The sequence below is a fragment of the Megalobrama amblycephala genome, linkage group LG16, assembly GCF_018812025.1.
Source record: "Megalobrama amblycephala isolate DHTTF-2021 linkage group LG16, ASM1881202v1, whole genome shotgun sequence".
Lineage (NCBI taxonomy): Eukaryota > Metazoa > Chordata > Actinopteri > Cypriniformes > Xenocyprididae > Megalobrama > Megalobrama amblycephala.
This window is the reverse complement of record NC_063059.1, coordinates 32,828,882-33,051,074: the sequence shown is the minus strand read 5'-3', so window position 1 is coordinate 33,051,074 and position 222,193 is coordinate 32,828,882. Positions and strand designations below refer to the sequence as shown.

The 222,193-nt window shown below is 37.9% G+C and overlaps 4 protein-coding genes and 1 long non-coding RNA gene across 9 annotated transcripts; 1 reads left to right on the top strand and 4 right to left on the bottom strand.

The window, feature by feature from the left end:
• Window positions 1-11,549: 11,549 nt before the first annotated feature.
• Window positions 11,550-14,246, bottom strand: si:dkey-202l22.3 (7 transmembrane receptor domain-containing protein). The gene has a single exon (XM_048161306.1). It carries the CDS (start codon window positions 13,994-13,996, stop codon window positions 12,842-12,844), a length of 1,155 nt encoding a protein of 384 aa, XP_048017263.1. The 5' UTR covers window positions 13,997-14,246; the 3' UTR covers window positions 11,550-12,841.
• An 11,748-nt stretch (window positions 14,247-25,994) lies between these two features.
• On the bottom strand, window positions 25,995-27,812 carry LOC125249253. Its single transcript, XR_007180521.1, has 3 exons — window positions 27,510-27,812; window positions 26,468-26,787; window positions 25,995-26,369 (listed from the first exon to the last, which is right to left on the bottom strand). It is a non-coding gene; the product is annotated as an uncharacterized LOC125249253 (long non-coding RNA).
• Window positions 27,813-29,970: 2,158 nt separating this feature from the next.
• Window positions 29,971-49,279, bottom strand: si:dkey-202l22.6 (interferon-induced very large GTPase 1). 2 transcript variants are annotated; one of them, XM_048161454.1, is made up of 5 exons: window positions 49,146-49,279; window positions 36,004-37,554; window positions 35,392-35,472; window positions 35,080-35,240; window positions 29,971-34,913 (listed from the first exon to the last, which is right to left on the bottom strand). In XM_048161454.1, the coding sequence occupies exons 4-5, from the start codon at window positions 35,132-35,134 to the stop codon at window positions 30,346-30,348; spliced, it is 4,623 nt and encodes a 1,540-aa protein (XP_048017411.1). In that variant the 5' UTR covers window positions 35,135-35,240; window positions 35,392-35,472; window positions 36,004-37,554; window positions 49,146-49,279; the 3' UTR covers window positions 29,971-30,345. The 2 variants fall into 2 exon arrangements, with proteins under 2 accessions (XP_048017411.1, XP_048017412.1); XM_048161455.1 differs by lacking the exon at window positions 35,392-35,472.
• Window positions 37,536-48,459, top strand: LOC125249214. The gene is made up of 4 exons (XM_048161456.1): window positions 37,536-37,650; window positions 39,398-39,511; window positions 45,643-45,685; window positions 46,792-48,459. Exons 1-4 carry the CDS (start codon window positions 37,597-37,599, stop codon window positions 46,899-46,901), a joined length of 321 nt encoding a protein of 106 aa, XP_048017413.1. The 5' UTR covers window positions 37,536-37,596; the 3' UTR covers window positions 46,902-48,459.
• A 2,604-nt stretch (window positions 49,280-51,883) lies between the features above and the next one.
• LOC125248557 (Down syndrome cell adhesion molecule-like protein 1 homolog) lies at window positions 51,884-194,457 on the bottom strand. Of its 4 annotated transcripts, none has more exons than XM_048160504.1 (33): window positions 193,853-194,457; window positions 179,282-179,602; window positions 171,994-172,140; window positions 104,515-104,661; window positions 103,883-104,161; window positions 100,691-100,966; window positions 99,800-100,096; window positions 93,509-93,781; window positions 88,748-89,029; window positions 88,432-88,551; window positions 88,156-88,332; window positions 84,317-84,522; window positions 82,382-82,478; window positions 82,070-82,198; window positions 81,554-81,721; window positions 80,981-81,051; window positions 80,651-80,891; window positions 76,641-76,826; window positions 74,891-75,046; window positions 71,531-71,670; window positions 66,794-66,947; window positions 65,647-65,764; window positions 65,309-65,472; window positions 64,759-64,857; window positions 63,469-63,657; window positions 63,038-63,325; window positions 62,612-62,767; window positions 62,462-62,492; window positions 62,191-62,312; window positions 59,799-59,951; window positions 59,519-59,713; window positions 59,036-59,347; window positions 51,884-57,756 (listed from the first exon to the last, which is right to left on the bottom strand). In XM_048160504.1, exons 1-33 carry the CDS (start codon window positions 194,100-194,102, stop codon window positions 57,227-57,229), a joined length of 6,474 nt encoding a protein of 2,157 aa, XP_048016461.1. In that variant the 5' UTR covers window positions 194,103-194,457; the 3' UTR covers window positions 51,884-57,226. The 4 variants fall into 4 exon arrangements, with proteins under 4 accessions (XP_048016461.1, XP_048016462.1, XP_048016463.1 ...); XM_048160505.1 differs by having other exon boundaries at window positions 62,191-62,309; XM_048160506.1 differs by having other exon boundaries at window positions 76,680-76,826; window positions 193,853-194,456.
• Between the last annotated feature and the right edge of the window lie 27,736 nt (window positions 194,458-222,193).

Here is a 222,193-nt window from a genome sequence, read left to right as displayed (position 1 = left end):
CAAATTGTTAATGTTAACAACATCAGCATTACTATGACTATGTATATTTAGTGTATATTAGCGTTACCTGTAGATTTTAATTTCTGTAGCCACTCAACAGTCCAATGTCTTTTGCTTTTTGACTACGAGTGAATCTCCAGTTGTCACTGATGATTGTCATTTGGACCTTTCTGGATTACAATCCGCCATCAAAATGATAAGTTTAATTATTTCAGCTGCTGTGAGAAAAGGCTATAAATGATCCGCTACCAGCAGCGTCCTCACGTGATAAAACCGACTAGCCTGGACTCCTTTTATCTGTTTACGGACGTGACGCAATGATGCACAGAGGAACTGCTGCATGCTCAAATTTCCCGGGGAAATCCACCATGTCGCTCTTATTATAAAACATTATTACAAGCTGAGCTAAGATAATGAGATAGTTTTGAACAATGGCTGGTTATGAACTTGCTCAATAATTGATTTTGGATAATTTTTAACCAAAAAAAGTTACGGACTGCAGCTTTAATATTAGTCCAAATTAAAATGATTCCTGCAAATTTTGGCTCAAAGAGCACAATAGAAATAAAATTTCATGCATTCATCCTATCAGCCAATCGCTGACTGATAAAGTCATTGCGTCACTACAGCTGTCATTAAGAAACCGGAGACTTGCGTGTAGGACTGCACATGTGGATAGGCTAGTCTAGCCTGAAAAATACGCTTCTTTTTTTTAATGCTATTTGAGCATAAGAAACAACATTTATAGGACAGTTCATATCAGATTTTGTTGCTGATTTGAAATATGTTATTTAATTGTTTTTGAGATTTAAGTGTTCCCCTATTCATCTTGGATGCCCGAAACAGCTGCCTGGAGGCATTGCAAATATGGCCGCCAACTGAACAGACATTCCTTGAAAGGGATTTTGGTAGCGATCATAACAGTCAAATCGCACTCGTTAAAAATTCGAAATTTGCCATCTCAAGAAGCATTACGACAAAGGTTTTACATCAGTGATATCAATTGCTCATTGGCTCTCACATGCTTCATGACTAGGGTTGCAAAATTTCAGACTTGGAAACTTTCCATGGAAATATATGGGAATTAAAAGGGGTAGTTTACCCAAAAATGAAAATTTTGTCATCATTTACTCACTCTCATGTTGTTCCAAACTTTCATGAGTTTCTTTGTTCTGTTGAACACAAAAGAAGATATTTTGAAGAATGTTGGTATAACCAGCCATTGACTTCCAAATGCCAACTGTGTTTGCATTTGGGCTAAATAAGGCTCAGGTGTGGCTCGGTTTTGGGATTTCTGGATAAAGACTGTTGATATGGTTTACTTAAGGCTGTGTATATAGGTGCGTTCACGCGGGCTTGTAATTCCTGTAGTTACGAGATTCTAGCTTGTAAAAAGCGTTCACGTCCTGTAGAGATCGTAGTTACAGCTTGTAAGCTGGGAGTTTTCTGAAAGCTCCCAGATGTACCATGTGGCCACTATAACACCTGACCGCTGTAGATTAATTTAGGCGTTGATAGTGGTGCCATGGAAACGCATAATTCCCAGTCCAAGGACCAAAAGGACGTGAACAGCTCCGAATATAATGTCACGTGTTGTCATTTCAAGATACTGGTAAATACAAGGTGACGTGAACGCAGCATTGGTACCAATATTAAAATTGGTCCTGGCCCAGTTCAGGGCTGGTTAGGGGTTATTAATTGGCTGAGATTTGGGCCATTTATGGCACATGTGTGGTTCTTCTTTAATCCAGATCTGGGCCAATTCGAGGACCGTAAAGCGGCAGTTAACAAAAACTGCAGCATGTGCTTATAATAAACAGAATGATATTGTGCGTTGATGTGGATGCTAATATAGTTATCGATATAGTTATTCTGTTCGTGGTGTGAACAGGCCTTTAGATAAGATTCATAAAACATTTTAATTAGTGTCTACTCAACATTTTATTTAGCGTCTACTCAATGTAAGCTATATTTTGGGAAAAAACAAAACAAAATATAGCTTACATTGACTCACTGGAGGACCTTTTTCATTCCATATCAGCTTTTTCCAGAAGTATTTTTCTGCTATTTGGTAATGGTTGACCCAGTGACACCTATTTCTGGCAGGTAACAAAAAATGGACACACTCTGTCTCAAAGACACACAGCATGAGCCCTTGGTAAGAGGGAGCAATCTGTTCCCATCGAACAAATCGGTATCATACGAGTTATATGTAAGAAATATGTCACAGAGGCACCATGTATAAAACATAAGGATTTGAAAGCCTTCAGACCATTAAAGGATAATTTACTAGCATCATTATGTCTTTCCAAACCTGTAGAACATTATATTACATTTTATTATTCTTTTAGACTAGTCTTTTGTGTTCCGAGACACCCAAGAAAGTCATACAGGTTTGGAACAACATGAGGGACATGACAGAATTTTAATTTCTGGGAGAACTATTCCTTTGAAGATAACTAATTTGGTTGCTAATTTTAATCAACCAAGCAAAATTGCTACTGGTCGTGACAGGCAGTGATTATCGTGTGTTTTTGTTGTACGGTATATGGAAAAGACAGCTCTTTAAATTTGAGATCTCTGCCACAGCATTTAAAAAAGCACAGTTTTTACTTGCAAAAATCGTGCAATTTTCTGAACAAATATACATACTGTATACTGCAATGAAAAATTCACTTGGCTCAATCTGGCCTGTGCATGACAAATCTGTCTTTATTCACAATGTATTTGAATGTGAACGAAATTAGATACCAAGACAGAGCAAGACCTCTATTCATCTCTCCTCCTCAGAGAAGTATTGATTAAGGTTTGTTCTTTTCTTTATTTATTGAGCATACAGAGTTCACAGAATACTAAGAGCTCCTGATCGTTTCAAAAATCTCCAGACGGCAAAGCCACATAATCATCTCTCAGATAATTACTTGATAATAATGCAATTTCGTATCGTACATCAGGAAAATTAAAGTGGTTCACATGTATAGGCCTACAGCTGTTCAAAGCTATAATTTTTAAAAGCAAAATGAATACAGATTAGCAGCTGATAGCTGTGGATGTTTACGCAATTTTTTAAAGCTCTGCAAATACAGCTCGCCTGTATTTCAGTGTCTGGTGCATTTTGTCATTTGTCTCATTCATTGTTATTTCCTCTTCTGAGCAGCCTATGCAAATTTATGCAAATCCCTGCATGGTTTACCTTGGGAAATGCAGGGCAAACACTTGAAGTTTCTGTAAAATAAGTGCATATGTAACTAGCTGACTACCCTGATTGCGGTTCGCATTAAGGCTAAGAGGGCTTACAGCACAAATTGAGATGGCAATGAAACCAAAATTTTAAGTGTGTGCGAGGGGTATTGTGGGTATTGAAATTTAAAGAGGCTTCCATCTTGTGTTTTTGAGGCCATCGCGAACACATTTCTGTTTGATGTTGTTGTTATCACTGTTGTTATAGCAGCTGCCATTTAGGATTTGTACTTTGTGCAGTTCCCCACAGGAATATTGTGAAATGAGAAAGTGATGCACTGCCAAATGGGAACAATCCAAATGAATATTACTTGAGTGGAAACTTAAAAATGGTTGCTATGGTTTCCCCAAAGTACCATTTCACCCCTGCAATGCTCACTTACTCTTCAGCTCTTTGAAACATGTTGTCAGTACTGCGCCTGGAGTATATTTTTCATGGTTAAAAAAAGAGTTTAAAGTTAAGTGTGATTTTCCTTTGGCTCACAATGAATGAGATTGAATTTATGAATGAAAGAATCAATTACTTGCTAGCTGGAACTACAGTTCTAAATCAAAGCCTTTTGTGCGGTTTTTAGGACACTAGATTCAAATACGTTCATGTTCCTTAAAGGGAAAGTGTCATTTTTACCAGTATTATAAAATTAATTATGATGTTAACAACACACATACCAACGTGCAGAGACAACTATATATCTATAAATAATCAGTTACATCAATTTTTCTGAGTTATGATGTTCCCAATTTTAAGTAAGCAGATCTATCAAGTTTTGAGTTTGTAGTGCTCATGCATGTTAATTGCTCGTAACTTCCTAAAATATTGTTCCTAAAGCACTGCGTTAGCTAACTAGCATACATTTCGATAGCAATTAACGTTTTAGTTAACTTTTTTTTTAATCTAATTCAGAAAATGTCTTGAATTATATCAGTGCTGTGAACTCAAAAGACAAAAAAACGTTTCAAATACCCATTCACGAGTTCACATAAACATATAATTAGATAGAGAAAAGTAACGCGTATTTGACGTGCTGTCCAGTGGGAGGGCTCCGAGCTTGGAATTTTGGCCCGAAGCCAGAGTACTCCCCCTGGATGTGTTTATGAAAGATAGAATTTGGGGTGGTGGAGGGATGCTGATAAACTGTCAATCAAACAGAGATAATTCTGCAGTATATATACCTCCGTTGGTTGATTAGCTGAATGCTTCCACCTGTGATAATTAGTCTAATTATCTGCACCTGCTCCTCCCGAATTTTGTTAATAAAACATCATTAACAGTTAATTTAACTGAACTAATTTGTTTAACTTAAGTTTGTCTTACTCAAAGTAATTTGAGTGTTAGGGCTTAAGTGGATCAGAACATCAAAGTTGTCCTAAAACCTTCTTCTTAGGACAACTTTAATAAACTTTTTTGATCCACTTAAAATGTTGACTACTGTATTTGTCACCATTAATATCTGTTTTGTGGATTTTGCACATATTTAACCAATGAAAAGTATCAAAAAGAGCTTGTGGCTAAACCTAGTAACTCCATTGAATCCTCAAACTGTCGGTCAATCCTCATAACTCCACCCTGCCTCAAACTTGAATGAACGTTTCAACATCAGATTTTCTCTGGCTGCTTTAACTGTTTCCAAAACACGCTTTGTTATAGCAAAAATTGCAAGAGAAAATCTGATCAGATGAATTTGTTTATTTAGTGATGATGATTCACTGATCCTTTCCAGAGACTAAACTCTGAGTGTATTAACTGTTAGTTTTGCATTAATTAACATTCTCAGAACGTTCCCTCTGGTGTTATGGACGTTGTCTAGTAACGTTCCCAGAACGTTCTTTTAAGGTTGGGGGCGTTATTTTGCAAACCTTCACAGAACATTCAGGATGTTCTCTGAACGTTTAGGGAATCATATTTTATGTGGAAACGTTCTCAGAACGTCCCTGCTGCCCTTGACAAAAAATTTAATTGAAAATTAGAGCTAAACTGACTAATAAAAGTGGCTGTTCAAACAAAAACTAATTTTTCTTAAATGTCTTACAGGAAAAAAAAGCTATTTACAGGTAATTCCTGGATTAAAATTACAAAATCTTTTCTCTAAAATGTAAATCACTTGCAGTAAGTCATCAGCTGACAACAGCACATGCATGAGCTAATGTAACTGCTGTATCACTGCATCAGCAACTACACAGTTACTGCAGCCTTTATATAAAGCAACATGCAGCAAAACATCAGTGTCTCTGGGTCATCACTGACTGAAGCACAGGCTCTACTCTCCAGCACAATGGTAACCTCACAAAACTCAGATAACAGAAACAGAACATTAAACTCTAAGGGGCGGTTTCCTGGACAGGGTTTAAATTTAGCCAGGATAGGCCTTAATCTAGAATAGTTAATCGCGGGTTAAAAAAATGGCTTTCTGAAACACAGATTAAGTACAGATTACTAAAACCTTGACTATGGAGTCCTGAATTAAAATAAACCAGATTAATTTAAAACCAACTGTGCTAATCTCAAGGAATCTTCAAGGAATTAATTAATTATTAAGTATTAAAAAGTAAAAATTGTAAAATAAGTTCGACTGCAGTTGTGAAGTAGGCCTAATGAATTTAATCTATTTGCAAATAATATTTTGATTTATAAATATTATTTATGCATACACTACTATTAAAAATGCACACATTCACTCTTACTGATATCTGATATGATGAAAAAGCAAAACGTTTAATTTCACATTCAGTTATGAGTTACATGAATCAAATGTGAATTATACCATATGTTACATTCAAAACAGTGATTTTTTTTTAAAGTTGAGTTGCTTGCATCTCTGGTCGTTCAGCATTCCTCTTGTAAAACAGTTCAATATTAATGTTTGAACTGTTTGAACTGTTATTAGCTGCTACCTTCCACACACTCTTTCAGAGATAAAACTAAATTCATATTTGTCTTCTCTAAGACCCTCCTTCTTTGATTTGATTGGCCATCTCGCTCATTTTGACATTGACAAGCGCTGTTAGAACCCCCTCTCCTTTAATTTATTTTAGTTGTGGGTTTATTTTAAAAAACGATGAATAAATACGCCTATCCATTTAGTTTAGTTAGCCTGCTATTTAGCCTCAACTAGGGTATGCATCGACGTCACTTTCCCGCCGAAAGAGCGCTCCCTCAGCTGGACTGAGTGGTAAAAGAACCTGCTGCATGACTGGATTTAATAGAGGAAACTGCGAAAACGCAAGTAAAACAAACAATTACACTAAAGGTTGGACTCGAAAGTGTTTCTTACAACTTGTCAAATAAACCTAATGGATATTGACATGCAGCCAATCGTGTTTCCTGACATTTATATGTGCCTGATTTCTACGGCGGGGAAATACATATAGCAAATCTGCTTGTGAATATTTTATATAACTACAATATAGGTAGGTATAAATCCGCATAATCACTTATATCAATGTTATATCGTCATATATTGTCCAGCCCTAAAACTTGTATAGTTTTATAGTATAGTTTTTGTCAGTGTTGTTTATTTTAAAACACCCAAATGCAGAATATAAGATGGAAAATATTTAATTGATGACTTGTCAACATAATATGTAACAATACAATATATACGGTATGATTTTACCTCAAAATCCAACAATTTGACACAAAATTATAACTGCAATGTTTCTCTGCTGGAGTCCAGCTGTTTCTGTGAATTGCAGTGATCCATTTGCTTCTTTTTCTGTTGCTTTCTGCAGTTTTTAAATATATACCTCAGGTTTTGTGTCAAAGCTATTTGTACAGTCAATCACAAAGCTCTTTTCCGTTTTGGATGTGTTTTGTGTGTTTTTCGCGGCATTCACGCTGAAAACCAATGCTACCGCTCAGTCTTTTGCCACTCGCAGTTGTAACGGTCGACGGAGCGGGACCTTGATTGCGCGCGGCTCCACTTCAAGCAGCTCACTACTGCGCAGACTCAGGTCCCAAATCAGCACAAGATGTCAGCACCATATTGTGACAATGGCGGCTTCACTTTTCTACAATGGAAGAGAGTGGAGGTGTGTCATCCATTTTTTTTTTTTTTTTTTTTTTTTTTTTTTTACAGTCTATGGTCCCAATGTGTAGTGAGGAAATGTGAGTACGATTTTGAAAGTGTGTTCATGTTTCCGTAGAACTCGTTTTCGTAGAATCTCATTTTTTGGAGAGCTCTGATTTATCCCACCTGACCGCTGCAGTGTCGGAAACATCTAAAAATGCCAACAGCTTCAACAGTAAAATGTAGTTAATCAGTTTTTTTGTAATATTTACATTTAATAATTCCAATAATTGATGGTTAATTAATTGATATTGTTCATGAAATTAAAATAAAGGCATACAGTAGTTTAACATAAAGCGTAGCTAGCACTGTTTGATGTATAATATCCTGCTACTGTAGCTGAATAAACAGTTAAAGTTAAATACTGAGCTGAATAAACTTTTATTAAAAGTTTTTTTAAAAAGGCATTTGCTTTACACCTGTTTAAATATTTCTACCCCCCCCCCCCCATTAATGTGTTGTTATTATTATTAATGCATTTAAATTAAATGCCTCATGCTGCCTTTCATTTGTACAAAAGGTGATGCTTGTGCCCCTAATTATTTGCAAAAAATGAACCCCTTAATGAGTTAAATTTTCAAAAAAGGACACAATTTCTGCACACAAAGGGCTGAGCTCTTTTGATCTCTGAGCCTTGTTTTTCTTTGTTTTCCTCCATCTTGAGGTTTTGCTGTACAGTTTGTGTCTTTGAGAACCACTTTAGGATCCTTGTTAAGTCAAGAGGCGGTCAGAGAAATAAGAACATGAAATTTCACTCCTAGAATCCTTTTATCGCACCTCCTTGTGTAGCTTTCCAATTGAATCTAAAACAGCCAGATGTGTTTGACATTGGAACCAATAACAACAACTGCTATTTATGAAAGCTTCTGGTGCGGCTTGCAGAATGTTTGTTTCCACTGAATGATAATACCTGCATCTTCGAGTCTGCTGTGCTCTTTTACATATTCCTCTGCAAAGCTGCTCTAAGCTTAATGACATCATTAGACCCACACTCCCACTTCACTGATCTTCCTAATATGTTCTGCGGGAAAGTAAAATAGTCTATTTGTCTGGATAGAAAGTTTGGTAGATGATGTTGATATACCTCACGCTATATTTAGCAGATGTCATGTCTGAGCACTCTCATGGAAAAGAAAAATCACAAAGGAGATATCTTTAGTATCTCAGTTGAGACAATGAGTCATCAATGAGATTAAATGGAGGGATGGAAATTCAAGAAATCTCAACATCACAAACTGTGCTCAGATTTTCCAAAGAGTCTGAAATATTAGCTGTGACTATATGCTTACTCATAATGCTCAACATGGGGCGACAAACTGTTGCTGCCTCTCACAGTTTCAACAAGGTCCTGGGGACTATTTGTCATCTATTATGAATCACACCTATTAGCATTGTTGCTACTGCGCTCCCCATGCAAAGAGACCCACTGTATGAAATTAGGTGGTCCGGACATGTTGACTGCAAGGAATACACAAGTTCTTATTAGGGAACCTTTGGGTATTATCGGTTAGGTCCATTTTTTTCTTGTGTGCAGTGGGCATCTTGCCCCTGGTGTCCCTGTGCTAGGCTAGCAATCAGCGTTGGTGGCTAGATTTGATAATTAGCATGCAGATCCATTCCAGGCATATGTCGCCTGACAAAATTGTACTAACTTCTGCTTCATCCTTTACCTACTGTGCCTATGTATGTAATCACAAAATTGTATATGCCTACCTTCACGTGGAAACAGATTGTTGATTCATGTTACTTGTGTGCAAACCTATTTTGCAAATACTGTCATGTAATATAAGCTTTCTAATAAATGACAAGACTCTTTCAAATACTGCTGAAAGGTTTGCATTTTACTCACACATTTACAAGGTAACACAATTGCAAAAGGTCGCCCATAGTGACAGCAGATGTTATCTATTATGATTGCATTCACACAGGTCATAATCCACATTGTCAAAGCATAGAATCAGCTCAACCAGAACTACAAGACTGTATGATTTGTGTGTGTGTGTGGCTGTTGTAATTCATGTCTAAAGCTGAGTGCACACTGTTTGATTTTGTCCATTATTTGTACACATTTCAGGGGTTGTAACATTTTAGGCTTTTTTTTAAAAGCACAGCATATCTACAGTAGTTTAAGGAGATGCTTGGGTTGTTTAATTTGTTTAATTTCAATTTCACATACATCAAGTTCACCCAAAAATGAAATTTCTGTCATTAAGTACTCACCCTCATGTCGTTCCAAACCCGTAATGTTCCGAAGATGAACGAAGGTCTTACGGGTTTGGAACGACATGAGGGTGAGTACTTAATGACAGAAATTTCATTTTTGGGTGAACTAACCCTTTAAAGGTGCAATGTGTAAAATTTGGCAGGATCTATAGACAGAAATGCAATCTAATATACAGTGTTTTCAGTGGTACATAAAGTCCTTACATAATGACCCGTTATGTTTTTATTAGCTTAGAATAAGCCATTTCTGTCTCATACACTGCGGGTCCCCCCTCCATGTCAAGTTGCCATTAAGCGCCGGCATGTTTCTACAGCAGCCCTAAACGGACAAACACTCTAAAGAGTGCGTTTCAACACTATGTTGTTGTTCTTCTAAATCATTCATGTTTTTAGAGTCAGCTTGCATCGTTACTATGTTGAATACGCAAAAAGTAGTAGTAGTAGGAGTAGTTGCCTGGTTTATTAGAAGCAGAGACCATTCTTTGTTAGAAGTAAGAAGAAACGTATTGTTTCACACAAGCTACTCTCTGCTCTCTCAGACGACGACATGTCAGCCAGACGGCCACCGTAGCTTCTCCAAAAGGGAGGGTGCGAGGGGTGTGCGCTGTTAGTTGCCGTTAGTCGCAACCTCACCGCTAGATGCCGCTAAAATTTACACACTGCACCTTTATGATGTAAGAACTGACAAATATTTGATTTTACCCAAGATCTCGCCAGAATCATATCATACAGTCTGACAAGCAACTATCCAGATGCACATGAAAAAATTCCTTCTATCCCAGGAGACTCTTGCAGATAAAAAAATGTTGTATAATCAAGTAACATCTGAGGAGTCATATCATTGTTAAATTGTCCAAGTATTGGTTTTAGATTGGGAGGAAATTCTGATTAATCATCTGATCACTAAATTGGACATCATGCATCACTAGCTATATTTCAGCTACAATTCATACTATTACTATGACGGTTGTTCTTGAAAATACTTAATCTGCAGTACATTTGTTTCTGTAAATAAATGTATTTGTGTTATTAGAATGTAATTTGCAGTTACATCAAAAAATTATTGTGATTACCTAATGTACGTTACGTAATGCTCTAAGTAATCTGATTATGTAATGCGTTACTTTACTTGTTAAATCAAAAAGTAATCTGATTACATTATGCATGTTACTTGTAATGTGTTACTCCCAACACTGCTCATTTCAAATGAGATTGAAAACACCTGATCGCTAGTTTTACCACAGTCTGAAAATATCAAAAGATCAATGTTGATTTCAGTCTGAGATTTTCTCAGAGAGGGGAGCTACCGAATAAATGTGTTAATTTTGAACATGATCAGCTATTAAGGGTAAATCAACATACTCTAGTAGACTGGAAGGAGCGTGAGCATTTTCTACATATTCTGAGTTGGGTTTTCACAGAGTTGTACCTTCACCAGTTGGAGAGATTTTTGATGGAATCACATCCTCATGTTCTGATATCTAAGACACACGAAGTTCAAGTTGTATGAAGTTCTTTGTCTGCTGGTTGAAAGGGAACAAACTCAATTGTGTTTGCATGAATTGAAACGGTATTAAATATACATACATACATATATATGTATTAGGGCTGCACGATTAATCGCATGCTATTCTCACGCGCATTTCGTCAGTAAAGCCGGTTCCCTGATTACCGCTAAATCGCCATCACCTGCAAACACAATTGGCATTTAGTAGACATTGTTTGTATATATATAAGCCACGCAATATCGCGTTCATATCGCAGATGACACGATTGAACGCGATATTGCGTGGCTTGTCCGTGATATCCGTCTATTAAAAGGCGCTCATTTTATTCATTGGTTTGTTAAATACACACAGTATTGCTGTGTCATTATCTCTTCAGTTAAAACCAAAAATGCACACTGTCCACTCAAGTGGATATCTGAAAATGTGTGTAAAAAACAAACAACAAAAGTTTAAATCTTGTTTTTCATGCCTTAAGAGCAACAACACACACACACACACACACACACACACACACACACACACACACACACACACACACACACACACACACACACACACACACACACACACACACACACACACACACACAAATCCTGACTGAGGTTTTCATAATTCATGCATGAAACGGTTAAAAAAGAAAACCATGAATAGTATGGCTTTGTTTGTCACACATATACACACAGTGACATTCTACCATTAATTACCATTAATCTTTTGGGTCACATACGCTTGTTTATTCATCTGAGCAAAGGTTGACTTGATGAGTAATGTAGTGTAGTGTGAATGCACTGTAGATCATCTAATTAAGGGTATCTCACACCTCCAGAGAACTGTTAGAATGAGACATCAATTCTCACAGCTCTCCGAGGAAAATGACAAAACCACATAATAGCAAAACAACGGCACTTGCTCCTGTGAAATTATCATCACTTTAGCTCCTGCTACTTACAAAAGGTCAGACTCACTCTGTTGAACATTTCGTAGAACTATGCCTATCTTCAGAAATATAGAAGTGTTCCAGTGCGAGCTATGTGCCTCGTATGTGCCTTAAAGCAGAGTGTGCAGTCCATTACCAGAGGCGAAAGGCTGTCATTTGATTGAACTCTGACTGCCAGAGCCCTCTTGAGAGTGTCTGGACTTGAGAGTGAGAGGCTCTGAGGACAAATTTCCGAACAGTGATCTATATCAGACATGCAGTGATCCTTAGAGGCTTGTGAGGCTGAGAGGGTTTATAAGATGTTCTGCATCACTTGTTTTCTGACATGGCTCTGAGCGAAAGGGACAGAATTAACCGCTAATCACATAAATGCAGATATAACAGAGTCAGAAGGGACGGGTAAGAGGTACCTCAGCCAAAACACCTGATTTTTTTTTTTTTTTTTTGGCTACTTGCTATTAGCAGAGAAAAACAAGGAAAGGAATTGAAGTGAAAAAGAGCAGTCAACATCTAGTTGTTGTTTGCTGATATTCCCCTTGACCATGGTGGGTTCAAAGACAGGGTATTCCCAAATGGATTTACACCTCCAGTAAAAGCAGCACTGTAAATGTGTTTAACGTCAGAAGTTTTCACTCAAGGTCAAAGAGATGTACTGCAGGGAATCTTGAGCCTGGATCACTAATGTCCACAGTAACTTCAAAACAAAGCTGAGAGCCTGAGTATTCTTTTTAGTCCTCATGAAAGAAAAGCCCACCAACAACAAAGCCTTCGTTTTCAGATAAGAACATTGAATATTGGCTGGGATACCTCTCCAGTGCTGCGAAACCTCCTTAATGTCTGAGTGCTCCTGATTAGTCTGTGCATCTTCAGAGGCAGCTGTCAGGGACAGGGCTCTCAGGTGATTGGCTCTCTTTCACCGCTACCTCTGAGATGAGTGTCAGGCAGGTGGCAGGGTTGCGGGAGGCACAGCGAGAGAGTAGCTTCTGCCCACTACGCCTGCAGGGGCAGAGGTAACCCCGCAGGTGCATGCGGACCTTGCTGTGCAACGAGGCATAGATGAAGGGGTTGTAGCAGGCTGAGCTCATGGCTATCAGGTGGCAACTGACCTGCAGCACGTTGACGTAGCGCTTGTCCACAATCTGGAAGTCTGAGTCTAGATCCAGAAGGAGATTGAGGACTTGCAGCGGGAGCCAACAGAGGGCAAAGGCAAGCACAGACGCCACCAGAAGGGAGAAAGTCTTGCGCCGTTGCTTGCTCCATCGCTGCTGGCTTTGGGAGGGCTCTCCAGGCAGTGTGTGTTTGCGGAGGTGCACACTGATGGCACAGTAGGAGATGCTTACAGACAACAGGGGGATCATGTAGGACGCCAACAAGAAGAAGCAGGAGTAGAGCAGGCGCTGCCGTTCGGTACCCAGCCAGAACTCCTCGCATACTACCAGCTCCATGCCACTTGGTCGCAGGTCCACGTAGCGTGTGTGGAGGGAAGGGGGAGCGGCAAGGGTCAACGAAACTGCCCAGACGCCCAATGCCACTGCGCCACAGCCCCACACGGAGATACGCCTCCGTACCGGGTACGCCACCACCACGTAACGGTCCATGGCGATGGCAGTGAGGGATAATACAGAGGCGAAGACCGTTGCACCTTGCAGCAGAGGAATAAGGTGGCACATTGGACGTCCGAATGCCCAACCACGCGCATCAAAAGCGTACGACGCGGTCAGCGGCACGCAGCTCAGGCACATCAGCAAGTCCCCAGCTGCCAGGTTGCCAATGAAGAAATTGGTGGCATTGTGGAGCTTCTTGTCTGACAGAATGCAGGCAAGAAGGAAAGTGTTCCCGACACCAGCTACAACAACAACCAAGGCGTAGAGTGGGATAAACAGAGGTTTGAAGCGCCAAAGCAGCTGGGTTCCCGAGAATTTATCCAGGGGGTCTGTCCGATTCGAAGCTCCGAGAGTTGCGTTAAAGCCAGCCAAAACTTGTTCCAGAAGAGGATCCATTTCTACCTGTGACAAAAACATTCATGAACAACAAAGACAGCCATCACAAGCACACAGGTACACACTTGCTCAACTGTTAGAGATAAACTCAGTGTGAGATTGGCACATGGAAACACCGTTGCCATGCTCTTGATGGAACCCTTTTAAAGAGTCTTTCTCCTTCTGTCTTGATGAGACTTGAGCACCCTCTAAGCGCAAAGCAGAAAGGCTGCGTTTCACAGATCCAATTAATTGTCAAAGCTGTTTTTTTTTCCTCAAGGTGAGTCATAAAGTCTAATTACAGAGTTATTATTTAGTATTATCTAGAAGAAATTCCTAAGATATTTACCTTTATTTAAAGTCACAGTTGTCTGAAAGAAATAATTCATAAGGATCTACTGGTTATCAGGCCTTATGAATAGAGAAAAATTTGCATTTGATGACTATAATTACTTTTTGAGTTTATATATCAACCTCCATTACAGAATTTCACAGTGTGATTACATAAATGTATGATTACAGTAGCAATAATACCACAGCAGATATGAGTGGAAAAGGCCATAATCAGTAATAATTATGATAATAAACATCACATTTTAATCAATTAACAAGTCATTATCAAATTTCCATAATGATTTGCACTAGGATACAATGTGTTCCAAATATGCCATAATTTTGCACAGTGATAGAGATTAAGTACAAATAAAAAAACTGATATTAGTGTGTCATATGAGAAATGGTATCTGATGGTGGCATCAACCGGCAGTAAAGCAGTCAGGCAGCTGGTGGTCAGAATGAGACAAAACAAATGCAGTGAATTGATAAAATTTGAATCCGTTTTTAATCATTAGTTAGGACTTAAGCAATTGAATTCAAACTTAATTGCTCAATCAAACAGAATTAAATCCACATTTTATTTTATTTTATTTTATTCACTGATCTACTAATGTATGTGTGGAAAACAATTGAATAAAAAGTGTTTGCCATACAGTTTTGAAAAGGCACATGCAATGTGAATGAAAAGCAAATGCGTGTTTGTGAAAGAAAATGAAAAAGAGAAAGAAAGAGTACCTGATGCACAAATCTTGATGTATAGCAAGGTGCGGTTTTGATGTCCCTCAGTGTTGCTTCCACAATTAAGATATTGTTCATCTCCACATTTCCACATCCATAAATGATCCTCTGTGCCCAGTTTGCCATGCAGTAGTGTGCATCTGATGTCATTTATCACTGTCTCAGTGGAGGAGAGTAGTTAGTGAGGTGCAGACCACCAATCCAATGGTTTGTGGTGGAGGGGGTGCTGGGGGCTGAGAGGGAATGGGAGAGTGCGAGAGAAAGAGAGAGAGAGAAGGGGGAGTGACTTCTGTCACAAACGCAGTAAGACTGAAAAGAGACACGGTTCTCCCTCTGAGACCTACCTCCTTCTTTCTCTCTTTCTTTCTCTCTCTCTAAACTTGAAGGCACACAGAGGCGCAGGCATATTCTTTTATAATAAACTCAGTGTTTAATCTCTGTTTGAGATCATTTTTCACTTTCCCAGCTTGCTATCTGTGAGCTGCTGATAATTCTGGAAATATCAGTGTGGCATTGCACGTGGTTGGAACTATATTGCGCACCACACAAAATCACATATTGATATGAATCAAAACAAAACTGGCGGTTGCTGAATTTACTGGAGCAGCTGGTCATAGGATATTCGGCTTTGTGGACTTTTAGAAAACAAATATAATACTCTTAAAATACTTTTTACACACTAAGTACTTTAATTTGTCTATACTAATAGTGTCTTAGAGTAGCCAATATGGATTAACAGAATTATTTATAAATTATATTGGTAAATTACTGATTTACCAGTGTTATTTTAGTATTACTTTAGTAAATATTATTATTTATTAATATTTTGAATTAAGTTTTTCATTTTAGTTCTGTCTTATTTTTGAGAAAATAATTTTAAAATATTTTTTATACAAAGAGATTTTTAAAAGACAGATTATAGATAATATGTGACAATAGACCACAAAACCAGTCATAAGGCTCAATTTTTTTGAAATTGAGATTTATACATCATCTGAAAGCTGAATAAATAAGCTTTCCATTGATGTATGGTTTGTATATGCCGAGATACAACTATTTAAAAAATCTGGAATCTAAGGGTGCAAAAAAAATCTGAATATTGAGAAAATCGCCTTTAAAGTTGTTCAAATGAAGTCCTTAGCAATGCATATCCACTCACAAAAATATATATATATTTTATATATATTTACGTTAGGAAATTTACAAAATATCTTCATGGAACATGATCTTTTCTTAATATACTAATGATTTTTGGCATAAAAAAAATAATTTTGACCCATACAATGGATTGTTGGCTATTGCTACAAATATCACTGTGCGACTTATGACTGGTTTTGTGGTCCCGGGTCACATATATTACACATTACACAGATATTTTTTTATAATAGATTTTCATAGTTTAAAATGCTAGGTTGGGTCTTGGAAAAGCTAAAACAACAGAATTTCTATATAAAAGACACTAATGTGAATAAAAATCAACCCCTGAGGCATAAAGGAGCCTAAGTTGAAAAAGCACCCAGTTACACAGCAAAATGTCACCCACTGTAATATTTCTCCCTTCTGATGTTGATATAGTAGTAAGGTTAAAGTTACAGACTATACCTCATATCTGTCATTGAATTTAACACTGTCATTAGTTAGGGAAAGATCACTACATCCATTTTTCTACCTCATATTTCCCAGACAACCACTTCTGATCAGCTTTTTATTCACTGTTGTAGATCTATTGTGATTTCTATTGATTGAAAACAACCCTCCTTGATTTTCCTAGCATGAGAAATGTTCCTTATAAACCATTCAAAAAACGCTCTTGTGCCCAGAACAAAGAGAAAAGCTGAATGTCAGATACATAATTCCTTCTATAAGCATGACTCCTAACAGTTAATCATCATTAGCCTTGCTATTTGCACCGGAATGAGCAGGCAATAATTTGTACAATTTAAAATCATTCAGTCATACAGTCAAACTTCTCATGGTCTGATGTGGTTACTAAATCATGGTCAGGAAAGAATCAGAAGAATCAAGAGTTTTCATTTTAGTGATGCTAAAAATACAAGTCTCTAAAAGAAGGTTTGGGATTCAGGATAGATTTACGTGCACAATGTGCAAATGCAATCTGAGCATGAAACAAATGTACTGATTATGTACTCTGAATTTCACTAAAATGAAAACTGATGTTTCAATGAATTCATGGAAGTTAAGTGTCCATAATCAGCAATCATTGTTTGATTACACATTTAATTCTCATGAATTCAAAGTAAACGTTTTATCTCCATAAAGGACAGCTGAAGTTTTGGGTGTGTTTTCAGTTTGGACAGTCAAACTGACATAGAGTGGATGTGTTTGGGGTTGGCATAAGGCTAAACACAATTAATTACCATCTTGCTGATGCCCTGAGAAGGGTGAACTAAAAATGGCCAAAAAACAGGGTGAATAGAGTGGATTTGAAAGGTTAATTGCAGTTGTGCCTGTCTAAGTCAATGTCTTGGCATAGCTAGTTTTCTGAATTTGGCTGCAGGCAAAGCCTTTAGTGTAAGACAATCAACACTAATAATTTTATCCCTCGATTTTGACCTCTTCAGTCACCTGACCCTTGTTCAACCCCAGCGACTGCTCTCAAACTGTGAACGGTGGTGTCATATGCGAGCTGTTGCTTTTGCTTGACGAGGGGATGAATAAAAGGATTAAAGAGGGCAAATGGAAAAGTTATAGATTCACTGGACGTAGTACTGGCTCTGGTTAAAACTCATTTAGTGGCACTGAATCAGAATGCCAGACTCAGACATGACCTTTTTTTTTTAAAGTGCAAAGCTCTTCAAAGCTCTTTGTGCAAGTCAGTCACAAAGGGCTTTGTGACGTATTTTTGAATGAAGCAGGATATTAAACAAGAAAAAAAAAAGTGTTTTTTTTCTATTGTGAATTGATTGGGTTACAAAAAGTAATAATGTATCTTCCTGATACTTCTGTGGCAAGTATATTTTTCCAGCTACTGCAATGGCCTTGGGGTCTCAAAGAAGGTCCACGGTGTTTAAAGTGACAGTAGTCTAATAAAACATTATCTGTGATGTCTGTCATTAATGTTAATCAAAGGACAAAGGTAACAGAGAAAATTGTAGCTTTAATAAGGATTAATCTATATTTTATTTTATAATTTATGCAGTGAAGAATGTAAAGTGTTTGATAACAATTTCTGTACATTGCCTACCTGTTAGACAGGGAGGAAGGCCACAGGTAATGGCATTTATCATTATAATGGATTTAAGTTTTAAGTTCACTTCTAATAAAAGTGTAATAAATGTTGAAATTGATAGTTTTTAGTTAAACTGTAATGTTGAATGTCTATAATTAATGTAAAAAAATCATAAAAAGATGCCATTAAATATTTAAAATATACTGTCTTTATGTTGTTTCTACATTAATTTGGAGAGTAACTGTGAAATTATTACAATATAAAAATATTAAAAACTGTTTTAAGTGTTTTTAATTGTGATTACTTACAGAAAAAATATGTGATTAATTAGTTAATTAATCACAATATAATATAATATAATATAATATAATTGACGACAGGCCATTGAATTATTAGAAAATAATGCACATCCGTGGTGGTTGCAAATGTAAATATAGCTGCAAGCAGCGATGACGGGGCCCAAGCCCCAGTGGCACCGCCACCCCGGTGTTTTCAGGGCAACTGTGCACAACAGGCAATATGCATTTAAACTGTGTAAATGTAAAAGAATTATGTCAAGATATGAGACTCTTCCTGTTTCCCTTTTTGTCATTATGTTAATCACTCGCCATGGCAACACATTTGATATATCCAATATCTGTTCACAATTTAACATTGATGCAAATTTGTCTTGCCACCATGTTCAGAAAGTTTGGTGTGAATCGTATGAATCCCTTATGTGGAGTAGTTAAAAAGTAAGAGCCCGATTATAAAAAAAAATCACATTCAAACCTAAATATCTGACTTCCTGCTGGTCGGAGCTAATAACTGTAAATTAGAAAGTTGTCCAGCTCAATGAGAACAATATATGTCCCAAGTTTGGTGACTGTAGGTTAAACTAACACTTTTGTCAAAAGGTGGCGCTACACAGCTCTCCACGGCCGTTTCTAAGGCTTTGCCCATGTCTACTGGCTGACCGCTCTGATGTGTTTGTTGAGTTTCATGTAATATGAAGCATGCTAAGAGCCTCAAAAACATCCAAGAATATTATTAAAGTTTGGTGTGTTGCCATGGCAACAGTATTTAAGATATCAAAAATCTTTACACCTACCCTGTTTTGACATTATACTGATGAAGTTTGAAGCAAATCAGGTAAAAATAAGGTGATTTCAAAGCATTTTGAAAAAGACACACTTCCTGCTGCCAGTTGGTGGTGCTATGACTTTTACTCACAATAGTCACATGTGATTAACCTCCTACAACCAACACATAGCTGAAGTTTCATCAAATACCGAGTTTCATATTAATACATGGAAGCGTGTTTGTGGACCAAGTTTTCGACCCCATTCACAGCCCCCCTGCCACGCCCCCCTGCCACGCCCGGGTACCAGCTTCAGCCCAGCCCTAATGGCCATGGATTCTGACCTGTGTGCAAATTTTCAAGAGTTTTTGAGCATGTTAAGGGCCCCAAAAGTGCCCAAGAAATCAGGAAAAAATAAAAATTATAATAATCCTTACGAAAACAATCAAGTTCAAGTTCAAGTTCGGTTTATTTCTAAAGCACATTTAAAAACGGCCAGAGGCCGACCAAAGTACTGTACAACAATGAGAGGAGGAGTGTACATAAAATATGCAAGAAACAGTTCAAAGACAAAAGAACAGAAGGCAGAGAAATATACACACTATATACACACACACATATATACAGTGTATATATATATATATATATATATATATATATACACATATACACACACATACATATACACACACACATGTATAAACATATACACATACATATATACACATGCATATACTCAAATACCTACACATTACATACAAAATGCAAGAGAGAAAAGATGAGTTTTAAGGCATGATAAACTCAGGTTAAACTGGAAGCCATTCTAATAGAGTTTGGAAGATTGTTTCAGAGTGTGGGGCCAGCCACTTCAAAAGCTCGATTACCCCTTGTCTTTAGACGGGTTCTGGGGATCTTTAGGAGTAATTTTCCCTCCGATCTTAGTCCTCTCACAGGAATGTAAGGGTGAAGTAGGTTAGTCAGATAGGAGGGAACAATTGCCCTTTCAGGGCTTGGCCCTAATAATTCAATAGACCGAAGTCAATTATTCCGCTTATACTACAGTTACCACACCTCAAGACGTGTCAGGTTTTTGTCCCTAAAACGGTCTTAATTTCTTACGTATCTCCATTGCTAATTCTAAAACGTCATTTTAGAGCTAGTAACCAAGGCTTAAGCCATTGATAGCAGACTAATGCAGTTATTAATGCTGTTATTAGAGAGAGAAACAAAGAGAGATTAAGTGTGTGTGAGTCTATGGACCCTATCATACACCTGGCGCAGTGCAGCACCAGGCGTGACGCAAGTGTTTTTTGCTAGTTTCCGCCTGAAGCAGTTACCATTTTCACGTCTTGCGCCACATTGTTTAAATAGCAAATGCATTTGCACCCATTTATACGCCCAGGGGCGTGCTGGTCTAAACAACGAGGTGTGAGCGCATTGTAGGCGCATTACTATTTTGAGTCAATTGAAATAGACTGTGCCACTGACCAACTGAAACCTGGTCTAAAGTCAATGGCGCAATATTTGTTCTGTTATTTAAAGAGCATGTTAGTAATATGGGCCTATATGCGGGTGCATAACGCGCGTACACTCTGCTTATAAAGATTCAGAAACTCCCAAGTTACTGGTTTGAATACATCTAACAGAATATGTGTTTATGTATGAGTGTTTCAGTAGCTATTTATGTCAATGTGTAGTTGAAGGTGAAGTGTGTAATTTATGCACCACTATAGCGAAACCAAACAGACAGCATTTTAAAAAGAAAACACACATCACTCCCCTGAGCAAAAACAGAGTTCTATAGGGAACTGGTAAAAAGAGCTATTTTAAACGCATTTCCATATGAAACAAACACGGAGCTTGGCAAAAATGTCACCTTCACACAAATACCAAATTTTTTTTGTCTATTCAGAGGTATTTCAGGTGATTTCTTCAGTCCTTCTGAGGTTTTATCATGCAGTCCAGTCAGTGTCAGCTGCATAAAATTGTATCTTTCTCTGTTCGGCCATCCCTTCAGTGCTAGTAAAGGGATCATGCATCTTTTCCCACTCTCACATAAAGCGACCTCTGACCCCCTCATGCTTTTAGCGTTCAGCATGTCTCAGTTTATTCATTCCCACTCACACAGGAGATAAATAACATGGCGAGAACTTTGAAGGTGCTGCTCAGCAGTGAAGCTCCACTTCCAGTCGAAAAACACAGAACTCAGACACACAAGAACTTTAATTACAATAACCCTAAAGGTCCATTCACACCAAGAACGATAACTATAAATATAACGATAAAGATATAGTTCTAAAAATCAATCTAAATATAAAAGAATAGCAGTGTCCACACCACAGCTATAACAATAACGTTATAGAGAAACAATATCGTTGGGATCACTTTCAGAACCATTTTATCCAGCTGTTGAACAATAAAACACTGACAGCCAATCAGAATCTGTTTGAATTTAAGGACTCGCGCATTTAAAATGGCAGACGACATTGTAGAGAAGTTAATCGCCGAGGTCTAGAAAAAGCCACCACTGTTTGACAAGTCAAACCCCCTTTTCAAGCCAAGGATACTTGAAAGAAAATGTAGGCTATATTGGAAAACAATCGGTCATACCCTCGGAATAAATGATAAGAAGTATTAACGATGAGATCATTATGTCAGGCTAGCACACAGTGTAAAATAAAATTACCTCAGGCATCCACCGCTAATTTCGACAACATTGTCTTTCTTCCTTTGAAGTTGCAGTGAAAAAGACTAGGCGTTGTTTTTATTCCACTATATTGACTTGGTCAGCTAAATCCACTGTTAGATCGATTACACTAGCTATTGACTTGAAACATAGCATGCTGAGGACATCTGCTGGTTAAAGCCGTGTAAATGCAACAAGAACAGCAAAAACATGTTGTACACACTTTAAAACCACAGCGTGTGAGCTTAGAATAAACAGACCGGATTACGTTCGTTGGTGTGGACACAAATATAGTTATCGTTATAGTTATCTTTATAGTTATCGTTTTGGTGTGAATTGGCCTTAAGAGAGAATGGAGTATTCTTGTTCTTCACTCTGTGCAGCTGGTTTAAGATGTTTTCTGGTCTTTCCCAAGGATATGGCTTGAAGAAACAACCTCAAAGGGTTAGTTCACTCAAAAATGAAAATAATGTCATTTATTACTCACCCTCATGCCGTTCCACACCCGTAAGACCTTTGTTCATTTTCGGAACACAAATTAAGATATTTTTTTGTTGAAATCCGATGGCTCAGTGAGGCCTGCATAGCCAGCAATGACATTTCCTCTCTCAAGATCCATTAATGTACTAAAAACATATTTAAATCAGTTCATGTGAGTACAGTGCTTCAATATTAATATTATAAAGCGACAAGAATATTTTTGGTGCGCCAAAAAAACAAAATAACAACTTATATAGTGATGGCCGATATAAAAACACAGCTTCAGGAAGCTTTGGAGCGTTATGAATCTTTTGTCGACTCATTATTCGGATCGCGTGTCAAATCACCAAACTGATTGCTGACTGCTGAAATCACGTGACTTTGGTGCTCCGAACCGCTGATTCGACACAAAAGATTTATAACGGTTCAAAGCTTAATGAAGCAGTGTTTTGAAATTGGTTGAAGTCGTTATTTTGTTTTTTTGGCGCACCAAAAATATTCTCGTTGCTTTATAATATTAATATTGAACCACTGTATCACATGAACTGATTTAAATATGTTTTTAGTACGTATGGAGGCCTCAGGGAGCCATCGGATTTAAAAAAAAAATATTTTAATTTGTGTTCTGAAGATTAATGAAGGTCTTATGGGTGTGGAACGGCATGAGGGTGATTAATAAATGACATTATTTTCATATTTGGGTGAACTAACCTTTTAAGGTCAGCAAATAGGACAAATAGACGTCTCCGAGATATACGTGTTCTATCATGGATCATGAACATGTTTGTTACATCACAAAAAGTGGTTATCAGCATCCAGTAAGGTTTATGCTGTGCATGTTACACTTTGAACAGATTGAGAGGCATCCCTGTAACCTGATTGGAAAGCTGATCTGAGACTCTCAAACACTCCTCCTGCTTGTTGTCCAGATGGAGATCCATGTGTGGTCATGTCAAGTGTCTTAATTTTGATTCAGGACTCTAACATGAAATTAATGGCACTTAAAAATTACATAAGCTGGTCCAGCTTCACATACATCAGATCAAGTCATCTATAATATAATTTTCCCCAGAATCTTAACCTAAGTTAGTAAATTATTAGTATGACATGAAGACCCAAGTTAATTGAACTCCCTTACTGATTATTATTGGCCACCTGGTGAAATTTCTGGATCCAGATGGAGAACCATGTGAATGAGCTCACTTCAACCAAAGGACCAGATTAATAAAAAAAGGGAAAAAAGGCAAGGCAAGGCAATTTTATTTGTATAGCACATTTCATACACAATGGTAATTCAAAGTGCTTTACGTAAAGAGGAATAATAAAAATAGAACATAAGGAATAGAAATAACAGTAAAAACAGAGAATTTTGCTATCTGGATGGATGAGCTGGGAAGTCTTAGGGAGGTTTTTTTGTTGTTGTTATTGTTGTTGTTGTTGTCCGTCAGAGTGGATCTAAACGGATCTATCCATCAGAGCAGATCTAAATCGATCTTCCTTACACGACAGGACTGCTACCTGTTAAGGCACTTCAAACTGATAAACAAAGTTTCAATCTCCCCTTTTGCCAAGACACCTCAAACTGCGCCACACAGCCCTAATCCCCCTTCTGGAGATATCTCATCTATGCAACACATTTCAAATTTCCCCTTTGGAAATTTCCCTCTTTGGAAAGTGTCCTGACTGAAATCCAGAGATATCTTAACCATGCACCACAGCTCAAATTTTCCCATGGTTTATCCCCTTATCCAAATTTACCAAATTTTAACCTAATCACAAATGCTTTCTTCCTAATTCTCCCAGCTCTTTCAACCAGACAGCAATATTTAAAATGCATTAAAAGTCAGAAATAACAAGATTATACATAAAAGATATAAAATACATTAAAAATGAAATAAAAACAGGAAAAGGATTTAAAAGAATAAAAAGATAATACATATAAAATAAAATGCAAACAGTTCGGACATAGCACAGTGCTCAATCAGCAAATGCATAGATAAAAAGATATGTTTTGAGTCTGGATTTGAATGTGGCTACTGTTGGAGCACATCTAATCTCTTCTGGAAGCTGGTTCCAGCTGCGGCTGGCATAACAGCTAAAAGCAGACTCTCCTTGTTTTGAGTGAACCCTTGGTATTTCTAAATGACTTGATCCTGATGATCTGAGTGATCTGTTAGGGTTATATTCTATGAGCATATCTGCAATGTATTGAGGTTCTAGGCCATTGAGTGATTTATAAACAAGTAACAGTACTTTAAAATCAATTCTAAATGCAACTGGAAGCCAGTGCAAGGACCTGAGGACTGGTGTGATGTGTTCATGTTTTCTGGTTTTGCTCAGAATCCCGGCAGCAGCGTTCTGTACGAGCTACAGCTGTCTTATGGTCTTTTTGGGAAGACCAGTGAGGAGCCCATTACAATAATCCACCCGGCTGGTGATGAAAGCATGAACAAGTTTCTCTAAGTCTTGACTGGAGACAAAGCATCTAATTCTAGCAATATTTTTGAGATGATAATATGCTGATTTAGTTACTGTCTTTACATGGCTACTGAAACTCAGGTCTGACTCCAAAATCACACCAAGATTCCTGACTTGATTTTTAGTTGTTTGACCCCTAGAGTGAAGGTACATGTTCACTTTGAGAACTTCATCTTTGTTTCCTTCAGTTTTGTCTTTGTTTAACTGAAGGGAGTTTAGGTACATCCAATTTTTAATTTCATCAATCCACTGGCACAGGGAGTCAATGGGGCTGTAGTCGTTAGGTGATAGGACTAGGTAAATCTGGGTGTCATCTGCATAGCTGTGATATGCAATTTGGTTCTTTCTCATTATTTGGCTCAGTGGCAGCATATATAGGTTGAACAGGAGGGGCGCAAGTATTGAACCTTGAGGGACTCCGCATGTCATGGATGTCCACTCAGACTTATGGTCACCGATACTCACGTAATAACCTCTCCCTTCTAAGCATGACCTGAACCATTTAAGGACCATCCCAGAAAGCCCAACCCAGTTTTCCAGCCTGTCAAGAAGTATGTTGTGATCGACAGTGTCAAACGCAGCACTGAGGTCGAGTAGAACCAGCACTGATAATTTACCTGTATCTGTGTTTAGGCGAATATCATTTATTATCTTTATGAGTGCTGTCTCTGTGCTGTGATGCGGTCGGAAACCAGATTGAAAGTTGTCAAAGTATCCATTCAAGCTTAAGAACTTGTTCAGCTGATTGAAAAAAGTAATCTAAAAAGTGTTTTAGATTAAAGTTTTTCTACTTAATACACTACAGCTTTATAATAGGCTACTTACCATAAATAGTTTGAAATTAGATCCTAAACTGAATGATAAATATTTCTTAGGATCTAAGGTATATCTTATCTTCAGACCACTGGTTGAATCACGGGGTCTGAAGCAATTAAAAAGACTAACATAATAAACATTCATTATGTTAATGAACGGCTGTATTTGTAGAGATTAAACCATCACATTTTGAGGAATGCTCCTTTTTTAGATTTTTATTGAAAACTTAGTTGACTTACAGCATAAAAATGTTATAATGTATAGGTACTGGTTCACTGTTGCACAACCTTTGATGTTTGAAATTCTATTACCAGGAGCTGAACATTCACAACAGAGCTGAGAGAGAGAGACGGTAGGGGATGTATGAAGTGTGGTTCAAAGGAAGCTGGCCCAGGCTGTGAACAAGGATAAGGTTTCGTTCTGTTGCACCTTTATTTTGTATACACGCTAGAAATTCAATTCTATTAAGTCTCCTCCCAAGTTTCGAACAGTCTCCCCCACACAAAATGACAATGAACCAAATCTGAAACAGTTTTTTTTTCAAGCACCATTTATTTTTTTAAAATGCACAGATTTATGCAGACCTTTTTTGCACAGATTTCTTTTTTCTTCTTTTTGGATTTTATCTCCCCTGTAAATAAATGTACAAAAAATAAATACTGCAGTCTCATCATATGTCATATATGACAACTTTGGTTAGAGGGAGAGAAGATGTGGAAGCTGACTAACCTGGACTCTAATACCACTTGTTGATGCCAAAAAGCCTTGCCCTGTCAGTGGCAGAGAGAAAGGTAGCAGCATCTCTGGTCTTCCCGTGCTGAATGAGCTTGGGCGCCGCTGGAATGCCGGGGATGGATGGTAAAGGGTTTCCTCTGGTCACAGAATTCACTGAGTTTCCGATGTCGGGAAATAAAACACATTTTTGCCACCTCCTCTTCATGTGTCGGGATGGAGGCCTCATGTTAGGGATGAACGGAGGTGACTGGTTTGGGCAAGGGACCTCTAAAGTAGGTGTCATGGTCAGCCTTGTCAACATCTTGCTTTTTCGGCTTGGGAAACATTTTGATAAAATGTATTTAATCATTTGAAATGAAAAAAATGTATAAGGTATAGGCTACCCTTGTTTTCCCAGAAAACTGCAAATTAGTTTACTGAAAATGAATAAACATGTAGGCTATAGATTCTGGTTTTACAATGCACAATATATGTGACCCTGGACCACAAAACCAGTCATAAATCGCAAGGTTATATTTATAGCAATAGCCAACAATACATAGTATGGGTCAAAATGATCGATTTTTCTTTTATGCCAAAAATCATTAGGATATTAAATAAAAATCATGTTCCATGGAGATATTTTGTAAACTTCCTACTGTAAATATAACACAAATGTATTTTCGTAAGTAATATGTGTTGCTAAGCACTTTAAAGGCGATTTTCTCAATATTTTGATTTTTTTGCACCCTCAGATTCCAGATTTTCAAATAGTTCTATCTCGACCAAATATCGTCCTATCCTAACAAACCATACATCAATGGAAAGTTTATTCATTCAGCTTTCAGATGATGTATAAATCTCAATTAAAAAAAAAATGACCCTTTTGACTGGTTTTGTGGTCACATATCCTTAATACTTAAAATATGAAATATTATAATGCTTTATGGCTATATGGAACAGATGTCCTAGATGAGTTTTAAATAAGCAAACGTTCAAACAAAAATATAAATAGAAGAATCCATTAAGATGCAATCAATCTCGTGCTACTGCTTACCTATTCATTGCGATCACAAACAGCTGGACTCATCTGAACAGCTTCACTCAGATTAAAACTCTAAAGGCGCATCATAACTATGGCGTCATAATGCGCCAATCTCTACTGCTCTGATACTGCAAGCGCAGAGTTCAAGCAAACGCTTCTTACTGTGTATATCTTAAAAGAAAAAGTTTAAAATGACTTTTCATTCGTGTGTCACACACATGAATGCGGATATTAAATGCACAGAATTACCCTTATTGGATGACCGTACGGTGTAATATCATGTAGCCTACTAATGTGTGTGTGAATGCGCTATGAATAATACATGATTATTCTGACCTCTTGTGGTGAATTTACTCAATCGCTGGGAAAGATTTAAGTTGTTGAATAAGATGTTTTCTGGTTTTCATCGTTTCGGTTCAGTTTTCAAAAATAATTGTAGAATAAATTTTCTCTAAACTGATTAAAAAAAAAATAAAAAAAATCACTTTCAAAACACTTTGCTTCTGTTCCCGAATTTAATTAGAGAAAATAAGGGAAAGTTTTAATTTTCCATAATTTAGGAGATTTGGCTGGAGCCAGGAAAATTCTACTTTTTACAAAAAAAAAAAAAAAATAATAATAATAATAAAAAAATAAAATAATAATTATTAGGCATTTATGTGAACATTTATTGTTAATTAAAACAGAATCACTGTCCCCAATACTAAAGTCTTTGCCATCAATGCTAAGCATTTTAGAGATCAAAGTTGTTTTTTCCCCAAAATTTGGTGAAAATGGGTGTAAAAAAAAAAAAAAATGTAACGTCATTACATTTAATAATGCATTAATTTATTTCTCATTATCTGAGAGTCACTTTACTACTAAAAGTTCTGGCAGAGCAGAAGTTCTTCTATGTGGAGTTTGCACATTCTATTGGTGTGGTTTTCCTAGGTAGACTGGATACACTACATTTCCATTTCCATTTAGTCATTTAGCAGACACTTTTCTCCAAAGCAACTTACAAATGAGAATAGAATCAATTAAATCAACATGAGAACAACAGTATGTAAGTGCTGTGTGAAGTCACAGTTTCGTCAGTAAACTGCTCGTGGCAAGGATTTTTTTTTTTTAAATAAATACACAAACAGATGTAAAAAGAATAGAAATCAAAGTAAGTGCTACCATAACTGGGTCAAGTGCTGACGAGAGAATAGAAATCCAAGTAAGTGCCCCAACTAAATTGGTGTGGTGGGTTCCAGCACTGGGGTTGCATGAATTTCTCAAAGTCTCAGCAAAACAAGTATTCCTTTAACAAACCCATTCAACAACATAAGCAAATTTCACTCCTTTGACCTCTCAATACCAAAACTATCCCAACTACTATCACTACTATCACTTGGAAAGCATCAAATGGGAGGGGTTTTAAGATCTCCCACTCTCAGTAATCTGAAACACCTGTCACAATTAATGAGCTCAACCCACATCGACCTACCGAGAAAAAGGGAAAAATATTTCAGAATTTTTTTTTTTTTTTTTTAAATTATTATTGATCTTAATAAACCTTAACTGTGAAGTTTGTATACATTTTGTATGCATTCATCATACTGCTGATGAAAAACAGGAATAAAATGTGCCAGAAAATACTGCCCATGTAAAAGGTTTATGATGGGAGTGGCTTGTGAAACATGTCATCACAGAGAGAATAATATGAGGGTTTAAAGGTGATAGAGAGGATTTTTTCGTCGACTGAGAATCCAAAGACTGTTACTGAGTTTTTCAAATGAGCGCATGCGTAAGAACAGCCCCCCTCCTTCACAGCTCATTTCAAAGGAACGCCTCCCAAAACTTGTGCACGAGTATTGGAACACGAGTGTTTACCACCGGCATTCGCTGTGTCATGTTTTTTGGATTCATTATGTCAGACTCACTTCAGGTAACTCATAATCTGCAGTTGTTATTCCTGTCTCCTGCAAAACATTGCATGCAGCGCCTGTGGAGTGTGGAAAGTTACTGGAGCGCGCAGCCGCGCTCGTCTCTCACAAGGAACGTCACGGCAGTGATTGACAAGCCAGAGGGCCAATCGTTTACGCGATGATCGCGTAAAAGATTGGCTGATGTTTTTAAGGCCCTACCTCGTGCACAGATGATGTATATCAATATTATTACTTTCAGTGCACCTAATAAATAGTATTTTATCAGTTAGTAAAGACAGTTTCAAGTAATATTGCAAAAATGTATAAAACAAAACATCCTCTTTAGCACCTTTAAAGAAATTAGCATGGATTATCTGTAACCTTGTAATTTAACAGACAAAATATGTTTGTTGTTACATTGACTCTTTATTCTTCATTTAAAAATCAGTTTTTGGAATTTCCTTAACATTTTTATGAAACATAAAAAAAAAAAAAAATTGATAAATCCACAACATTTATAAAAATGGGAAATCTACCATACAAATATGAAAAACATAGATGAGAATGAGGAGAAAACAAACCAGATTTTAAAATAGTTTTTAGTTGTATAGATATAAGAGCATTATTTTTAATGAAGAAAGAGTAACAGTCCCATACTGGCATACATGATATTTGTAAAATATCAGAAGACATTATGCTAACAATGAGTATTGTTGAATTACATTTAGCTTTTTACATTTAACATAGGCTATTTAAGATGAAAATGAGTAAATATATGAGGAAATGGTCATAACACATTATTACAGGAAAAGGTTCATACATTTTTCATCAACTGGCATGTAAGTGATGAATGAAAACTTCACCTTCTGTCTTTTTATTTAGAGAAAAGTTCTATAATAGAAAACTTTTATCAGCTGAAGTGAAATCATGGATATAATAATGGGTGATGGGCATTATCACTCTGTAATGTGAAAGGCCTCTCTCAGGCTCTGTAGCGCCTCCTCCTTTGTGATTTTCCCCCATGCTTCAGGCAATACAGCAGGTGCACACTGATATTCTTTGGCAAATCTACTGTTGTGCTTCATGAACACATACCTCCAGTAGACTGCAGCCCCATTATTCCTAGAATCCTCTGGGTAAATGTTCCAGTCTGGGTAGATGGACCGATACTCCTTAAAGGGCAGAGACTGACCCCCTGTATGTCTGTTTTGAAACTGGTTTTGTCCTACAATATCTGCAGAGCAGGTGTTGTGGGACAGAGTGGTGGAGTTGGCATTGGTATAACACACTAGGCCTTTAGGTCGATGCACAACAGCTTCGTGCACGTTATGTTCTTTTTCTTCCAGGTCGCATGGAGCTTTGCAGAAAGGACAACGCTTATCACACCCCTTCACTCTGTCATATAGCATGTCCTCAAGTTTATTAGGGAGGTCATCAGGGACTTCAATGACATCCTCATTCTCCATAAATTCCTGAGCAATTGATGAGGACAACACAGAGACTGATTCCTGTAGGTCTGCAAGGAAGTGCTCACGATGTGTACTTATGTCAAACAAAGGTTCTTCCAAGATTTGAGTTGGCATAGTGATTTTTCCCAGACTCTCCAGGCTGATGCAAACTTTCTCCAGTAGTAGTCTAACATTGCTCTGTGCCCCACTACTAGATTCTGATTCCTGCTTAATGCTCCTCTTTACCCAATCAAAGATTTGGTGCATTCTCTGTTCCCTGCGGTCTTCGATCATAACAGAACCTGACAGATGAGCTCTGATAAAGTTCTCAATACTCTTCCGGCTGAAGCTTTCATGGGACTGAAGATACTCATGGAAATTCTCAAAGCTATCCTTTAGCAGCATTTCTTTAAGTAGACCGTAGTGGAACTTCTTTGGTGAGCTATAAAGCCGTGCATTTTTGTTCTGGAGCATGTCATCAAATATCTGTCTCTCCAAACTGCTGTAAATGAAGTCTTCGGCTGTTGGCTTGAGGCACAGGTTGGTGAAAGACTGAGCAGCTTTTTGACACTGGTGTCTTTTTCTGAACTGATATATGAAATTCAACATGTGCCTGTCCTTGGTCTCATTTAGAAATCTTTCTTTAGTTTCCCTTTCCCTTATGAGCAACTGCTGCACCTCTTGAAATGACACCAGTGCTTTGCTACAGATGTATCCTTTGATATCCGCTTCAAATTTGGGATTCATCATGAATGACTCGCCTTTTAAAACTTCTAGACCCTTATCCACAATTGCAAGCAACTCCCTCATGTAACTGTCTGAATAGCACTCTTTGTGGTTCAGTTTTTCTGAGACTCTCTTGTCACAGTCTTCTATCAAATTATTGGTGAATCTTTGTGCAACATTCTTATTGTACTTCAATGTTTTCTTCATCTTACTATTCAAAGCAAAATGGCTAGTCTTCACTTTAAAGCCATTGAGTTGGTTTGCATTTCGGAGTCTAACATTTTGCTTTTTTAGACCACGATTGCTTAGGTTTTTCTTTAGCTGCTCCATCATCCTTGCTAAGATTTCCTGTGTTTCTTGAGGAGGTTCCTTCATGTTGGATGGGATATTTTCCCAAACACTTACAAATTCACGTTCAAGCTCCTTGTCCTCAATCACAGAGTCATTGTTTTTGTAGGTCTGCAAGAGTGAACGTAACCTTACCTCCAGGGCTGCTTCAAGTGATGTCAATAAGGCATGCATCTTTATTGTCATTTCATGGCGAATGGTAGCAGACTCAAGTTTCTGGGAAACATCAGATGTCATTTGCTCTTGAATGAGGTCTACTCTTTTGAGAAGGCTTCCTTTGTAATTTTCCACAAGGGCAATATCAATATCTTCCTGCCTAAGGTAGTCCCAGAGACTTGCCTTAATTTGGTCTCTCTCTGTACTGATTTGGGTAGTTGCTTCATTCCTCAAAATTGTGAGAATGCCATCTGAATCCATACCTTGTCCATTTTGTAATGCCGATTCTTTTAACTCTGTTATGTGATTGTCCAACCCTTGAACCCAAAGATCTAGTTGATCATTGAGCTGCTTCTCTCCCTGTACAAGTTTTGTGCAAAGGCCAATGATGGCATCAGCTGCACCCGTGTCTCCAAACTTTATGGCAAAATTTTCATTTTTCACTTTCTCCCATAGATTGCACATGTACTCCATTAATGCACCTAAGCAGGTTGGCTGGCCATTTATTGCCTTTTCATGGAACATCTTTAACAGGCTTTTCTTTAGCCTCAGAACTGCATCACTGTTGATTTGATCATTTTGTGATGTCACAGAATTGCTGGTCCATGAGCTGGACAGGTTATGGCTTACACCCCCTGTTTCACTTGTGAGAAGTGTTTCTTTTTGAGATTTATTTGGTATCTCTCCTGTGGTAAGTACATCAATTACATAACTCAGGATTTTTCCATCCATTCCTGCATCTTCTGAAGCAACCTTAAAGGTAGTTTTCCTCTCCAGGTTTTGTGTGGAGAGAAGAACGCTGACAGCAATCTGAAGGTTGCTTCTTGCTTCGTCCTGACCCTCAGTTGGTAAATCTACCAGAGTAATGTCACTAAGTCCACTAACAAAGGTAGCCAGTTCAATGTCATGGACAAGATTTCCTCCTGCTTGGCGGTTCAAACCTTCTGTGTCAATCAACATCAGAAATTCACAGTCCATCTCCATTCTTAAGTTGTCAGGCAGGCTGAGGAGAAGCATGTACGCCCCTTTGATATGCCTTCTACCCCACTTTGGGAAGTTGGCGCTAAACATTGCAGATAAGATCTCTGCATTCTTAGAGTTGTGGAAACCTAAGATTGTCAAAACTCTCAATCGACTGAACTTTGGCAGCTGCTTGTATACCTCATAAAGAACGCTATATACCCATTTCATGGGAAATACTGAGGCATCCCCATCATAGAGCTCAAGGGGAACTCCATACAAAAGTAGTTCAGCACCTACATACGGTAAGCGGAACATGTCATACAAGTCACTGTTTGGACCACGGAAGTATCGTTCGTAGACCAATCCCATTTCTCGAAGGAAATGTTCAAGTCCAATGCAAGGTTCTTGCATCCATTCCTCATTTGTTCCCCTAAGATGGGACAGTTTATCCAACTGCTCAACTTCAAGTTTCACCCTCATCCAAGAGAGGAAAAATGCCCGCTTGGTTGTGTCAAATGAACAGAGAGCTGCAATAAAAGCTCTCATGGCTGTTGTTAATTTATAATCAAGCAGTTGTTTTATAAGATTTTCCTTCTCCGCTCTTAAGCTCTGGGTCGTATGTTGTTGGTGACGTCCCTCTTCCTTCTCCATCTGACACAACTGTTTCCATACCACACCCTGCAAGGGCAGCTGGTTCTCCAAATAGCTGGTCATTCCATCTTCAATTCCACTGAGGACTTCTTCAACTTCTCCGAATGCCATTCGACAGATCTCATCTTCATCAACATTAATGTCGAGGTCACTGGCCATACCAGCTGTACCTACAAGATTTGCGGTGTGCAGGTATGGAATAAAGCGATCAAGAACATCTCTTAAGATTTCAGCAATTTCTTCCTCATTACCTTCATAGCCATTAAGCATTGTTCCTTCAGGCAGTTCTAAATCCTTCACCAGCCTTTGTTTAATTTTCTCATTATGATTCTCTTGGCCATCCTCTACTGATGTTGAGCAGTCAATTATAATCATGTGGCTTGTATTCTCCCTCCATGAGGCAAGCAGTTCTCGTTCCTTGGCACCAAAACTTCCGCAGAACACTATGAGGACTGCAGATGCGTAACACAGCAGACTCATCTGTTTTTCGCAGTTGGCTGCATCTCCACGGAGATTAGCTACTAGCACAGGACGAGAGAAGACATTGTAATGATGATCTCCTGAAGGCAAGTTCCAACACATCTCCACCAGACCATCTGAGAGAACACGAGGCAGCTGCCCTCCATCCATACCACAGTTTATGAAGCACTCATTCAGCTTGTGTGGACTCCCAAGAACACGGTTGAGTACTCGAGATTTTGAGACACTGCAGCGACCTAGCCTCACTGCGGAGAGAAATGGCATCCTGGAATTGGCCATGTTCTTCATGATAGTTCCCTCAGAAGGTGACTTCCACTGACCCAGAACACCTCTAAATGGATACAGAAGCATGGTCCCCTTCTTTTCTGGGTAAACTGGTGGAAGATACAGAGGCACTGCAAAGTTGCACTGCAACATTCTGTGAGTGATCTCTTGCTGTAGGAAACTATTTGTTGTCATGTAGATGACAGCAACCAAGTCTAAAGGATTGATAGCACATTGTGAATTCTCATCCATGTCCAAACTGTAGTCTCCTACAGGTACCTTGCAGTAAGTGCTGCGGGCTTGGGGATTACATAACCAGAGCCGCCGGAGGAATGCATTTGAGAGCTCTGTTGGGTTCTGTGGAAAGTCATCTTCAGTGCTTGGAGTGTTTACATATAGCATTGTTGTAAGATCCATAGGCGACACCTTTTCCCTGTGCAGGTCCAGCATATACAGTAAAGTATGCTTGTCCCTGTCAATTTCAGACACTAGAGAAGAGATATATTGGGAAAAAATCCATTGTGTCAGTGCATATTTTTAAATAATCCTGCAGTATTACTGAAAGCTATGATATTAGCAATTTCTAAGAAGCTTGGACAAAAACATGTTTATTAATGAGATGCTGGAAGCTGAAGATTAATGCATAACCCTCACCTATCTCGGTAGTAAGAGGCCCCAGGTCGGGGGCAATCTTCCGATGTAGAGACATTGTTTTAGAGTGTTTATTTGGTTGTCAGTTATAATTTGTAGGATCACATTGACCAGCCGGCAAATAATGGCAATGTTAAAGAGTGTCCATATTTTTGCTTACGAAACTGGAAAAAAACAACAACAAATAAACTGTTACACAATATATACACAATGCACAATTTGTCAAATAACAATGCTGATGTTTACTAAACTTAATGTCATTTTTGCAGCAAAACCTCGAGAGTTCATCTGATTATAGATTCAGTAAGTGCCTACCTGTCCTAAAAAGGTCAAATTAGATTTTCGTGTCCTTGATGGAGGATAAATTATAGCCAGACTTTTCTAAACTGCATCCATCTGAGGAACACAATTCAACAAAATTGTTCACATTTTGCCTTGGGGGAACAAAATTATGGAAATCATACTGTGCTAATTAATTTCTGACACTGTTGGGGCATTACTGATTAGATATCTAACTGTGCATACTGTATTGTATTAACATCACATAGCTGGGCTTTTCTTTTTCATCTTATAATGTAACTGTGAATGTGACCAACGCTATAAGTATTTTGCAGCAAATTCATACATCAACAACTACTTAACATGCATCTTTCTTCTTCCCTGATTTCCAGAGTCATAAGTATGCTTATCACAAGCCACACAGATGGAAAACTAATTTGTCATTAAAAGCAATGCCTTTGCATTCCTCAGCAAGCATTATCCAGTCACTAGTGAATAATTAATTAACCACAGATCCAAAGCCACAAATACCAACATCAGTTATAATCTATTCAGTTAAAATCAAATGTAAAGTACATATCAGTGTATACTATCATAACAAAGCAAAATGAAAGCAATTTCTCCTTTAAAAAAATCAGTTTGTCTGACCTGATACTTTCATTAGCTGTGAGCTGTGCTGTCATTAGATGGAACCAACATGGACATAACATTGAGCTCTTATATGAGACCTGAGAGCGATAAGGTCTGCTTTTGTGGAATTCCCCCCACCCCACCCCATTCATTAGGTATGTACGCACATACAGTTCTTGATCACGTACACACTTCCATATCAAAACAACCCCCGTGAAGCAGAAAAAGTACCAAATAATCCAAACAAACTTCTTACACAGTATTAAGCAATGTGTTATGTGATTGTCTAAAACAGTTCTATACATTTGTTTAGGTAACAAAATATCAAACCAAGTGGCATTTCATTTAAAGATAAATGCATATATTTTTAAGCATAAATAGACTTTTCATGTATAACATTTCACAAAAAAGCTTGTTAAATTTGTAAACAACAACATTTGGTTACTCTGCTAGGAAACCTGTGCGAACTCCTCAGAAAGGTTCGGTCTAAGAAAAACCTATTTTTTTTTGCAGATATTTTGATATTTCAGAAAATAAAATGTGCAAAAAAAAAATTGTACAGACTTACAGTACATTAAATAAGATTCTTAAGCCATATCCAGTGACTTGATGGTGTGCTCACGTAGAAGACACTCAAAAACAGCTTAGCAAAATTGGGAACCCAAAACATTGTGGCAAGTACCAAATTTAAAAATCTAGTTTGAATTACTATTGCTGTTAATTTTTAATGCATTTATGGTGTATAGATTAGGATTATGCAGCCGTGGCTGTAAACGTGATTAGCTTTCATGCAGGGGTGATGACTTCATTAGTGACATCAAACCTTCAGTTATCTATCCAGTTACTGACTGATTAAAGTTTGATTAGTAGAGAAGAGATTCTGAACATTCATGTACTTTGATAACATCTTTATAGATAGACTTGTTTACAATTGTGATTTTTAATGTGGAAAAGTAAAGTTTTAATGACATGTCCTGATTTAATGAAAAATGTATAGTTTTTACAGAGACCCTAAAAGGATATGGTGAAGGGAAAAAATATATTTCAATGTTTTTGCACTCCTCTGAGAAACTTTTGCAATGATGATGAAAATATTATGAGGTGGGAGGAATTTCAATGCAATATTTCAATGCTTTTGCAGCTTTTCCTAAGGAATGCAATACTTTTGCATGAGAAAGTTTGACTGGGGAAAGCAAAACTTTTTGTGAGACAATGCAAAAGCAGGTTATTTTGAAAAGTGCATTTTTACATTTTCTGAAGACTTTAGCACTTAGCTTTAGCACTTAGCAGTGTGGTTGCTATGTTCTTTGGTTGCTATGTTCTTAAGTCAAATTCAGGTAATTCAAGTTAAAGTGTAATGTCTGGCTCAGGATGAGGTTAAAGCTCTACCCAGAGGGATAAACGCTCATGTGCGCATAGGAAAAGATTACATGCCTCCTATTTCTGTAACGCAAAGCTCTTTAAATGACTTAGCTGTGTGAGTGTGTCTGGCTGTGTCAGAAAGATGCAGCTCTAGATCCTTGACTTCTCAGAGTATCACCACGGTAGACGTGCTCTGCCCAGGACTACCTAAAGAAAAACACAAAGAAAGACATTGAACAGGCTTTCAAAATGCTGGTGACAATGCTAACAACCATGTACATGTTGGTGAGAGTGGCTGAACAGGTAAGGCAACTCATTAGATTACATCTCCATGCATTTATCGCCAATCGTCAACATACCAGCCAAAAGCCATTCAGTTGACTGAGATTCTTGTCATTGTTTCGTATGCCAGATGAATGAACTATGACAAAAATGTTAGATGGACAAATACGAAGAAAGTACTCATACCACAGAGAACAATATCAGGACTATAATTAAATAAGTTATTTTCTCATTGACTACATGGAAATGAGAGAGTACTCATGCACTTCAAAGCGTTTTGTAACATATTTTGTAAAAACAAAGTGCTAACACATTTTATGGACATATACAAAGGTATTATTTGAGTTAACTTTTAAGGGTGTTTCTTCAACTATGGCCATTTTGGCCCTTGTAGACTTTTAGAAAATGAACTCTCTTAAAACACTCTCACTAGTTTAATATGTAAATGTCCAGCATACATCAGTCCCCTGATTGGTCAGAGTGGAAATGATGTCACAACTGAGGGACAGTCATAATTTTTGTAAATAATAATAATAATAATGATAATTTTCAAAAAAAATGTTTTATAAATCATATTATTTATATTTATTTTACTTCATAGTTGTAGTTTCGTTTTTTGTGTAATAGTATTTTATGAGGCATTTTCATATTTTAAGATTGTAATAAAATAAATTAAAAAATAAAAGTATCAAGAATAAATGAAGGCATGGTAAAAGTGTTTAATGACAGCTATAATGTTACATTCATTTAATGAAAAGCAAATGCTGAAACCCAATAGTTTTAGTTCATTTAGTTCATGTAATGATATCGTATGAGACATTTTCACGTTTTAAGATTGGGACAAAATAAAAACAAATAAATAAAAGCATTTGAAATCCATCAAGAATAAATGAAGGTGTGGTAAAAGGTTTCCAAGACAGCTATAATGTGACATTCATGTAAGGAACAGTTAAATGGTTTCAAATGAAAATAGTTTAAATAAAAATCCACCCCTGGGTCACAAAAGTTCCTGTAGTTGATGAAACACCCTTAAATACCATGGTACATTTTAGTGGTAGCACTTTATTTTACAGTCTTGTTCCCCATGTACACACTATATACTTATTATATAGTAATTACACTAACTGGGTAATAACTAGGTAATAACCCTGAACCTACCCCTAAATGTAACCTTAACCTATGTAGTTACCTTATATCAACCAGTACTTTCTTAGGTAAGTACACCGTAAGTGCACATACTGTAATATAAAGTGCAAACCTTTTAGTTCCATGGTATGTATAAAAATGTCATGTACCATAACACCATTTTATTGCCAAAGCACCTTTTTATAAGCATTTTTAAAAAATAATGGCATGTGTTATATGAAAAGTCTTCATGTTCACATGTCATCTCTGGCTGCTTGAAGATACATCATCCTCCAGTCTCAGTAATGAAGGTATTAGGGTGCACGACATTGCGATTCAGGGCCTTAATACTCTTGATAAACAATAAGAATGAGACTGCAGGAACTAGATTACTTAAGTTTTGACACGACTTCTGTTTATTCCACAAGAGTTGATTTAATTCACAGGGGACAAGATAGATGCTTTTTAATGACAGCTTAGCATGCAAGATCATGACACATCATAAGTCAAACCAAAAGACCTGACGTCATCCTAAAGAAGCAAAATGTGGTCTCAAATGGAAAAGCGTACACACACACAAACAACATACTGTCCATCAAGCAACACACACATGCACACACTGATCTAGCTGTGTCTGTTTCAGCTGGGCATTCGATGGGTACGTCAACAGGAACCTCTTCCGTATGTGGTGTCTCAGCCTCTGCCGTGGCAGGTCCACAGTGTCTCCCATTCTCGGAAAGGAAGTCGTTCAGAGGAGGTGAAATACTTGACTATTTCTTAAAGGGTTAGTTCACCCAAAAATGAAAATTCTGTCATTAATTATTCACCCTCATGTCGTTCTACACCCATAAGACCTTCGTTCATCTTCAGAACACAAATTAAGATATTTTTGATAAAATCTGATGGCTCAGTGAGGCCTGCGTCGCCAGCAATAACACTTCCTTTTTCAATGCCCAGAAAGCTACTAAAAGCTTTCTGCTTTCTGGGCATTGAAAAAGGAGGTGTTATTACAGGCAATGCAAAAATATCTTAATTTGTGTTCTGAAGATGAACGAATGTAAACGGGTGTGAAACAACATGAGGGTGAGTAACTAATGGCATAATTTTCATTTTTGGGTGAACTAACCCTTTAACTATTACTGTACCTACATTACACAACCAACTAACCCCCCCATAACCAACTAAAAAAAACCCACCTATCTTCATGATGCATCATTCACCCCCTAATCAAAAGAAAAACATAAGAAAATGTTTGCACAATTAAAACGGAGCCTGTAATAAACACTATTGTCATGTCAATTTTTTTTTAATTAAGTATTTATACATTATGATAATATTTGTGTAATAAGCTAATTTATCTGAATAAAATTAAATACCTAGTTCTCTCATGTAGATGGCACAGGTCCTTAACTCAGTTTGATAGTGATCACATCGTTATACACATAGCGCAGATGATTGGTTGCTGTTGCATTAGTGGCCAATGAGATGCGGCTCAACATTCAAACAATGGTAGTGTTTGCTGTTAGCAGTCTGAAACCCTCCTCCTCCCCAGCTCCACCTGTATAGATCTGCTAGGGGTTATTTCATGTACAGTATATGTGCAGCAGCAGCATGTCTTACAAGCTCACAGCAATGTCTCTGAATGTATTTGCAGTAGCAAGTCTCTGTACTTGCTCTGTAGCAGCAGCAGAGTAGTAGATCTACTCTGCCAAGACCAAATACATCAACATTGCATATCCATTACCATGCCAGTCTCTTAGAGAGTTGTCATGAAATCAATTCATCCTAAAAGTTGCACTGTGCTTTGAAAAGATCTTTGTGAAAGAGTGAAGGTGAAAAGGGCAATGCTGGTGGGTGGACAAAGAGATGAGAATTTTAATGTGGCCCCAAAATATGCAGTGGGTGGCTTGTTTGAAAAAAAGCATTGAAGTTTTGTTCAATACTTTGGTCTCATTTTTAGGTTTCTTTCTTACTATTAGTTTCCATGTGAACTTAACCTTACATTCTTAGTGGTTGCATCCTGTTATATCGTTCTACTGAAGTTGCGCAATATGACTTAGTCTTAATTCCAGTGATGGTCAGACATTACTAGGTGCCGTTCAAGGCCGACACACACACACAGCTATTCCACTCTCAGCTAACCTCAGAAAATCTAGGCTTGGACATCCCTCAGGTGCCTATAATCCAATGGAGAAGGATTTGTGTCTTAATGCAGTATGGTCTCTAGAAATGAAGTCTGTATTGAAGCCCTGAGGTTCTGTTTAAACAACAGCCACTTAATACATTTACAAATCAATGGTTAATTATCAAATACATTAATATTTCACTAATAATGAATTAATTTCCATTTGGATCCTTAATTTTCTCAAATGATATAAAGAGTAGAGAGTTTAAAGGTAGTCATTTAGCTGACGTTTTTATCCAAAGCATATCACAGAACATTCATTACGAGGACAATCCCCTATAAAAGTCTCCTTACTAAAGACAGCAAAGCCGCTTTCCTTTTGGCATGTCAAAATGGTCAAATCAGGCTGCTAGCGATTTACATTTAATAATTTAATCAAGTGATGACATCAGTGCACTTTCTTTGCGTTAAAGGATTAGTTCACTTCAGAATTAAAATTTCCTGATAATTTACTCAACCCCATGTCATCCAAGATGTTTATGTCTTTCTTTCTTCAGTTGAAAAGAAATTATGGTTTTTGAAGAAAACATTGTAGGATTTTTCTCCATATAAGGCCATCCTTAAAAATATTCTTGTTTGCCGTAACCCGACCGACCCTGTCAATTTAGGACCGACTCAAATATTTTTTTTTTTTTTGCTTTAAGTCCGACCGACTTGCCGGTTGTAAATTTGTGTTAAGACCGACCTTTTTTTTTTTTTACTCTTCAAACAACTAATACAAAAGCAATAAAATAATATTAATTATATTTTAGTAAGTATTGTAAATGTATAAATAGCCTAGGCCTACATACAAACGAAGGCTACGTTCTTTCTTTTAAATAAAAACCTGTGACGTCATCTATGTTTACACTATTGGTTAACGGATGTCACACTATGGCCGGTGCGTTCGCTTCGTCTCAACCCGTTGAGAGACGAGACGTGCTGACAGATAAAATAATTACATGATTGTGATAGCCTACGTATATTTGTCTGATTTCTTCAAGCCGTCGTATTTACCATGTTTACTATGGTAATAGCGCGCATAGTCTTGGTGATCAGAATCCACATCGGATCACAAACATAAGTTATTTAAAACACTTGCTGCTGTCTTAAAGTGAGTTTTGAGCTAAAATGATTTTAAAAGTCTTTAATGCTGGTGTTAGCTGGTAACCTTCATGTAATCATCGGCGCCTCCGTCTCCACACACGGATAAACTCCGCCTTTGTTCGTAACCACTCCCTCCTCAAGCCCGAGCTGGCCCGCTTTGGACCAAGGTATTCGGCGGGCCGAAAAACCCGGGCCGTTGGCCCCATGGAAGCCCCGACGAGGCACGATCAAGCCCCGGAAGTGACAGTGGAAACGCGACTGGCCCTGGCACGCACTAGCACCCCCTCTTTAGGCCCGACAGTGGAAACACGGCTGCGCCCGAAGGCACGGGTTGAAAGACCCAGTCAGTGACGTCACGATATGCTAATTTGTTTAAATTCATACCTACGTAATCACCATCACCAAAATTGTACTTTTTTTTTTACATTGAAACTTGAAAAAAAATATATAGACCTACCTACCGACCCTTTTTTTTTTTTTTTTACTGTTACTGCAAACCAAAATATTTTTAAGGATGGCCTAATGGACTTCACTGGGGTACAACGGCTAAAGGTCCAAATTGCAGTTTCAGTGCAGCTTCAAAGGGCTCTACATGATCCTAGACGAGGAATAAGGTTCTTATCTGGTGAAACGATTGGCCATTTTCTAAAAAAAAAAAAATGTTTATACTTTTTAACCACAAATACTCATCTTGCACTGCCCAGTGATGCGCCACACATTACGTAATCACGTTAGAAAGGTCATGCATGACGTAGGCAGAAGTACCGAGCAAGTGTTTACAAAGCGAACGTGCAAATGCATACTGTAAGTCAAAAGCCCATTACAAAAAAAGGTAAAACAACAATGTCGGTCGAGGAGAAAATAAGAGTTTTTCACCCTACCGAGGTACTTCCGCCTACGTCACACAGATACCATCCAATATGACGTTAAATACACTACTTGGTCTCCAGTACGAGATCAAACTTTCCTATCAAATGTAGTGTTATGTAGGGGCCACATGTTGTGGGTCATGCAGTGCCTTTGAAGGGAAATCGCCAATTAGAAGCATCCAAGAAGTACTCCCAGACACTGTCATGCACATTTCCTATCATACTCAATTTTTCTGAAAATAGTCATGGTCCATTTTAGTGACAATAATTGTGGGTCCACGTAGAGTGGCCATAAGGACCGTGACATGCCCTCAACGGCATGAACACATTGAGTCGCACAGTGGCATGTGTGGAATGTCCCGGCAAAGACGTCTCACACCTGTGTGATCTGTCTGGGCCACCATGTCTCGCACATTCCAGCAGGAAAGACAGAGGCGACACTTGTGATAAGACTGTCATGGCTGATGCTTTCGTGCGTACAAGGACATAAGGATGCACTGACATTTCCGAAGACCTCAAAGTAGTGATGCAAAAGCAAAGTGTAAAAGCATTTTTGAGATGGTGCTGAATTTCTGAATCTTGTTAAAGGGATAGTTCACCCAAAAATGAGAATTCTTATTATTTACTCACCCTCATGTAGTTATTTTTTTTTTGCATAATGGAGCATCTCTTTTCATACATGTGAAAAAAGGTTTATATGAGAAAGGTTGAGAGCCTAAAATTACAAGTGGTCCATGACACTATATCCCAAGTCTTCTGAATGATAGCTAATGTGAGCAACAGACTAAAACAAATAATCTTGCAGTGAAATCATTCCCCTCACAATAGAGTTTTTTTTAATGCCTACAAATATGCAGTTTGACGTCAATGACGGTCAGTCAGGAGACAGACAATAACCACTGATACCAAACTTGGGACAACTTCTTTCCAAAAAGTTATAGGCTACTACATATTTGGAACAATATAAGGGTGAGTAAATGATTTTCATTTTGGGGTAAATTATCCCTTTCTGTGCAGTTGGCATAGAGTGCAACCACTGGTTCCAAAAGTAAAAACTCCATTCATTTTCTCCATATGGAAATTGATTTTTAACGATAACGTATATAAATGTTTAAGACAGATCTACTGTGAGTCCAGAGGGTGATCGCAATTTCACCAAGTACACGTTCCTGAATCAGTGTCACTGTTGATCCTGGAACAACATTCCAATCAACCAATCAGATTTGAAGGACAACTTTACAGTTTGTCAAGTTTAGGCTTACAACCAGGGTTAGGTGCTTCTACATCAGTGTTATTCACCTATCATTTCCCTCTGATTTTAGGGAGAAGTTATGGTAGGGTTAGATTTAGAGGTAGGGATTAGGACTACATTTTTGGACAGAAATGTTGTTCCAGGATCAACAAAATATGTCTTACTTGACAGAATCAAACAAGTTTGTCTGTCAGTTTGGTACTGAAGCTACAAATTCATCAATACAAAATGTCCACAAACCAAAATTTGCACATAGTTAGTTTGCCTGGTTTGAGTGTGCAAAAATAATCACTTATGAATTTGTATTAGTTTTAAATTGTTTCTAAACAGTGAGGTCTGACTTGAAATGCGCACACCTACATTATAGGAAATGGAGGGGTTAATGATACAATTATTTTTGTTCTTTTATGAATTTAATAATCTCAGGATAAATGGTAAAAGATATTTACCAGGAAAAAACACATTTATTTCATAATTATAATTGCTATTATGACACACTTTAATCATTGGAGTCCCCGTGACTCCAGTCAAAGTCTGTTTTAAGGAAAGTCTGTTCACTCGGCGGCCATATTTGCAGCGCCTCCAGGCAGCTATTTCAGGCATCCAATACCAAGTCCAGTCTATTTGAATGGGGGAATCATGAAATCTCAAAAACTGCTTGGCCAACTCACAATTAAATAACATTTTTCAAATCAGCAACAAGATTTGACATGAACTGTCTCATAAATGTTGTTTCTTATGCCAAAATAGCGTTAAAAAGCATATTTTTTCAGGCTAGACGAGCCAATGTGCATGTGCAGTCCTAAGCGTGAGTCTCAGGTTTCTATGGGAACCAGAGCTTCTAACAGCAGCTGCAGTCACGCAATGACTTTATCAATCAGCGATTGGCTCTTTTACTTAGAAGGTGGGACGTGTTCCGCCATATTGTGTGTTGCAGTTTCTACCATTCATAACTAATAGGAGTGAACTGTCTTTCTATATCTATAGTCTTTGCTCCAGTCCAACCAATGAGGAAGTGCAGCAGATCTCAACAGAACATAATAAGGGTTAAATATTGGTATATTTTTTATTTTAAAAATTATACTTTTTTGCAGTATCTATGGGGAAAATGAATGGAAAAACACATGTAACCAATGCCACTGAAAAAGTGGTTCGGCACTAATGCACTCTATTACCAAATAGAACAGCAACAGGTTTCAAACCCAAACATTCCCCTCATCTGCTATTGGTTGAAAAATAGATAGTCCCAACCACACACATTGGTTTAAACACTGTTGCTATACCAGGCCGGTCAAAATGCTCAAATAAACAAAACAATATTTTGATACCACCACAATGATTATCATCAAACTTTTCTGAGAACTGAACCTACAAATGGCTTATTCATAGTTATTTAGGCCTATATATATATATATAAAAAAAGACACAGAAAAAGTATTTTAACAATTAAAAAAATACACACTTCAGCATTTTTGTGTGTATGATTTGTTTTGCAGTTTGAGGGCCAGAGAAGGAACAGCATAGGAGTTTACAGAAAGCGTAAGTATTACCTTAAGTATTGTATTAAAAACAATATATATAATATATATGTATTGTATATATAATAAAAACATACATACGTAGTATATACATACAGTACAGTCCAAAAGTTTGGAACCACTAAGATTTTTAATGTTTTTAAAAGAAGTTTCATCTGCTCACCAAGGCTACATTTATTTAATTAAAAATACAGTAAAAAACAGTAATATTGTGAAATATTATTACAATTTAAAATAACTGTGTACTATTTAAATATATTTGACAAAGTAATTTATTCCTGTGATGCAAAGCTGAATTTTCAGCATCGTTACTCCAGTCTTCAGTGTCACATGATCCTTCAGAAATCATTCTAATATGCTGATTTGCTGCTCAATAAACATTTATGATTATTTTCAATGTTGAAAACAGTTGTGTATTTTTTTTTTTCAGGATTCCTTGATGAATAGAAAGTTCAAAAGAACAGCATTTATCTGAAATACAAAGCTTCTGTAGCATTATACACTACCGTTCAAAAGTTTGGGGTCAGTAAGAATTTTTTTTTTTTTTTTTTTTTAAAGAAATTAAAGAAATGAATGCTTTTATTCAGCAAGTGGCAGTAAATACATTTATAATGTTACAAAAGATTAGATTTCAGATAAACACTGTTCTTTTGAACTTTCTATTCATCAAATAATCCTGAAAAAAAATATTGTACACAAATATTTTGTACAATTGTACACATTAAATGTTTCTTGAGCAGCAGATCAGCATATTAGAATGATTTCTGAAGGATCATGTGACACTGAAGACTGGAGTAATGATGCTGAAAATTCAGCTTTGATCACAGGAATAAATTACTTTGTGAAATATATTCAAATAGAAAACAGTTATTTTAAATTGTAATAATATTTCACAATATTACTGTTTTTTACTGTATTTTTAATTAAATAAATGTAGCCTTGGTGAGCAGACGAAACTTCTTTTAAAAACATTAAAAATCTTAGTGGTTCCAAACTTTTGGACTGTACTGTATATATATATATATATATATATATATATATATGTGTGTGTGTGTGTGTGTGTGTGAATATCACAAAATATTCCATTTTAAAATATTCAATTTTTAGACTCTTCATCCAGTAATGGACACACTGGAAACTCTGCCGAGAAGGCGGCGTCTACAATTCAGAACCAGTACAGGAAATACCAGCAGAAGAAGCATAAAGACCACAAATGAAAGGTCAACCAGGCTAAACTGTCAGCATTTGAAGTGTCCATTCCACGCTGATCAAGACCCAGTATTCTCTTGTCTGAACCTTATAACCCCAACAACTGTCAACACTCAAAACTGGTCTCCATCAATGTTAAAGTATGACTTCTGTGAGCTACACAGTCACATATTCTGATTCACAGATAGCTGACACCTGCACAAACACAAACGTCCAGACAATGACAAACATTTCAGACCATTTGCTGATAAAAGACGCCACAAACTTCAGACACAAACACTCAGAAGATCTTTAAGATAAATGCAGACACTATGTTCACAAAACACAATATATAGTAGAATATCACCTGAACAAAGTGAGGACAAACCATAGACTTCTTTAATTTGTATATAAAGATAATTATATTTACTTTAGACTAACCCTAAAAATCTCTTTGTATTTTTAAGATTAAAAGATATACTAAAATATATTTAGTTTTTTTCTAATTGAGGATGCCCTTGAATGCGGAGTTGGAAGGGTTACTTTTACAAAAGTAAGGGTTACTGTTACAGTTACAAATGACTTCATGAAAAAAGTATTCGGTAACGTAATCCAAGCACCACAATATGAATGTAATCTGATTACTTTTGGATTCCTTCAAGGTCACAAATGTAAATAAAGTCAAGTAAAATGCAATGTAATCACAATACTTTTCATTTTTAAGGATTTGATGCAAATATGAAATATTTAAGAAAATGCCATGTAGTTGTAACTATGCTGTAATTAAATGCTCTGCTAATATATGAAACCAGAATTTTCCGCAACAGAAATGTTTCAGTAACAGAAAAATACAGAGTACAAATTTACATTTTCTTTTTCCTCAAGCAAATATAAGAACAGATGCACTGAATTATGTTAACATTAAACAAAGCTAAAAAAAATGTTATTTGAAAATATTTTGAATTTATAATTCTGTCAGGTATTGCTGTTAGCAGCATTTGCCATACCTAATAATGACTTAGCTGCATCTCAACCAGTGTCCAAGCAGAATGATTGGAGACAGGTGTTGTTTGCGCACGCGCCAGTAGGTGGCTCACGTGAGTCATGACTGCCAACAGAACCAGAACTTTAATCAAATTTCAATATAGCCTTGTCAAAATACTATTTTTTTTTTTAACAAAATGAAACTGTAATCTGATTACTTTGTTATTGACGTAACTGTAACGAATTACAGCTACCATTTTTTGTACACTGATTACAGAACACTGTTACATGTATTCGGTTACTCCCCAACCTGCTTGAATGTCCCCAACAGGAATTGTTGAATTTAGCTCAATTGTGCCCCCAATGTATAGCTAAATAAACCCAAACAAACATTTATGTTTTTTTCCTAATCTTTTTAGGTTAATCAACATTGTGTAACATTTCTGTGTTACAGGTGGGTATGTGCTAGTGGTATTTTAAAATGAGGAGGAAAAGTCCTCAGGTTTTATTATTATTTTTTTTTAATCAAATGTAAATTCATGTCCCTGTTACACTTAATGTTGTCACATTTTCCTGGTTAAATAAACATTAGCTTTACATAAATACCAAATACAATTCTATTCTGTATTTTTTTTTTACACTATGTAATTATTGTTGTATTGATTAAAACCAAGTAAAAATCTCAAGTGTTTTTACGCATTTTTAAATTTATTCCAAAATAATAACTAGGCAGTAACAATTTAAACAATATTAAATATTGCATTAAATTAGAAGTACCTAGGATACACTCAGAACATGGAAAATCAGCTTTCTCCTACTTTGCTCCTTGGCTGTGGAATGAATTTCAAATTAATGCTCAACTAGAAAGAATTCCTTCTTTGAATGTGTTTAAGAATATATTGCGATGTAAATTGAATGAAGTGTGTGGCTGTTTTAATTAATTTGGTGATATATGATTAATGTTATTGTTTTTACCTTATCTGTTTGGAATTTGTTATGTGTTTTGTAATTATGTGAAAATTTTAATACGGCCATCTTGGCCAGGACTCCCTGGAAGAAGAGATTTCTTTTTATCTCAATGGGACCTTCCTGGAAAAATAAAGGTTAAATAAAAAAAAAAAAAAATATATATTCATCGGTAAACGCTGGTCACAGACACGAAAATGTACCCAAGCTGATTGCTCACTAAAACCCCCACAGTCATCATGTTTTCAGAACATTTCAAGTTTGATTTTGACGTGACATAAAGCAGTGATATAAGTGGGTAAGTTGTTTACCTGTTTACTTACTTTTTTAATCTCCCCATTAATGGCATCGTTTTCTCCATTCAGGTCGATTCGCGAACGCGCACGAAAACAAGAGGCGCGGTTTATCGCACGAACCAATCAGATCCAATCATAACCGATCATATAGAGTGTCCTTCTATGGCTCTGGAGTGTATGCACTTGACGTCACCGTCGACCGTTACGACTGCGGTCACGCCCACTGAGTGTCACAAAGACTAGAGCATTGGTTCTCAGCGTGAATGCCGCGAAAAACACACAAAACACATCCAAAACCGGAAAGAGCTTTGTGATTGACTGTACAGATAGCTTTGACACAAAATCTGAGGTATTGAAAGACTGCCGAAAGCTACAGAAAAAAGAAGCAAATGGATCACTGCAATTCACAGAAACAACTGGACTCCAGCAGAGAAACATGGATTTGCAGTTATCATTTTGTGTCAAATTGTTAGATTTTGAGGTAAAATCATACCGTATTGTATTGTTATATATTATGTTGACAACTCATCAATTAAATATTTTCCATTCTGCATAATTGGGTGTTTTTAAATAAACACTGACAAAAACTATACTATAAAACTATATATGTTTTAGGGCTGGACAATATGACGATATAACATTGTCCGCAGTTTTCCCGCGGAATTGGGCTACTTATACACTGTTGCGGCAGGTTGAATCAACCCAAAATAACATAATATTTACCCTGGAATGCAAATTTTACCAGGGGAGCCCGCAAAAACGCAAATTTTACCCCCCGGAACGCGTTTTTTATCGTTGGACCCCCCTCAAATGCCTTTGGGCTAGTTTTGAGGAGCAATTTGGCGGGTTTTGTTGTGAAAACCTAGCAACCCTGCTGCCGCAGTGCTTAGATCAGTTGTTTTCAAGCTGAGGTCAATAGTTTAGCAATAAAGTATAAACTAAAATGAGTTCAGTGAATTGGGAAAGTTTCCTCTCGATGTTCTCGGGTTTTTCCCTATTCAAATGCATCATGTGAACGAATCAAAATTGGCTCATTACAGACACTCTAAATGGGCTTGTGCACACCTCAGAGTGTGTTAAAGGATTAGTCCACTTTCAAATAAAATTTTCTTGATAATTTACTCACCCCCATGTGATCCAAGATGTTCATGTCTTTCTTTCGTCAGTCGAAAAGAAATGAAGGTTTTTGAGGAAAACATTCCAGGATTTTTCTCCATATAGTGGATTTCAACGGCTAACAGGTTGAAGGTCCAAATTACAGTTTCAGTGCAGCTTCAAAGGGCTTTAAACAATACCAGACGAGGAATAAGGCTCTTATCTAGCGAAACGATTGGTCATTTTCGAAAAAAATACAACCGTTTATGCTTTATAAACACAAAACATCGCTTAGAACGTACTTCCCGTTTCCGCATTCTTCAAAACGCTTACGCTGAATGTCATACGCCTTCCTTATTCTACTTATGGAATGAACGCAGCACCAGTTTCGTTTATTTCCTTAAGTAGAATCTCTTTCATTTCGACTGATGAAAGAAAGACATGAACATCTTGGATGACATGGGGGTGAGTAAATTAGTTTATTTAAAAGTGGACTAATCCTTTAAGAATGCGGGAGGGTGCCCTGCTCTTAAGCCAAAAAGTACATGCGTTCCACGACGGCATCAAATCTGTACCGCAAAAGGCCCCCTCAACATCTGGCAACACACAGGCTTTCCATGACAGCGACCCAGAGGTGGAGTTTAGACCTTCCCACTAAGGTACGCCTAGTTATTTAACTATTGTGGTAATTTGCAGGTCGTGTCAAAAAGTTCTTGGTCTAGATAAATAGCTGTATTCTGTATGTTTCGTGTACGATAATTTTCTTCCATATAGATCATTTTGAGCTACTGGTATGATACTTTGATATTTCCAATCTGGCAACACACACTTTGGGGGTCTGTTACAAGTTAATGGGCTCAGAGGAGGCAAGAGAGACGTGGCGTCCCGCTGTAACTTTACCTGTGGCATGGTGTCGCTGTTGGACAGTGTTACTTTAGAAACATTTATGCACTTTAGTTTTAATGTCACATTTTGTAATATTTGCAATGTTTTATTTTTGTAATATCAATTATTTTCTCATCCAATTGTTTTGAGGAGACACTGCCTCTCTTGCCTCCTCATAGGAAACGCCCCTATATGTGCCTAGGTGAGCAAGTGCAATGTGCCCAGGTGGGAAGCAATGTGAAAATCTATCATTTGAAAGTCTAGTGATTTTTATAAACTGCCATGGCAACGTACAATCACATTCAATAAACATTTTACAAACCCCAAGTTCTCCCTCCAAAACCAGATGTAGTCATTCTTCCCTCTGCTGGTGAGCTGGTGCAAGTGGAAAACTCGCAGGTGAATTGCTACAACAGAAACTAACCCCTAACCCTACCCCACACCCTGACAGACAGTTTTGTGACCAATTATAAAGACCTTTCTCCATGCCCCTACCTTACGTCACGCATATTACTCCAACTTGCAGATACCCACACTTAGATTATATAGAAGACAAAATAAACAAGAAATAGTGCCTTAAATCTGAATATAAACACACTTGTTTTCCATTTCTTTGTTTTCTAAATGACAGATAGACAGACAGACAGACAGACAGATAGATAGATAGATAGATAGATAGATAGATAGATAGATAGATAGATAGATAGATAGATAGATAGATGCAAGTGATGCAGGAAATATTTATTCTATATCCTAAAAAAAACCACACAAGGGTCAAGGCACCATTCATAGAAAGATAGCTTTATTGCACAAGGTGTTGGAGTACTCTTTTTCTGTTTTTGTGTTGTTTTCATAGAAAAAAAAACTGTATATTTAAACACAAGCAATTGCAAATTGAAGCAACTTTTCCATAAAAGTTTAGGAATCCCCTCCGCATTTTTTAAACTTTTTTCCCCTTTAGTTATTTGTCTCCTTTTCCTTTTTCTTTTAATAACCAGCAAAATATTCAGAGCATGCAATGCCATTTTTCGTCAAGTTAACCAAAAGGTAGAAACAAAACAAAAGTAAAAACAAACAAAACAACCAACAACATAAATGAATAAAAACATAAGACAAATTATAAAAAGGAAAAGATAAATCAAACACCAGACGTCTGGTCTGGGTTTATGTGCCCCATTCAAAACTCAAGGTGTAAAGTATTTTTTGTTAGATTTTATACTTTTTTTGTCTTTTTAATCCCCTCACATTTAAAGTTATACCTTTAACCAGACTTACAATTGTGCCCTGGTTGCTAATGGAGATGTCGAAAATAGTAATTATTTATACAAAACAGTTTCATATATACAAGAGTCTTTATTTGTAGATTAGAAATTATGCTGACAGGGAGGTCTTGGGTATAGCAGGATTTTTTTATTGGTTGATGAAAAGGGGCTAATCGGATCATTTGGGCGGGGAAACAGGCGTGTGGGGTTGGAGTTCTATTCCTGACTCCGCCCAGTATTCACACAGCTTCTCCTGTGATTGGTTGGAGCTTGGGGTCCCTGATTCGACTGGCTAAACAGGCCTGCCCCATTGCGTAACACAACTGCATTTTCTTTTCAACATAAATCCTCATAGAATCAAACAAAAAACTAAGTTGGATACATATATTTTTTATAAACAAAGCAAAAAAAAAAAAAAAAAAAAAAGAAAAGAAAAAATGTAATTCAAGTCAGCAACTGTCTTTTAAATGTGAAAAATCATGGGACGTGAGGGCTTTGTGGGGTGGTCAAGGGAATATTTTCACAAAATGTTTCACCTGAACAGGCATGAATACTGATATAGATATTGGTCTAATCCTAATGAAACGTTCATGGCAAAATGCACTGGGCACGTCTGCCATTAAACAGACAGACAAAACCCAGTCAGTGGGCATTTGAGCAGCAATAAGAGGAACACATACTTCTTTCATTGTTTTTAAAACAAATCCACATTCTTCGCAACTATGTCTCAAGATTGGTTTAGATCTGGGCGATCAAATTTATTTATCTTACACAGCTTTGGGTACACTGTAACAATCCTAATTTATCAAGCCACCAATAAAACATCTCCTGGTGGTAAGTCAAACAGATTTTCTTTCATATGCCAAAAACAGATATATTATCGTTCAATACGCTCAATTTTTAACCCAACATGACACGTCCCTATTCTGTCCCTTAGGATTTGTTGTGTCAAGTCTTCCTAACATGAGATATGCTCAGGCGGCTGCATATAACTGAATCCTGTTGAACAAACTATGAACGTGTGCTATATTTCCTGTGCTGACGTCTGCAGGGGTTGCATGTTATAAGTCACCAATAAATATGCAGTACATAAATGTAGCGATCTTTCCCCTGATATATAAGATCTGACCTTTCAGACATGCTGTAAGCTTAAATTTTTAAAATCACAGGAGCGATCTCACCTTAAACGGACGGTTCACCCTGAAATTTTAATTTGTGATAATTTATTCTCCTATGTCATTCTAAACCTTATTTTTTTTTCTTTGAAAAATTAAAGAGGAATTTTTTTTTTTGATATTCAATTAAAGTCATTGGGGTTCAAATTTTGTTCATTTGGGCCCGTCACAATATCAGATTTTCACTACACGATTACTGTTGCGCAACAACATTATTGCAATATCTATAGAAATTTTGGTGAAAAATAATAGGGCTTTTCACTGTTGAAATAGTTAACCCTGGGTCATTCTAAGCCCTGGGTTATCTTGCTTCACGTTTTACACTGCTCATAATTTAACAATTAATCCTGGGTATTCCTAAACCCTGGGTTAAAGTTCTTATTTGCATATTTGCAGTATCAGTGTCACTGATTGGATGAAAGTAGCACGCGTCCTGTTTACATAAGCTCTAGCCAGTGTTGCCACGTCTGTGGTTTTCCCGTGGAATTGGGCTACATTTACACTGTTGCCGCGGGTTGTTTTTCATGTCCGCGGGTTGAAGCGACCCCAAATAACATGACATTTAGCCCCTGGAATGCAACTTTTACCTGGGGAGCTCCGCCAAAAACACAGATTTTACCCCCCGGAACGTGATTTTTACTGTGGGACCCCCCGTTAAAACTTGATTGGGCTAGTTTTGAGTAGCAATTGGGCAGGTTTTGTTGTGAAAACCTGGCAACCCTGGCTCTAGCATTGCGCATCCTCGTATTGCCGACTGTACTATCGAGTTTATACTGAATGAACATTTCAGACTATAAAGGTAAGAATGAAAAGATCTTCACTCAAATTGTTGCGTTTTCTGTCGGAATTTGACATTTTTCCTCTCAAATGCTGAATTTACTGTTTATATACAATGTGCAATTTTTCCGTGACTGTCCAAAGCAGGCAAATAAGAGTACGCGATTGGTTGTCTGTTACTAAGCATCTAGCTGCATCATTTCACACTGTACAAGTTTGGCACCGCAATGTGGAGTTAACACTGCAAAAGCGGGGCTAATCCTGCTCCAGAGCAGGGTTTCATAACCCCGGGTAAAAAGAGGTGCTAACCCCGCTTCTAAATTAGTGGGAAACTTGCCTTTACCCGGGGCTAAAACAAGCTGTGTTTAGAACGACGATAACCCAGGGTTAAGCGCAGTGTGAAAAGCCCTAATGTAATCATCTTTGTGTTTCCTCAATTTTGGCTAATTAATCACACTCATACCTGCAGACGGGGCCGCCTTTTTATGAAAACTCCAACAGTGGTGAGATAACTTTGCATCTCCCCTTTTTTCTTTTTATAGGAAAAAAAAAACAACACTTCAAAACATTTTCTTTTGTGTTCCACAGAAAAAATAAAGTCATACCGGTTTGGAACGACATGAGGTTGAGTAAATGATGACCGAATTTTCAATTTTGGGTGAACGGTCTCTTTAAGGGCCTGACGGAAAGCTCTCTAAGCACTGTGGGTATTTTATACTATTCGTTTGGGCAGTAGAGATGGTGCACGGATTCAGATGGCGCTCACAGATGTCGTGGGTCCATCTACGAGCTGGAGTTGCGGTGGCAAATTTCCATTGTTTCCAAGCAACTGTAGAGAGTGTGTTGGGAAATGTCCATAAATATCTCCTTCGTACCATACAGGCACGTTGCACTATGCAGCCCGGCTGATTATAACGATGACAGGAAGTTAGTTTGGGAATCTCAAAGGTCTTTTCCCAGAATTCCCAAAACGGCGACTGCTGCGGCATGTCGAAACACACCCTCTGCCGTTCTTTTTCAATCTCTCTTAGTTATGTTACCCGTTTGTCTCAGCGTTTCGTGATCGACACCTCCTCTCGCTTACTGCTGCACCTCCCACTGAGCGATTGTCTTCAAATCTTTTTTTAAAATAAAATTTTTCTTTTTCAATTAGATATGGCATTAAATCTCTGCTCTCACCACGTATATATTTACTATATCTTTAGATAGAAATATATATGTATATATTTTGACAACAAACATTGCAATATATTTTCTTTTTTTTTTCTTCTTTTGTATTGCAGGAGCCCTGATGTAGTACTTTTTTCCATTGAAATCATTGGGAGAGTTTGTCGATTTTTGGAAGTTTCTCTGTGATGGGGCTTTGCTTTGGAAACTGAGTGAACGAAGGAGGATTGAGAGGATATTCGATTCATTTTGGGGCTGAATGAAACCTTCCCCTCCTACATTTCACTCATTCCCTCCTTTATCCACCCCTGCGCTACCTAAAGCTAGAGTCTCTATGACCTTCAAATAGGAATGACCGCTAGAGTCTTCGTGTGGGGAAGGAAAGCAAAGAATAAAGAGAAACGATGAACAAACGCAGAAAAGCTACACAGCGACGGCAGATATCTCTCCCTCTCTGTTCACGGGCCCGTCTGCCTCTAATTCCTCCCTACCTCTCTGCCCTCTTCCCGCCTTTCTGCCTGTGCTCGGTCCATCCAGGAGAGGCTGTTAGGCGTTCACAGTGAGACAGAGGAAGTGGTGACGTTTTTGGGGAGGTCTGGGTGGGGAAGGAGGGGTAATAAGTATATGGCATCAAACACAAACAATCGAACAAACGAACGAACCAACCAACAAACAGCAAAACAAGAGCCTTTCTTTCATATCGAAGGCAGCCAAGAGAGATGAGAAGGGAGACGCGTCTACCCTTTACACACTCCCTATATCCTGTCCCCCTTTCAGACGAACTCTAGACCATGTAGCTCAATGGGTGGCACTTGGCGTCTCCAAGCCGCTCCCTTTCCGATGCCGAGAGACCAAGCGTGTAGGCCTGGTTGTGTGCTTGCCACATGTATACATATATATTTACACATATACATACACATGCATACACACACACCACACATACACAAGCTTGAGAAAGCTCAGTGGATCCACCTGGCCCTCCTTAGTGCTAAAGTTCAAAATTTCGAAAACAGAAAACCCAACAAAAAAATAAAAGTACAGTAACCATACATCCGCTGTGAAAATGGCTCCAGACATTTTTTTCTTGATTTTTTTTTCTTGTTTGTTTACAAAATAGTCAATAACACTCTATACTGTGTCATCAATTGCATGAAAAAAATCCCAAAGACTCGATTCAGGCGGTTGAGACTTTCGTCTTCAAGCTGTTTTTCCAGACCGATGTGGATCAGGAGGGGCGGAAGGTGAACACCGTGGTGGATTCGTTTATGCATAAGCTTTCCGAGGCAATGCGTTGCAGTATGAAGCTATGCGAGAGACATAAAAAAGAGACACTTTTTCAACAGCCTAAAAACATCTAGACGGGTCAATGCGAAACAATATATCTCTTAAAACCGCTTTTTCCTATTTTCTGAAGTCGAGAAATCAAATGAACAAGTGCACATGGAAAGCATTTCGTGCATAAGGTCCAAGGTGTCTTTGACAGAGAGAAGGAGTGGGGGGTGGGGGAGAGAAGGATACAACTTAAGTCAAAAACAAGGCAAAATCAGGGGAAAGGGTCTGGGGGTTTGGCATATTTAATCCTGGAGAAGGCCAGATAAAAAGCTTGAGCAGAAGAATTAAAAAAAGGAAAGCAAATAAAGGTAAAAGAGAGGAAAAGAGAGAGACCCCTGTCCCGCCATTGTTCGTTTCCGCCCCTGCCCAGACTCCAGGTGTGTGTGTGAACGTACTGTATGTGTATACGTGTGAGCTACACCAGAGTGTAGGATTTGGAGTACGCCCCAGCATTCTGCTTTTGCAGTCTGCCCAGGCCGGACGAGCTGCTCTCTAGCAGAGAGTCTCTGGATCCCCCGACCTTGGAGCTGCCGGGCGTCGGGCCGCTGCCTCCCGTGGAGCTTGCACTGGCTCCTGCTCCGGCGGCCGCCCCGCTTGGGGCCGAGGAGGTGGAGGAGGTGCTGGGCATGGTGAGAGTCCTCTGGGGCAGGGTGGCCGTGCCTGAGCTGATGCTGGAGCTCCCAGCGGCCCCGCTTGAGGCTGGGCCCGACGTACCGGAGGCCCCTGAGCTGGTCAGGCTGCTCAGGCCGCCGTGGCCCAGCGTCAGGGCCTGCTGCTTGGAGGGGTCTAATGTCATGTGGCGGCCCTGTGTGTGGTAGGCCCGGGCGGCGAGGCTCCGGATGGAGGCCTCGCGGGGTGGGACCACAGGGCAGGGGTCGTGCAGCTCTGCCTGTTTCCGGAAGAAAGGGTCCGTCTTCATGTAGAGGGGGAGGTTACAGTACTCACCTGCAGGACAGAGGGAAGTGTCAGTTAAACAATATTAAATCTGTAGTTGGAGGCTGTTAGATATAGATTTTCTCAACAATGTTGACATTGATACCATGGGGGAAAACTGCCATACAGATATTTTTAATATTATCTCATAATTTGGCAGCAGGTATATTAGGCTGCTGTCACTTTAAGACCTGACGCATTGACCCATTATACTGTTACACATGCGCTTTCTTTCTCAACTGTTTACGTTCACTTAAAACATAACTGACTGTATTCACATGAATACTCGCCAAGACCGGCATTTTGACATTATTTTGCGTGTATTGGACTGTTTAAGTGCAATAGGCAGCGAAAAAGAACTCAGTTTAGTACTGAGAGGCGGCTTTATGTGCGCGCACTGTGGGTGTGAGCAAAAATGGTAATGTGTATCTATTCTGTGGAAAATGAGTTTTCAGATATTTTCGTATTGATATGTATTGAAAAAATTGACATTTTGACAACACTAAATTGTACTTAGTTCATAATTTCAGATGCCTTTTTGAAAGACTACTTTTGAAAAATGTATATTATATAAAATTCAACCCGTCAGATTGGCTCGTAGAAGTGACTGCGTTACACGCCACTGCTGAAATCCACCCGCATTTGGTGGGTGTTAATGTCAAGCCTTGATTATAGTTGTTATTTATTTGTTTTTGTAATATTTATTTTTTTATAAAAAAATTTAATAGAAAATTTAATTAGAAATTATATAAAATAATACAATTATGTGATTATTTATTTTATATTTATTATATAAATAATAATATAAATAATAAAACATAATTATTATTTGTTTTGTAACAAAATATTTTAGAAATTCATAAAAGTGTAAAATATAATTAAAAACGTTACTTATATTCATAATTATATAAATATTTATTTTTTATATATTTTTTAAATAAACCCTCAGAAATATCATAAAATGTTCACTGAAATTATACATATGCAAAACATTTAAACTTTTTATAGTATTATATACATGCATGTGTTTTATATTTCATACTTTACATTTTCAAACCATTTATTTTGTATTTAATTTAACCCCTTTAGAAATATCAGAATAATTATTATTATTAGAAAAATATTATAATAAAAAGTTATTTAATAAAAATTAATATCTATAATATTTTATATAATAAATATGATTTATAATAAGGGATAAACAGTTTTGGAAATGACAGAAGCTGGACTTTACAGCTCCAATACTAAATGCTTAAGATTACAAAACCATTTAGATGTGTCGTCAACTCACTCTTGTTGGCGCGGTGGGGAATGGGCACTGCCACGTTTTTGCCGCGGTCGTAGTCTTGTGGTTTGGGTGGGGAGGCAGTGAAGCGACAGATGCCCGGTTCGGATGGTGTGCTCATAGAGGTCATGCTGTCTGCGTTATCATTGGTTCCCGTGGTCATCTGATCGGAGGAGCTGTCTGAGATGAAGCACTCTGTGATCTCAAACTTGGCGTGCTGCAGGTGCTCTTCCAGCTTAGCGTGTTCGTACGCTCGGGCCAGCTCCTCATACGTGGAAGACGCACTCTCTGTGGACACCATACTGTTACGTCCCTTATCTGACAACAGGAGAGAACAGAGTTAGAGTGAACACACTGTTAAACTGTGGGCGATCACTTTATGTGCTGGTGTAACAGCCCCTTTCTTTCAAAGTGGGCAGTTTATGGCTAATGAGACCATAAATATTTTTAAAACTTGAAATTTGAGTGTGTGTGTGTGAGTATGTGGACCTGTGTCCTGGGACAGGCTGGCACTGTAGCTGTCACTTTCTGTGACCGTGATGCCATGCTGGGAGCCCACTGTCCGCCAGTCTGAGGTAAGCGTGCGAGCAGGTGTGGATGCCTGGCATTTAGTCAGAGTCCACTGGCTGGAATAGCGGTTCCTCGTGCTATGCGCAGACTTCACGCTCTTCCTCGATACTGGATCTGAGAAAGGTAACATGAGAGTGTGTATGAAACATTCACAAATGATACCTTCTTTTATGGATTGAATGGGCGAGCTGTGACATACTGGTGCCAGGCCTGATGTCCGACATATCAATCAAAGGGCCTGTGTTCTGTATGAGGGCGGGGTGATGCACAGACACGCCCGTACAGAAGCTCTGAGGGTTCACTGATTGGCTGAACTCTGTGTCGGTCACAGGGATGGTGGCCTTGTCTTCACCTATCGCACACAACAGAGAAAAAAAACATACCTTGAAGAAAAAAAAAGTACTTTCATAGTTTAGGAGTTCTTTAGCCAGGTTTCATTCAGTAATCAATTTTGTCTCAGATTTTGACTTCTTAAATTCCTTAGAATATATAAAAATAGACGTGAGAAAATGAGCAATTTAAAATTAATATAATATACACTAACATTCAAACAACGGCGTGCAGTACTGTTCTGAAATAAGGAGGCAGAGTTTTCACTCTTCTTTTATGTTTTGACATTTTCCAGGTTATATAAACATTACTTACACTATCAAAAAGAAGAAAGAAACAGAAAAATACCCAATACAATTATTCTATTTTGTTCTTTTACATTAACAATATACCAATAAATCCACATATATTTCTCATCAAGTGCATACGGAAGAGGATTAGGGCCAAGCAATAATAATAAAAAAAAAAAATCCATCTCGAGATTAAGTTAAAAGTTAAAAACTCGTTAAATTTCGAGAAAAAGGTCGAGATAAAATGTTGAGAATAAACTCGTTAAATTACGAGAAAAAACTCGTTAAATTTCAAGAAAAAAGTCGAGATAAAATGTTGAGAATAAACTCGTTAAATTACGAGAAAAAACTTGTTAAATTTCGAGAAAAAAGTCGAGATAAAATGTTGAGAATAAAGTCATTAAATTACAAGAAAAAAGTTGTTAAATTACGAGAGCAAATTCATTACATTATGAGAAAAATGTCGTTAAATTTCAAGAAAAAAGTCGAGATAAAATTTTGAGAATAAAGTCATTAAATTACAAGAAAAAAGTTGTTAAATTACAAGAACAAATTCATTAAATTATGAGAAAAATGTCGTTAAATTTCAAGAAAAAAGTTGAGATAAAATGTTGAGAATAAACTCGTTAAATTACGAGAAAAAACTCGTTAAATTTCAAGAAAAAAGTCGAGATAAAATGTTGAGAATAAACTCGTTAAATTACGAGAAAAAAACTTGTTAAATTTCGAGAAAAAAGTCGAGATAAAATGTTGAGAATAAAGTCATTAAATTACAAGAAAAAAGTTGTTAAATTACGAGAACAAATTCATTAAATTATGAGAAAAATGTCGTTAAATTTCAAGAAAAAAGTCGAGATAAAATGTTGAGAATAAAGTCATTAAATTACAAGAAAAAAGTTGTTAAATTACGAGAACAAATTCATTAAATTATGAGAAAAATGTCGTTAAATTTCAAGAAAAAAGTTGAGATAAAATGTTGAGAATAAACATTAAATTATGAGAAAAAAAATCGTTAAATTACAAGGAAAAAGTCAAGATAAAATGTTGAGAATAAACTCTTCTTTACGAATTTGTTCTCATAATTTAACGACTCATTAAATTATGAGAAAAAAGTCGTTAAATTACGAGAACAAATTCTTTACGAATTTGTTCTCATAATTTAACAACTTTTTTTATTGTAATTTAATGAGTTTATTCTCAAGATTTTATCTCGACTTTTTTCTCGAAATTTAACGATATTTTTCTCATAATTTAACGAATTTGTTCTCAATCTAACAACTTTTTTTCTCGTAATTTAATGACTTTATTCTCAACATTTTATCTCGACTTTTTTCTCGAAACTTAACGACATTTTTCTCATAATTTAACGAATTTGTTCTCATAATCTAACAACTTTTTTCTCGTAATTTAACGAGTTTATTTTCAACATTTTATCTCGACTTTTTTCTTGAAATTTCTTGAAGTTTTTTTTCGGAAATTTAACAACTTTAATCTCGAGATGGTTTTATTTTTTTATTATTGCTTGGCCCTAATTCTCTTCCGTAAGTGCATTTTAAGCATTTTTACAATAATTACAAAATAAGGGAACAGCAACAGAATTCAGATTACATCTACATTTTATTTGTGGACTGATGTTCAGCTGTTCTTTTTAATAGTCAACTTATTTTAGCATCACCAGTCATTGAAGCTTGATAAACACTGCAGGTGTCGTGATGGTCACACACTGAGATCTACCTTTAATTTCAGTAAATGATTGCTCACCCTCACAGATCATGTCATTTCAAGTTTGATTATGTGACAAAGTGGTGATATCTAAGTGGGTGAGTTGTTTACTTACTTTTTAATTAGTCTTTGCATTAATACCATTATTTGCTAATTCATAATCTAATATAATAATATTTCTTACAGGTATATTGCCATGACTTACATATGACTCAACAGCACATGCATACACATACAGTACACACTGACCTATCTGTTTGATTCCCTCTTTATCCTCGATGAGCAGCTGCACGCGGGGGATATCTATGTGCAGCCGGGGTCCCTGAGGTGGGCCTTTAACTGGAGTGTCAAAACTTCGATTGTTCTTACTGCTCCAGGTGCAAAACAACCAAAGACAGACACACACACACACACACACAAAAAGTATTGCCACTGCCACTTCCTTAAACACACACATTTCATAAGGAATTAATGAGATTAATGTTTTAATTTTTGCACAGACTATTAACTATATCCTTACCTGATAAGCATCTCAGCCAAGCTCTTAGCATCTACAGAGGCAAACAGGTATTTTATTTAAACACTCCTGTAAAATTATGTAATTTATATATATATATATATATATATATATATATATACAGTTTCCAGCCTCTTTCACTCTCTAGCTCACCTCTGAGTCTCTTGAGTCTCTTTTCTTTGCGTTTCTTGCGGATAATGAAGAGTAGCGCCATGCCCAATGTGACCAGGATGACAGGGGAGCCGATAGAGAAAAGCTTTTTAACATCGTCCCCTTCCCCTCGCGCTGATTTAATAGGCGGAATAGTGCCTGCGGAGGAAAGGAAATAGAGATAAGTGAAGAGATCAAGATAAAGCTCATGTCAAGGCTCTTATCGCTAAAATTCAGGCCTAAAAACAGATTAATTAATTGATTTAGCTGCTAATTGTACATGTTCTTTTGTGTCGTCCTGTTGTACATGCCCTGGCGGAAATATATTTGTACATCCGTACTAAAGTACAGAATGACAGTGACTTGACTGATGGTGCATTCACATCATGTCATTTTATTATAGCCGACGCTTTGTGTACTGGGACTTACTGCCATCATAATCTAGCGTGGCAAACTGGGAGCTCTGGTTCCCACAGCCGGCGCTGTTGCACGCCTTCATCTTCAGCTCATACCAGGTGGCCTCACGCAGCTCGGCGAGGAAGATATCAGCCGAGGCGTTGGTGCGCACGCTCTGCCAGGCCCAGGTGCCTTTGGGGCGGAACTCTAGAAGGACAGCAGTGATGGGGCAGCCGCCGCTCGTCCAGCCCTGCAGGTTGAGGCGGGCGTGGGTGGAGTTGATGTGGGTGAACAGGGGCTGGTCCTTATTGAATTGCGGCTCTGCAAAACAAGGAACAATACTAATGATTGACTGAGTTCATACTACAACCATGTTGAAAAAAAAAAAAACAGCATATAAAGAAGCTTGATAAAAGGTACAAGAGTTTTTCAGGGAAGAAAATAAGCTAGCTAGAACGTCTCACCTCTGCCATGAGTCTTGGCCTCAATGATCTCGCTGATGCGACCGGCTCCCACACTGTTTTTTGCTGCAAGTTTGACTTTGTACCAGGTTCCACAGCGCAAGTTGTCCAACTTGAAAGAGCGTTCGCTGGAGCTAATGAAGACATCCTTCCACTCCTCAGTGTTATCTACTGAATACTGCAGCACAAAACCTGAACACACACAGACATATGCATTATGGGACAGCTGCTTGAATTCTAGGATTCTGTTCAAAATAATACTGTAATAAAAGGGTGTGTTTTGGAGTCTAAAAATATATTCGAATAGCATACTAATATACTATTGCTTGTGGAGTATGCAGTATGGAGTAGTTATGCTGTGTACAATATGTACATTTTCTAGATGCAGAAACACCCAGATGACTACATTTGCCAAAATGTGCAAAAGTAGAGCACACTGCATAGGATACTGTATCCCACTGGACTTCCCATTTCTATAACTAGAAGCAATTGAATGACTCATTATTTGAGAAGACTGACAAAATGCTGTCAAATAAATACAATATTTATTTAACTGGTAAAAATGCATTTTTATTTATAAGATTATAACTGAACTAACTGAAATGCAGCATATGTTTATTGTTGCATACTACATTACATACATTTTAAAAAATACATTTTATTTTAGTTCATGAAAATTCCTGGGAATTAAATTCATGATTTTGGCACAAGCATAACTCTGGGACATTGTGATAAAGACTTCCTAACATCACCACTAGATGGCGCATTGACCTTACAGACTAATCACAGCGTAAGACTCTCAGATGAAGGGCTGATCAGATGGCTGTAAACCTCCATTAGTTACCCAGAGAAGAAGAGAAAAAATGCTGACTGCACAGTTATGCAAATTAATGCACAATATGGCGTCGCCCATCATTAGGAGCGGGACGGATTTGGTGTCTCACTTTGGCTTTGGCAGATGGCAAAATAAAGGGCGCCACATCAAAAGGATTTACCACTGACAGCCTGGTGTGCTCCTTATTCTCCTCCCACCTTTCCACACACAAACACCACAGATATCTATGTTTTTACCTAATTTACTGTGAGGTGCAAGCAGTTTGACAGTAACATGTGACAGATTAAGCACAGTCTGAGAGAAATACAGATAGACAGAGACAGAAAAAAAGAGACAATGTGCTAAACACAATAAAACAAACTCCAGAGATGGATAAAAGAAAATGAAAAAGGGAGAGAGATAAAGAAAGAGACTTCTTGTTTGAGGCGACCAGAAACAGGCAGGACAAAAGCTTGTACCTCTAATGGAACTTCCTCCATTGTCTCCAGGAATCCAAGCTAGAGTGATAGAAGAAGTTGATGTGGTGGAAACGGTCAAACGTGGTTGATCTGGAGGCACTATAACACAGGACACACACAGATTGGTGGGAAATCTTCCTCTTAATATTCAAACACCAATAACGTCCTGGAACATGACACATAATCTTATCTCCACCCTAAAGGTGCGAATTTTCATGGTCCATATCGAGTCATCAATATAAATTTGCACAATCGAGAATTTTGCTTGAGAGTTAAAGATTTCTGCATGCAGATTTTGCAATGGGTTTAAGTTGGTCACGCAAATTTGCCATGTTGACCGACAGAAAGCGGCTTGCTTTAAAAGCGGCTAATGTGTGAGTTGTGCGTCATACTAGATCTCAATTGGACAATGGACCTTTACACACAAAATTTCATCAGTGTGACTGCATCTTAACCCTAAATTCTGATTGGTAGGAACTATTCCAGGACCAACAAGCTAGTTGACTCAGGACCATTTTACAGGACTGTGAGGAAATAAACTCTTCCTTACCTTGTACCAGCAGGTTTACGATGATTGTGTCAAACCCCAGTGTGTTGGTGGCTGTGCAGGTGTAGTACCCAGAATCCTCGGCTTTCACAGAGCGTAGCACCAGGGTACCATTTGAAAGAATGTTGCGGTGACCATCTTGAGTGACCGGGATGGCGGTGTCCTCACTGTGAGGATTAATTCACAATCATATTGACCTTTTTATATTTTAATAAACTAGAGGTGAACATTTAGGACAAAAAAAAAGAGAAGGAATTTGGGGTTGTACAACTGAACTGTTACTTTTCATATTTCAAAAACTCATGGAAAAGTCTTTTCAGTGCCGAAAGCTGAACCCAGACCTGTCTTTGGTCCATTTGATGGTGGGTGTTGGCTCTCCCACCGAGCTGCACGGCAGCCGGACTTCCTTCATCCATGGAGTGGTCACCGTTCCACCAAAAGATAGGATTTTAGCAGGAGCTGAGTAGGACAAACAAAGAGTCATATAAAAATATAGCGGTGAGCAAATTATAATGGGTTTAGGGTGGTTTGACCTTCCTAATTAAGGTTTGAACCCCCAAAGGAAGTAAAAAAAAAAAAGTTGGGAAGGGGTTTTAGGTACTGTTCACCTGCATTCCCCTGCTTTTCCATTGTTTTTATACATAAACACACACTAGATGTACATCTTTGTTGAGTCAAAACAATGGACATCTTTTTTTGCACGCTATGACAGTGTTCTAAAAATGGGGAGCTCAAAGTAATATAAGTTCAACTTTTAAAAAAACATGTCTTTGAGACCTTGCGGTTTTTGCCCATTCCACTGCCCTTCACCTCACATTTTTAAATGCAAAAACACCCATAAAGGGATAGTTCACCCAAAAATAAAAATTCTACATGTTATATAATGGAAATTTAGTGTATTCAAACAATGTTTTTGTGACCACAACAGTTCACACAGTGGAAATTGTACATACATGGAAAAATGGGCCATCAAGGGACTCTTGCTCTTTAAACTAGCTGTGAACTAGTTGTTAAATAATAAAGAACACACACACACACACACATAGATTCTCTCTCTCATTTTCTGACCCAGGAAATATTGATCGAACTGCCCCCTTCATTGTCTGGCATATTGGCCGGGTCATTGTCTGCCATCTCTTTCTCATTTAGTTGCTTTTACTCCTCTCCACGTAATAAATGACAGGCTATAGCTTCATCCATCAGGAGAGAATGAAAGAAAAGGAGGAGAAGAGAGCATCAGTGACAGCATGACCCTGTGCTCACTCAGGTCCTCTGCCTTATCAGGCAATTGCACAATTTTGCTGAGTAAATAAAGCAAAATTACAGACAGGAAGCCTAAAACAGTGATTCCTGCTTGAAAACTCTCAAACTGTCTGTTTTGAGATCAGATATTGACTTCTTTAGTGCATGTGCATACAGAGCTGATTAAAGATATATGACACCGGCCTTCATGAAGACTTTTTTCCATTAAACTCTAGGCGGACTCACCTTTCCCAGCAGGCTCCACAGTCACCTTCTCGCTGATGTTGCCCCGACCAGCAGTGGTGACGGCAGCCGCCCAGATCAGATACTGCTGACCCCGGGTTAGGTGAGTGATTCTGTATATCAGCAGCTCAGGGTTGGCTTCGTATTCGCTGGGTGCCTGGGATCATCGCAAGAACACAACGTTACGAACAAACACGCTGGGGCTGATAAAGACAGCACAGTGATGTTATGTTAGAAAAACAATGCACAATAGCAAGTAAGGTCGATTTCAAGCATTGTTGGAGTTCGAAATGTGTCCGAATGCAATTCGTAATGAAACTCTAGTATGTCACATTCTCAGCACTGCCACAAGGGGCACTATAGCGGATATTAACATTGATTGTCTTCTTCTACAGTCAATTTGCTCTTTTAGCTAGTTAAAATTTAAAGGACTATACTATTCAGGAAACCCGTTTGAAAACAGTGATGCTAGTGAAACATAATTTAAACTGTCAGCATGTCTGCATCTAGATACACAGGTGCGGTCAAATCTAGTGTTGCTCTTCGACATTTTGGAGGCTAAATCCAGTAATTTCAATAGGAATCTGCATGATTAGGAGTTTTGTGTGAGGGCACATTCACTTATGTTCAAGTTATTCATGTAAATTCACATTCCACTTGAATTTGTTGTATTAACTTAGGCTACTTTGCCATGTTGACCAACATAAAGCTGCTTAAGTGTAAAAGTGACTTTTATGTGCGCTGTGCTTCATACAGTACATCGCTACACTATTGACAATCGACAATGGACTATTTTTGCTCGCAAAATTTTGCACCTTAAATACAGATTCGGTTTAAATGTACCATCTGAGTACTGGGCTTTGTTATGTATGTTATGTTATGTTATGTTATGTACAACGGAACTGCACTTGCTAAGAATTAATATCTGTGCTTGTATATGTTTCTGGCCTGACTTTAGGCTTCAGCTTTTATAAAAATGCTTTTTAAAGCTAAAAATGAAAGATGATGACTTGTTTTCATACAGGATTTATACTGGGCTCTTTAAAAGGTGAAGATGAATGTGTAACTCTTGGTGTGGTGGCACCTGGAGAAAATGATTATTCAAACACAGTTCTTTCCTTTACTCTTGAATTAATAGCGTTTGCTAAATAACACACACAGATATTTCTGCTGCTTTTCTTTATGTGAGTGAAAAAGGCTTAACTGTCTGTGTGTGTGTGTGTGTGTGTGTGTGTGTGTGTAAGAGAGAGAGAGAGAGAGAGAGAGAGAGAGAGAGAGACCCAGGGGGCCTTACACAAGTAGATGATAGGGTAAAAAGACAATACCCCTAGACACGCTAGATCAGTCAGCCTCAGATAACACTAACAATAGAGGCAGACTAATGAGAGATATCTGCTGCTCACCTCAGCATGCGCGAGACACACACACACACACATACTCCATGATGAGTATTTCTATTATATCCACCTTTCATTGTAATGCACAACAAAAACATAAAACCGTATCACTGTACACACACAGAAATAACATGACGTTAGGCTGTGCTTCAAGCTCTCTGTAATTGTAGTGTGTTTAAGAGAGCCGTGTGTCTGCTGTCCAAACGCGTTCATCACGATGAATGTCTGCTGCCCGCAGACATGCAAACACGCGCAGTGTCATTCCCACCGATTGCCCTGGATGCTGCCCTCATCTTTCGTACCCCTCGGTCCTGACACTAATACAGCACCCACTACACCACCCCCCACCCCACATACAGTGCTGTTTCATTTCATGAGGTGTTTCTCACATCAGTTTGATTTCTTAAGTGAGCTAATGAATTTTGGGTAAACATATTTTCATGTTCTATTCATAATCAGAAATATCCCTCTTTCACTATAGCTCTGTTCCAAACCAAGTGAGAAGCTTTGCTGTATACTACCTACACAGGTAGCTGTCTTCTAAGGTGGCATATTCTAACTGAAATGGAAACAGAATGGAATGGAATGGAATCCTCATCAGTGGTTTTGGACCATTTTACAAAAGGTTATATATATTATATAAATATCATATATAAATATTTAATCATTTTCTCAAGGTTAAAGTCGACATGAGGTGGATCTTTTCTAAATGCATGTTATTGATTTTATGGTGGAGGACCTTGTAATTTTTTATCGAACTGTCATAACTCAACTTTTTCTTTTTGATAATCTGTTTCACTCAGATGTGTGTCACAATACACTACAATGTGACTTTAAAGGGGCTCTGTGTAGGAATGAGTGGTCGAAATAGGTACTGCAGTCCAAATTCAAAATATTGTTTGCCTCGCCCCCTCCTTCAAAGACGCGGGTTGCCAGCTTGAGGACACGCAACAAAAGGGAGCGCAATTGACAATGAAAGCTGAGGAGACTTACACACTGTAAGCTGATGAGTTGATTTATCTGTTTTAATATGCTGTTGTTCATAGAGATGTTTAGATGGATGCAGAGGCTTTTTAGGTCAGGTAGAATCTGCGATTCTCTGACCCAGTTTGTTTGCTGGTTTCCATGACTACAATACGCGGTGTTTTCTGCCAACTGGCAACCTGTGATGTCGAAATACTATTGGATAAACTGGCAGCACACGGTTTCGCACAGACCAAAACAAAGACAGACATTCCGACACGGAACGCGCATTTCAAAGTAGAATATCTGGCTGTAGCATTGTTTTTCTGAGAAACAAGTAGGTGAACTTAGCATGTTTCCTGAATATCTGCAAACATATTGGGGTATTTTTATGCTTTATTAAAGTGAAAATCTTACATATAGCTCCTTTAAGCGTGAAAACAGCAGCATGCAGGTCATATACTTCCTGACTGCATGTGCCAGCCAAGCAACTGCCAATATAGTTCACTTGAGGGAGTGAAGCGAATTCAGACTCTGAGTGTGCCGGAAGGGCTGCCGCTTTTGCATAGTCTGTGGTTGCCGTTTAATAATTATTTGAAACTTAGCAAACTGGCAGCTCCAGAAGTAATGAAAAGATTTATCTTGAACTCTGTCATGTAAACTATGTATAAACCTTAATAAAACAATTTAATAATCAATTAAAAAGGAATTATACCTGTATGATATTACGCTATAGCCACATTGGACCAGCAGTTTGGAAAATGGATGGATGATTCAGCTTTGAGCGCCATCTTCTGGTCAGACGCGGGAAATCATTCGGCATGCGACTCTCACAGTGCATTTAGGGTATTCTCTAGCCATTGAGCATACATCGTTTGTATACTCATCATTGTGGTGCATTGTGGGATTGAATAAGCGCGCACAATAACGTCCACTATGGTTTCGGACACCACTACAAATGTCTGTCCCCTCAAATAGTGCCCCATTAAAGGGTATGGGGGGCGATTTTGGACACAGCCTACATCTGGTGCTGGTTTATATATTTGATTTTTTTTTTTAAATTATACTATATAATATTATTATTGTTAATCTAATAATATAAATTATATCATCAATATAAATATAATTTATTCATTTAATTATGTAGAATAATCATAATAATTATAAATGAATACACATACACAGACATTGCTTTTATCATATCATGCTTGCTATTTTTCACATACAAATGGGTAATATATTTAGCTGTCTTCATATTTTAGGAAGGGGTCCTTTGGAAGAGGATCATCATCATATTTGGGGGCCTTGGCATCAAAAAGTTTAAAAACTGCTGCCTTCTGGGAGTGTGCCTGTGATACCTAATGATGCTGTCTAGGTAGGCAGCTCACTAGGCTTCTGAACCTTCTCTCCCTAGTTCATTTCGATTCATCTTTTTCCTCCACGTTCCCCCTTTCTCTCTCTTTCGCAGCATGAATCAGGTACGGGAGGTGTGGGTGGGAGGGGTGGAGTGCTGTATCGGATATTAAAATATTCCTCCGGTGTGGAGATAGCAGTGATCCGGGGAGCGATAGAGGGAGATAATGAAAAGAGGAACAAAAGTACTCCCCGCACGCTGAGTCTGACCCCCCTTCCTCCTCCTCCACCTTCTCCTCCCCCCTCCCCCCCTCCTCACACTCATTTACATAGTAATCACCCCGTGCTCTGTGAGAGGCCAGAGAGAGAGCAAAAGAGAGAGAGAGGAGTGATTTGTGAATGAGCAAAAGAAAAGAAGAGAGTGAGCATGTGTACATCTGGACAGGTACATTAATTCAGTGTGAGAGTACACAAATTATGTGTGTGTGTGTGTGTGTGTTTGTCGAGGAGGTGGTTATAAATGTGATCGAGCCTGTGTGTGTATGTGTGTGTTTGTGTGTGCTGTCAGCTTGTTTCCTGCCCTCCCTGATGAACAGATGAGGTTGTCTAGGCAACGTGATGAGACGCAGATATGCAAATGAGACGGGAGGGTGAGCTTGCATGCACACACTGCAGTATGAGCCTCTCATTTACACACACACGCACACACACACATCCCGCTGATACTGCAGCACAACCTCACACATGCACAGATTAAAAATACACTCACCACAAATCCAGACGCAAATAGACGATATGATAAACTAAACACTGATTTATACTTAGAATCTAAAGCAAAATTACATCATCTAAAATCCACAAATACTTATCCCACACCCATATGAAGTAAAGCACATATGTGGTAAAACACATTCGCATGCTTCAGTAAACACACAAACAATACAAGTATGCCTTCATTTTTGAACAAAAAGCGACGGCAACACCAAAATCAATGTTAAAAACAAGTTTCCCCCTTTTTTTGCCTTACCGGTTGGCCCGATCCAGGGCTGGAACAGTAAATTGTGTATTTTCGGATGATACCATTGGGCTTGATGGGGGGAAGCCAGGAGACCACAACACTGCTGGCAGAGGATGGCACTGCTTTGATGCCCGCTGGAGGGCCGGGGTCTGAAAGAGAGAAAAAAAAGAGACAGAAAACTAGATTAATGTCTGACAGAGGCCTTGTGGGATATATCACCTCCCTGTGACCTAAAGGTTTGTCGCAATACGTTGGAGACAGGGATAGCTGCAGGTCGAAGTAATGGGCACGCCAAAAGGAGGCGTGCCGAAAGGTGAATTGCTACAACAGAAACTACACCACACCCTGACTGACAGCTTTCGTGACCAATGATAAAGACCTTTCTCCACGCCCCTACCATCAAAACTGAAACATACTTTGGACTTTGGTAGCATCTCTACATAGACAACACCAAAGAAATAGTGCTGTTGTGAAGCGAACATGAGACTCACTATTGAGTCTTGGCTTACAATTGATTCCTGTAGATTTCCTCATCACAATGCGATTTTTGCCACACCTGCCAATGGACAGTGACGTACGAAAATTTGCAATCCATAAATATTTTTTTACCGGCCATTAAACTGTTTTTGCAAAAACAGCCAGTTATGACACCAAAATTTTAGATACCAGTTCACAAAATTCACAATTCTCTATTCCAATTTCAATACCACAGCTAAAACTACTAGCCCAACTAATATAAATTTAAAACAGCAGTTTTCAGGCAGAGACATTTAAATACAGTAATCAAATGTAAAACTCAAGCCATAACCGACTGTGTTTACTAGGCCACTCGCCGAGACATCATTTTTTGTGAATATGTCCATTCAAGTGCAAGAAGATGTTAAACAGACAGAGCTCATTTCAGTTTTCGCACGCTGTCTGAGATTCGGCTTTCTAAGTGTGGATGTTTTAAACTTCCCACACAGCACGTGAGTAAGGAATTCAGTTCTCTTTTGTGTCTTCTTGCTCTTGAATATTTAAATTGTCAAGTGACGATGCAGGACTGGCATGTCAACTGTCCCGAGCATCTTTCACATTTGTTCACGTTCATGTTCTCACAACACTGCATTGTTAGAATTCATAAAAATGTTACCAGCCAACTGATAATTGACACTGTTTCTTATACTTGCCAAACGCTGATTTTTACTTGCATTTGGTAAGTGTTCATTTTAGGCAATGCTCGCTAAATTTGGTCAAAATTATAATATCTTATAATTCTGTAGCCTACTTTTGGGAACTGCCTTTGTCTGCATTCAGATTCTTTCTAGGGAGGCAGAAAACTAGCTTTTGGAATAGAGCTAGAAAGAGGAGCCAAGAGAATCATGTTTCAACATGAGTCTATTGTACAGAATTTTTTTACCCTAAGATTAATCTTCACACCAAGCCAGTGTTCAGTGCGAAAATGTTAATGTGTCTGTTCGGACTAACATAAACCGTCAATGTGATTGAATATTGATGCTATTTTCCATTACACTGCGAAGAAAACTGATAAGACTCATGCTTTTGGTGTTACATAAAACAATGTTGGGGTCCAGAGCTTTGATAAGGACTTGCCCCAAATACATTAAACCCCCATCAAACTTCTGTCATCTTAGAAATAACCATCTCAATTTAGTGTGTCTAGAATGTTCAGCAAGACATGGAGATTCAAGAAGGATTTGAAAAAAAAATTCATCATCATCTTTACTAGGGTTTAGCCAAACAGGGGTTAATCCTTGAGGGGGTGCAGGTCTTAAAGTGGTGACACAAACTGTTGTGATATTTTGTGGTATTAATGATGATTTAATTGCATAATTCCTAAATTATGGAGACCTCAGCCATAAGTTGTTATTATCAGTATTTTATTATTATTATTTTATGTCTTCATAGGTGCCATGAGCAGAAGAAAAAGGAGCCAAAAATTTTGGACAGGAAGCCCCTTGTCAAACTGATACTACACACTCCTATCCACTCCTATATCAACCATATTCAATTAAATGAAAATGATCAATGAATCTCTCCTATTCTCCACCACTCAGACGCCCTTATTTCCCCGAACCCCCCCTCAACCCCACCAGGGAACGCAGGAGAGACAGATATAGGATAATCCTATCCCGACCAGTGTAAGCACAAAATTAATGTCAGCTAATCCACAAAGAATAAATCCTTCTCCTTGTGTTGGAAGGGGGATCTGCTTTGAGACATATACCCGCTTTACAGACCCCCCTCCTTTAGAGTCTTAATTCTCATTAAGTGTGCTAATGCTATATCAGAGCCTAAATGTCGCCACGGTGACCGCATCCAGCAATCAAGCAATCCAGCATCATCTGGACTGGGACCATGCAGCACTTGCCTCCAGCTAATGTGGTTTTTGTGGCAAGATTTTCTACCCCACAACCTCCCCCCATCCAGACACACACACCCTTGAGCTTGAATAGAGTCAGGGTTAAGGGGAAGTGGCTTGCACATAATGTAGCTGTGTGTTTGAATACGGGTTATCCACTGTCTGGGTTGAATGTGCACTGGAGGGTCACAATTATCTGACTATATATTGTTTTACTTTTTTGTGGTCCAAAACCAAATAAGCTGTCAATTCTTGGAGAATTTTAGGGTATCATGAATATACTCAATAGTAAGCAGTAACATTAATTTGTCTTTTCAAATCCCTTAATGGGCCACATTTTAAGACAGAATTGTTCATAGCAAAGTCAATCTCAGAATGCATTACAGCAATGTAAATAGCGGAGCAGAATGACAGGAGAGAGATGAATTTGTTGAATAAAGTCATTATTTTTGTTTTGTTTTTGCGGGAAAAAAGTATTCTCGTCACTTCATAATATTAAAGCCTTTGCACACTTTTTGCATGCGTTTTTTCATATTCGTAATCTTAAAAATTCGTCACGCACAGAGACCTTGCACACTGAGTCTGATGCGTATTAATGAATCCGAATATTTTTATGATGGACGAAAGTTTCGGAGGCAGTGTGTAAACGTGATTGACATAACGTGAGGTCAAATTTATTTTTTAACGTGTGAAAGTTTTGCATGCGAATTTCGGCCTTTAAGGTTGAACCACTGTAGTCACGTTGACTATTTTAACAATGTTTTTACTACTTTTCTGAACCTTGAATGTGGTAATTTTGTTGCTTTCAATAGAGGATAAAAAAAACCCTCTCAGATTTTATCAAAAATATCTTCATTTTTGTTCTGAAGATGAACAATGATGGACTGTTCCTTAGCAGGGCCGTCCCAAGTTTTTTTTTCTTTTTTCTTTTTTTTACAGTATGTGTACATATATTCAAGTACACTGACATATGGTCACGTCACATGTGTGCATGTGTGTGAACTTACGATCTTCTCGGGTCTGTATGTAGAGTACGTTGCTGCGGACGCCATCTCCTGCCTGTGTGTAGGCCAGGACCTGAATGCTGTAGTTCGTGAACTTCTCCAAACCCTTCAGCTCCACCTGCTCACGAGTGGTAGTGATGTTCTGCATCTCTCCCCATTCTGAGAGACGTGAAAAATACTGAATGACTCTCTTTCTGCATGTTCATATACTCACTAATAACAGCAGTGTAATTAGAACACATCACACAAGGGAACACAGGAGAACCATGTTTACACACATTCCACTTACAAAAAAGTACCATGGTGTTATTCAACGGGAGACTAAAATAGTCTATTTTGCTGGACAAAAGTTGCTACTGTATAGCTATATTTAGCAGACAATGATATTTATGTCCAAGTGCAAAATAAACAAAAAAGGAAAAAGGCTTTTCCATGTCTCTTTGGAGATGTTAAAATAGCATTTATTTTTGGACGTGTACCATGGTAATGCCATGCTATTCTTTGAAGAAACTTGATTCCTACTGAATAAGATTCAGTGCATTGTATATAATACCATCTGATTTCATGACTGTAACATGTTACCACCACAGTACTTTTTTGTAAGTGACACATAGTTGAATCAACAACAACAAAAAACATATTGTTCTTACATTTCAATTATAAATAATATACTCTTACCTTGTAAGACATTATTCAGCCCATTTATGAACCATTTTTACTGTTCCAATAAATTGGTTTAATATACTACCCTTCAAAATTTGCGGTCAGTAAGATTTTTTTTTTTTTTTTTAAGAAATAAATACTTTCATTCAGTAAGGACACATTAAATTAATAAAAAGTAACAGTAAAACATCTATTTTCTATTTCAAAAACTGTATCTGAAATCTGTATCTGGAAAAAAAAAAAAAAAAAATATATATATATATATATATATATATATATATATTAGATGTATACATTGATGATAAGAAATGTTGGTAACACTTTAGTTTAGGATCCAATTCTCACAATTAACTAGTTGCTTATTAGCATGCATATTACTAGGATATTGGCTGTTTATTAGTACTTATAAAGCACATATTAATGTCTTATTCTAAATCCCTTAATCCTACCCAATATCCTACCAATACCTGAACTTAAAAACGACCTTACTAACTATTAATATGCTTATTTTGCCTCAAAGTTTATTAAAGGCAAAAGTCGTAGTTAATATTTAGTTAATATTGAGAATTGGACCCTAATCTAAAGTGTGACCTAAATGTTTCTTGAGCACCAAATCAGCATATTAGAATGATTTCTGAAGGATCTTGTGACATTGAAGACTGGAGTAATGATGCTAAAATTTAAGTTTTTCATCATAGGAATAATATACATATTATATACTGTATAAACAGTTTTAACTTTATTTTTTGATTGAATAAATGCAGCCTTGGTGAGCATAAGAGACTTCTTTCAAAAACATTTAAAAATCTTACCGACCCCAAACTTTTGAACGGTAGTGTAAATTTTACAATATTTGTGTGGACATTTTCAGAAATTTCACCTTTAAGTAAATTTTTTCACACTTTTAGCTATTTTTTTAAATCCACATTTTACTGTTAGATATAAAAGACAACACATACACCCGTGCACCCACAAATGTACATCGTCTGTGGTTTGGACTGGCTGGGATACAGATACAGGGGCGGACAGTAGGGGGCGCTCTAAGGGGACTGCGGCTAGTGAGGGAGTAACAGTAGTAGCGTATAATTACTCTGGTTGAGCCCCAGTGTCTGGCCCCCACAGCACCCACCTCCATCGGGGTAGAGGGACCAGAACACCACACGGTAGCCCTTCAGAACCCCATTCAGGGTCATCCGCGGAGGCTCCGACCACGTGATCACCGCCTCGTCCGATGTCACCGTGATTGCCCGCACATTTTGGGGTGGCTGGCTGGGAACTGCGAGAGAAAAAGAAAAACGAGAGACATAAAAGGAAAGGAAGCAGCGGTAAAATAATTCAGGCACCGATGGAAGCACAATACAATAGGTGAAGTGGAAACCAAAAATTGCAGCGAAAGAGCACAATTACAGTGATATAGTAAAATGACAGTAATATACTGCAATTGGAGCACTTGGTGAGGCCCAAGAGCATCAACAACCTTGTAACTGCACTCAAAAAGGACAGAACAATCACGTCCTGAAGCTGAAGAGAAGTGAAACGTTACTGTTATCTTGAGCTGTTTCACCTACTAAATGCGTTTGCTTTTTTTCCGGATGCACCGCAAATGTGGTGGTGGTGATGTGCCAAATTGCGTCCCTGAATAAATAATGCCACTATTGAGGGGACACAGAGCCTGTCTGTGTGACTTGCTGGGAGGGAAAAAGCATGTGCGGACGACAGGATGAAAGGAGGGATAGAGGAGGGATAAAGCTGGCTTGGCTCTATGAGGGAGCAGCTGCAGCTGGCGCAGGAAGAGGAGCGAGTAAAGGAGACGGTGAGAGGAGGGAGGGAGAGAGAGCAGAGGAGAAATGATGGTATTTGTTTGAAGAGGCCTTAGGGTCCGACTCTGTCTGGCCCTGGTGGACCACACTAAAACTGCCATTTAGAGTAGAGTGGCTTGACAGAGCGCTCACAAGCACAACTCGCTATAACTCTTCAAACCTGCCTGCAAAACCTCACTCACTTTCTGAATCTGATGCACTGAACATGTATATTGGATTCTTACAGGTATATTGGCATCTTACTTTCCTCCCAGCTATAATTATTAACTCACATTTCAAACCAGAATGACTTTCTTTCTTTCTTTTTTCAAAGAATATCTCTGCTGCTTTTGTCAATATAATGCAAGTGAATGAGCTTAGTTCCATAAAAGTGTCAGGAAAGTTGTCTATATAATTTGTGCGCTATATATTTCCTGAAGTCATACAATAGGTTTACTGTATGTGACAGACTAAATTTAAGTCATGATGCACTGAAAATCTTGACAGCTGCCCTAGATCTTCTTGGCATATTCATTAGAGAAGAAGCCATGTCTGATTAATGAACAAATCATTCGTTTGAGTCAGATCTTTTCAATGAATCATTCCAAAGAGGCCTCTGTGAAGCGAACCAAACCATCTATCTTTGGACCACTTTTCAATGACGCCTGGATGCAACAAACCCACATCAAAGAACTTGCGACCTTGACTGTGGTGTCGCCTCATGTCACCTGCTTCTGGGACAAAAAGTTTTAAAACACAGCAAAGTCTATAGCCATCTAGCCTGACTGTTCTGCACCTGCATAAGAGGAAATAACTCTCCATACCAGCATGTGGCAGTAGTCCATATTTATCATTCAAAAAGGGAAACCGGATAAGCTACGACTGTTGTTATAAAATGAGCAGAGTCTTCTGTGTGTGCCCTCTTGACATTGTTGTTTGATTCGACATGCTCAAACGGTCGCAAAGCCACTGAAGAGGGTTCAACTAGTACCAAAGGTGTGAAATACACCACAAAAACTAGACCCTCAACGATAGGGACTTTCGCACCCGGGTAGTTTTAGGAACTAGCCACCAGGGCGACATGCTCAAACACGACATGCTTCCCGAGAACTAACCCTCACAGCAAAAGAACTCCGCGGCCGGTATCGCGGCTTCTCGAACGTATCCACGAATGGACCCGTATCTACTTGCACGCAGTGACGGAACCGCAACGAAGGCGCTTTAAAACCTTCCTCCACGGCGGGTCTGTTTGGGACCTGCAAATTGATACAACCATTACAGTAAAGGTGCGTGCGCGTCTGCGGATCCGACATGGGTCCGCTCAGATTCGCTGATTGACAGTAGAATTTATGGCGCCGCCCGGAGGCGGAGCTGATCCTCTGGGTGGCGCCAAAACGAATATGACAGTCACGCGGGTTTGGCGACTTGAATGCTGATCTGCCTAGGAGTCTCCTGCTGTTTGGGAAATGTTCCTCTATGGCCATTTTCTTGGTTAGATTCGCACCGCCAGTAGGAACTCTGAAGTGACATATGCCAGCGTGCCAGACATTTATTCTGACGGTGCTGAGAATGTCAGAGCCTGAAGCCCGGGGTATACTTCACTTTCCGCGCCCCGGACGTGTCATGCACGCAGTCGCGTCCGCGCGTCTTTCAATGTATACTAAACCAAGGATGTGCGCGGATGACAGAGTTCGAGACATGCGCATTGCAATTTTTTCTATACTATTACCAGACAACTGGACATTCACTAGGCAGGATCGGAGAAGAAAAATAGTGCAGCCACCATTGCAACATAGTTCAGAAGATACACCAAGAGAACAGGAATCAAAAACGATGGAGAAGGCATGCTTTTGAGTTTACTCGTCTTATTTTTGAATCGCTCTTTACACACTCTTCTTCGACGACTGCACATTGTGTTCAGTACTGTGCGTATTGCCACCTAGTGGACTCTTCTTTCCTGCTTGCGCATGTGCTGTTGCACGCGCCCCGGCCACGAGCCCTACGCATGAAGAAAATTACGTCATGCGGACGGTGTACGAACGCGGACGGCTGAAGTATACCCGGGGCTTGAGAACACAGCGCTCCCATTCTCTACCTTCATTGGTGAACGATCTGTTTAACAGTCCTGTCTAATACGTTATAAAGTAAATAGTATATATATATATATATATATATATATATATATATATATATATATAAATATATATATAAATATATATATATATATATAAAATAGCGTTTGCCATGTGGTTGATGCCCAATGTCGCTAGCTGAGCAGAAATACACAATCATGTTTTGCTTGGTCCCTTTAAAGTCATGTTGGACTTTCTCCTTAGCGTAAAGGTTGAGAGGTCCATCTATCACTGTTTTCCATGTTCATAGAGTTAGTTTGTGGAGTAATTGGTTCAGGTGTGTTTAATTAGGGTTGGAGCTGAACTCTGCAGGACAGTGGCCCTCCAGTAGCAGAATCGGACACCCCTGTTTTAAAGAGTATGCAAGTGAAAATACCCTAAAGTGGTAGCTGCTTTTACATGGTTTCCAGCTGGTACAGTTTTATGATCAGTAGCTGGTCAAAGCTTGACCAGCTACTGGTCAAGCTTTGTTTTTCAATTAGCTCCCACCAAGTAGACCTAGTTTCAATCTGGTAAACTGTCTTTTTTGAGTTTTTTTTTTTTTTTTTGTGTGGAATTTTCGGGTTGGAAATTTTATAAGAGAAACTAAAACTTGACAAGAAAACCACTAATGGAGGTAAAAACAAAGTCATCAGGGAAAAAGTGATGGAAAAACTCAACGGTGGCACAAAAAGAACCCAGGAGCTTTCCAAAAATAAGAATGGAGAAGAAAGACAGCGGGACAGAAGTGGGCGGAGGGGTGGAAGGGGAAGTTGGGAGATGGAGGGAGAAATAAATGAAAGGTGTTTTGAGAGAGAGTGAGAGAGGACTGGGAGCGGAGAGGAGGGGAGTTGAAAGCCGGAGAGAGGGATCTGGAGGAAAGATGAAAAGAGAGAGGGGGAGACAATGCGCTCAGCTGCAGATAATTAGACTGGGAGGAAAAGCAACGGATCAGGGAAAGGGGCCTCGGCAGACAGGCTAATTATAATTATTTTTCCTATGCTTGTTGTTATTACTATTATCCTTAACAGCATCAATATCACTGTCGCCACAATGACAGTGACACGCGTGTGGATGAGGACCATGGGCCAGAGTCGCCCTGTACACATGACTTGTGCACAATCACACGAAAGAGAAATCCCTAGAGGGAGATAGATAGAGAGAGAGAGAGAGAGAGAGAGTTTCATTACCATCTTCAAGTGTTGTGGCATTGATCTCAGAACTGGAAGGTCCGGTTCCGGCTCGGTTGAACGCCTGGACCACCACACCATACTGAGCAAACTTCTTCAAGTTATCCAGTGTGTACACCTCACTGTCACCTGTGGCTTTCATCTCCACTATACTGTACTGTCCATTACTGCCTGGTCCATTCTCCCTATAACCGATCTGATAGCCACGGATCACTCCATTTTGGAGCTCTTTCTTAGGTGCCTGAGTGGAATGAAAAGAAAAGCAGAGAGAGACGTAAATCTAAAACTCTAAAGTCCAAAAAATGGAAAGTTTAAAAGTCGCAAGCTTACCTTCCATGTGACGCGGATACTCTGAGAAGTCATTGGCTGTAAAATCACCTCCATGGGTGGTCCATCAGGAGCTGTGAGAAGAGAATCATGTGACGTCATGAGGATATTAAAGGAATAAAACATTCTGTTACCTTGTTTTTTTTCTGTGAAACACAATAGGAGAAATTTTGAATCACACCCCCGTAGCTTTTTTATGTAACTACAATGACAGGAGACTGGTACATTTAAGCTTCAAAAAGGGTGCAATAGCACCATCAAAGTATAATAAAAGTGTCCAATGTGAATTAGGTGCTAAATTCTAAGTACACTCACTGATCTTCCTCTCCAGTGAGCTTTCAACCATTGTGACCAAGTCAGTGAGAACCAAATTGTTCTGATTTTGTGTGGAACAGTATGGAAAAGAATGGCCAGGAAGTTCTTCAAAAATGCATCTTTTGTGTTCCATGGAAGGAAAGAAGTCCAGGTTTGGAATAGCATGTATGAGGGTGACTAAATGATGCCAATTTTTTATGTTTTGGTGAACTGTTGTTTTATGCTTTACGAATGTATGTACATCAGAGGTGGTAGACGTACGTGCTTCCTCTGTGCTGATGGTCAGCTCTTTGCTGGCTTGACTGCGTCCGATCTTGTTGTAGGAGTACATGCGAATGCTGTACACTGACGCCGGGTGGAGCTCCACAATGTTGGCCTGGTTGTTGGTGGGCGAGATCTTACGGGTGGCATGTTTCAGCTCCCACGGGTCTACGACAAGGACAAAATAACACGGATGCATTACTACATCACACCTCCATACAGGCTGTGCTGGAACATTATGTTTGTAGCATGCAAAAAGGAATGTTTACAGGTCAAATCATATGGATATAAAAAACAAGCGATGCATTTAAAACTAGGATGAACGCAGATGTACAAAAAGCAAAATAAGGCAATACACTTGAGTCGCAACGCCGCAGAAATCCGTTCACATCCCATTCGTCTTCTCGCAGTCTGAGCTTATTCGCTACATATTCTTCTGACATACAAATACATATTTAATGCACGCTCACAATGTAATTCATCCAAGCTTGAAATAGAAACAAAGCAATGCCGCACCGGATTTGTTCTTGTACTCAATGTCGTAGCTGGTGATGATGCTATTGCCGTCAAACCGCTGCGTCCATCTTAGGTTCATACTCCGATCTTTGACCTCTCGAACCTCCAGCTCTGGGGGGTCAGGGGGTTCTGCAAACCAAACAAGTGGAAATAGACTTCAAACAGATGGAGGAGATTGAGACAGAGAGAGAGAGAGAGAGGCTGAAGAGTAAGAGGTGGCTTGGGGCCGGGAGGTAAATTATTGATTTTGTGTCTCTAGATAAAGAGTATCATGTAAGATGTGAGCATGTTGTTCATGGCTGATTGTCTTGCCTTGCACCGTCAGCTGGATGAGCCCTCGGCCCTCGCCGTATGAGTTGATGGCGTGGCAGGAGAAAAAGACAGAATCCCCGCGCTCCGCTGGCTTCAGCTGCAGAAGGAGAGAAAGTGTTTGAAAGGGATGAACTTAAATCTTTTTCTTTTTTTGAGGCCCATTTCATGTGTTGTTGTACGATGTAAAAGTGTTTTCAATGTTAAAATACTTTCTCTTATCCCAATGTGCCTAAACTGTAAGTAATAATATCAATACCACTACTACCACTACTACTACTACTAATAATAAAAATAATAATAATTAATAATAAAATTAACCTTTCATACATAAAATGCAGATTTAAATCATTTGCAGGTCAGAATACACAGTAAAACCATTTATCGAATTAATAATAATAATAATACATACATACATACATACATACACAACAGTGCTACCAAACAATTAAGCGTGATTAATCGCATCCAAAATAAAAGTTTGAGTTTCCATAATATGTGTGTGTACTGTGTATATTTATTATGTATATATAAATGTGTCGTTGATGAATAAGGTTTTTAAGTGTAAAAAAACATAATGGAGATATAATTAATTTGAAAGTTTTATTAAGTGTTAACAATGAGATTATAATCAATTGCTTTTTCACACTGCTTTTGTCATTTTTTTACAAAAGTCATTCAGTTTAACCAAAATTTCGGTTTTATGTACCGTATGGTACTTTTGGTTATACAGAATGACGACATTTTCAAACTATGCTAACAGGCTGATATCTAGCTAGCTAAAGGAAAATCAAACATTTTATATTTAGTACAAATTTTTTAAATATTACAACATTTTCCATGTTTTATAGTGGTTGTACCGAATGACCTGATTTTAGTTACTTTGCTTCATGACCATATGGTCCTTTGCAGGTGTCTGATTGATGTCACATCCTGTCACATTATATTAAATGACTTGAACCAAAATGGTCCCTTTATATTGGTTACAACAAAGCAACGACTTCTCCACATAATTTTAATACCATTTTGCATTTCTTGATATATGATGTTATAAAATCATGCCATAATAAAAAAAATGTATACATTTATTACATTTTAAGATATTTTAATCACAAATAAAATGGCTGTATTGGCCTTTGGACGGTTAAACCGAATTACCTTTTGACACGTCAAAATCTTTATATACCTTTATATGTAGCAAATTATAATTAAAACCTTTTGGATTCGATAAAAAACAGATCTAGTTGTACTACCTTACATACTTTGGATATCTTATGTTTGTTTTTTATTATTATTAATGCCTTTGGACAAAAAATTACACGTCACGTCATTGTTCCAATACACACACATGCATGTATATATTTAACAAAAATGTATTTATTTATATCTAAAATATTTATAGTTATATATAATATAAATCATATATAAATATAAATATATAAAATTTACATGTATACATGTAAATATTTCTTAAAAACATGTATATATGTATGTGTATTTATTTATACAGTACATCATAAATACACACAGTACACACACATATATTATGTAAAAACAAACTTTTATTTTGGATGCGATTAATCGCAGTGAATCATTTGACGGCACTAATAAATAAATAAATGCAGCCCAATGTGCTTCACAGGCAATAATATAAAACCATTTATAGAATAACTAACTACATAAATGCAGTCCAATGTGCTTCTCAGGTCAGAATATAAAAACACTTAGTGTAAGTAAATAATTAAGTAAGTAAGTAAGTAAGTAAGTAAATAAATAAATAAGATTAAAACATCAAAAAACAGCAAGAGCAAAAATAAAAGTAAAAAACATGTAAAAGGACTACTAGGAAACCTGTCTGGAAACATTAAGGTAAGGCTCTGCCTTTCAACATTCACGGTACTCCTTCACTGACATCATACATGTATGTGTGTGTCTCACCTTCAGTGTGGAGATAACTTCATCGCTTTTTTCATTGGGGCTGGTGGTGATGGAGTACCGAGGGTTGCGGTCGGGGTCAATAACGGTGTCGCCTCGCTCCCAGCGGATGATGATGGGGTACTCGCCCCGGGCTGTGCAGTTTAACTCCTTGTTCTGCCCCTTTATGGCCATGGTGGTATTTGGGTGGGATGTGATCATAGCCGGAACTGTATGAAAAGATGGTATAGGAGGACAGGAGGTAAATATATGTGAAGGAAAGAGTGAATTTAAAAAGAGGCAGAGGTCAGTGTGACTTTAACCCGACACCTGGCGTTCTTGTGACACGGGGCAGTGAGTGTTAGTGCGTGCATTTCTCCAGCTCCTCAATCACTTTTTCACACTCTCTTGCTCACTCAATCCTCTTGAGTAACTCTTCTCTAGTACTGCCTCACACACACACACACACGTGCACACAATATCGATCTGAGGAGGGTTCCGCTGTTTTGTTTTCATCACTTATTCATTCCCTCCCTTCCAACGAGTGAAACGGATAGAATTGAGGGAGGCAGAACAGAGGAACGATTCAATCAATAACACCAACACTGAATCAGAGAGAGAGAGAACGAGAGAGAAAGAGAGAGAGAGACAAATCCACTGTTAAAAAAGTCGGATGCCATAAACACAGAGCTGCATGTTATCCACATCCAAATTTTGGGTGAAAATGCGCTGACATGAAAAAAAAAAAAGGCTTCCTCATCTTTATAGAAAATATTTGGCCTTATTTTTTTTTCTTTTGATTATGGTGAAATACCACCTGGACATTTCTTCGTAAGATTCACCCAGGTAGAGTGTTAATGAACACACTGGTGGATGAGGTTTGTTTAAATGTGGTCAGGACTGTAACTGAAGCCTAGGGCAGTGTTGCGTGGATGGGAGCTTTCTGCACTCTACATTATGTGAGGGATCAATAATATGGATGTGGACAGAACAGATCGTGTGTCCGATCTAACGATCAGTCATGAGATGGCCTTACGGATTCCATTGTAATGTTCTATTAATCTAAATGAGCTAGGTACACTTGTTTTGCTACTTTAAACACACACACACACACACACAGTAACTTATGGCGATTTTAGCTACTATATAAAAAAAGTCAAAGGCTTCTTGTATTTCTTGCCTCAGTGTGACTGATATATCATAACCTGGGTCATTAGTTTGAGTGACAAAGTGTGACAGGTGCAGGTGTATGTGCATGTCTGTGTGTGTGTGTAGAGGTGGTGTGTTGTGTGTGAGTGTATCCACTCAAGCATCCCGAACCCTTCCCGCAGGCATCAGTCTGAGACGTGAAAGCCCATCTGAGGGCCGTTCTTAAACAAAGACCTCAAACACACACCATGACAAACAACCCCAAATACTGCAGGTCAAATCACATTCAAAATTCCTCAAATCTACTGTGACGGGAACCCAAAATATGGCTTTATTTTTATGCCATGGTTTAATAAGAGATTTAACTTGTAGAAAATTTTCTGATATTCAAAGATTCTAGTAAAGGATTCTACAGCTATGTCCTGAAACCTAATGAGCTACATATCAGGCAAAAATTAGGCAGCAAAATGATGTTGTCTTCTAAGAAAACTTGTTTTGGCCAGAATCAAAAGCAGTACTGTATGTATCTTCACAAGTGAAGTTATCTCAGAATTTTAATTCAAGATGTTGAATGGAATCAAGGAAAATGCTAATCAAGGAAAAGTATCGCTAATTCCAACGAAACAATTTAAGCTCTCGAATTTCTTTCAATATTTGTGTGTTATATATTTTTTAAACTTTACAGAGTAGCGAGGCTTGAGCTTAGCAACATGCCAACATTAAACTCTATATTTTTAATGTAAAAGTGGGAAGGGCCATATGTACCTTGAAAGTGCAAGGCTTCCTGTGTCAGTCTTTTCCAGTTATTTTAGCTGTACAAAAACAGTCCGTTATGCTGCTTGATATTGCAAACTGGTAATTTTTATCATGTTATATTAATTATCATAATCATAAACACACTACTTTTTTAGCACAAATAGTTTTACCATTCGTTGCACTTTCTTTCTACTTTCCAGAATTTTTAAAGGTGCCATCGAACGTTTTTTTTACAAGAAGTTTCAGCTCAAAATACCACATAGATTTTTTTAAATAATTTTATTAACTGCCTATTTTGAGGCATAATTAGAAATGCGCCGATTCAGGGCTGCTGCCCCTTTAATTGCTCGTGCTCTCCGCCCCCTCCCAAGCTCTCGACTCTATCATTGCATAAACAAAGTTCACACAGCTAATATAACCCTCAAAATGGATCTTTACAAAGTGTTCGTCATGCAGCATGTCTAATCGCGTAAGTACAGTGTTTATTTGGATGTTTACATTTGATTCTGAATGAGTTTGATAGTGCTCTGTGGCTAAAGCTAACATTACACACTGTTGGAGAGATTTATAAAGAATGAAGTTGTGTTTATGAATTATACAGACTGCAAGTGTTTAAAAATGAAAATAGCGACGGCTCTCTTGTCTCCGTGAATACAGTAAGAAACGATGGTAACTTTAACCACATTTAACAGTACATTAGCAACATGCTAACAAAACATTTATAAAGACAATTCACAAATATCACTAAAAATATCATGATATCATGGATCATGTCAGTTATTATCGCTCCATCTGCCATTTTTCGCTATTGTTCTTGCTTGATTACCTAGACTGTTGATTCACCTGTGCAGATCCAGACGTTACTGGCTGCCCTTGTCTAATGCCTTTCATAATGTTGGGAACATGGGCTGGCATATGCAAATATTGGGGGCGTACATATTAATGATCCGACTGTTACGTAACAGTCGGTGTTATGTTGAGATTCGCCTGTTCTTCTGAGGTCTTTTAAACATATGAGATTTATATAAGAAGGAGGAAACAATGGAGTTTGAGACTCACTGTATGTCTTTTCCATGTACTGAATTCTTGTTATTCAACTATGCCCAGGTAAATTCAATTTTCAATTCGATGGCACCTTTAAATCATACTATTGTTTTGGTTCGATTAAGACATTCACAATGGGATGAGTAGTTATCCTCAACGTTATTTAAAGGGGTAGTTCACCCAAAAATTAACATTTTGTCATCATTTACTCACCCTCAAGTTGTCCCAAACTTGTATGAGTTTCTTTCTTCTGTTGAACACAAAAGAAGAAATTTTCAAGAATGTTAGTAACCAAACAGGTGATGGGACCCCATTGACTTCCATCATATTTTTCCCCATACTATGGAAGTCAATGGGGTCCCTTCACCTGTTTGGTTTCCAACAATCTTTAAAATACCTTCTTTTGTGAGTAAATAATGACAAAATTTTCATTTTTGTAGGAACTATCCCTTTAAGTACACATCCTTGCACTTTTGTCTTTTGTTAATTTAAACTAGTTCATTTGTCCACATTGAATCAGTGTTGCAATGTTGTGATTTATTTCTAAACTGGTTGGTTTGCTTTGGTTCATGGCTTAGAACTCCACTGAAAAACTCCTATGGAGAAAATAAATGGGAAGATTACTTCTAATACCAAGGCTACTGAAAATGTGGCTGGTCACTGTTGCGCTCTATTGCAATAAACTCAAAATAGGCATGTCACATGCCTCATGTGAGGATTGCTGTTTGCATAAGTGACCATTAAAAGAGTTGCTACCAATGAAGTGTTTCAAAACCATAACATGTGAGGTTCCATGATGGTTAAGATGCATCTTTAGAAGACGGATGCCTTTGCAGACATTGAGGTAGCTCACTAGGTTTGGAACAGAGCTGATGTCATTATGTGTAAAGATGTAGATGAGTGGTCAGACGCACTTTTAACGGTGAGCATCATGCTCTTGCTGATGTCGGACCCCACTCCGTTGCTGGCCTGGCACAGGTAGTATCCCCGATCTTCCTCTAGAACGTGGCGGATCAGCAAAGAACCGTTGGACAGGATCTGGATGCGACCCGTCAGTGGAACTGGGTGGTACTGCTGGGGGTTCCCTATACCTTCAGAATCAAGATGAAGACAGTTTTGGTTGTGGCTCATCATCAGCTCATGAAAACTTGAAATTTATGTTTTGGACATGCATTGACAAAAGTTGTTACCTTTGGCATGCTTCCAGACAACTTTGGGAGGAGGGTACCCTTCCACAGAGCAGTTGAGAACCTCTGACTTGCCATAGATCCCATCCTGGTTATTAGGCTGAACCCGAAAACCAGGGGGAACTACAATGAAGAATATATATATATATTAGGAAAGGAGATACCAATAGAGTTGTATTGTCAAACAGGATATGTTCTTCTGTCAAACAAACATTGTCCTTAACACCAATCCTAACCCATTAATCCTGGTCCCGAAAAATGTCCTAATTGGTGAAATCACACTTAGCATCTTATCCTACTACATTCCTCTATAACTCACCTGTCACAATGAGTTGTCTCTCTGAACTGACAGTTGCTGCGTTGTTGCTTGCAATACAGGTATAGTTTCCGTTGTGCTTGAGCGAAACTTCGGAGATCTGAAGGGAGCTCATGAACTCCTTGGTTTCGATGGTGACTCCCGACGTTCCCGACACAATCTCCTGCCCGTCTTTCCTCCAGGTGATCCGGATTGGCATGTCTCCGGAGGACACCACGCACGCTATGTACATCAGTTTACCAATGGAGGTGGGAGGGAAGTCAAAGGGCTGGATGAGGGGAGGAACTGATGGAGAAAGAGAGCGAGAGATCTTCAGTATCAAAATTCGAACCCTTCGTAGTCTGCAATGTAATACTGACCCCATCACCCTCCCAAAAATGCACACACACATACACGCTCACACACATCCCACCCCTCCAGCCCATAATAGCTGCTCTAATTAGAGCCCAATTGGCATGGGGAATAATGGCATTGCCATGGAAACAGAGGTGGGGGGCTCCATCGGAGACATCTGGGGGATTTAATCTGGGGCTCGTTAAAATTCAGCTAATTAAATCAGAGACATGACAAGACAAGCAGCACACTATACTGACTTCACACTGGAGTCAGTGTTCGGTTGTACCGGTACAAACACACACACACGCATTCACGCAAATGCACACACTAGACCTCGCTGTCTTTGTACCAGGAGCTGTAGCCCCTTGTATGGACACACACGGTGAAGTGAAGATTCAAAACCCAACATCAGAGTGACCTCCCTTTTATTTAGATTTAACATACTGAAAATAACACCCCCACACATATACACATGCTAAGTACACTGGGTAATTGATGAATGGTTGTAATGCTGCAGAAGGCCTGTAATCCTGTTAATCAGAGGCTATTAGTGGTGTGCTTTCTTTCAGGGTCTTTGTGCCAACGGATGGGAAAGACCAACCCAACCTTCACCACCCGCCTACAGCTTAAATATACACTCATTCTAATGCAAAACACACTCCATTTACCAAAACACACTCATTCGGCCACAATAAACCACTACACTTTCAAAAGAAATTTAAAAGATGAAGTACTGTACAGTGGGCATCCTTTCATTGAAGAAGTATGTTATCAAGCAATGCCAAACCTCAAATGGAGTGTTTTTTTTCTCCTTTTTGGAAATCCTCCAAAAAAAAATCAAGATACCCTGCTGACTAGGCTCAAGTCCAAAAAATTCTCTCAGGGCAGCCTCTTCACACCAAATCCAATGTTACTAAATGACAAATAAAGTTTCACACTAAAACGATTTACACCAATTTTTTGTTTCATTCTCTGTTGACACCTGAATGAATCGTTCAGCATATGAACAATTAAAAAAGGACCTACAAAATGGAAGTAAATAAAACCGAATGAAAATGCATGAATACAACACAATATTTCTGACTTAGTGTGAACACATTGTTTAGTCACATTCAAACTAAATCTAATGCGTCTCAACAATGCATAAATACACTGTATTAGCAGCAACCACATGCAATTTCACACAAAGGCTATTGACACCATGTCTGATGCCAAATTTTTGCAAATCTTTAAAAAAAAAAAAGTTTGGATAGCTCGAAAAAAAAATCGATGTTTCACATTTGGTATGGAGCTAAATCCAGTCTGACTAACTGACATGAATCCATCATAAAATAAATTTAAGGATGTCCCAATCAAGTTTATTGTTCCACCCATCTGAATCCACTCATTGAATACTGAGTATTTGCTGATACCCGATCCGATACTTGGGACTCAAATAGGAGCATCTATCCCTATAATATCCAATATAACAATTACTACAATAAGTAATTGTATAATTCTAATAAGATACTCTCTCTCTCAATATATATATATATATATATATATTAAGGATGCACCGATATGATTTTTTTGGGGCAGATACCGATACCGATTTTAACAATTATTGGCCGATACCAATACCAATATTTGTCACTTCCTCTCTTATTTGAAATTTTGTCATCAAAATAGATCATATTTTGATCATGTTTTAAATAAGCACAGTTCAAAAACACCTGCATTAAAATATACTAGCAGGTTTATGGCTGCATCATCAAATAATTTTTAATGAAAATGGATTGTGTCCATTAACATTCAGCAGGCCTACATAAAGTCAACAGAACAAAGATACATATGAAATAAACAGTGATTTTTAGGTAGGTTTAATAGTTTTCAGGTACAGAAGTAAACAAATGTAAAATAACACTGCATATTCTTCACTGTATAAATTATATACATATTAATCATTCTTTATTGTAACAGACTTTATTGTGATTAATCTTCTAATTTGTTGCTGTATACATTTTAATATTTTTTGTAAGTTTAAATATGTATTAGATCTTCTTTACAAATGCGGGACTATTATTTTGACGGGTTTTCTCTTCTACGGATATTCTGCAGATTTAAAGTTTGTCAGTTTAAGGTCTGTATGTATTTATTTATTTACTGTTAGTTGTAATAAGTGTTTTGAGTAATTCGCTATATGTTGATGATAATGCAATTGAGAGAGAGAAAGTTTAACACGCACTTCTTGTGCTCTGTAATGTTTAGCTTTTGTGGTGATTTTATTGGAATGAAAACGGACGCAAAAAATGTAATAAATCATTAGTAAAGTTTTGGTCATCATTCTGATGGGGTCCGCTACACTTATGAAAGTTACAAAAGATTTTTAGTCAAGAATAGTGTGTGATCTTTTGTTATTTGATTAGCATTAAAGAGCAAACAGCAGCACTAGGATTACGCAACAGACATTATACAGCTCAGTGCATTCACACAGTTAATGAATAAACCATCGGTTTGCTACAGCCGATATGCTGATGGTTGTAAATTGAGCAAAAATCGGCCGATACATCGGTGCATCCCTAATATATATAAGTATATATCTATAAAAGCGGATACGGATACAGGTCAGTTAAAAAAGTGCTTAATCGGTCCTGATACCAATCCAGCTTGGGGCATCATTTCAAAATGACAAAAAAAAAAAAAAAAAAAAAAAAAAACATATACAGTACTAGGTATTTAAGTAAAGTGTCTGTAAAGTCCTGGTTGGCTGAAAAAAGGCTATTTTCTTCCATCATCTTCTTAGTTGTGTAAAAGGTTGGAAGGGATCTTTAAATGTTCTGCTAAAAGGTTTATTGCAAAGTGCTATAATTTTTATGGTATTTATGTAAAAAAAAAAAAAAATGTGTACATAAAAAATGTGCTCTAGATGGTGGTTTTGCTTCCATAAATAGCCATATTAGCCTTTAGTGGCTTAGTGTTTTAGAAAATTAATCTGTTTGGTCTTACAATGCTTGTGCCTTTTGGAAATTATATCCAAAGTTAAGATTCCCAATATAATAACAACAACAACAAAAATACAATAAAAAAGACCTATTTGATAATATTTGATGATGATGATTATATATAAATAGGTGTGAAGGATTTTATACAAAATCCAAAATGACTAATCAACACAAAGTTACATACAGTACAGTCCAAAAGTTTGGAACCACTAAGATTTTTAATGTTTTTAAAAGAAGTTTCGTCTGCTCACCAAGGCTACATTTATTTAATTAAAAATACAGTAAAAAACAGTAATATTGTGAAATATTATTACAATTTAAAATAACTGTGTACTATTTAAATATATTTGACAAAGTAATTTATTCCTGTGATGCAAAGCTGAATTTTCAGCATCGTTACTCCAGTCTTCAGTGTCACATGATCCTTCAGAAATCATTCTAATATGCTGATTTGCTGCTCAATAAACATTTATGATTATTTTCAATGTTGAAAACAGTTGTGTACTTTTTTTTCCAGGATTCCTTGATGAATAGAAAGTTCAAAAGAACAGCATTTATCTGAAATACAAAGCTTCTGTAGCATTATACACTACCGTTCAAAAGTTTGGGGTCAGTAAGAATTTTTATTTTTATTTTTTTGAAAAGAAATTAAAGAAATGAATACTTTTATTCAGCAAGGATGCATTAAATCAATAAAAAGTGGCAGTAAAGACATTTATAATGTTACAAAAGATTAGATTTCAGATAAACACTGTTCTTTTGAACTTTCTATTCATCAAATAATCCTGAAAAAAAAATATTGTACACAAATATTTTGTACAATTGTACACATTAAATGTTTCTTGAGCAGCAGATCAGCATATTAGAATGATTTCTGAAGGATCATGTGACACTGAAGACTGGAGTAATGATGCTGAAAATTCAGCTTTGCATCACAGGAATAAATTACTTTGTGAAATATATTCAAATAGAAAACAAATTGTAATAATATTTCACAATATTACTGTTTTTTACTGTATTTTTAATTAAATAAATGTAGCCTTGGTGAGCAGACGAAACTTCTTTTAAAAACATTAAAAATCTTAGTGGTTCCAAACTTTTGGACTGTACTGTATAGCCTATATATTTAAAACATCACAATTTCCCACAAAGAAACTATTTACTGTACATAATGGAGGATTTTTGTTTGTCTATGATGATAAAAAAAAATTATGTGGATCATTGTAGAAACTTCACACTGGTATGAAGGAGTTTGCACTAAATCTTAAATAAACAAAGATATAAAAGATTTATGAGCAGTTTTTTGCTTACAATCTTGATGTTCATTTTTTTTTAACGTAAAAACCCGTAGAGTGCCCTTCTGACTTTTTTGGGTTCATCTAAAAAGCTTCTAACTTATTTTAAGTGGCCATGAACATCCACAAAATAATTGGTAGTAAGCACAAACCTTTGACTGTGACGTAGACAGTCTGGCTGATGGAGAGCTGGGGTTGGATGAGCACACTGCACTGATACGCCCCCTCATCCATGCCCTTCTGCACATCGCTCAACTTCAGAGTCCCGTTCTCGTACACCACCTGACGATGGTTGTCTGGCAACGGCACCCCGTCTTTATACCACTTGATGGAGTAATAGGGGTAACCAATCACACGACAGTTAATGAAAGTGTTGCGACCGGCCACGGCTGTGATGTTCCGCATGGCCCGGATACTGGGAGGACCTGCAAGAGAGAAAAAAGCAAGAGCAAGGAAGAGAGAGAGAGAGAGAGAAAGAGACAAAAGAGAGACAAAAAAAAGAGGGAGAATGTGGCGGATAGAAAAGGGTAAAAGAAAAGGATTCGAGAGAGAGTGGGAGATGGAAGACCAGGTTTTGCATGGATATTTTGGGTAAAGAAGGGAGAAATGTGGGAGGAAGAAAGGAGAAGAGCGAGTGGTGGAGGGGGAGGAGGGGGTTAGAATGCCCTTGGTCTTCATAGCACAGATTGTGGTGTAGATGGTGTGTGCATCTAGTTTCAATGTGGCTTGTACCATATCCTTGATCAGAGCTTGGCACATATCGTAGACACAAACCATGCCTTTATAAATTTAGCAACTGAATGAGGTGTGTATCTGTAGCTACATTAATAGCCTATGCCAAGTTAATGGATTTAACAGTAATGTTATGTGCGGCGTAATCTTAACAATAAAATACTAACCTAAAGTGTTTGTGTGGTCAGAGTGAAAATACAACATCACATTTCATAGCAACATCCCAAAATACACATTTAAAGGATTGAGGACTGCGAGAGCAGAGGCCTTAGAATTATTTTATTATTTAATTGTGCCATGTTGGCCTGCTAACAGCTAAATCAGTTAAGTTTGATAAGCTAAATGCAAAATAGCTACTGAATGGCATTTGAAAAGTAATTCTATAATGTTTTGATGCTTTTCATTGGAACTGGTCAGTAGTCTGAATTTTGAGGCGGCATTCACACTGACATAGATTTAAGCGTTGGAGTTTGTACTGACTTAATGAGATTTTTTTACAACTTAAATTAGCCTAAGCTGTTAGATTGTATTCAAACTGGTCAGGCTGGTCTGTTTTGATGGTTTTTTTCAGCTTGCTAAACCAGCTAAACACTTGCCTGGCAAGGCCAGACTGATATATCTTCTACAAGATATATCAGTCTGGTCAGTTCGCCCTCCGTCGCGATTCGAGTCAACTCCAAACCGTACCGTGCAATCAGATTCGTTTATTTCAGTGACGCAAACAGCGTCACTCTAGTGCAGAGAAAGTCCCTTCAATATCAACAAAGATTGCGCACGGGAGACCCGAGAGTTTGTTCTATTCAGCCGTGAATTCAGTTTTAAATGACCAAAAACACATTAATTATTTACTTTTCGCTGTTGACTCTCTTGTCGCTTTGCTACCGTCATATCCACCCTTCTCTGATTGGTTTACTCCACTTCCTGTTTGCTCGGATTTGCTCCGCCCTAGAAATCAAATTGATTCAATGGCGACCAGACTCATCCGCTGGTACAGTGGTGAGGCTGGATTTTCCCGGCAAGCTAAATACCAGGTTAGCCAGTCATTTTACAACTGGCAAAAAAAACACCTTAGGCATGTTTATGCTATTTTTTTTTAGTAGGCTGTTGATTGCTAGTACACATTCCTGCTTTGACTTCAGTTTCATGAAGAGAATAATGTGAGCTCCACTATCTAGTAGTCACTGTGCATTTGCATAAAGTTTGCTCAGATTTGTTGAAAATCTTTGTCTCTAGTCACCTCAAATCACCAACTATTGCTGAAACTTGCTCTGTCGCTGCAAAACTGTCAGTACGAATGCCCTTTCACGTGATTAGCATATGCTAACAGCTGCTGGTTCTGCTTTTCAGCTTGTTAAATCAGCTGAACACCAGGTTAGCCAGGCTAGGAGGCCATCTTCAACAGCCGAAAAACACCTTAGGCTTGTTTATGCTATTTTTTTAGCAGGCTGTTGATAGCTAGTACACATTCCTGCTTTGACTTCAGTTTCATGAAGAGAATAATGTGAGCTCCACTATCTAGCAGTCACTGTGCATTTGCATAAAGTTTGCTCAAATTTGTTGAAAATTTTTGTCTCTATTCACCTCAAATCACCAACTATCATGAAACTTGCTAAACACTGTCAGTGCGAATGCCCTTTCATGTGATTAGCATATGCTAACAGCTTCTGGTTCTTGCTAGCAAGACCAGTCATTGCCGAAATTGAAAAGGTTAATAATGACCGATTTGTGTTTGTTTTGGGAAAAAGTCAAGGCTGACTTTCTTCAGGACTCTGCTCTCAGATCACACACGAGGATGGAGGGGTATACGAACGAATGGATGGTGAAACACTGTGAAGATTTGAATGGCCAATGCCTGAAGATGCAGAAAGAATAGAGACAAGGTGGCTTAGGTGTAAAAATAGAGGAACCAAAAGCACGAGAAGACGTAGAAGGACATTTTGTTTCCCTCAAAATGGAGGGCGGATCGGTTTATAAATCGTCGATGGGGCATATGGAGATTTTATGCACACAAATATTCTCATCCTCTCTAACAGCCCACTCCTCATCCTCGTATCTCTCTCTCTTCTTCTGTTGCTCTCTTTCCCTTTCTCTCAGCTCAGCGTGCGTTGTGCTTTGAAGTCACCGCTCTGACAAGTCAACCCTGATGTATTATTCAAGAAGACTGTCGCACAGTATCCCTCTTCTCTCTTCTTCACAGTTATTCTCTGGCTGTCTTTCTATTTCTCTATTTTTCTTTTGTTCTCAAACATAATATATGAATGTATGAACTTAGATAAGGATCCAGACAGTAACTGAGCAACTCTATTGTACTGTTCACAGGAAGAATGGGCTTGATTGCTCACGGGTGTCTGTGTTTGTTAAATATTGTGTTGCGAAACTATCATTTCAAAAATAAATGTGTGCGCGTGAGATGGATAAGAGTGTGTGGTAAAGTCAATGCTGTTAGTTTTTATGAGCGCACTGCGGTCAGAGTATATTAGTCAGGCAGTAGTGTTTTAAGACTATATGAGTGTGTCCATGAGCATTGGGATCATTCAGTGTGTGTGTGTGCACTAACTGTGGCTCCCTGGCACGGGGTCTCATTCTCACTGCGATGATTGTTCTGGCATGTCTCCTTAAAGCAGACAGATATGTCATAACTGAACATTTCAGAGAGAGAGAGAGAGGAAGAGAGGCTGAATTCAACAGGCCTGTCAACACGACTCAATCTCACTCAGACGGCACGCCCACAGACCGTTCACCAACCGTCTGATGCATATTATGCACAAAACTGTCTCGATCTGGCAAACCTAATCTGATTGGCTGGCTTAACGCAACTTCCGAGAGAAATGACGCACTGGGTTTTATCTGTCCGACTGGAAACAAAGTCTTTGTTTACAAGGTACTGGATTGATAAAACAAGCACTACTGAGGATGAAATTATTACTAGAATTGTCAGGTAAGTGGCATCAGATCTTTAAAAAGATATTTATTTCAGAGCTGAGGCCTCTTGTTTCTCTCTTCCAAATGTACGAAAAAGTATCAGGTAAAAGATATTAAAATATTTTTGTCGCAAATTAACTAGGTAACCATGAGCAGAATTTTGTATTCCACTTTGTCTGTGATATAATCAGTACTCATTACTTACTCATTAGACACCATATTGAATTCAACCGAAGAAAACGCGTTGCAACCGAAGAAAAAACACCAGCAAATTAAGAAAACCTCTACATCATCTTGACAACACATGTGAGCTTTTTGTTTATTTTAACATCCTCATCATATGTGCCTTGTGTGTATTTGCAGTGCGTTTCTGTATTTGGTTGCATTGTGAGTATTTGCAGTGCGTTTCTGTATTTGGATGTACTGCGAGTATCTATAGCACATTTCTGTATTTGGTTGCATTGTGAGTATTTGCAGCATGTTACTGTATTTGGTTGCGTTGTGAACTTTTGCAGTGCGTTTCTGTATTTCGGTACATTGTGAGTATTTGCAGCACGTTTCTACATTTGGTTGCATTATGAGTATTTTCAGGGTGCATTGTGAGTATTTGCAGTGCGTTTCTGTAGTTGGTTGCATTGTGAGTATTTGCAGTGCGTTTCTGTATTTGGTTGCATTGTGAGTATTTGCAGTGCGTTTGTACATTTGGTTGCATTGTGAGTATTTGCAGCACATTTCTGTATTTGATTGCATTGTGAGTATTTGCAACGTGTTTCTGTATTTGGTTGCGTTGTGAGTATTTGCAGCGCGTTTCTGTATTTGGGTGCATTGTGAGTATTTGCAGCGCGTTTCTGTATTTGGTTGCATTGTGAGTATTTGCAGTGCGTTTCTGTATTTGGTTGCTTTGTGAGTATTTGCAGCGCGTTTCTGTATTTGGTTGCATTGTGAGTATTTACAACGTGTTTCTGTATTTGGGTGCGTTGTGAGTATTTGCAACGTGTTTCTGTATTTGGTTGCTTTGTGAGTATTTGCAGTGCGTTTCTGTATTTGGTTGCATTGTGAGTATTTACAACGTGTTTCTGTATTTGGGTGCGTTGTGAGTATTTGCAGCGCGTTTCTGTATTTAGGTGCATTGTGAGTATTTGCAACGTGTTTCTGTATTTGGTTGCATTGTGAGTATTTGCAGCGCGTTTCTGTATTTGGTTGCATTGTGAGTATTTACAACGTGTTTCTGTATTTGGGTACGTTGTGAGTATTTGCAGCGCGTTTCTGAATTTGGTTGCATTGTGAGTATTTACAACGTGTTTCTGTATTTGGGTGCGTTGTGAGTATTTGCAGCGCGTTTCTGTATTTGGTTGCTTTGTGAGTATTTGCAGCGCGTTTCTGTATTTGGTTGCATTGTGAGTATTTGCAGCACACATGTTGTCAAACTGATGAAGACGTTTTCTTAATTTGCTGGTGTTTTTTCTATTTACATGTGTTGTTTTTCAGTTGCAGCGTGTTGAGCTCTCTTGGCCACCATACATATAGATATAATCAAAATTCACCACTTATAGATCTTTGTCAGGTTAGACGCCATATTGAATTCAATGCAGATAAAAATGAGGATGTAAGTGATAGACGTATAGTCTTTAAAATGGCATGCACTGTATAAGAGTCGCAGATCATGAATTTTCAGAATTCACAACTTTTAAAATTGTTTTATGAAGTTTTTGTCTACTGAAAGTTTTGTTTCTTCAGCTGAACAATCAGATTGTTGCTAAACAACAGTACAATCCATTGAACGCACTGTATTCTATCCCTCACAGCCTCGTTTTCAATCCTGTCAAAAATTAAGTATGGTGCTACCCTGACTAAGGTCTATTGAAATCCTAATATGTCATAATATGTTAAAAAAAAGAATAGAAAGAAAAAGGATCTGTCACTACTTCATTTATATTATCTCCACTCTTGTCTGCTCGCTTCTCTACACTCCTCTCCTTCTCCACTTACGTTCTCTCATCTGGCTTCTGCTCTGCTTCTCTAATACCTTCTAATTTTTCTCCTTTCCCTTCCCTTTGAGTTGTTTCTCTCCTCTCCATTTCTCTCCTCTTCTCTTATCTTTGCTCCACTTCTCTCCTATCCTAGGAGATTTTTTCATCTCCTTCTCTAGCTAGTTCTAGTTTCATCTCTTTTCTCTCCTTCTCATCTATCCTACTCATATCTTCTCTAAGTTTTGGTCTCCTCTTTTCTCCACTTCTGTCCTCTCTTCTCTTTTCTAATTGAAGTACTTTCTACCCTTCTCTACCATTTCAACTCATCTCTTCTCTCAGTCTGGTATCTTAGCTGACGTGTCTCTTTTCTCTTTGGCGTGATGGCGTCTCCCTGCTGCCAGCTCTCCACTCTGTCCCAGAACAGCCAGGACACCACACGTGTGCCAGCCAGCCGGCGACATTGAAACAGAGACACCGTGTATGTGTGAAAGAGAGGAACAAAGACTCAGCAGATGGAGAGACAAACAGGAGAAGTGGAAAGATACAGAGAACACAAACGGATGATCTGACAGTAGAACGAATGCTGTTCAAGATGAGAAAACGCACAGGTGACAGTGCTGCGATGAACAAACAACATAAGACGCTCCACCCACACACATACACCCACCCGCCCCACCCACGCACACACACACACACAATGACACTTGAGTTGATCAGAAGTGATGACATCTGGACTTGAGATGAGGTGGAGGAGGTCAGGGGTCGGGGAGGTGGCGGGTTATAACCCTAAACGTCTGAGATTGAAAAGTAGACAGGCACCTCTTACGTTTATGCGCGCTTGGTACTCGGCGCTACCGGCCGAGTTGCGTGCGGCGCAGCGGTACACGCCCCCATCGCGGATCTGGGGGTTGGTGACATTGACGTGCGAGACAGTGGAGCCGTCGGAGAGCGTGTACTGGCTGGCCCGGTGCGCCGAGTCCCGCGCTACCGGCTCGTCGTCCAGCGTCCAGGTGATGGTGGGGGGAGGGGCGCCTTTGGCCGCACACATGAGAGAGAAGGGCTCGCCAGGGGCTACAACGCGCTCACTGAAAGACGAGACGATCCGTGGGGTGCCGTCTGACAGGAAAAAGAGAGAGGAATACAGATAGAACACTTCATAATCTTTGAAAGGCACACTGCTGAAATGTTTATTTTATACGAACAGTATCAAAAGCAGTACATTTTACTAATACTAAATTTTACTAATGCTGAATTGAACTATAAATCCATGTCCTAATCAGATATGACTGAAAAAATTTATTTAAACTGAATTTTTGAATATTAACAATAAATTCAAATAAACAAATAATTCAATAAATTTAAATTGAAAAATACAAGTTTACTTAATCCAGAGTTTTACAAACCCTAGGGATAATTTAAGCTAATTTTTTTTTTTTTACTACTAGCCCTAAATTGCCTGGTTCCTTTCTGTTTCTGTAAATTAAAAACCAAATATATTCTGATTGACTGTTATGCTGTATTTTATGTTCATTACAGACAGAAAAAGTACATGTTACTGGAAACTTGTTGTGTCGTGCCTGTGTAGGACACGGTGTAACTTGCTTAAAAATAATAGTAATCTAATTTTGGAACTTGTCAAAAAATAAATTTAACCACTGCAGAGTCAGAATCTGAACCACAACCTTCAGCGCTATCCCATTATCCACTCACCCTCAAGCAGTATGATGGAGAAGTCCTGTGCGGTCTGACCCTTGCGGGTGGCAAAGCACTGATATGCCCCTGAGTGTCTTTTCTGGGCTGCCGTGATGAAGAGTGTCTCGTTGTGGGCTCCCTGGATGGAGAAGTGCTGGTCAGGCACAATGGGTTCTGTGTTGCGGAACCAGGAGACGGTGAAGTGGGGCGAGCCCTGAACAGCACAGGACAGAATCACTGTGCTGCTGATGCCTGTTTTCAGGTTCTTGGGGGATAATGTGACTCTCAGAGGCTCTGTGGAGAAAAAGTAAGACAGAGAGAGAGAGTTGTTTGAGTCTGAGGGTAAAATTCTGAACAAATATATATATATATATATATATATATATATATGTGTGTTATTTTAGTGTAAGCCCATGTGTCCACCAAAGCGATTTTAGCCAGCTGAAATGCTAGGCGTTCTGCTGAAAATGCCTAGCTGTGAGCGCTTGAGAACGCTTCAGTGTTTTTTTTCAGTTGAGACACTTTGCTTACTATGATACGGAATATCTCATTTCACAGATTTCACGTGTTTATTTCTGTACTGTTGCTATATATAAAACATCAATACCATGTAAAGTATTTGCTCTAGCTCTTGTTTTAAAGGTCCCGTTCTTCGTGATCCCATGTTTCAAACTTTAGTTAGTGTGTAATGTTGTTGTTAGAGTATAAATAAAATCTGTAAAATTTTAAAGCTCAAAGTTCAATGCCAAGCGAGATATTTTATTTAACAGAAGTCGCCTACATCGAACGGCCAGTTTGGACTTACATCCCTCTACTTCCTTCTTTAATGACGTCACTAAAACAGTTTTTTGACTAACCTCCTCCCACAGGAATACACAAGAGTTGCGTTTGTAGAGTGTGTTTGTCGCCATGTCGTCGAAACGCTGTTATTTTCATCCCGCAGTCCAATCACCGGGTCTGATTCCGGCTCAAATTGATAGGGTAAAATTAAAGACATGTTTACAATAACACTGAGCGCGTGCATCTCCACGTTATGGTAAGAGGCGTGACCTTTCCGGGCAAGGTTCGCTAAGCTGCTGTCGAATCACAACACAGGAACCGCTGGCACAATCAGAACTCGTTACATATTTCTGAAGGAGGGACTTCATAGAACAAGGAAGTCATCAGCCCGTTTTTATGACAGTGGAAACAGCGGAATACAGATAAGTAAATTATGTGAAAAATACTGTGTTTTTTTACACGCGAAACATGAACACATGTTATATTGCACACTATAAACACAATCAAAGCTTCAAAAAAACACGAAAAACGGGACCTTTAATGTATTTTGTTCTGTTATTATGCTTGTTGTTGACATTGTACAAGCAGAATGTGTTGGTTGGTCAGTGTTGTATTTGTCCTGCCCCTCCTCCGCTGTGATTGGACGGCTGGGTACAAAGTGACAGTGATGAGTGCTGCGTTTTACCCAAAGTTGAACAATCTTCTACTCCCGGCGACCGGTAAAAACGCTGAGCGCTCAGCATGAAATAGATGCTCAGTGCCTCGGTACGCTCTTGATGTTTTAAAAAAGCGCCACTCCCATTGAAAACAATTGGAAAAATATTCTAGCCTTGGATAAATATGGACACACGGCCTAAAAGTTCAAATTATGTTGTGCCTTATCGGTCCTTTTTTGTGACAGACAGACAGACAGACAGATTAGATAGATAGATAGATAGATAGATAGATAGATAGATAGATAGATAGATAGATAGATAGATAGATAGATAGATAGATAAATGTCAGTGAACAATAAGGCAGCTGGTGCTATGTGCTGGAGGCCTCTGTGGTGCATGATGGTGTGTGTGTGTGCGCCCTCCTCTCCTCCTGTCCTGTCAGAATCTGTGTGAGCACACTGATGTGATGTGCCCACCGGCTAAACGTCCAAATGTCCATCCCACCTCCCATTCCTTTATTCCCCTCTTCCTTTCACATTAAGACTCCAGCCAATACCTTCCCACTGGTCTGAGATCCCTCCCCATGCCTGTTCGAACACATACACACATTTCTGGTAGAACAGGGGTCAGACTGGAAAGGCCACAACAGTCTTCCAATCCTCTCATATTACTTTCTCTGTAAGTCACAGAGAAGGTGGCAGAGGCCTATCAGTGTGCCAAAATCACTTAAACACAAATGTGCTTCTTGCTTACTCTCTGGTATACTCCGTTCGATATCTCTTTCTCCCTATGACACAATTGCACAGGAGATATGGGGCACTAGATTGGTCCAATGGCATGGTGTTGAACCTACTTGACCTGGACCCTCTCCTTCGAATGAAAGGTTGTGGATATTTCAGGATTTTGTAAGAGATGGACAAACAAATCACTCCATAACCTGACCCCCAACAGGTGACCCAGATCCACTGGCCCTGGTTTTTTCATGATTGGGTTAATCCTTCTACTTCAATGGTGGGTACTTCTATAGGGCAGCCAAAACCCTGGGGCAAGTCCCGTCATCCCTGTTCCTGGAGCTCCAACTCCAACACACCTGAGCCAGCAAATCAAGTTCTTTGGATTCAGTTGAAAATCACAGGCAGGTTAATTGAAAGCAAGGCCAGAACTAATCCTTCTATAGGAAGGTCGATCTCTAGAAACAAGGATGAAGACACCTGCCAAAGAGTTTTGGTTTCTGCTTTGGGGAATAGAGTAGGTGGCTACATTCCAGTTGCATGTTCCAGAACATTCCAGTCAAACAAACAGTTCTAACCCTACTCTTACTATAGGTTGAAAAAAAATGTGTTGAAGCCTAACCACAGCTACATCCTTATGTGTAAGTATGACTGTTTAATAGGAATGTTATTCGAGGACCAACAAGAATGTCCTGCTTGTTGAAACTATGGTAAGTGAAAAGGATTATAAGATTTTGCCAAGTATACATGTTACTGGACATTCTGTTGTCCAGTAAGAATGGTCATAAGAATAATGTTGAAGCTCCAACCACGGCCCTTTCCCTATGCACTAACCCTAAAATCCAAGTTCAGGAATGTGGTTCCGGAGAACATACCATACAAGTTAAAGGGTGAAAATAGCTTATAACTTTTGAAAAGCTTGCATTTTTCCCTTACCAAATGTGTAATGGTGATGTTTTATGTAATTTACTCCTGTCCTAACACTAGTCCTTTTTGTACCTCCCCTCTTTCCCGTTTGCTCTTTATTTCCTTTTTCTCCTTACCGATGACATTAAGGTGTCCTGTGACCTCTTTGGAGCCAAAGCTGTTGGTGACTTCACAGATGTAGTTTCCAGAGTCTTCCAGGCGGAGATCGCTGATTGTGAGGCCGGTCAGTCGCCGCGTCCAGCGGGAGTCAGCGGGAAGCGGCCTCCCATCCTTCAGCCAGCGGATGGTGGGGTTTGGGTAACCGGAGGCGATGCAGGGCAACTCTATGCTGCGCCCCACTTGTACCTCTCCTGACTGGAAACTGTCCATCACAGAAGGCGGGGATTCAGTGGGGTCTATGGAAAGAGAGTAAGACCAAACAATATCGAATTATAACAAATCAGGTCATTTACATACATAAATCTTAAAGGTACAGTAACAAAACTGCTTTATTAATTCTAATGGTCTAAGTAAAGGTAGAAAATGCTCATGTTTTTTTTTTTTTTTCAAGAACCTTTGACTTAAATCATAAGTGGCCTTGAGGGAAAAATATAATTAAAATGTAGAATATAATCCCTTTAAATATCAATGACATAAATTTGAAAAAAAAAAAAAAAAAAATTATGAAAATTTGGTTAGTGCACTATGATTGACAAAAATGACAAAGATGTCAGTTGCCCAACAAACCCACACAAATGCTTATACTCACCCAGCACAGAGAGACGAGCTCCATTGCTCTGCCTGGTTTCTCCGCTGTATTTGTGCTTGGTGATGCAGCGGTAGGTGGACAGGGCATCCTCTTTCTGAACGTCAGATATGTAGAGGGCCCCATATGATGTCAGGAAAAACCTGTTACCTGAAGACAGAGAAGAGGTGATATAAACATGTGCACATGAATTTGATTGACCCACAAAAGAATAAAAAACACTGAAGCCTTTATGATTCTCTAAAGTACATTCAGTTCCAACTTCATATGCAAATCTTAAACCACAGGAAATCAATTCAGTCATTCACAGATAGAATAACCATCTTTAGACTAACAAAAATCCAAATGTTATAATTGGTAGGAAATCTTACTCACTGAGACCACCAGTCTCCAGTTACCACATACAAAAACTAACACATGTATAGATATTAAATAATTTTTGAAAGATATAACAAGTAATCCATTACAGACTAAGAAAGAGAGAGTGTTTTAATATTTGATGTGTATGTTATTGTAACAGTATATTACTGTCACGTTCATTTCACATCAGTGAGGCCTGACTCCACTCTGATTTATCTATACATCCACGAAGGCCGTATTTTACATTGCAGCACTCGCGCAGAAACCAGAAGGTGGTGATAAATGTTTATCCTCCTTTTCAGTCCTTCTTATTCAATTCAGTACATTTTAGCTGTGAATATTCCTGACACAAAAAGACAAATAAGATGTTTGATGTATGTGTTGATTGTGGTCATGTGTGTTTTCATAGGCAGAGTTTTTTAATGTGAACATTGAGATCTTGAAGGATCTTGAGAACATTGAAGGGGTAACATCATCAAAAACCTCTATGGCCCTGTTTATACCTGTTATTAAGATGTGTTTTGGTCGATCGGATCACAAGTATATGAGGGAGACACATTCCCGTTTACATCTGGTGTTTTAATCCATCTCTTTTGCCCACTTTCAACCACTTCTGCCCTGATTTCTTCAAGGGGATGGTCTATGGGTGGGTAAATGTATGGGTTTTTCAGATCTTTCGATCTAATGGACAATTTGCATATGAACATGCATGGAGACCAGGAATGGTGAGAGAACATTGTGCTTGGCACGTTTTTCGTCTTCAAACCAAACTTGGGTCTTCAGTCGACAAAGTTTAAAATCTTGTCTGGCTAGTGCACTTCCCATAATGTTTACGCATTAGGTCAGTAGGTGGAGAGTAGGCAGTCTTTTTGTGGCAGTTCGAACGCATTTGACCACATGAGTGTCTACACTATGAAAGCAATCCGGTCGAAGGCGTTTTCAATTACCCCTGGAAGTGGTTGAAAGTGGACAACCTCAAAAAGTTTTAAACCCAGTTTACACCTGTATTTAGTGTCGTCCACTTGTGATCCAATTGGCGAAAACGCATCTTAATAACAGATGTAAACAGGATAAAGTTAATACTTAATTGAAACAATGGAGAAGTCTCCTGAGCTATGAAAGAGCAACCTCAGAGCAATAAAATGTGTGTGTGTAAAATAGTTTGTCTGTGTTCTGCTAAACTGCACATCACTGGTCACAATAACAACAGCAAAGTATGTCAGTGTGTGAGAACAGTCAGTCAGTCCCTGTGTGTGTCCTAGTTTCTCCAGGCAGGCAAGGCATGTGGATTGGGCCAACCGCACCGTTATGAGAAAACTAACTGGACTGGAAATGTAAAAACTCACAAAACACAAGCCTGACACAAACACAGACATAAACACACTTTAGGACCAAACCTTCAGCTATAGGTCAACATCTGGAGTCATATCCACACTGTGACTCATTAAAAACATGAAGATGTGTTTACATTAGATGTGGTATCATTAGTTGACTATTTGCCATGTGTCTTGCTTATCCATTTACATTAGGACAAACTTGTACATTCAAAAATCACTCAACAAGACACAACGTTCCTACAGAAAGCAGGATTACCCAGTGGGAAGAGCATGCGTGTGTGTGAAGGATGGCGATCGATGCGTTTTATGGCTCGAGAGCTTCATCCAACGCAGATTTATGAAAGCGGAGAGGACAGGCTTGACTCGGCAGCCCACACACACACTCCATCACTATAACAAGCAGCTCACTCACACACACACACACATGCAGATAGTAGCTACAGACAAACAAAGACAATGGCTGGAAACAAAGATAAATTCAGCATGCGTCTGTGTGAATGTCATGGCCATGTGATAAGACAATGAAATGAAGTATGTGTGCACAGAATTGGGTGTGTGTGTATGGATGTGTGATTATTTGCGTCACAAAAATGTATTGCTGAATGAATATTCGTATGACAGCTAAGCACGAGCATACGTGTGTATAAGTGTGTGTATAGACGTAACACAGTGTCTGTGTAGGTATTGTTGTCACGCTGAGTGCTAGGCCCAGCAAACTGTAATTTAAGAGTCGGCCCTCGCGCTTCAACCTGCATATTAAGCCTTACAGGATAATATGCACTTGGTGACTTTAACCCCCTACAACATCAGCGCAACGCTGTCACAACATTTCACCCGGAGCGAGAGACCAGGGAGGGAGAGAGAGCGAGAGAAAGAGAGGTAGTCAGTGAGTAATTTTGGTTTAATCGCAGTCGCTTGGATCTTTCTCATTGTGAAGACTGGTAAATTAAATATCAGCAACCAGGGATACAAGGTCTCTCTTTCTTGCACTTTTTCTTTTTCACTTCGCCTTCATTTTTTTCACCCTTAGCTGTATAATTTGTTGCACAAATGAAGTGAAATATTAAACAGATATTTCACCCACAAATTAAAATTCTGTCATTATTTATTTATGTTGTGCAAACCAGTTTCTTCTGAAGGAGATATTTTGAGTAATATTCACACTGCTCTTTTCTATACAAACTGCTCTTTTCTATACAAAAAAAATAAAAAAATAAATAAATAAAAATCATATGATGTGCTATATTTCACATCTTCAGAAGTTAAACTTTAACAATAGATATGTGTGATGATCAGTCAACACAGTTTCATGGCAACTATCAAAGTTATTATCATTTTGGAAAATTGGTAGCTAATAAATTTGTATTTGAATTTGTACATTCTCTTTTGTACGTTTTTGTATGATCTACTTATGTCCCACTGAGGGTTAGGTTTAGGGGTGAAACTTTACACGTAATTTTTTCTAAAAATTTTATGTTTTTCATTCAAATTACATCGTATGAAATCACCACCCTGTAAAATAGTTTCCTCGTGAGGTCAGGTAGGAATAGTCGATATTTGCTGAAAATTTAGCTTCCAACAAAGTTTTTTTTGTTACATCTCAATCATTTTAAAATGAGATTTCAGATCAAAATCCTTTTTTTTTTTTCAGAAAACAGCAACTTGAATTTCAGTTTTGTGTCATCAAGTTTTTATATGACATAATGGTGAAATCAGTCCATACTCCCTCGATTTTTATTTTCATCCACTCATTTTCTCCATATCTCTATACCTAATTTGTCTGCTTCTGGTTTTATTTTATCTTATTTTTGGCTAAGGAGGAGAAGGAATGGAATAGGGAAACGTTGCAAGCCATATTCAAACCCACATTTCCCATATTAGCACCACAGCTGCACTAACCACTAAGCCATGGTTTCAACATCTGCTACTTAAAATAAGTGGAGTCCTTTATTTGAGTATTGATTTATGCTTTAAAGTAAATGCATGCACCTGTGTGTGTGTGTGACTATCCATAAGACATTTGTCTTCACACAAGAAGTGAGCCGTTGGGTGTACAGATTAAAAAATGGAGATTGATGGATTAAAAGAGAGACAGACAGAGCTATGCACATATTAGTCCCACATCTCCTTGCGATCAGTTCTGTTTGGGAGTGCAGATCAATTCTTGTCTAGTCTTCCTTCGCCTTGAGGTGTGTGTGTGTGCATGAAGGATTAGAGGGGGGCATGTAAGGTCTGTCTAAAACAAGGGCTTGAGTGTACCACACACATACACGGCTCTGTGGTAGTGCTGGAGTGTGTAGCGTGGGCAGCCTGGGGCATCATGTCAGACCAAGAGAAGAAAAAAACATGTGGAATTGGATTTATGTGTGGAGCATGGCAAACTTCCAGTTACATCTCACTCTACACAGACTCCCAAAGGCCAGAGAAACACACTCACACACACACACAGAAAGAGGAAAGAGGTTTGTATATATGTTCGAGAATGTGTATTTTTTTGTTACTCGATGTCAGGAGGGCAGGCAAACTCTCTCGCTCTCTCTGCACAGGGCCGCTGAGAAATATCTGGTCTAAAAATAAAACTCTACCGGAAGTAAAGTCGCCATTTTCCTGCAATAATTTTCAAGGTAAAAAGAAACAGAGTAAGAGAGGATATGAATAGTAATGTAAAATACACAATAGTGTGGAAAATAGAACAACAACAAAAAGAAAATTGCAACGCATGAATGCCAGGGGACTCTGAGGTAGGGGCGGAGAACGACAGAACGACAACAGAAGGGAAAAGAGGAAGAAGACGCGCACGAGATGACAGGAAAGAAATACCGAAAAATCACAAATAAAAAGAGAGAGACAGAAGGAGAATGCATGATGAGAGAACGATAGACAACATGAAGATGGAGAGAGAAAAAAAAAAGAGGGGTGTGGGCTGAAGCTGTTGTTGAATTTGCTCTAGGAGCTCCCATGCAAATGATGGCGCCGCTGCAATGCTAACGAGGACCGGGTTTCAAACTGTTCGGCCCATTACTTATTAATGCTCTGCGTCTCTTCCCCCTCCCTCTTTCCCTCTTTCCCTATCTCGCTCCACTTTTCCCTCTCTCTCTCTTTCTCTCTCGCTCGCTGTTGCTAGGGCCCCTGCGCTCACGTGACGTGGGTTAGGGGGCGCTGCGGTGGCATGTGCAAAAACGGAGCGAGAGATGGAGGGAGGGATGATGGGAAGGCTGGCAAGGAGGGGTGTAAATGGAGGGGATGCTAACGCTCGTTTGTTCGTTAAGCCACAAACGGGCTACCAGGGCATGCACGGAGAGCCTGGCACACGGAGAGACAGGCCAGCCAGGGCTCTGATTGGCTGCGGGTGGAACTCAACGTCATTTCGATGCAGAATATTGTTACCGAAGGAGAGATGACAAAAATCAAGAGCTAAAGGGGATCAAAGATAAAAACAATGTCACCAAGTGAAGGAAGACAGTTGGTGACGGGACGGAGAAGGAGAGATGAAGCGAAAACAATTCTATTCTGTTCCACAGAAACAGTCACGCTCAAACACACACTACACTGCTGATTTTGTAAGCGCGCCTCAACCAAATCTTCCTTGAAACAATATGGTGTATCCAGAGAAAACTCCAGTTCCTGCTTGCCTGGCCTTGTCTTACAACAAAGCACCCTGTTTACACCTGATGGACCCTTATGCTGGATGTATGTAATGTGATTCTTCAGGAAAAATGTCAAGCTCAATGGACAGTTTTGAACTTTGATGTTGATTGGTCAAACATCATCATTGGGACCTCATCATTGGGGCAGTTGTGGTCTAATGGTTAGAGTGTCGCAACTCTAACCTCGAAAGTTGCGGTTTCGAGTCTCAGTACCGGCAGGAAATGTAGGTGGGGGGAGTGAATGAACTGCGTTCTCTCCACCCACATTACCCACAACTGAGGTGCCTTTGAGCAAGGCACCTAACCCCCCAATCGCAGCCCCGGGCGCCGTAGCACACTGCTCCGGGTGGGTGTTCGCAGCGTGTGTGTTCAATACTCACTGCTGTGCATGTGCACTTGGATGGGTGAAATGAAGAATGCAAATTCTGAGTATGGGACACCATATATACTTGGCTACACGTCACGTCACTTTCACGTAATGCGAACCACCTGCTTAACAGCATCCTTACACCATGTTTACGTCTGACAACAGTACAAATGGATTTGTTTGAGTGTAGGCAGTCTCGAGTTGCGCCTGGTGTAGACACAGAGTTAGAGGCCAACTATTAACTTTAGTTTACATGTCAGGAACTACTGGTGGAAGGGCAGCACTTAAAGAATTTTCAGATGTGCCCTTATTTTATTTATGTTGAGAGGGGATCCTTTTAGTTATGCAATAAGGCACTAGAGGTGTGCTACATTGTGAATATAGTCATGACTGAAGGGGTTGCAGATGCTCCACTGCATGTCATGCCTAATGCCCTTTAGCTCTGTCTATATTCACATATAGTGTGCTCTCTTGAACTTGCAGGTACATTTAGATAGGGAAGCAGATTTCTTCAACCAATGCACCACACATTTATTGTGCCTTTCCCTGCATCTGCTTCTTCTCTCCACTTCCCTGCTGTCACTCTTTCCTTCCCACCCACTCTTGTCCAACTTCAGCCTGTGTTCTGTAGTTGCACTGGCTCCCGCTGTTCTCCTCCTCTCCATACTCCAACATTCCAGCTCAGTCTTCTTGAGAACCTCAATTACATCTGTGTGGGTGATCTCTATGGCCATGTTCACACAGCAGCAGAATACGGTTGTCAGTCTTGAATTTGAGTCCTTAATACAGTTGTGTTCACACATAGTTCAGGAGTGACAACCGTATTCTATAACCAAACTCACATCTGTAAATTTTCAGGACCCACAACTGTTTTTTGGGGGCACCCCTGCTGTTTGGAGGAACTGGACTGAACAACTAGTTGTCTATTATGTCATCAAGACTTATAGAGAGAGAAACAAGTTGTGTGTCAAGGTTTTAGATCTAGGCACTGTCTTCCACCAGAGCTACTCTCATCAGTTTTGAGGTCTGCACCCGATTCAAATGCTCCACTTTCAGATTAGGTATAAAAGCTGCACTTGGTTAATAAAGATTAGATTGGTCTCTTGTCATGTCATCTGTGTTAAGACTTTACAGTTTTATGGACGTCGCCACAAATTGAACACAAGCTTGACTTCCAATTATATAGATAGTGTTCAAGACATATTGTGAGCTTTTGTGTTAACAGGACATTTTGAGATTTACATCTGTATAATGAATGCAGTTGTCAATCCCAAACACTGACAGACTGAACGTAGCCTCTCTTTTAAAAACTCTTCACCCTCTATCTAACACTCTAGCTATCTGATATAAATTGTCCCACATTCCCTGTCATGACAGTATATGTCCATGCAAGTCCGTGTGAGGGGCAACTCAAAATTCATTCTTTGAAAACCGACATGAAAGGCCACAAAATGTTTCAAAAGGGTAATAAATGTGTTTGTGGTAGTTTTAGGGCTGCTGATCTGAATGGTGACTTGAAGACCTATGTGATCCATCAGTATGTCCATCTCTGAAAAGTCAGCTAACAATTCGTTCTATTTTACTGATAACACTGCACTGAAAACATTAAAAAACACCTGACCCAATTGTTTTGTGAAACACAACAAAGCCTTACTAGATTACATAAAATACTAAGACAGACTTTTGAATTCACTTTCTGAGAATTAGAAAGGTCAAAATGTCAAATAAAGAGCCAGATGTCCCCCATGTAATCCACGGATGCATGTTAATATTCATCCGAGTGCCTACTCCGTCCTGGTTCGTCCTAATGACAGGACACGGGGGGCAGGCATAAAACATTGCTGAGTGTGGAGAGTTCAACTATAAACATGTGTTCTTCTGGCCACAACATGTGTGTGAGTGTGTGTACTATCAAAATTCCGCCATCATTGCTTCGCCAAGGTCAGAGCGGAGTCACCCCGATAAACGTAATTTCCTTTTGATATCAATGCTGTTCACACATACATAATTATACATGCACACACACATACACCGCCACAAAAGGTGTGTAAATTATTGTGTATGACTGGCTAGGGGTGGGGTTACACTATCAAATTGCATTTTGGTGACTTACAAAGTGATATAACCTTCAAATCTGTCTTCAGCCTGATTCATGAGCTATAAAGCCACTTTGGTTGGAATTAGTGGAAACAGGAGATGGTCAGGGTAACTTCACAGAGATGAGCCATGTGAGGAGAAAGTATTTATATAGCGGCAACAATTTTCAGCACCATGGACAGCACCAACCCATAATCACATCTTCAGAACTGCTAGTGGTGAATCTACACAGGGCCGCTCCAGTTCAGCACCTTGGACAGCTTTAGAATGTGTGGCTGTCCACAACGCAATCCCTTTTACACAGAAACAACTGAACGGAGGTATATCGCCAACAAGATACAACACTGCACAAATCCTAACCTCACAATGACACATCATGTTACACCAGGCCATGGAGATGCACAGAGCAAATTAAATAGTAATGTGACATATGGTACATGGCCGCAAAACCCAGCCCAGCAACAGTGACACAAACATTCACTAACTGCAAAGGACAAAAACAGCAACCTTCTAAGCCATAGAGGAAAAGGAAGGAGGGAAATGGAGGTGGGTTCTGTGATACTATATCTGTCTGTCTTGTTAGAGGGGAGAGAGATACATTTGCATATTTCATACAATTTTTATGAATTTAGCAAATGATTTTACTTAAAGAGACATTACATTGCATTTAAAGGGTTAGTTCACCCAAAAATGAAAATTCTGTCATTAATTACTCACCCTCATATTGTTCCACTCCCGTAAGACCTTCTTTCATCTTTGGAACACAAATTAAGATATTTTTGATGAAATCCGATTGCTCAGTGAGGCCTCCATTGACAGCAAGAATTGTGTAATTAACACTTTCAAAAGGCCAGAAAGGTACTAAAGACATATTCAAACCAGTTCATGTGACTTCAGTGGTTCAACCTTAATGTTATGAAGTTACGAGAATACTTTTTGTGTGCCAAAAAATAAATACATAAATAAATAAAATAACGACTTCATTCAACAATATCTAGTGATGGACGATTTCAAAATACTGCTTCATGAAGTTTCGAAGCTTTACGAATCTTTTGTTTCGAATCAGCGGTTCAGAGCGTGTATCAAACTGCCAAACTCACGTGAACCACTGAAATTTTGAAACGTTTCGAAACACTTATGACGTAACGAAGCCTCGTTTACTGAAATCATTTGATTTTGGCAGTTTGATACACGCTCCGAACCACTGATTCGAAACAAAAGATTCGTAAATCTTCGAAGCTTCATGAAGCAGTGTTTTGAAATCGTCCATCACTAGATTGTTGATTGTTGAATGAAGTCGTTATTTTGTTTTTTTGGCACGCAAAAAAATATTCTCGTCGCTTCATAACATTAAGGTTGAACCACTGTAGTCACATAAACTGTTTTAAATATGTCTTTAGTAGCTTTCTGGGCATCTGAAAGTGTTAATTATCTTGCTGTCAATGGAGGCCTCACTGAGCCATCGGATCTTATCAAAAATATCTTAATTTGTGTTCCAAAGATGACGAAGGTCTTACAGATGTGAAACGACATGAGGGTGAGTAATTAATGACAGAATTTTAATTTTTGGGTGAACTAACCCTTTAAGGTGTACACTTTATCAGTTTGTGTATCACCTGGGAATGTCATTAAAAGCCATAAAATAAATAAATTAGCCAATTTTGTTTCAATTAAGGATTGCAGAAATGAGTACACCCTAGATTTAATTCAACAAATGTATAATATTCTAGTACTTAGTACACCCTCCATAATTTTGAATATACTGCTTTGACCCTTCTTGCCACGGAGTGTACAAGTTCATGTCACATCTGTCCTGTTTAACTCCTCTCTCGTCGCTACAGAATCCCCCACAGGTGCTCAAGAGTGTTAAGATTGAGTGCAATACATGTCCCCAGAAAGTTTTTCAGCTTGGGAGAATGCATATCCTCATAGTCATGTTGAAAAAAAATCCCAACAATGCAGGGAATGAGGAAAATGTAACATATTCTGTTTCAAGTTTGTGTATTAAATTACACAGTGGTGTGGGAATTCATGACAGCATTGATAAAGCACAACTACCTCACACCTTCAGCACTCATACATCCCTAAGAGCTTTACTACCACTGAACTTTACTGTGGGAACCAGGCACTTCTCACTGTACTCCTCCTCTAGCAACACCATAACATTTTGGATGCTGTTAGATCCAAAATGATTGATTTGGTCTCATGAGACCAGAGTATTGATTTTGTAAAGATGGGCTTTGGAAATGGCTAATTGACTTTATTGTGCTTTGGCTACAGTAGGTAGTTCCAGTGAGAACAACAACCATGCATGTAATTTCTGCAGGCTGCATCTTACTCTGTAAGATAAACAGTCACTCTTTTCATAGCTTTTGCTGGCTCTGAGACACTCGCTTGGGATTCCTCCTGCTCTTTGTCTAACAAAAAGAAATTCCTCATCACTAAATGAAAGCTTAAAATGAAGGCCTGATTATTTCACGGTCCTTGTCACAAGTCCATTGTTTTTGAATTTCTGTGTTACTTTTGCTATATTTTCACACTTAAAACAACGATTTGGTAATCCTCTGGTACCACTGTACTCTTTTGTGCTAAGAAATAAGTCTCCAGACAGTTCTCTCCCAAGTGGTTCAATTGTTGTCAGCATTAAGTCTGAGAATGATTCCGTGGGCTATATAACACTTTTAATTGTCAAGAATTTACTTCTCTTTAAATCTTTTGGTTCAACATACTTACCTGTTGATCAAACATTGCCTTAAACTTACACCAGAACATTTTTATTTTTGTTTTATTTAGTAACTTTTAGAAGGGTGTACTCATCTTTGCTACACAACATTTTATCATCTTGATAAGAAAATCTTATTTTCCTGAATAATTTTGACATGCATTTTGTAATTGCTTAAGCAGACTATCTATCTATCTATCTATCTATCGTTCTACCTATCGTCTCTTCACATCTGCAAAGCGCACACAATAACCACACACTGCAGTGTAGCCACAACACACAATTAATGAACATGTGCCACATGTGTGGCGGGTGTGTTTGTGTGTGTGTGGAGGAAGTAATTAAGATTGAACTGTAATAAAACACCCATCCTGCTAAATCTTAAGGCCTCACTGAATGCTGTATTAACTGAACTATCTGACTGGGACATGAATGGGAATGAACAGAGCAGAATCAATACCTCTCTCTCACTCTCTTCTGCTCCACCTCTCTCCGCCACCATCATTTTTCTCTTGTCCTTTTTCTTGGCCGCAAAAGAATTACTCAGCGGCTGACAATAGGACATCTACACCCAACAATAGCCACTCATTCCTTCATTGGCCCCCCTTTCACTATCTACGCTTATGAATGATATCTCTCCTTCATTTCAGCTCTATTCACATTCAAAGCAGAGAGAACAGGCAGTCTGAAGTGTCTTGTAATAATAGAAGCATAGTTTGATAAAAGACGCCTGACACCTCGCAGGCTCTCAATGACAATGCAAACGTTGTGTCTGAGATGCTGGTGCAAGGTTGTGAGGATGTTTGTCATATCTAAAGGCCGGCTCATGAAGCTATTGACGGTCTCTACCTCTCTATGAGGTTGGAGGTTGCAACCGCATAGGGTTCCAAGAGAAACATCTTACTGATCAAGAGACGTATGGGAGATTTCAGCTTCTTAAAAGGGAAAGTTCAGCCAAAAATGAAAATTCAGTCATCATTTACTCACCCTCATGTCATTCCAAATCTGTATCTTACTTTATTTCTTTCTGTGGAACATGAAAGTTTTTAAACATATTAAGAAAACACAAAATTATATTTTTGGGTGAACTTTCCATTTAAGTTTCAACTCAAGCAATAGTTTCCATTTACTTTACACAATATTATTAAAGTGATCTCATTAGTGAATTTTCTTTTCCACTGGTGAATTTGAGTTTATTTTCTCCTTTTTCCAAACCCTCCTCATTTCCTACAGTCTTCCACCTTTTGACCCTTCACTTCACTATTTTATTTTCCACCACACCCTTCTTACATTCCCTCCCCTCTATCTCTCTCTTTCTCTGTGCAATGGTTGGAGGAGAGTGGGTTTGTGGAGGACTAATATGCTCATTAAAAAGGCATGCTTCACCGTCAAATGCCAGCTGCCGCTCTTTTCCCTCCTCCTTCTATCCCTCTCTCTCTCTCTCTCTCTCTCTCTCTCTCTTAGTTTCCTACAGTGGGAAATTGTGAAACCCATGTTCAACCTCAACCACTGCTTATGTCTGAAAATAATAAGTAAACACACACACACCGAACACACACACACATACTGTATATATATATATATATATATATATATATATATATATATATATAATGCTAGGTTTCTTTTTATTTTGAACAGTCAGTAGTGTAAATTACAGTTTGTTCTACCTAGCGGCATTTAGTCCCCTAGTTGATACAGTACAGCCTTCTTTAGTGTATTAAGCACTAAGCAGTAAACAGAATGCACTTTTGCATAGGTCATATTTTTTGTAGGGCTGATAAAAAACAAGGTATTTGGTCACAATCAGCTCCAAAACTGAAAAGCATCTTGGTGTTATAAAAGTACAAATTAAATAGAATAATGAAAAATAAAACTTGTGCAGAGATTAGTTTTCTTTGTGTGCGAGAGTTCATTAACGTGGTCACAATGGCGGATACACAAAGTTCAATATTATGCTTTTTCAAGAAATCACAGAAAGATGAGTGAGGAGAAAAGGTGCCATCTACATCTGAGCCTACTTCACATTTCCAGGACACGCATATTTCATCACTGGACTGTGACTTCCGCAACACAAATCATCAAATGGCAAATGATTTTGTCTCATTATAACAGCAGAAACAATTTAAAATACTCTGTCATTTATGGTCATACAGATAAGAGTAAATGCCCGTTCAAACCAAGAACGATGACTATAAAGATATCTATACTAGTGTCCACACCAGCTGACAATTTCATACTGTTTATTCTAAGTGTGTGTTTGTCTGTCACTTTAAATGCTCAAGCTCGTTACAGCAGGATGGATTCTGATTGGCTGTCAATGTTTTTATCGTTCATCAGCTGGATAAAATGGCTCTGAAAGTGATCCCAATGATATCGTTTCTCTGTGCCGTCATCGTTATAGCTGTGGTGTGGACACTGCTATTCTTTAATATTGAGAATGATTTTTAGAACTATATCTTTGTTATCTTTAAAGTTATCATTGTTGGTGTGAACAGGCCTTAAGACATCATTCGAAACTGTAAAAAGTCTGTTTTTATTTGTGTACACTCTACACTCACATTAAAAACAAATCATTGCGCTTTTGTAAAATAAAGAAAACAAACAGGATGCTGCTTTCTGCCATCCCGGTTTTCTTTCCGCAAAGTTAGCGGAGCGAGTTACAAAAATTAATCAAAACTCAGAGTATAGGCTACTAGCATGCTCTTGATTGCCATCTGAACTCCATAGTTTGTCTTTTCTTCTTCTGTTCTTTTTCCTGTTGTGGCAGTTAGCAAACAGCGTTGCATTGCCGTGCACGCCCCCTTCTGGACTGGAGTGTGGATTGCCTGTGACTGACTGTATTCGTCACCTGACTGTATGCACCAAACCATGATATCCATACTGTGACAGTTTGGGACAAATACATGTACCGTTACAACCCTAATACATACATACATATATCAAAACGGCAGGAACATACATATATATATATATAATCAATCTCTCTCTCTCTCTCTCTCTCTCTCTCTGCCAGTGCTGGTTAAAGCCTCTCCCACACTCAGCAGCCTAATTAGAATGGCCATAAATATTCAAGGGGTTCAATGTGAAAGAAAGAAGCAAGAAAGGAAGGGGAAGGAGAACAACAGAGGCCTTAACAGGAAGAACACAAGTGGAGGAAGCAGATGCCAGAAGACTAGGAAAAAAGGTGGAGAATGAAAATGAGGGGAGAAAGTGAAAAAAAAAAGTGTGATGTGCTAAATCTTATTGTCCATGCCTGTAGGTTGCTCTTTTACAGAGGTCTCAGTTAAGTGTCTCCTAATCAGTTAGAGGTCTCCTAATATTTTGAGCACAGTTTGAGATCTTTTCTGAAAGGTTCACAGCAATGATGGAGAAGAACCATTTTTGGGTTTCCAAAAGAATCTTTTTGTGAGCAGTACTTAAAGGAATAGTTCACCCAAAAATGAAAATTACCCCATAATTTACTCACCCTCAAGCCATCCTAGGTGTATATGTCTTTCTTCTTTCAGCCAAACACAATCAGAGTTATATTAAAAGTACCCTGGCTCTTCTAAGCTTTATAATGGGAGTGATTGGAAGATGAGATTTTGAAGCCCAAAAAAGTGTATCCATCGATGATAAAACATACTCCACGTGGCTCTGTGGGATTAATAAGGGCCTTCTGAAGTTTGTCTAAGACAAACACATCCTTATTTAAAACTTTATAAAATAAAATAACAAGCTTCCGGCGTGACAGCCATACTCATTCAACTTAAAAATGATTAACTTCCACATTATAACGTAGGACATAGTGTAGTAATCAAAGTACCGCGAGAGCATTTGGAGAGCAAACGACTTCTTATGCTTTTGAATCGTTCTTGTAGTACTTTGATGTCATAGTCAAGTCACCTTTATTTATATAGCGCTTTTTACAATGCAGACTGTGTCAAAGCAGCTTTACATTGATAACTGGTACATAAATTTTGGCTGCACAGCAGCTCTTAAAGAATAGTGTCAATGCAGGTAAATGAATGTCAAGAATACTGTTGAATATCAAATGTCAAGTCAAATGTCAAGTGTCCCCAACTAAGCAAGCCAAAGGCGACAGCGGCAAGGAACCCAAACTTCATCAGGTGACATCAGGTGGCAAACAAGTGGCAAACAGATGTTAAAATGGAGAAAAAAACCTTGGGAGAAACCAGGCTTAGTCGGGGGGCCAGTTCTCCTCTGGCGAACAGTGCTTTGTTACGACTTAGGTTGCTATCATAAGTCCGATAGGATCGCAACATTCAAAGTATTTATTTCAGTTCCATCCAGTTGAGGATCATACGCCTATCGGGCTGCGCAGGGCCGATGTATCTCGAACAATCCTACTTTTTAGACGCAAGTCGAATGAGTATGGCTGTCATGCCGGAAGCTTGTTATTTTACCTTATAAAGGATATGTTTCGTAAACAAATTCATCGATTCGCTTCAGAAGGCCTTTATTAACCCCCCGGAGCCACGTGGAGTATGTTTTATCATCGATGGATACACTTTTTTGGGCTTCAAAATCTCATGCTGCAATTACTCCCATTATAAAGTTTAGAAGAGCCAGGATATTATTGATATAACTCAGATTGTGTTTGGCTGAAAGAAGAAAGTCATACACCAAGGATGGCTTGAGGGTGAGTAAATTATGGGGTAATTTTCATTTTTGGGTGAACTATCCCTTTAAAAGAACCATTTTAGTTTAGAGGAGACATGTGAGGTTCCTTTTTTTTGCCCTATTGAGACTTTACCTTTTTCTCTCCATTTAATCTCATTGCTGTCTTGGAGAAACCGCTGAGATATTAAAAAGATCTTGTGTTGTTCTACTTCCATGCTGTTATGTCTTCAAACACACACATAAAAGCAGTTGACAACATCCAAACACATTTGCAGTCCTTTTGTGAGTCTCCTCGTTTAATAATTAAGGCTCATTGATAATTGATACGGACATGGGCGTTAAGAAGCAAAAAAGAGGAATCAATTTCTAATGCACATCACCAAAGAGAACTAACACTACCAAACATGAGCAGATTATCTGCAGTCTGGAAGAAAAAAAGAGCAAACAAGGCAAAAGGAAAAACGAATCTGTGTTTGCTGCTAAAAAATCTTTCCAGAAAATCAATTATTAATAAACTAACCAGGCCTGTTGCACTAAAGACAAGATGAAGCTGTAAGGTGCATGTGTGTAACAGACAATGATTGATGTAGGAATTGTCGGTGAGGTTGACTTAAATCTGTAGGCTGAATGTGCAGAACACAAGGCGTAAACACACACATACATACATACACACATTACACACTGGCCATTCCCACACAAATCAATACAGAGTCTCGCCAAGGAAAGTTTGGCCTGGCTGACTCCTACACTGAGGCAAGAGCGCCAAAACATCACTCACGGAGAACTGCACTGCTTCTTCCTTAGGTTTGTGATTAAGTGTGCTTATTTTGTTTTCCTTTTTATTTAAGATTTAAAAGCTGTTTTAAATAGAGTTTAACATCTAAACAGGCTTAGGATTGCTTTTCACATTTATTTTAGGTGCATTCTTCCACAAACACCACAATTTATATTAGGTGAAGGTGACCTTAACTGCTATGTACTTGCATTTGAAACACCTATTATGTACATACATAATAATTACATTTAAAGTGCTTGCATTTAATTAATATTTGCAGTTACACTGTTAAATTTACCCCTAACCATAACCCAACCCTTAGCCCAAAACCTAACTCTAACCTCTATAACCCTAACCTTGCTTTTGCTCCTAAACCCAACCATACCTCAAACTCATTAGCAGTAAATGTGGGATTTACACAGTAAAGCCATAGTCTTGTATGCATTTAATGATAGTATATAGTAAGGCCACCTATAACACCTATAATAACTATTCAATAACACCTAGTAACAGACCATTTATTATTATTATTGTTATTATTAATAATAATATTATTATTTTGCTTAAAATTTTGTTAAAATAAATGCCACTAGCTTTGCTATTTTGTTACCTAAAGTAACGACTTTTGTACATGATTATGTTTCCTAAAGTTTTTGATGAAGGCATGCTAAAAAAAAAGAACAATACACAACAGAAACATCAATGACTTTTCAGAATTTATTAAAGGATTAGTTCACTTTAAAATGAAAATTACCCCAAGCTTTACTCACCCTCAAGCCATCCTAGGTGTATATGATTTTCTTCTTTCTGAGTTATATTAATAAATATCCTGACGCATCCGTGCTTTATAATGGCAGTGAACGGGATTCAAGAAGTATGAAGCTCCAGAAAGTGCATCCATCCATCAAAAACATACTCCACACAGCTCCAGGGGGTTAATAAAGGCCTTCTGAAGTGAAGCGATGCATTTTTTAAAGAAAAATATCCATATTTAACAAGTTATAAAGTAGAATATCTAGCTTACGGCAGACCGACTTCTGTTTTCAACTTACGAAGAAAGCGTAACTGACATTGCATCAGTTATGTTTATTTTCATAAGTTGAATACGAAATACATTTTGAACTGTGAGAGGCATTATACTTTCTTCCTAAGTTGAATACTTTAGGCGGCCTGGTGGAAGCTATATTTTACTTTGTAACTTGTTAAATATGGATATTTTTCTTACACAAATGCATCGCTTTTAGCCATTATAAGCCATTCACTGCCATTATAAAGCTTGGCCGCGTCATGATATTTATTAATATAACTCTGATTGTGTTCATCAGAAAAAAAAAATATATATATATATATACCTAGGATGCCTTGAGGGTGAGTAAATCTTGGGGTAATTTTAATTTTAAAGTGAACTAATCCTTTAACTACCAGGACTGAAAATCTTTTTGGGGCCACTGTATCAAATGATAGAAAAGGAAAAACAGCAACAAATAAAAAAGAGAAAGCCAGGAAATGTGTGAGGCACTATGGAGACAGATGTTGTAGTGTGGCACTTGGTGTCCCCTCATCCAAGACCCAGGGGCCAAGAGATTGCACATGACAGAGAGAGAGAAAGAGCAGAACTGTGTGTGTGTGTGTGTGTGTGGAGAGGGAGAGAGAGTCAGTGTGGCAGAATGCTGTCTGCATCACTGTCTCTTCTGCATCGGTGCCTCATGCTCTGCCCCAATTTAACCAATGCCACTATAATCAGTAAACAGCATACAACACAGGGGGAGGGGATAGAGAGAACACAGGAAAGATAAAGAAAGAATGAAAGAATTAAAGGAGGAAAGAAAGGGGAGCTATGAATCATAACTTAAACATAACACACACATATTCTTCATAACTACTTTAATGTGCAGACAAGTTGCTCTCTTTGTCTCTTTGGGGAATTATCTTAAAAAAAAAAGTTAAACAAAATCTGTGAGAATTATTTATTGAAGAAGACTGATCCATACTTTGAGCCTTATACCCAAACACTCTGCTGTAAACACAGACGTTTGCGAGCACTAGTATATTCATTTAGTTTTCCAAGGAGTAAACAAAGTCATACGTGCTTATAGATTGAGCAAATGATTACAGAATCTTCATTTTTTGATGAACTAATAATTAAAAGTCAGTCATATTTATTTGCTGTTTGGCTAAGGTCTCTGTAAAGGAAAACAGCAACAGAAGATGACGTGCTCAGAGAAAGATGGAGAATGAAGTCATGTGGAAAATAAAAAATAAAAGCACTGACATTCAGGTAAAAGTCTCTCTACAGCTATATTTAGCTTTATGCAGAGGTAAACAGGCTATGAGGGAATTTTGGTACATTGTTATTTTTTTCAGAGCATTCTTTTTCTTTTAGGTTTTTATTTATTTCACTGTGTGCCATTAATTACATTTGTAACAAAAATGTGAAGCAGCACAACTGTTTTCAACATTGATAATAATCAGAAATGTTTCTTGAGCAGCAAATCAGCATATTAGAATGATTTCTGAAGGATCATGTGACACTGAAGACTGGAGTATTGATGCTGAAAATTCAGCTTTGACATCACAGGAATACATTTAATAAATTTTAATATAAGTTAATATATATAAACCTTAGAAAACTTATTTTAAATTGTAATAAATTTTTTAACAATTTTACAGCAACATGAGAGACTTTCTAAAACATGAAAAATATTACCAACCCCAAACTTTTAAACTGTAGTGTACAAAAGTCCATGTTCTGTTGCCATGGAAAATATGTAATTCATCAGTCAATATTCAAAAATACCAAGTATACCACAGCGCTGTATAATAAAAATAAATAATAAAACATTTTCATTATTATCATTTAAGACAGAGAATGTGCAAATTAGCAGTCAACATAGAATCGTACTCTAAGAAACCTGAATACTAAACCAACAGGCAAATTAACATGACCCTGGTGGCAAGAAACAGAGAGAAGAAGAGATTTGAGGAAGGGAGATGGAAGAGTGAAAAAAGGGGAAAGAGATGAGATGAGGAAAATGTAATGGGGGAGGGAGAAAGGGGTGACTTTATAATTTATGAGCCATGCACCATGTGCCTGGTGACATCTGCTATGGCACAGCTAATGTGTGTCCTCCATCCCTTTACTGGGATGCAAACATACTCACACACCACACACACTTTTACATACACTATAAAAAAATCACTTGCTCTACAAGAAGCAAAATGCGTAGCATTCAAAATGCATTGACTATCCATTTAAACATCAGTTCATGTGCACCAAAACACATCATCATCCAAGAACAGCTAAATGTATTCACTTGAGTAGAACAATGCCATTGGAAAACATGCAGCTGGATTGTTTCCAGTGGTGAGTGTTCATGTTTTGGGATTCGAAAAACAAAAAAACAAAAAAACAGAATTCTTGAATTCTTGAGAGAAAGACCCAAATACAACTTCAAATTCCAACCATCTACTATCTATATGCTATTTTACGGGTAACACGTTACATTTGTTAACACTAGTTAACATGAACAATGAGTAATCTTAATTAAAGACCTCCTATGGTGAAAATTAAGTTTTTAATGTTAATTATATGTCTATGTGATGTTTTTAATATGCTTTAAGACAAACCACATGCAAATTCATCAGTCAACACCATTTCTGAGTATATTCTTAAAACTGAACCAAAGACAATCTCAAACCGCCCATTAACTACCTTCACAAACATGTAACCAATCCTGTCGATGTGGGGCGGGGCTTTTCCTATAATTTCTATCATGCTCTGTGGGCATTTTAACACAGTGAGCACTAAAACGCGTTTTCCCGTTCAGCGCCACGTCCTTAAATTAGTAAATGCATTTGCGCCAGTTAGTGCGCCCATGGGCGTGCTGGTCTAAAAAAGAGGTGTGTTCAGGCGCATTGCTATTTTAAGGAGCTGAAAGTAGACTGCGCCATAGACCAACTCAAATCTGGTCTAAAGTCTAAAGTCAATGGCGCAATATTTTTTTTGTTAGAGCGCGTTGGTAGAAACTGCGCCTCTGTGAGCGTCCACAGTGCGCGTTGACTTTGCTTATTACACACAGGGATGCGCATCACACAAACATGCCAAATATTAAAAACAAAAGGATTAAAGTGTAAAAGAATATTATTGTGTAGGCTACATAAATATAAAAATTTAATAATGAATAGTCATTGTGTGTATTAGAATTAGGCTACCTATTTTCAATTCAGCCTATTACTACTTATAATGATGAACGAAATTGGCTAATTAATTGAACAATCGTGCCAATACACACACATATATATTAACTGACTCATCACGTGTACGCCATGTAAATAGCAATCCGCCATGGCGCGAGCGCATCTCGCTCTTAAAGGGAATGGGAGATGACACTCTGATTGGTTTATTGAACGTTATGCCCATTACTCATTAAGAGAATAGGGACAACCCATTTCAAAAATGCGCCCCGGCGCACGGACCGTTTATCCGTCGTTAAAATAGCAAAAGTGGATTTGGACACGCCCTGAGTGCACCTGCGCCGTGCGCTTTACACTTTGCGTTTAGATCGTTAAAATAGGGCCCTATGTGACTGAGTGGAGGCGGAGACTAATTTGCATATTCATGGTTCCACAGACTAAATGAAGCCAGGATGTAGAGTTACATTCAAGCTATTTTAAGGCATGAAGTTATTTTCACATTTTGATTATCAAAGGTGAGTTTTAAGGGATAAAAGTATTGACTGACTGAAGGGGGACTGATGTTAATGTTCACCCTTAAACCAAACCGTCAATGGATCGTACGAAAACGTACAAATGAGATCGTACAACCAATTCGCCAAAAACATAAAATAGTTACGAACTGCCCTGATAAGAGTGTTGGTCCTTTAGCATTCTGTTTGAACATTTTTTTCTTTTAATTATTTTCTTAATGTCCTACTGATTGTGAAAAAACGCTCAACTAAATCCACAGTTTCGAGAACAGAAGTTGAGTTGTGATGAGCACGGTGATAGTTGTTTCTGTTAAGCAGCTGAGTGTTGATGGTTTGCATGTGAGGCTTTCAAGCGTACACGGCCTTTCTGATGATGCGTTTCTCTGGCAACACCACGTCGCATAACAGCCCTAATCAAAAATCCTTTCAGAACTGGAGGCCAATCTCCTTTTATGCACTGATTACAACATTACTGCCTTAGCAGGTGAGAGCTGTGAATAGGCATAAATTAGAGGAAACCTAACTATAACAAGGAGTGTAGTGTAACACATCTCTCTTGATCACCGTACTGTCAGAACATAAGTAAAGCCATGCTATCGTTATCAGCTTTTTGAGCTCTTTCTTAAAGCATTCTGTTGTTATTTCAGAGCCAGACTGAAGACAGAACTGGGATGGTTTGCTATGAGGTCTGTTGTGAGATGCTGGTGTGAGACAAACTAAAATGGCATCCGTGATACAGCATATGTTGAACTAAATGATTGTGATTTTGCCAAGTAGGATACATTTTTGGATCGACATCAACCAATCGAATATTAGGGTTTTGTTGAGAGATATGGATAGCCTTTGAGCTTGGGTTGGTGCATGAACAACATTTTTTATCAACTATATATTTACACCAAAATTGCACCTGAATATGGGATAAAATACCTTTCCATTTTTTTAAATTTTGGCGCAGAAATATCACCTGATAACAGAATCTGATGACATATGATTGGGATGCCAATTAGATACACACTTGTGTATCTTATAGGCATGCACTAGAAGTGGCATATTAAAATTCTTCATAATATATTCTTTTGCAGTTTTCCTAGAAATCAGTGTTGCCAAGTCCACAGTTTTCCCGCAGAATTGGGCTACTTTTAAACTGTTGCAGTGGGTTGTTTTTTTATTCCGCAAGTTGGAGCGAATCCCCCACTCCCTGAAACTCTATTTTCATCCCCCTGAACACTATTTTTACCGTGATTAGACTAGTTTTGGTCATGATTGAGCGGGTTATGAATAACACTTGGGCTTGTTTTGTTATGCAAACCTGGCAACCCTGCTAGAAACGGTTAAATGCTCATTAATAAAGTTTCCATTCGTGAACAGATTGCACATGCACTTGTCTGTAACGCAACATCAAATAAAATAGATTGTAGGGTTCAGATGTGCTTTTATATATTTAAAAATCTGATTTATTTTTTCTTTTCTTGATGTCATTATGTGGTTTTCTGCACACAACTGTGTTAAAACAAAATCAAAAGTTAGTATTTCAGTAAATATTACATCAGCACTGATACATAATTTCATGAGCTGCCTCATTTTTCTCTGATTTAGTAGCTAATTGTTTGGACTGACCAGGCTGATTTTTTTTTTTTTTTTTCCCACAAAAAATATGAATCCAGGAACATGTCCTAATTGGCAAAATCATGGTCACTGATTGAGTTGAGAATTCTAACAATGGAGAATGGATGGACAATGAACAGTTGGAGGTGAGGGCAGGTGATGCAGCAGGGGATGAAGGAAAGAAAGATTGCAGTGGATCTGAACATGGATGATATTCATCAGAGCGACAGGCGTGGAAAAAGGCGGGAGAGATGGAGGGAGGGGAGGAAGAGGGAATTTCTCCATCTCCATATGCCACTCCTTCTTTATGAGGTTTCTCTCCTTGGACATATTGGATTTTTCTCTCGCGTTCTTCCTCACGGTTGTTTGGGTTCAGGCACTTCCAGCATTCATCACATTTGTCAACAGATAATCATTACCAGAGCACCGGGACCTCTACTGAAGGGCAAGAATTCTGACCTATCCACACTCTAGCATACTGAGGACCCAAGAGTTTAGTGTGCCAGCATAAAAAATAGCATAAAAATAGACAAGAAGTGATGACAGGGAGAAGAAGCTACACTTTAAACATATTCTCAAATGAAGATAATGCTGAAAAGAACAAGCACTTCAAAATTCTAACTTTCAGGAACACAAATAATGTATCTCAATGCAGCTTTTCTATTACGACATACTCTGATATTTTAAGTCAAACCAATAAGCAGACCAGGTAAACAGAATTAATGTATTTTTTAAGGGTGACACCAGGGCTATTATATAGTTAACTAAAACTAAATGTATTAAAAACAATTTGTTTATTGAAATAAAGCTAAAATATTATAAAATATAAATTTTTGATGAAAAACTAAAAAAAAAACAACTAAATAGTAATATTTATCATCATCATAATCATTATAAAAAAATGACAAAATCACAACAAAAAGCAAAATTAAAATGAAAGTTAAAAATATGAAAATTAAAGGTAATTCAAAGTATTAATAAAAAATATAATAGTACATAAATTATACTAAAACAACACTAGCATTAGAAAAAAATGGTTTTGTGGTTCATTTGTCCTCTTCCCAGCATGCACTGGGTCATGAATAATTAATACAGTTACTGTTAATTTTCTCATTTTAGTAAATTGTTGCCTTGTGATGTCAAAATGAGTTCATTCTTACTCTGGGGTATGAAATGTTTTGCATTAGTAATTTTGAAAGTGGGTTTGCTTTGTTTTAAACTCTGCGGGTGAACTGTGGTGTCAAAGCTATAGGCTACAGTTTAAAATGATGCAGTACTGAAACATTACTGTGAGTTGCTTAGCTAAAGACAGCCAATCATGAACTGCCTCAGTGCTTATCTCATTAAATATTCATGTGCTTTGTAAAGTTGCTTGTACAGAAACTTTCACACTCTGTTTAGTTAGAGCATCTGAGGGAAACAATTAAAAATGTGAAACAGGGAGACCAAACGTGTTAACTGACATCTTTTAAGAGACACGTTAACTGACGGGTTTTAAGAGACATAAAACAGTCAGAGTGGATTTATGTGCAGTTATTAAAGGTGCAGTAAGTGATTTCTGAGAAATAACACCCCCAAACACACACACCCTTGTCCCTTCATTGCTTCGCCCCAAAATGCGCAAACACGCAATACAAGAATGGATGTCTCTTTATCATAGCTGAAGCAAAGCAAAATAGTGCTTCACGAAAAATAAAGCAAAGATGACAAACAAACGACAAGGAAGAACAAAAAATGTATATACAGCACACAAGAGTATATGCAAGCAAGAGTTAGTTGTTAGTCGGCAGCAGCACACCAGCTCCAGACAAACGATGATACTCAAAACTGTCCTGTTACTATAGCTAACATTACAACAACAGCCGTCCCGCTTCGGTCTGGAAATATTAAAATGGGTCCTAAAGCTCTTGCCTGATCAAAATCCTTCTTTTTCCAGTGATAGTCCTCTGACCTTTTCTCTTTTGTAATGTCTCTCAGCCATCTCTCTTTCTACAGTCAAATCTCCCTCTTGCTTACTTCTTCTTCTCTCTTCCCCCATCATAAGTGGACATGCCCCCTACTGGCTACAAGTGTGTTGTGGCACTCGGCCCGATCCACTTCCAACAGCGTTTCTCAGAAATTGCTCCCTGCACCTTTAAGTAAGTAATATTCACCCAATCAATATAATGACTTCATAAACATGCATATATGAACATCAAACCAGGGTTTGCAATGTACTGAAAATGAAATCTCAAAATGTGGCTACCCAGGATAAAATATGAGCAGGGGAAAGAGAGTTTATGTTTACAATTTAAAGTCGGCATGAATCGGAAGATCTTTTCTTCCATATTGTGACATATATCCCAGTGAGACGGCTTCTTGAACAAGAAAAAATTTAAGGCGGGACTTGATTTTATCCATGGGGAATTTATTGGATGGTTGTGGTTTGCTATTGGTGGATCTCATGTGAGTGACAGGTTGTCCCGCCCTTGCGTTAGTAAACAGAAGAGAAGAGATATCACTGCAAGAGGGAAGTTATTTTTGATTAAAGATTATAAGGGCCCATGAATTTAAAGGTGCCCTAGAATCAAAAATTGAATTTACCTTGGCATAGTTGAATAACAAGAGTTCAGTACATGGAAATGACATACAGTGAGTCTCAAACACCATTGTTTCCTCCTTCTTGTGTAAATCTCATTTGTTTAAAAGACCTCCGAAGAACAGGCAAATCTCAACATAACACCGACTGCTACGTAACAGTCGGGATCATTAATATGTATGACCCCAATATTTGCATATGCCAGCCCATCTTCAAGGCATTACACAAGGGCAGCCAGTATTAACGTCTGGATCTGTGCACAGCTGAATCATCAGACAATAGCGAGAACAATAGCGAAAAATGGCAGATGGAGCGATAATAACTGACATGATCCATGAAATTCTTTATAAATCTCTCCAACAGTGTGTAATGTTAGTTTTAGCCACAGAGCATTATCAAACTCATTCAGAATCAAATGTAAACATCCAAATAAATACTATACTCACATGATCCGACGCATGCATGACGAACATCTTGTAAAGATCCATTTGAGGGTTATATTAGCTGTGTGAACTCTTTAAATGCACTGTATTATAGTCGAGATCTCGGGGGGCAGGGAGCGCGCGATTTAAAGGGGCCGCAGCCTGAATCGGTGCATAGTTAATGATGCCCCAAAATAGGCAGTTAAAAAAATTAATTAAAAAAATCTATGGGGTATTTTGAGCTGAAACTTCACAAACACATTCAGGGGACACCTTAGACTTATATTACATCTTGTAAAAACTGGTTCTAGGGCACCTTTAAAAAAAATGTGCACAGATAAATCATTTATAATAAACACTGCAATATCCATAAAAAAAAAAAAAAAAAAAAAACTTAATTTTGATTTCATGGTGACTTTAAAAATTTCAATTAACAAGTGTGAAATGATTATGAGACTTTTATCCATAAATGAACTCAACTTGCAAACTGTTATCTTCATTTCTAAGTTCTACATATACCTCATTTTTCACAGTGTAAAGAGTAGAGAAAAAGAAAGAAGGTATGAGAGGGAAATGAATAGGCATAGGCTAGAGGAAGCGAAAGAATTTGACAGAGCAGTGACGAGGCGAGGAGAGGGGAGCACTGAGTGTGTGTGTGTGTGTGTGTGTGTGTGTGTGTGGATTCATATCCCCCGGCTCTAGCACACATTAGCTGCATTAAGTGAGCTGACAGGTCCATCCCCATTACCCGCGCTGGTGGCACACACTGCACACAGCGGCCTGACAACTACACACATACACACACAGACACATGCAGCCGCCCAGCACACGGTGGCCTGTCTCAGCCTGACAACCTCACCACGTGGGAAGTGCTCACACACACCAAACATATACTTTCTTTTTCTCCGAAGAATAAGATCCTCCGCAAAGAATTTTCCCTCATGAAAACTAGTCTTAATTATAATGCATGCATTGCAGTCTAGTCAAAAGTGCTGAAAAAGAACATTAAGATTCATTTGGCAAAAGAAACAATTCAAGCTTTATGTTTTTCAAGCCTGTAACCTTGATGTCGTACCAGCTAAGCTAAAAAAAGACTAGATATAATGCACAGTGTGCGGAAATTAAAGTTGAGTGCCAATGTGGTATTGGGTACGTCTGTATCATGTCTTCTAGCTGCATTATTGATTGGTTGTGTTGTCTTGAGGTTCAGGGTTAAAGACCTTCTGCCGCCCGCATTGTTCAATTATTCACCCTGCCCAACGTCTGTCCACCAACACACACAGCAGACAGTAGATATTGGACACTCAATGCGATCCACACACAACTCTTAATTGGGAGGTATTAAACAGTGATTATGTCATACAGAAATATAAAAATAAATGTAAAGAGGTCATGGACTAAAACACATGGGAACACATACCACACTCGGTATTAGGTTCTATGATTAAACAATATTATACCATAGTTTGTCTGAATACTCGAATCTGATTGGCTGGAAGGTGTCTGTGCGATAAAATCGTTTAATGCAGAGGTACACATCTCTCTCTCTCTCTCTCTTGATATTTAATTCAAATAAATGCTATAATTCTTTAATTCAAATAAAAGTGATCTTACCATTTGAATGCCTCCATGCCGTGCATTAAAATCGTTTAATGCACAGCTAGCTGTGGATTATCCCTTACTTGGTCATTTGGGCATGTATCATGATAACGTTATGATGTATGTCCTAAAAACATAGTATTACTATGTGTTCAAAACCATGGAAATACCTTGGTATTTTTCAAAGTACCTTGGACTACCATGCAAATAACATGGTACATGGATATGGGCACTATCAAATCTTAAAAAAAAATATTATAATATCATATAGAAACCAATGTAAAAGCTAAATGTGGAAACATCTCCAAAAAAAACAAACAAAAAAAAAACACCATGGTATTACTATAGTTGTAACAGGTTATTTTTCCAGACATATCAGACATGGTATTACCATAGTTTTCATGTTTTCATACATGTGGCATATGTACATGTTAACCATTCAGTACCATGGTATATATTGAAGTAATACCATGTTATTGCATGATATTACATGTGCCACAGTAATATCATGCTTCTTGTACCATGGAAATTTACTATGTTTTTATATATCAAAATAATACATTTTTGGACATGTATAATGGTAATACCATGCTTTTTGGATATGTACCTTGTTTTCTGGACACAGTCCAGAAATGTGCCATATAATATAAACTATTCTGAACATGTACAATGGTAATGCCATGTATTTTGGACATGTATGATTGTAATACCATTTTTTTGGAGAGGTACTATGGGTTTTTGACATAATATGAAGGTTTTTAGATATGTACCAAGGTAATATCACAGCATATAAATATACAAACCATTCAGTACCATTCAGTAACATGTACCATGTTTTTTTATATGTACCATGGTAATACCAAGGCATATTAATATACAAGAAAAAAGGAATCCGCACACCAAACAAACTCAAAGTTCAAGGTCCTTTGAACAATATTCAGTGCTTTTAATTTTTTCAGTTCAGTTATTTTTTTTTCTTACTTATTTGTGTGTGCACAGTCAATTTTTTGGTGGACTTCAATATTTTGCTTCACTTTCTATGTAAATCTTGTTCAAAGGACCTTAAACTTTGCATTTGTTTGGTGTGCGGATTCCTTTTTTCCTGTTTTTCATCATTGACTGAATCTACGCACCCAATTATATTTTTTCATTTATAATTTGGAGCAGAATTTTTCTTATTTCTTTGTCTTATATGAATATACAAACCATTCAGTACCACGATATGTATCAAAGTATACTGTACCTAGGTTTTTGGCAATACCACGCTTCTATTATATTACTATTACCATGACAATGTAATCATTCAATACCTAGGTATACATCGAGTATCATGATATTACCATATGAGATCATCACTGTACCATGATACCACCACAGCAGCACTTCCAGACTGTAAGACTGTCTAAATCGCTGCTGGCCACTTCATTTCTCTGCTTAAGCCTCATCTGATGACAACATCCAGGCTAGTTTCTTAACACGCTAAGCTGCCAAAGAGCAGCAGCTAAGCTCTCATTTAGCCTGGTCCTCTGACACTCCCAGTCCATTCAGCACTTAGCACTAATGTTAGCCTCGGCGCTAATGCCACTAACTACAGTGCGCCGGCCAGACTGGTGGTTATTCCGAAACATACAGACAGAGATAGTGAGCAGCTACTGACCCTTTGTATCTTTCCCTGTCTATCTGTCCTACCATCACAAGGAGGATTATGGTCTCAATCTTGCTTTTCTCTCATTCTGCTCCGAGCAATAAGCTGCATATACAGAAAGAAAAAGAAAGGAAGGGAGAGAGGAGGGAGGGAGGGATGGATGGACTGGGGGATTGTTGTTTGGGGTTAGTAAAGACGTTTTTCCTCAAATGCGATTTCTCTCCTCCGCTGACTGTAATCTCCCTGGGCAAATCCGTCTTTAGCCAAACGAAGCAAAAACAGAGGAGAAAAGGAAAAGCCATCTTTATCCAAATCCAATTGCTGCTGGAAGAAGGAGAAAGAGTAAAGGAGGAGAAGAAGATCTTGTAATTTGTCTGAGGGATTACAAGAAGAGCTGGCAGGCCCAGCGTGCGTGTGGTACATTTGTGCTAGCATGCTAGTTCATGTTGATGTTGTTCAAATGTTACATAAAGACGCTACTGAGTGTATGTTTTGATTGACAGAGATGAAGTGTGTGGGAGATCTACAGGCCTAGATGGAAACACAGACTGTTTTCACATTTTCTGCTCTGGTTTTGCGAGGAAATCTGCAGGATTCTTCTAAGGTATGAATTCAACCCAAGCAGGTCCACTTGGGAAAAACTATCAGTAAGTGTTCACATTTATCGCAATGGTGTGAGAATTAAACTAAAATTTGTTTTAAAGAATGATAAGAAACATCTTTCTATTGAGTTGTCCTTATAGGCTGCATGCAAAAACAACCTGATTCCAGAAACAAATGACTCCTATGATCTGGTTCTTAAAGAAAGGTTACTGGTTTGAAATCATCTGAAAGACTGTCTTGTATAATTCACAGAAAGAGAATTTCTTTCATATTTAAGCAATATTATAAGTGAACAAAATACCCAAATTTATTAGAAATTAATCAAATCAACTTAAAGGAAATTGAACACAATCAGAATCAGAATCAAACTGAATATGGATCAACTCAAATTGAATCGAATCAAATTATAAGCTTGTGAATTGGAATTAAACTGAATCAGGAAATCTGTATCGATAGCCAGATTTATTAAAAGTGACATATTAGTACATCTTGTAGATCATGGAAGTTTGCCGCATCTTCTACAACCTAGCAACCAGAACCAGAATTCAAGATGGGGCACTGAATTGACTCAAAATCTAACATCAGAAGTGAATCAAATGGGATCTAATCAAATCAAGTCAATAACTTATGAATTGAAATTAAATTGAATCAGGCAAACTGAATCTGGATCAACTCAAATTGAATCGAAACAAATTATAAACTTAAATTCAATCAGGAAATCTGTATCGATAGCCAGCCTTATTTAAAATTGATATATTAGTACATCTTGTAGATCATGGAAGTTTGCTGCATCTTTTACAACCTAGCAATCAGAACCAGAATTCAAGATAGGGCATTGAATTGAATCAAAATCCAACATCAGAAGTAATTCAAATAGGATCTAATCTAATTAAATCAATAACTTATGAATTAAAATTAAATTGAAATTAAATGGAAACCCAGTTAAAAGTGACTTATTTGACTTATTTTAGTAAAATCAGTCAAGAATTAGAATCAAATCAAAATAATCAAAATTTCCCATAATTTATTTTGTGGATTGGGTAATACAACACCACAGATAGCGTGTGCAAATACAATGTTATGAGTGTTGTTTGTTTCTCTGTGTCACTGGCAACCCTGTACACTTCACGATGGCTAGTGACAATATATTTACCCAGAGGTCACGGTCCTTGTTGACATTTCGTGTCCTGTTTGACCCTCTAACCTGGCCAAATTGTAGCATGCTACCAAGAGAGAGGAGACAGAGGGGCGACATACCATTCCTTATCCCTCTCTCTCTCTCTCTCTCTCTGCCCTGGACGTAACAGCCTATGACAGCCCCAATTAGGCAGTGTGGCAGCAGCCACTACCAGGCACATATCAACACAGACAGAGAGAGAGACAGTGGAGGAAGGGAGGTGCAAGGCTGGTGGCTAAAGTTTATGTGCCATCCTTTGATTTGATGTGAGAGAGCACACACACACACACACACACACACACACACACACACACACACACACACACAGGGACAGGGGTAAAAGAAACAGACAGAGGTCCAGATCTGTGTCATTGTGATGTGCCATCAGCGTCTGTGTGTTTGTTTCTGAGTGACAGTGATCCACTGGAGTCTGTCTCATGCTGCCTACAGCTGTTCACTCATACTGTACTTCATACTGTCACGGAGCATATGCTTATAAAACATAGCGACTTACACCATGAACATACTCTACGCATGTAAACTTTTTTTAGTAAATAAAGCAACATTTACAGTGCATTTTCGTTATATGGAAATAAGCAACTTTTGATAACTTATTTTTGGGTTACATAAGACAAATGAGACATTTAAGACCAGTATTGGGGAGTTACTTTTAAAAGTAATGCATTACAATATTGCATTACTCCCTAAAAAAGTAACTCATTTCCTTAGTTACTTTTTATGAAAAGTAATACGTAACATTACTTTTGCTCACCTGGGCTGAGCTTGCTTGTTTGTTTTTTTAATAACAACAAAAAAAAAAATCTATTTTTGGCAAATGTTAAGGCCCTTTCACACCAAAAGTGAAATGAATAAGCCTCAGGCTGAAGGAAATGCACAGTAGAGGGCGCAGCTCAAACAAACCTTTCAGCTGTGCTTCCATTCTGGATTAAAGAAGAATAGGTAACAGGAAAAGGAAGTTTAACACTTATTTCTAAATCTAAAGTAATTTTTGCTTATTAGTATGGTTAAATTAGATCATTGAAGGTCAGCAGCAAAGACATTGGTAATAAAGTGAGATTAAATACATAAAGTATATTTGTGTAATTTAATATAGTTAATTACATGTTTGCATAAATTTCTGAGATTTTCCCTCTTTTTATTCATTTTGAGGAATATTTAATGCTTTTGTGCAAGAGAGATGAGTAAATGCATGTTCACATTTAGTCTAGAACTACAATAACCATCATGTTTAAACAGCACACAAAACACCTCTGCACTTTATTTCTCTCGACATGGGCTCAGGAGAGCTGCCAGTCAATAAATGTGAAAAAGTAACTTGCTTTACTTATCTGAAAAAGTAACTTAGATATTTTGTTGTAAATTGAAAAAGTAATGCGTTACTTTACTAATCTGATTACGTGACTCAAGTTACTTGTAATGCGTTACCCCCAACACTATTTAAGACTTGATATGCGGAAGGTACAACTCGATTGTGAATGGATGATTTATTTTCACAGTGAATCGGAAAGTAGCAGCAAAACTTTTATTCCATATTGTGACGGATGTGTTTACATTCGCATTCTCGCTTACAAAAAGTATATTCCGGGTCTTACCGTAGCATATTTTCAATTGTTATCAAAATATAAGGTAGTCATATCCCATGCAATGCACCAAGCCCATGATCAACATGCGCTTAGAGATGGCTGAAAACACACACATGCATACAGAGGGAGGTAGTGTCCCAGATTGAGGAGTGGAGTGCTACAGTAAGCTGATTACTGGCGGTCACCCTGCCTTGCCCTTCCACAATTAGGTCACCCCCACCCCCCTTCATATTCCATATTTCCCCTGATCTCTCCATCTTTCTGGGCCCCTCTCTTTGCTCCACCCATCTCTCCTTAACTCCAGCACTCCTTCCATCTGTTTTCTCCTCTCCTGTTTCTGGAGCATAAAGATTTCAAATCAGAATTTTGGGAAGTTAATATCAGCTAATGACTGTAAAGTGCATTAAGTATATTTACTGTATAATTCAAATTCATTGGTCATGAAGAGTGAATCATTCAGTTCTTGAAACATCTGGAGTTTAAATATTTTAATTAAGTATTTATTTTTAATTATTTCACTTAATTACTTTATATATACCTAATGGCTGTAAATAGTTTGAAAATAAGCAGCAGAAGTATCAGAAATATCTTAGGGGGCCGTTGAATATCTTGGACAATAGGGGGCCACTTACTGGTTATTTACTAACCTTGTCTATGTAAAACTGCCTCATGTAAAGGCAGATATACCAAAATGTGATATACCAAAATATAAACATGGTAACTACCTACCAAAGTGCAATAGCCTTAACACAAAACTAGGATGATTTAGACAGCTTTACAGCTGAAATATCAAAATTTTTGTACAGAAGAATTAATATAAGTGCGTCGCAAATATGAGCTGAATATTCAGCTTTTAAATCCTTTTGGAATGCCTTATCTGTTTTAAACGAGCCTGGCACATTCTATGAAATATTTTTATTTTTATTTTTTTTAATAAAACCTGTTAATTTAGATTACATTTACCACATAAAGCACATTCTCCTGTTACCTGACAAAACACTCTTTCACGGTGTTGAAATATATTTATATATTTATAGTTGTGATCTCTTGGCTACAGAGGAATTTTTCTCTTTCTTTCTCTATTTTCCTTTCATACATGGTAGAATTTGTGAATTTTGATTGAAAGAAATGCTCAATAATGCAATAGGCTAGATTTAGTATGGACTACAGATTCTTTCCCTGTTATATCCAAAGGGGAAAAAACAGAATTTCAAATCAAAACTACATAAAAATATAATGAACGGGTGTGTGGGGTGGAGGGGGGGGGGGGTCTGTATTAAGGTAATAGAAAGTTAAAGTACATTTCAAGCAAATAGCAAGCAAAACCCCTGCAGCAACAGTTGATATGAAGATACCAGAGAATCCTGTTGAATTCTCTTCTGAGTTGTAGAACACACATAAACACACACGTCCCCAAACACCGATCCACAACAATACCCTTTAAGTGATTTTCGCTGTTTCAATCTCTTAGTTCACTCGTCTACCTTTAGTTGAAGGATAGAATAAATTGAATGAATAAGAGGGAGAGAAAGAATGGAAGAGCTCACATCAGCACTTAAAGGAAGAATGCATTATTGATGACAAGACAAAGCGAAACATTTATTTATCATCCCGGACACAGTCCTGAGAGAGAGAGAGAGAGAGAGAGAAGAGAGAGATGAGGGAATCAAAGAGCCGAGAGTCATATAGTTCAAAATCAAGTTCAACCCCCTGCCAGGCTTGGAGCTGATCTGCAGTAAAGAGAAGGTCATGGATAAGCCCAGAGAGACCATATAGAGAGCACTTACTGCAATCCCATAAACCCCTGTTCCCCCCATGCCATGTTGGATTTTATTACAAGTTTCGGGAATGCCCGAACATACGTCATCACAGGAGCGAATGCTTGGTCAACACACTACAAAAGCGCAGTCTTTGCATTCATTTTGCAGAAACCTCATATTGTTCCAAACGTCCATCTTTCTTCTGCCGAGATGCTAATATCCGCTATAGTGCCCAATGTGGTTTGTGTTGCATAATTGTGTTCTGACACATTTCCAAACAAAACAACAAATGAAATCAAGCAGCTACAATCTGTATTCACAAATCTACAAAACAAAATGTGCATCACAGGGACATTGAAAAACATGCAAAAAACCCCAAAAACAAACAAACAAAAAAATATATATAAAAGATAGAATGTGTAACTTTTGCTGCAATGAATTCTGACATCTGTTGACCACAGACAATTTAAGATGCTTGGTTTTACAGGCTGTCTCAAATGCTGCACTTCTGCTTGTGGTCTTGTGATGGTCGTCGCATGTCTGGGAAGTTCAGGTGCCCTAATTGTGAATTAGGTTCAAGAAAAATACTGTGAAGTTTGCTAAGCGTACACTGATGCAGACTCCACAGTGGACTACTACCTTATTTATACGGTATGTGGTAACATTAGCGAAATTTCGGCAGCATTTCACTGACAAAAAAAAAAAAAGTCAATTTTCTGGTCACTGTAAAAAAAAAAACCTAATGCTCAAAAATAATTAATTGGTTTGAGTAGGGTAAATTTCAATTAAACAAATTACTTTGTTTTTTTAAGAACTTTCTTTTTCTTTAAGTTCACAAAACTGACACATTTGAAGTAATCTGAATTGTTTCATTGTTTTGAGTTTTGTAAACTTGTTTCTTTTCATTTAGACAAACTTAAATTTAACTGAAACTGGGCTGGGATTTCTATTTCCCAGCATGCTTTGCCATGGCACTCAAAAGAGAGAGTAAATGCTAGTGTTGAGTGGGAGATTTAGTAGTGTTTAATGTTTTGCTATGCTAATTTATACGTGGCGTTTTTGAGGGGTTACCATCATCGTGACAAGTGGAGCACGAGCTTAGTTTGAGAACAGATGTATGTTAAATGTTCTATGTTGTCGTGCGCATTCAGCAATTGCTATGCGAATGCTATCAAGGCATTGTGTTACCAATTGGCAGGTTTGCATTACTGAATTAACTAGCTAAAGCTAGCCAAGTTTCCACTACTAAAAATATTTAAGTTGAGATAACATGATAATCCAGGTTAAATTTATGAATTAGTTTACTCAAATATAGTTAAGAGTAATTAAACGTATGAGTACAAAATAAAAATGTGTGAGTTCTGCTTACTTAAACTTTGAATTTCTTAACTTAATTTTGTTTATGTAACTGATTACCTCACATTTTTTGAGATTCGCCAATTTATTTGGGTTTACAGTGTTGTCAACACTGTAGAGATGTACTGTATGAAGCACAGCTCACACAGTCACTTTCATCCGAGCAGCTTTATGTTGGTCAACGTGAAATCTGCATGGGGAAATCTTTTGCCCTCACTCAAAATTCCCAGTTGGGTGAATTCCTATTGAAATGACTGGATTTTGCTCTCAAAAATTTGGTTCAGTGTGGCATTTAGGACAGCGCTACTCTTTCCACACCCTCAAAACAGATCTTGCACCAATCCATCAAACGCTCCACCAGAGCTTCCTTAAGCATGTGTGAGATTGAACAGTAAACAGTTAGAGATTAACTCCGGTCACCTCAGAGACAAACGCTGTACCACAAGCTGTTTCTGTGGCGATTTGCTGTTTGGCTTCAAGAGCGGTTCAATACAATAAAAGTCTTTCAAACCTTAACAAGCTCCACTCTTTGTCATTGAGCCATTGTGTTCCAACTGAGACTATGCATGTTTTGCTTCTTTGTATATTTGCTGAGTATTTTTTTTAGTAAATTGTGGCTTTTGAGATATGTATACGGTGAGGGTGCTATTGTGTTTTTGAGACGTGTGCGCGGTTGTAAGTGTGCCTGTGTGATGAATGGTCCGTTACAGGGATAAGTACTCAATAACAGCTGACACCGTCTTGCCCTCTGCCCTACGCACACAAAAGCCCCAGATTATATTATTGTTTGACTGCTGCCCCTCGCTCTGGCTCACACACACAGCCTCAGAAACTCCCCTTGAGCCCCCACAGCCAACATAATTACCACTATTGTGCACCAGACACACACAAACTGACAGGCACACAAAGACGCATGCTCCCTGAGATGCTCACACGCATACACACACCACTTGGGGCTTTGACAAAGATACGTAAGAGACGGCATGACCTCCAAAATATGGATGCATGCACAAATACAGAATCTGTTCATAGTTTTCTCTAACAATGCTTCAGTACTTCAGAGTTTAGTAATAAAAACACACTATAACATAGAGTACCCTGTCTGTCTCTCTTGAGTGAGCTGAGTGCATGAAAAATCCCAAGACCGTGTCGCCCTAGTGTACTTAACTCAAGACCGGCAGCTAAAAGTGTATCACATCTCAAAACAATTTTTGACCTGACCTGGGTGGGGTCAGTGTAAATGCTGATTCGTCAGATCTATGCAGAATGACAAATGTCACTTAAAACTAGCACACCCCTTTTTAGAGTACTGTGACCTCTTTCAGACACCAGGGGGAGGGGGGTGGCACTGAATGTACTGTCCCTTAACAGTTAATCTTTAATGGGCAGCTTCTGTTCAGATACTCGGACCAAAACTAGCTGTGAAATGGCTGTTGCGGCACGGATGGAGAGGCCATACGAGGAGAGACAGAGCAAAAGAGGGGTTGGGGGTGGGGGGGGGGAAGGTTAAGTGGAAGAATGGAACAATTCTCTTTCGTGGCTGTGTTTACAAGACTGCACGTGCACACAGACAAATGTAGCCATTAATGCGGTCTATCTCTCTCTCTGTCTCTGTTTCTGTCGTTTTCTTTAAAACTACACCCACCCCCTCCGCCCAACCTGTCCTTGACAGATTGTCTACGCTCACCACACTCTGCACACTCTCAGAGATGCCCCAAAACATACACCTGCTGAAACCACTCTGGTATTTCCCTTTTACTTATTCTCTCTTCCTCTCATCCTCTTGTTTCTCCTGTACCCTGACTTCAGGGAAAAAATTCCATGATCATATACAGTTGCAAGAAAAAGTACGAGAACCACTTGCAGAATCTGTGAAAATGTGCAAAATTTTAACATAATAAGAGAGATCATACAAAATGCATGTTATTTTTTATTTAGTACTGTCCTGAGTAAGATATTTTATATAAAAGATGTTTACATATAATCCATAAGACAAAAAAAAAAAATTGCTGAATTTATTAAAATGACCCAGTTCAAAAGTTTGTGAACCATTGATTCTTAATACTGTGTGTGGTTACCTGATGATCTACGACTGTTTTTTTTTTGTTGTGTGATGGTTGTTCATGAGTCCCTTGTTCATTCTGAGCAGTTAAACTGAGCTCTGTTCTTCAGAAAAATTCTCCAGGTCCCAAAAATTCTTCAGTTCCCTTTCGTGGGAACTATCGACGCTACGTCAATGACGTGATGGGTTTCCATCACGTCATTGACGTAGCGTCTTGTTCCCTTACTCAGGGAACAAGGGTTACATCAGTAACCCGAGACGTTTTCCACCATCTTTTGCATATTTGAACCCTTTCCAGCAGTGACTGAATGATTTTGAGATCCATATTTTCACATGGAGGTCAACTGAGGGACTCAAACACAACTATTAAAAAAGGTTCAAACATTCACTGATGCTCCAGAAGGAAACACGATGCATTAAGATTCGGAAAGTGAAAACTTTTGAACAGGATGAAGAGGTCCAAATTTTTATTATTTCGCTTGAATATAATTTTTTTTCATTTAGTACTGTCCTTCGGAAGCAACAGAAGATACCTGCATGTTTCCCGGAAGACAAATTAAATACAATTTACCTTGATCTTCAAATTCCAAATGTTTTCACCCCCCATCTATTAATGCATCATGTTTTTTTCTGGAGCATCAGTGAATGTTTGAACCTTTTTTAAAAGTTGTGTTTGAGTCCCTCAGTTGTCCTCAGTGTGAAAAGATGGATCTCAAAATCACACAGTCACTGCTGGAAAGGGTTCAAATATGCAAAAAATGCTGGAAAACTGAAGAATCTGCAGGACCTGGATATTTTTTCTGAAGAACAGAGCTCAGTTTAACTACTCAGGACAAACAAGGGACTCATGAACAACCATCACAAAACAAAAAAACTGTCGTAGATCATCAGGTAACCACACACAGTATTAAGAACCAATGGTTCACATACTTATGAATGGGGTTATTTTAATAAATTCAGCTATTTTTTTTTGTCTTGTGGATTATATGTAAACATCTTTTATGTAAAATATCTTACTCAGGACAGTACTAAATAAAAAAAATAACATGCATTTTGTATGATCTCTCTTATTTTGTTAAAATTTTGCACATTTTCACAGATTCTGCAAGTGGTTCACATACTTATTCTTGCAAATGTATATATAATGTTCCTATGCGTATGCTATGGTATGAGTACAGTGCGTGTGACGTACATTTCATAATCGGCACAGTATGCGTCTATTGTACAGCCCTTTTTCTTCTAACTCCTCTCAGCTTGCACATGCGCCTTGAACTTTTTTACACTATTTAGTTTGTCGATAAGGTGGAAACACTGAACTGGCCTGTTGTTTTAAAGTAAAAAAAAAAAAAACAAGGGACAAAACAGTGACAACAAAATAAAAATGACAAAAATGACTGACACTCGAGCTGATGAGCGCTTGTGTGAGGGGGTAAGAGATACCCGCAACTCTACTTTAGATGAGAACAAAGACAATTTTATCAGTCATAACTTCTGGAGCAAAATAGCACAGACATTAAGTAAAGATGAAATGAAAAGTGTCCATAGCTACTTTTCCAGCGCAGGAACTTTACCCAGGAACTAGGAACTTTAGGGTGGTACTCGGTGTGTTTCGACTGCAAGAACCAGGGTCTAAATGAAGTTCCGGGTAAAACATTTGCAGTCCTACGTCACCAGACTAATCTTCATGGTACTTTAGACCACTATGGAAACGCAGCTAGCAATAGGTCTAGGGGGAAAAAGTTCCTGGGACAAATTGTTCTGGGTAATTTTGGTAGAAACGCGATTCATGTGTCAAGTGCCTGTGTTTGTGAATGCTATGAAATGGAGTATACCCTGACAGGCTAAGCATTCACGCCAAAACAGATCTTTTTGGGCTTTAGTACTAGGAAGGTTACGAAGGGGAAATGAGAGTGTTAGCGTGTAAGTGTGTGTCATGATAGAGGTGAGTGCCCCATGTGTGTGTATAATTGTTTGATAGGCTGAGAACACACAGGCATACCCCAGGGATCTGCTCTGGGCCCATTCTGATTCCAAAGAAGCAGAGAAAAGGAAATGAGATCGATTAGCCTTTCTGCCTAAAATTGACATTCTCTATTATGCACACACACATTTACCTAAAAGGGGACATAACAAAAACTTCTACTGTTATATAAACCTAATTATATGACAAAGATTAGTTTTAAAAAGCCCCAAATTATATAGCCAGAACATGCCCCTCATTCAGTTGCAGATGCAAAGAAAATTTCAAACTAAAATCTGGTTTACTAGTTGTCAGCAGTGTGCACTGTCCCACCCTCATCCTGCCTGTATAAGCAATAAGCAACAACCAATGAAATTGAGAGTAAAAAAGCACAAAAGGAGGTTTTACCGTATTTAGCTTCTTGGCAAAAGTTTGATCACAAAGTAAAGCTAAGTAAACCTTTCACATACTTCACAAGTGAACAGAGCTATACTCAATTTGTCTACACAAAGATCTCTATGTCAGTGACAAAATGGAGGATGATCATGTTTGTTAGGTGTATATAAGTGTGTGTTTGTGCATAAGGTAAAGATGGGCAGAAGGAAAGAGAACCTTTCATTGCAGTAGCCATGTGGCTTTAGCCATCTGCTGACATGGTCTAAATTAATTAGCTGAACTCATTACAATTTTGCAAGGGGCCTCTAGCTTTAATGAAACAGTCTGTGGACACAAGCAGAGATCTCCCTCTTTGCTTCTCTCAATCATCAAGCCTTTTTAAATGCTCGAGTTCTTTAAAATCTCTTGGAGTCTGATTGGCTGTCAATACTTTTATCATTCATCAGCTGGAAAAAAAAAAAATATCGCTCTGAAAGTGATTCCAACTATACTGTTTCTCTATAGCTATAGTGCAGACTTCCCTGTTCTCAGAGAATTAGAACGATTATTAAAACTTTATAGTTATTGTCCTTTAGACAGGATGTTCATGCTGAATGGGCTGTCAGGCCCCACATCAGTACATAAGACATGAATTCTGTAGCCATATGATAGTTTTGTGAAGTAAAAACCAAAAGTTGTTATACACTTTTACAAATTTAGACCCAGCAGTCTTTTTTATAGCTCTGCACTACATTTGTTGTTCTTGGTATCCTGACAATGAACACCACAAGCCAAAATTCCAACAGATTTGCTAGCAGACACACCTTTCCATTTCACCAATACTGTTGCTATGTGTCTACTTTTTTATCTTTCTCTCCCTTTCTCTCCATCCAGAGGGAGTGCTCAGTCAGTCAGTAGCACCAAAGACACAACAGATGGGACTCAACATCATCCATAAGAGAGAGAGAGAGAGAGAGAGAGAGAGAGAGAGAGAGAGAGAGAGAGAGAAAGAGAGAGAGAGAAGCATTTATTATTTACACCACTCCATATTGGAATATTAATGCTAAAAGCAATCGGGCGACTCTTCATTAAATTAACTGGAGATGCAGAGAAAAGGAGAGAGAGGGAGGCAGAGAAAAGGGGAGAAGGCACATGCTGTTAAAAGGCCCTAAAATTAGTGAAGCAAAAATGAATCCATTAAGGCTTCCATTCTCTGCTCTCTTCCTCTTCCTCTCCTCTCCTCTGCACACCTCACACGCTCCCATTAAAAACTGCTGCCCTGGCAGCACGTGCACACTTAAAGCTGTTTTTCCATGTCTTTCCAGAAATATGCATTTCTGTGCTGTCCCCTTAAGTGCCTGCTCAAAATTTAAACATGCATTTGGTGGCCCATACATCCTCTGCTTCATTTACCCCCTCTTTTCGCTATAGCTCCTTCTCTTTATCTATTCTTGATCTCACCATTCACTTCTTTCCATTTTTTTAATCCCTCCTTCATCTAAATGGCATTTTTCTATAGATTACGCAAGCCCCAGATGTGTACGTGGCGAGGGTACATCTGGCATAACGGCACGGGATATGCAGAATCGTTAGCGGCCCTCATATTTATGCACATACACAAACGCGCATGCCAGCATTAGAGCCGGCAGCGTCTGCTTGGCAACACGGTGCGTGTGTGTACAAGCAGTCTTCCTATTAGCTGAGCGCTGGTACGCGCTGTTGACTTATCAAGAGCGGAAAAAAAAACATACATTTAATCTCCCTGGCATTACATGTTGACGCTCCAGTTACAAGCTCACTGCCTGCTCTTCAAACTGTGTGTGTGTCAGGTTTTTCTTACTTTAAGGGGACCAAATGTCCCCACAAGGACAGTAAAACCTGAAATCGACCAACCAGCGAATGGTGTGAGGATAGAAAATATCATTAGCTCAGTATAAAAAACAATAAATGTCAATCAAAAGTCCACACTAGGATAGAAAAACAAAAAATGTGTGCACGAATGTGCGTTTTCCTGCATAAGGGTGACAATCTATCCTATTTAAGGGCCCTGGACACACATACGCACACACAAAGGGGTCGAATCAATTCCAATTTCCTAGGTGTTCATTTGAATGATTGGGATGGCAGGGTTGAGATGGAGAGCCAGGCACACACACTCATTTAGACAGACAAAGCAGCGTTCTGGCTGTCTGGGTTATGGGTCACATCAGGTTTAACCTTTATGCAACACGAAAAAGAGGACAAGAGAACGGCTTAAAACACAGACCCTTACTAAACACCTCTGAAGAGAGATAGATGCTAATGTGCCTCTGACACAAGGCTTTTTTTATGTGAACAAGCACTGTGTTTGTCCATACAGTATGTAAATATCAATGCACGATTTTGTAAATATCATTGTGACATGTTTATTAGTGTGTGTGTGTGTGTGTGTGGCTCAGTGCATTAGCGCACTGGCCGCAGGGTCGGCCCCATGAGAGGATTATTGATTTTAATGGCAGATATGCTGCTATCAGAAAGATGTCATATCGCGCACAGATTACTAATCTGAGTATGAGACATGACACAACCCTGCCACCCACCCCTAAAACAAACCCACAAATCAATATCAAAAGTACACAAACTGATCCGTGTACACACGCACACCAAATCAACCAACACAGGACAAACGCACCTCCGTTGCACACAGACATCCCAACATACTGTCAGAGTTGCTATGGCACCCGGTCCATATGTGTGATGTGGCTGCTGTTAGTCTTAAAATAAAACTGGGTTATTCAGATCTGACTGTTTGCAGTGCTAAGCTTTGCATTAATGCCCACACTACTGCAGGTTTTAATGATCTCAGCTGTTTCTGAAAAAATGCTTTGCTACTGAAACGCATTTGGAGAGAAAAACTGCTCACACAAAAGCTTAAGGATTTGATTGAAAACTTTGGATATGTATATTCAAAATTATTTGATATCAATCATCAATCAATCATCTCACTAGTGAAGCCATTTGTTTGGTTTGTTTTAGGAACAGACTGAAATTTGCATCATTATTGACTGAAAAATGCTGCTCTCAATTCTCATTTGTGCATATGCATAATAAAACTTGTAGTGTTAAGATTTGTTGCACCAGATCTAGCACCAAAGACACCAAACAACACTTATTTTTCTTCTGTGTCAGGTATGGCTATGGGTTACAGACTTTGGAGCATATTAACCAATGTGAAAAAGACGTCTGATCAATTGTATTGAACGTGCACTTGTAGTCTACATCAAATCTTAAAAGTATATATTAAGAACAAAAAAAAGAAATAGTTGCGGATAATATAATATTAATGAAATAAGGCAAATTAAGGTACTTTAAAAGAGTACACTTTCATGAATGTTTCTTAATTTTTTTAAAGTTTTACTTTAAAGTACAGTTTACTAAATTGAAACTTCATTTCAATTGTGTAATTACAAATACATGTAAATACATGACATACAAGTTTCAATATTAAAGTATATTTTATTTACAGTTAGATACCACCAAAGACTTGTCTGTGTATTTTAACCATATTTTAAAGACAATATCGTAATTATGAAATTACATACAAAGATATTTTGAAGTGGGTCAAAAAGCACTCTAAATTTCAGCTAATTGTATTTAATATAAATTTAAACTAATAAATTTTCATTTAATTGCAGTTAAGTATCCAAAAATATTACATGAAATAATATACTTTAAAAGAATATACTCAAGTGTGAACTAAATACACTAAAGTCTACTTCTTTCAATATTTCTTATTTCAACTTATTTAAACTTGTTCAATATTTCTAATTCTTTTCACTTCAATAGTTACATTATTTGGTTAAAAAACAAAAAACAAAACATCTGTTTGATAAAGGCTTTATATAATTTCTCAGTTTTAAGTTTTCACTTAGCCTGGGCTTGCTTTCATGCACCCACATTGAAAAGGCAAGAATCGACACTAATATTTCATGATTTTCAATTTAAAGTTCAGTCTGTTCCTCACAAAAAGCTGCTGCATGGCTGCAAACCACTTGAAAAGACATTGGCTACATTTATGGTTCCTTTTTTGGAGCTTTGCAGCCTGTGGCTACAATATGTTTTCATAGAATGGAAAAAGAGTAGCTTGGACATTCTTCAGAACATCTCCATTTGTGTTCCACAGGATAAAGAATGATATGAGGGTGAGAAAATGATGACAGAATTTTCTTTTTTTCTTTTTTTTTTTTGGTGAACTATCTCTTTAAATGTGACATCCATTTATGTAAGAACAAACTGACTCAGCAAAGCAATCTAAAATCTGGTTTGTTGTGTCCTTACCTGTGTGTGTAATATACATACTCCCTCCCTCTGCCCATCATGATGGAGAGGACAAAAAAGTGCATGTGGTGGTGATGAGGGGGAGTGGGGGCAGTTACTCCACCATCTGGCAGAACCTAGGGCTGTTTTTATCCCATTGCCCACATCTCTCTTTCATTCTCTCTCTCCTTTCACCTTATTTCCCTTCGCTTAGAGACACTACAGTAAATGTAAATGCAAATGGGCTACAAAGCAACCAGAAAGACCAGAGCTGCAGAAACTAGACTCACACACAACATCAACACGCTCCCACAAAGACCCAAATTAGGTTAATGGAGATGAATTGTAATTGAAGCCATGGTTGACGCAGACCACACACACCCTCCTTCACATGGAACACTGGAACAGACCAGAGGGGAGGAAAGAGGAAGATGGGAGGATGACAAAGACAAAAGGGATGGATGGATGGATGGATGGATGTATGGATGGATGGAGAGGGAAAAATCTGTGGGAAGTAAAACTGAAGGAGATCCAAGGGTGTCGCCAAATTCTTGTCACATCAATAAAACTCATCCCCAAGCTGAAACGAAGAGAAACAGAGGGATCGATGGAAAGATACAGGAAAGCGAAAGCGAGCCAGTGATTCACATGAGTGAGCAGACATGGGTCAGGTCAGGAAATGAAACAGCAAGACGCCGTGAGAACAGAGCATGCACTCTACTAGATAAATATACACTTACACCTCGGCACATCCCCACTCACACACACAAAAACACCCATTCACACCACAATATCAAACCATGAGGTTGTACTTTTATAGCCCAGGAAAATGAATGGAGATTTCAGTCATGTTTCATTTAAGTATCAACTTTCGAAAAACCAATATGGGTAGTATAATTTGTCTTGGAAAGTTTGATGAGAAATCTTTGAGTTCATAATGAGATCTGAGATATGATTTGGAAAATCTGAGACATTTTTAAATCACTTCTGAAACTGCAGAAGAGACAAATTTGAGATTCCCTGAGAAAAAAATCAGAGAAGCAGAAGTCTCCATTTGCTCTCACCAGTCACTGATGTCTAATAGAAAAAAAACGATTTAGAGATTTCATTTGTTAGTTTTCTTTCCTGTTTTATTCATAATGAGATATTTGACTTTTGTCAAATTTGAGCACAAGACATTAGTTGTGTCCCAAATGATGCACTATACACTATGCACTTATACACTATGTCCTTATGCACTTATGTACTCATCCATGTAGTGTATGAATTGTATACGTTTATTTTGTCATTAAACATCGGAGTCTGATCCCCCCTCCCCCTCCGCAATGTAATTAAAGCTGCGACAGCTGAGTGCATGAAGTGTCCAACATTCCATAGTTTTTTCCGTTAATTTAATGCATCATCTGGGTATTTAAAGTGCATAAGAATAGTGCATAAGTACACGAATTGGGACTCACCTATTGTAATTCTAAAAAGAGACCAAATTCCATCGATTTCTTAGAAGTTGAGAATTTAGAATATAGAGTTGAGAGAACTCTATATTCTAAATTTCTTCTCAACTGTATCTCAATGTTGTTTAGGAGAAACAACTAAGATCTTATTATTAATTTTTCTTTCACATACTGGTAACAAAGATGAAAAATGTATAATTCAGAGATCTCTCTTCCATAGCTAAGAAAACTTAAGCTCAATCTCAGTTAAGAATCATTAAAATATCAACTTTGTCTCCAATGTTTCTTGTGAAATTTCCCATGAAGAAAAAAAAGACACAAATTAGGTTATTTTAAATACACTGAGACTAATGAATTAACATAGACAGCATAATTTTAGAGTCCATATTGAAATCTAAGCACAGTCTGAGACATTAAGGACATTTTTCTGAAACTCTAAAGGAGAAATGTGTATAATTACTACCACAGGAGGTCTTTTCTTATACCTCAGGAGTTTCTCCATTTATTCTCATTATTAGGAGAAACAGCTGAGAGATCTATAGTATTTGAAATCAATCACAAACTCCCACAAATTTAACCCTTTAAGCTAAACTCATAATCATGGGCGTACGTATTGTACGCTGTGATCTCACAGAGACAGGAAAGGACAGGAACATCACAAACATAACCTCAGCAGGAGAGGGGCTCAAAAAGATAGACAGGATTGAAGGGAAGAGGGAGAGAAAGAGACACAAGGAGCGAATGAATGCGAGTCTGTTTTCCTCTCAAATAAACAAGGCAAGCTCTTGTCTATCAGAGAATGAGAGGGAGAGAGAGATAGAAAGCACACAGTGTGTAGAGATGGAAAAAATATATGGGCACTCAAAAACACTGAGGTGGGTGCAACTGAATAAACAGAGAAATGGAGAGAAAGACAGAGAAGGTCACAAGGTGAAAGGAGGAGAGGAGAGAGGAGGATGATGCTCTGCAGGAAGAGCGAGAGAATGAGACAAACATAAACAGCTGATGAGTGCGCACATACAGGATGAACATAAGAAAAGATGGTAACACTTTATTTTAGTCTTCTTGTTACATGTAGTTACTATAGTAATAACTATAAATCATGCATAATTGCATGCAAGTAACAAGGACACCTTAACTGTTTCCCTGCCTTTGATGAGTTCTCTCGTCTTTCATAAGAAAATGCTTCCCCGCCATTGACAAGATTTTACCGCTTTCCATGTTTTCACTGTAATGCGCTAGTATTACAGTACAGTATCTCCAGATCAAAACACTGGCAAAGAAGCAGATACATATGAAAAATACTGCGATCATCAACAACACTCAAAAAAAAAAAGAACTTTCACTGTTGTTAGGTTCACTCAAACCACCCTTGTTCACATTACTGGAAAAACTCATGTAACTACATGAATGTAAATTAACTGCGTTGTCTCTACTAAAAATTAGTATTCTCAGCTTTACTTAGTGTTTGTTCAGTCAACTTAACTTTGCTGAGTGAAACGCACAAATTAAAAAACTAAGTGGGCAGTGGATCTGTAGTTCCCAGCATGCTTTGCAAGGGACTGCATTAGGAGAGTAAATTTAGGGATTAAAGTGTTATTTTGTGTGTTTTTCAGTAAAGGGAAAGATGTTGTTAGTTTATGTTAGTGTTTAATGTTCACCTTACGTAATAAACATAACATTATTAAGTAAACTGCACGTATAAATATTATGTAACAGTGACATTCAAATGATTTGTATTTACTCAAAGAAATTTTGTCAGCTTTACTTGAATTTCTTTTGTTCATACAACTAATTTGTACAAATGACTCATTATAGTTGCGTGAAACCACGTGACACTTCTTTTTTAAGTAAATCCAACAATTAATTTTTTTGAGTAAATAAACAGCATATAAACCAAAACGGCCTAATGTTACTGAGTGAAATGTCGATCCAGGAAGTGGTTAGGTCTGTGCAAGCTTTGGGGGTGTTGATGGACTTGATCTACTCCATCTATGTTTTGATCATCATTCTGAATCCGATCCAGATGTAGTCTGAGACAAAAATGCAATTTTCTCAGCTTTTTGCTCAAAATGTTGCTTTTTTCATGACATTTACCCACATTCAAGTGTTGATAAAAAAAGAATGCATGAACTGCATGAATCAGTGTGTCGAATCATGATTCAGATCGCGTGTCAAACTGCCAACGGCTGAAATCACGTGACTTTGGCGCTCCGAACAGCAGATTCGACACACTGATTCATCTGTGCTCCGATGCTTCCTGAAGCATTGTTTTGAAATCGGCCATCACTAAATAAGTCGTTATTTAGATTTTTTTTGGCGCTCGAAAAATATTCTCGTCGCTTTATAATATTAATATTGAACCACTGTACTCACATGAACCGATTTAAATATGTTTTTAGTTAGTACCTTTATGGATCTTGAGAGAGGAAATGTCATTGCTCCCTATGGAATATCTTAATTTGTGTTCTGAAGATTAACGAAGGTCTTATGGGTGTGGAACGGCATGAGGGTAAGTAATAAATTACAGAATTTTCATTTTTGGTTGAACTAACCCTTTAAGGTTGAACCACTGTAGTCACATGAACTGTTTTATTTATGTTTTTAGAAGCTTTCTGGGCATTGAAAAGTGTTAATATCTTGCTGGCAATGCAGGCCTCACTGAGCCATCGGATTTCATCAAAAATATCTTAATTTTCATTCCGAAGATGAATAAAGGTCTTATGGGTGTGGAACGACATGAGGGTGAGTCATTAATGACAGAATTTTCATTTTTAGGTGAACTAACCCTTTAAAGGACAAATCCATTGATTATTTTTTGTTCTTAAAATCAGTCATTGCACCTTGTAAACAACCTACTGGTGGACTGATAAAGAACTGTGTGAGACTAGTTAAGAGGCATCAACCTAAAAGTGAACGATAGCGCATGTGCATGCGCATATGTGTAAACATACTCATGCATCTTGCATGTTTCAGCATTCGACTCTTGCTTTACGCTAGCAAGACTGTGAGCATTCAGCTGTTCAGCAAATTCATCAAGAACAATCTGTTCCAAAGCACGCAGAAAGACTAACTGTGTACCAGTCAGTGTGTGTATGCGTGTGTGTGTTTTGTGTGTTTGTTGTGCATGGCAAGCGGTCATGCTCTGATGCCCTAGGCCTTGTATTAAAGGTATGGTGACTGCAGAGGAGATGTGTTTGTGTGCGTGTATGTGTTTGAGGAGGTGGAGGGGGTTTGTGGTGGTCTCTAGAGGGTTTGTATCAAGGCTAGGCTGGTTTTCAACTGAAATGTATATGAGATTCAAATTACATGCTTGCTCTTCTCTTTTCTCCACCCCTCCTCCCTCCGCTCTCTCTTTCCTTCTCTTCCTCTCTGTCTTCTGGGATTCTTAGTCAGCTTCAGGCTCAGAAACATTCCCTCCCTTCTCTGTTTTCCCTTATAACTTCTCTAGCCAAGGAGACAGCTAAAAAAAGACAACTACTTGACATGTTTCAAAACACTGAGACATGGTATTGTAGTGATTGGATTAATACATTTTCAGTTAAACAGGCGTGTTAAAGACCACTTAAAGATCACTTTGGACGGCTCAATGACCTCCAGGTGACCTAGAAGCATTTTAGGATGCTTCCGTTTGAGAATCCTGTGCTCAGTCGAAAGTTATTAGCAGTGTTCTGCAGAAAAGAGAAATGAGTGAAACAGTAGGCCTATATTCAAGAAAAACTTCTTCGGAATAACATATTTGGATATAATCTATCGCAAGACCCACCAAAATATTTGAGATGGGGGGTGGGTCCAGAAGTACTATAAACTTAAATGGTTAGTTCACCCAAAAATTCTGGAAATTCTGTCATTTATTAAGCCGAGGACACACTTAATGATTGTAAGGCCGATTATGAATGCAAATTGATACTTAAGATTGATCACGCTGAAACGCGTCCATTCAGAGCCAGTTGCGTTCAGTCAGTGTTTAAATCTCATGTGTAAGTATTTAAATCTGCTTCAGTCGCAGGAAACAATCGCTGTGAGTTGAGCACAGTCTTAGAATGTTTTAGCTAGTCGTTAAATGTGTGCCCAGCTTTACTCACCCTCATGCCGTTCCACACCCATAAGACCTTCGTTCATCTTCGGAACGCAAATTAAGATATTTTTGTTGAAATCTGATGGCTCAGTGAGGCCTCCATAGCCAGCAATGACATTTCCTCTCTCAAGATCCATTAATGTACTAAAAACATATTTAAATCAGTTCATGTGAGTACAGTTGTTCAATATTAATATTATAAAGCGACAAGAATATTTTTGGTGCGCCAAAAAAAAAAAAGGACTTATATAATGATGGCCGATTTCAAAACACTGCTTCAGGAAGCTTCGGAGTGTTATGAATCAGCGGTTTGGAGCGCCAAAGTCATGTGATTTCAGCAGTTTGGCGGTTTGACACGCGATCTGAATCATGATTCGACACAGAAGAATCATAACACTCCGAAGCTTCCTGAAGCATTGTTTTGAAATCGGCCATCACTATATAAGTCGTTATTTTGTTTTTTGGCGCACCAAAAATATTCTCGTCACTTTATAATATTAATATTGAACCACTGTACTCACATGAACTGATTTAAATATGTTTTTTGTACATTAATGGATCTTGAGAGAGGAAATGTCAATGCTGGATATGGAGGTCTCACTGAGCCATCGGATTTCAACAAAAATATCTTAATTTGTGTTCCGAAGATTAACGAAGGACTTACGGGTGTGGAACGGCATGAGGGTGAGTAATAAATGACATTATTTTCATTTTTGGGTGAACTAACCCTTTAATCTTAATCAAAAGTTTGATATGACAGAAATTGAGTATTTAATAAAAATAATAAATATATAAATATAATTTTATTTTAAAAGTAAAACTGTAAAATTTCAATACTAATATTTACATTTTAATTTCTTCATTTACAGACGGTAAAGAATATATGAAATGTGACCATAAAAACTTGATATTGCTCCGGCCTGGATATGAACTGTAATCTGCACTGCAAGTGTTGCTAAACTCATCGCAGTGTTTAGCGCAGAAAACATTCTCATGCTTGTTGCGTGTGTGTATATGTGAAATGCATTTTACAGCCTGAGACATTTTTTCCTTATGTGTTGGTAGGTAGCCAAATGCACGCGAGGGAACGCAAACAACGCACTCTTACGACCATGTCTCTGAAAGACAACAGCGTTGAGATGAACAGATGACAGAAATGAAGAAACAGACCTGAAACAGCCTTTCGTGACATTTGAATTCTCCAGTGTAATGCAATCTCATGCAGAAGACAGCACAGTGATTGGAGTGAACAAGTTTCTTCTCATTAATAATGCGCACCGAGCCGCTTAATAATGAACCGAGTCGCTCTGAGACCCTGAAAACACTTATTACAAGTTGCACGCACACTCTTCAATTTGAAACATGCAGCACATATATTTATATAATTAAATCGCAACCTTTGCGATTTGAAAATCGCACTAAGCATTATCGTGATTTCGATTTGTGTGTGTGTCATTCACTAAATTTAGCTGCAGTCAAGTGACTTTGGCTCGAACAAATTTTTAAACCTATTAAAACATTTTAATAGGTTATGGTTAATTGGTTATATGTTAACATAAAATATTTTCTCACCTTGAAAAGCTGGAAAATATGAAACTTTCAAGAAGAAAAAAAAAAAGATCATGACCAACATCTTTTAGAGCATAAGAGGAAGAGAGATAAATAGGGCCAAAGATCGAACCCTGAGGTACACTCCACAGTATGAGTGCAAATCAACGCGCAACAACTTAAACTTAAAGCAAAACAACTCAGTAAAAGTTAGCTGTCGAGATTCAAAATACAGTCAATGTATGTTTTCCACAAAATGTCTTCACGAAATTTTAAAAGACAAAAGGAAAGGGGGAAAAAAGCATTACAAGCCCAAGGCAGTGCAAAGCGTGGGTACTGGACCAAAGCTGTCGGACTTTAACTGGGCAGAGAGCAACTGAAATGCATACTGCCTGACACTTCAGCAGGGGCATGGAGAGAAAGAGAGGGGAGGCAGAAGGGATGAGAGAGAAGAGATGGATGGGGAAGCTAGTTAGATGAGCAGGAGGAGAGAAATAACGATCCTGAGCGGGAGAGGGGGGTCAGGTGCACCTGAAATGTTCTAAAGAGAGAGAAACAAAGGATGAATATCGAGTGGAGGGAAAGGAGAGCCTGAGGAGGTGGAAGTCAAGAGAAGAGGTACAAACACGTATTCACTCACACACAAACATGCTCTTAACTCATAAATAACTATGCTCAGAGGGAAACAGGTTAGAAGACACTCTTCTCAAACAGATATGGAGCTGTGCTGCAACCTATCAGACCCCAACATAGAAAATAAAAGCAAGCCTTATACAAAATCCTGCCTATAGAGTGATTGTTAAGGCCTAATGCCCCATTCACAATGACAGCAATTTTTTTCATATGACTGTGTAACTGGCCGTAGCTTTTGAAAATCCAACCTAGGCTCATTGAGAAAACGTGCCTGTGGCGACATTTCTGCAAAAATGATTTTAGGTTGCTTCTTGCGCGTTTCACAACATTTTCATAGAGAAATGTCCATTGAAAGATGCTAAAAGTGCATTTAGCTTTATCTGAAACAGATTAACAGAAATCTGAAAATGTTTTATGATGTCAGATGTTGTACATATTGTGGCAGTTTGGTAATCAAATAATTATTACTTGGTGACTAAATAATTTGCCCCTGTAATGATAATTTGTGTGAAAATTGGTTTTACTACCACTTTTTTTTTTCCAGCTGGAAACTGTAATGAATTTTATGAATAGGTAAGTTTTGGAGTTTTGCAAATATGTCTGTAGAGGCATGTTTCTCCATTGAGGCTATGTTGTCTCATCACATATCTGATCACAAATCAAATGTATATTGCCTGTAAAAGATGTTGTTTTTCTATTTGGACAATGAATAAGTTTCCTTCAGGGAAAATTTGTGTCTATAAAAAGCATGAGTGCATAATGTATTATGAACAAAATAAACAATTATCAATACATGAATCAAACCCTTTCAGAAAGCCAGCCATCATTAAAGGCACACTATGTAGTTTTCGCCTCTAGAGGTCGCTTATTCAAAACAAAGGCGTAGCTTGATGAAAAAAAAGACATAAGACAACATCTTTTAGAGCATAAGAGGAAGAGAAATAAATCGAACCCTGAGGTACACACCACAGCATGAATGTGCAACAACTTAGGCCCCGTTTTTAACGTTTTAACTTTTGCTACGGTTACACCTGTCATTTACACTACCCCGGCGTTTTAGACCCTCAAAAACTGAGACTTTTGAAAACACTGCAGAACCCGTTTTAGTTTGAAAATGCTGGGCTTGCATTTCAGTGTACACGGACCAAAACGGAGACTTTTGAAAACGATAGCGTGGCTGTCCACGTTCGCTCTGCGCATCCTTGGCAACCATGTAAACAATAACATGGAGACTGAACTGCAATCTTTGCTGGCTTTACTGTTGTCATTTTAAGCAGCCATTTTGCAGTTAAACTCTGCATTGTTTTTATTACTGCAGCTGCCAGCAAGAGGCAACTGTTTAGACTTGTATGTGCATGCCCAGTGTGCATGAACGGTCATGTGACATGAGTTTTCGGTCGTGTAGTGTAGACGGAGATTGTTTCTGAAATGCTGTGGAAATGCCAATGTAGACAAGGATCGTTTTCATTTTAAAATGCCATTTTACAACGAAAACACACTAGTGTAAACGGGGCATAAACAAAAAACAGATTGATTTCGCAGAATCATAGGAGGTGTTGTCTTCACGTCTACAGCCGGTGGAAAAGAATCTGATGAGACTTGGGCAGAAATCATACTCATGGATGAGCTAATGTATTAAAGATTTATTAACTGTAGTTATGTAGTTAACTGTAGTTATTTACTTTAGTACGAAGCAGGGTGTGACTGAAAACCCTTGGAGCAGAGCAAGGCCACTAGAGCGATTGCAAGACAATCGCGACTCACGACATGGCTCGAGAGCAGTGGAGCTTTTATTATGTATGTTTTAAATGAGTATGTGGGGTATTGTAGTGCTGTTTTAGTATCTTATATACATTTGTGTGTAGAAAGTTGTTATAACGCTACTCTGTGCATACTGTGTTCTATGTTCACTCGGTGGCTGCTATGAGAAGCTAGATCGATATTAGGCATAGTAAAACATGGTACTCGCGTTAATTCAAGAAAACGAGATTTAAACAATTAGACTTACTGTGTTGAGCTGAGTTGCTCACCTGTCTAATAAAACACATAATATATTAAAGCATTTTTTGGTGTTTCCATGGTTTCTGCAAAATAAATCAAGGATAAAGCGGGTAGGATGTCATTGATAGACGACGCACGGACACGGTCCGTGTCATGGTTAAAACTGCTTATTTCTCTGGATTTAAACATTCTTGGAAACATTTGGGATAATATAAGTACACAAGTCAACAAAATAATACTGTTCTAGTGGTTTTGGGATATTTTAATCCAAAAATCTTACATATTGTGCATTTAATACATTTTTTCCTGAATTATCGCTGTTTATGGGCAGAAACAAATCACATAAAACAATAAAATTACTCACAGTAACATAAACATTTCCTCTGTCTTGCCAACACTGAACCAGAGTGTCCACCATTGGTGGATGTCATATCACATTGCAGCTAATTTGCATACAATTAAATTTCACAACTTTGTCACATCGCAGAACACTCCCAGATCACGTCGCCGACGGGCGCTGTCGCTCTCTCATTGAAAATGAATGAGTTCTGACTATCGCAGCAGAAAGCTGTCAGTGTGAACAACACCCCTTTAGAAAGCAACAATGCACAAATTACAAATTATGCAGCTATAAAGCAAGTGCAAAATGCATTAGAGATACTGACTCCACTTTTCTTGGAAACATTGATCCACCGTAAATGCGTAAGTGTGTGTGTGCAGGCATTCTGGGAGGCCAGTGAGATGATGTCCAGATTAAAGACTTGTGGGAGTCCCAGGACGCTCACTATATAACACAGAGGCCATTGATTAGCCATTAATGACGCATTGAGAAGCCATCTCCCCCACCAGTACTCAATCATACCTCCAGAAAGAGAGAGAGAGAGAGAGAGAGAGAGTCAGAGGCATCAAGACAGTCTCTCTGCATATATCCTCATGCCTACAGCCAATGCACAGCCGTGCTGATATTCAGTACAACAGCACAACCACAAAAACATTCATTCAAATCTAATATATATAAATATATATATATATAATATATATATATATATATATATATATATATATATATATATATATATATATATATATATATATATATATATATATATATATATATATATATATATATACTAATGTCCTTCAGAAATTGTAGGAGCACACAAGCCATTCATGAAATCATTTTCTAACTCAAGGCAAAATCTTTCAATCCTTACCAATGTCAGTTCCAGATCTTACGGACACACAACACTAAATCATCATTGCTGCAGTCAAACAGCATTAATCTCTGCTCTGGGACCTATGGAATAATACAAATAACACATCCACCACATTTCTAATTATGCATGACATCTCCACTGCCACACTTAGGTGGCCCTCACCCTTCCTAACCATGAACTGGACTGACACATATTCAGCCACACACACTAAATTCGGTTCACATCAAGGCCGGGCTCCTCATTACACATAACGGCAGTGTTAATTAGTACAGTTGGTCAAGCAGGTCTCATTTCAATGCATACATTTGCTTTTATGTTTTCACGGCTATGAAAAAAATGCTATTTCTGGATCTAGCTTGAAGATCCAATTCAAGGAAATATTACAAACATATATAGCATATTTGCAAAGATGACAAAACGCTGGCACATGCGAGCATGCGGCACGCGGATGGCGCAGTGTGGGGTTTTGCTGCATAGCTAAGCGCGTAGAGAGGAAGCCATCTTCTCTGGGTAGCGCCAAATGAATTCACTGAGGCTCTATGCAAATGTTCCCTAGGCTAACGAGCCTGGCTGGATGATTGGAATGCCATTGAAATTCTCCTCTCGCACTGCACTCCTTCCTCTCTTGGCTTTCTATCTGTCTGTCGCTCCTCCTCTCTATCTCCTTCGCATCTATCTATCTATCTATATATCTATGGCATGTTTTGATGTTTAACTCAATGTCTCTTCCTCTTTCTCTCTCTCTGTGGGCAAAGGGACGGTGGTGTCTCTTCTTAAACATGCAGCGATGCTTTGCACCTGCTCTCCCTGTAAAACATCCAAACACGGTTGTGAATAAACAAGCCCAGTCCTCCAACCCTCTGCTCAAACCACCACTGCCCCTGTAAACACACATCAATAAGTAAACGCCTCCATTTCCCTCATCTCCCCCTGTACACACACACATACACTCACACAAATACACACACACACAGCAGGTAGGATGCCTCTACAGCTTCTTCCCTTTAGCACCTTGCTCTTTAATGGAGATACAGAGACTGGGATAAATAAATAAGGAAAAGACAGGGCGTCTTTAATGGGCGGACACATGGCCATCAGCCCTTCTTTCCCCAGAGGCTGTGGCGACTCTGGGCTTAAAAGCGCACACCTCTTTCTCTCTCTGTCCATCTGTCCGGCCCAACCACAGCTTTCATCACTCTTTCACTGTCTGCATAATTCAGCACCTGCCTCTTTTTCTGTGTATTACTTTGTCCCTTCTTTCTTTATTTTTGTTGTGCCACTTTCTGAGGGAATATTGTCACTCATTCTCTAACCCTGAGACAGAGACAGAGAGAGAGAGAAAATGGTGTGGTTGTTTGAGGGAGCAGCTGGAGTGGAGGCACGCTCCACTAAAGAGAGCGCTGATTACTAACGCTCACAGAGCAGCTCTCCATCTTCACCTCTCTCTCCCGCTGTAGAGATTCTAGGGTCTGAATATGCAGATTGGTAGAAAATGGCTGTAGCTGGCAGACACAGAGGCCTTTGTGTGATCAGCTGAGTCTCACTGCAATTCATTGAGGCGTTTTACTAGTACATTTATAAGCAAATCGGGATGTATTTTCACATACATACTTGTTTGCTGATCAAGTCTAGGCCTTTTAGTTTGTCCATTTTTTTGAGCTGCATCCCCACAAAATGTATTCATTTGACTAAACTCTGAAATGCTATTGTACATAAATTTAAAATGCTACTGCTAAAAATAATAATTAGTGCTGTCAAATCGATTAATCGCGATTACGATTAATCGTGATTAATCGCATCTAACATAAAAGTTTGTTTATATATTATGTGTGTGTGTGTGTGTGTGTATTTATATGTATTATACAGCACATATATATGTGTGTGTGTGTGTACACACATTATATAAACAAAATTTTATGTAAGATGTAATTAATCATGATTAATCAATTTAATTGTGCTAATAAAAATACACTTTATGTACAACAAAATTTCAGAGTTCAGTCAAATTTATACATTTATAATTTATTCATTCATTCATTCATTCATTCTCACTGATTAAGTCTTGGCTTTGAAGTTTATAAGCTTCAAAGTTGCATTAAAATAGAGAATATATTAAGTTGTCTGAACTTTGAAATGTGATTGTACATACATACTTTTTCATTCATTCAATAATTCATTCATAATATTATTTGTCTGCTACAATGAATATTAAATATGAATAGGTTAAGAAAAAAAATTATTATTAAAATAAATCATAATATTAAAAAACAATGATATTTTAAGGATAATAGTTTTAAAGGCCCGTTTACACCAAGGACGATAACTATAACAATAATGACAAAGATATAGGTATAAAAATCATCCTAAATATAAAAATATATTAGAGTCCAAACCACAACTATGGCATAGAGAAATAATATCGTTGGAATTACTTTTAGAATGATTTTTTTTCTCCAGCTGATGAACGATAAAACATTGAAAGCCAATCAGAATCCTTTTAGCTTTAAAAAGCTCAAGCATTTAAAGATATTATTATTTAGAATAAACAGAACAATATGGTCCGCTGGTGTGGACTCAAATGTAGTTATTGTTATAGTCATCTTTCTTGGTGTGAATGGGTGAGCTGTGGACTAGTAACATGGTACTGAATGATTACAATATTCATATGCCATGAATATGCATTGTACTCAAGATGATACAAAGAAAAATATGATATTGCAACGATAAATGTCCAAAATTATGGTATTACCACTATGCCATGTCCAAAAATCCACTGTAGTACTATGAATACCGTGTAAATAAAATGAATAAAAAGTGGCAAAAAGGTCAAACAAATCTGTGTATTTGAACAGTGACTAAAGAAATGTGACTGGAGAAATGCACTGTAGGACGGAAACGTCCAGTCAAATCAGTATGGTGTAATTCCTCTTCAGCGAGCGACTGGAGTCCCCACTGGAGTTCAGTGACCTCTTCCCTCATCCGTCACACGCTCCTTCAGCACCTCCAAATAAAAACCCATACACTCCATTCACTGCTCAGATTATTGATTTATTTTTCAGTCCCACTTTAGAGGACAATTTGTATAAAGCTATTCCATAATGTATGAGTGTGTGTGTATTATTGTAACTCGTGACGCGTGAGGGGCATGTTAGGACATGACCAACTGCTCTCTCTCGCCCACAAACACACATTACATGAACAATTTACAGGCACACACTACAATACATGCACACGAGGTGACGATTGATCATTAACGGGTTCCTCTGGAACAATGTGACCAAACCTTACCATCACTGGCAGGTCTAATTTTAAATAGAGCTTTAAACTTTTCTATACACTGAAATTGAATGCGGACTTGGGCTGTCAAGTTTCAGAACGAGCTATAAAGCATTCTTGTGATATAGTGCATAAGTCATATGGATCACTTTAATAGTAGAGCTCATTTTTGGAGCTCAACCACCATTTAATTGAATGGGATAAGAGCAGTGTGAACATTCTGCTAAACGTCTTCTTTTAAGTTCTATGAAAAAAAAGGAAAAATCATTTAAAAAATGGTTAAGAAGAAAATGAGGTTAAGTTAAATGACAAATTTACATTTTTAGACAAGTATGTTTGGGTGTAATGCAGAGTAGTTATTAACTAAAAGTAAAACAAAACTTAGTTTTAAATTGAGTATTAAAAATATTTGATTATTGAAATAAGCTGAAAAAAAATGAGATGATTAAAAAATAAATGAATAAAATTAATTAATAAAATTATAAATGTTTCCTGACCAACTAACTGAAATAAATAAGCTGAAGTACTAAAATTACAAAAATTGAAATAAAAAAAAAATATTAAAAAGCTATATAGAAACAGCAATTTAAAAATAAGAGCTAATAATTCTAAATGTTAATAAATACTATAATAATATATAAATAATAAACCTAAAATAACAGTGCTAGCATAAATGAACAGTGTAAATGAACACATATAAAGGGGCTGTTTACACGACATAGTTTTCAACTTAACAAGGAACACTTTTTCTGTTTTGGCCGTTTATTTACACGTCAACAACGTTTTGGGGGCCTGAAAACACAATGGGTTTCAAAGTGCAAGTTTTTGAAACTGATACCATTATCATCTCTGTGTAAACTACAAAAATGCAAATTTGTCTTCAGTCTATAGGCTCATAGTGTTTCTTTACAAAGTGACATCGCCAACTACTGGCCTGGCATGTATAATACAGCGTTTTTAATAGTTTTCTCAGATCCGAGTGATCAGGGATCATTTTGACAATCGTCTGTACGTGAAAAACTTTTCAGTTTTAAGAACATTGTTGTAAAAAATGAATGTGATTTTAACGGTAAAATATTGTAAAAACGCTACGGAAAAAAAATTGTTAATAGGTTAACAATAAGTTCCCGTACTATATACAGGGAAAACCTGTAAAAGCTCTAACCAGACATTTTATGTAATTTTCACAGTAAAATGCTGTAAAGTTTTACAATTTTTAGAAGTAAAAAAGAAATCAATGTATAATTTACAGTCAATTTTCTTGTTTGTAAATTACAGTTTTATACTTTAAAATTTACAGTTTGTTCTGTAAATGTGTTTACAGTTTCTGTATTTTTTACAAAATTATTCTGGCAACCACAGCTGCCAAAATTATTTTGTAAAAACTACAGTTGTTTTTTTTTACAGTGTACCATAAATGTATAAATCTGGAAGCGCCTTAACAACCTGAATACGAATCTACTGACTTCCTCCTCTGAATCTGCTCTCTCATTCAGTGTTTTTCCTCTGAGCTTTCTCTGTAGAAGTGTTTGGTTCAAGGAAGTCTGTCCAGGTTGGAGTTTATGCCCCTCTCAGCAGGAATCTGTCAGCCATTCGGAAAGTGTTTGTGGCATGCGCATAACTGTGAAAGCACTGGCCTGTATATGTGTGTGGCGCCATGGTGGTACGCTAATAAAAAAAAAAATTCAAAAAAAACATCACACTGCGATGCATCCTCACACCTTCCTCATTCCGACCGTCGTTTCATACTCGTTGCTATGGAGATAAGATAAAACTCACACTGTTTTGGGCTTACAGAAAAGGAGAACGATCTGAACAGAACTGCTTGATGAAAACTCTTACACACACTGGTGCATACATTTCACACTATTCCAGACAAACTGACACCGGTGGCAAAAAAGGACACTTTAAAGTGATAGGTCATCCAAAAATTATCTATTAATCGCCCTCATGTTGTCTAAAACCCAAAAAATGTCCCAAAAGATGACAAAAAAGGGTTAGTTTAAATCATTTTGTTCATCTTCAAAACACAAATAAAGATATATTTAATGAAACCTGAGAAAATTCTGTCCCTCCATTGAAAGTCAACCAAACCTTTGACGCTTCAAAAAGTTCATAAAGAGATCATAAATGTTATCAATATGAATGTAATGAATTCTTACTGGTTTAGAACGACACAAGGGTGAGTAATTGATGACAGAATTTTCAGTAAACTAACCCTTTAAATTTTTACTCACTGAAAATCTTGACACATAGATATAGTAATTCTTTTAAAAACTCCTGCTGATCCAGTTTTGGTCTGAAAGTTCAAATCACTGATTCAATCATCAGTCAGATTATCAGTTTCAGTCTGCTTCTCACACAAAGCTATCAAATGACTTCAAAAGACTTGGAATATATGGCATATACAGACTACTTTTATGATACTCTTATGGCGCTTTATCACTGCGTGGTATGACTCGGCTCGGCTCGGCTCGGCTCACTATACTTTCGGTTTGCTTTTCCACTGCACTTTAGTACCGCTTCAAAGTAGACTGATATACTTGCGCCGCCTTTACTGCTGTGGATCCGCTCCTCGGCTACTAACGAATCTGCACCTCGTCTACTGACCACGATACAACCATTTCTTTTTCAAGTTGCGTGCGATGGTCGATTAAAGCAAGTCGTTTAAAAAAAGTAGTGCGAACAAATGTGACCATGGACCACAAAACCAGTCATAAGGGTACATTTTTTGAAATTGAGATTTATACATCATCTGAAAGCTGAATAAATAATCTTTCCATTGATGTATGTTTTTTTTAGGTTAGGACAATATTTGGCCGAGATACGACTATTTGAAGAAAAAAAATCGAAATATTGAGAAAATCGCCTTTTAAAGATGTCCAAATGAAGTCCTAAGCAATGCATATCCACTTACAAAAATATTTTTTTCATATATTTACAGTAGGAAATGTACAAAATATCTTCATGGAACCTGATCTTTACTTAATATTCTAATGATTTTTGGCATAAAAGAAAAATTGATAATTTTAACCCATACAATGTATTGTTGGCTATTGCTACAAATATAACCGTGCAACTTATGACTGGTTTTGTGGTCCAGGGTCACAAATGATACTGCAGTGGCTGTTACTGACTATTTAAATCTAGTGGGTTTGGTGTCTCGTGTTTCAAATCCAATGTTGCTGGTAGTGATGATTCTCTCTGACCAATCAGTGATCTGCAATGTTTACACATCACATTTAGTATCGGTAACCTCAACCGAGGTGGTACTATCTAAGCAAGCCATACCGAGCCGTACCGAACTGCACCATGCATTACCGGGCCGGTTCTAGACACGCGAGCCGTACCGATACTAAATGTGATGTGTAAACACTGCAGATCACTGATTGGTCAGAGAGATTCATCACTGCCAGCAACATTGGATTTGAAACACAAGACTCAAACCCGCTAGATTTAAATAGTCAGTAACAGCCACTGCAGTATCATTTGTATTCAGCTTCAGGCACATTCCTAATTGACAGACCAACTCCTCATTCAATTTCATTATATTAAAACTTGGATATTAAAATATTCACCTTCTTTTATATTCACCAGATTAGTCATTCTCTCACAGTTTGTGTATATGTATCTAAGTGCTACAGTCTAGGATTTATCAGGTAGTCAAATATTGACATATGAGAGAGCAGCAGCATGGTCACTTTCTGTCACTCATAGAGTTTAATAGTGTATGCATGGAAATGTAGTGTTCATGTGGAAAATATCTGCAACTGGAATACATCAATGATGTTAAACTAATGGAGAACTATAAAAGAGGAACAAACGGAGGACAAGGGGGCGACTGAAAGTTGAGCGCTGGATTATTTTAGATCAGCAATGTGTCTGGGATTTTTATTGGATTGTAAAGGAAAAGTATATTGAGTGAGACAGCACTGCTAACAATGTAGCGAGTAGGAAGCGAGACCGGACTTCATTTTACTGCTAAAAGATATTTTATCACTAAAAAAATGATTTTTTTTTTTTTTTTGTTGTCCATTATTTCAGTTTTGCTTGGTTTTCCTTGAAGTGTCAGGCTGATGTAGAACTACAGCCACACACATACACGTTCACGCTCACAAACTGCACCACTATTTGAGATTTACTGCAAACAAGATGCAGTTTTTCCTCGCCCTTCATATAAATAGTCCTATCAGCATAATGATTCCACATCGCACATGCTGACGTGCTTATTTCTTTATTTCTTTTCCATTTCAGATCAATAATTTAGCATCCCTCCATCTTTTTTTGCATTTCATTAAATTCACACAGGGAATTGCCTGGATGTTATGAGCCTCATCCCAGCGTCATCAACGGAGGGGTGGGGAATAGATTTGGAGCAAAATGGCTAAATGACATATTCAAAAAGGGCTGAGGTGGAGGGAGACCCCAAGATCAATCACACGTTACTGTACGTGACAGCTTTTGATGACACAATTGCAGAAAATGAAAAAAAGGACATTCTTAAAGGGAAGAAAAATGAATCATAATGAGAGTTCTTTTTTCAGGTCTATGTATGCCAGTTGTATTTCAGGGTCAAAAGTAAAAGTGTGTAATTTCTGCAACAGTTGCAGCTCAAAATGACATGTTGAACATAACGCAAGAAATTATTATGAACACCAAGTTCACATTTTACTTAAAGGTCAGGGTTTAGTTTAGGATTAGTCTGTAATAATAATAATTTGCTTTATTTAGGAACAATAGAAGACAATGGAAAGGCCAAATTGAGAGGGTGAGGAAAATGTGTTGGGTTTTTTTCCCCTCAGCTAAAACAAGGGTAGACTAATGACAGGCAGTGTAATTGAACCTGTAAATCCTGCTCTAACTCCTCACTGCTCTCTCTGATCCTCTTACACATCTTGCCATCTTAAACATGAGTCACACAGCAGAAATCAGCTTACTGCTTTACACACACATACACATACTCTCACTCCGGCCCTCCTACACACACAAGTGAATGCTACCGCTATTACACCATTAATAAAACGTACCATCGTATTACCAGTTTTTCTTTCTTTTGAACATTTGCCATGGCAACACAGTGCTACACTTAACCAAAAGCTCTCCAATAAAGCTCTAGTACCTGATCTGAGCCCCATGGGGTTTGTGTCGGATTTCATTTTCTCAGATTCTTATATGTAAAATTTAAAAGTTTGGGGTTGGTAAGATTTTTTTCTTTTTTTATGGTTTTGAAAGAAGTGTCCTATGCTCACCGAGGCTGCATTTATTTGATTTAATAGCATTGTGAAATATTACACTTTAAAATAACTGTTTTCTATTTGAATATATTTAAAATGTGTTTATTCTTGTAATGGCAAAGCTGAATCTTCAGCAGCCATTTCTCCAGTTTTCATGATCACAGTGTCACATGATCCTTCAGAAACACTTGTGCTGCTTAATATTTTTGTGGAAACTGTGGTACATTTTTTCTCATGATTCTTTGATTAATAGAAAATTCTAAAGAAACGCATTTATTTGAAATAGAAATATAATTTCTGCTGTGACCCTGGACCACAAAATCATTCACATTTTTTTTTCAAATTGAGATTTATATATCGTCTGAGCACTGAATAAATGAGCTTTCAATTGATGTATGGTTTGATTTGGCAGAGATACGACTATTTGAAAATCTGGAATCTGAGGGTGCAAAAAAATTGAAATATTGAGAAATCGCCTTTAAAAGTTGTCCAAATGAAGTCCTTAGCAATGCATATCCACTCACAAAAATAGATTTTTGATATATTTACAGTAGGAAATTTACAAAATATCTTCATGGAACATGATCTTTACTTAATATCCTAATGATTTTTGGCATAAAAGAAAAATCGATCATTTTGACCCATACAATGCATTGTTGGCTATTGCTACAAATATACCCGTGCAACTTACGACCGGTTTTGTGGTCCAGGGTCAAATATATATATATATATATATATATATATATATATATATATATACATATATTATTATTTTTTACAAAGGGAAGTGGTGTTTAGCGGTGTCTGCCAAAGAACCGGCATTTCTGAATGGGCTGATGCTGAGATTTAGCGGATTTGAAGCAAAAGCATTTGATGAACGTATACTATGTGTGGAAAGCGTTCGCTCAATATCATCATTTCATTTTCATTAAGATTGAATTTGGGCCTACAAATCATTGAAGTATCTTCCCCTCCATCTAGCTCTCAGTGACATCAATGACATCAAAACTTTTTCAGTAAATAACACATTAAATTTTGTCTGTTGCTCATATATTGCTTTCATGTGCATTCAGAAGACTCTGAATATAGTGCCCACATCATATCGACCACATTTATGATATTTTTAAAAATACGTTTTAAGCTTGACAACACTAGAAAACATTCACTTTCATTATACTGAAAAAGAGAGGCCTTTTAAGCGGCCTCCCTTTATTCCACCACATAACTAAAATCTGTTACGTTTATCAAGATAAACCAATGGGCCAAAAGTTAGCTTTGCTCATGTTGTAGAAGATCATTAGAATTTTTTAGCTCGATTAATGCACTGGGTAATCTTTAAGCAAAGAGTGTCAGAGTCAGTTTGCTAGAGCTGGAAGTGTGACCTTCTGTTAATCTATTAAAGCAACTGGTTAATCAATTAAGCTGGAAGTCACGGTCAGCAGCAACAATGCCACACAACAGATAGAGGAGAAAACAACAAAAGCGCTGCCCTGGGATCACACAAACACACACACTCCGCCAAGGTGTACATCCCGAAGGACGTTTTCCCACAATCCCCCGTGTCTTGCGGATGACCACTCACAGGTCCGCATCTGTGACAAGAGAGAGGGGAATCCAAGCATGTAATCAATCAATACTTGCTGGAAACCTCTGGACCCCTTATACTGATACACATTGACACAGCGGCTAAAGCGGATCAATGAGCGCTCCAGTGTGAAGGACAGGGAGACGCACACCTCCATTGAGAAAGATGAACTGAGCAAAGAGAGAGACTCTAGTCACTGATTCCATCTGACTTGGCTGGTGTAAGCTGCACCTATTGATTTTCCAATCAACTACAAGGCCAGGGTTCACACAAACGTACACACACACTCTGCCACTTGAGCTAGGAAGTCCGCTACTCAAGAAAACCGCTACCTTGTTTGAACACACACACAAAGCACTCTTGGCAGAATCATTTTGCTGCCTTTGGAGTAAATTTGATAAAGTGGGAAAGCTTTTGTCCACTATCAGACTGGATTTTTCACACAAACAAACACACATACATGGGGTGCGAGTTATAGAGGTCTAAATACCCCAATTAAAATAAAATATAAACATTACATTAAAAAAATAAGGTGTTTGCAGGGGTTTGCAGTGGTTAGCCGTCCAGGAAAGGAATGCCATTTTTCACATTTTGACTAATGATTATTAAGACACTTCCATTTTGATTTCATGTGGACTTTAAAGGGGCTATATGTAAGAATGTTCATGTATTAATTGCTTTTTGTATTGCCAATGTGTGAGCAGATTGTAATGAAACTTAAAAAAACAAGACTTCCGCAACTTCTTAGGTTGTCTATGAAAGCAGACTGATTGTTATATGAAGGGAAATCCAAAGGATGGTTATGTGCGCTCTTGAAAGCCTCTCTTCCGTTCAATGACACATGAAATGAATGCTTATACAATATTCAGGATAATGCCAGAAGAGCCATTCTGTACTGTATTGTCAATGTGTCACAGTCTCACATAGCCAGAAATACATAGTCCATAGCCTGAAATATACTTTATAATCAAAATGATCTTAACAGTGTCATTTTAATTACCTCATCCGTCAACATGAATTGCAGAGCTTGTGCAAACATATCCACATAGCTATGAATCAGATGTTTCTTAACTGCTGTTATCTTACCGCTGTCATTTTGTTGTGTTTATTTTATTATTGAGGGGAAAGTGCGCAGCATATATTTACATATTCATCTACATGTCGCTCTCAGCAGTCGGACGGGGTCGGGATGTTCGCTGCAAAGGTATTTCCAACATTTCCATGTGCGCGAGTGCGAGCACGAGTAATAAATTGCCGGCTGCAGTTCACTTAACGGCCACCGGTGTGGCTAAAAACAAGGGTTTCTGAATTCTACATATAACCCCTTTGAGTTACTAAAATCACTAAAACTGAAACTGAAATTAAAATAAATTAAAGCTATATGGAAATATTAAAAAACAACGTAATAAAAAAGACAAGCATATAACTAAATGACTGAAATTTAAACTAAAATTAAAAAAATAAAAGCTAATTTAAAAAATATTACCATAGAAAATAATACAAAAAATACACTGAAATTGAGGTCCAAATCCCAACACTTTAATCCTGTCATTTTTACGAAATATGATTATCAATAACTACAAACCAACATTTGGTTTGAAAATATTTGGTCATACTGACTCATAGCTTAAATTAGACTAAATATGCAACCCTATTACTCAGACCAACTTCCCGAACATCACCCCTATGAAAATCGTTGTGTAATGCTGCATGCATACCATGTTAGATAATATTGGAAATGGGTGAAAATCATTCGTGCTGACAGTACAGGGCATTACATGTTGTTATTCAGCTCCATTTTGTTGAACTGTCCTATTTTTCAGTGTCTACTCCATCCAGACAAAATGGGAGACATTAAGAAAGGCCAAAATGAATTAGGACTGATTAGCAGGGTTGCCCAAGACCATATTGAGAATATGAGGGTCTCCCAGCCAGGCTAAACTCAAGGAGAGGGAATTTCATTTTTCATTTGAACATCTCAGATGAATGTACAATGAAAAAACACAAAAGAAAATCTTAATAGTACAGTAGTAAAATCTATTTCGGAAATTATGCCTACTGTACTTATTTTTGCAGAAATTTTTTTTTCAGCTCAGTGATGAACTACAAACATAATGATATAAGAATGAGTGGATATACATTCTAATTTCAAAACATTCCATGTGTTCTTTCTATATTGTGATTGTCTTTTTTTGTTTTGTTTGTTTTTACACACAAACATCCTTATGCAGCTAATAAAAAGGTCACAAACCTTTTAGGAATTAAATTATATGCAGTATAATACATTTAAAATATAATACTAAATTAAATGCACAATCCACAGAATAGTGCAAAGCGGATCCATTTATTTCATATTTTCATCCAACTTCTGAATTGCTTGCTTTCCATACAGTTTTTAACCCAGACCATATGGAATCTGTGGTCTTATGTGGCATTTTCTGTGCTCAATTTCAGAGAGAAATCTGCAGCATTGTGTGGAATGGATTTAAATATACTAAAATCTGTGCTTGACAATGTTTACACATGCCTAAGGTTATGACCCCTGACCCTATATGGACTCCCAAATAACATCCATTGTTCTCCACACATTGAAACCATAATGACCTTCCCGCCCTTTGAATAACAGGAAACAAATAAAACAAACTGACACAAAATCACAGTTGCAACAAGCCTTCTTGTACACATTTACGATTTGTTGCATGTCCAAAATGTACGAAAACATAACAGATTTCAAATCAGCAGTTACTTTCAACAGCCCAACAGTGCGAGGAATGTCTTACCTGGGATGATGGAGACCGTGTCCTTCTCCCAGGACACCACACTGACGTACTCCTGCACAGCAGAGGGGATGAGGCACTTGAAGACGGCCACGTTGCCCCGCATGGACCTTTGGTCCGCCACGCGAACCGTGTAAGGTTCCCTGAACACTGTTCATGATGAGGCAGAAGACAAACAGAGGTTGGAATTTATTTATTAAATAATTATTAAATAATAATTATTATACAATAAATTATTACTAAATAATTCTACATAAATATTAAAAATATTTAAATAATAAAAAATATAATTATTAAATAATTTCATATTTATTTAATATTATTTAATTATATGTAATGTTAAAGGGATAGTTCACCCAAAAATGAAAATGATCCTATGGTTTACTCACCCTCAAGCTATTCTAGGTGCATATGACGGACACAATCGGAGTTATATTAATAAATATCCTGGCTCTTCCAAGCTTCATAATGGTAGTGAATGGCGATCCTGATTTTGAAGTGCATCCATCCATCATAAAAGTAATCCATACAGCTCGGGGGTTTAATAAAGGCCTTCTGAAGCGAAGCGATGGGTTTTTGCAAGAAAAAGATCCATGTTTAAAACTTTATAAACTAAAATAACTAGCTTCTGGGAGACAGCCTACACAAGTCAACTTACGCCAAGAGAGACACAATGTATGACGCAGAATGTCAGAGTAGCCTAAGCTTAGATGTCTCTCGCAGTTCAAACAAATAAGGCTGTGCAACAAACTCAAGCTCCTCTTCTCTTATGTCGAAACACTCTGATATTTCTCTTTAAAAATTCTTGTTAGACTTCTAATTTGTGACCGGTGTTTTGTTTTGCTCTATCCCCTGCGCTTCCGCATTTGTCAATACATCATACATCGCATCAGGGGTTAGTCTTCCACCGTAACTCGATTTGCGTAGGCCGTGTGCTGGAAGATAGTTATTTTAGTTCATTAAGATTTAAACATGGATATTTTTCTTACAAAAACTCATCGCTTCACTTCAGAAGGCCTTTATTAACCCCCTGGAGTTGAATGGATTACTTTTATGATGGATGGATGGATGCACTTTTGTGGAATTCAAAATCAGGAATGCCATTTACTACCATTATAAAGCTTGGAAGAGCAAAGATATATATATATATATATATATATATATATATATATATATATATATATATATATAATTTTTTTTCAACTCTGATTGTGTTTATATGAAAGAAGATAGTCATATACACCTAGGATGGCTTGAGGGTGAGTAAATCATGGGATAATTTTGATTTTTGGGTGAACTGTTCCTTTAATAAAAAAAAAAAAATCTTAATTTTTTCTTTTATTTTAAAATTTAGTTCAATTTTGAATGTAAAATATTATGACATTTTTTTCTTTTTCAAAAAAAAAAATCCTTAAATTATGAATGGAGGCGAGGTATCCTTTTCTGTGAATCCAAAAATGTCTGATCTAGGACAAATGCATTTATTTTATTAAACAATTTAGAGCATAATACAACTAGATTTTGAGATGGAAGCAGAATCTTTCTTTTGTCAAGAGGTGTTCAAGAGTTCAGGAAGTGGCCTTTTTATAAATCACCCTGGCAATGCATGCAGACGGCGGTGAGTGGACGACGGTGCACAGCCTCTGGAGCTGTCAGAAACATTTGCCCCCGCTAAAGGGACCCTCTCTGCACCTGACAACCGGAACCCGGACGAAAAATCAATAGACGAGAAGAACACACAAAGCGAGTGGGGTACGAAGATGTTATTTACGAGAGAGGAGATCCTCCTACGGTAAAGGGCGACGAGGGAGCGCGAACAGATTAAAGGAGGCGCTGAATTTCATTTTAATTTCAGGGACTCAATTTGCTTTGTGTCTTTCATCAACATCTATTTACTTACGGATTTTAATTTCTCCCTCGTTTCTTTGGGGAAGTAATGCAAGACACAGAGCAAGGGCATCTCATTCACGAACATGACGCCGCAAATTTGATCACGCAGTCGGGGGATGTTTTCAGAGAACTCTGTGGGTATTGCAATTGGATTCACGACCAATTCAACTACGCAGCTTTTTCACCCCATCAGAGAAGAGACCGATCATGAGAATTCATGAAATGTGGCAATCACCCACAACCAAGCTCTCAGGCCACCCCCTCCTGTCTCGCTTTCACTCGCTACCTCTATTTCTATATATAATTAACGCCTGGCTCGAGGGTGAATTTCCTTGGTCATTAATAATGGTTTCTGCCAGGTGCCAGTGTCACCCACAGCGAATCAGTGTCCTTGTCTGATGGTTAAGTCATGAATCCTTGAGTCCAGCGATTATATTTCTTTCTTTCTTTCTTTTTCTCTTTATTTCTTTCTTTCTTAATATTTAATAATTTTATAAAAATATGTAAATGAAAGATGTCTAAGTTAAAACAGACTGTGTATATTTGCCCGCTGTTAACTAACTAACTAGCTTCTTACTGATGCAGATGAGATTTGAATCAATAGAACAAATCAATACAACTCCCTATTACACTCAGGACTCCATAGTCTACAAATAATCATTTATTCAGTCATTGATTGCCTTCGAGTCTCAGGCCTTATTGAATTTCTACAGATAAACTAACTCAAACCGGCCCTTTTAACTAGTTTTATTTTCACCTCAACTTGGATCGTGCTACACCTGGCTGTGGAATGTTGTTTTACAGCAGTTGAAAGAGCGTAAACAAGCCAAAACATCTCTAAGGCTTCAATAATGCATGCGTAAAATTCACAGACAAATTTCCCGACAACAATAGCAGATAGCATTTTTTTATGGGCAAATGACTCTCCGTCTTCATGTGCGGCATCATTAGAATGTTACTGATGCCTGACTATACTCATCGGTTGCTTGGAAACGGACTGACACACGGGCTGGTGCTCTCTTTCCGCACACCAGGAGGACTGAGTCCTGTATCACTATCGTTTAAATAATTAACTTGAGAGAAACCAAATACCGTATTTACTTATTCATGACGCAAGAAGTATAAAAAAGGGGAAAAGAACTAAACTGAATAAGAATGAGGTGGTGAATGGTGCTCATTAATGTAATGGTGAAAAAAAAATGAACATGACCTATCAGGAGGCAGGAAGCCAAAGAAACAAAGGGCTGAAAGAAAGGAAGTGTAAGCTTGTGTCACAGTGCACCTGTCACGCTCATCGCACAAGGTCTGTGTTTAACCCTCACGCTGACTTTAGACAAACTGAATGCAGGGTGTAGGACAGTCTATTCAGGATTATAGAGTTAGTTAATATGTAGCATAGCTTATATTAAGCAAATTAAGAGTGAGTTGAGGAAGAATTAAATTTCTGCATTTAATTTAAGACCATATTCTGTTTGATGCTTCCCACTATCAACCCCACCGAAAACACAAAAGGTGCAGACAGACAGACAGAGAGACAGATAGATAGATAGACAGATGGATTGACAGACAGATAGATAGACAGACAGACAGACAGACAGATGGATTGACAGATAGATAGATAGATAGATAGATAGATAGATAGATAGATAGATAGATAGATAGATAGATAGATAGATAGATAGATAGATAGATAGATAGGTAGATAGATACATAGACAGACAGATGAATAGAGAGATAGATGGACAGACAGAGGGGTAGAGAGACAGATAGACAGACAGATGGATAGATAGAAAGACAGATGGATAGACAGATAGATGGATAGACAGACAGACGATAGATAGATAGATAGATAGATAGATAGATAGATAGATAGATAGATAGATAGATAGATAGATAGATAGATAGATAGACAGATGGATAGAGAGATAGATGGATAGATGGATAGACAGACAGACAGATGGATTGCCAGATAGATAGATAGATAGATAGATGGAGAGATGGGTAGACAGACAGATGGACAGACAGAAAGATGGATAGACAGACAGACGGGTAGAGAGACAGATGGACAGACAGATAGATGGATAGAAAGACATATAGATAGATAGATAGATAGAGAGAGAGATGGACAGACAGATAAATGGATAGATAGACAGACAGACAGACAGACAGACAGACAGACAGATAGATAGATAGATAGATAGATAGATAGATAGATAGACGGACAGACAAATAGATGGATAGAAAGACATAGATAGATAGATGGATAGAAAGACAGACAGAAGGACAGACAGATAGATGGATAGAAAGACAGATGGATAGACAGATAGATGGATAGACAAACAGGCAGATGGTTAGATGGATGGACGGACAGACAATAGATAGATAGATAGACAGGCAGACAGACTGATAGATAGAAGCCTTTCTTTACTATATAGGAATATAGGGGCCACAAACAATTGCTAGGAGTTGAGACACTATAAAAGGCTAAATGAAAAATGAACAGTGAGTGCAAGGAGGAACACACACACTCATATGAAGCCCTCATAGGGAGATTTTCATAAATGTAGAGCTATCCACACAGGTGCCCGTGCTATTATTGGCACAGGATCAGCATGCAGGAGAGTGGGTGAGAAAAGAGGAGGAGGGAGAGAAAGAGAGAGAGAGAGATGCATGGGGGGGATGGTGTCATACAGTGAGCTGTCAGCTGTCATCATTCTCCAGTGCCACCTGAGACATTCAGCGCCACACCCTGCCCCTCCCCTCACCGTACCCATGGTAACCCTTCAGTACCAGGATCTGATTGGCTGCTGAGGGAGCCCCAGTGTTGGGTTCCTCAGGGCTCTGTGTGGGTTGCTAGGTCCACTAGCAGTTTTGCTGCATCTCAGCACTTAATTGATTAATTAGTGTAATTATTTGAGGCGAAAGTCACCCCCGTCTTGTCGCTGGTTGGTAGGTAATTCATTCCATCCTCTGAGACTTTAATGTTAATGCGGGTAAGGTGGAAAAAGTAGTGTGGCCCGAACTCGCCTGATTACATTTGAAGAATCGTTCAAGCTGATGTTATTTATAAAAGTGTGAGATTGGCCTTGCTCGATATTTTCTGGGAAATTCAGAGTAGGTGAACGTGTACGTGTGTGTGTGAGATGGGAACTCTAGCTTAGAGGACAGATGGAGACTGGGAGACAGGAGGGACACTGGCACTGCGCAGGCTGGCATAAGAACGTGTGTGTGTGAGTGTAGGGAGGTGTATGGATATCCCTCACTGTTGCTGGGCGGCCAGCCCCACTCATGAGCGGTGACCTTGGCACCGTGTGGGAGGGTCAGTCAGCCAACTGTCTGTAGCGTAGTGTGCCCGTCTGTGCGCTGCTTTTTAAAGCAGCCAGGTCAACAGGCCGGCCACTGGGACATCCATTTGGCACTTACATTCTTATTTAGGTTAGCAATATGGCGGCCGCTACTTCTGCTGTTACTGCAGATGTTAAGCTAAGAACTCGTGTTCCACCTGTAACGTCACGTGCCGCCCTCTGCCACAGCGCCAACGTTGACTGTGCTCTTTTATCCAAGCAATATGGTCCGTAAAAAGATGCTGATGGGAACCAATGCCCTTGCAGTCTTTTAGGATTAAAGTGTGCAGATTATAGTAAGGATATACACAAGGTGCAAAATGAACGTGTGGCAACACAAGAGCTGTTAAATTAAAATTTATAAGGACCTGTGATGTAATACACATCAAAATGTAAAAAAAAGATAATCTGACCTTCACGGATGTAACTGGAGTGAATGATTCTAAAGACATTTTTCTAAATAAAATGTGAAATCAGAAATGTATCTAGGTAAAAATCGTAATAATAATAAAAAAAAAATAAGTAGTGACATGGAAAATTCCTCTTTTCAAACTAGCAAAATGTGAGGAATGTCAAAATATAGGGAACAAAATCACAATGTGGCTTAACTTTTTGTGAAAGGTGTGCTTTTCACCGAGACTGGCTCATGAATGATGTATATGATGTCACAATGACCAGCATTATTTGTTATCAATATGCAAGGAAAAAATTGTTAAATATTGTAAAAAAAAAATAAATAAATAAAATTAAAAAAAATAAATAAATATATATATATATATATATATATATATATATATATATATATATATATATTTTTTTTTTTATTAAAATTGTATTTTTGCGTTATTTATTGTATTATATTGTAAAACACAGCTTTATGGCCTGTGAGTTATATGTATTTATATTTTAAAGATACACTAAAGATTCTTAGGCCTGGTTTCACAGAGAGGGCTTAGATTAAGCCAGGACTAGGCCTTAGTTTAATTAGGACATTTAATTAGCTTTTATAAACGTGCCTTAGAAAAAAAAAAAAAACATTACTGGTGCATCTCGAGACAAAACAATGGCACTGATATATTTTAAGATATGTCAGTGCAAGTTGTTTTAGTTAAAACAGCTCAAACATGCATTTTAGTCTGGGACTAGGCATAAGACTTGTCTCTGAGAGAGTCTCTTTGTGAGACTTGAACCAACAACTTTGCGGTTGCCAGCCCTGACCTTTACTCACATCACTACACCTCCATAAAATACAATAGAAAGGTCCAGGGCTTGACTTTAACACTGATTTCAGCAGTGGCGTGTAACGCAGTCACTCCTACTAGCCACATTGGCGGGTTAAATTTAATATATACATTTTCAATTGTAGTCTTTTAAAAAGGCATCTGAAAAAAGAAAACTAAGTGCAATGTAGTGTAAAAAATACAGATTTTTTGATACATAAATATCTGAAACGCTTCCAATACTCATTTTCCACAGAATAGATACACAATACCAGCTGCGCTTTCTCGCTCTCTTATCTCTGACAGTGAATTGACACACAAACCCGCCTCCCCTCACTCACTTGTTTCATTTGCTCAGGATGAATATTGCTAGTGTTACAGGGTTTGAATTTTGCCGTGGGATTGCATGTATTGCTTTTTTGAATTTTACTTATTCCCGCAGATTTTGTTCTCACACCCACAGTGCGTGCGCATAAATCCACCTCTCAGTACTAAATTTCGTTATATTTTGCACTTAAACATTCAAATACACACAAAAAAATGTCAAAATGCCGGTCTTGGCAAGTATTCACATAAACACACTCAGTTGTGAAAGTGAAAGTAAACAGTTGAGAAAGAAAACGCATGTGTAACTGTATAATGGATCTGTGCGTCAGATCTTAAAGTGACAGCAGCCTAATTTACCTGCTGCCAAATTATGAGATAATATTAAAAATATCTATAATGCTATTTTCCCCCATGGTATCGATGTCAAAATTGTGTTTTTCCAGTGAAAGTGCTGAGTGGCTAGTAAATTTGAAAAATGTTGAGCCACAGATGGATGCAATCAGGTCTCACCTGCTTTGACACGGATGCTAGGGCTGCGGATCTTGCCGGCCTGGTTCTCGGCAGTGCAGAAGTAGTCATTATCATGAATGAAGCTGTTGAAGGCAGAGGGGGAGAAGGGGTAGAGCTGCAGCGTGCCGTTGGCGTGAACGTGGCGGATGTGTGGCACGTCGTAGATGTCGTCGCCGGTGGCCAGGTACCAGCGGAGGACGGCATGGGGGGCGCCACCCGCAGGACAGGGCAGGGACACCCCCACTGAGCTGGAGAAGGTCACTCTCTGCAGGGAAGCATTCACAAAGTACAGCCGCGTCGAGACCACATCCTCGCTGTGCACTGGAAGAGAGACAACATGGTCAGTCACAAAGTGACCAAAGAGTTTTATTCTTCAAATCAACACCTGGACAGGTAAAGGGGCCAAGACATACTTGTTCCTTTGGGTTACTGTGGCCTTACTTTGAAATGAGCAGCACATCATAAAATAAGCTCTGTGTGTCATTCTGGCAAACTTCCACCTCACATTCACATCTGGTAAAGTGCCTGCCTTTCCGTCCTCTGATTGGATTATCCCAGAGACATTCCCATTGGGTCAGCACAACTCAATTCAAATTTAGAAATCAATCACTGGATTGAGAAGAGATGATGTAACCAAAAATTGTCCTTTATCTGATTATTTGTCTGTCATTATCCAAGTGCACAATCTATATGAAAGTCAAAGGAAGTTAGCACAATGCTAAGCTGGGTTGCATTGCCTGTATAACAATGTAACTAGCTGCATATAGTAACTACCACAGTATGATGCATTGTTGGAGAAATTAACTACTGTAGCTTGTCATGACTGTTTCCGGAAACCGTAGTAACTTGTATGTTGACATAACAATTGATGTCACGCAGATGGTGGAGTACCAACTTATGCTAATTAATCAGTTAATCAGTTTGAGATCGAAATAATGTCAGATTATTGCCAATAAAAACAGATTTACAGATGTTTGATTTAATCATGGGCTCCCTTTTGTGTCATATTCTGGGGTTCCCTGGGTGTCTAGAGCACATTTGTAAATGAAATGGAATAAAAGACACAGACTGTACTGCGTGTAAGCTTGGTTATTTACAGTATATGTTCACAGGTCGTACAAAAACTATGCTTCTAACCAGTGTTAGGGGTAACGCATTACAAGTAACTTGAGTTACCTAATCAGATTACTTTTTCAAGTAACTAGTGAAGTACTTTTTCAATTTACAACAAAATATCTAAGTTACTTTTTCAAATAAGTAATGTAAGTTACTTTGCTTTCACATTTATTGACTGACAGCTCTCCTGTCGCCATGTTGAGAGAAATAAAGTACAGAGGTGTTGGGTGCGCTGATGGATATTGTAGTTCTAGGCTAAATGTGAACATGCATTTACTCATCTCACTTGCACAGAAACATTCAGCATTCCTCAAAATCACTAAAAACAGTGAAATGCAATCTCAGAATTTTATGCAAACATGTAATAGTTAACTATATTAAATGACACAAATATACTTTATGTAGTTAATCTCACTTTATTAACCAATGTCTTTGCTGCTTACCTTCGATGGTCCAATTAAACCATGCTAAAAGCAAAAATTACTTTAGATTAGATTTAGAAATAAGAGTGACCTTTTCCTGTAACCTATTCTTCTTTAATCCAGAATGGCAGCACAGCTAAAAGGTTTGTTTGAGCTGCGCCCTCTACTGTACAGGCGAAATATGCATTTCCTTCAGCCTGAGGCTTATTCATTTCACTTTTGGTGTGAAAGGGCCTGAACATTTGCCAAAAATAGAACTTTTTTTGTTGTTATTAAAAAACAAACAAGCAAGCCCAGCCCAGGTGAGAAAAAGTAATGCAAAAGTAATGTAATGCATTACTTTTCATAAAAATGTAACTAAGTAACGCAATTAGTTACTTTTTTAGGGATTAACGCAATATTGTAATTCATTACTTTTAAAAGTAACTTTCTCCAACACTGCTTCTAACCACAGGCCAAGAACTGTAGTTACAACCAAACAACTTGCAAATGTTTGGTGGAACTAGTTTTGGGAAACACCATCATTGTTAACGACAGAACTTATGAGTATAGTTGGCCAAAACTTTAGGGAAACACACTCCAGATTCTTTTCATCAATAGAAAGTGTTCATTTAAAATGACTCATTGTAAAACTGAAAATGCTGCAATTTTCACAGAAGCCAACACAGATGTAAATGAACAAAGCAAGATGCAGGCATCAGCAAGGCTTCCAAACAAAAGCTGACTTTGTCCACAGCAAGAGTGGATCTTTACTCTCCATTCACATCTTTTTATAATATAGGCCTATGTGTGTTCTTGGCAGATGCTTCCTTACCAAAGGAACCTTACTTATCCAACCTTAACCTAAATGACAGTGATAACAAGCAGTTGTAGGGCAGGCATTAAAGAATATCACTAATCTAATATGTGTGCGGTGTGAGCCATGCTGAATGCTGCCATCTGATAGGAGAATAAATAGGTCATAGAACCCCCGCTATGTATCTACAAACCTCTCTGACAGCTAATGTGGATCAGACAATAATTCGCTCTTGGTGTATTACCAAACCCGGACTACTGTGAGAAAAGAGGAAAAAAGATGGTTGCGTAAATTAACGCGTGTTAATTTAGCAGCGTAGCTAATGATGTCCTTCAAAGGCGGCGTTTTTGTGATTTACCATTCCGGCGTCTCTATTATCTGCAGGCTCTATTACGGATTACATGGTTCTGGTGGGATGGCTCTGTATCTTTTTGTATTCTGAGAATTGCTTAGCTCAGCTCTGGCTTCGAGCCAAGGGAGACACAAGCCCAAAGCAAGAGAATTTTCTTCTAAGGCAATTACATTTAATTAATGCCCCCCACCAGGTTTATGTCAACAATGCCTGGATTAACCCCTATTCTTGTGATTCTCATTGTGTTTGAAAGAATAATGGTGACACGCTACCATGCCATTAAAGTCAATGGGGTGCCATAGATAAGTAAAGTATAAGCTTCCATGCACATGAGACCATCATAATGTATAAAAAATAAACATGAAATTGGAATTTATACCCAATAACCCTGAATATTAAAGGATTAGTTCACCTAAAACTAAAAATGCTGCTTGTTTTAATGTAATGAAACCACGGCTGAGCCAAGTTCCCATTCACTTTCATTGTATGGAAAAGAGCAGCCTGGACATTCTATATAATATTTGTTTTTGTGCTCAAAAAAAAAAAAAAAAGGAATAAATTAAATGGCTTTGGAAAGACACAAGAGGTGTGTAAATGGTGATGTCCTATTCTTTTAATGACTAAAATTATGTTATTAATAATTTTGACAGTTATAGGCTACTCCTTTTAAAGGTCTCGAGAAACAAGGGACAATAATAATATTCATTTGGAATAAGAAAAAAACATGCAAAGCATAAACAGAATGAAAAACATGAAAAAAGTGATGATAGAGAATTGAAAGGCTGAGATTAGAGCTAAAGCTTTTACTGGGCAAGGTGGGGGTTTGGATTCTTTCTCTCTCCATCCATCACTCTCTCTCCCTCTCTTTTTATATTCCCATAGAACATGAAGGGATATGTTATGTGATTGGAATTTGTACGCCAGACGCAGAGAGTTAAATCCATATAATCTCCTTTCACATTTAACACACACAGAGCCTTCCTGGCCTGATAATCGCAGCACGGTGGAGGGCCTCTATCGCTTCCCCTCTCACTCTGCCCTGTGGGGAGGGCAGATTATGGAGGTGGGTGCGAGCCAGGGGGCATGAGTCCAGACAGGAGTAGTGAGCAGAGGAGTAGGTTAGATGGGGGGCTGGAGTGAACGGTTTTGTGGTGTCAGGAGTCACAGGTTGCAAGGGAATGAAATAAAACGCCTTTCATTGTTCACGCTTCACATGAAATAAAAATGTGCTGGATTACTTTAGTACAAGGTCTAGACTGGCAGTTTTCAACCTTTGTAACTCAAAAATCCCCTACAGTCAAGGTTATTTTTCAAAGACTGCCAGCTATGAAATTGACACAAGTATTTTATTTCCTAACTATTTTTAACAGAAACTAGGGCAGTCAATATATGTAAAAATGTGATTATTGTCAAGATTTTTTTTAAACATATTAATACATTGTTCCATTTAAAAAAAGAAAACAAAAGCTCTGGGGCCAGTTGCATAAACATAGCCATTATGTTAAGACTGTGTCTATGACCAACAGTTTGGGGTAATTAGACTTACTTCTCTGTATCAAATTAGACCAGTCTGTGTTTTTATGTAACTGATTTTAGTTATGCTATGAACAGCCTTAAAAAAAAAAAAAAAGATTAGCAGTTTATGCAATCAGCCACTGTTTATAACATGTTTATAACCTGTTTATAACAGTTTGAAAGAAACACAGCATGGGTATCTCTTAGAAGAGGAAATGCAAATGTTTCAGATCCAATTGAGATCCAATAGATGTCAGTTTTAAGGTTATATGCTGCAATAATTAAATAAAAAGCTCAATGGTGCAGTCAGTTGCACTGTAGCATTTTGAAACATTATTTTAAACATAACATTTCTCTCTTTTTTACAATTATTTAAACAGTTAATTTATTTTTATTTTTATTTATTTATTTATAAATAATTAGAGAATGTTTTAGCCCCCTTAGATGTTCACGACTCCCTCACCCCCATTGAGAACCACTGGACTGAGCTTTGATGTGCATGCAAAGTCAGCGCCTAACGTAGTGCCACATTTGCACTGACAAATCTAGGGTTTGAAGCAAATGTTTTGACCCACACTTTTGTGTAAAGAACCTCTGGGATCCAGCATTACAGTTAAACAGCAAAGATCCCTGACATGCTCAAAATGGACTCAGTCCCTGGCTGCCGTCAGCCTTAAGTGCTATTTGGGACGAGAGCAGAGTGCACTTTATCCTGGTTTCTGAGCTGTGTCAAATATAATTCCGAGAGCTCTTTTCAGGACCACGGACAGTGACTGAATGGTCCCTAAACACATTTCAGCACTATAGACAGTGCCAATCTCCTCTCGGTGGAAATTCAACTCAAAACTTATCAAATACAAAAAATCTGTTAATCTGTAATAGTTCTTTTGAAGATATAAAATCATCTCTCTCTTATCATTGGACAAACAAGAGCAAACACCACCCTGTGCATGGCACCAGAAAATATAGATAATAGCGGAAAGCCTGCATGACAACACATCAGTTCACAGTAGATCTGAACAAAACATAGCAACACTGGGAAATATGGTCATGGTCATACTGAAATGGGATGAAAAACAGGTCAACTGGTTAGTCCCCCTGCCCCCCACCCCTTTTGCCTTTGCAGATTATAGCCTAAAGCATAAACCCCCATAATAAAGATTGCAATATCTATAATCTCACAGTGGGGTTCTGGGTAAGGGGTTGTGAATCCAAAAGGGAGGGCCTGAGGATATCCACCCCCCCCCCCACCCCCACTGTCTGGGTTTAATGTAAGGGAGGAGGACAGGGAAAAGCAGGACAGCTGCAGTTTGTCCTCCACACCAACAGGTGTCACTATTGGGATGCTATCATGGAATTTTACCTGGAGAAAGCATTCCCTCTGCTCACGGGACCACAAAACTTTTAATAACCTGAGCTGTAAATGGCATGTGATGAATTACTCTAAAAGTACACAATTCCAGTTATTTCGATTGGAGTCAGTGCGATCGGGAGTTTCGCACATGGGCAAAAAAGTTCCCCATGCAGATTTCGCTCATGTTCAAGATGGAACAGAAAGCTGCCTAGTTTTAAAGTGACTTCTGAGTGAATAGTACTCCATACATCACAACACCATTGACCATTGGAAAACTGATTTGCAAAATTCCACCTAAATTTTGCTAATGTGACCGCACCTTAAAGCTACAGGAAATTACATCATGACAATGCTGATTGGCCGACTGCCACAAAAACACGCACAGTCCAAAACTCTTCTGTCCTGAGCTGTCAATTTCATGCTTTTAAGAGCCAATTAATACATAAAGACACTAGTAAAACGTACACTATATTATAACGAAATATTAGCAATATATATGTGACCCGTGCTGGCAAAATGAGTCAGAATGCGCATGGGCTAATTACGAGCTACAGGCAAAACAAGTAAAAAATGTTGATTATTTTTATCGAAATTAGTTCGTTAAGCCCTCGTATAGTGATCCAAATGCTTCAAATAGCAATTAAACATATAAAAATCTTTATTTCTATGTTTTCTGAGAGGATTACCTTTCCTTTGTTCATGAAAAATGTCATTTTTCTCCGCTCGCATCACCACTCGCACTTCCCCTCTGCACAAGTTTGGTATCGTTTTAAAGCACAGCATTCCAACTTTGTGAATATTCATAGAGAATTTTTGATGGAAAGAGTCTGTACCAATGAAACGTGATTTTCAAACTCATGTTGATGTAAACAATTCGAACTTACTTGACAGATCCGAAGCGTGCACACAAAGACACCTCAGATAGCGCGTGATCCCGATATACACATAATTGAATTACAGTACTTCAAAATATTGAAAAAAATGGTATATATTTTTCCTATAGATATTTGGTTTTGAGGAGGTGTGTGCGACAAATGAGGTGTTATTAACAGGGATTTTAAGGTATGGTTTTTAGGTGATTTTGTTTTTGAACCTTCAGAAAATTTTAACAGGATTTTGCTCATAATTGACTTTGCAACAGGTGTAGCTCAGTCATTTGGTCTCTGATTACAACAAATCATACATCATTTTGAAGATAACAATAACTCATTTTTGAAAATGTGCTCATTGCGACTCAGTTTGCCAGCACGGGTCATGTATGTTGCTTACGAAAAAATGTTATGAAAGATAAAAGATATTTAGAATCAATGGTGTAGTTGCAGCATCTACAATGTATTGAACATAAATCAATTTAATGTGGGGATTTGTTGATAAAAAGGGAAGAAAAAAAGATGGAAACACATCAACAGCAGCACCACACAAAGCATGCAACAAAGGTTGACCACTATGTCCAAGGACTTCATATGTCCATAGACAATTGTTGAGACGTTTAGGGTAGATGATCAGTAATTTAGGGGAGTCTTAAGGAGAGAAAAGAGAAAGGGCAATGGGATAACCCAATTTCTTCTCTCTTTGTTCTGAGATGACTTCCGTGTGAGGGCTAACGAAGCCCTGCAGCTCCTTGCTATTCTCGTTGCCATATGCCAAACGAGGGAAAGGGCTGCATGGGAATGCTGAAACGCTCCATTAATGATGCCCGTTTTCCCTATCTATCTGTCTAACTCTCAAGATGGACGCGTTATTCTCCACCCACTTCCTCGAACCGAAAAAATTCCTGCTCAAAAATGTCTTTGCTCATCATTTCATGTTGTTTTCCCTTCCTTCTCGCCATCTCTCCCTGTTAATCGCCTTCCATTTTGCTCTTTCTCAGCTTCCACTTCATGTGGTTCCTCTTGCTTTTGCACTTTTGCACAACATATACATACATATATACATATATTTTTTTGTTCAGTCGCTATGAAAATGCCATTTGAATATGTATTGCGGATAGCCTAGGCTATTGCCAATGGTGAGCCGCTATGCATAATGCAGCTCTCTCAGTCGCTCATCTGCATTTGCTTAGACACACACTCTCTCGCATGCACACACATAGATCTTCACACCCTGTCCCCAAAGAAATCTGCACACAATCTCTCTTCCGATCACTCTGTCTCACCTACATAAACATGTCTAAATGCAGACGCATATTTTTGGGACGCGCAACTGTTCGACAACAACGCAATTCAACCATCCATTTGCCTCCGAGCCTTCCAATTAATTTATTCGCAGATTGTTCAAGGGCCATTTCCGCTGTCAAGCCTGTCTGTATCGCGCTACAACGCTGCATATTTTTTTTAACAGCTTCCAGTGTCATAATGTTTTCTTTAACCTTTTAAAATGACTCATGAGATTAAGAGAGAGAGGAGCTGACTTTCTTCCTCCTTTGTTTTTTATACCTTTCCTCAGACAAGCCACTTATCAAACCGATAATCATTTATGCACGGCGCAGTCAAGGAAAAATCAATACTACAGGTGCTGAGTAACTTCCAGCTGAATCTAAAGTCAGCCCCACACTGCATCCAGTTATAAGTGGGTTTACGATAGTAAGAATGAGGCGTGTGTGTGTGTGTGTGTGTGTGTGTGTATTTGTGTGTGTGTCGGGCATTTCTTCATAGCTAGACTGAAGAGGACACATGTACACTTGGTGTTTAGATTACATTTGTTCTGGTATATTAGAGTAAATCTTGCCTGCCACTGTTGTCCCTGTGATTGTTCAGTGCTTTGCGTGAGTGAGCTAGAGTGGATTGGAAACCAGTCACATGTAACCTCCCACATTTGTATGGCAGTCTCTTTGAGAAGAGGGAGAGAGAAAAGTGTGAGACAAATCTATACATTTGGTTAAATAATTAGCATTTCGCATACATCTATCTTGTTAGAGGTTGATGAGTCTCTTCCTTTCTAATCTCAGTTTGAAGGGGTTGGATTTTTAAATGGGTAAGGGATCTCTACCCCCTTATTTTCGCGGTACTGCAGCGTCAGGGAAAAAAGAAAACATTTTCAGCATTTGCCGAATTAAGTAGCTCAGACTTCAAAGGAATGATTTTAGAGGTGTCTGTAACAAATTTGACAGAATCTCATGTGCATCACGTAGTTTATAAACTGTAGTTTGAATAGTTTATATACTGCCCCTTTTCTGGCCATTCTTTACCTCTAAGTGAGATGCAGGTATATTAAAAAGTAAATCATCCTGTCATTCTTAAAAATAAAGGTTCTTTATTGGCATCTATGGATCAACTTTACCATCCAAAGTACCTTTCCACTGAACAAAAAGTCATTTAAAGTGGAAAAAGGGACACTTTTTTATCATTATTGTTTTTTTAAAGTTGCTTTGATACTAATATGACCAACATGAAACACGAGTGAAATTTACTCCACTCTGTGGGTGGATGTAACAATATCAGAGATAAATCATGTCCACACACAAAATGTACTAATAGGAGAGAACTGGAGTGTTGTAACACAAGGTGAGTAACACCATCAGTTTAAGCAATTAGAAAGAGGTAGGCTACATGAATAACATCAGTAGCCACCACCCTCCTGGAGTGCAGTGAGGAAGTCTCTGTGTAAGATATATATAAAGGATTTACAAGACAAAGAAAAGTAGAATAGCACATCTGATTTATAATTTGATTCGTGAACATTTTAATGGATGCTGACATTATATGACAGACATAGGCTAGGCTAATCTTAATCAAATCAGAAGTTTCTTGTATATTCATACACTTGAACTACTTTCATTTGTAAAGTAGCCTACATATGAACATACAACGTTAAAGTTTGAGACACAAAGCACTAAAAAAGAGGGGGGGAAATAGCACTGGAGAGTGGCAACACTTTCAAAAACATCTAGACCTACCGCAAAGAAAGTAAACAAAACGCAAGAGACCTTATTTCTATTAGTGAAACACCGAATTGAATCCAAAGAGGTGAGGAGCAGGTTTAACATTGCAGTGAACTACTTCTAACATAACACACCGACTTAAATAGAAAGTCAGAAACTTACCAGACAAAGACTTTTGACGAATTGATCGTAAACCGTAGTCTACGTACACCCCTTAGTGTGGCACTGGGCAGTACGTTAAGTAAACAACTTTTAGAGCAGAGGTGTCTAATTTTTAAAAGTAGGCTAATGTTTGCCAGTTATTTTCAATATGTTGAGGACCTCTCGCCACTTGCATATTTCTATCCGCCATCTTAAAGAAATAGTTGACAAAAAAAAGTAATTATTCACAATTCTGTCTCACAAACTCATATCACTTTCTTTCTTCTATCGAACTGAAAAAAAGACGTTTAAAAGATGCTTGACGCTAGTCTGTTACAACTCATGCTAATAATCAACCGTACACTATTCCAGACGTTTTATACAAAGCAGTACATTTATTGTGTTGTGTTGGCGATTATATTCGTGATATTTAAATATATAATAAAAGGATATTGACAGTTGTGTTGTTTTCCCTTCCACACTGATCGTAACGGAAAGCGCTCGAGCAGTGTACTGTTGCTATGGTTACCGCTACTTCAGTTCCTGAGTGAATTTATAGTAGCCTAGCTAACTTTTATTGTTACTAAAGAGTTCACTGAAAACGATTTCGAAACATACAAATATATAGGCTATTATAAATACACATTACATATACACATACAAGTACATATATGTACTTGGATTATAAAAAGAGCTCACGTGACCTTCAAACTTTTGATAGGATGTTTTGGGAGGGTTCAAGCCAAGGCAAGCTTTAAAGGGATAGTTCACCCAAAAATTAAAATTCTGTCATTATTTACACACCCTCGGGTTGTTCCAAACCTGTATGGAGTTCTTTCTTCTGCTGAACACAAAAGAAGATATTTTGAAGAATGTTGGTAACCAAACCCCATTGACTTCCATAGTATTTTTTTCCCCGCGCTATGGAAGTCAATGGTGCCCATTACCCATATTCCTCAAAATATATTCTTTTAAGTTCAGCAGAAGAAAGAATTCATAGGTTTGGGACAACTTGAGAGAGTGAGAAGCCTAAATGATGACTTTCGTTTTTGGGTGAACTATCCCTTTAAATAGGGGAGTCAAACCCCTACGATTCGCGCCCTGATCCTCATGTCACATTATTCTGACTCTTGATAGAACGGATGCTCTGCGCACGGTGTCCGATTGGATGGACAAGTGGCCCCGACGTGTCGCGTGCAGCAGGTGCTCCAGAGGCAAGAAGTGTTTGTTCACGCGCTTAACTCACCGGCACACGAGCTCTGAAAGGAGAACAGCGGTCACCTGTCGAAGCGGAACGCGAGAGTGACACAAAGATTTTTATTTTGACCGCACTTCAGCTGAAATGGCAGGTGGAGCGGCGGGTGTGATTTTAGGTGGAGGTAAAAAATAGCACGGCGCTTAACCCAGTAAATCTCACCGGTTACGTTTGTGACATCAATTTTCTTTTGAGTTTGAAGGGTCTAAAAAAAAGTTAATGATGTATTTTACACCGTGTCCAAACTGTCTTGATGTTATATGGATATTTTAGCTACATGACTGGTGTAAATAGTCACATGACCAGAGCTGTTTAATTCCATAAAAGGAAGCATGCCATTATAAACCATTTGCTAATGTATTGATACATATAATTCAAGAGTCTATTATTAAACAACAACAAATTAAAAAGAAATATAGATAGATTAGCCTATTAGCTATGTCTTTATCCCCATAATTGCCTATAAAATATTAAAATTGTTACTTTATTGATCAACTGAGCAATTTTTTTTTCCTATCGGTTACAGGACTTAAACACATTCTTAACTTTTTTTAGGGAAAAATAAGTTTGTTTCAGTGGACTTTCCAGTGAGTGAAATAATTTGAGAGTTTTTTTTTTTTTTTTTTTTTTTCAATTAGGAACATTCATAATTCGTGGGGGGTACAAAAAATCACTGAGGGGACAAACCTGCTCAATATAAACCATCTTGTTTTCAAGTAGAAAAGTTCAAGTACAGATTACACAGTTTATGAGAGTAACATGTGTTTATAACTGTGACTCATGCAGCTATCACACGAGGCTTTACTCTTTATTTTTATAGAGGAAGTATCGTATTATAATGAACACTGTGTCATGGAAAGAAGAGAGGAACAGGTGTATATGACGAGTATAACGAAGTAGAGAGACAGACAGACAGATCCACAATGAGAGAGAGAGAGAGAGAGAGAGAGAGAGAGAGAGAGAGAGAGAGAGAGAAATAAATGGAGTCCTTATGGCCAATGACCTGATTTACTTTTGGAGTGGGGGATGCGGCAGATCTCCTACTAATTGCGCAGCTGGGAAGAACAGGGGATTTGATGGGGGGAAAGAGAAAGGAAACCAATTTTGCATATTTCTATGAGGGGGAGACCGGGTGGGATGGAGGTGTCCTGATGCGAGGAGCAGGTTTGACATTGCGAGCAGTTTGGAGGTGAAATCGCATGAAAGTGGGCAAAATATTTTTTTATTATTATTATTTTTTTTTAAATGCTCAGATATTTCTGTTATAGTTGATGTTGGACATACACATGGTAATTATTATTATTATTAATAATAATAATATGTTTCACTCTGAAAGGGTTTGATATGTTGGACGTGGCAAGCTCCTTTCAATCACATTTTAATTTAGGCAAATGTTCAGGAAATCGGATCAGACCGGATAATATCGCAGCCACCACACAAATATGACGACCTGACGACTGCTGATCCTTAAAATAAATATTGGACAGACACAGATACACACACAGAACACACCATCTCTTTATTCATTATTTTTATCCAAGCATATATGTCATAAATAAAATGATTAATGCTACAAAAAAATTGTTTTGATTTGTTTGATATTTAAAAAAAAGAAGAAAAAAAAAGTGACCTATCACAACATCTGGATATTAAGGGATTAATTCTAAAATTGTATATTCTATAGGGCCTGCTAAAGCCAACACAATTAAAAGCCTTCCAATAAACTAAGTCTTTCTTAATCAGTTTAATAATAATATTTGCTATTATTGTTGTTCATAATAATAATACACTAATTGATATTATTTTTTATCAAATTATAACTTCCATGCAAATAACAATATATATTTCCACATACAATACTGCAGCATCCCTCGGTGCCTTTTTCATCTCATTTAGTTTTTCCATAAAAAGACAAGCTGACCCTCGAGACGACAATTTACTCTGGATCCGGTTTCCCAGCCCGGGGTTCAGGTGTGAAGGCAGGGGGGGGGGTAATATGCTACAACTTGCCCGGGTCACGATAATGCATAATAATACATTTAAAATGGCTGATCATTTCTAAACAAAAACGACTAAAATATGTTCGTATGACAACATACAATTATTTCGGGAAACGTGGAAAAATGGTTTTTAAGGAGAAACGTTTCTACATTCCTTGAAAGTGAAAAAGATGGAGGCGCGGCCCTCTTGGAAAAATACGCAGTCCTAATGCATATGCATGTATGATAATTGATGTGCGTTTTACATCTCCTATCGACCGTGTCATCAGAGCTTAAGATACATGATAAGAAATATATTGTGGGAATTACAGAAAACACATAGGTATGAGAGTGAGAAAATAAAAGGAAAACATGACAAAAATAAGTTTGTTTGCGACCTCCATATCCCGTTTTTACGCACTTTACGCCCTACTGCACCCTTCCTCCCCCATACAAGAACACACACAAACATACACAAACACACATTAATACACACCACAGTTCTCTTTCACAAACCCACACACACACACACTGGAAGAGAGGCAGAATAATTCTGACCTTACATCCCCGTTTAAATGACATTGTAAATTAAAACATATACAAATCAAAATGTCTTTTCAAGCATCAAAACTCAAGCATTTGCATGTGAATTGTTTGTGGGCAAATAAAAAGCCACACTTGACGAAGCAATATCAGATAAAGAACACTTCAAAACAGAAAAGTGGTTTCATCCAAAAAAAATATTTTAGGGAAAAAATATGAGCAAAAACTGAAAGCATATCTCCAAGGCTGGAGGGTGAGGAAAGGAGGGGTGTATATGCTGTGAGGTGTCAAAAACAAAATTATTGAGAAGACATCATGACAGAAATTGATGCGTAAAACTAACTGAATGAGCAAATAAATAACCTTAATTATGATCAAAATAAACCTCGTTTTGCATTTAAACAAATTCAAATGTGCCATATCAAACCCACCATCAGCACAAACCAGGAATCTGTTGGCATAGAAAATGGAGGACCACTAATTGCACCAGTGCTAATTGGAAATGAGGCTGCATAAGCCATTCTATTTTTCACAAGATCTATGCAGATATATTCACCCTCTACCACAGACACATGCACTTTTACTACAAAATGCCTATTATTATTTCCCCTAAAAGCATAAAACAGCATGTTACTACAGTATAAACAACGAACAGACCTATTCAAATCCAGGGAAAATTACATTCTTATTCTAGCGCAGTAAAAAAAAAAAAAAAAAAAAAAAAGTACCAAGAAAAAAAAATGTACACCTCACTTTGTACAACTCTACTTTTTTCCAACAACAGACGGCCAAAAGTGTATGGCAAATGCACACGACCGATGCAAAAATCTGCTCCCGTTCTACATATTCATAACTCAACAGCATATTCATATCTTGCATACAAATCATGCTATCTCCCCCATCTTTGCGCACGGGAACATGCAGATCCTACAGCCTCATAATTTTCTGTTCGTCGACTAGAGAAACAATTTTCCACATTTTACGCAACTAAAAAAATTTTGAACGAAGTTGTATATTAGTTTTGGAGGGAAAGAAACTTCCTAAAACCCAGATATGTGCGCGCACAATAAAATAACATTGAAACTCCCTGTACTGAACTTGGAAGAGTGCAATTTTAGTGCAAACAAATTACCACTTCATTTAATTCAATTAATTGTGCAGTTATTTTTCCACATTACAAGTCAAAAAGCAGCAATTAAAAATAAACTGACTACGTACCTTCTTGAAAAGAATACAGCAGGAGTAAAGTTACCAGCCACATGCCATAAATAGCAGGTATATTTCTCAGGAATGTTTTGCAATCCCGACGTGTGCACTGTGCAGTATTCGGCCAGGCGAGGCTCCGTGCAGGAGTGGTGACGATGCTCCCCGGCGATCTCTCCAGCCCTAGTCCCGTACTCGTCAGCGCCGAGAAGCGGGGAAGACTTTGGTCCCGCCTCTCGTACCCTCCCCTCCGCGGGACCGTCATCCGAACGGCCCCTCCTTCGGTAGTCTAATGGTACGGCGAGATGGAGAGGTGCTGGTGCGGGGCCAGAGAGAGACGCGGCGAGGACGGCGCGCGGAGTTTTGTTGGTGGGGGTGGGATGAGTGCATCAGAGAGGACAGGACTTAACATGTTGTTGTTGTTGTTGTGAGCGGTCCACGTGGCTGGAGTCAGCCGGGGCATTCTGTGGCGCACCTGGGAACTAAACGACTGCTTTTTACGCACGGCGGATCACTTTTCGCGATGTCAACGGCTTACCTTTTATTGTCAGAAATCTTGCATTGACGCTGAGAAAACAGCTTAAACCTTGTGTGGTCTCCTAGCCAGATCTTAGGCACCTTTTAACAGGACGGAAAACCAGCATGACCAAGTCTGGGAGACCCGTCAAGACCCGCAAATCAAACCCTTTTTTTTTTTCGACAGGGCTGTGAGTTATTTTAAAGTAAAGTTCGTGTAAATGTTGTGCGCAAAACGCTCCGCGTACGTTCCTTATGTGACTAATCGTTGAGTGAATCGAATCCTTAGAGACACAGCACGAGACCCTGTCATGCTCTCTCCATACATTAACGTATGTGAATGAGCGAGAACGCGCGTGCTTCAGAGGCGCACCGAAGAATGTCTGAATCGCCGGCATTGTTCCGCGCTCAAAATGAGAGGAATGACATGCGAAGGGCGTATCGTGTATTGTCTAGAGTGGTGGATAATGCTTACAGACCACCCCGGCTTTATCGTGTGGTGACTATAGCGGCTTTCTTCTGCACTATCAAAGTCTGCAAAACAAATACGTATATGAATAGATTTTATTAAACAGTGGGAACTGTAATTAGACAGCATAATTAAACACTTATAATTCAGATTAAGCAAAAAAATATGTTTGAAATTTGAATTTTGTAAATGGAAATTCACAAACCCTTCATCTTAAAGGGTTGGTTCACCCAAAAATGAAATTTCTGTCATTAACATTACTCAACCTCATGTCGCTCAACACCCTTAAGACCTTTGTTCATCTTCGGAACACAAATTAAAATATTTTTGATGAAATACAAGATGTTTTTTATCCTCAATAGAAAGCAACGAAATTACCACATTCAAGTAGTAAAAACATCGTTAAAATAGTCAATGTGACTACAGTGGTTCAAGCTTAATGTTATGAAGCGACGAAAAAACTTTTTGTGTCGCAAAAACAAAACAAAAATAATGACTTTATTTAACAAATTCGTCTCTCCCCTGTCATTCTCCTACGCTATTTTCGGTGCAGGCTTCCAGGTTCTATGTCAGTATTGGTCGACGCCTGTTCGCGTGAGCAGCACGATGCATGTTTGTGTCTATGTGTATGTGATGCTGACGCTGGAGCCGGCCAACAGGGAAGCGCAGAACTGCATTCACTGCGAGTCTGTCTGACAGGGGAGAGATGAATTTGTTGAATAAAGTCGTTATTTTTGTTTTGTTTTTGCGCACAAAAAGTATTCTCTTCGCTTCATAACATTAAGGTTGAACCACTGTAGTCACATTAACCATTTCAACAATGTTTTCACTACTTTTCTGGACCTTGAATGTGGTAATTTCATTGCCTTCTATTGAGGATAAAAAAACCCTTTGGATTTCATCAAAAATACCTTAATTTGTGTTCCGAAGATGAACGAAGGTCTTACGAATTTGGAACGTCATGAGTGTGAGTAATGACAGAAATTTCATTTCTGGGTGAACTAACCCTTTAAAAGGAAGAAGGCAGTGTGATGTATTTCTATGGATTCATTAGACAATGATATGTAACCATGTACATGTCTGGGTGTAAAATTACAGTATGGCACACTACCCCCACCCACCCACCCAGGAAAACTTAACAGATGACAACAATGTGTATAGAGTGATTGTCTGCAACCATTGGTTACAGTGTTTGGTTTGATGGTTCTGCTCCAGTGCTCTGGCTTCACACTCCCACATCCTCTTCGGGTAATTATTGAACTGTAACATGCTGTGCTGCTATTGATTATAGGCTATGTGCAGCCCTGTCAGAGAATAAACCGATACAGAAATCCATCACATGGACATGAGATTCTATCTGACAGCAACGCATCCTTACCTAGCCCCAGACAATGCTGGGCCAGTCAACAACAGACCAGTTCATCTCATGTCATTTCACATCATTTAAATGGAATAATCATTAGTGAACTTATATTCTCGTATAGCAGAATCCTCCATCCTGGGATTAAGGATATACATCATATGTAAATTATGACTACTCTAGTTAATGTAAGTTGTGCCCATAGAGTTCAGCAGAAATCTCTTTAGAACAATAACCATTTACAAATTTGTGTATTGCATATTTTGGTTAATTTTATGCTTTTAGCTACCAATACAAGTATATTTTCAGCTTAGTTTAACAAATCTTAATTTAACCATGTTAAATCCAATTCTGCAAAGGTTTTTTTATTTTATTTATTTATTTATTTGTGACAATTTTCTGCATTAAAATAGTTAAAACAGTAGAGAACAGCACATTTAGGTACGGCCAGAGAACAGTAAATTTCCAGACAAAGCCTGATACCTCACATGGACATTTTTTGGGAATCTGAAAGCTGTAAAGGTTTTGGGTGGGATAAATTTGAAGTCTAAACGATTAAAAAAAAAAAAAAAAAAAAAAAAAAAAAAATTGAGGAAAATCAATGCGTCCAGCGTCCCAACTGCAGTCTGCTTTGGGATAGTGTCACTACAAAAACTACCAGGGCCTGAGATAACATTTTTATGGGACTCCCCCTTCTGAAATATTACCCAATAACTATGATGTGCCATAAAGTATATTTGCAGGCCACCAACATTATCACTGTCAGAAAAAAAAAAAAAAAAAAAACACATGCAAAAAATTGGACAACTTGTCCCTGGGGCAATGGGTTCACATTAGTACCTTAAAGGGATAGTTCACCCATAAATTCTGTCATTAATTACTCACCCTCATGTCGATCCAAAACGATATGACGTTCATTCATCTTTGGAACAAAAATTAAGATCTTTTTGATGAAATCTAAGAGCTTTCTGTCCCTCCATAGACAGCTACACAACTACCACTTTGATGCTTCAAAAAGTTCATAAAGATCTAATCAATAAGATCTAATCCATATGAATTGAGTGGTTTAGTCCAAATTTTCTGAAGAAACTCGATCGCTTTATATGATTAACAGATTTAATTTAGGCTTTTATTCACATGTAAACATTGATCAGTGAACATAAACAGAAGCTCATCTGAACCTGCTTGATGCACAAAAACAAACCTCTTGCGGAAGCTCAAACGTGCTGCGTCAAACGAGAATGAACCTCGTTGGTTCTCAAACGTCAAGTGAACATCCTTGAGCTTCCATTTACCACAACTGATGTGTGAGTTGATGAATGTTTACATGTGAATAAAAGCATAAACTCAATCTGTTCATCAAATAAAGCGATCGTGTCTCTTCAGAAAATTTAGACTAAACTGCTCTGGATTTGTTTTATGATCTCATCATGAACTTTTTGAAGCGTCAAAGTGTCAGTTGCATAGCTGTCTATGGAGGGACAGAAAGCTCTCAGATTTCATTAAAAAGATCTTCATTTGTGTCTTCCGAAGATGAACAAAAGTCTTACAGGTTTGGAACGACATTAGGGTGAGTAATTAATGACAGAATTTTCATTTTTGGGTGAAGTAACCCTTTAAGAGTACCTTAATGTACTAATAATATCCTTTTAGGGTAGATGAGGCACAAAGGTGTACTTATGAAGGTATCGCCCCATAACAAGCTAAACAATTTTAACACATTTGCTCTGAGAGTGATGTGTCTGGGACAACGTTCCTGGTTGTCCTCTCCTGACAAGAGCTTTCTGTCCCTCACCTGGCCATAGTTTTGGGTTGGGCTTAAGAGCAACCAATCCAGTTTGAAATGAATGACCAGTAGGGTCAAGCACAAAGATGTGAAATTCATACGACTCTTTGGTGTCAAGGGGGATGACCCCTGATAACCTTAGGAGGTCACTTGGCCAGTGTTGTAGTCGAGACCAGCTAATTCGAGTCCAAGTCAAGATCGAGACCTGTGGCCAGTTGCATAAACTGCTTAGACTAAAGTTAAAGTTCTTCAAGACTGGTCCTCACGTTTTAAAGTCAATTACATAAAAAGGTAGATTTGTCTAATTTGAACTGGAAAAGTAAGACTGATTACCTCTTATCTAACTGCTAGTTGGTCAAACTAGTTCTTAAGACAGTCTTAACATAGTGGCTAATTTTACGCAACTGGCCCCAGCAGAAGAGGATTGAGTCTAAGTCAAGACAGAGTAATCATGCTTCCAAGTCTACGACAGGACCAAGACTATGGTCTTGGACTCTTGACTATAATAAGCTAGTCCCGACTAGTCCGGATACACACCTATTTTCCTGCAATGGAAAAGAACAAGCAGAGAAACGAGCAGTTGAGCAGATCAGCCTGACTCTTTGTTTCCTACAGAGGCCTCTCTCTACCTCTCCTCTCAACTCAGTTATGTAACAAGTGGAAATATAGAAGAAGGAATGCTACCCTTGCCCTCCCACACACTTATGGTGATACACAAACACTCGGAAAGAAAGTACAAGCCACACTGGCTGAAAGAAATCTAGAACTGTGTATGCATCTAAACAATGTGCATCAGAGAGGAAGTGACCACTGACTCGCAGGCAGGCAGCTACTGTTAAAATCATTGCTAATACAAATCATCTGCATCACTCTCTCTCATCTGTTGCCTGGAGAAAAGCAAAGAACGAGACAGAGAGAGAGAGAGTACGCCAATGAGGAGAAGGAAGGAGAGAGAGAGAGAGCAGAGAAGGCAGAAGCGGGTGGGCTAATGAGAACGGTAATGCTAATACGCAGACAATCAGAGTCCCCCTCAGGCCATGGCTACATGGTAGAATCATATTAACGCTAATGTATCTGGTATTAATGCAGAGAGCCCCCCTCCACAACCAAATGCCTGCAAGGTCACTGAGGGTAGAGGGTGGTAGCAGAGTGGAAAGGAGGGGGCAAGGGTTGGTGCCTACCCACCTCAGCCACACGCAGGTAACGGGAGGGCGCTAGCTTTCCGTAATGGTGGCTAACGCGCCCTGTTTCTCCCAGCTCCCCCTGCAGTATGGCCACCTATTAGAGTGCTCCATGCAAACTAGCGCCATGCAGATCCAAAATGGCGGCCGAGGAGGCCCAGATGGTGAGCTGCTTTGGTTTAGCATGGCGGCGCACAACTTGCCCAGTTTCGCTGGAGCTGCACTGGCGCTAATTAGCCAGCCTGATACAGAACTGTATGCCATGTTACGCTCGCCAGCATTAGTCAAATGAGTCAGTGAGCTGCACCAAGTCAGTCAGCTGAGGGAGGGACACGAGTCTGCGCCTGCGCGCCAGTCTGTTTTTTACAAGACCAAATGTTTTATTTCGTAATTTATGATTTTTTTTTTTTTCTTTTTGCAGGCTGAGGAGGGGGTTTGTTTTGCGTTAGTGGAGATGAGACTGTTGAACCCGAGCTTCCGGGATGAATTTGTTGTGTTAGAGGGTGGGTGTGATTGTGTCTATGTGCATGAGGGAGTAAGTGAATGAACGTGTGTGGAAACAGGAGGATATTTCTGGAGCTCTCGCTCTCCCTGCAGCCTGTTGAGGGGGGAGAAATCGGGGGGAAGAGGAAGGTGGTGAAGCGAGACGTCAGGGGGGTGTTAATTTATTCAAATGAGCAGGGGAGGATAATGAAAGAGAGAGGGAAAGAAAAAGAGGAAGAGAGAAATGGGGGGTTGGTTGTTTCGCTTTGCAAATCTCTCATCTCCTGATCTTACTCTTTTTTTTTTTTCTTCATGTGTTTATCTTATGAGAATATCTCGCCATTATGGACGGCAGAAATAGTAGAGCAGGAACTGGAGAGAGGAGAAAAGTCGGGAAAAGGTAAAACAGGGAATTTATGGATAAGCAATCAATGAAGGGCTAAGAAGGATGTGAATGTGACTTAATTTATCAGCAGAAAATGGGATTATCATACCTTGATAAATTCTTCATAATTTGACAGGAATGTGTTCTTTGACCACAGAGGACATAGTGTATGATCTTGTATATCTTTGTCAATTCAATCCAAATTTTCCAATCACAAAATGGAATCGTTCTCTTAAATGCTCATGAGGTAAAAACGGGATGATTTTTTCCCCTGGACTTGGGTGTGTACATATATGAGAGTGTGATAACGATATGCAGTGCATTTGAATCAATTAGAATACTTACTGACATCTAGTGGGAAGATCTTACAATGCAGACAAGGGTTAAAAAGCAGTTCACACAAAATAATACTATTAATTATTTACTCACCCTCATTTTATTTCTTCCATGGAGAAAAAAAAAAGGTGAATATCCGAAGAACATCCCAGCCACTTTTCTATAACGAAAGTGAATGGAGGCAAGCTTCTGTTTAAGGATAGATAGATAGATAGATAGATAGATAGATAGATAGACTCTAGTCCACTTTTGCAGTGCAATGTTGTTTGTTCTGTTCTAAAGTTTAAGTTTCCATGTGTGTAGATTATATCTCGATTCCCACGCTACAGTCACCCCCCTCCAAATTAACAAAGCCGAACAAGCGGATTTATTTTCACGACAAGTTAAACCAGTATATCCTTAAGCTGTAAGCAGGGGTGTTAAAATGCTGACCAACTGCAACAAGACCCAGTGCACTCATGTATACCCTACAGGCCTAAACACTTCTCCATGTGTGGGAACCTACAGGTACTGACCCTCTCACCATTAAGTGCACCTGTAAGCAGACCACTATTTACACTTTATTCTGCAAGCTTATAGAGATTCTATCACATTAACACCACAGCAAAAGGTTATATATACTTGCTTCATCTTATTTCCATATGCAAAAAGAAAGATAACTTCGATATATTTTTAAAATGATAATAACCTCATTCATTGTCTATTGTATTCTTGATATTTAATGAGCTAAACTGTCCACATCAAAGTCTGGTTTTAAGCCTAAATCTACAAAAATTCTGCTTTGCTCATGTTCCAGCTTAGATTTACATGGGGGAGAGAAAGGTAAGATGAGGTATTTCTGATTAATATTAAAGGTCCCGTTTTTCGTGTTTTTTTGAAGCTTTGATTGTGTTTATAGTGTGCAATATAACGTGTTCATGTTTCGCGTGTAAAAAAACACAGTATTTTTCACATAATTTACTTATCTGTATACCGCTGTTTCCACTGTCATAAAAATGGGCTGATGACTTCCTTGTTCTATGAAGTCCCTTCTTCAGAAATACGTAACGAGTTCTGATTGTGCCAGCGGTTCCTGTGTTGTGATTCGACAGCAGTTTAGCGCATCTTGCCCGGAAAGGTCACGCCTCTTACCATAACGTGGAGATGAACGAGCTCAGTGTTATTGTAAACATGTCTTTAATTTTACCCTATCAATGTGAGCCGGAATCAGACCCGGTGATTGGACTGCGACATGGCGACAAACACACTCTACAAACGCAACTCTTGTGTATTCCTGTGGGCGGAGGTTAGTCAAAAAACTGTTTTAGTGACGTCATTAAAGAAGGAAGTAGAGGGATGTAGTCCAAACTGGCCGTTCGATGTAGGCGACTTCTGTTAAATAAAATATCTCGCTTGGCATTGAACTTTGAGCTTTAAAATTTTACAGATTTTATTTATACTCTAACAACAACATTACACACTAACTAAAGTTTGAAACATGGGATCACGAAGAACGGGACCTTTAAATATTAAATTAAAGGTTCGAACCAAACCATAATTTCAGAACTAATACATTTGTCTGTTACAAATTTGTTTAAGTTGGGCAAAGAGAAATAACACCTCAGAATAAATTGAAATTATAGGTAAGCATCTAACAGGACAATATAAATATGAATAAAATAATATAAATGAGGAGATTAGAGGACTGGAACTAACTGTTGTATAATGAAAAACAATTATATTAATAATTATTTAAAAATACTTCAAATATTTTGAATGCTTTGTAGACTTAATTACTTTCTAAAAAAACGATGTAAAAATGTTGAACTCTTTATGCACATTCATATATACAGTTTTCTGAAACCCATTTATGGGGACAAACATCGCTGTTCCCTTTTGTGTTAATGAAATATAAGAAGAAACAAGCAAGAGAGAATGAGAGAGGGGAAAGTGAAAGAAAAAGATGAAGGTGTCGCTAGCAGAGCGCTTCAGCTCATGAGTGCGGCTGACAGGCCCTGTCTCTGCCTTTAATGACTTATTTATTCAAGCATAATTAAGCTCAGGCCTGGAGCGGTGATTAATGCTCTTTGTCAGCTTGCAGAACAATACCTCAAACTTCCTGAGCCCTGGCTCTTCTCTAGCTCCCCGTTTTTTTTTTTTTTTGTTCGTCTAACCATGCAGTTTGTTACTTCTGTAGAGGCAATGACGAAGACTTTGATATACAGCATGATATACAGTAGCCCATGGCTACGTTCACACTGCAGGTAAATGTGGCCCAAATCTGATTTTTTTTGTCCACATGTGACTCTATCTGTTTTCCCCATGACAGTGTGAACAGTACAAACCACATGGAATCTGATCTTTTCAATTCCAATTTTTTTTGCCACTTCCATATGTGGTACTAAATCCGATACAGGTCAGATGTTTTGTAATGCGATCGCAGTGTGAACAGTCATATCGGAGTTCATGCGATTTTCACGTCACTCGAGATCAACATTCGTCACGATTCTGCGCTCATGGGAGTCTATTCATACTATTAAGATTTTACATACCCAACGATAACACTATAAATAAGCGTGTTACCGCTTACTTTAAAGCAGAACAAAGTAACTTTTTTACCTTCATAAATAGTTTTCTAAGTCCTTACGATGGTTAATTGACTTGTAGTGGTGTATTTGAGGCGAGCACTAACCCCCTCTGGCACGTCTATGCCAAAAAACAGCACTTGCAAATTGAGCTGCGCCGACCCGACACAATCTCGCCTCATGTTCATGTTCACGTGAGAGTGACAAAATGCTTTACGGTAATTCAAAAACAATGTATATATTATGACTTTATAAGACAATTTCAAAAATTACCCACCTCCATCGAGATTTCTTGTACTGTATTTGCAAAACTACTGCGCTGGTGAGCGTTGTAGTCGTTGTAGTCCAGAGCTGCGTTGGAGTATTTACGACAGTGTGATTCACTGAAGGAACCTGTAGGGGGAGCTTCGCAAATCTTACTGAGTTCCGCTTTAATGCCCTCCTTGTTTACTTCCATATGACAGTGCGCTTTGTGTGTTGCCAAGTCTGCAATTTTCCCGTAGAATTGGGTTACTTTTTCACTGTTGCCACGGGTTGTTTTGCAACTCTGTGGGTTGAAGCGAGAGCACTAACGTGATATTAACGCGAATTTTACCGGGATACCCAACGGAACGTGATTGGGCTAGTTTTGAGAAGCAATTGACCCTTCGTCAGGAGTTTGATTGACAGGCGATCTAACCAATCATAACGCCGAATTCGCCCCTATGTCCGACAAAGCAGTCAGGGGAGTTAGTAGATTAACATTGTGGACTTGAATTTGAAAAATGGTGTGTACGCCTTTCTGCAGTTAAAACAACATTTCTTCTAATGTTCATTCATGTTTATTTGATGCTATAAATGAACTAGTAGGAAGAGATGATCGGTTCACAAGCTGCTTGAACTGAGGGATCTGTCACGACACATTAAAGACCCACAAAACATTATTTATTGTTTAAATTTCTTTAAAAATGACAAAAACTGAAATTTGAGACTTTGTTTCATATCAAAAGTAACCAGCTCTGTCTTGTCTGTCGACGCTTTATCAGTGTCCTCTTTGCTCTGCGACGTGTTTTTCACTGCGTGAGAACATGATATGTCGCGTGAGAACGGCATGGCTTGTCAGACATAGCAGCAGTAACTAAAGGGTGCGGGTCTTTACGAACGGTCAATTGAGTGGATTTTGTGGTAAAAACCTGGCAACCCCGTTTGTATTGTTCTTTTGCGCATGCAGGTCAGTTCAGAACCATGATCTGTTCACACTGGAAATCTGATATTGGCCACATGTAAAACAACCTGAACATCTATACAAAAAAAATAAGCATTAAGGCTCACAGTGTGAACATAGCCTATGTGATGTAGGAGAGTGTGTGGTAAGATGAGTTGAATATATATATATATATATATATATATATATATATATATATATATATATATATATATATATATATAATTTACCATGTATCATGTATGTATCAGAGGTGTAAAGAGTAGGCTACCTGAAAACCATACTGAAGTAAAAGCAGAGATACCTTACAGTGAAAATGACTCCATTACAAGTTAAAAGTCACCAATTCCAATATGACTTGATTAAAAGTCTTACCCTGCGTTCCATTCGGAAGGGCTCATCCCTATGCCCTAATCCCTTCAAAGGGTATACCCTCCGGAATGAAGGGTGTAGGGGTCAAAAAAACTTTTTTTTTTTTGGAACACACTTCTGCGTCATCTTAACGAGACAGTCAAGGAGGCACCTTTGTCTTTTCCCCCCTGGTGTACTCTTTGTATTAATACACATTCATTTACTGTAGTACCATTAAGCTACTGCCGGTCGTTTACTTTAAAGATAATGTATATTGTGTCTATGTATTTGAAACATTTGAATGAACTCATAGGGACCTGTAAAGTACTTTTGATGAAGTACAATGTCGTTTTGACCATAATAATGTACCAAATCTAACTCGTATAAATATTACAGTAGTATAGAAAAATACTATACATACAGCCTCCTGTACCCATTCTGTGACGTCAAGCAACTTCCCTGTTCAAAGGATCCATGGTGCCCGAAGTGTCCATCAGTTCATTCCCAAGTGGCCAGTTTTTAAGCACATCGTTTGGGACGACCCTTCAATGTGGAGGGCATGATTGTTTTCACTCCGAAGTAGAGTTTTTTTTCATCCCGCTCCCGCAAGGTTCTATTCCGCACGCACCCGCACCCGCTCCCGCTCCCGCCTAAACTTCACTCTGTGTTCACCCACTATCGGCATATAGTGATTTTCTTCCCGACCCGACGGGTCCTACTAAATTTAGATCGTTTCCAGAATCTCGCATTTAAACTTCCCATAAAGAAAGAGAGTGATTGGGGATAACAAATATAAAATGATGCATAGTATATACTTTTATTAAGAATTTGTTATTTGTCTTATATGCTGTCAACAACCTAAAAAATGTCAGAGAAAAAAATGTCACAAAGAATAATAGGCTAAATATCACAGAGAAAAATATGCTAAATGAAATAGCCTACAACATGTCCCTCAAAACTATAGGCTAAGCCAAAAATACATATAAACGAAAACTGTTGGCTTACTAGCTATACTGCAAAATGAAATCTTTTTTTAACATCCATGCAAGAACCGAATGACACCGATGTCAAAGCCTCTCGGGAGCGACCGGATTATTGTCAGACCGCAATCCGCCTTTCATTCAAAATTTAATCTCGCGCAGCAAGAACTCTTATCGGGAGTGCCGCGGGAATGCAGACCTCTACTCTGAAGTGCCCTTCGGAGGGCGATATGGTCCGTGTACGTTTTGATAGTTTGTTTTCCAATTTGAAATGAAATACGCAAAAACGAGAAAACGGTCGTTTCCCGTTTTTTCGTTTGTTAAAAAAAACGGAAAAACGAGATTTTGACTCGATTTTCGTTTTTTTCGGGTCACGGATAGAAAACGGAAACACGACTTCAAAACTCGTTTTCCACATGTGGGCGGTCATTACACGCCCCTTTCAGCCGATTGGTCAATCAAATCTGAGCCAGTGACGTCATATTCAGTTCGTTCAACAAAATAACAGTCCTCTGCCGCTATATCAGTAGGTGTCATAAATCGGCTTTCTTCTGTGCAACCTAACGCGTATTTCACAGAAATATGTTTGCACAGATAAAAAAAGTTTAAAAAAACTACAGTAAATTTAATTAAGTCTGTTTTTAAGCTGTCATTGTGTTTTTAAAATGTAAAATGTAAATGCCTCTACATCTGTTACCAAGCACATGACATCCTTTGGGATACTACCACCGATCAGTAGGCTATACATAATGATAGACTATTCTCTATTATAGATCAGTGGCTACTGCACTCATTTTTTTTTTTTTTATTTTAATGTTTTGTTTACATTTTATACATTTAAATTCAATCATTTAGCAGACGCATTCCTTGCAGTAGACTATGCAGTCATATTAGAAAATAGGCTATCCACTAGGTGGCAACACCTAATAACGGTATCACCATCGGGGGGCTTTTTAGTTTTCCTTAGCTTATAAATGGCCATACAGATTTTATCTCTTAAATTAAACACTTTTATGAACACAGTGAACATTATTATATGTCACAGTTTACTTGCTATCCTCACTTTTTCTGTCTTTCCTTCGCTTTTGAATGAATTAGCTATAAATGGCCCTGAACATTTTACTTTCAATTTCGATTTAACGGCTATTGGCGATTCTGCGTCAATTGCTTTAGTGGACAACAGCAAAACAAAAATTCTCGTATATTAAACATAGAACTTTTATTATCTTGTAATTATTTTATTATCTTTTATCATCTTTGTAATTATTTTATTTTGTAAATATTCGTGGCTTAAACAGCGGGAAAATTTACTGTATGCAGTTCTGTGGATGTTTTGAAAAACTTAAACTAAACGAAAATTATTGTTGCCTTTGTCAATATAATTTCTGTTTTTTCCCCCTGACTTTCAACTGATGCGATCATCGTTTCATTAACCGACAAGATTATATTAAATTAGAATTAAACGAAATTTGATAAATGTCTGTGAATCATTAAACAAAATCCCAGGGGTTTAGTTTTAGCCTACATGAACAAATAGCAGAATAAACAACAGAACATGAGGATTCATCATCATCACGCACCTGCAGCGCTTCTGTGAACGGAGAACAAAGGATTCAATTATATAAAAGGAATAAATAGCCTATGTCTATGCGCGAAATTTATTTCACTTAAGTAATTAACATATTACCAAAATGAAAGGTTTCCTTTCTGGAACTTCTCAAAATGAACCGACAATATGAGTGTCGGTTCATTTTTGAGAAGTTCACAGAAAGGAAACAGAGACGGCAGAACAATTTCTTTGTTTATTTTACGAGCAATGTTTTGTTTTTATTGTGAGTGTACAAAAATAATAGGCCTATTTAACCCTTCACAGATTCGAATGGTGTTACATATATTTGACCATAAATGTCTGAGTATTTTAAGTTGTTTCCGCTTTTATAAGAAAATTCAAGTGAACGCGTCGGCGCCTCACGCACACAACATCAGTTTTAGTAACTTGACATCACAGCCTGTTAACTGTCAAAATAACATACATTCAACCAAATATATAAAAAGTTATACTGCTCATTTTAAGTAGTCTGTGTAGGCTACAATAAAAGCGTTTAAATAATAAATATAGTTTAGCCTCCAAATCGTGAATATTGAAACATTTGGATTTGTGTCAAATTAGAGAGGTAGTTATAACGCCGGTTTCTGTTTTTAGTTCAGCTTTAAATTAATTTGTTTTGGCTTAACATTTATATATTATTTTTGTCCATAACTAAAATAGCTATGTAGCTGTAATTTTGTTCTTTAATGTTTGATCTTTACATAGGCTATTCCCTCAATCTTTTAACCAAAGGGTTATTAACATTAGCCTATATTCAGCAGGCAATGTTAGGCTATATAAAATAAATAAATAAAGAGAGATGAGCTATTGTTCGTTTTTCAAAATTGCTTACACTACTTATTTATTGTGATTTATTCTATTTATTCAAAATAGAATAAAATAAAAACTGTAGGTTTTTTTTTTTTTTTTTTTTTTTAAATCTGTGCTTTTCATCCGCTCCTCTGTGTGGGTAGTGCAGTTTCACTTATGCATATTAAACTACAAACAGCATTACAACAGTCTGTGTGCTGATTAACATTTCTGAAATAAATATTTCTGTGAAATATGCGTTAGGTTGCACAGAAGAAAGCCGATTTATGACATCTACTTATATAGCGGCAGAGGACTGTTATTTTGTTGAACGAACTGAAGATGACGTCACTGGCTCAGATTTGATTGACCAATCGGCTGAAAGGGGCGTGTAATGACCGCCCACATGTGGAAAACGAGTTTTGAAGTCGTGTTTCCGTTTTCTATCCGTGACCCGAAAAAACGAAAATCGAGTCAAAATCTCGTTTTTTCCGTTTTTTTTAACAAACGAAAAAACGGGAAACGACCGTTTTCTCGTTTCTGCGTATTTCATTTCAAATTGGAAAACAAACTATCAAAACGTACACGGACCGAATGCAGACCTCTACTCTGAAGTGCCCTTCGGAGGGCGATATGGGTCCGTGTACGTTTTGATAGTTTGTTTTTCAATTTTAAATGAAATACGCAGAAACGAGAAAACGGTCATTTCCCGTTTTTTCGTTTGTTAAAAATAACGGAAAAACGAGATTTTGACTCGATTTTCGTTTTTTCGGGTCACGGATAGAAAACGGAAACACGACTTCAAAACTCGTTTTCCACAAAAACAAACTATCAAAACGTACACGGACCCGATATATCCCGTTTGGAACGCACCGTTAGAGTATCTGATTTTAACTGTACTTAAGTATTTTACTCTTACTAAACGTAGGCTCAAAGATGCACTCCTCAACACCAAAGAGACATGTCAGTGAAAAACAAAAAAACGGTGATTTCACTTTAAAGAATTTAAATTTTATTCAATTTTATTCATGGTGATAACATGAAAAATATTCCAGGTGAAAAAAATTGCATTTCTATAATGTACTTAAAGTGTTCAAACGTGTTTTCGTGCACTAATTTTGTACTCAATATACTAGAAATTCTTCTTTAGTACTTCTTATAGTACACTTGAACTCATACAAGTGGTAGCTAAATACATTTTTTTAAATACAGAGATAGTATATTAAAAGCATATTTAGTTCATATTTCATGATGTCTCAAAATAGCACAGTTGATATGTTCTTAAGATTATCTTAAGAAGTACTAAAGAAGAATTTTTAGTATATTAAGTACAAAATTATAGTGTGCAGAAATTGAGCACTTTAAGTAGTACATTATAGAAGTGTACTTGTTTTCATCTAGGATGCCATGGTTTAGTGGAAGATTGCTGCTATCAACAAAAAAAAAAAATCTAAACTTTGACAAAGTGTCATTTTTGGTGTTGTTGTTGTTGTTATAATGATTTTATAATGTCTAAACATAAGTCTAAATTAAAAACTTGGAAATGGCAAATGAGCCATTTGTTTGTTTTCCACACTTTTGAAATTAAAATAACATGAAATTTCAACTATAGCCACTAGATGGCTGCAGAAGATTACTCAATGGCTCATTTGCCATTTCCAAGTTTTTAATTTAGACTTATGTTTAGACATTATAAAATCATTATAACAACAACAACAACACCAAAAATGACACTTTGTCAAAGTTTAGATTTTTTTTTTTTGTACTGAAGTATCATTCTTTGCAATTATGAGCTTGAATGTTCCACTTTGTGAAAGTGTTATAGTGTTGCCACTTCATTTGTACTTGTGTTCTGAAAAAAGTATTGGTTTTATCTCCCCCTACATTTACTCCCTATGCAGGGTCTACTGATAATCCTGAGTGGGACTTTTTTTTGTCACACTAATATTCAAACAGATACAAATTTTTCTTTTTTTTCTGTGTAGATATAGTAAGTGTGAGAAAAGTTAGCAACTTGCATGCCATTTAGATGAAGGAAACATTTTTTAAATATCAGCAGACATAAATTATAATCGCCCAAGACCCCACCAGCGCATACTGTAAGGGTCAAGAAAAAACACACTTCTGACTATGACATTTCTGTGAAAGAGAAAAGTGATCCAGACAATTCAAACCTGTTAGCCAGTGAATTTATTAGGGAAACTTTGCAAGCGAAATACAGAGACAGTTAAGAAACAGGGAGATTTCTTTGAAGAATCCAAGGGTACATTACTTTTGAGAAACCATGCCTTTCTTTCAAAGAAATCCATGTAGGGGGTTTTCCATGAACTTGTATGCTTAAAAATAAAATAAAAATAACTTCATCACTGGAGAAATGAAAGTAGATGAAATGTTTCACAACCTCCCATCTGCTGACTGTTTTGTCCTTTTTTTTTTTTTTTTTTTTTTTTTTAATATTATTTATTTGTTGATATTGGTTATTCACATACATATACATGGCCAAAAGTAATATCCAGAGAGGATATTTGTTTTTAATGACCCTAGCTTGATTAAACCATCAAAATATGAGGAAAATATTTTATATATTTTTTTAAATATTCTAATCATTTTTATATGATTTAATATTTTAAAAAAGAGGGAAGAACAAAACACTAAACTTGATTAAGGAATTTATCAAACTAAATTATTTGAAAAAAAGGCAACACACAAAAAAAGTAATAATAATATACATTATTAATATTTCATTGGTTCACTCTTGATTTTGATTTTGTATGAAAGCCAGGCCAAAAATGATGTCTGCACAATTTAGAATGTTTCATTGTGTTATCACGTAATATGCTTACAAATTCTGTAACACATTTTTAATAGTATTTGAATAAAGGGTAAAGATGTCGGTTTTCCTATCACTTTTGGCCACTACTGTATATACACATATAGTTTTAGTTTCAGTGATGATAATAATAATAGTTATTTTTTGTGATTATTTTAGTATTAAATTTCATCATTTATTTCCATTAAGTAAATATGATTTTTTTTTTCAATAGTCTATTATCTATGTCATGTTGCATGTATGTTATAGATGCTTTCTAATAATTTCAGTTGATAAGAGACATCCTGAAATATATTTAATGCTTGACTCTCATTTTCATATTTGTCTTATTTGCGAACAGCAGTCATAGCCCTCTGTCCCCTATGTAAGTAGTAGACAAGAACCTGAGAGAAGCAGAATTGAGCCAGTCAGTCCGGCCACTGAGTTTATCTCTGATCTTTGCGCAGGATGCAGTTTTTAATCTTGAGAAATGATTGTTCAGGATTAGTGAATACGCAGAGATCTGCATAAATCTGTGTTTGCTCAGGTTAAACAACCCTCAAGATGTTTCCTGGAACTCCACTGAAGCAAAACATTATAAATTAAGTGGAAACGTATCGGTTTAACAGAATTTAAGTGACGTTTTTAAAGAAGATGAGGTATTAAAATGATAGGATGTAGTAACATGGTTAAAAAAGAATAGCCACATTAGTTACAATATATCAACAATAATTAATTTTACTGCTATTTTTTTTTTTTATAATTGTATGTATTTATGCATTTATTTATGAAGTACAATACACATGAAAATATGCCAATATAACATTTTCGTCTTTATTTGTTATATTGTATTAGCCTTGCATTCAGACCTGAGAAGCAATTTAATGCTGATTTTTAAAATTAGAACCAGTATCATTTCACATAAAACACTCCACACAAGTTCTGATGTGCAACAACTGAATTTGAGTTGAAGGTTGTATCCCAAAAGCTGTCATTTACTGCCCTCTAGTGTGTAATATTTGATATTATCAGAAGGTTATAAGGTAGAAGCTCCTTCATGTATTAAGGTAAATTAATAAAAGTTTCACGCTACACACACACACATATATAGTATCATACTGTACATACATACATATATGCAGTTCTACTAATAATTAAATTAGTTTATAATTAGTTTATAATTTATATATTAGTTTATAATGAAATTACTTTCTCAATAAAAATGTAAAACTATCCTTTATTGGTATCCAACACCATAAACAGTTTTTCCAAATCAATGTTTTTAATGAAGCAAATCAATAAAATCACTTTTTTTTTTTTAAGTGTTAAGTTAAGTGTAATAATATGACTTTCACAGGCTGTTCACATTCCAAAACCATCCAGTACAGACACGAGCCATCCTAAATTTCTTCATCCCCTTGCTTTCCCTGATAAGACACACAAATACACAGACATTTAAAGACTGTCAACTCATGAAAGTCAAGCATGATATATAGAAATGTGTTTTTTTTTCAATTGTACAGTAACACATTGACTCAGGAGCAAGTCTCTCAGAGAAGAGCTAAAATATATCATTCATTTTAAGGAAAAATGACAAAACAAAACAGTAAATGCAACATGTTTTCACGACACTGGTAGCCTGTTTTTCATGAATGTTTAATAGGCCTATGTATTTTTCTTTTATATGTTTTAAGATTTTAAGGTAAATTCCTACAAATAAAAGTAAACCTTCAGTACTCTGAGATATATTCACTGGAGTAAAAAGTGACAACTAGCACCAGTCTCCCTTCTTTAGAATTACAATATTTGTAGGCTACTATACGCTGACCACTAGATGTCACTAGAAACACATTAATAAGTTAAGGACACTTACCTTACGCTTGCCACACCGTTTGATGCGGTTACCTACAGGACCAGACATTCATTAGTGATCTGACATGACTCATAATACGACACACACACACACACACACACACACACACACACACACACACACACACACACACACACACACACACACACACACACACACACACACACACACACACACACACACACACACACACATGCTGGCTAAACACCAACCTGTCAGGAGGAGGATAGAGAGTACCACAAGGACCCCAGCAAACACCAGGCCTCCAATGCGCAGAGTCTCATAGTCTGTAAATCAGAGCCAGAACAGCTTCTGAATAAGGATATTCTGATTAAAGAATGCTTAATACATGACGCATAATTCTGATTAATACAGATATATGCAAATGAGTCTTAAGGCAAGTTCACACAAAGAAGAAAATGGTAACCACTTTTAGCCTCCACACTCACACAACGTTGTTAATATTGCAAGTGTTCTGAAACGGAAATTGTGATAGTATTTTTTCCCTATCGTGACATATATGCGAGGTAAATGGCTTCTCACACAAGAAAAAAAATATATATATATAACAATATAATATATTATTCCTCTGTGTCGTCATTATTGCTAGATGTGGACTTCGCTATTTCCATAGCACCGAACAATTATTAAAACTATATTGTTAAAGTTATCGTTATTGTTCTTGGTGTGAATGCTCATTTAGTCCGATTTGTAAAATTTGTATCTTAATCTATGGCATAGACCTAATAAGAATATTCCAATATTAATCAGAACATTCTCACATAAACACATGAGTTATTCAAGAGCAAGATTGCTCATCCTTACCATAGACAAAGTCAGCATCAGGGTCTACGGTAGGCTGGGCTGAGAAACAGAGAGACACAGAATAAAATAAAATTAAAATGTGATTTGCTTTGCAATGAAGGAAATCAGTGAAGATATCTACCAAATTGACTGTTTAGCTACACCTTAAAGGTGCCCTAGAATCAAAAATTGAATTTACCTTGGCATAGTTGAATAACAAGAGTTCAGTACATGAAAAAGACATACGTTGAGTTTCAAACTCCATTGTTTCCTCCTTCTTATATAAATCTCATTTGTTTAAAAGACCTCTGAAGAACAGGCGAATCTCAACATAACACCGACTGTTACGTAACAGTCGGGATCATTAATATGTATAACCCCAATATTTGCATATGCCAGCCCATGTTCAAGGCATTAGACAAGGGCAGCCAGTATTAACGTCTGGTAAGCAAGCAAGGACAACAGCGAAAAATGGCAGATGGAGCAATAATAACTGACATGATCCATGATTACATGATATTTTTAGTGATATTTGTAAATTGTCTTTCTAAATGTTTCGTTAGCATGTTGCTAATGTACTGTTAAATGTGGTTAAAGTTACCATCGTTTATTACTGTATTCGCAGAGACAAGAGCCGTCGCTATTTTCATTTTCAAACACTTGCAGTCTGTATAATTCATAAACACAACTTCATTCTTTATAAATCTCTCCAACAGTGTAGCATTAGCCGTTAGCCACAGAGCATATAGCCTCAAACTCATTCAGAATCAACTGTAAACATCCAAATAAATACTATACTCACAGGAATCGATGCATGCATGCAACATGAATGACGAACATCTTGTAAAGATCCATTTGAGGGTTATATTAGCTGTGTGAACTTTGTTTATGCACTGTATAACTGCACTTATAGTCGAGAGCTCAGGAGGGCAGAGAGCGAGAGATTTAAAGGGGCCGCGCAGCCTGAATCAGTGCATAGTTAATGATGCCCCAAAATAGTCAGTTAAAAAAATTAATAAAAAAAAACTATGGGGTATTTTGAGCTGAAACTTTCAGGGGACACCTTAGGGGCCGTTCACACAGAATGCGTCTTTGCGTCTAAAAACGCGTGACACAGCGCTCAGGAGTGGTTTTAAAAAAAGCACAGCATAGAACGCGAGAGTCTCGAGACGCGCCTTTGAGACGTGATGCAATAACGACAATAACGGAAATAATAGAAATAGGCAAACTGCAGAATTTACAGATACAAGTTTTGACATGGAAAAAAAGAAAATAATATAATAATGAGCGCCTCCTCCGCCATGTTGCCATTATATAAAACAGTTGTCATGCCAACTCGCAACGCTTGCCCCGCCTCCATGTTCTTCTGATTGGTCCACTGTTTTGGAACTGACATTGATGAGCGGCGCTGCGTGTAAAAGTTGAAATTCTTTTAACTTGACACGGCATCTTAAAACGCGGCGCTCATGTGTGAGGCGCTGCAAAAGACGCGAGACGCGAGCGTAACGGTCATGCACGTCCGTCGAGCGCGTGTTTACATAGAAAAACAATGGGAAAGTAGCGCATTGGAATAGAAAAACGCGTTCTGTGTGAACGGCCCCTTAGACTTATATTACATCTTTTGAAAAAACATTCTACGGTTCCTTTAATGTCGATAAAATCAGATCACACAGCCCACATTCAGAGACAGAAAGTGTCCACATCACTTTGTAATGTAAACACTAATCTGAAGTGAACTATTTCACCTGTCAATCACTGCTGGGCTAAAACACGTTTTTAAAACAATATGTTTACCAAATTTTTTTCTTTATATCCCCACAGACCAAAGATGTGTTGTTATAACTCATATTAATTAAGGGTGATTGGAACCGTTTTTGAATTTCCGCTAGCTTTCTTGCCAGAAAAACAAAAACAAAAAAACATCAGCTCAACACATGATATATTTCTGTAATACTGAAGATGTTACCGATCCATTTGAAGAGGAAACAAGATTATATCATAAAGAAAGGAGGCGTGGAATACCCTTTTATGTAAACTGAACATTCTGAATTATTATTTTGTTTTATTTTAGCAAAATCCAGCAAGTCCATGAACATTTTTGTGGTTGGTAAGGGGTTGCACAAATGAAGAGGTGGGGAACCACCAATTTAGAGCATACACAATGGTTCTCTATTTTCTTAATTAGCAAAGCCTTTAAAGGGTTATTTCAGCCAAAAATGAAAATTCTGTCTATTAATCACCCTCATGTTGTTCCACATCTGTAAGACCTTCGTTTGCCTTCAGAACACAAATTAAAATATTTTTGATGGCTCAGTGAGGCCTCCATTGACAGCAAGTTAATTTACACATTCAATGCCCAGAAATGTACTAAAGACGTATTTAAATCAGTTCATGTGAGTACAGTGGTTCAACCTTAATGTTATAAAGTGACGAGAATACTTTTTGTGTACCAAAAAACAAAACAAAAAACAAAATAAGGATTTTTCAACGATATCTAGTGATGGGCCGATTTCAAAACACTGTTTTGAATCAGTGATTCGGAACGCCAAAATCACGAGATTTCAATTTCAGTTTGTCATTTTGACACGCAATCTGAATCACTGATTCGTAACAAAAGATTCAAAGCAGTGTTTTGAAATTAGTTTTCACTAGATATCGTTATTACACAAAAAGCATTCTCATCGCTTTATAACATTAAGATTGAACCACTGAACTCACATGATCTGATTTAAATATTTTGAGTATCTTTCTGGATCTTGAGAAGCTCAGCAGCATTGATCTCACTAAAAAACTATCGGTTTTCATCAAAAATACCTTAATTTGTGTTCCGAAGATGAACGAAGGCATTACGGGTGTAGAACGACATGAGGGTGAGTAATAAATGACATTATTTTCATTTTTGGGTGAACTAACCCTTGTCACAATCATCTAATATCACGCTGTCCCATCCACCCAAACTGTTTTATGACCTTATTATGAAAACAAGCCAAAGCTAATGCCATTTTACTCACTTTGTACATTTCAGGGTCAACTGTATTTGATGTCTGCCCGCCCACCTACATGATATAACACCAATGATGGCATCCCATTTTGATTATGTGGCCTAACAGCTAGGGCTCAGCAAAAAAGTTTTTATTTTCATTTATTAGATGAGAAAATAAACTCTGTATAGTTATACTTTTCCATTTGCCTTTATGTCCCAATCACCCTTCATTCACCCTACATGCCATAATAGCATTGTTTTTAATATTATTTAAAACATATAAAAAGGCAATAATAATAATAATAATACACTTTTGAATGTGTGAAAATATTCTCTATTCTCATATTACAATGAATTTTAAAATTTTAAGTAGTATATTTTACAATTTTTTTTAATTTTCTTTAAAAAATCGTAAGATTAATCGCAATCATTTTAATCAATTGATTGTTCTTAACAGGTTTAACAAAACAAAATCAAAATCTTCCAAGTACATGTACTTAAAATCCCAAGAGCACATGGACCTGCTCTTTGTTGGATTGTCTGTGCGAGGAGTATTCATGTGCTATTATGATTGTGAGTTTCCATATATTATGTATGTGATCTCCCAAAAGGATTTTGTTCTGTATTTGCTATAGATGGTCGAGACATGTCCCACTCTTGCCCAGAGGTGATGACAATAACAGGGTTAGAAGAGGAAATCAGAGTCTACAGGGAAAACATGTGGTGTAACTGTCATTTTGAGTTTCACAGCCCCAACAGACTAAACCGCAAAACCAAAAATAACATGAAAACACATGCCTGCAAATGAAGTGGAGGTTTTTTCCACTTAGATTTATTTGAATAGCACTTTCAGAATACATATTGCTTTAAATATGTTTTAAAGGAAATAGTGCCTTAAAGGGATAGTTCTCCCAAAAATTCCATCATCACTTACCATCAAGATGTTCAACAGAAGAAAGAAACTCATACAGGTTTGGAACGGGTGAGTAAATGATAACAGAATTTTAATTTTTGAGTGAACTATCCCTTTAATATCTCAGTGAGAAGGCCAAATGCAACCGTTGAATGGGGGAAACTGAAAGATGTTAAGGTGGAATGAGGTGAAGAAGATACTTTGGGAGAAACTTAATTTTAATTAAAATGAAAACCACACGAGACAAAATATCTGCCTTCGCATAACAAAATTTGACAGTAAAATGTAATGTAACTAACAACCATTGAAATAAAGTTATATATTTTGATGAGTTTGTTTCTTGATCGATGTTTATTAAAAATTTGTTATATGAAGGTTACTTTTAGACTTTTATGGAAACTTAGCATACACTGTTAAACCTTGCTGTAGAAAAACGGCCAAATTCTGACAGTAACAAACCACTTTCCATTAAAACAGTAATATACTGTAGAAAACAAGGCATTCTGGGTAATATTTGTCATTTTCGAGAAAATAGCCTACAGGAATATACTGTGAGTTAACATCGCTCAAAGTCGACACTCAGAGGCTGTGAGACACTCATTCACTATTCCCTACATTAGTTCACTAATACAGTGCACTTGACAGAGTGAATGAAAAGAAGTGAGTGAATTCAGACACTGATGAGAAACAAGACCAGAAAAAAGAGAAGAGATGAGCAGAAACACAAGAACTACAACTGAGTGTCAAACCAGTTTACATTTACAAACCAGTTTGACATTATTTCTTTCATACATGTACAGAAGTTCTTGTTGAGAATTAACAGATTTGGATGTTGATGTTTTATTGAAAATAAAAATTAATTGAAGTTTGCAGTCACCATTGTGGTGACCAGTGTCTGCTTTAGTTGGGCTCTTGACTCTTTTACGTTAGCTTTTTCTGGCTGCTGTAACTGAGTGTTTATAAAACACATTTGTTATGGCAGGAAAAAGCAAACATGAAGTTGATCCGTTTTTTTTGCTGTTGTGATGATGCTGTAATCTTCTTGGATTTGTTTAATTCACTGATCTCTTTCTGAGTCTAGTCTTTGATTTTATGTTTAGTGATTATACTATGTCTGTGATTCAACAGCATAAAAACCAGCAACATTTCAGTAATCAGTTATTTAGGACAATATATAAGTCTTATAATGCATAAAATATTTTGAGCTCCTGCATAACTTGGACAGCAGAGACATCAACAATCAGAATATGAATCTCAACAATGGTGACATTCAAAAGTTTAATGTTGCAGTGTAGCTGGATGCCAGCATAGTACAAAACTCCCAGCATGAATAAATTGTGCAGCTGAATGGTCCCTTTTTATTGCCACCATTGTTGAGATTGATGTGCTGATTTTTGATATCTGTTTGACATACATCAATAATGCAAATTTAACTCAGAGATTGAGCTCTAAATGAACTCAGATCAAATAATGATTATGCGAAAGCATAACCAACACCAGCTGATCATCTTTTAACTTTGCTTGTCTGGTTGGTTTTAATGCAGTTAAAACTGCTCAAACAAAATCTAATAATAAAAAGTCAAGGGTCAAGAGCTCAACTAAAACAAACCCTGACCTTGATGATGGTAACTTAAAAATAGTGATTTTCTCCTTTGGTGATTCTGCTTGTTATCATCAGGTGTCTTCAATAATGGTCAATCATCACTCAATTAAACACTTATTTATCTCATTAATGCTTCAGTGGGTGGAATAAAAATATGGCAGGACTTTTACTCTCTGACCCCTGGACTTCCTACCTCTGTTTGCCAGATCTGAACCACAAGCAAGCAAGCAAGGCAGCAATGCCACAGGTCAACCAAGAGCAAAGAAATAAACCAGAACTGAACCTTATCTGAGCCACACAATTTTATATATTGTTTATAGAATCATCTTAGCATTAACAAGCCTGTTAATAAGCAGAATCACTGAAGGAAAGGAGAACAGGAAAAAAAGATAAACAGAAACACAGGACCTAGAACTGACTTCAGCCACAGCCTTAGATGAAATCAACTGATGATTAAAAAAGACATTAAATCTCTCCAGATCTCGGCAGAGGTGGATTAAACAACTCCACAAACAGCATTACAGTTTCACATATTACTAAGATGGACTTTATTTCTGTCATTCATCTACAGAAGTTTAACGCTAATGTTTATTTCATTTGGTCACCATAATGGTGATTGATGTTTCCATTAGTTGGGCTCTTGACTCTTATAATATGTTTGTCTTATTTGGATGCTTTGACAGTGTGTTTGTCAAACACAATTGTGGTAATGAATAAAGCTTAAATGACATCAGATAGTGACTTTATAATCATTGTGAAATAGCATAAATTACTAATGTAATGTTTGTGTTGTGCCATACATTTAAATTACAATCCCTGTTTTACTGTTCTGTACCCTGATTAACATTTCAGTGATGGTTGGTTTTGTTCGGTTGCAAGATCTCAGTCGGTTTCATTTTGCTACGAGATTTCATTGACGGTCACTTTGTTCCTTTAGATCTCAATAGCAGTCAGTATCTTTCTTTTACGAAATCTCAATGACTGTCAGTTTTGTTCCTTTACAAGATTTCAATGACAGTCGGTTTTGTTCCTTTACAAGATTTCAGTGACGGTCGGTTTTGTTTCGTTACAAGTTTTTGTTCAATTATGAGATCTCAACAATGTTTTTTTGTTTTGTTTTGTTTTGTTTTTGTTACGAGATTTGCAATCACAAAAAGAGATGACAATCACTTTTGTTCCATTATGAGATCTCAATGGTTTACGGTTTTATTTTGTTGTGAGATTTCAATGACAGTTGGTTCCACTTCTAGATTTCAATGATGGTCGCATTTGTTCAGTTACGATATCTCATCGGTTTTGTTTGTTTACAAGATCTCAATGACAGTCAGTTTAGTTCCACTATAAGATTTCAATGACGGTTGAATTTGAAACAAATCAAACTGTTGGTTTTGTTTAATTACAAGATTTCAATGATGGTCAGTTTTGTTCAGTTACAAGATTTCTATGATGGTTGGTTTTGTTTCGTTATGAGATTTCATTGACGGTTGGATTTGTCCTTTGCGAGATTCCATTGATGGTCTGTTTAAGAGATTTAAATGATGGTCAGTTTTCATTGTCAGTCAGTCAAATTTTCATTTGTTCAGTTAAAAGATCTCAATATGGTATGTTTTGTTCTTTTACGAGATTTTAATGACAGTTGGTTTTGTTACATTATGAGGTTTTAATGACGGTCAGTTTTGCTGGGTTTTGAGATTTCAATTACAGTCAGTTTTGCTGGGATATGAGATTTCAAAGATGGACGGTTTTGTTCCGTTACAAGATTTCAATGACGGGCAGTTTTATTCGATTACAAGATTTCAATGAAGTCTGTTTTATTCGGTTATGAGATTTGAATGACGGCTAGTTTTGTTCGGTTACGAGATCTCAATGACAGTCGGTTTTATCCAATTAGGAGATTTCAATGAAGGTTGGTTTTGCTGGCTTATGAGATTTCAACAACAGTCAGTTTTGTTCCTCTAAGAGATTTCAATAACAGCTGTTTTTTTTTTTCCATTACGAGATTTCAAAGTCACTCGGTTTTGTTCCTCTCTAACACCTCTTCCCACAGCTACCCAATCTACCAGGAGGTCTCCCATCCAGATATAGACCAGGCTCAATCCTGCTTAGCTTCAATAGGTGCGCAAGTGAAAGCTTCAGATTGACTGCTGCTGGGCTTTACAAATAGCTTTCTAACCATAGACCCTCTTACACAGAACTATAAATCTCAACAATAGTGACATGCTTCATGCCGCAATGTATTCTATATTATTACGTTGAAATTAACTGCATTACATCTACATGATCAGTAGGGTGAGTTGTGGCCCGATTCGAGGCTTGTCGCAAATTATTTTTTGTCCAAAAAAATCCTCTATTGTGTGGTGTCATTACGATTATTTAACTGCTCCCTATCGAGACGGAGCATCCTCAATCTCAAATCATAAATTTCAAACATGTTTGATATTTACGGCTCTTGGTCAAGCTGCTTTTGACGTGATAACCGTGATAACCAATGAGAGTGAGCAAGCGTCACCTACCGGATGTTGCGTGCTTCTATAGCTGAAACTTGGCATCCACAAACATGCCATGAAAGTGGAGTATTGAGAAAGAAGATTACCCATATTCTTTTCTATTTTGTTTTTCACTGTAAAACAGAACACGCTCAAAGAAAACCAGCTGACAACGTCGATTGTCCTCCATCTGGTGTCACTGTGAAATCGTTTCTGCAATCAACAGGTGTGTGGTCTGGTCTTGCAGTCCGGTCGAATCATCTAGTGTGTGCGTTCAGAGGGTTATAATGCTAAAAATAGGTTGAAACTGTCATTATGTCTGTGGTTTCCAACAGTTTTAAGGTTAAGATTTGAAAATCGTCTAGTGTTTTTTAGTATTATAATCCTCTGAACGCACACACTAGATGATTTGACCGGACTGCGAGACCACACACACCTATTGATTGCAGGAGCAATTTCACAGTGACACGAGATCAAACGTGACTTTAGAAGAAAAACAAAAGGAGGACAATCAATGTTATCAGCTATCACACATTCTGCTTTACAGTGAAAAACATAATAGAAAAAAAAAGGAATATGGGTAATCTTCTTTCTCAATACTCCACTTTCATGGTAATGGCATGTTTGTAGATGTCAAGTTTCAGCTATAGAAGCACACATTTTTTTTTTTTTTTTTTTTTTTTACTGGGAAAAAATCAAAACGAAGAGAGTTGTTGCTTAAAACAAGCTAAATTATCTGCCAATGGGGTAAGAAAATATTGTTTCTGTTTGGGACAGAAACAAGACCATTTTGCTTGTTTCACGCAAAAACTCACTTCATTTTGATTTTTTACCTCCGTAAAACACGATAAAAAAAAATCTTACACCATTTC

Coding starts and splice junctions, on each gene's coding strand:
- LOC125248557 (XM_048160504.1), bottom strand. CDS start 194,102: ATGACGGTCCCGCGGAGGGGAGGGTACGAGAGGCGGGACCAAAGTCTT. Junction 179,603..193,852: donor GCTGTATTCTTTTCAAGAAG/GTACGTAGTCAG, acceptor TCTCTCTTCCAG/TGCACAGCGAGGATGTGGTC. Junction 75,047..76,640: donor GACACTGGGGCTCAACCAGA/GTAATTATACGC, acceptor CACGTCTCTCAG/AATGGGGAGAGATGCAGAAC.
- si:dkey-202l22.6 (XM_048161454.1), bottom strand. CDS start 35,134: ATGTCTCTACATCGGAAGATTGCCCCCGACCTGGGGCCTCTTACTACC. Junction 34,914..35,079: donor GCCTCTTACTACCGAGATAG/GTGAGGGTTATG, acceptor TCTCTTCTCTAG/TGTCTGAAATTGACAGGGAC.
- LOC125249214 (XM_048161456.1), top strand. CDS start 37,597: ATGCTGGTGACAATGCTAACAACCATGTACATGTTGGTGAGAGTGGCT. Junction 37,651..39,397: donor TGGTGAGAGTGGCTGAACAG/GTAAGGCAACTC, acceptor TGTCTGTTTCAG/CTGGGCATTCGATGGGTACG. Junction 39,512..45,642: donor AAGGAAGTCGTTCAGAGGAG/GTGAAATACTTG, acceptor TTTGTTTTGCAG/TTTGAGGGCCAGAGAAGGAA.
- si:dkey-202l22.3 (XM_048161306.1), bottom strand. CDS start 13,996: ATGTTTTTGTCACAGGTAGAAATGGATCCTCTTCTGGAACAAGTTTTG.